The sequence below is a fragment of the Coregonus clupeaformis genome, chromosome 26, assembly GCF_020615455.1.
Source record: "Coregonus clupeaformis isolate EN_2021a chromosome 26, ASM2061545v1, whole genome shotgun sequence".
NCBI lineage: Eukaryota > Metazoa > Chordata > Actinopteri > Salmoniformes > Salmonidae > Coregonus > Coregonus clupeaformis.
Window position 1 is genome coordinate 22,716,437 of NC_059217.1, and position 288,358 is coordinate 23,004,794.

Sequence of the window (288,358 nt, forward strand, 5' to 3'; positions counted from 1 at the left end):
GGCTTCGGCGGTCGTCGTCTCCGGAGTACTAGCTGCCACCGTTGTATGTTTCGATGTTCGTTTGGTTTTGTCTTGATGTTGTACACCTGTTATCGTTTAGCGTTCATTATTGTCCTATAAGTGTTTGTCATGTGTTGTGTGTGATTGAACTTGCTGTCGTGTATGTCTGTGCTTCGTTCTCTCCTCTGTGTTGGAGAGGTTCTCGCACGTGTTTGTGCGTTATTGTTATTTTGTTTGATTTTACGCCTGTGTGCGTAATCGCTCGTATCCAAGCTCTTTTGACTCGTTTTAAGTTTTGGTTCACTAAAGTCTATTGGACTAAGTTCCTGCGTCCTGCGCTTGATTCCTGCACCACACCTTCACAGCACACCTTCTGACAGAATCACACACCGAAGATGGAATCAGCAGGAGCCGCAGCAGCACCTGAGTCTCTGGAGGAGCGGGTCCGCGAGCAGAACGACCAGATCCTTCGTATCGGGACCGCCCTTCAGGACGTGATCAACACGCTTCAACGCTGGGAGACCAGAGGGACACCCACACCTCCACCTTCCGTGCCATCACCATCGGCCAGTCAGCCCATACAAGCTCCGGAACCCAGGGGAATTCGGCTCTCGCTCCCGAGGGCATATGATGGGACCGCTGCCGGGTGTCAGGGCTTCCTTCTACAGGTGGAGCTATACCTGGCCACCGTACACCCGGCGCCCTCGGGACACGAGAGCTTGTCCGCCCTCATCTCCTGTCTCACCGGCAAGGCGTTGGAATGGGCCAACGCCGAGTGGAGGAGAATAGACGCCTCCACTATCACCTACTCAGAGTTCTCCGCTTCAGGGCTGTGTTTGACCATCCACCTGAGGGGAAAGCGGCGGGGGAGCGTCTATTCTACCTCCGGCAGGGGAGGAGGAGCGCCCAGGAGTTCGCTTTAGAATTCCGAACTCTAGTGGCGGATGCAGGGTGGAATGAGCGGGCCCTCATCGATCACTACCGCTGTAGTCTACGAGAGGACGTCCGTCGGGAGCTGGCCTGCAGGGATACCAGCCTCACTTTCTATCAGTTAGTGGACATGTCCATCAGGCTGGACACCCTGCTGGCTACCCGCGGACGTTCCGAGGGGGGTCCGTCCATTCCATCCTCCAGCACCTCCGAGCCGAGCCCTATGGAGCTCGGGGTGCTGGGCGCTAGAGAGAGGAGGGGTCGGAGCACGAGGGGGGCCGTCCCCTGCACCAACTGTGGCCGTGGAGGACACACCGCGGCTAGGTGCTGGGGAGGGTCTCCTAGGGGAGAAGACGACAGGCTCCGCACTGGGGAGTCCTTCCAGGTGAGTAGGCGCCCCACTTACCCAGAGCTCTCTGTTGCGCACTTCTGTATACCTGTGCGATTTCCACAGGTTGCACCTCATTCCCAGCATAAGGCGCTAGTAGATTCAGGCGCGGCTGGGAATTTTGTTGATAGTAAATTTTGTTTAGAATTAGGAATTCCCCTGCTTCCTGTTGAGGTCCCATTCCCCGTTCATGCCCTAGATAGCCGTCCGTTGGGATCGGGCTTGATCAGGGAAGTCACAGCACCACTTAGGATGTGTACGCAGGGGGGTCATGAGGAGATTATCCAGCTATATCTGATCGACTCTCCTGCGTATCCGGTGGTGCTGGGAATGCCCTGGTTGAGTATCCATAATCCATCTATTTCGTAGCAGGAGAGGGCTCTGATGGAGTGGTCTGCCCAGTGTGTGGGGCGATGTTTAGGTGTTTCCGTGGGGGCTACCTCGGTGGAGAGTCCAAACCAGGTGCCCGCATTGCACATTCCCCCCGAGTATGAGGATTTGGCTATTGTGTTCAGTAAGTCGAGGGCGACGCAGTTACCTCCTCATAGGCAGGGAGATTGTGCGATAGACCTCCAGGCAGGAGCTGCGCTCCCACGGAGCCATGTGTATCCTCTGTCTCAAGAGGAGAAGAGAGCTATGGAGACTTACATAGACGAATCTCTGAGACAAGGATACATACGGCCATCCACTTCCCCTGCGTCCTCGAGTTTCTTTTTTGTGAAGAAGAAGGATGGAGGGTTACGCCCGTGCATTGATTACCATAGTCTCAATCAGATCACGGTGAAGTACAGTTATCCACTTCCTCTGATTGCGACCATGACGGAGTCATTGCACGGGGCGCGTTTTTTCACAAAATTAGATCTCAGGAGCGCTTACAACTTGGTACGCATTAGAGAGGGCGATGAATGGAAGACAGCGTTTAGTACCACCTCGGGTCATTACGAGTATCTTGTCATGCAATACGGGTTGATGAACGCTCCTTCAGTTTTCCAATCATTCGTGGATGAGATCTTCAGGGACATGCAGGGGCAGGGGGTGGTCGTGTACATAGATGACATTCTTGTGTACTCGTCTACCTGAGTCGAGCATGTAGCCCTGGTGCGCCGAGTGTTGAGGAGGCTGTTGGAGCACGACCTGTATGTCAAGGCAGAGAAATTTCTGTTTTTCCAGGAGTCGATCTCCTTTTTGGGTTATCAGTTGTCTGCGTCAGGGGTGAAGATGGAAGTTGACCGGGTGTCAGCCGTGCGTAATTGGCAGACTCCAACCACTGTTAAAGAGGTGCAGCAGTTTTTGGGGTTTGCAAATTACTACTGGAGGTTTATCCGGGGTTTTGGACAGGTGGCAGCTCCCATAACGTCTCTTTTGAAGGGGGGTCGGTGCGTTTGCAGTGGTCAGCCGAGGCGGACAGGGCTTTTGGGAGACTGAAGGACCTGTTTACTTCGGCTCGGTGCTGGCGCATCCGGATCCCGCTTTACCATTTCAGGTAGAGGTGGACGCGTCAGAGGCCGGTATAGGGGCCGTGCTTTCGCAACGGTCCGGCACGCCACCTAAACTCCGCCCCTGTGCCTTTTATTCCAAAAAGCTCAGTCCGGCGGAGCGAAATTATGACGTAGGGGACAGGGAGCTGTTAGCCGTGGTACAGGCCCTAAAGGTGTGGAGGCATTGGCTTGAGGGGGCTCAACACCCTTTTCTCATTTTGACTGACCACCGTAACCTGGAGTACATCCGGGCAGCTAGGAGACTGAACCCTCGCCAGGCGCGGTGGAACATGTTTTTGGCCCGGTTCGTATTTAAGATCATGTACATCCCTGGGTCACAGAACGGTAAGGCAGACGCACTGTCTCGGCGGTATGACACGGAGGAGAGGTCTGTGGAGCCCACTCCCATACTGCCAGAGTCTTGTCTGGTGGCACCGGTAGTGTGGGAGGTCGATGCTGAAATCAAGCGGGCGTTGCGCACCGAACCTAGTCCTCCTCAATGCCCGGAGGGTCGGACGTACGTCCCGCTCGAGGTTCGGGATCGATTGATATATTGGGCTCACACGTCACCCTCCTCTGGACATCCTGGTATTGGCCGGACAGTGCACTGCCTTAGTGCTAAGTACTGGTGGCCCACGTTAGCCAGGGATGTGAGGGTTTATGTCTCCTCCTGCTCAGTGTGCGCCCAGTGTAAGGCGCCTAGACATCTGCTTAGGGGTAAGTTACAACCCCTGCCCGTTCCACAACGACCATGGTCTCACCTCTCGGTGGACTTCGTCACTGACCTTCCCCCCTTGCAGGGGAATACTACTATACTGGTCGTTGTGGACCGGTTCTCTAAGGCCTGTCGTTTGCTCCCTATGCCGGGCCTTCCTACTGCCCTACAGACCGCCGAAGCTCTATTCACCCACGTTTTCCGGCACTACGGGGTACCCGAGGATATTGTGTCTGATCGAGGTCCCCAGTTCACCTCCAGAGTCTGGAGAGCATTTATGGAGCGTTTGGGGGTCTCGGTGAGCCTGACCTCGGGTTACCATCCAGAGAGTAATGGGCAGGTGGAACGTGTGAACCAGGATGTGGGTAGGTTTCTTAGATCATACTGCCAGGGCCGGCCGGAGGAGTGGGCACGGTATGTTCCCTGGGCAGAAATGGCCCAGAATTCCCTACGCCACTCCTCAACTAACCTAACCCCTTTCCAATGTGTGTTAGGTTACCAGCCGGTTCTGGCACCATGGCAGCAGAGCCAGATCGAGGCTCCTGCGGTGGATGAGTGGGTGCGGCGCTCGGAGGAGACGTGGAACGCTGCACACGTCCACCTGCAGCGGGCCATCCGTCGTCAGAAGTTGAGCGCCGATCTCCACCGCAGTGAGGGGCCGGTGTACGCACCTGGTGATCGAGTCTGGCTCTCTACCAGAAACCTACCCCTCCGCCTGCCCTGTCGGAAGCTGGGTCGGCGGTTTGTGGGGCCGTTTAAAGTCCTGAGAAGATTGAACGAGGTGTGTTACAGATTACAACTGCCTAGTGACTATCGTATTAACCCCTCGTTCCATGTGTCTCTTCTCAGGCCGGTGGTAGCTGGTCCACTCCAGGAAGATGAGATCAGAGAGACTCCTCCGCCCCCATTGGACATCGAGGGGGCACCTGCGTACACCGTGCGGTCCATCTTGGATTCGAGACGTCAGATGGGGGGTCTCCAATATCTCGTGGAGTGGGAGGGGTACGGCCCGGAGGAACGGTGCTGGGTGCCGAGGAGAGACATTTTGGACCCGTCTCTCCTGACAGAATTCCACCGTAGTCACCCGACGCGCCCTGCTCCGCGTCCTCCTGGTTGTCCCCGAGGCCGGGGTCGGCTGGAGCCGCGCGTCAAGGGGGGGGGTACTGTCACGGTTTCGGCCGAGGCTGCCTCTCTTCCTTGCTCGGGCAGGCTTCGGCGGTCGTCGTCTCCGGAGTACTAGCTGCCACCGTTGTATGTTTCGATGTTCGTTTGGTTTTGTCTTGATGTTGTACACCTGTTATCGTTTAGCGTTCATTATTGTCCTATAAGTTCTCGTTGTGTTTGTCATGCGTTGTGTGTGATTGAACTTGCTGTCGTGTATGTCTGTGCTTCGTTCTCTCCTCTGTGTTGGAGAGGTTCTCGCACGTTTTTGTGCGTTATTGTTATTTTGTTTAATTTTACGCCTGTGTGCGTAATCGCTCATATCCAAGCTCTTTTGACTCGTTTTGAGTTTTGGTTCACTAAAGTCTATTGGACTAAGTTCCTGCGTCCTGCGCTTGATTCCTGCACCACACCTTCACAGCACACCTTCTGACATTTGCCAAGTCGGTTGGGACATCTACTTTATGCATGACACAAGTCATTTTTTCCAACAATTGTTTACAGACAGATTATTTCACTTATAATTCACTGTATCACAATTCCAGTGGGTCAGAAGTTTACATGCACTAAGTTGACTGTGCCTTTAAGCAGCTTGGAAAATTCCAGAAAATGATGTCATGGCTTTAGAAGCTTCTGACAGGCTAATTGACATCATTTGAGTCAATTGGAGGTGTATCTGTGGATGTATTTCAAGGCCTACCTTCAAACTCAGTGCCTCTGCTTGACATCATGGGAAAATCAAAAGAAATCAGCCAAAGAATTGTAGGCCTCCACAGGTCTGGTTCATCCTTGGGAGCAATTTCCAAACGCCTGAAGGTACCACGTTCATCTGTACAAACAATAGTAAGCAAGTATAAACACCATGGGACCACGTAGTCGTCATACCGCTCAGGAAGGAGACGCGTTATGACTTTTGGTGCCAAAAGTGCAAATCAATCCCAGAACAACAGCAAAGGACCTTGTGAAGATGCTGGAGGAAACAGTACAAAAGTCCACAGTAAAACGAGTCCGATATCGACATAACCTGAAAGGCTGCTCAGCAAGGAAGAAGCCACTGCTCCAAAACTGCCATAAAAAAGCCAGACTACGGTTTGCAACTGCACATGGGGACAAAGATCTTACTTTTTGGAGAAATGTCCTCTGGTCTGATGAAACAAAAATAGAACTGTTTGGCCATAATGACCATCGTTATGTTTGGAGGAAAAAGGGGGCGGCTTGCAAGCCGAAGAACACCATCCCAACCGTGAAGCACAGGGGTGGCAGCATCATGCTGTGGGGGTGCTTTGCTGCAGGAGGGACTGGTGCACTTCACAAAATAGATGCCATCACGAGGAAGGAAAATGATATGGATATATTGAAGCAACATCTCAAGACATCAGTCAGGAAGTTAAAGCTTGGTTGCAAATGTGTCTTCCAAATGGACAATGACCCCAAGCATACTTCCAAAGTTGTGGCAAAATGGCTTAAGAACAACAAAGTCAAGGTATTGGAGTGGCCATCACAAAGCCCTGACCTCAATCCTATAGAAAATATGTGGGCATAACTGAAAAAGCGTGTGCGAGCAAGGAGGCCTACAAACCTGACTCAGTTACACCAGCTCTGTCAGGAGGAATGGGCCAAAATTCACCCAACTTATTATGGGAAGGTTGTGGAAGGCTACCTGAAACGTTTGACCCAAGTTAAACAATTTAAAGTCAATGCTACCAAATACTAATTGAGTGTATGTAAACTTCTGACTCACTGGGAATGTTATGAAAGAAATAAAAGCTGAAATAAATAATTCTCTCTACTATTATTCCGACATTTCACATTCTTAAAATAAAGTGGTGATCCTAACTGACCTAAGACAGGGAATTTTTACTAGGATTAAATGTCAGGAATTGTGAAAAACTGAGTTTAAATGTATTTGGCGAAGGTGTATGTAAACTTCCGACTTCAACTGTACATGCTGATACACACGTTGAAGTCTGCAAATTCCTTTCTGTGTGTGAACTGAAAACGATTTAGGTTAATTTAGTAGAAACAGGGTCACAGCTCCTACAACAGCATAGAAATGCAGAGATGAGGGGAGCATTTTCAGGAGAGCAGAATTTCAGAGAGAAACGCTGACTGTGTTAGCTACAGCCCTGCCTTGGCTAAATCCAGTGGAGATAGGAAGACTTTCTAATTTGCTTTCCCCCTATTTTAATAATAGCCGGGTGCATAAGTAATTTATGAAAGGCCAACCAGGCACTGGGCAACGGAAAATTAAACTCATTTTATCTGAAAGCAGGTGGATTTCTATTTATCATTAACATGCATAGAATTTGCACAATGTTATTTCTGCTACTGATGGAACGTAACCAAAAAATGTATGAGGGTTTTTTGCTTATGCTCGTGTGAAATTCATAGATAAAGTACTAGCCTTTTGCAATTTTCTGCAAACGGAAACTAATTCTGGGAAGCTTCTTATTACAGCAGAGATTCATTTGGTTTGCATTAAAGGCGGACATAAGTGACATTAGGATTTCTCACAGATTTCATGAGATGCGTTGCTTTCTGTTAAATCATTAGGCCTGCCCCTCCCCCTACTTAAGAAGCCCCTTTCGCACATATACATAAAACAATTTATATTCTTGTCCAATGGTATAGCTTGAATATGTATGTTACCCTGATGATATTAAAAGATAAAACGGAGGAAAAACCAACCCAAGCAATAAGTCATGTTACATGTATTTCATTTGAACACAGTTCAGTGGTTGGATTAATTATAACTGTACTAAGTTGTTTTGATTTATGTACTATAAACACACTTGGTGCTCCACAACACCAGAGTAATATTACTGTTGTTGCTACTGAAACTTGTATTATGACTGCTTGCACTGAAAATGCTGCTCTTTACTCATTATAAAGCAAAGTGCAACCATTACTCAGTCACGCTACCCTCCAACCACTTCTGGGTTCTGTCTACACTAGTGAAGTTACAGAAGATCATATGATGTGATCTCCTATTCAGACCAGTCATTATTCTGATAGTAAACCATGATGTTTTCTCCATTTGCCCCAGCAAACAGCATACCTAACCCATAAAGATGCTTTACATTCATTGTTTAGTAATGTGTTTCAGACTGTCTGATCCTTGGTACGGTACTTAAGATACCATTGTTGTCTTAAGTATGTTATTTTCTGGCTGGGCACCTCCAGTATAGATTCTGGGGTTCAAAGAGATGTTTGTCCCAGCAAATGGAAAGCTAATCCCAATATGACATGTATGTGTCAACAAAGGAATCCTAAAAAGCTGGTAACCCTTTCAAAGAATGGCTTGGTCTTTTATGATAATATAACATATTAATTTCCTCCTGTCCAAAGTTGCCTTGAGAGACATACTGTAACTTGAATATGTTTCAAAACTTGAATACTTTCCCGGTATGCAGCCACACAGTAGTAGTAGTAGTTAACACTGCTCAAAGGATACCTCCAAAGTAAAACGCTAACATAAAGGTATAAAAGAGGAACTTGTTCAATTGTTACAGTTGATTAATTAATTTCACCATTCACTATGCGAAGAAAATAGTATTAGAACATTTCTGTGTTCTTGGGGAGATTTTTGATCCAAACCATTTTGTGTCCATGTTCACTTGTGATTGTGGAACACTTTTGTTAAATTGGAGAAAAAGCATTAATATAGAATGTATTTTGAACCCCGGCCCTAAGTAGATTATAAACATTTATTATGGCGTGTTATCATAATATTCTGTGCAACATATTGCAAACTTCTGTTGGCCAGTTTTAAACATGCTGTTGAAGATCATAGTTAATTCTGCTGATTTATGGTAATGCAGCGGCCATATCACCCACTGCATCAGAAATACTAACAAGCTTAGTATAAGCTTTGGCTGAAATGTTATGAGGTTTGAATTTCTGGAACGACTACGGACTGTGGAGCAAAATCTCACTTCAGCAGAAATAGAACGATTCCTGTGCTTAAAAATTAGTGCTACTGCATATATTTTTTGCAAGGAAAGGAGGTCTGGTCTTGTGAAAACGCATTGCATGTAGACATTTTGGGGAGCGAACGTTTTTCAGAGGAGTAATCAGTTGACAACTTACTAAATGTGCAATACTAGGTTTATAGTATACTATAAGTAAAAGTTCAAGTTGAAATCAATATTGACCCATTTCTGATTGCAAGATGTTAAACTTTACAAATGCATGTATGTGAAGTTGATGTATACTCTGCACTTTCAGTCTCACTATAAATCAGGCATGTCTGACATATAAGCATGTTATGCTTACAAGCCTCATTTATCTATGGTGCATTACAGGCAGGGGATATGCGCTTCTCTTGAACATAATACATCCTGTTTGTATCTCTGGGTTGCTTGCGGGTCTTACATTAATGTGACCATCCTGTCCCCCTGTGGCATATTCTACATTTAGAAGAGTAGGTCAAGGTGTAACATGGAAGACCACAGAGTGAGAAAAGGTCTGAATTGGACATACAGTAAAAGTATACCACCTTCAGTATAGTACAGCCACAGTACTGACTTTGGTACAGCCTTTATGTTATAAAAGTGTCATTTTTAGGAGTCGAGACAAGCGAGTTGAAGTAGTGGAAGACAAACTGATAACCCAGCTCCAAAGTCAGCTGACTACAAACCAGTGCCGCCACTACACACTCTTCTCCATTAATAATGAATCGGCAGGTTTTTATAAAACAACAACAAAAACCCAGAAGCTGTAACCATTGTCTTGGGTTCCCATTTCACCCATCAAGCCATTTCCCCCCTCGCCTTGAAGAAGAATTTAGTCCCTCACATATTTGGCACTTGTGGCAGGTAACTCGAAAAAATCTATTAATGTGAACTCTCAGTCAGTGTTATAAAAATGGTACATTTGGAGCTGTTAGCATGGCCTACAAAAGAAGATAAAAAAGATGAGGACAGACTCGTCTCATTACAGGAGCAGAAATAGTGGAATTAGCCTGAATCTAATTACAGGCCACACTATCTAATGTAAAAACATGCCTGTTTTTTCATTCTCATTCATTTTGACTAGTAATTAGTTTTGGCCCCAAAAATGCCACCCTTTAATCATGAAAAGGCAGATGTGATTTGCAGTCCAACATAATCTTGCTTTAATGAAGAACTAATGGACACATTGCAAATTACTTTTTTGCTGTTGAACAGGGAGAAAAATCTATTTTCTGCTTTTGAAAAGATCAAGAGTATCTTTGATAATGGCGAGAGCGGCCCTAGCAGTTCTCCTGCATCAAGCAAACAAGCTCTTTTACTCATCTCAAATTCAATAGAAAGGAGGCCACAATTAGCAACAAAGCAGCGAAAATGCATCACTACAGCAGAATTGCTCTCCATGGCTGATGGCTCAACCCTCGAGCTACCAACGCCTTGTTAGAGACAGGGCTAAAGTGTCAGTGTGGAACAATGAACCATGATAAATTACCCTCCCAAAAAAAGACTACTAATTTTCAATTATACCCATAATGCATCACAGATTGGAGGAACATTGGACATGCATTGAGGACAAACAGTAATAGATTTTAATCCTGTTATGGTTTTTTTCTTTAGCCAGCTATGGTTTTACACTGTGTGGTTTCAAACAAAGTAGCATGCAGCTATGTAAACCACTTAAGACAGCACTGTTTCAAACAACCATTACTGTAAAGAGGATATTTTACAAAATATTAAGACCAAATGAGAGTGATTCAAAGCATAAGGGATGTGAAAACGATGACGGGTCAGACATGGTGAACACGTGTATCTCTATGTGCATGCATTTTACTAAAATGTGAGAGAGGTTGAAAGCCTAATGGAAGTTGGCTTAACTCTGGAGACAGCCCTGCTGTATATCTGATTACTGGGCCAGTAATTTTCTTTCTTAAATAAGGAAAGAATTGGATAGGATGAATGAATGAAATTCGGCTGTCATATTGCAATGATGGTACCACGGGAGATTATGTATTTCATAATCATTCATCATTTCCACTAGTGTTGAGGCTTAGCATAATGGAATTCGTAAACTGGTTTAAATCTGAAAGTGAGGACAGACTATCAGCTGGGCCCTAAATGCTTATATGGTAATTGCTCTTGAGCCCAGTGAAATATTTTCACAAGCATTTGATTTATTGATTAGATTTTTTTTCTTACAGGGACATGTGTGCACCAACATACTGTAAATACTCAAATATGACAAGAGTCATAATTGATGTCTGTAATACCTATTTTGTTGAAAAAATTGCACATCTTTTACTATGATGTTTTTTTCACTACATTTTCTTGTGGAAACAGTGAGAGGAAATTAGTTTGTTTTCACAAATAGGATATCTGTGAGAAATTTTAATTTAGAGGGAATTTATAGTGTGCAAATTCTGCACAAATTAATATAACAGCAAATATCAAATAAAGTGTTTGTGTATCAGTCTCATTCCACGAAAAGAGTGCAACTTCTCTGGTAGAAAATGGCCTATGTGGCATCGATATTAGTCAGAAGCATATATTCTAGTAAAATGTTTTACTACAAAGTGTAAATAGGATAATTTTGGTCATAAAGTCAGTCTCCTCCAAAACGGATATTTGAGAGATAATTAGGAAAAGATGGTACTGTATGTCACGGAATTAAGGGTACTGTAACAGTTTTCCTTGGGTTGGGTTTATTTCCATCCTGCCCAGAGCTGGCAGCACCCAAGTAATCATCAATTCCGAGTGGCGCAGCGGTGCATCTCAATGCTAGAGGCGTCACTACAGACCCTGGTTTGATTCCAGGCTGTATCAAAACCTGGCCATGATTGGGAGTCCCATAGAGCGGCGCACAATTGGCCCAGCATCGTCCGGGTTTGGCCGGGGTAGGCCGTAATTGTAAATAAGACATTGTTCTTAACTGACTCGCCTAGTTAAATAAAGGTTAAATACAATTTTAAAATGGTAAGAATCGGAGTGCAGCCAGCTGCACACAACCTGATCTTAATGCCCATGGTCAATTTGGTTTGATATTCGATATCCCTATGGGGCTAGTTAGGGACCATCAGTAAATTACACAATGTACATGGGGCAATATTTAAAAAATTAAATAGCTCCAAATTTCAATGACTTAAAAACCTCAAACCAACTATAAAATGTAGAAATTCATATACAAATATTGAAAGCATTTGAGACAACTAAAAGATGTACAACATGAAAATATTGTCCCATTTACATTGTGTAATTTATTGACGGCCCCTAACTAGCCCCACAGATAGGCTATCCAAAGTCAAACCAATTTTGCCACGCTAGCTGAAGCTAATTGGCGAAATAAGGTTTGCTAGCTTGCTAGCTAGTCTAAGTTACTTCCAGACACAAGACCTGTTTAGACTGTTTCAAGTTATCTAGAAGGGTGAGTGACTGTTACTGTGTACTGCTTTGGCAGAGTGAAAGTACAAACGCTTAGGGTTGCCATGTCTGTGGTTTTCCTGCAACTGGGCTACTTTGAAAACGATGTTGTGGGTGAAAATGTATTGGTTGCGGGCTTTTGGGCGACTTCTAAATTGCACCGCGGCCGCCATTGCATTTCTGTTTTATTTTTTAAATTAATTTCACTGTGACCTGCTACTGCTGACTATCAAGCAGTGAGTGGAGTGAGTGAGTGAATGGGTGGTTGTTTTATACGATTATTATAGAGCAATGTGACATCCATGTTTGGTTTTGATTTAGAGGGGGGTGGTAGCATCTAACAATTTGATTTTATTCTTCCATGTGCACCGCTTGGCGACGCAAACAACGCATTCTTTATCAGAACGGTCCACCGACCACGGATATACCCTCCGAGCTGTGTTAAATCCATTTCATGTCTTAACCATTCACTATCAATCACTTCTATAGTTCAGATTAACCAATAACAAAGGGAGAAATGTAGAGAACAATTTAAAGCAATTTTAACAGTTGTATTTAAATTATCATTATGGAGACACCTATTGGATAAATGTGGCAACTCCTCTCTTGCTGCGTAAAAAAAACTTAGGGCTAGTTTTTAGGCCTTGTGGGTGGATTTTGAGTGGTCATTGGACGGGAAATTTTTGCTAGACCTGGCAAGCCTGCAAACGCTTCCCACCTTCAAACACGACATACAATAGACACCCACATCAAAGCATGACTCCAAGACCCTCAGTCCCATTTCCTAATGAGGATAATTGAAACCGATGCTTAATCAGGAAGTGTTCAGCCCCCCTTTAAATATATATTGTACAGTGGCTTGCAAAAGTATTCACCCCCCCCTTGGCATTTTTCCTATTTTGTGGATTTTGGGGGGGGTTGTATCATTTGATTTACCCAACATGCCTACCACTTTGAAGATGCAACATATTTTTTTATTGTGAAACAAACAAGAAATAAGACAAAAAAGCAGAACTTGAGCGTGCATAACTATTCACCCAAAGTTTCTGATATTTTTTTTATAACCCAAGCCTGATCTGTACTTCTCCACAACTTTGTCCCTGACCTGAGCTCCTTGGTCTTCATGGTGACGCTTGCTTAGTGGTGTTGCAGACTCTGGGGCCTTTCAGAACAGGTGTATATATACTGAGATCATGTGACAGATCATGTGACACTTAGATTGCGCACAGGTGGACTTTATTTAACTAATTATGTGACTTCTGAAGGTAATTGGTTGCTCCAGATCTTATTTAAGGGCTTCATAGCAAAGGGGGTGAATACATATGCACGCACCACTTTTCCGTTATTTTTTTTTTAGAATGTTTTGAAAAAATTTATTCTTTTCATTTCACTTCACCAATTTTGACTATTTTGTGTATGTCCATTACATGAAATCCAAATAAAACTCAATTTAAATTACAGGTTGTAATGCAACAAAATAGGAAAAACGCCAAGGAGGATTAATACTTGCACTGTAGACCACATGGAAAGTTCAATAAATCCGATTTTTTATATGAATAAAGACTGGCTAAAGTGCCTCTGTGCACCCTCTGTGACTTCTAGGAAGATTTTAACACGCTTAACCACAACATTTCTCCAGGTTTTCACCATCATTGTAAAGCCCTAGTTATTTTGTTGCTTCGACAAAGTTATTTCTAAAGATTATAATTTCAAATCGAATAAAATGTTATTTGCCACATGCGCCGAATACAACAGCTGTAGACATTACCGTGAAATGCTTACTTACAGCCCTTAACCAACAATGCATTTATTTTTTTATACAAAAGTAAAATAAAACAACAACAAAAGAGTGTTGAGAAAAAAAAGAGCAGAAGTAAAATAAAATAACAGTAGGGAGACTATACAGTGAGGGAAAAAATTATTTGATCCCCTGCTGATTTTGTACGTTTGCCCACTGACAAAGACATGATCAGTCTATAATTTTAATGGTAGGTTTATTTGAACAGGGAGAGACAGAATAACAACAACAAAATCCAGAAAAACGCATGTCAAAAATGTTATAAATTGATTTGCATTTTAATGAGGGAAATACGTATTTGACCCCCTCTCAATCAGAAAGATTTCTGGCTCCCAGGTGTCTTTTATACAGGTAACGAGCTGAGATTAGGAGCACACTCTTAAAGGGAGTGCTCCTAATCTCAGCTTGTTACCTGTATAAAAGACACCTGTCCACAGAAGCAATGAATCAATCAGATTCCAACCTCTCCACCATGGCCAATACCAAAGAGCTCTTCAAGTATATCAGGGACAAGATTGCAGACCTACAAGGCTGGAATGGGCTACAAGACCATCGCCAAGCAGCTTGGTGAGAAGGTGACAACAGTTGGTGAGATTATTAGCAAATGGATGAAACACAAAAGAACTGTCAATCTCCCTCGGCCTGGGGCTCCATGCAAGATCTCACCTCGTGGAGTTGCAATGATCATGAGAACGGTGAGGAATCAGCCCAGAACTACACGGGAGGATCTTGTCAATGATCTCAAGGCAGCTGGGACCATAGTCACCAAGAAAACAATTGGTAACATAATACGCCGTGAATGACTGAAATCCTGCAGCGCCCGCAAGGTCCCCCTGCTCAAGAAAGCACATATACAGGGCCGTCTGAAGTTTGCCAATGAACATCTGAATGATTCAGAGGAGAACTGGGTGAAAGTGTTGTGGTCAGATGCGACCAAAATCGAGGTCTTTGGCATCAACTCAACTCGCCGTGTTTGGAGGAGGAGGAATGCTGCCTATGACCCCAAGAACACCATCCCCACCGTCAAACATGGAGGTGGAAACATTATGCTTTGGGGGTGTTTTTCTGCTAAGGGGACAGGACAACTTCACCGCATCAAAGGGACGATGGACGGGGCCATGTACTGTCAAATCTTGGGTGAGAACCTCCTTCCCTCAGCCAGGGCATTGAAAATGGGTTGTGGATCTGTATTCCAGCATGACAATGACCCAAAACACACAGCCAATGCAACAAAGGAGTGGCTCAAGAAGAAGCACATTAAGGTCCTGGAGTGGCCTAGCCAGTCTCCAGACCTTAATCCCATAGAAAATCTGTGGAGGGAGCTGAAGGTTCGAGTTGCCAAACGTCAGCCTCGAAACCTTAATGACTTGGAGAAGATCTGCAAAGAGGAGTGGGACAAAATCCCTCCTGAGATGTGTGCAAACCTGGTGGCCAACTACAAGAAACGTCTGACCACTGTGATTGCCAACAAGGGTTTTGCCACCAAGTACTAAGTCATGTTTTGCAGAGGGGTCAAATACTTATTTCCCTCATTAAAATGCAAATCAATTTATAACATTTTTGACGTGTGTTTTTCTGGATTTTTTTTTGTTATTCTGTCTCTCACTGTTCAAATAAACCTACCAATAAAATTATAGACTGATCATGTCTTTGTCATTGGGCAAACGTACAAAATCAGCAGGGGATCAAATTATTTTTTCCCTCACTGTATACAGGGGGGTTCCGGCAGAGTCAATGTGTGGGGGCACCAGCTAGTTGAGGTAATAGGTACATGTGGGTAGAGTTAAAGTGACTATGCATAAATAATTAAGAGTAGCAGCAGCGTAAAAATATGGGGGGGGTGTGGGGGGGGCAGTGCAAATAGTCCGGGTAGCCATGATTAGCTGTTCAGGAGTCTTATGGCTTGGGGGTAGAAGCTGTTGAGAAGCCTTTTGGACCTAGACTTGGCGCTCCGGTACCGCTTGCCGTGCGGTAGCAGAGAGAACAGTCTATGACTAGAGTGGCTGGAGTCTTTGACAATTTTGAGGGCCTTCCTCTGACACCGCCTGGTATAGAGGTCCTGGATGGCAGGAAGCTTGGCCCCAGTGATGTACTGGGCCGTACGCACTACCCTCTGTAGTGCCTTGCGGTCGGAGGCCGAGCATTTGCCATACCAGGCGGTGATGCAACTAGTCAGGATGCTCTAAATGGTGCAGCTGTATAACTTTTTGAGGATCTGAGAACCCATGCCAAATCTTTTCAGTCTCCTGAGGGGGAATAAGCTTTGTCGTGCCCTCTTCACGACTGTCTTGGTGTGTTTACATAGGTATTCTCTGGTGTTTTGTGGTGGGAAACTGAGCGAGTAGAGCATAACAAACACGTCAACCCTGTTACCCATAGACAAACGTTTTAACAATGTAAATGTTATGTAAAGCTTGCATTCACTTGCCCCTCCCTGTTGGACACAACAAACTTCAATTTCCCCTGTCACAAGGGGATTTATGGCTGATTTTAAGATGAAATCGTCAACCCTGTTACTTTATTTGGCACTTAATAGGCACTTACAATAGTACTTTTTTTATTCAACCTCTTGAGATGGGAAAATGTGTTTTATATTAAGTTGAACATGTGCTCTTTATGAATGTTAAGAATCTGTGAAATGTATTTTTGGATGAAGTTACACTACCAAAAAGGTACTCATTTGGTGGAACGACCCATCATTTAATATTTTCTACAGAACAGATTTTCTGAAAAATATAGTATGCATTCTCCTGTATAATTGCTTTCTGAAAAAAGTCCCTGTACAATTAGGACTGTTATTTGAAAAGCTTTGATATCAGCCACTAGATGTCACAAAAGAGTTGTAAAAAAACATTGCATGGGATCAGATTGAAACAATGATTTAGAATGCATTCTAGCCTTTTTCCACATTTTGTTACAGCCTTATTCTAAAATGGATGCAATTGTCCCCCCCCCCCCTCATCAATCTACACACAATACCCCATGATGGCAAAGCAAAAAATGTTTTTTAGACATTTTTGCAAATGTAAAAAAAAATTTTTTTACGGAAATATCACATTTACATAGGTATTCAGACCCTGTACTCAGTACTTTGTTGAAGCACCTTTGGCAGCGATAACAGCATTGAGTCTTCTCGGGTATGAGGCTACAAGCTTGGCACACCTGTATTTGGGCAGTTTCTCCCATTCTTCTGTGCAGATCCTCTCAAGCTCTGTCAGGTTTCAAATCATGTCCAATCAATTTAATTTACCACAGGTGGACTTTAATCAAGTTGTAGAAACATGGCAAGGATGATCAATGAATACAGGATGCACCTGAGCTCAATTTTGAGTGTCATAGCAAAGGGCCTGAATACCTACAGTGCATTCAGAAAGTATTCAGACCTGTTGACTTTTTCCAAATGTTATTACATTACAGCCTTATCCTAAAATTGATTAAATATTTTTTTTCTCATCAATCTACACACAAAACCCCATAATGAAAAAGTTTAAAGCCTTATTCTAAAATGGATTATATTGTTTTTTCCCCTCGTCAATCTACACACAATACCCCATAATGACAAAGCAAAAACAGGTTTTTAGAAATTTCTGCAGAAAATAAATATATTATTATAATCTGAAATATCACATTTACATAAGTATTCAGACCCTTTACTCAGTACTTTGTTGAAGCACTTTTGACAGCGATTACAGCCTCGAATCTTCTTGGGAATGATGCTACAAGCTTGGCACACCTGTATTTGGGGAGTTTCTCCCATTCTTCTCTGCAGATCCTCTCAAGCTCTGTCAGGTTGGATGGAGAGCGTCGCTTCACAGCTATTTTCAGGTCTCTCCAGAGATGTTCAATCGGGTTCAAGTCTGGGCTCTGGCTGGGCCACTCAAAGACATTCAGAGACTTGTCCCGAAGCTACTCCTGCGTTGTTTTGGCTGTGCGCTTAGGGTCGTTGTCCTGTTGGAAGGTGAATCTTCCCCCCCAATCTGAGGTCCTGAGCGCTTTGGAGCATGAATCAAATCAAATCAAATTTTATTTGCCACATGCACCGAATACAACAGGTGTAGACATTACTGTGAAATGCTTACTTACAACCCTTAACCAACAATGCATTTATGTTTTTATAAAAAAGTAAAATAAAACAACAACAAAAAAGTGTTGAGAAAAAAAGAGCAGAAGTAAAATAAAATAACAGTAGGGAGGCTATATACAGGGGGGTACCAGTGCAGAGTCAATGTGCGGGGGCACCGGCTAGTTGAGGTAGTTGAGGTAATATGTACATGTGGGTAGAGTTAAAGTGACTATGCATAAATAATTAACAGAGTAGCAGCAGCGTAGAAAGATGGGGTGGGGGGCAGTGCAAATAGTCAGGGTACCCATGATTAGCTGTTCAGGAGTCTTATGGCTTGGGGGTAGAAGCTGTTGAGAAGCCTTTTGGACCTCGACTTGGTGCTCCGGTACCGCTTGCCGTGTGGTAGCAGAGAGAACAGTCTATGACTAGAGTGGCTGGAGTCTTTGACAATTTTGAGGGCCTTCCTTTGACACCGCCTGGTATAGAGGTCCTGGATGGCAGGAAGCTTGGCCCCAGTGATGTACTGGGCCGTACGCACTACCCTCTGTAGTGCCTTGCGGTCAGAGGCCAAGCAGTTGCCATACCAGGCGGTGATGCAACCAGTCAGGATGCTCTCGATGGTGCAGCTGTAGAACCTTTTGAGGATCTGAGGACCCATGCCAAATCTTTTCAGTCTCCTGAGGGGGAATAGGCTTTGTCGTGCCCTCTTCACGACTGTCTTGGTGTGTTTTTTTAATTTTTATTTATTTATTTATTTTATCTTTATTTAACTAGGCAAGTCAGTTAAGAACAAATTCTTATTTACAATGACGGCCTACACCGGCTAAACCCGGACGACACTGGGCCAATTGTATGCCGCCCTATGGGACTCCCAATCACGGCCAGTTGTGATACAGCCTGGAATCGAACCAGGGGGTATGTAGTGACGCCTCAAGTACTGAGATGCAGTGCCTTAGACCGCTGCGCCATGATAGTTTGTTGGTGATGTGGACATCAAGAAACTTGATGCGCTCAACCTGCTGCACTACAGCCCTGTCGATGAGAATTGGGGCATGCTCAGTCCTCTTCTTTTTCCTGTAGTCCACAATCATCTCCTTTGTCTTGGTCACATTGAGGGAGAGGTTGTTATCCTGGCACCACACGGCCAGGTCTCTGACCTCCTCCCTATAGGCTGTCTCATCATTGTCGGTGATCAGGCCTACCACTGTTGTGTCGTCGGCAAACTTAATGATGGTGTTGGAGTCATGCCTGGCTATGCAGTCATGGGTGAACAGGGAGTAGAGGAGGGGACTGAGCACGCACCCCTGAGGGGCCCCCGTGTTGAGGATCAGCGTGGCAGATGTGTTGTTACCTACCCTTACCACCTGGGGGCGGCCCGTCTGGAAGTCCAGGATCCAGTTGCAGGGGGAGGAGTTTAGTCCCAGGATCCTTAGCTTAGTGATGAGCTTTGAGGGCACTATGGTGTTGAACGCTGAGCTGTAGTCAATGAATAGCATTCTCACGTAGGTGTTCCTCTTGTCCAGGTGGGAAAGGGCAGTGTGGAGTGCAATAGAGATTGCATCATCTGTGGATCTGTTGGGGCGGTATGTAAATTGGAGTGGGTCTAGTGTTTCTAGGATAATGGTGTTGATGTGAGCCATGACCAGCCTTTCAAAGCACTTCATGGCTACAGACGTCAGTGCTACGGGTCGGCAGTCATTTAGGCAGGTTATCTTAGTGTCCTTGGGCACGGGGACTATGGTGGTCTGCTTGAAACATGTTGGTATTACAGACACAGTCAGGGACCTGTTGAAAATGTCAGTGAAGACACTTGCCAGTTGGTCAGCACATGCTCGGAGTACACGTCCTGGTAATCCGTCTGGCCCTGCGGCCTTGTGAATGGTGACCTGTCTTACTCACATCGGCTACGGAGAGCGTGATCACATAGTCATCCGGAATAGCTGGTGCTCTCATGCATACTTCAGTGTTGCTTGCCTCGAAGCGAGCATAGAAGTGGTTTAGCTCGTCTGGTAGGCTTGTGTCACTGGGCAGCTCGCGGCTGTGCTTCCCTTTGTAGTCTGTAATAGTTTTCAAGCCCTGCCACATCCGACGAGCGTTTTCATCAAGGATCTCGCTGTACTTTGCTCCGTTCATCTTTCCCTCGATCCTGACTAGTCTCCCAGTCCCTGCTGCTGAAAAACATACCCACAGCATGATGCTGCCACCACCATTCTTCACCGTAGGAATGGTGCCTGGTTTCCTCCAGAAGTGACCTTTGGTATTCAGGCCAAATAATTCAATATTGGTTTCATCAGAACAGAGAGTCTTGTTTCTCATGGTCTGAGAGTCCTTTAGGTGCCTTTTGGCAAACTCCAAGCGGGCTGTCATGTGCCTTTTACTGAGGAGTGGCTTCTCAAAATCTGGAAAAAGGGAAGGGGTCTGAATACTTTCCGAATGCATTGTATGTGTGTGTGTCAAATTATTCTCATATGTTTCCATTTAGCTAACTTAACCTGTTACATTTAGGTATATGTTACGAACAGTTACAACCTTGTTTGGTATTTCTGAATCTTGAGTTATAACAATCATATGAATTATGTGCAAACATTCAACTTGGCCTATGTACTTGCAAGTAGCTATCCCAATTGTTTGGACACGTCACCCCGGCATGCATTGCATGTTCAACATGGAGGAACTGACGGTGGAGGTTCGTGGATCCAACAGAGCTTATTTTAAGGTAAATCAATTCATAATATTCATGTAAACGAACCATGATAATGTTTATAAAACATGGCACACACATCAGTTCCCTTCTATAGTACATATACGTAAGCTAGCCACATACACTAAGCTAGAGACTTGTGTTTTCAACACGTCTAATGACGGTTTGCTAGCTAGCTGGTAAGCTAACGTTAGCTTCAAGACCAAATATAGTTGGCATCTAGTCTGTTTGTCTTCGAGGATTACAATATTAGCTGGCTAATTCAACAACTAACGCTACTGTCTTGAATGAAAACATTGAGAATGTTTAACTAGCTAGCTAACGTCATTAGCTGGCTAGCATCATCAAACAGGAACGGTAGCTAGCTAGGTAATTTAGTTTGGTTGCTCCTTTCTTGGTTTTTCTCTTCTTGAATCAGATTATTGATCTGGGTAACTTCATACACTATGTGCTAACCATATGCGTTATAAATCAAACCATTTCAAAATTAAAGTTGCAATATGTAACTGTTTGGGGTACCTGACGAAATTCACATAAGTGAGTTATAGATCTGTCGTTCTCATTTAAATTCTAAGAAGCGGTAGATCTGTTCTATGTGGGGTATTTCTATGCTTGCCATTTGTATTTTTCATTTTTGCTTCTTTTACTTACTTACTCGGTTTTGTACACCAGCTGAAAATACAATATTTTTTCGTTATGGAAAATATATTTCACAGCGGTTTAGATGGTACAATGATTCTCTACACTATACTTGCTTGTCTTGTCACAAACTGAAATTAGGAGAACTATTAGAATTTTAGCAACCAGGAAATGGCAGCTAGATTTCTGCATAGTGCAACTTTAAAAGTTTGTTAAATTAATTTTTCAATTATAGCCAGCTCGCTAATGTTTTCATTTGCTCCTCAGTTAAGTCTAAATAGGGAAACGTATTGCTAGGTAGCCAGCTAGCTGAAATGTTGTTTATACTTGCCCTTTCATTCAAGAACATACACTATATATAAAAGTATGTGGACACCCCTTCAAATGAGTGGATTCGGCTATTTCAGCCACACCCGTTGCTGACAGGTGTATAAAATCAAGCACACAGTCATGCAATCTCCATAGACAAACATTGGCAGTAGAATGGCCTTACTGAAGAGCTCAGTGACTTTCAACGTGGCACAGATGCCACCTTTCCAACAAGTCAGTTTGTCAAATTTCTGCCCTGCTACAGCTGCCCTGGTCAACTGTAAATGCTGTTAATGTGAAGTGGAAACGTCTAGGCGCAACAACGGCTCAGCCTTGACGTGGTAGGCCACACAAACTCACAGAACGGGACCTTCGAGTGCTGAAGCATGTAGCGCGTAACAATCGTCTGTCCTCGGTTGCAACACTCACTACCGAGTTCCAAACTGCCTCTGGAAGCAACATCAGCACAATAACTGTTCATCGGAAGCTTCAGGAAATGGGTTTCCATGGCTGAGCAGCCACACACATGCATGCCTAAGATCATCATGCACAGGGCCAAGCATTGGCTGGAGTGGTGTAAAGCTCGCAGCCATTGGACTCTGGAGCAGTGGAAACGCGTTCTCTGGAGTGGTGAATCACACTTCACCATCTGGCAGTCTGACGGACAAATCTGGGTTTGGCGGATGCCTGGAGAACGCTACCTGCCCCAATGCAAAGTGCCAACGTTAAAGTTTCATGGTTCGGGCTAGGCCCCTTAGCTCCAGTGAAGGGAAATCTTAACGCTACAGTACAGTATACAATGACATTCTAGACGATTCTGTGCTTCCAACTTTGTGGCAACAGTTTGGGGAAGGCCCTTTCATGTTTCAGCATCACAATGCCCGTGTACACAAATCGAGGTCCATACAGAAATGGTTTGTCGAGATATGTGTGGAAGAACTTGACTGGCCTGCACAGAGCCCTGACCTCAACCCCATCGAACACCTTTGGGATTAATTGGAACACAGACTGCGAGCCAGGCCTAATCGCCTAACATCAATTCCCGATGTCACTAATGCTCTTGTGGCTGAATGGAAGCAAGTCCCCGCAGCAATGTTCCAACATCTAGTGGAAAGCCTTCCCAGAAGAGTGGAGGCTGTTATAGCAGCAAAGGAGGGACCAACTCCATATTAATGCCCATGATTTTGGAATTAGATGTTCGACAAGCAGGTGTCCACATACTTTTGGTCGTGTATATCTTGATAAGAATTTTAGACCATATCTCCCAGCCCTACTTGGATGTGGGAAAGGTGTCGGCAAATATCTCGCAAGGAGGGATATATGTTATAAGACTAGACCTAGAAACTCTGGGCTAGAATAGAATAGCAGCCTATACCAAGGTTTCTTAAGCTATGGGTTGGGACCAAAAGTGGGCCCTGGGCATGTGAGAGGTGGATCGCGAGTTATGAGAATAGTTATTCTTAATTTGGGACATTGAAAGACGATTTGGGTCACGGGAGGACGGTCAATTTTGCTTTCGAGTCTAGAGCTGAAAAGATTTAAGAACCCCTGGCCTATACATTACATTTTAGTCATTTAGCAGACGCTCTTATCCAGAGCGACTTACAGTTAGTGAGTGCATACATTTTCATACTGGCCCCCCGTGGGAATCGAACCCACAACCCTGGCATTGCAAACGCCATGCTCTACCAACTGAGCTACACGGGACTATACTAAAGTGTTGTATGTTGATGTTCCCTACTATGCCAGTAACGTTTATATTCTGGGGGGGGGGGGAGTACTTCTGAACCCACGGCTGTCCTTTCTCTAGGGATTTGTCAAAGATGTCCATGATGATTCACTCACTATTGCCTTTGAGAACAAGTAAGGGTTGCATTCATAGGTTCTTCTGGGGTTGTAGTGTATTTTGTAGTCATCTATGTTGGAATGACGGTGGTATCATTTTGTTGATGGGCATAACTTTATGATACTGATCTAAATGTTTGTTGTTATTAAAGGAGAATTTAGCTTTTTTACAACCAAATCTCTGTTTGATGTAAATGGAATGTTATAGAAGGGTCCAGACACTTTTCTTTTGCGATTTCACTTGTTTTTGAGATACTTACCCCAACCAGCGATTCACTTCCTCATCCTCGTTGTGCAGTACCGGTCTCTGAAAAAACGTGAACAAAAAATCTAAAAAAAAACTGCCAAATATGTTATTTTAGAAACTGAAAAGTGATGCAGGTCTTTAGATGTCGTACACATGAAAATGTGTAATTCCGAACTTTATCCACAGCGTTATATTCCATTTTGTGATACCTCTCCGTCCATTCTAGCAGCAGGCTACACGGAGAATGGAACAGCTGTATAGGGGAAACGGATTGAGTCGCAGAAAATGGAATGTACCGTTGCGGATAAAGTTCTGAATGACACATTTTCATGTGTACAACATCTAAAGACCTGCATCACTATACTGAGAGCGTTTCTGTTTCTAAAACAACGTATTTGGGGGTTTTCTGAGTATTTGTTCGTTTTTTTCAGAGCGCCCGTACTGCAAAACAAGGATGAGGAAGTGAATCGATGGTTGGGGTAAGTTTCTAAAAAAGCAAGTGAAATTGCAAAAAAAGTGTCTGGACCCATCTATAACATGCCATTTACATCAAAAATAAAGATTTGGTTGTAAAAAAAGATAAATTCTCCTTTAATAAAGTTGGCAACCTGAGAGACAAGTTCCCTTTAGTGATGTGCGGATGCCACCTCCAGCCGACGGTAAAAAGGACATCGGGGAGGGAGAAGAGGTGGAGGTGAGAACTGGCTCTCTATCTTCTTTTAGATTTAACAGACACTTTTTCCTCAGGATATCTTATTTCGAATTATCTTTATCTCTGTACCAGATCTTCTCCCGGGCCAATGAGCAGGAGCCATGTGGCTGGTGGCTTGCCAAAGTGCGCATGATGAAGGGAGATGTGAGTAGTTATCTGTGGTTACAATTTCACTGGTCCCAGAATGTCATTTGCGAGATGATGTTTCTTTGATGTTTATCCTGTGATTTCCTTATCCTGATATTACGTTTGTCCGTTTCATGCAACACAAATGTAACCTGTGTTGTGTTTACTGTGTAGTTCTATGTGATCGAGTATGCTGCCTGTGACGCCACGTACAATGAAATAGTCACCTTTGAACGTCTCCGGCCTGTGAATGTCAACAAGGGGGTGTCAAAGAGCTCCTTCTTCAAATGCACAGTCCCCGTTCCTGATGATCTCAAAGCAGCGTATGTACCTTTATTTAAAAGTAATTTCTGATTGGGATATAGGCTAGTTATTGGTTGGTTTTTATTTACATGTGTTAGTGTTATTTACATGCATTAGAGTTCAGAATCTGATTTATAGTTTATTTTACTTTAGGTGCGAAAGTGAACAAGCGCATAAAGATTTCAAAAAGGCAGTGGGAGCTTGTCGGATTGTCTACTGTCCAGATTCAAGTAATACTTTTAGACTTTTACTCAAGTAGTATTTTACTGGGTGACTGACTTTTACTTGAGTCATTTTCTATTAAGGTATCTTTACTTTTACTCAAGTATGACAATTGGGTACACCACAGCCTATCAGGTGGTCAATTGAAAGTTGCAAGACACAATCTAGGGAAGGTAATATTGATATTGGGACATAACTTCCCGTTGGACTATAGCATTATCAGCCATGTGGTATTAAAAAGATATGTTTGACTTTCAGGCACAAACTCTGAGCAATCCAATGCCTCTGAGACTGACTCTGAGCGGAAGGATGAGCTGAGTGACTGGTCCCTGTTGGGAGAGGAACCTGAGAGGGGTACCTGGCCACAGAGAGACAGCAGGAGGAGAGCTGGTCCAGGGAGGGGGAGAGGAGAGCCCAGTGGCAGGGGTCGAGGAGCAGGGAGAGGAGCCACCAACACCGGTACGGCTGCAGACAATTGATGGGTCATACACATGCTGATGACATCAAACATTATTTGCATTATCCCCTATGTTTATCATGTGAATAGGTTTATGAATTGTTCCTCTAAAACTATAGGTATTAAATATTAAACTATTTGCTAACTTTGCAGCTCTAAAGGATCCTGATGGCAACCCATACAGTGTGCTTGACAACACAGAAACAGACCAGACGGCCGACACTGATGCAAGCGACTCCAACTTCAACACAAACTGCCGCCGCTGCTCCCGCCGGGCTGCTGAGGACACAACAGCCATTGAAGGCATGAGCGATTCGGACAACGCTTCCCTCTGTGATGCAGGACTTACCAAGGCCATTCTCACTATGTCCTCGCAGTGATAACCTGATTTAAGGACGGTCATCAACAGCATTTAAACATTTGTGTTGTGCCTTTTACCATCTCAATCAGTACCATCCACAAACTCCTTCAATCCCTCCGGATAGAAGTGTCTGAGTAAAAGTAACAAGCCCTGGGAGCCAATCGGATTCAACAAACATACTCCCGTAAGCATTAGAAAATACAATTATTTAATGTTACAGAAGACGGTGGACAATTCATCAGAGACCAAAAAGGATAGAATCACACACATTGACACCAGTGCCAAGTCCATCCTCATGAAATCCGCTCTCACAGAGGCCTCTGCACGAACTCTCCCCCGAATAGATGACAGTATGAAAACGGATGCACTCACTAACTGTATGTCGCTCTGGATAAGAGCGTCTGCTAAATGACTAAAATGTAAAATGATTCAAAAGCTAAACAACAGCGGCATTACCGTAGCAGTAGACCTCGTGTCCGCCCACCAGAGGAAAAGCAACCTGGTAACCAGTGGTGAACGGGCCTGTAGTTTGTTTACCAAAACCAGCATGACTGAGTGTGCTTAACATTTGCCCTGGCTATCAGTAAAGTCTGTGCTTCAACCAGTAACCATCGATTTGCTCTGGAGAGCCTCTGCAATTTCTCAATTTGAAGCTGAATAGATACCTAGGAAAGGCCACCAAGAAGTCCCATTTGTTTTTAAATGTTCCCACTCCAATTCACTAACATGTCAGCTACTGGTTGACTACTGTTTATTTGTTTAGATTTGATGCTTGCCTGTATTTCTCAGAATTTAACAGAATGTAAGCTATTTTTCATTAGCTATGATGATGATCTAGTTTAATTCATTACCAATGCAAGTGGTTCTAACATTCTTTGTTTTGCAGTTACAGTGGCAGATTACATGTCCCAGGCTGAATCACAAAGCAGACAGATGAACCAAAAAATAACTGGTAAATTTGGAAAAATGCTACAAATCCAACTTTAGGGCCTGTATGTATCAAGCATCTCAGAGTAAGAGTGCTGATCTAGGATCAGGTCTCCCATCTTATTCAATGTGATGTCAAATGCAAATCAGCACACCTAATCTGAGACGCTTGATACATACAAGCTGGCTGAAACAAGTGATGGGGAGAAAGAAACATGGTAGTGTACAGAAACCTGCAATTGACGTACTTCAGGGGCATGGCACATGGAAGCTACAGTATGTGAAATCGCCACTAGGCTGGTTTCAATTTCTAGCATTGTATCAAAACAGTCATGTTTAGTGTATCTATTTGGTACATGAAGTATTTGTATTTATTATGAATCCCCATTGGCAGAAGCTACTCTTCCTGGGGTCCAGCAAAATTAAGAAAGTTAGACATTTTTAAAAACATAATACATTCACAACAGATTTCACAACATTAAGTGTCAAGCTTCTGTAACAATTTCTACTTGGCTGTGTCCTGCAGGGGCATGTTGAGTGTATTGCAGAGCACAGCCTCTCCACATCAGCCAAGACAAGCAATGGCCCCAGCAATGGAAGAGGTGACGAACCAGGCAGGGCTTCCACAGAAAGGGCTGCCAAAGTCTGTTACCAAGGGAAATGTGACTAGCAGCCTGTCCTGAATAGTGTCTCCTAATCTATGGACCCATTATAAAACTCATTAATTGTACTACATTCGTACAATAGTTATTGTACAAGCTTGCCAAAGATGGACATATGGACTTCTAGATTCTCTACTGCACTTTTCAGTTCCCTAACCAGGCGGAACAGTGGGGGAGATTTAGCACTGAACCGAGACATAAAAAAGTATGTTTCAAGTACATGATCAGATGTTGTGCCTTGATAGTAGATTTAACATTGCCTGGCTGTAGTAAAAGTTTTGTCAATGATGACAAAGGTGGGAAGAATCCAGTTATCCTAATATTTGTTGAGGAGCTTTGGCTGCTTTTTTTGTAAACATTTTAATATGCAACCTTCAGATGAGGAAAACTAGGAAATGCAGTCGAAGAGGGAAAAAAAAAAAAATTGTGTTGCACTGAATTGAAATGTATTTTCCATAAGAGACACGGTAGTCTGGAAACTGGTCTGTCTGTTCTTGTCCCATTTGTTTATGCTGAACGACACTCCACAGTGATGAATCTGTACACTGGGATTCTGTTTCTCATGCACCCACCAGGGGCTGGAATGATGGTGGCAGTAACTCGTCTCATGAAGGAGCTTTATTTTGTTTATTTATTTGAAAATGTACAGTATTTAAAAGGCTGTTAACACTAAACTGGTGGAACAACCGTATTTTTATGCAGGTGAAAATTTGGACTACTGAGGTCAATTTCCAGATTTTGGTTAAAAAACTGTCTTTTTTTTAATGATCATTCTGGTTGTTTGATATGCAATATGTTTTGTATGCCAGTAGTTCTTAAATAAAACCTGATCTTTCATCTAGATCCAAAACCATTTTTGTCAGGTCTACTTTTTGTCCTGAGAATATGAGTGAAGTACAGAGCAAGACTAGTCTCTTTTAATATATGATTTGTGCACAATGAATAAGAAAACCCCCTGGGCCCAACCATCAAGTACAACGTGGTTGTGATTTATTTGTCCATCAAGTAAATTCTTCGCTTCATATATTTTAGCTGCAAGATATGGTGATCCACCTGCAAACGAAAAAAAAAAACATGCATTTGTGATCCAAATTACATTTTACAAGCTGAATAATAATATGCCATTTAGCAGACGCTTTATCCAAAGCGACTTACAGTCATGCGTGCGGCTCTAAATAAAAGCAAATATCTGTTTGGAAAGAGTTTTACTAGTTCCTCAAGAAACAATAATTCTCAAACATCTATCGAGGTGATTTAGAATAATCTGTTTTCTGTGGGCTTCTCTGATCTTGTTAGACGGGACACAACAATAGGCAAATGGTGGACTTTATTGCACTATCACACACCCAGTGACATTTACAGTACCGACTCCTAGAACGAGCGAAGCCTCTCACTTGTTAATTTTTAAAATAAAATCCACCTCTGTAGTATCCACCACCAAAAGCCTGCAACAAGACCGTTACAATTGTACCACAGATGCGAGTAATGCCATGGTGTCTTGTAGAGCAGGGTTTCCCAAACTCGGTCGTGGGGCCCCCCTGGTTGCACGTTTTGGTTTTTGCCCTAGAAGGACACAGCTGATTCAAATAATCAAAGCTTGATGAGTTGGTTATTTGAATCCAAAACGTGCACCCAGGGAGGACCCCAGGACGGAGTTTGGGAAACCTTGTTGAAGAGGACAACACACATGTGAAAGCCCATAAAATCTTACTGATTTGGGAAAACTGCATAGCTTGCATCATTTGGGGTTTCATGGCCTGCATGGCATAGCGACCTGAATGAAGTACCATCATTTTATTGTCACAATCATCCATAACTTTTGTTCAACTCAAAGTTTGAACTAACTACACTGAACAAATATATAAACGCAACATGTAAAGTGTTGGTCCCATGTTTCATGAGCCGATATAAAAAATCCCAGAAATGTTCCATACACACAAAAAGCGTCTCAAATTTTGTGCACAAATTTGTTTACATCCCTGTTAGTGAGCATTTCTCCTTTGCCAAGATAATCCATCAACCTGACAGGTGTGACATATTAAGAAGCTGATTAAACAGCATGATCATTACACAGGCGCACCTTGTGCTGGGGACAATAAAAGGCCACTTTAAAATGTGCAGTTGTCACACAACACAATACCGCAAGATGTCTGAAGTTTTGAGGGAGTGTGCAATTGGCATGCTGACTGCAGGAATGTCCACCAGAGCTGTTGCCAGAGAATTAAATGTTAATTTCTCTACCTTAAACTGCCTCCGTCGTTTTAGAGAATTTGGCAGTACGTCCAACCGGCCTCACAACCGCAGACCACGTGTAACCACGCCAGCCAAGGACCTCCACTTCCAGCTTCTTCACCTGCGGGATCATCTGAGGCTTTGTCGTGCCCTCTTCCCGACTGTCTTGGTGTGTTTGGACCATGATAGTTCGTTGGTGATGTGGACACCAAGGAACTTGAAGCTCTCAACCTGTTCCACTACAGCCCCGTTGATGAGAATGGGGGCGTGCTCAGTCCTCTTTTTTTCCTGTTGTCCACAATCATCTCCTTTGGCTTGGTCACGTTGAGGGAGAGGTTGTTATCCTGGCACCACACGGCCAGGTCTCTGACCTCTTCCCTATAGGCTGTCTCATCGTTGTCAGTGATCAGGCCTACCACTGTTGTGTCGTCGGCAAACTTAATGATGGTGTTGGAGTCATGCCTGGCCATGCAGTCATGGGTAAACAGGGAGTACAGGAGGGGACTGAGCACGCACCCCTGAGGGGCCCCCGTGTTGAGGATCAGCATGGCAGATGTGTTGTTACCTACCCTTACCACCTGGGGGCGGCCCGTCAGGAAGTCCAGGATCCAGTTGCAGAGGGAGGTGTTTAGTCCCAGGATCCTTAGCTTAGTGATGATTTATGCCTAGACCACTTCTTGCCTAGTTAATATCTAATTTCGTGTCCTGTAAAAGATGTTGCCTATCTGGTACAGCATCTCTGGCCCTGACAATGCTCATGCATTAATAAAAGAGAATTGCCCAAATACTGTGTTTTCCAGAACACATTGTAGGTAATGTATATGCTACAGTAAGCCAATCGACAAGGTTTATCAAATCAGCCATTACCTATTCCCCAATGTATTACTATCAAAGACAGGATACTATGAATTGGTTTGAAAACGGTTACTATTGTTTACAAACTGTTTTGTTTACAGACCATTTTAAGAAAGTATGTTTCTTTCTACTCTGCTTGATGTTTTTGACTAAGCTTTTCACCTAACTCAATATCAGTTTTTTTAAATCCAATGGACCAGTGTATGGTGCATGTCCAATACATAAATGTCCAGTACAAAAAAAGCAGTATTGCACAGCATTAGGAATGTAATGCCAAATAGTCACACAGTCACATTACAGTATATAAAGCAAAAGTCTCAAATTACAAAAGACATTCATTGATAATAGAAAGAACATAATGGATCTTACCTGTCTTGGTCAGTCTCCAAGGAATGCTATAATATAGGACTGAACTTTAGCCGAACATCTGCTGTGAGCAATTTGAAATAGAATAGAACATGGTTCTCTCTCTTCCCATTGGAATGGAGCACACTGGAGCAACACAATGTGATGTTGAAGGTCCTAATTATTGCCCCTGTTATTTGCATAATTACAATGTTTTCCAATGGGCAGTATAGAAATTGTAAATTGTAGTGGACCTGCAGCAGTCAGTGAAAGTCAGGTTTAATGATGAATCTGTCCTCCACCAGGCAGGCACACTGGCCGGTAGTTTCAATAGGATTTAAAAAGCAAACTGTGTGGAGAAATTAGAGTTTTGCCCCAAAATCATATGGAATTACAGTGCTGGGTGCATGTGGTGAGCCAACACACAAAAAGGCCAGAGGAAGCAGCTATTTCTGTTGCTTTTATTAAACCAACCAAGCAATTTAATTCTTTTGTTCAGGGGAGTTCTACTTCATTGATTAACAAAAGCAGGGATATAATTTTTTCAGCTTTTTTGAAAAGCCTGAAATGTCAAGCCTTTTAAAGCAGATTATTCTGCCCCTGTGCAGGGAATGGAGCCAGAGTAACCTTTTGTCTACAATTAAATATTCCAGCATAAATATAAAAGAAAATCAGAGATGGGGAAGATTGACTCATGAGAGATTGGAGAGGTAGATCCTCACACTGATAGTGCAAACAGCTTGCTTCTAATTAAATATGCCACAGAGTCTCAAAGCATTTGCTTTCAGCCGCAGAGAGAGGAAGCTGCCTAAGAATGAGGGGAAGAAATAGATCACATCATCTGTCTGTCCACAGCCTTCCTCTGGGCATCTAAAAGGTATTTCATTTTTTGGTAGTTATTTGTTTCCTTTTTTGTGGGAAGTATCTAAAGGCAATGCCTTCAGGGATATGCATAAATAGAGAGACACAATACAAATAGTGAGATTGTTTATGATTAAAAAACAGATGATTAAGCATGACTGTGGCACTTCAGGGACATGGGGCGTTTATTTTACATTTAAGGACGCATTCTCCCCATGTCTGTGATGCAGGGAGGGGGTATCTTCAAAGCCATTATAGTCTGAAATGTTGAATTTAGTAGTGTTGTTTGGTTTAAGTTGTAGACTTTATACAGTGGTTCATTTAATTGATGTGTGAGGTTATATATATATATATAAAGATAGTATGTTGTATAAAAGATGCATGTATATACATACTAGCATTCATTCCTTATACCTTGAACAGACAGATTACTACATTTGTTGGTGAAATTATGTTGAGTCTGGAGTAAAGATAGATGTTTAGTGGTTTGTTTATAGTCAGGATGACATAGAAGTGACCTATAATAGACATGTGACGTGGATTCTTATAAGTATTTGCTCACTTACTCCTAAGCATTCAAAAGAGAGCGTCGGTACTGTACCTTTGATCTGATAACAGCAGCGTTGATACAATTCAACTCTGCTTTACATCTTAATATGACCTTTTCTTCATTAAAAAAAAAGCATCTCTGCAAACTTGCCACATTTTGTTCTGCATGCACATATTTAGCCATGATTAGGAAACAGTATTTTGTGAATGTGAGTTTTATTATGGTTAAGTAGAATTGGATCCTATCAACTTCATCAAGTCAAGGGTTTTTGAAGAGGCAATCCCATATAGCAAATTCTGCCATTGCAAAAATGGGTAAGCACATATTAAATAATTGATTAATCAATAAGTGAAAGAATGATTATTTGAAATAGATTTTTGTTGAGCATAGCTGCTGATGACAGCTTACTAAAAGTTTGTCATTGTTAATAGTTTGTTGACAATTTGTTGGCAATGATTTTTTGTCAGGTTCATTACATTACAGGTTTATAACAGTTATGTTGATCAGCAAACATCATACATATGCATATATAGGATGTCGGTTGACACATTGTAATTTTTGCTTGCTGCTAAAAAAAAAAATACCCTTTTCAGTTTCCTTCAGTTTGTGTGTTATTATGTATGGATGTGTATGGGAACACACTCCCAGGCAATGGGGGAATATACACTGAGTGTACAAAACATTAGGAACAGCTGCTCTTTCCATGACATAGACTGACCAGGTGAATAAGGTGAAAGCTATGATCCCTTATTGATGTCACCACTTCAATCAGTGTAGATGAAGGGGAGGAGACAAGTTAAATAATTTGTAAGCCTTGAGACATGAATTGTGTATGTGTGCCATTCAAAGGGTGAATGGGTAAGTGCCTTTGAACGTGGTATGGTAGTAAGTGCCAGGCGCACCGGTTTGAGTGTGTCAAGAACTGCAACGCTGCTGGGTTTTTCACGCTCAACAGTTTCCTGTGTGTATCAAGAATGGTCCACCACCCAAAGGACATCCAGCCAACTTGACACAAGTGTGGGAAGCATTGGAGTCAACATGGGCCAGCATCCCTGTGGTATGCTTTCAACACCTTGTAGTCCATGCCCTGAAGAACTGAGGCTGTTCCGAGGGCAAAAGGGGGTGCAACTCAATATTAGGAAGGTTCCTAATGTTTTGTACACTCAGTGTATATGGTTCCTTAAGATGTTTTCAGTGGGTGCCTGAAGGATTCCAATGAATGCAGATTATGTTAACTTTGTTGTCTCTCAGATCCCCCTACCTGTATATATTAAATAAGTATTGGAGAGGGCTGTGGACTGATTATGTTTTGCATGAGAAACAGGGCATCTTTTTTGTTGTTGAAGTGATTCATTCTTATGTCTGGAACATCCAGACAAAACAGAGGCCCCAACATATGCCCCCTAACCCCGACCCACTTACCCCATACCTGCAATAAGGCCTTATAAGAAAATTGGGCAAGTCACGAGTCTGTTGATTAACCCTGACAGCCCTAATGATTGTGGGTCAGGCTTTCAGCTTGTGAGATATCAAACAACCACTAGTGTCAAATAATAGATGCACTGACAGGCAAGTTGTGCTCTGTCATTTGTCATCATAATGGGTTCTGAACTGACTAGCTTTGGCTGGTAATGGTGTTGGCTGCAGCTTTTTCCCAGGTCTGCAGTGGATGGATATGGCATGAGGGATGAACCTCATCGCTTTCCCAGACCACAAGTAAATCTTGTATTATGCTGAATTTGTTTCCGGAGGACTGCAAGGTTTGCAAAAAAAGGAAACAAGAATTATGCAATCAAATTAGCACCTCCACATCCAGATTTGACTAGTGCTGCATAATGCAATCCAGTAATCCCTTTATCAAATGCTGAGATGAAATGGTCTTATTGGAAAAGGAGAGAAATATATTTAAGGTCATTCTATCACTAGTTTATTTTTCAAAATTGCCCACTCTCTTTTTTATCTTCAGAGACAATTACTTCTAGTTCATAACAGAAGTATGGCTGGTGAATGTTCAGAGAATCCACAGGATGGAATCTTTGCAATAATCGGCAGTATAATTTTGTCTCCCTTTTAACATTTCTTCAAATTTGAACATACATGGCTGTCTGAGGATGTGCAATGTTAATGTCTTGGTGATGATGACAATCTGTCAGCAAAATATGGTAGCCTACTTGAACTTGAATTGTTCAAGCATCAGCACTTTACATATCTTAGGCTACAGTATGTTGCGGGCTAAGCTATGAATCAATGTCTTTGCAATCCATTTTGGGAAGGCATTTCCTTCCATAATATATATATATATATATATATACACACACACGTATACACATATATATATGCAGCCTTTACAGACTGCTCATATTGCCCACTGCTGAGACCTCTTCAGCAGCTGACTGGTGTCAAATATCAGCATTCAATTTATCAATAACCCACTAGGCCTAATGGTTTATAAGTCTATGGGTCCATATACAGTGCATTCGGAAAGTATTCAGACCCCTTATTCTAAAATGGATTCAATTATATTTTCCCCTCATCAATCTACACACAATACCGCATAATGACAAAGCGAAAACAGGTTTTTATAATTTTTTGCAAATTTATAAAAAAAGTAACAACATAAATACCTCATTGACATAAGTATTCAGACCCTTTGCTATGAGTCTTGAAATTGAGCTCAGGTGCATCTTGTTTCCATTGATCATCCTTGAGATGTTTCTACAACTTGATTGGAGTCCACCTGTGGTAAATTCTATTGATTGGACATGATTTGGAAAGCCACACACCTGTCTATACAAGGTCCCACAGTTGACAGTGCATGTCAGATCAAAAACCAAGCCATGAGGTAGAAGGAAATGTCCGCAGAGCTCCGAGACAGGATTGTTTCGAGGCACAGATCTGGGGAAGGGTACCAAAAAAGTGGCCTCCATCATGGTGGCCTCCGTCATTCTTAAATGGAAGAAGTTTCGAACCACCAAGACTCTTCCTAGAGTTGGCCGCCCGGCCAAACTGAGCAATCGGGGTAGAAGGGCCTTGGTCAGGGAGGTGACGAAGAACCCGATGGTCACTCTGACAGAGCTCCAGAGTTCCTCTGTGGAGATGGGAGAACCTTCCAGAAGGACAACCATCTTTGCGGCACTCCACCAATCAGGCGTTTATGGTAGAGCTGCCAGACGGAAGCCACTCCTCAGTAAAAGCACATGACAGCCCGCTTGGAGTTTGCCAAAAGGCACCTAATGGACTCCCAGACCATGAGAAACAAGATTCTCTGGTCTGATGAAACTAAGATTGAACTCTTTGGCCTGAATGCCAAGTGTCACGTCTGGAGGAAACCTGGCACCATCCCTACGGTGAAGCATGGTGGTGGCAGCATCATGCTGTGGGGATGTTTTTCAGCAGCAGGGACTGGGAGACTAGTCAGGATCGAGGGAAAGATGAACAAAGCAAAGTACAGAGAGATCCTCAAACTGGGGTGAAGGTTCACCTTCCAACAGGACAACGACCCTAAGCGCACAGCCAAGACAATGCAGGAGTGGCTTCGGGACAAGTCTCTGAATGTCCTTGAGTGGCCTAGCCAGAGCCCGGACATGAACCCGATCAAACATCTCTGGAGAGACCTGAAAATAACTGTTCAACCTGACAGAGCTTGAGAGGATCTGCAGAGAAGAATGGGAGAAGCTCACCAAATACAGATGTTCCAAGGTTGTAGCGATATACCCAAGAAGACTCAAGGCTGTAATCGCTGCCAAAGGTGCTTCAACAAAGTACTGAGTAAAGTGTCTGAATACTTATGTAAATGTGATTTCAGTTCTTTTTTTATACATTTGCAAAAAAATTAAAATGTTTTTGCTTTTTCATTGTGGGGTATTGTTTGTAGATTGATGAGGGAAAAAATCAACTTAATCCATTTTAGAATAAGGCTGTAACGTAACAAATTGTGAAAAAGGTCAAGGGGTCTCAATACTTTCCGAATGCACTGATAAATCAGAGTGTTTCTGATGCATGTAAAGTGATATTGTATGGCTATTCTGTTCCCTCATGGAATAGAAGATAATGCATTGATTAAAAACGAGCCCACTCACTGGGCACACACTGGTTGAATCAACATTGTTTCTACGTCATTTCAATTAAATTACGTGGAACAGACTTTGAAATGACGTCTATACCCAGTGGGCAGGTATTGCAAATAAAATGAAACTTTGTGATGATTTAGAGTGCTCAGAAGACCTAAATGATTTATTGATTGTATAAAAAAAAGTGATTCCTATGCACAGGCTGACGTCACGCACTTGAAACCAATCACAAACCGATCATACAGAATTTGTAGCCTATCAATTTCAGCAGTTTATCAATGTAACAGGGTTGATCTTGAACGCATCCTTGTGCGTCTGTCAGCTTCCAGCTGGGTGCAATTACAAATAAGGGCGTAGCTATCTATCTGTTTCTTTCAGGGGACTGTGAAAGTCGGCGTGCCAAACTTCCATTATTCTACATCGTCATTAAACTGAGGGAGTTTGATTGAAGGGGGGCTGAACACACATTTCACCTTGCTTTTGCACATCCTCATTAAGAAATGCTAAAAGCAATGAGAGTTTGAAGTGGGTGTGTTATGTTCGCTACCGTTGTGTTCCTCTTTATTTGAAATATCCCAAACAGCCACCGTACGCGTTACGAATGGCTTAGCAACCATGTGACACAGCATGACAACATGAACGTGATTGGTCAATAATTCCTAGCTCCAAGCATTTCCTGCTTGCTAGAGTATCATCACAAATGAACAATGAGCCAGATATTTCACCGGATGTATAAATGTGAACCATGCGGATGGCGTTTCCACTCACTACCAAATATGGTGATGAGAGGAAGCTCAGAAGCCGACAGTGGGAGAAGAATGAGCGAGATGGATTTGGCCGGCATTCTGCAAATGCTCTCGTTAATGAAACATTTGATCTCCATCCAGTTTTCTGTTTCAAAACTAGAATCTGTAACAAACCCGAGTGGACTGTGTTTTGTAGACTTGAGCCTTTGCCAAAGTTTTTAAAAATTGCATTGTTTAGAAGGAGTGCAAGGGCGTATTGAGTTATTGCATACGTGCACTTCACAGAGTAGGCAATCCCTAACGCAAATATGCAAATAAATGCTAGAATGCGCCAATAGGATCTCACTAGCTCAATCAAATGTATTTATAAAGCTCTTTTTACATCAGCAGATGTCACAAAGTGCTTAAACAGAAACCCAGCCTAAAAGCAATGCAGATGTAGAAGCATGGTGTCTAGGAAAAACTCAGTAGAAAGGCAGGAACCTGGAAGAAACCTATAGAGCAGGGTTCTTCAATCCTGGTCCTGGAGGGCCGAAACACCTCTGTTTTTCATCCTCTCCTTCTAATCAGGGGCTAATTCAGACCTGGGAAAACCAGGTGAGTGCAATTAACTACCAGGTAGAAATAAAAAACAGAAGTGTTTCGGCCCTCCAGGACCAGGATTGAAGAACCCTGCTATAGAGGAACCAGGCTCTGAGGGGTGTGCCGGCTGTGCGGGGTAGAGATTATAAGAGTACATGGCCATTAAGGGCAGATCGTTCTTCAAGATGACCAGCAGGGTTAAATAAAAATCACAGTGGTTGTAGAGGGTGCAACAGGTCAGCTTCCTTCATAGCCAAGCATTCAGAGGTCAAGACAGCAGGTGCGGTAGAGAGAGAGCAGGAGAGGGAGAGAGAGGGTCGGAAACAGCAGGTCCGGGACAAGGTAGAATTTCACCAGATAGGACAGACTGACCCTAGCCCCCGGCACATAGACTATTGCAGCATAGATACCGGAGGCTGCGACGGGGGGGATTGAGGGGCACTGTGGCCCTGTCTGACGATACCCCCAGACAGGGCCAACCAGGCAAGATATTAACCCCACCCACTTTGCCAAAGCACAGCCACCACAACACTAGAGGGATAACAACAGACCACCAACTTACTACCCTGAGACAAGGCCGAGTATAGCCCACGAAGAACTCTTCTACCGCACGAGCCCGAGGGGGCGCAAAACCGGACAGGAAGACCAAGTCAGTGGCTCAACCCACTCAAGTCGAGTATAGCGAAAAAGCCTGGCACGACGTGAGGCACCCCTCCAAGGGACGGCATGGGAGAGCACTAGTAAGCAAGTGACTCAGCCCCCGTAATAGGGTCAGACGCAGAGAATCCCAGAGGAGAGGGGAGCCGTCCAGGCAGAGACAGCAAGGGCGGTTCGTCACTCCAGTGCCTTGCCATTCACCTTCGCACCCCTGGGCCAGACTACACTTAATTCACAGGACCTACTGAAGAAATGAGTCTTCAGTAAAGACTTAAAGGTCGAGACAGAGTCTGCGTCTCTCACATGGATAGGCAGACCATTCCACAAAAATTGAGCTATTTATGAGAAAGCCCTGCCTCTAGCTGTTTGCTTAGAAATTCTAGGGACAATGAGGAGGTCTGTGTCTTGTGACCGTAGCGTACGTGTAGGTATGTATGGCAGGACCAAATCTGAGAAATAGGTAGGAGCAAGTCCATGTAATGCTTTGTAGGTTAGCAGTAAAACCTTGAAATCAACCCCAGCCTTAACAGGAAGCCAGTGGAGGCTAACACTGGAGTAATATGATCAAATGTTTTGATTATAGTCAAGATTCTAGCAACCGTATTTAGCACTTTATCCGGGTAGCCGGAGAGTAGAGCATTGCAGTAGTATAATCTAGAAGTGACAAAAGCATGGATTAGCTTCTCTGCAACATTTCTGGACAAAACGTTTCAGATTTTTGCAATGTTATGAAGATGGAAAAAAGCTGCCCTTGAAATATTCTTGAGAGAGATCAGGGTCCAGAGTAACGATGAGGTCCTTCACAGTTTTATTTGAGATGACTGTGCAACCATCAAGATTAATTGTCAGATCAAACAGCAGATCTCTTTGTTTCTTGGGACATAGAACTAGCATCTCTGTTTTGTCCGAGTTTAAAAGTAAAACATTTGCCACCGTCCACTTCCTTATGTCTGAAACACAGGCTTCCACAGTAGGCAATTTTGGGGCTTCACCATGTTTCGTCGAAATGTATAGCTGTGTTATCCGCATAGCAGTGAAAGTTGACATTGTGTTTCCAAATGACATCACCAAGAGGTAGAATATATAGTGAAAACAATAGTGGTCCTAAACGGAACCTTGAGGAACACCGAAACTTACCATTGATTTGTCAGAGGACAAACCATCCACAGAGACAGACATACAGTGCTATGAAAAAGTATTTGCCCCCTTTCTAATGTTCTCTACTTTTGCATATTTGTGATACTGATATACAGACTATTTGCACTGCCCCCCCACCCCATCCTTTTTACGCTGCTGCTACTCTGTTAATGATTTATGCATAGTCACTTTAACTCTACCCACATGTACATATTACTTCAACTATCTCAACTAGCCGGTGCCCCCGCACATTGACTTTGCACCGGTACCCCCCTGTATATATAGCCTCCCTACTGTTATTTTATTTTACTTCTGCTCTTTTTTTCTCAACACTTTTTTTGTTGTTGTTTTATTTTTACTTTTTTTGTTAAAAATAAATGCACTGTTTGTTAAGGGCTGTAAGTAAGCATTTCACTGTATTGCCTGCACCTGTTGTATTCGGCGCATGTGACCAATCAAATTTGATTTGATTTGATTTGAAAAGCAAACCAAACACTGCATTCCACAGTAAGAACATCATACCAAAGGTCAAGCATGGTGGTGGTGGTGTGATGGTTTGGGGATGCTTTGCTGCCTCAGGACCTGGACGACTTGTCTTAATAGAAGGAACCATGAATTCTGCTCTGTATCAGAGAATTCTACAGGAGAATGTCAGACCATCCGTCTTTGAGCGGAAGCTGAAGCGCAGCTGGGTCATGCAGCAAGACAATGATCCAAAACACACAATCAAGTCTACATGAAAATAGCTAAAAAGCAACAAATTGGACGTTTTGGAATGGCCTAGTCAAAGTCCAGACCTAATCCCAATTGAGATGTTGTGGCAGGACTTGAAACGAGCAGTTCATGCTTGAAAACCCACACGTCACTGAGTTAGAGCAGTTCTGCATGGAAGAGTGGGCCAAAATTCCTCCACAGCGACGTGAGAGACTGATCAACAACTACAGGAAGCATTTGGTTGGAGTCATTGCAGCTAAAGGTGGCACAACCAGTTATTGAGTGTAAGGGGGCAATTACTTTTTCACACAGGGGAATTGGGTGTTACATAACTTTGTTTATGAAATAAATATGTAATTGTTGTGTTATTTGTTCACTTATGTTCCCTTTATCTAATATTAGGTTTTGGTTGAAGATCTGATAACATTCAGTATCACAAATATGCAAAAGTAGAGAAAATTAGAAAGGGGGCAAATACTTTTTCATAGCACTGTATCTTTCCGACCGATAAGATCTAGACTAGGCAAGAACTTGTCCGTGTAGACCAGTTTCTCCAAAAGAATGTGGTGATCGATGGTGTCAAAAGCGGCACTAAGGTCTAGGAGCACGAAGACCGATACAGAGCCTTGGTCTGACGCCATTAAAGGGTAATTTACCACCTTCACGTGTGCAGTCTCAGTCCTATGATGGGGTCTAAAACCAGACTGGAGCGCTTCGTATACATTATTTGTCTTCAAGAAGGCAGTGAGTTACTGCGCAACAGCTTTTTCAAAAACAAATTAGAGGAATGGGAGATTCGATATAGGCCGATAGTTTGGGGCTCTTTCAGGAGAGGCTTTATTACTGCTACTTTTAGTGAGTTTAGTCCACAGTTGGAGGATAGGGAGCATTTATTATGTTCAACATAGGATGGCCAAGCACAGGAAGTAGCTCTTTCAGTAGTTTAGTTGGAATAGGGTCCAGTAGGCAGCTGGATAGGTTTAGAGGCCATTAATATTTTCATGAATGTGTCGAGAGATACAGGATTAAAAAACCTGTGTGTCTCCATTGATCCTAGGTCCTGGCAGTTCTGTGTAGACTCAGGACAACTGAGTTTTGAAGAAATACGCAGATTCAAAGAGGTGTCCATAATTTGCTTTCTAATGATCATTATCTTTTCGTCGAAGAAGTTCATGAATTCATCACTGCTGAAGTGAAGGCCATCATCACTTGGGGAATCCTGCTTTCTAGTTAGGTTTGTGGCAGTATCAAAAATACATTTTGGATTGTTTTTATTCTCCTCAAATCAGGTTGGAAAAGTAGGCTGATCGAGCAGCAGTGAGGGCTCTTCGATATTTCACGGTACTGTCTATCCAAGCTAGTTGGAAGACTTCCATTTTGGTGGAGTGCCATTTCCCTTCAAGGCTGGGGTATTTTCTGTATACCTGTCACGATCGTTAGACGGAGTAGACCAATGCGCAGCGTTAGTTGCAAACATACTTAAACTTTATTATCTTCAGAGATAATATGAACAACAAAACGAAACGTGCAGTCCTACGGTTTAACACAACCAACAAGGAACAAACCAAACGGAAACAAGATCCCACAAACACTATGGGAAAACAGACTGTTTAAATATGGTTCCCAATCAGAGACAACCAGCAACAGCTGACACTCGTTGCCTCTGATTGAGAACCACACTAGCCAACATAGAAATAGAACACATAGAACTAAAACACAGAAACACAAACACATAGAATCTACACACCCTGGCTCAACATATAGAGTCCCCAGAGCCAGGGTGTGACAATACCAGGGAGCTAATTTCTTGTGAAATCTGTTTTTTGTTTTTAGAGGTGCGACTGCATCTAGGGTATTTATTACACAATGTTAAGTTTAGATCCTTGGTTAGGTGGTTGACTGATTTTTGTACTCTGACGTCCTTGGGTAGGTGGAGGGAGTCTGGAAGGGCATCTAGAAATCTTTGGGTTGTTCGAGAATTTATAGCACAGCTTTTGATAATCCTTGATTGGGGTCTGAGCAGATTATTTGTTGCGATTGTAAGCGTAATAAAATGGTGGTCCACAATATTTTTTCCACGGGACAAAACTAGACCCAGGGTATGACTGTGGCAATGCGTAGGTCCGGAAACATGTTAGACAAAACTCACTGAGCCGATGATGGCTCCAAAAGCTTTTTGGAGTGGGTCTGTGGACTTTTCCATGTGAATATTGAGTCACCAAAAATGTGAATATTATCTACCATGACTACAAGGTCCAATAGGAATTCAGGGAACTCAGTGAGGAACACTGTATATGGCCCAGGAGGTCTGTAAACTGTAGCTATAAAAAGTGATTGAGTAGGCTGCATAGATTTCATAGCTAGAAGCTCAAAAGACGAAAACGCAGTCTTTTTTCTTCATAAATTGAAATTTGGTGTCGTAAATGTTAGCAACACCTCCGCCTTTGCGGGATGCGCGGGGGATATGGTCACTAGTGTAATCAGGAGAGGCCTCATTTAATACAGTCAATTCATCAGGTTTGAGCCATGTTTCAGTCAGGCCAATCACATCAAGGTTATGATCAGTGATTAGTTAATTGACTATGACTGCCTTGGAAGTGAGGGATCTAACATTAATTAGTCCTATTTTGAGATGTGAGATATTATCACAATCTCTTTCAATAATGACAGGAATGGAGGTCTTTATTTCAGTGAAATTGCTAAAGCGAATACCGCCATGTTTAGTTTTGCCCGACCTAGATCGCGGCACAGACACGGTCTCAATGGGGAATGTTGAACTGACTACAATGACTGTACTAGTAGCAGACTCCACTAAGATGGCAGGCATATGTCTAACAGCCTGCTGCCTGGCCTGCACCCTCTCTCATTGTGGAGCTAGAGGAGTTATAGCCCTGTCTATGTTGATAGATAAGAGGAAAGCACCCCTCCAGCTTGGAGTCCGTCACTCCTCAGCAGGCCAGGCTTTGTCCTGTTTGTGGGGGAGTCCCAGAAACAGTGGCAATTTTACCATGCAAATCTTGGTGGGACAAAAAATAAATAATGTGGGATGCATGCCAGCAAAGCAACTACACAACACTAAACGATGCATTAATTGCACTATATAACGGTGACAAACGGTGCCCACAAACTGTTAGGGCCTACATAAAGCTGTCCCAACAGCAGAGTCCCAACATCTTACCACTGCTACACCTGGCTATCAGCAAAGCCTTGTCTGGCAGCGAAACAGTTCATTCAGCCTCATTTAATGCCTTTTTTTTTTTAACAGAGCTGATATGGCTGACTTGCTTAAAAAAAAAGTGGTTTCTACTGACAATTGAGATGTACAAACTATGGCATAAGGGGATAAGAGACAATCTGTAATTTTGATTAAGACAATGAGCGAGCTAGGATGGACGTAGTCAATATAACTATTTGTTTAGCACTTTTGAAATGTACAGTGACAGAATTCATAACATGGGCCGCTCTTACAGTGTTCTCCCTGTGCACCAAGTCAGAATTGTAGGATAAATAAAGGGGGCACATAAGCAGACAATGAAAGCTCTTACAATATTTGATGATGACATTTCTCTAAAACAGTCTATAGGCTTCATGTGCACCACCAAGTCAGAACAGTAGGCTAAGTTATGAGGGGGAAAGGGACCAAATTATTATGGTGAGGCACATGTGCTAGTAACAGCAATCTACACTTTGGACTCACCTTTTTGTACTGTGCTCACTTGAACAGGAAGGTGGCGCGGCAGTCCTTCGTGGGCAAATTTTGTCATCAAATTCTGGCATTCTCTGGATTTATGGTGCTTTCAAGACAACTGGGAACTCTGAAAAAAACAAGGTTGAATCATGATGACGTCATTGATCTTCAGGTCGTAGCTCTAGAAAGAGCTCATTTTTTCCCAGAGTTCCCAAGTTGTCTTGAACTCACTGAAGTCAAGTTAACAGTTGTTTTGAGCGAGGCACAAATCATTCTTCATTGACAGCATGGCCAATGTTGAATGTTTATCATTTTAAACTTGGAAAAGAGACCCTTAATCCCATATTTGGGACCCCACAGCCACTCCACTGAATAGCAGGCTAGTGATTGCTTTGCAATGCTTTCAGTTAGCCACTGATTCCTTCCAAACCACTCATTGTTGAATTTGCGATTTCCAACTTGTGTAATGTTTATGTCCAATGGCCGATGAGCACTGATACATTTTATATATGATGTCTCTTCATTATTTCTCTTCATATGACAAGGATTACAAAGGATTTGCCAGTAGATTCTCGACTTGATTCATGATGATGACTGCTAGCTAAGATTTTGAAAGTATGATGTTGACATGATCTGTCCAATCAATGCTACTGTAGATATAACGTGATTTGACGTCATTTTATCTGTGGCCAGTGACCTTGAGCCTTTTTGGATGGGCACTTCTAATGTAACTCTATGGCTTGAATTTTCGAGCTCTACCCTTAGACTTGGCGGTGACTTACTGTCCCGGTGAGTGACAGAACACTGAGCTAATCACGGCGCAACTAGAGAACATTACCAACACCTACGCTCCATAATTTCCGCTGGCTGGCCCATCCCCACAGAAACCACTGAGCTAGGCTGAAACACCTACATTTTGGAGCTGCCTTACTCAAGAAAGCAAAAAAGAGACCATGTTTGTATGCAACTTTATTAACTCAATGATTATTATTTTTATTAAATTACATTGTTTGCAAACTGATATGTGACACGTATTAATGCCAAAATAACATGCAAAACAGGCAAGCAAAAAATATAATCTATATGTTTTATTATTTTTATCTAAAAATGTGGGGCTCAAACCCACCTGCCCTGAATGATGACTCGCCACTGCCCAAAAAGAGTTCCAGTTATCTACAAATTGTATATTTTGGGAGGGGCAGAAAGCAGTTTTCAACCAGCGATTGTGTTGTGCGAGTCTGCTGTAGAGCTCATCACATTACTCGATGCCAACACATCTTTCAAGCTAAGTTACACGCTGAAGTTATGTTGCGTTTGGTGACCTCTGTTTCATCCTGACATCGTTGGTGCAGACGTGGATAACAATAACCCTATACACTCGCCAGTTTTAGCCTCAGCCAGCACCATCGTCCGATTAGCCTTTACGTCGGTAGCCCTGCCCCCTAGTAAACAATGTATGATCATTGGATGATTCTTTTTAAGTATAATATTGCGGGTAATGGAGTCGCCAATGACTAAGGCTTTCAATGTCAGAGCTAATGGTGGGAGGCTTCCGCGGCTCAGACCCCGTGACGGGTGGAGGAGAAACCTGAGAAGGCTCAGGCTCTGACTCTTTGCTTAGTGGGGAAAACCGGTTGAATGTTTATATCGGCTGAATGAGCGACACCGGTTGAGCATGCATACAGCATTTCTTTCCAGAAGCCATGAGAATGTTGTCCGGCTGCGGGTACTGTGCAAGGAGATTAACACTACTACCTGTATTTACTGGTGGCACAGACGCTGTATCAATATTTCCTACACTTAAATTGCCCTTGCCTAACGATTGCGTCTGAAGCCGAGCTTGCAACACGGCTATCCTCACCTTAACGTGATAGTGATCCTGTATATTAAGAGTACAGCGACAGCAATGAGAAGGCGTAATGTTACTTAACTTATTTTCGGCCGGCGGTCCTGCAGCTCTATGTCCAGATAAAGTGTCCGGGGAGAAAAAGTTGAATTAAAAAAGTTGTGTGAAGACAAAACTAAGACCATGGTAAACTTGTTGAATACAGAGTTTGATTAAATAGTTATGAGTAAAAAACAAAGTTTGGCAGGTAGCCAAGTAGAAACTAACAGTACAGCAGTACGGAGAAAACGCGATGTCAGAGTTCGGATGTGGATGCAGTGGTGGAGTCAAGCGCAGGACAAGGAGGTTTAATCCAAAATGTCTTTACTAAATAAAGCACAGGGAAACAAAGGCCTCAAAAACAAAGGAGGCGAACGATTACGCACACACGCGTAAACACTAAACATACACGAGACACCGAACGGACAAGCGGACAACCGATGACCCAAGAAGGAGATGGACTCCTGGAAAAACAGACATTTCTCTGCCTTGACATACAAGTCATGCTCCAACAGCCTACCCAATACTCGGCGCACCAGTGCCACATGCTCGGCCCGTGTAGCAGAATACACTAGGATGTCGTCAATGTACACTACTACACCCTGCCCATGCATGTCCCGGAAGATCTCGTCCACAAAGGATTGAAAGACCGAAGGAGCATTCATTAACCCGTATTGTCACGCCCTGGCTCTAGGGACGCTTTTATGTTGAGCCAGGGTGTGTAGTGTCTATGTTTTGTGTTATATGTTTCAGTTTCTAGTTCATGTGTTTCTATGTTGGCCGGGGTGGTTCTCAATCAGAGGCAACGTGAATCAGCTGTTGCTTGTTGTCTCTGATTGGGAACCATACTTAGGCAGCCGTTTGGGCAGTTGTGTTTGTGGGATCTTGTTCCGTGTTTGTTACCAAGGACTTCACGTATCGTTTTGTTGTTTTTGTTCGTGTGGTGAATATAAATAAAGTATGTTCGCATTCCACGCTGCGCCTTGGTCCACTGTTTATGACGATCGTGACAGAATTACACACCATCCATGGAGTCAGCAGGAGCAGCGGCGGCGCCCGAGTCGCTGGAGGATCGGCTCAGCAGCCAGGATGCCAGGATCCAGCAACTCGGGTCAGCCATGCAAGAGTTGATGAACACCCTGCACCGATGGGAGAGAGGAGGAGTGCCCACACCTCCTCCTACCGTACCACCACCATCGGCCAGTCCTCCCATACCAGCACCGGAATCCAGTGAGATTCGGCTCTCGCTCCCGAGGGCGTATGATAGCACTGCAGCCGGGTGCCAGGGGTTCCTCCTGCAGGTAGAACTCTACCTGGCTACCATACACCCGGCGCCCTCGGGATACGAGAGCGTTTTCGCCCTCATCTCCTGTCTCTCCGGCAAGGCGTTGGAGTGGGCCAACGCCGAATGGAGGGGAATAGACGCCGCCACCATCACCTACGCGGAGTTCTCCCGCCGCTTCAGGGCAGTTTTCGATCATCCACCTGAGGGTAAAGCGGCGGGGGAGCGTCTGTTCCACCTCCGACAGGGGAAGAGGAGCGCACAGGAGTTCGCCCTGGATTTCCGGACTCTAGCGGCGGATGCGGGGTGGAATGAGAGGGCCCTCATCGACCACTATCGGTGTAGCCTGCGTGAGGACGTTCGTCGAGAGCTGGCCTGCAGGGACACCAATCTATCCTTCAACCAGTTGGTGGACATGTCCATCCGTCTAGATACCCTGCTGGCCACCCGCGAACGTCCCGAGTTGGGGCCGTCCATTCCATCCTCCAGCGCCTCCGAGCCGATCCCTATGGAGCTCGGAGGTGCTGGCGCTAGAGGGAGGAGGAGAGAGAGCCCGAGGGAGGCCGTCCCCTGCACCAACTGTGGTCGTAGAGGACACACTGCGGCTCGGTGCTGGGGAGGATCTCCAGGGAGTCGGGGCGACAGGTCACGCGCTGGGGAGCCATTCCAGGTGAGTAGGCGCCCCACTTACCCAGAGCTCTCTGTTGTTCACTTATGTATACCTGTAATGTTTCCCCAGGATGCATCTCATTCCCAGCATAAGGCGCTAGTCGATTCAGGCGCAGCTGGGAATTTTATAGATCGGAAATGTTGTGTTAAATTAGGGATTCCCCTCCTGCCCGTTGATGCTCCCTTTCCTGTCCATGCCCTAGATAGTTGTCCGTTGGGATCTGGGTTGATTAGAGAGGTCACAGCACCACTTAAGATGAAGACGCAGAGGGGTCATGAGGAGACCATTCAGTTATATCTGATCGACTCTCCTGCGTATCCCGTGGTGTTGGGGCTTCCTTGGTTAGTCACCCATGATCCCACCATTTCGTGGCAACAGAGGGCTCTCAAGGAGTGGTCTGCCCAGTGCATTGGGCGATGTCTAGGTGTTTCCGTAGGGGCGACCACAGTGGAGAGTCCGAACCAAGTGCCCGCAATGCACATTCCCCCTGAGTATGAGGATTTGGCACTCGTGTTCAGCAAGACTAGGGCGACGCGGCTGCCACCTCATAGACAGGGAGATTGTGCGATAGACCTCCAGACAGGGGCAGCACTCCCGCGGAGCCATGTGTATCCTCTGTCTCAAGAGGAGACGGCGGCTATGGAGACATACATAGCCGAGTCCCTGAGACAGGGATACATACGGCCCTCCACTTCCCCTGCGTCCTCTAGTTTCTTTTTTGTGAAGAAGAGAGATGGAGGGTTGCGCCCGTGTATTGATTACCGTAGTCTCAATCAGATCACTGTCAAATACAGTTACCCTCTTCCGCTGATTGCGAGTATGACTGAATCATTACGCGGAGCGTGTTTCTTCACAAAACTGGATCTCAGGAGCGCCTACAACTTGGTGCGCATTAGGGAGGGAGATGAATGGTAGACAGCATTTAGTACCACCTCAGGTCATTATGAGTATCTCGTCATGCCATACGTGTCACGATTGTCATAAACAGTGGACCAAGGCGCAGCGTGGAATGCGAACATACTTTATTTATATTCACCACACGAACAAAAACAACAAAACGATACGTGAAGTCCTTGGTAACAAACACAAACCAACACGGAACAAGATCCCACAAACACAACTGCCCAAACGGCTGCCTAAGTATTGTTCCCAATCAGAGACAACAAGCAACAGCTGAATCACGTTGCCTCTGATTGAGAACCACCCCGGCCAACATAGAAACACATGAACTAGAAACTGAAACATATAACACAAAACATAGACACTACACACCCTGGCTCAACATAAAAGCGTCCCTAGAGCCAGGGCGTGACACGCGAAGGTTCGGTTTGCTCCTAAAAGAGCTTGGCTAGGCTCATGCGCTGCCCACCACCTTGTTTGTTCGGCTCACTATGATTTATTTGCTTCCATTGGAAACAGGCTGGTCTATCTTGGGTTACTTATAAAAATCGTTCGTATAATGGTGCTTTCAAGATAACGCAGAACCTCAGTTAATAAAAAAAAAATGTTTTTTGCGTGGAGCTGATACTTTCCAATTGGGAAACTTAGACCTAATCTTACTACAACGAGTTTCCAAGTCAGAAATGTCAGCGTTTCAGAGTTGTCTTAAACGCGGCATCAGTATCAATAGTTGATGACAGCTGTGTTTGTGGTGCTAACGTTAGCTCGCGAATATGAGATTGTTTGAGTACGAAAAAAACTCAACCCCTTTATAAACACCAAGTCTCATTCTTTCAACATACATTGGCGATGGTATCTATATATTGCTGCCTCATATAAATAAGTCAGAGGCGCTTCGTGCTAATGGGTATTGTTAAGTTGCGTCAATTCAAATCTGGTATAGGAACAAAAAGAGGTCAATACACGTCTTCTAAAATAGACTAGTATTTTAATTAATGCAAACACTTGAATGGTAAATATGATGTTCGTATATACGGGCCCACTGAAAAACCACGCAGGGCAGTCAGAGAACTGAGCCATTGTTATAAGTTCTTCTTTAAATACTCTGACAGAGATAGTTCCCGCTCCCTGCTGGGTGTGGTCTACCCAGAGTAGAGGCTGGGTGTGGTTTAAACTTACCCAATCTATCGATGGCGCGCAGGCTGGTCCCAGCCCCTTGGCGCTTCACTGTTGCCAGGCATTAGTTGTTATCTTTACAACTTGTCTCGAGTCAGCAACCTCAGACATAGTTTGTCCTTCTTTGTAGCAGAACACATGTCCTTGAGCGGTTTAACAAAGAGGCAGTGTGTGTGTATGTGAGTCACAAGTTGTCTCAGCCTACCCCCTAATGGTTCCTCACATTAATCTCAGCTTGTTATGTTCTATATCAGTCTATATCAGTACAGCACAAACCTATTATGTTTAATCATTAATGTATTATTTCTAAGCTAGGCATCACATCTGGTTATAAGAAAATATATCCCCACAATCCCCCTTTTCACACCCGCTGGGTGTGAACCCAAAATAAGAAATTTCTGGGAAATTTAGGATTCCCCCTTTTGACACCCACTAGGGTGTCACTCATTAAAATACAATACAAACAAAAATAATCACACTTTTATTAATAGGCAATAATGATAATAAAAAGGCCTTCAGTCCTTCCATCTACACCTAACTTGTACTAGGTTGGCTACCAGCCACCCAGGAACTTCAAACCTTCACATAAGGAAAGACAAACATTCACATTAGTTAAAATTGATTTATAAAACATAAAAACACAAACAGGGAATTTTGATTCCCCTTTAGACACCCACTAGGGTGTCACTCCACCACCTCACCAATAGCAAACCAAGGGTCATCCTCAGTCAGCTTCATCTCAGTGTCTGCATCTCCTTCTCGAGCCCCTAGGAGGGGCATCATACCAGCCGTATGCACGACATCTGTAACAGACTTTCTCAAACAAGGAATTACACACGCAGCACAGCACATTAATATTAGAAACACAACTACTAGGGTCAGAAATCCAGTAACCACCTGTGCAGCATACTTACCAAACCACTCCCCCAACCAGGAGAACAGTCCGTTTCCCTCCATTCCAGCCATGCTCTTCATTTCAGCTGAGAGTTTATCTAAACCAACTAGGGCTTTAGAGATACTCCCGTCAGGACTGGTATTGTTAGGGATAAACGTACAACAATGGCTTACCATTCTATAGACACCACCCCTTTCTGCCTGATCTAGAGCCAACCTCTTTTTACTAAGTCATAAGAGTGAGATGGCGGATAATTGTTCAAAGATCCCTTCTGTTGCATCCCTAGTCCAGCCAATACATCGTTGTTGGTCGTAATAGATATAATTAATCCAATCCACAATTTTGTTTATTCTCACCCACCAAAAGAACGTGGTAGTAAACCCTTCCCCTAATTGTTTCATAGCTCGGTATCCATCCGATACCCCCCTTGGTATCCCAATCGCATCCATCTAAATAGGGCTATTCTCCTTCTTGTTAAAACTCCTCCTACATCTGTTTAATCCTTGGTTCCTGGTGACTAATTCTAACTAGTTGAACCAGTAGAACCAGGGCGCACGTATCTAGCCACCCTTTTGGAATTCTCTGCCTTACACTGCCTTTACTGGCACACGCCCACCACACATCGGTTACAGGGGCTGTAAGGTTAAAAATTCTCTCCTGTGCTTCCGAACTTAAGTCCGTCACATTACTACTATCTCCAATTGATAATTAGTGATGTCTTTGTTTCTCTTTACCTCCCATCTGGATGTTCAGTCCCGCCCGGTCTCATATCCCCATCCCCAAGTGTATTTAAACACTTGAGTCTAGGAACAATCCGCCGTGGGGGCCGAACACGAATATAATAGGATTTTATAATCCCAAGCTGCTTATTGACATGTACCCCACCCGTTGGCTATGTCCCTAACCCTTATTTTGAATCTGACAGTCTGCCCTTCTCTGACTCCCATTTTGTAGGCCACTCGTCCTTGACGGTCAGTATGTCGGGTCGCTTCTCTTCTCTTTTACTTCTTAACAATGGTAAGGGCATAGCACAACTGGTGGTGGATCTTGACATATCAAGACCATTGCCGAGACTATGATGCAACTCAAGTTATCCATATTCCCAAAAACCGCCAACCCTCTCCTGTCCTCAGTCTTTCTGCTTGGTACTACCCCATACTCACACCCTGAGAACACACTACAGTGATGATAGGTCAGGGTAGGAGATCTTCGTTAACAGAGGTGATCCCCAGACCCTATTGGTCCAGTTCTTCTCTCTAACTCTGCATATGTTCAGTGGTGCTTGCATGTGTTCTTACCTTTTTGCAGTGGGTAACGTGGACCCAGGTTGCTCTTTCTGCTGTTCTAATGGCAAAGGCAGTGACCAATATAACCTGATAGGGCCCTTCCCAACAGGCCTGCTTCCAGTTTTTCTTCTTTAGGGACTGGATGCTCACCAGTCACCTGGTTAGATAGAGTGGGTCAGCTTCTCCTTTAGTTCACCTGTGGGGCACAAAACCTCTGACATACGGGTGTGGTTAATAAACTATCTTCACACGTGTTCAGCTCTCAATTTCTATTTCTGACTGCATTCTTTTTCTAGACTGTATCTATTTTTTTTTTAAGTATTTAGTCCTTTTAAAAAAAAGTATTTTGTCCTCTCCTTCGTATATATTTATTCTTTAATCCTACCATCTCCTACCATCCCCCTTTTGACACATGTTTTGCTCATGTGTCAATATTACCACCTACCTAAACAATCACTTAGGTAATATTGGTAATTCATCATCCAATTGCCATCCCTTATTTTTAAATACTGCCTAACTTCACTACTGCTCCCCCTAGCCCTGGGCAACATTCCAATGAGATAAGCTAATCTCTTTCTCCTGGTTATACATTTTGTTAACCTTCAATTACCATCAGTAATCTAAAGATGGTAGTACACACAAAACATGATACAGATATCCCCAGTCCTAACCCATCAATAATTGTTTGTATCAATCTAATTCCTCATAATTAATCCATAAAACCACTCAAAATTCCTCGAGTATACAATGATTATTTAATTGATTACCCTAAATCTGCTACATGTGATCTCATCTCAAATGACCCATTATCAATTATTTGATCAACCCCCTAGGAAAATCTGTCTCCCCTTCTATTGTTCCTGTCCCCCCTGTAAATGTCATATTTCATTTTTTAGCCAATACAATCACGGTTACATCAAATGTTCCCTCCTTTGGCCATTTAGTTTCTATCTTTCTGGTCCTTTTTCTCATTTGTTAGAGATATTACCAATATCTTCACTATTTTCTGGGAACCTTCTCTTCATGATTGCTACTGGTGATCCTGCCATCTCTACTTCTGGTGTGGTCTAATGTCTATATTAGGGTGTAAGGTAAATTATTCATGTTGTCTTTTTCAGCTAAACGTTTTATATCCCTCAGTTAATGGTATTTTCTCCCTAATATATCTTCATACTCTTCCTCTTTCCCTAAATGAGATTGAATCCCTTGCCTTTCCTCTACTATCCTTCTATCATTACTGGATCAATGATAATAACTGTAATAACTATTAATAATAATTGTAATAACTATTTCACATTAAATTGTGCCTTTTTCTGATAATGTTATAATTGTAGCCTATTGCATTACTTTAGTTTAAAATATAAGTTTGTTTATTTAACAAATCTAGAACCCACTATAGGTTGGTGCTATTCCCTCAGCATAATAGCTAAAGCTACTTGCATCCCCTGGTCCCCGTAACGAAAATAAATTATCGTTCTAGAATTCACCAACTATTTGCATACACCACTGGTGTTAAGCAACCTATCGAATAAAGTAATAACAATTAGAATGTATCAAAGCACTGCCTTCCAGTCAAGTATTTAGACCTCTACTTGAAATCTTACAGCTCAATCTAACTCGCCGGACTGTCTCTATTTATTAATTTTTTCGCTAACCAGAGCCATAAATTATTCTCCTTTGTCCTCAACTCAATTTTCACAGCTCTATCGCCATTTCAGTTCGCTATTCAATTTCGTTGATAAGCATACATTTAATGATATTCCTATCATTTGAAATATCTCTCACCCTCCCCTTGCTCCTTCCTACACAATGGGGGAGGCGCGGGGACCTTGTAACATATTTTCATAAACCTTTCTAGAATACTTCTACTTAAGCTACAGTGGGGAAAAAAAGTATTTATTCAGCCACCAATTGTGCAAGTTCTCCCACTTAAAAAGATGAGAGAGGCCTGTAATTTTCATCATAGGTACACGTCAACTATGACAGACAAAATGAGAATTTTTTTTCAAGAAAATCACATTGTAGGATTTTTAATGAATTTATTTGCAAATTATGGTGGAAAATAAGTATTTGGTCAATAACAAAAGTTTCTCAATACTTTGTTATATACCCTTTGTTGGCAATGACACAGGTCAAACGTTTTCTGTAAGTCTTCACAAGGTTTTCACACACTGTTGCTGGTATTTTGGCCCATTCCTCCATGCAGATCTCCTCTAGAGCAGTGATGTTTTGGGGCTGTCGCTGGGCAACACGGACTTTCAACTCCCTCCAAAGATTTTCTATGGGGTTGAGATCTGGAGACTGGCTAGGCCACTCCAGGACCTTGAAATGCTTCTTACGAAGCCACTCCTTCGTTACCTGGGCGGTGTGTTTGGGATCATTGTCATGCTAAAAGACCCAGCCACGTTTCATCTTCAATGCCCTTGCTGATGGAAGGAGGTTTTCACTCAAAATCTCACGATACATGGCCCCATTCATTCTTTCCTTTACACTGATCAGTCGTCCTGGTCCCTTTGCAGAAAAACAGCCCCAAAGCATGATGTTTCCACCCCCATGCTTCACAGTAGGTATGGTGTTCTTTGGATGCAACTCAGCATTCTTTGTCCTCCAAACACAACGAGTTGAGTTTTTACCAAAAAGTTATATTTTGGTTTCATCTGTGTAACGATCCCGGCAGTCTGAGTCGGGTCCTGTCTGGTGACTAGTTTTTCCTGTCGTGATCTCCAGTTTCCCGAGGGTTCGGGAACGCTCCGGGGAGCTCTCTTGTTTTCCGCACCTGCATCCCATCAGCAATCTGCACACCTGGTCCTGATCATCACCCTTCTTAGGCTCTGGCCAAACATCCAGTTCCTGCCGGATCGTTAGCCATGAACAGTAGGTTTATCAGAGTATCAGTCCTAGAGCTTCTAGCGTTAGTTTTGTTGTTTTGTACCTTGTTGGTTTATTGTTGACTTACCTCCGTTTTTGTTCCATCTACAGTCACTCGTCCGGAACCCTCACCCTACCTCTGCCTGATGGTCGGCGGCTGCCGAGCCATCATTGGACCAACAAACTGCACCCTCAACAACTCATCCACGCCGCCCGCTCTGTTCCCTGGATTATTCTGCACCTTTTTGAATCTGTAATAAACCCTCACCTTCGTTCAACTCTCCTTGTCCTGGTCTGCTTCTGGGTTCTGTCTGAGGGAACCGTGACAATCTGACCATATGACATTCTCCCAATCCTCTTCTAGATCATCCAAATGCACTCTAGCAAACTTCAGACGGGCCTGGACATGTACTGGCTTAAGCAGGGGGACACGTCTGGCAATGCAGGATTTGAGTCCCTGGCGGCATAGTGTGTTACTGATGGTAGGCTTTGTTACTTTGGTCCCAGCTCTCTGCAGGTCATTCACTAGGTCCCCCCATGTGGTTCTGGGATTTTTGCTCACCGTTCTTGTGATCATTTTGACCCCACGGGGTGAGATCTTGCGTGGAGCCCCAGATCGAGGGAGATTATCAGTGGTCTTGTATGTCTTCCATTTCCTAATAATTGCTCCCACAGTTGATTTCTTCAAACCAAGCTGCTTACCTATTGCAGATTCAGTCTTCCCAGCCTGGTGCAGGTCTACAATTTTGTTTCTGGTGTCCTTTGACAGCTCTTTGGTCTTGGCCATAGTGGAGTTTGGAGTGTGACTGTTTGAGGTTGTGGACAGGTGTCTTTTATACTGATAACAAGTTCAAACAGGTCCCATTAATACAGGTAACGAGTGGAGGACAGAGGAGCCTCTTAAATAAGAAGTTACAGGTCTGTGAGAGCCAGAAATCTTGCTTGTTTGTAGGTGACCAAATACTTATTTTCCACCATAATTTGCAAATACATTCATAAAAAATCCTACAATGTGATTTTCTGGAGAAAAAAAATCTCAATTTGTCTGTCATAGTTGACGTGTACCTATGATGAAAATTACAGGCCTCTCTCATCTTTTTAAGTGGGAGAACTTGCACAATTGGTGGCTGACTAAATACTTTTTTCCCCCACTGTATCTAATTCAACCTTTCACATTTCTCAATCCACATAGTAATCTAGGTATATAGCCACAATGCAAAAGCTTTACCCACTGTCCCTACCTGGGTTCAAACCAGGGACCCTCTACATACATTGCCAGTCACCCCACACATTCCGCGATCCTTTCAAAGTATATACTTCCAGTTCATAGAGCAAGTGACGTCACCAAATGAAAACCGCACTAGCTCTCACCTCATTCAGCAACACAAAAACTCTCTCTCCCTTCACCCATTCCCTATTGAATAAGTGAGTATTTATATTTAACCCCAACCACGCTACAAATCTTCCATTCAACATCAACAAACCAAATACTCAGTAGTATCCGGTCACCACCCATACCAGCCGCCGAATTCACTCATACACACAGACCCCACCCCATGCCACCGAAATGCCCAACAAAACATAATAGTTCAATGGAACCCCCTATTGGCTCTCCACTATTTATACATTATTTCCATAACCACACCAGTCATGGTCCGATCACCCATCAAACCCCATCACATGATCAAACAACGGCACAACCTTAAACTCATATGGGGCGGCAGGTAGCCCAGTAACCAAGAGCACCGTGCCAGCAACCGAGAGGTCGCCAGTAGAGGCTGGGTGTGGTTTAAACTTACCCAACCTATCGATGGCGCACAGGCTGGTCCCAGCCCCTTGGCGCTTCACTGTTGCCAGGCATTAGTTGTTATCTTTACAACTTGTCTCGAGTCAGCAACCTCAGACATAGTTTGTCCTTCTTTGTAGCAGAACACATGTCCTTGAGCGGTTTAACAAAGAGGCAGTGTGTGTGTATGTGAGTCACAAGTCTGTCTCAGCCTACCCCCTAACGGTTCCTCACATTAATCTCAGCTTGTTATGTTAAACAATCTATATCAGTACAGCACAAACCTATTATGTTTAATCATTAATGTATTCTTTCTAAGCTAGGCATCACATCTAGTTATAAGAAAATGTATATCCCCACAGTATTTCTGTAGGTTGATTCTGCTGCTATGATTGGCTAGAGCGCACTCAGCGCAACTGTTTCTCCTTGCATGACAATTCTACCTAGGCATTACCATTCCGTGTTGGTACGCATGACGGCATGATTGAAATCAAAACCCAACCATCGAATATCCAAGGATTTATGAACCTACAATTTCCCCTAAATATTAGCAAATCTCCGTTTTGGAAGATACTGACTTTATGCCCAAATTACACCATTTACACTTTGTAGTCAATTTTGGCACTAGAATAGAATGTATTTGACTAATATCGATGCCACATAGGCGTTTTCAACCAGTGGAATTTCTTTATTTTTTTTTTACCACCAAAACCACTAATTCCCTGATTTAAAGGGTTAAATAACACTAACATGTAAGAATAATATTATTTGTGAACCAATGTTTCATTTTGTTGTTATAATAACGTTTGTAGCAACATGAAAATCTTGTGAAAATCTGTTTCAGTTCAATTCGACTACAAAACCCACAATACAATGCTCTCTCTCTGGGCTGATCGTCACTAGCTTCCATAGCCACAGTCATAATTGGGTGCTTTTGTATGGAGGACTAAAAGTGCCACAATTAAATAAATAAATACACCATTAAATAATTACTTAAATGTGTCATTAATTAATTAAAATTAGAATTAAATACATAAATGTGTAATTAAATGTATCATTAATTAATTCAAATACCGATTCATTTTATGTAAAATACATATATAATTATTTCACTATTTACATTTACATTTCATGATCCTGCATTGCAGTGATTCATGAATTACTTAAAACTGTCAAACTGAACCATCAAAGTCAGTGGGCGGGGCTAACGCGAATCTAGTCTGATCCATTGCTTTGGTCTGAAGTAGAGTAGGCCAACCTGGATAGAGACAATGGAGGATCTCCGTGAACTTTCCAGGGAGTTGGTTAGAGACATTTTAAACTTAGCAGAGGATGTAGAAGCAGGACCTGCTGACATTATCCGGAATTGATTTGTCTTGGCTTGATGCAGAGGGTAACCAATCAGGCGTTAGGTTCCGCCTACCAACTTTTGATGGGTCAGTTTGACAGTTTTAAGTAATTCAGGAAGCACTCCAACGCAGGACCATGAAATGTAAATGTAAATAGTGAAATTATTATATATGTATTTTACATAAAATGAATCGGTATTTGAATTAATTAATGACACATTTAATAACACATTTATGTATTTAATTCTAATTTTAATTAATTAATGACACATTTAAGTAATTATTTAATGGTGTATTTATTTATTTAATTGTGGCACTTTTAGTCCTCCATACTTTTGCAACTACAGGCACTTTCGGCATTTCTTATTTTTAAGAAATTAAGTTTCTTGAAAAAAAAATTTATCAACAGAAATACTTTTCTAATTTTGTCATAAACCATAAACTGGTATTGGCTGTGATCATTTTATTCAGCAATACATGGATTTTACTCAGTTTTCCCAAAGCATGTCATTACCATCACATCATAAAACATTACAATTGAGTTGAAAACCCCACCTGTTTTGATCCTCACCTGTTTAGCTTTTTTTGGGGTTGCCTGTTTTGCATGTTATTTTGGCATTAATACGTGTCACGTATCAGTTTGCAAACAATGTAAAAAAAATAAACATTGAGTTAATAAAGCCGCATACAAACATGGTCTCTTTTTTGCTTTTTTTGAGTAAGGCAGCCAGCAGAAAATACGGCGTGTAGGGGTTGGTAATGTTCTCTAGTTGCGCCATGATTGGCTCAGTGTTATGTCACTCATGGGGACACTACATCCCCGCAAAATCTACCGGTAGAGCTCCAAAATTCAAGCCCCTTGGGTGCTGCCATAGAGTTCAAATCAAATCAAATTTTATTTTTCACATGCGCCGAATACAACAGGTGTAGACATTACAGTGAAATGCTTACTTACAAGCCCTTAACCAACAATGCAAAGTAAAACAAATAAAAAAAGTGTTAAGCAAATTTTTTAAATAATAATAACAATTAAAAAATAATTAAAATAATAAAATAACTAAAGAGCAGCAGTAAAATAAAATAACCGTAGGGAGGCTATATACATGGGGGTACCGGTGCAGAGTCAATGTGCGGATGCACTGGCTAGTCGAGGTAATTGAGGTAATATGTATATGTGGGTAGAGTTAAAGTGTCTATGCATAAATATATACATTAGAAGTGCCATTCCAAGAAGGTTCAAGGTCATTGGCCACAGATAAAATGACGTCAAATCACGTTACATCTACCGTAGCTTTGATTGGACTGATCATATCAACATCATACTTTCAAAATCTTAGCTAGCAAGCTAGCAGTTATCATCATGAATCAAGTTGACAATCTACTTGCAAATCCTGTTCAATCCTTGTTATATGAAGATAAATTATAGATAAAATGTATCGGTGCTCATCGGTCATTGGACATAAACATTACACAACAAGTTGGAAATCGCAAATTCAACAATGTGTGGTTTGGAAAGAATCAGTGGCTAACTGCAACCCTTGCAAAGCAATCACTAGCCTGCTATTCAGTGGAGTGGGTGGTCCAAGTCTGGGTTTAAGGGTCTCTTTTTCAAGCTTAAAAGGATAAACATTCAACACAATGGGCCAGAAAATATTGAATATATTGGCCATGCTGTCAATCCAGCATGACTTCTGCTGTGTTCAAAACAACTGGAAACTCGGAACTGGGAAATCTCAGACTTCAGTGAGTTCAAGACAATTGGGAACTCTGAAAAAAACAAGCTCCGACTGGGAAAATATGTTTTGAAAGGTCATCCAACTCGGAATTCCAAGTCGGGAACTCGGGCATCTTTCTAGAGCTCCGACCTGAAGTTCACTGACTTCATGATTCAACCTTGTTTTTTTCCGAGTTCCCAGTTGTCTTGGAAGCACCATAAATCCAGAGAATGCCAGACTTTGATTACAAAGTTTCATGACAACATTTGCCCAAAAAGGAGCGCCGCGCCACCTTCCTGTTCAAGTGAGCACAGCACAACAAGGTGAGTCCAAAAATCTATTGTATGCTAATGCATAAATGATGAAATATGCCAGGGAGATATGTATACTGTAGCTAAGAAAGTCATACTAAGTGTATGTTGTGTATTAAGCTATTAGTAGCCCATGTGCCTCACCCTAATAATTTGGTCGCTTTCCCCCTCCTAACTTAGCCTACTGTTCTGACCTAGTGGTGCACATGTAGCCTATAGCCTGTTTTAGAGAAATGTCATCATCGAATATTGTAAGAGCTTTAATTGTCTGCTTATATGCCCCCTTTATTTATCCTACGGTTCTGACTTGGTGTACAGGGAGAATACTGTAAGAAAGGTCCATGTTCTGAATTCAGTCGCTGTACATTTCAAAAGTGCTTAACAAATAGTTATATTGACAACGTTCGTCCTAGCTCGCTCATGAAATGTCTTAATCGAAATTACAGATTGCCTCTAATCCGCTCATCGTCCCCTTATGTCATAATTTGTACATCTCAATTGTCAGTAGAAACCACATTTGTTTAAGCAAGTCAGCCATATCAGCTTTGTTTCTTTAAAAGGCAGTAAATGAGGCTGAATGAACTGTTTCGCTGCCAGACAAGGCTCCAATGATAGCCGGGTGTAGCAGTGGTAAGGATTCACTCCATGGTGCTGAAAAGAAAGCTCTGCTGTTGGGACAGCTTTACAGTGCCTTCTGAAAGTATTCAGACCCCTTTACTTTTTCCACATTTTGTTACGTTACAGCCTTATTCTAAAATTGATTAAATTGCTGTTTTCCCCTCATCAATCTACACACAATACCCCATCATGACAGAGCAAAAATAGTTTTTTAGAAATTTTTGCAAATGTATTAAAAACAAAAAACTGAAATATCACATTTAAATAAGTATTCAGACCCTTTACTCAGTACTTTGTTGAAGCACCTTTGGCAGCGATTACAGCATTGAGTCTTCTTGGGTATGACACTACAAGCTTGGCACACCTGTATTTGGGGAGTTTCTCCCATTCTTCTCTGCAGATCCTGTGGTCCTCTGTAGCTCAGCTGGTAGAGCACGGCGCTTGTAACGCCAAGGTAGTGGGTTCGATCCCCGGGACCACCCATACACAAAAAAAATGTATGCACGCATGACTGTAAGTCGCTTTGGATAAAAGCGTCTGCTAAATGGCATATTATTTATATTATTATTATTATCCTCTCAAGCTCTGTCAAGTTGAATTTTTTATTTATTTTTTATGTTTTATTTTTTATTTTGTCATTTAGCAGACGCTCTTATCCAGAGCGACTTACAGGAGCAATTAGGGTTAAGTGCCTTGCTCAAGGGCACATCGACAGATTTTTCACCTAGTCGGCTCGGGGATTAGAACCAGCAACCTTTCGGTTACTGACACAACGCTCTTAACCACTAAGCTACCTGCCGCCCCGGCAGTTGCTGCACAGCTATTTTCAGGTCTCTCCAGAAATGTTCAATCGTGTTCAAGTCCGGGCCACTCAAAGACATTCAGAGACCTGTGCCCGAAGCCACTCCTGCGTTGTCTTGGCTGTGTTCTTAGGGTCATTGTCCTGTTGGTAGGTGAACCTTCGCCCCGGTCTGAGGTCCTGAGCGCTCTGGAGCAAGTTTTCATCAAGGATCTCTCTGTACTTTGCTCCCTTAATCTTTGCCTTTATCCTGACAAGTCTCCCAATCCCTGCCGCTGAAAAACATCCCCACAGCATGATGCTGCCACCACCATGCTTCACCGTAGGGATGGTGCCAGATTCCTCCAGACGTGACGCTTGGCATTCAGGCCAAAGAGTTCAATCTTGGTTTCAACAGACCAGAGAATCTTGTTTCTCATGGTCTGAGAGTCTTTAGGTGCCTTTTGGCAAACTCCACACAGGCTTTCATGTGCCTTTTACTGAGGAGTAGCTTCCGTCTGGCCACTCTACCATAAAGGCCTGATTGGTGGAGTGCTGCAGAGATGGATGTCCTTATGGAAGTTTCTCCCATCTCCACAGAGGAGCTCTAGAGCTCTGTCAGAGTGACCATCGGGTTCTTGGTCACCTCCCTGACCAAGGCCCTTCTCACCCTATTGCTCAGTTTGGCCGGGCGGCCAGCTCTAGGAAGAGCCTCGGTGGTTCCAAACTTATTCCATTTAAGAATGATGGAGTCCACTGTGATCTTGGGGACCTTCAATACTGCAGAAATGTTGTAGTACCCTTCCCCAGATCTGTGCCTCGTCACAATCCTGTCGCGGAGCTCTACAGACAATTCCTTCGACCTCATGGCTTTGTGTTTGCTCTGACATGCACTGTCAACTGTGGGACCTTATATAGACAGGTGTGTGCCTTTCCAAATCATGTCCAATCAATTGAATTTACCACAGGTGGACTCCAATCAAGTTGTAGAAACATCTCAAGGATGATCAATGGAAACAGGATGCACCTGAGCTCAATTTTGAGTCTCATAGCAAAGGGTCTGAATACTTATGTAAATAAGGTATTTCTGTTTTTAAAAATATTATGGGGTATTGTGTGTAGATTGCTGAGGATTTTGATTTATTTAATCCATTTTAGAATAAGGCTGTAACATAACAAAATGTGGAAAAAGTCAAGGGGTCTGAATACTTTCCGAAGGCACTGTATGTAGGCCCTAACAGTTTATGGGAAACGTTTGTCACCGTTATAGTGCAATTAATGTATTGTTTAGTGTTGTGTAGTGGCTTTGCTGGCATGCATCTAAAAAAATGTTTTTTGAGTTTGCCCCACCAAGATTTACATCGCCACTGCTCGGAGAGCTAACATTAATCACATGCATGTCAATCTCTCATGGATCAAAGTGGAGGAGAGATTGACTTCATCACTACTTATTTTGTGTTGACAAGCTCAATGAACCGAGCTGTCTGTTTTAAACTACTAGCACACAGCTCGGACACCCATGCATACCCCACAAGACATGCCACCAGAGGTCTCTTCACAATCCCCAAGTCCAGAACAGACTATGGGAGGCGTACAGTACTACATAGAGCCATGACTACATCAAACTTTATTCCACATTAGGTAAATGATGCAAGCAGTAGAATCAGATATATATTTTTTAAAGATCAAAATACACCTTATGGAACAGCAGGGACTGTGAGGAGACACACACACACAGGTACAGACACACGCTAGCACGCACTCTACACACACATACATTGTAATATTGTTGTATGGTCGTATTATACATTTTGTATTGTGAATATGTAGTGGTATAATAATGTTATATGATGTACTGTTTTATCTTTTGTTTTGTGTGTGATGCTTTAATGTGTTTGGACCCCATTAAGAGTGCTGCCTTTGCATAAATACAAGTACAAATACCCCATAATGACAAAGTGAAAACATGTTTTTTGCTAATTTATTGAAAATTAAATAAAAAAAGATTCTAATTTACATACACTACCGGTCAAAAGTTTTAGAACACCTACTCATTCAAGGGTTTTTCTTTATTTTCACTATTTTCTACATTGTAGAATAATAGTGAAGACATCAAAACTATGAAATAACACATATGGAATCATGTAGTAAACAAAAAAGTGTTATAAAAATCAAAATATATTTTATATTTCAGATTCTTCAAATAGCCACCCTTTGCATTGATGACAGCTTTGCACACTCTTGGCATTCTCTCAACCAGCTTCACCTGGAATGCTTTCCCAACAGTCTTGAAGGAGTTCCCATATATGTTGAGCACTTGTTGGCTGCTTTTCCTTTATTCTGTGGTCCGACTCATCCCAAACCATCTCAATTGGTTTGCGGTCGGGGGATTGTGGAGGGCAGGTCATCTGATGCAGCTCTCCATTACTCTCCTTCTTGGTAAAATAGCACTTACACAGCCTGGAGGTGTGTTGGGTCATTGTCCTGCTGAAAAACAAATGATAGTCCCACTAAGCCCAAACCAGACAGGATGGCGTATCGCTGCAGAATGCTGTGGTAGCCATGCTGGTTAAGTGTGCCTTGAATTCTAAATAAACAGTGTCACCAGCAAAGCACCCCCACATCATAACACCTCCTCCTCCATGCTTTACGGTGGGAAATACACATGCGGAGATCATCCGTTCACCAACACTGTGTCTCACAAAGACACAGTGGTTGGAACCAAAAATCTCACATTTGGACTCCAGACCAAAGGACAAATTTCCACCGGTCTAATGTCCATTGCTCGTGTTTCTTGGCCCAAGCAAGTCTCTTCTTCTTATTGGTATCCTTTAGTAGTGGTTTATTTGCAGCAATTCGACCATGAAGGCCTGATTCACGCAGTCTCCTCTGAACAGTCGATGTTGAGATGTGTCTGTTACTTGAACTCTGTGAAGCATTTATTTGGGCTGCAATTTCTGAGGCTGGTAACTCTAATGAACTTATCCTCTGCAGAAGAGGTAACTCTGGGTCTTCCATTCCGGTGGCGGTCCTCATGAGAGCCAGTTTCATCATAGCGCTTGATGGTTTTTGCGACTACACTTGAAGAAACTTTCAAAGTTCTTGAAATTGTCCATATTGACTGACCTTCATGTCTTAAATGTTGCTTATTTGAGCTGTTCTTGCCATAATATGGACTTGGTATTTTACCAAATAGGGCTATCTTCTGTATACCCTCTTGTCACAACACAACTGATTGGCTCAAACGCATTAAGAAGGAAATAAATTCCACAAATCAACTTTTAAGAAGGCACACCAGTTAATTGAAATGTATTCCAGGCGACTACCTCATGAAGCTGGTTGAGAGAATGCCAAGAGTGTGCAAAGCTGTCATCAAGGCAAAGGGTGGCTATTTGAAGAATCTCAAATATAAAATATATTTTGATTTGTTTAACACTTTTTTTGGTTACTACATGATTCCATATGTGTTATTTCATAGTTTTGATGTCTTCACTAATGTTCTACAATGTAGAAAATAGTTTTAAAAAAATAAGAAAAACCCTTGAATGAGTAGGTGTTCTAAACTTTTGACCGGTAGTGTAAGTATTCACATCCCCAAGTCAATACTCAATACAGCTGTGAGTCTTTCTGGGTAAGTCTCTAAGAGCTTTCCACACCTGGATTGTGCAACATTTTCCCATTCATTATTTTTAAATTCTTCAAGCTCTGTCAAATTGGTTGTTGATCATTGCTAGACAACCATGTTCAGGTCTTGCCATAGATTTTCAAGTAGATTTACGTCAAAATTGTAGCTTGGCCACTCAGGAACATTCACTGTCTTCTTGGTAAATAACTCCAGTGTAGATTTGGCCTTGTGTTTTAGATTATTGTCCTACTGAAAGGTGAATTAATATCCCAGTGTCTGGTGGAAAGCAGACTGAACCAGGTTTTCCTCTAGGATTTTTCCTGTGCTTGGTTCCATTACGTTTCTTTTTTATCCTGAAAAACTCCCCAGTCCTTAACGACTACAAGCATACCCATAACATGATGCAGCCACCACTATCCTTGAAAATATGTAGAATGGTACTCAGTAATGTGTTCTATTGGATTTACCCCAAACATAACACTTCGTATTCAGGACTAAAAGGTAATTGGTTTGCCACATTTTTTGCAGTATTACTTTGGGCCTTGTTGCAAACAGGATGCATGTTTTGGAATATTTTTTATTCTGTACAGGCTTCCTTCTTTTCACTCTGTCAGTTAGGTTAGTATTGTGGAGTAACTACAATGTTGTTGATCCATCCTCAGTTTTCTTCTATCACAGCCATTAAACTGTTTAACTGTTTTAAAGTCACCATTGGCTTCATGGTGAAATCCATGAACGGTATCCTTCCTCTCCAGCAACTGAGTTAGGAAGGACTCCTGTAACTTTGTAGTGATTGGGTGTATTGATACACCATCCAAAGTGTAATTAATAACTTCACCATGCTGAAAGGGATATTCAATTTTTGTAATTTTTTTTTTACCTATCTACCCTTCTTTGCGAGGCATTGGAAAACCTCCCTGGTCTCCCGAGCCCGGAGTGGAGTTGCAGCGATGAGACAAGATCGTAATCATGAAATTGGGGCGAAAAAGGGGTACAAATTACAACAAAAAAAGAATACAGAGATAGTCATTCAAAAATCATGTTAAACACTATTGTTGCACACAGAGTGAGTCCATGCAACTTACTATGTGACTTGTTAAGGAAATATGTGCTCCTGAACCTATTTAGGCTTTCCATAACAAAGAGGTTGAATACTTATTGACTCAAGACATTTCAGCTAAAATTGTAAACATTTCAAAAAACATAATTGCACTTTAACATGATGGGGTATTGTGTGTAGGCCAGTGACAAAAAAATCGAAATGTTTATACATTTTAAATTCACCTGTAACACAACAAAATGTGGAAAAAGTCAAGGGGTGTAAATACTTTCTGAAGGCACTCTACGTGTTCTTTGTATGTGGTAATGACAGGGTAATGATAAATTGCATTAGTTGTTAAAAATAAGTGGGTGTTCATGGAAAACTACAATATGATTGACTGCTATAAAGACAGTAAAATATAATTTGTCATTTGATAAGCAGTATTGAACAGGAGTACACCCATTTTATACAAAAGGTCGCTACTTTCTGATGGTAATAACCTGTAAATAGTCATTACCAACTGATAAGTTGCATCAATTCAAGTCTGGTATTGGGAACAAAAGAGGTCATTACACAGTATCCAAGTTAGTCTAGTATTTATTAATGCAAATGCTTAAATGGTAAGTATGAGAGTTCGTATACGGGCTCACTGAAATACCACGCAGGGCAGACAGAGAACTGGTCCATTGTTATAAGTTCTTCTTTAAATACTCTGACAGAGATAGTTCCCACTCCCTGCTGGCCTATCAGAATAGAGACTGAGCGTGGTTTAGACTTACTCAGCCTATCGTTGGCGCACAGGCTGGTCCCTACTTTGATCTTCACTATTGCCAGGTGTTGGTTGTTTTGCACTTGTCCAGAGAGTCAGCACCCATAGACACAGTTTCCCTGTACTTTCCAACCCTAACTATACTCTTTGTACCTACGTCCTTGGACGGTTCAACAAAGAGGCAGTGTGAGTCACAAGCCTTATCACACCCTACTCCCTAACAGCTCCTCACATTAATCACAGCTAAAATATAAGATAATAATTTCCCACACAACACAAGTGTGAGTGTTTTGTTTTAAAAAAAAGAATGTTTAACAAAATGGCCCATTAAATATTTATATAGTTTCCATTTATTTGATTATTTTTCTAAACAGGTCCATTACATATGTTCAAAATTATAAACACAATTCTAAGTGTAAATCATATCAGAATATGTGTGTGAGACAAGGCAAAAATAGTGAAAAATAGTGAAATCCAAATATTCAATGCTTTAGAAAATGAACAAAACAAAAACAAAATTGAAATCCGAAAAATATATGAAAAAGAAGCAATTTGAAAGTAAAAGGTTTTCTTAAAAATATACTCCTGAGAAACAAAAAAATCCTTCTACAGTGGGGAAAAAAAGTATTTAGTCAGCCACCAATTGTGCAAGTTCTCCCACTTAAAAAGATGAGAGAGGCCTGTAATTTTCATCATAGGTACACGTCAACAATGACACATTTAGAAAAAAAAATCCAGAAAATCACATTGTAGGATTTTTAATGAATTTATTTGCAAATTATGGTGGAAAATAAGTATTTGGTCACCTACAAACAAGCAGGATTTCTGGCTCTCACAGACCTGTAACTTCTTCTTTAAGAGGCTCCTCTGTCCTCCACTCGTTACCTGTATTAATGGCACCTGTTTGAACTTGTTATCAGTATAAAAGACACCTGTCCACAACCTCAAACAGTCACACTCTAAACTCCACTATGGCCAAGACCAAAGAGCTGACAAAGGACACCAGAAACAAAATTGTAGACCTGCACCAGGCTGGGAAGACTGAATCTGCAATAGGTCAGCATCTTGGTTTGAAGAAATCAACTGTGGGAGCAATTATTAGGAAATGGAAGACATACAAGACTACTGATAATCTCCCTCGATCTGGGGCTCCACGCAAGATCTCACCCCGTGGGGTCAAAATGATCACAAGAACGGTGAGCAAAAATCCCAGAACCACATGGGGGGACCTAGTGAATGACCTGCAGAGAGCTGGGACCAAAGTAACAAAGCCTACCATCAGTAACACACTACGCCGCCAGGGACTCAAATCCTGCAGTGCCAGACGTGTCCCCCTGCTTAAGCCAGTACATGTCCAGGCCCGTCTGAAGTTTGCTAGAGTGCATTTGGATGATCCAGAAGAGGATTGGGAGAATGTCATATGGTCAGATGAAACCAAAATATAACTTTTTGGTAAAAACTCAACTCGTTGTGTTTGGAGGACAAATAATGCTGAGTTGCATCCAAAGAACACCATACCTACTGTGAAGCATGGGGGTGGAAACATCATGCTTTGGGGCTGTTTTTCTGCAAAGGGACCAGGACGACTGATCCGTGTAAAGGAAAGAATGAATGGGGCCATGTATCGTGAGAATTTGAGTGAAAACCTCCTTCCATCAGCAAGGGCATTGAAGATGAAACGTGGCTGGGTCTTTCAGCATGACAATGATCCGAAACACACCGCCCGGGCAACGAAGGAGTGGCTTCATAAGAAGCATTTCAAGGTCCTGGAGTGGCCTAGCCAGTCTCCAGATCTCAACCCCATAGAAAATCTTTGGAGGGAGTTGAAAGTCCGTGTTGCCCAGCGACAGCCCCAAAACATCACTGCTCTAGAGGAGATCTGCATGGAGGAATGGGCCAAAATACCAGCAACAGTGTGTGAAAACCTTGTGAAGACTTACAGAAAACGTTTGACCTGTGTCATTGCCAACAAAGGGTATATAACAAAGTATTGAGAAACTTTTGTTATTGACCAAATACTTATTTTCCACCATAATTTGCAAATAAATTCATTAAAAATCCTACAATGTGATTTTCTAGATTTTTTTCCCTCATTTTGTCTGTCATAGTTGACGTGTACCTATGATGAAAATTACAGGCCTCTCTCATCTTTTTAAGTGGGAGAACTTGCACAATTGGTGGCTGACTAAATACTTTTTTCCCCACTATACTTGCAAAGTCACCAATTATGGCTAGCTAAACCCTGCCCATTTCTACAATTTATCTTCATAAAATTTAATTTGAAACCTAAACCGTAACCACACTGCTAACCTTATGACTAACCCTAACCTTAAATTAAGAAAAATTAAATAAAAATAAATAAAATGCTTTTTAGCTAATTTTGACTTTGTGGCTGTTGAATCGAACTTTGTGTCTATGGAAGCTAATGGATACCCTCTGGGCTGGCAAAAGTAGGTACACACAATACCAAGGGGGAGAGGAGAAAATCGGGAAAATATGCGTACTTTCTTTATGAAACATCATTTTCAACCACCATGCTAGAGTGCCTAATGTCAGAGTGAGACTTCCGTAGTAAAATGTTGGCTAAATCACATTGTGGGAGAATCGAGAATTGTTTGACAATCAGATAAAACATAATGTCTGGTTGTGTTCATGCCACATTAAAGTGGCACTGACAGCGTCTTAACTATATACTTTGCAGATATGAAACAAACAGACAATAATAAATCAGTCAAAAATATAAAATTCCCAGTTTATGCTTCAAAACCAACTTAATATGAAGTTTTAAAATTAGGTTCTATTTGACTACAAATTCCATGACATACCGAAAGCAGTGTTGCCAACTTAGCGACTTTGTCGCTATATTTAGCGAGTATTCAGACCCTTCTAGCGACACATTTTTCATAAAAGCAACTAGCGACAAATCTAGCGACTTTTTCTGGTGTTATTGGAGACTTTTGGAGACGTGAAAGCAGGTATCGTTCTTACTTTTCTCAACGAGCAGCGGTTGCTGCCGTGGCCCTCACAGGCGGCCCAGTCCTCGCGCATCAGTCCCTCCCAGCTGAAGTCAGAGCAGGGGATGTTCACCCCTCCGCGTCCAGACTGCAAATGAATTGCGCATGCGGGAAGCGTCCAGACTGCAAATGAATCGCGCATGCGGAAAGCCTCCGCTGGCTGATCCCACCCTGGCGGGATGTAAATGTAAAACGACAGAATAAAGTTAATTTGTAGTTCTAAACATATTTAGGGTGTTTTTTACTCGCTTTTTGTCTTTCCCACAACTGTATTCCTCTCTCCTACAGCATCCATTACAATTACATGCACATGGCCAATTATGCAAATTAGGTTCTGGCGTCATTTAGCGACTTTTAGGACAGCCAATAGCTACTTTCCTTACTGAGGAGTTGGCAACACTGACAGAAAGGCATTGTTGCCAGAATAGATGGATGGTAGTCCAAAAAATATTGCTATCAGGTTCAAAATCACAGCTGGCCTGGTACATTGTTTGCTGCCTCCAGCCATTCAGGATGCACTGTTTCAGTTTCAATTACTCAATATTTTGAACAAAAACGGACGACTATAATTTAGGCTGAGAATGTCAATACAATCAAACTAGCAAGGGCAATGATCACAAGTCAGTCATAACATGGCTAATAGGCTAGCGTACTTGTGTCAAACACAAGGCCTGCGGGCCGAATAGGACACACAAGTGAGTATAAATGAGTCAACAGTTGAGTCATCTATTTTATGGAATTACAGCCTGGTGCGCTAGTGTCTGTGAATTGAACTTGAATTTAGCTGATTTCGTGTGTGGTTTCGACACATGCCACAGTCTTGCTAGGCTACTAAAATGTTGCAGTCTGGCTTTGGTTTTTAAAGCTTGACAAAGAATAACCAAAAAACAAAACTGCAATAAAACACCATGCAAAGGAGAAACATGTAGGCCTATTACAGCAGCATTTGAGCAGTAGCATAGGCTGGCTACTCAACTACAATACATTTTGAGAGCACCATACAGCAATGCTGCATTCAACCGCACCAGTGATTTGTTCAAACGTTTTTGATTAGGGTCGCAGCATATTATGCACATATGCAATTATAGCAGCAAAGGCTGGACAAATATTATTTATCTCTTCTTTTGTTTTAATATGTTAAAATGCTATATACAGCATCCTATGTACATAAGTGGACATTATAAAGGGCCTTATTTTTTCTAATAAAACAATGGCCAGTTTGGGTTGCAGTTGCACATATTTTTGTAAAAACAAATAGGCTATGTCTGGCCTGCGAATTCGTTGTGTTTTTTCAATATGGCCCGTGCGCTGATTGAGTTTGACACACCTGGGCTAGCACATCTATTTATGTAGCTAGCTATTTATTTAGCAAGTTGAAAACACGGAGCCTAACTTTAGCTAGCTATCTGCTGGGAGGATGTGATGTCATTGGAGGCTTTTCCCCCTCATATCGTTTTTCGGTGGCTACAGCTAGAGATCCAGGTGTCACTTGGTTAGCTAGCAAGAAATATGAATCGATGTGCTAGCTATGTTGCTTGAACGACTGTTATCGACAGTTAGCATATGTCTTAGTTTTCAATCAAATGTATTTGGCATCGATCAAATGGGCGGGCGGGCAGGCAAGTTCCCATTCAGTTGTCAAAACGTGGGTTGGGGCAAGCATGCATTGGCAGGCAAGCTGCAGAATGACGAGCAGGCTACTATTCCCCATCGTTTATCAGTGCAATTTTGACAGCCAACTAGCTGAAAAAGTTTGAGAGGGTTTATCTTATGTTCCCTCGTTATATTATAGCTCATATTGCTCTGGCCAGCATTAGTTGTTGATCTTGTTGTTGTTGATTTGCATAGGCAACTGAGGGAGAGAGAGCCTACCTTTTCATGGTTGTTTGATCAATAGGACTGTGAAGTTCCCAAATATAGGAGGACTCCCTTGGTATTTACATATTTACAGAAATCCATTCAGGTGTATTTTGTGGCTTTTGGCAAATGTGTTCTAATGATCTAATGTTGCTACTGCCTGTAAACACACAAGCTGTGTTCGAATACCCATACTAACATACTGTATACTACATACTTAATGAGTTTATTCTACATACTATTTACTATTAGTTCATTTTAGTATACTGTAAACGAACGGTTTCGTTTCAGTTGAGCGTACTAAACGAGCTTCGCCTGTCTACCGGAAGTTGATGCTGTTGCTATGCAACCTCTTTTTAGCTTGTTAGCATAACAAATGACTAGCGAAACATTTTACGATTTCGGGTGTGTTCATAAATTTAATCTGGAGTGCCAGAATGCGCTCTGGGCGTTCGTAAATCCAAAGCGTTTCGCACCCAAGCTAACAGCCAGTTAGCTAGCTACTTCCAGACACAAATGAGAGAACACTCTGACCATTTTACTCGCCCTAGCAGAGCTGGTTAGGCTGTTTTCATGTTATCCAGAGTGTTGGTGACTGTAACTGTGCTGCTGGCAACAATTTAATTACGCTTTTTTTTGCTGACATTTACTGACACCGGCCATATTCAACGGGTGTTGAGCGTCAGTAAATTCCTCAGTTATTCTGCGCGAGAGTGCTCTGAAATCGGAGTAGATAGCCAGAATTAACAATGTCCATTGAAATGCACAACGACTATACCACTTAGCTAAGAATTATGTGAATAATCAAGTCAATAAACATTGGGTAGTTAGTTAGATAGCAGATAGTTAATATACTGCCTGGCAAGTTCGATGTATTAGTAGCCAACTAACGTTAACTTAGGTAACTAGCTAACATACCGGTACATACTGCTGTAATGCTATGCGGTTCGTAAGGATAGCGTAGCTAACAAATTGTCAGCCAACATAACGTGTAACATAACTTATTTGAAAAGTCATTACTTTATTACATTGCTCAACATTTTCTTAACATTTATCATAATTAGTTAACGCAATGAATTTGTATCCGCTCTCGTTGGACTTCGGCTGCATATTTTACGCCATTTTCTTCAAATCTGAAAACTTTGAAGCCATGCCCATTTTCGGAAGAATTGCATTATGGGCCCTAAAAGCACTGAAATAGTGTCCACTGCATGTATACTTCGTATTTTGGCGAATTTAGTATGACATCCGGGAAGTTTTGGCATACAAACTATATCCATACTATGACCAATAAGCATACTATATACTCAATTCACATCACAAATAGAAAGGTTAGTGCAGTTAGTATGAGTATTCGAACACAGCTACAGTCCAGTTCAAAGTGAATGATGGAAGGCCCCTGTGGTAAATGGCTTACAGTGAGGGAAAAAAGTATTTGATCCCCTGCTGATTTTGTACGTTTGCCCACTGACAAAGAAATGATCAGTCTATAATTTTAATGGTAGGTTTATTTGAACAGTGGGAGACAGAATAACAACAAAAAAATCCAGAAAAACGCATGTCAAAAATGTTATAAATTGATTTGCATTTTTAATGAGGGAAATAAGTATTTGACCCCCTCTCAATCAGAAAGATGTCTTGCTCCAAGGTGTCTTTTATATAGGTAACGAGCTGAGATTAGGAGCACACTCTTAAAGGGAGTGCTCCTAATCTCAACTTGTTACCTGTATAAAAGACACCTGTCCACAGAAGCAATCAATCAATCAGATTCCAAACTCTCCACCATGGCCAAGACCAAAGAGCTCTTCAAGGATGTCAGGGACAAGATTGTAGACCTACACAAGGCTGGAATGGGCTACAAGACCATCGCCAAGCAGCTTGGTGAGAAGGTGACAACAGTTGGTGCGATTATTCGCAAATGGAAGAAACACAAAAGAACTGTCAATCTCCCTCGGCCTGGGGCTCCATGCAAGATCTCACCTCGTGGAGTTACAATGATCATGAGAACGGTGAGGAATCAGCCCAGAACTACACGGGAGGATCTTGTCAATGATCTCAAGGCAGCTGGGACCATAGTCACCAAGAAAACAATTGGTAACACATTACGCCGTGAAGGACTGAAATCCTGCAGCGCCCGCAAGGTCCCCCTGCTCAAGAAAGCACATATACAGGCCAGTCTGAAGTTTGCCAATGAACATCTGAATGATTCAGAGGAGAACTGGGTGGAAGTGTTGTGGTCAGATGAGACCAAAATTGAGCTCTTTGGCATCAACTCAACTCGCTGTGTTTGGAGGAGGAGGAATGCTGCCTATGACCCCAAGAACACCATCCCCACCGTCAAACATGGAGGTGGAAACATTATGCTTTGGGGGTATTTTTCTGCTAAGGGGACAGGACAACTTCACCGCATCAAAGGGACGATGGACGGGGTCATGTACCGTCAAATCTTGGGTGAGAACCTCCTTCCCTCAGCCAGGGCATTGAAAATGGGTCGTGGATGGGTATTCCAGCATGACAATGACGCAAAACACACGGCCAAGGCAACAAAGGAGTGGCTCAAGAAGAAGCACATTAAGGTCCTGGAGTGGCCTAGCCAGTCTCCAGACCTTAATCCCATAGAAAATCTGTGGAGGGAGCTGAAAGTTCGAGTTGCCAAACGTCAGCCTTGAAACCTTAATGACTTGGAGAAGATCTGCAAAGAGGAGTGGGACAAAATTCCTCCTGAGATGTGTGCATACCTGGTGCCCAACTACAAGAAACATCTGACCTCTCTGATTGCCAACAAGGGTTTTACAACCAAGTACTAAGTCATGTTTTGCAGAGGGGTCAAATACTTATTTCCCTCATTAAAATGCAAATCTATTTATAACATTTTTGACATGCGTTTTTCTGGATTTTTTTGTTGTTATTCTGTATCTCACTGTTCAAATTAACCTACCATTAAAATTATAGACTTATCATGTCTTTGTCAGTGGGCAAACGTACAAAATCAGCAGGGGATCAAATACTTTTTTCCCTCACTGTATATATATATGCATAGAGGCCTACTGTAGCTCTGATTGGATATGGCACACAGATGTTTTTATTAGGTTTTATTTACTGAAGTGTCTTAATTGTTCAAATCCCGTACTCTATATTGCTATAGAATTTTCACAAATGCCTTACTATATGTATTTATGAAAACGTGAAAATGACATTATCTAAGTGGTTACTTGTCAGAAAATAAAAGGCGTCATTCTTCCTGGGGGTGTATATCAGCAGATTTTAATACGATTTCATGTTGCTTAAACGCTGTCAGTTCCACTTTAAAAGATAATACATTTTTACAGTTATCTTTACTATTAGGCCTATACAAAAATGTAGTTCACGTGAAGCATGTGCACACATAGGAGGTCCCATACTGGGAAGAAACTAAAGGGCAACTGAACGCAATAATCGACTTCTTTGATGGAAAATGCCATATGTGGCATCGATATTAGTCAGAAACATTTATTCCAGTGCAAAATTGACTAAAAAGTGTAAGTAGGATAATTTGTCATAAAGTCAGTATATTCCAAAACTGAGTTTTGTGAGATTTGTGTAATTGAGTTCATCACAATTTACATGAGGGATGGGTTTGGATTACAATCATGCACACTGGTCCACTAACACAGGATTGAAACGCAATGAAGAATTGTCATGCACAAGAAACAGCTCTGCTGATTGCGATCTATCCAATCATAGTGTTGCACGCATGAAATGACTCAGACAACTCAAGTCCATCTTCGTTTTGGCAACTTTATATAAGGCTAGGTTTAATTCGCCCCCAACTTTTTTTGTAGTGTAGATTTTCAATGATAGCAATCTGACTGAACTCACTGACCTCTTGCATGACTTCACTCTCAATTTGACTTACTTCTTAAAGAGACAGTGTACCATTTCCAATAGATTACTTCTACAGGTATTTGACTCAACAGTTTAGCTTGTAGAATAAACAAATGAATGTACAGAGTTACACAGTTTCTAGGGCACAACACACTCCCCGACAAAAAAAATTAATGTTAGCAAAGAAAATGTTATGCTTCAGTATCAGAATAACAATCTGAAGATTAACAAACAACAATATGATATAATGATAAGCATATAGTTACATTACACAGAGTACTTCCACATCTCTTCTCTGACTACAAAAGGCATACACACAGGATACATAGTATTGTACAACATTCCTGCATAAGAGGTGTATTGTTTTAACTGTAGGTACATTGGTGGACCCCCCCTCCCCAGTCCATTAAGTTACATATGGAAATCTACCATTCCACCTCACTTAATGTACTATAACAAATCTTAAATACCATTAATTGGAGTAACATCTATTACAGAAGACTTCTATGTCGACAATACATTCTGTCACACTTCCATCACACTTCTGTCAAAACAATTATTCTCTACTGATGTGTACTCAAAGTGTATCTCTAGTTTCACTCAGAATTTACCAAGTTTCTTTTGAATTCTTTGTCTTCTGATGATCATGTTATTTTCTTGTGAATTCTTCCAGATGCTGCTTGTTCCACAGCTACACAACACACTCTCTGGTTCGCTGGTTTGATTGAAGGTTGTCCCAACCTGTCATAGGTGTAGATGTTTCTTGGTTGGCGAACTCTGGTAGAACGTCTACTTATCTCTGATTCATCTTGATCATCCTCTGGTTCTGTATCCTCAGCTTAAACTTCATCCTGCTCATGCTCCTGTTCTGGTTCCGCTTTGGTTTCCTCTTCAGTTCCTGACTCCTCAGTATGACTTTCATCCTGAGCGTACTCTGGTGCCTCAGCTTCCGCTTCTTCAAGATGCTCCATTACTGCAGGTCAGAAGACACTTGCCTGAGGGTTGAGACTGTTTTCTTGTCTTGGTATCCACAGGGTGTACTCTTCCTCACTTGAATTTTCAGATCCTTCATGGTAAGTATGAGTCTGACTGTTTGTCTCACTGATTATTTTCTTGGTTCTCTGTTTTTCTCTTTCAGGTTTGCTGTTTTGTCTATCGATGAGGTAAGGTCAGGTTAACAGAATATTTCTATGTAGGACTCTTTCTCATCCGATTCCATCCAACGGTTGTACCACAGACTGGACTGTTCACTCCTTTTCTTTCTTTAACCACATGGATTTTGTTTTCAGAGTAAGCACAGATTTTGCTAGGTCCTTCTCTCTGTAAAAGGTTTCTTATCAGGATATGGTCTCCGAGTTTCAGTACTAAACTCCATGTTCTTTGATTGTAGTAGGTTTGTCCTCTTGTTGTTGCTTTTTTCATGTTCTTTGTCACAATGTCATAAGCTTCTTGCATCAACGTTTTCAATTTCTCTGCATATCCTGCATGAGACTGTGTTGTTCCTCCTTCTCTTGGGAACATCAGGTCAATTGGCAGTATTGGTTCTCATCCAAGAAGAAGGGGAAAGGGTGAAAAACCAGTTGATTCATGTACAGTTAAGTTGTAGGCATGAATAACTTTGTTGAGGTAATCCTTCCAGTTCAGTTTCTGTGTTTCTTCCAGTGTCCTCAGCATACCTAACAAGGTTCTGTTGAAGCGTTCTGCTGGGTTTGATTGTGGATGGTTTTGGGTTGTTCTTGAGTGATGTATCCAACTGTAGCTTTGCAACTTTCTGAACAGTTCATTCTCAAACTCCCTCCCCTGATCATGATGAATTTTGGATGGGTAGCCGAAGCGCAGAATGAAGTCATTGAAGATCTTGCGTGCTGCAGTCTTGCCGGACTTGTTCAGTGTAGCATAAGCCTGGCCAAACTTTGTGAAGTGGTCTACAATCACCAGCATGTATTCAACACCACGTTTGCTTCTCTCCAGATTAAGGTAGTTGATGGAGATCATCTCAAATGGAGCAGAGGTTTCGATGCTTTGTAACAGTGTTCTTGTTGTTCTATTGGGTTTATTTTGTTTCAGACAGCGGCAGACTTTTGTCACATAGTGTTCCATCTCTTCTCTTATCTTCGGCCAAAAGAAGCGTTCTCTGCCTAGAGATACCATTCTATCAGTACCCAAGTGGCCCATCGCTTCGTGCAGTTGCTTGTAGATGATGGTCTTGAATCCTTCAGGTATGACTAGCTGAGTTCTTGAAGTTGTCTTTCGTCGTAGGATTCCATCTTCAGCCACTTGCAAATGAGGCCACTCCCTGAGAAGGCGTTTCACTGCACCTTTTGATGTTTCTCTGTCCATTCCACTGCTTGGGATTGTGGCAGCTGGAAAGACCCGACATCCACGATTCTTCTTCTTCGGTTCTTTCTTCTTTTCAGTATTCAGGTGTGATAACAACTCGTAGAGCAGCTTGGCGCTCCTGGAGAAATGTGCGATGTAAGCTCTGTAGTATCCCAAGAAGCCAACCAGTGTTCTCACCTCCTTGACTGTCTTTGGTTTTTCACTGTCAGAGCTTGTATAGCCTCCACTTCTTTGGGGTTCATGCAGTATCCATTCTCTGAGATCACACGTCACACTTAGCACACGTCTCTCGAAGAGATCACATTTCTTGGCCGTTAGCTTGATTCCACAATCCTTTTTTGTTTGCTGCACTTTGCGAACATTCTCAATGTGTTGATCAAATTCTTGACTGAAGACCAGGATATCATTAAGGTAAGGGACACACATCTCATCTCTCAAGTCTCCCAGACAACCCTCCATGTAGCGCTGGAAAGCCGCTGGAGCATTCGTAAGGCCAAACTGGATTCTCACCCATTCATATAGTCCCCAGGGTGAAATGAATGCTGTCTTCGCCCTGCTCTCTTCACCGATAAAGCCCTGATGATGCACTTTTCCTTGGTAAAGCACGGTGGACCAGGAATTTCCACCAAGACTTTCCATTATCTCTTGTATTCTCGGAATGGGATGATGGTCGGGTGTGTCTTCTCATTCAACCATCCCTCTGTAATCCACACATAGAAGCAGGCTACCATCCTTCTTCCTGATGCACATGATGGGCGATGAGTAGGAAAAGTACGATTTCTGGATCCATCCTCAACTGCATAGACCATGTATGTGATTCTTCACCTCTTGATATAGTGGATGTGGAATGGCATTGTATGTCTTCTTCACCGGGATGTCATACTTCAGGTGGATCTCCATTTGTAGATCTGGAATATCCGGTGTCCTAATCGTCTTTTGCGAACACATCACATTTCTCTCTTAGCATACGACAAACCTTCTCTTGCTGGTCCTCTGATAAGTGACTGAGGTCGACTGGTGGGTCCCAACTCACCTCTTCAGCTTTTGTCTCTTGGTGTTCATCTACTTTGCCTTTCAGGTCCCGATCTGGGCCTTGTGGTCTTTACTCTTGAGGTGCTGGTTTTGCCTCACAAGCACAATTCTATTCTGGAGAATAATGTCATTTTATGTTGTGTTCTCCAGTGTCACTGTGAGAACAGCTTTGTCTTCATGTGGGAGCTGTACAACTTGTTCCTTCACTGATAATCCAATGGGCCATGGAGTATTCTCATTGGGTTGTAACATGAGCTCCTGTCATCAACCACTTGTTCAACCTGCCACAGTTCACTTTTGCTACTTTGTATTTTGGAATGAAGGTGTCTTTTGGTCGAAGTCTTGCAACGTCACTGTCAGTGTTTCTTCAGCACTGTAAAAACAGCTTTTGCCTTTCTAGGCCATATATCCAATGCTGAGCATAGGCTGTGAACAAACTGACTTGATTAAATAGTTCTGTCTGCTGTTGAATCTTCTTGTGCCAACTCTTCAATCAAGTTGAACCCTATTAATCTCAATAGAGCTGGTACTCACCAAAACTGGGACTGACAACATCCTGTCTGGGTTGTCTGGCAGACCAAATTCCACTTAAATCCAGCCCTCGTAAGGTACACTTGTTCCATTAGCAGCTGTGAGGTTCAACCCTCCATCATCAAGTAGTTCTTCAACGGGTCTGATTTCAACGTCAGGTAAGTGTTTCTTCTTCCAGTTCAACCCCACAATTGACACTTGTGATCCAGTATCCCACCACACTGAGGGGTTGATTCCATCAAGAGAGCCCTGGACTAAACATCTGTGTCCTACCTGCTTGGCAGCTTTCTCTTGCTTCCTGGAAAGTGGCAACTGATACTCTGTAATTGCAGCTGAACATATATCAGTGAGAGGAATCTCAATCTTGCTTATAGTTGCAGTATTCTCTCTTTGTTTACGACAGCCTGTAGAAAAGTGTTCACTACTGCCACATTTGTAACAATGTCGACATCTTCCATCAGGGTTGGACTCCTCACACTTTTGACAACGTCTTGGTTTGCACTTCCCATCACCACCATCAGAATATGTTTCCTTAGTACGTGGCTGGTGTGTGTACTTCTCGGTCTTTGCCCTATTTGTCTGAGTGAGGCTGGCTACCTGTGTGGTGAGGTTTTGATTAGCATCACAGATGGCTTTATTTGCAGTGTCAAGCTTCTCAACCAAGGTATTTGGTATAGGTGTGTGGCCTTTCCCCTTACCGGAACCACTGACCTGTTCTGTGTCATTTTTCTCCTCTTCCTGAACCGCAGCTACAATAGCTCCTCTGCTCTTCAAAATAGCTGACTGCTTGTTTTTGTTTTCTATCTCCAGACTGTAGACAGTATTCATCTTCTCCAGTAATGTCTCTTACGTTTGGATCCTGTAGCAAAGTCTTGAGATCTGCACATATGACGTCATCTTGGAGACCTGTCATCACTGTCTGCAAGAACTGTGTTTGGTTCAGGGTTGTACTTCAATCTGGCTTTAGCTCTTTCTGGTACAAAGACAACTTTCTGTCTGATGTCCACTGCATGCACTAAGAACTGAATTGGGGTTTCTTTGCGTTCTTGAACTGCACTGGTCAATGAGTGATACAGCTCTGCTGCATCTTTTTCAATGTAGTGAGTTCTCAGTATTTGTCTCAATGAGCTCAGTCAACTCAGTTCTGCTTTCTAGGTAGCTTTTCAGTTAACCTCTGGAGCGATTGACTGAATGAGAGCTTCAACAATTTAACCATGATAGCCTTTTTTCAGAGCTCTCTCAATCTGCCTCAAGACTGTTGAAGTTTTTTGTAACGTTTTTTTTAATTTTTCTGGCCAACGATTCTGAACTATATTCTTCTGTACATGGGATGTAACCACATCGGGCTTCCCGTGATCCTCATCCTGATACACTCTCTTCAACAATGTCACCCACGTTCCCCAAACTGTCAATCTGATAATTTACTGCCAAAAACAACTTTCAACTGAGTAACTTTATCTCCCTCCAAGTACGGAATGATAGCGCTCCCAAAAAAAGAGATGAATTTGCAGTGTCCTCACTAACTTCCTGTTTTAGACTCTCACATATTTCTTTCAGCTCACCCAATGACAATGCAGGCAATTTATTCTAAATTTCAACTACAACATTTACCCTTCATTTTCATCCTTTACTTGGATTATTCACAGCTAGTGAGCAAAAGCAGATCAACTCACGGTTAGTAGTAGTTTCTCTCTCCTCCATGCAAATGTCAACTTTTCCACAGACAAATCCAACACAGGATGATGCTAGCTAGCTATCTTGTTAGCGCCGACGTTAGCCTAGCTTTCTCCCGCGGTAGCCATCTTTCTTCCCGCTATGTCTTCTCTTTTAGCTACCATACATGTCTTGGTTTTGGTTTTGGACCGGGCGGAAACACCCAAATAATGTTGCACACTTGAAATGACTCAGACATGTCCAGTCCATCTAAGTTTATATAAGGTTCGCTTCAATAAAAAAAAAAGTTAGAAAAAAAAAAGGATGCAGACACGTCGCCACTCGCCAGTGACTTGATAAACTGATTTAGCTAACGTGGACTGCCTCCTAGCTACTAGGTAGTTTCATTGACAAACACAGAGATGGAATTTAGCAAGCTAGCTAGTGATTTTGGGCAGCTTGTGCTTTATTTACAATAGTTTGACAGCTTGCAGATTATGAAGTTGTAGACATATTCTCAGAAATCAGTCCTGAGCGCAGCTGACTCGATACTGTCTGCAGTGCCCTGATTAGTTTATCATGCACATTTTCACCTTGAGAAATACTGCACCAAACACCTTAGCTAGATGTAAAACTGCGCGACTAAGATTTCGATTTATTTTAGATAAATTCTGACTATTTTGAGGAAGTGGTAATGGCTATGTTGTTGCTACTGTGCGTCAAGAGGGACAAACAACAGTAACTGGCAGGGTAAAATAAAGCGAACATAACACACCCACATCAAACCACACCCCTAAGACTCAAATCTAGTTTTTTTAATGAGTAGCAGAAAAACACATGCGGAATCGGTGAGTTCAGCCGCTCTTTAGATCTACTTTCACCCCATTGATATATTGATTTAAAACACATTTGCAACATTCATATTAATCAATGCCAAGTTCAAATCCACCAAAAGTTGATAATTGTATAGGCTATCGTAAGACTAGACAAATGGCTATGCCTGCGGACAGGTTGTAGGTCTATAGGCTCATGGCCCACAATGGTCATCATTTCGAAATGAAGGATATTGAGGGGGAGAGTTGCCCCCAACACACATCTTACATTTGACTGCTTTATTAAAAACTGTTAAAAAAACATTCTCTATAAACAAGTGGATTATTTATCTTGCAGTTCTTAACACAAACCGGTGCGCCTGGCACCTACTACCATACCCTGTTCAAAGGCACTTCAATCTTTTGTCTTGTCCATTCACCCTTTGAATGGCACATATATACAATCCATGTCTCAATTGTCTCAAGGCTTAACAATCCTTCTTTAACCTGTCTCCTCCCCTTCATCTACACTGATTGAAGTGGATTTAACAAGTGACATCAATAAGGGATCATAGCTTTCAGCTGGATTCACCTGGTCAGTCCATATCATAGAAAGAGCAGGTGTTCTTAATATTTTGTACATTCAGTGTATATATAACGTATTCTAAATGAAGAAATATTAGATCAACTTACCTCAGAATTGTTTTGTTGGAGTGACTTAAAAAATGTAGATGAGACAGATTACATTTTTAGTTGAGCAAGAGTACTGCTAGCCAGGGAAAGTATTGGTAAACAAATTTGTGACATAAAGTGGTTTCGGTAAGAGTTACAGGGGAGGGTGCAATTTACCCCGTGGGGCTAGTTACCCTACATATGTCATGATGAGCTGTCAGATGTCAAATGAAAGCAATGAAACATCACATTTATTTATCTCAGACTACACTAAGAACACAGCTGCTCTATGAAAATATGTAGCACCAGTCCTCCTTGTCATAACTCATGATGCATAGTAGCCTACCTGATTTGAGAAAGTGTGTTACAGTTGAAGTCGGAAGTTTACATACACCTTAGCCAAATACATTTAAACTCAGTTTTTCACAATTCCTGACATTTAAATTCCCTGTCTTAGTTAGGATCACCACTTTATTTTAAGAATGTGAAATGTCAGAATAATAGTAGAGAGAATGATTTATTTCAGCTTTTATTTCTTTCATCACATTCCCAGTGGGTCATAAGTTTACATACACTCAGATAGTATTTGGTAGCATTGCCTTTAAATTGTTTAACTTCGGTCAAACGTTTCGGGTAGCCTTCCACAAGCTTCCCACAATAAGTTGGGTGAATTATGGCCCATTCCTCCTGACAGAGCTGGTGTAACTGAGTCAGGTTTGTAGGCCTCCTTGCTCGCACATGCTTTTTCAATTCTGCCCACAAATGTTCTATAGGATTGAGGTCAGGGCTTTGTGATGGCCACTCCAACACCTTGACTTTGTTGTCCTTAAGCCATTTTGCCACAACTTTGGAAGTATGCTTGGGGTATTTGTCCATTTGGAAGACCCATTTGCGACCAAGCTTTAACTTCCTGACTGATGTCTTGAGATGTTGCTTCAATATATCCACGTAATTTTCCTTCGTCATGATGCCATCTATTTTGTGAAGTGCACCAGTCCCTCCTGCAGCAAAGCACCCCCACAGCATGATGCTGCCAACCCTGTGCTTCACGGTTGGGATGGTGTTCTTTGGCTTACAAGAGTTCCCCTTTTTCCTCCAAACATAACGATGGTCATTATGGCCAAACAGTTCTATTTTTGTTTCATCAGACCAGAGAAGATTTCTCCAAAAAGTACGATCTTTGTCCCCATGTGCAGTTGCAAACCGTAGTCTGGCTTTTTTATGGCGGTTTTTGGAGCAGTGGCTTCTTCCTTGCTGAGCGGCCTTTCAGGTTATGTCGATATAGAACTCGTTTTATTGTGGTTATAGATACTTTTGTACCCGTTGCCTCCAGCATCTTCACAAGGTCCTTTGCTGCTGTTCTGGGATTGATTTGCACTTTTCACACCAAAGTACGTTCATCTCTAGGAGACAGAACTTGGCTGATTTCTTTAGATTTTCCCATGATGTCAAGCCAAGAGGCACTGAGTTTGAAGGTAGGCCTTGAAATACATCCACAGGTACACCTCCAATTGACTCAAATGATGTCAATTAGCCTATCAGAAGCTTCTAAAGCCATGACATCATTTTCTGTAATTTTCCAAGCTGTTTAAAGGAAATAATCTGTCTGTAAACAATTGTTGGAAAAATTACTTGTGTCATGCACATAGTAGATGTCCTAACCGACCTGCCAAAACTATAGTTTGTTAACACAAAATTTGTGGAGTGGTTGAAAAACGAGTTTTAATTACTCCAACCTTAGTGTATGTACATTTCCGACTTCAACCGTATGTGAAAAATTGTGGCTATCCCAACAGGTTTCAGGTTCAACAACTTTCAGCAATCTGGGGATGAACAACATTTCTAAGTTATCTTGTTCACTTTCACTCTTTCTCCTCTATGAGTGTGGTAGACACAACCCTGTAATTACCCACAAATGAAAAATAAGTAGGCTGAAATGCCTATTGTGGCCATAGAAGGAATTATACAGCCCATCGCTGTGTCTCTTTCTCTCATGGAAGAATGCATATTTTTTGTGTCATGAAACATTATTTTTTTTTTTTTTAGTTTGAACTGTTTTGTATTGTGTGTGAAGGTGGGGGTGCTCTGCAGACCAATCCTGTGTGTAATTATTTGTTTAATCCCTATCTGTGTTGATGATGGAAAATTGATCAGTCTTGAATGAAAGGCTCAATACATGCCCCCCTCTCTTCTGTTGTCTAGGTGAATAGCACACACTGAAGGCCATAGGCAGGTTGCTACTAATATGACAGCCTATTTCATATCCAACTATCATTTCTAATGAAATACTTAATCTCCATTATTTTGATCTAGGCAGGCGATTCACTGAAACAACATGTGGGAGAGAAGGCTTTTCTTTGAGTTGCTCATGTCAGTTTTGTAAGATATGGCAAACCAATAATTTTGTCAAGTTCTTTTTTTAGCCAACTGAAACGCTTTGGATTGCCACAGTTTATAAAGGCACATAGATAAATCCTTTCAGGGCACTGAATGAGGACGCCATCTGTTTTTTTATTTCCTCCTTTTTCTTTCCCTTTTTCAATCCTTGTAATGAAATTTGAGCAAAATCAAATGGGAGGTTTTCAATGAAAGTACCTTTTGTTGGTCTGAAACGAGCAAGTAATTTACAAAATGCCCTTCCTTTGTGTGGGAGGCTAAAGGAAAAAAGAAATCAGTAGCTTTTAAAGCTAGGCCTTGCTGCGACTGTGAAGATAATGAAAGCCGTCTTGTGTTGTGGGGTAGAAAGCATTTCAAAGGCAGGGCCCGACAGGGTTACATGGCTGAAAACCCTGAGTGTATTTGTTTTGGATGGAGTGCCAAGCCAGGCATCCACAGTCTACTATCTTCTGGGTGAAATGAAGACGAGTTCCAGGTAGTGTGAATAGCCCCGGTTTTAATGTTTCTACCTGCTCTCTCTCTAGGTGGCCCTTGTGTCATGCTCAAACCGCCACAGAAGAAATGGGAGTGGAGAACACAGAGGAATCTGCCAGGACTTCAGCATGGTTCTCTTATTCTGCTTGGTATGATGAGAAGCTTTCAGTGAAGACTGGAGTTCCCCGGTTGTTTTCCCTCCAGTCGCCAGGCAATGGAATAACTCTCGGAAGGTGAGTTGTCCTCTTTCCCTGCTTCGTATGCAGCTTTCTGGACATGCTTAGTGTTGTAGCTATTTACATTGACAGACAGGCAGATTACTTTTTCACTGCACAGTACAGCTATTAAACAATGAGCCATGTCCATAATGTAATGTATGTTACTGAGTTGATGCCTCAAACTCAGAACAGAATATAGGTTTCTTCTGTACAAGGTCTAAGAGCTTTATGGAAATGTGAATTGAGTGGGGCTGTGAAGGCAAGGCAAGGCAAGCCCCCCAGGGCATTCCAGCCTGCTGTCTCAAGGGCAAGGCAGGACATCACTGCAGCACTTACAAATGAGTTGTAATGATGTAATTAACTTCCTCGTTACTAACCGATGAGCGGAGAAACAGTTTATAGAAGAATGTGTGAAAGTTGATGATATAGCTTCTATGATTTTATATAAAGCTATGACACATCATACTATAAAGATATCAAGAAATGTCACAAATTAAATTGTATATGAATAATGTAAAATGAACATTAATATTATAATGTCAGTGTTAGATTATTGTGGTTGTCAGATACTGTCCAGGTGTCGAACTGTCCATTTTGTTTCCTATGGTGCTGCTTTTTAACTTCCCTCAAGTGATTTTTCAAAAGGAACAATTGGCACAAGGATCTTCTCAATCATTAATTAATGTGTTATTCATATGCATATGCACACATAATTCTCTAGTAGTTTCATGTTAAAAGAGTTGGTGACTTTTTGAGAAACCATTTTCTCTTATCTGCAAAGTTTCATATGTGTAGTTTCCAACTCTATATTCTCAATAACAAAATACAAGTGAGTAATATTCAAATGAGTTGATTTCTCAAATGTCAGAATTTGCACTGGAACAAATAACTTGGTCAAATTCAATTTGAAAAGAATATTTAATCAGTCAACTCTCTGCTGCCACCCAATACTGTCTAGGGAATCTTACAGCCTTTGGGGAAAGAAGTCAGTCATGCAGCCAGTACGCATCGCTGCATTGATTGTTATTAGACTTCCTATTTAGGCTTGTGTGTGACTGTGAGCAGCCATGTGTAGATTATAGCAGGGATTAAATGGCAATGTATTTTGTGTGTATTATGACATGATACATGTCTATTTTCAAGCTGTCTTCTAGAATAGTTTTCTGTTCAGTTTACATACTCCTATACTATGTGTATATTATGTGTATGCCTACTATGCAGTTTTTTTTTAGTGTTAGCATATATTTGGTAATATTCTATATCAATCTGTGTTCCTATGAAGGTAGTAAATGGAGTTATTCATACCTAGTACTTCTTTCTCAAGATATAAATGTTTTAAAAGATTATGGAGAAATAGTATTTTTGCGGTGCTCACTTACTTACGTAATGTAATCTTTATTGTACAAATGATATAAAATTAATGTGGTCAGTTTGATGCTTTACAAGCAATTAGCTCCATAAGTCTTTGTAATTAGGTTGTAATACGTCATAAATAAGGTTGAGGGATAAATCTGTCTCCATTATGCTGGGTGTATGAGCTCCCCTCAGGGCCTCCAACAAGAGGAACTTAATGGCGTGGTAAAGTGGGAGGAGGAGCTGCTGCTGAGCAGGAGGAGTGGAGGGGCGGCGCTGACCACCAATTAGAGCCCATTGAGCTGGGGGCCTGTCAGTCAGAGATAATAGGGCCCCTCTTCCACCCTGGTACCCCCAGACCCTGTCATTAGGCCTACTCTGAGGCTGAGCCAGGTCTGTTGTTAGCCATCTGACCCCCTGGGCACTCAGAGAGAGATTCACCCACATGCTGCACTAACCAGTGCAATAAATCACATTAATTGAGTGACTGAACTGCATGTGAATATGACTGCTCAGCCCGGTGGTGTTAATGGCGCATGGTGACATGCAATGGAGACCAGTCAACTTTGTGTGCACTGTACATGTATGTGTTAATATCTGGGCAGGGTTATCATAGCCGGTATTTCTTAACTTGAATATTTTAATGGGTTTAATTTCCATGTAGGATTAACCTGAGACCACTTTGTCTTAAAAGCTTGGTGGAATAATGAATTCTTAAACACCTGCTAGTTCTGATACAGGAAATTTAAACGGTTTATGGGCAAACCCCAGGAAAGGAGACCCAAAACTTCATTTTAAAGTCAGCAACTCCATCTTGCGCCAGAGAAAGCTGCAACTAATATGGTTAAAGACCTCTCAAGAGTCTGTCTTGTCTTAATCTTCCAATGTAAATGAAGGATTTAAAAACAATATTACCAGATGTCCAGGAGACACTTGAGAATGAAGACCTCAATCTAGGTTTTCCAGCAGGCTTCAGCCACTGCTGATAGAGGGCCTATGACTACTCCTCTTGACAGGATTTCCACCACAGTAAAACAGGACCAGAAATGTAGATTGGGAGCTGCCTAGGGAAACACACTCTGCTGTTGACTAGAGCCTTAGAAGACCTGCCTTAAAGTACTGTAGTAATTCCTAGAAAATGTTGTCTGTTGTTGATTTTGTGGAACTGCACTGGGGTATCTTAACTACTCTTAACAGCTGGAATTTAACAATTTTATTGCAATGTGAAAAAATTATCCAGCCTCATTGTGAGGAGGGCAGTCATCCACAGTATTGAAAAACATTTTTTTAACTGTCTGTTTGCAGAACCTTAGCTTCCTTTTATAGTTAGCTCTAGCTGCTTTTGTCCAATGATGCTCTGACCATTTAATTGTACACAAGAGATCCCTTCAGTAGTCTTACAAGGTTTTCTTCGTCTTTGTCTCCTTTTCTTGGTCAGAAAACATCTGAAGTGTGGTGCAAAATGTCTACCTGCAATTAGGGACCTTCTTGAAAATTGGCATCTGTTGATTGGCACTTTAGCATGGGGGATTGGGGTTCTCTAGTTCGGGTGCTAAAGCTGGGAGAATGTGTGTGCGTTTTGCGTGCCCATGCAGGTGCTGAATCCTGTGAAAGCAGGATATGTGAGGGTGCTTATTCTCTCCCCACACTCTGCTCTGGCAGAGCATATCAGTACAGGTGGTCAAACGAGTCCATAAACAACTCAGTGGTGCTGACTGACACTTATCTTCTACATGCAAACACTGTGCCATAGAGCTCTCTCTATTCAAACTATCTTTTGTTTGCATCTGTGTTTTTCTATTGTAGCACTTTTGCTGGCTGTGCCGTTATGATCCCAGACACAACAAGCATTTTTTTGTGAATGTAATGCGCTGTTTTCCCCTCATTCTGCTGGGTGTCACTAGTTATCTTAAGCACAGTTTAATTGTGAGAGAACAGATGTCACGGTTCAGCTCTCTGTGGTCTTTGCATACTGTGACTGACAAACATCAGACAGAAGCCTGTTATTTAGAGAGGAGCAGAATGGATTGAGGTAATGTGTACAAACTGACAGCTGAAAATGGGAAGGCATCATTCATGAATAATTGGGCACTTTTGCTTTTTATTTTAACCTCCCATCGTGTTTTCCCCTTCTGAGAGGTTATAGTTCCAAGCCATTAAGAGCTGCCATACTGAGTGAAGACAGCAAGGGGAACATTTTTTCCAAAACACCTGATATCCCATAAACAGCAGTCACAGTCAATTTTTTGCTGCAATCCATATATAATAGTGCTGATTATGAGGCTACTAATGGCCGGCGCTGTAATTGTCATAAATCTTAGACGCTGGTGACAGCAAGCAGCACAATGAGCACAGCCATCTGTTTGAGGGATTGGGATAAATATCTGCTCTTTCAAAATGCATTTGGATGTGTCTCAATATTGTGGACAGGCTTTCACATTGGTTGCAGGAATGTGAACTTACTTTTTGCAAACATTTATTGTTCAGACCTTTTTAGATGACTGTGGAAAGCTACATCTAGCCAGGGTTAAGTGATTTATCTTCAACCGCTTTAAGATTGACTTTCTTGCTGAAATGAGAAAATAGAGCATACCAAAAGTCTGCTTTGTGATTTGGAGTGCTGAAAAGATAATAGAATCACCTTGAAATTGACTTTTGTAAAAGTATTAAACATCAACTAAAGGATTATTTTTTCTCAGTTATGTTTTTGTTTTGTACATTGTTCTTGCAAAGAATTTGATTGTTATGCTGCAATCACACAGGTACAGTAAGAATATCTTGCCAGTTGTCCCGATTATGTGTTTGGAAAACTGGAGAAAAGGCATCAGATGTCTTCATGGGTAAGTACTTTGTACACAAGGACACTGTGTAAGCATTGTTATGGTGGTTTCCATTGAATTCCAGCCCTAGAAGTCTGTAGACACATTCAGAGTGTTACAGGCACTTACAGGATCACTGACAAACTTGTTTTATTATGTTCTCTTCGGCTGAATCAGTAGACTGTAATTTGCTGTCACCCTCTCAAGGCCACTCTCTTCCCAGAGCCCACTTCACACATGACTGTGTAGCAGCCTCCCCCAGAGCTCAGCTGCTTTTTAGTCCAATTAATGTCAAGCCTTTATTAGCATGTGATGGAGGGAAAATGTCCTTCTGATGGAGGCCAGACCCTCCCCACAATTTGAGTTCAGATTGATCCCAGTGGCAGAGATGAAAAAAATGTCCCTGGAATTAGTCCTAGGTTTAAGTCAATTATCAAATGAACCCTTTGCCCTGTGCAGCCAAGGCCGATGCTAGACCATTGAGAAGGTGTGATGATGGAGAGAGTGTGTGTACAGGGACAGCGAGTGTGTAGTGAAGCTTTCCTTGCTCATGGCCTTCTCCAGGCCAACAGGGTCATCAGAACCAGGCTATTTGATGTGAGTGCCACTACCCCACAGTGACAATTCTACTGATGTCCCTGAGCAGTTTATTTGCCCACAATGGTTGCATAGAAAACCTCCTCCTTCCCATATTTGCTGCAACCATCCACATATGGCATGTCAGATATCTGTAAATCTGAGTAAGTTCTTCTTTGCCTTTTACATTTTTGAAGGCATTCCAATGTAAAGAACAATTACCTTTTGAACAAATATTTGTTATCTTCAAAAAGTAAAGATTTTGACTGTACGATTTTACAATGTCAGTTTTTCCCATGGATTCTGTCTGGTCTGATAGCAGGGCTTTCCTAGGGAACATACAGTTGAAGTCGGAAGTTTACATACACCTTAGCCAAATACATTTAAACTCAGTTTTTCACAATTCCTGACATTTAATCCTAGTAAAATGTCCCTGTCTTAGGTCAGTTGGGATCACCACTTTATTTTAAGAATGTGAAATGTCAGAATAATAGCAGAGAGAAGGATTCATTTCAGCTTTTATTTCTTTCATCACATTCCCAGTGGGTCAGAAGTTTACATACACTCAATTAGTATTTGGTAGCATTGCCTTTAAATTGTGTAACTTGGGTCAAACGTTTCGGGTAGCATTCCACAAGCTTCCCACAATAAGTTGGGTGAATTTTGGCCCATTCCTCCTGACAGAGCTGGTGTAACTGAGTCAGGTTTGTAGGCCTCCTTGCTCGCACATGCCTTTTCAGTTCTGCCCACAAATGTTCTATAAGATTGAGGTCAGGGCTTTGTGATGGCCACTCCAATACCTTGACTTTGATGTCCTTAAGCCATTTTGCCACAACTTTGGAAGTATGCTTGGGGTCATTGTCCATTTGGAAGACCCATTTGCGACCAAGCTTTAACTTCCTGACTGATGTCTTGAGATGTTGCTTCAATATATCCACGTAATTTTCCTTCCTCATGATGCCATCTATTTTGTGAAGTGAACCAGTCCCTCCTGCAGCATAGCACCCCCACAGCATGATGCTTTCACCCCCGTGCTTCACGGTTGGGATGGTGTTCTTCGGCTTGCAAGCACCCCCTTTTTCCTCCAAACATAACGATGGTCATTATAGCCAAACAGTTATATTTTTGTTTCATCAGACCAAAGGACATTTCTCCAAAAAGTACAATCTTTGTCCCCATGTGCAGTTGCAAACCGTAGTCTGGCTTTTTTATGGCGGTTTTAGAGCAGTGGCTTCTTCCTTGCTGAGCGGCCTTTCAGGTTATGTCAATATAGGACTCGTTTTAGTGTGGATATAGATACCTTTGTACCTGTTTCCTCCAGCATCTTCACAAGGTCCTTTGCTGTTGTTCTGTGATTGATTTGCACTTTTCGCATCAAAGTACATTCATCTCTAGGAGACAGAACGCGTCTCCTTCCTGAGCGGTATGACGGCTGTGTGGTCCCATGGTGTTTATACTTGCGTACTATTGTTTGTACAGATGAACGTGGTACCTTCAGGCATTTGGAAATTGCTCCCAAGGATGAACCAGACTTGTGGAGGTCTACAATTTTTTTCTGAGGTCTTGGCTGATTTCTTTAGATTTTCCCATGATGTCAAGCAAAGAGGCACTGAGTTTGAAGGTAGGCCTTGAAATACATCTACAGGTACACCTCCAATTGACTCAAATGATGTAAATTATCAGAAGCTTCTAAAGCCATTACATAATTTTCTGGAATTTTCCAAGCTGTTTAAAGGCACAGTCAATTTAGTGTATGTAAACTTCTGACCCACTGGAATTGTGATACAGTGAATTATAAGTGAAATAATCTGTCTGTAAACAATTGTTGGAGAAATAACTTGTGTCATGCACAACGTAGATGTCCTAACCAACTTGCCAAAACTATAGTTTGTTAACAAGAAATGTGTGGAGTGGTTGAAAAATGAGTTTTGATGACTCCAACCTAAGTGTATGTAAACTTCTGACTTCAACTGTATGTCTTTAATCAGAAGTAATTGAAGTGAGTGAGATGAGATGAGTGCTTCATATTTGTTTGGAGGCAGTGCCCCCTGCAGTAAGATTAAAGTAGAGGGAGATAAGATTTCTAAAACAAAGATACAGTATTATGTGCTGTTTAACAGTGGTGGGTGAACCATAGAACGTATGTGGGTGAACCCAAGAGTTAACCCAATTTGATGGAGCGACATATGTGTGCATAAAGAAATGAAATACCTTGTGATATCGTTAGAATTTACCGTATGTTCATTGTTATTACATTATTCATAGCATGTATAAAGTTCAACCTTTGTATGGGTTTGATACAGGAAACCATCCACTTTGTATTTAATTTGAGTTCTCTGTGATTTCCACATGTTGGGAGAAAAGTGGTATGTTTTTTATTGATCCAATTCATTGTTTTTCTTTATAAAAATCAAGATATCTTCAGGTCACGATCATATCACCATTTCAGCATTTGAAATTTGACTTAGTAGATGTAGTTGAGATAAACATTAGCAGAATGTTTACTATTGGGTAGAATGTTGGGTAGAATTTAGTAAGTATAACTGCTATATTTATAATTGACCACTTTTATTATGAGCAGGATCAAAATAATTTCAGTTGGTAGTCACTCTGTATATTCTCCTTGATAAATTGAGCATTTATTCCAATAGATGGCATCAAAACACTAGGCTACAGTACACACCAATGGTTAGTACAGCTACAGCCTGGGTGGGTAGGCATCCTTTAGTCTTCTTTACAAGTCCGCTCCAGTCTGCAATACAGAACAGTTCACATCAAGATGATGCAGAATAAGGCTAATTCATTTTGTTTTTGACATACTTTGAATGGAGTAAAATTATTTTTTCAGTCAGTATTTACAAAAATGCTAAGCAATATTATTATTCAGGTATGCTAACACCTTAATGTATCAAGTTATACCTTTCTGATATTATCTTTCTGACACCAACACATATTTAATTGTGTGCAAAAACTACAAAGAAGAGGCACTATCAAATTATAATCTCTTGAAATATGGATGGTGTTAAGAGACAGATGGGAGGTGTTGAATGGAGCTGAATGATGGGACTAATAACAACTAACAACAACTAATAACAGCAAGATAACTAATGTAGGTTATGCTGTGTCCATAATAAGTATATAGGTTACAGGTTGAGAGCTTATGTGAAGGAGCACAGTTGGAGAAATATGGCATATAGAAGCAAACCGGATGGACATCATGAAAATGATCGGAGAGGTTGAGGGTAGAGGAAGTTCAGGAGTAAAAACAAACAAATATAATTATTGTAAAATTGACTGTGTCCATAAAATGTAAAATGTATATAGGATGTATAAGCTGGAAGTAGAGGCCTAAGCGTTGTTGTTCACTAGTTTACTCCAGGTATGGAAGGGGTGGTGGGGTTGGAAAGTAATAAAGGGAAATATATTTTTTTAAAGGATAAGTAAATATGTGTATGTATATGTATGTATGTATGTATGTATGTGTATGTATATATATTTGCGATTTAAAAAAAATGACTGGGACTAGAAATCGGCCCTAGCATTTCGAAACACACCAGCCCATTTTTTTCCCTTTGTGGCTGCCACACCTGCCCTTTTTTTCCTTGAGACCCTCATTATTAGCCAAATAATTATCGTTTTGCGCAACAACAACATAAAAAAAAGTTAGACAGGCCCACTGGTCCCCAAAACATAATACCAGCCCATCCGGCATTTTCACGAAATGACCAGTCCGCCCCTGCACTAGCATCACCCAGCTGTCCTCAAAGAACTGGACATCATGGGACAAAATATAACATGACTGGGAATACAACTTGCAGTAAATTGGCACTATGTCTTATTGAATCCCATTATTTAATCATACTTGATCATATCTCTCTGTCTTTTGATTTATTGAATGAGACATTTAATGTAAGGGATAACATTGATGACCTATAAAGATATCAATATTAAGTTATCTGAACAACATTATCCTTCATTTTTTCAAATTAAATAGGGGTTCATCTTAAGTACTGACTTTGGACCTTTTCAAACCTTTGTAATGTCTGGCTTTGTACTGGGCAGTAGCATGCTCCTTCCTACAGGCACCCTTTTGACAGTCACCCCATCCCACTATAATTAAATAATGATTTAGGACGTGTGAGAAGGCCGCTAGGACCAAGAGAAAATAGGTGCTTATTAGAACACTGAATAACCCTCATTTTCTCCAGTGGCAATTTCCATCTCTTGTCTGTATAACAAACCAGCCCTTCTAGTCCTTTTACTCTGTTTCCTGATAAATGACTAAACTCTCCCGCTGTTGGTTATCTTCTGTATTTTCCTTTATATTAAGAGTTGTCTAGGATGAATTGGCATAATGTTTTTGTAGATAAATGCAGGGCTGACTTGAATTACGGTCATACTTACTGTGTACAGTAGGTCTATATACTATATATATATATATATATTTTACAAATACTATAAAAATACTGATATTATAGTAAAAAAGTGGATGGTGGATGCTCAGATTTTTTAACTTGTTATATCTACAAGACAGGGTTCTATTTGGTGCTTTTGAAATGTGTAACTTTGCTCAGTGATAATCTTCAGATGTACTGTAGAATAATGGAGACTCATTCTGCTCCTCAAGTTTTTGCACTTTCTTCAGAATTAAGCTTGAAGGCTAATTTGTAACACTGAAACACAAAAGACTTAACATAATATCTCCCCAAAGGAGGGCAATTGTCGAGATGATTTGATTGAATAGAAGAAGAGAAAAAAGCAGCACCAAGCTTTTTAAGTTCAAGGATGTGTTGATGGAAGCCTATCATTTTACGCAATTAATGTGTGGCTCCAGGAAGAGAATTGATTATAGACAAACCCGCTCCCTCTAAAAACGATGGCTTTTAATATCCATGCACCTCTCGCAAGATCATCTCTCTGATTATTAACACAAATCTATATCAAGACTGCACATTTTGTAGAGCCTCAGACTCCTTGTAGTGAGACTGTCACTCTTAACATGTATACATTAATATACCTGTGTTTATAGATAATACTAGTTTTATAGATTTGAGTATTATGACCCCCCCCCCTCATTTTGATTTATTTTGAAAGCTTCAAAAGGCCCTAAAATTTTAAAACATTGTTTTAGTATTTAAAAGATTAAAAAATACATTGTACATGTATTAGATTTTTTATTTATTGGTTATTGTCAAGATGGAGTGAGTGTCTCAAATTGCACTGAATTCGATACCAATCCAATTAAAAAAAATCTGTATCCTCCAGTTGAAGTTTAATTTTTTATTTCTGTACATTTTATTTCCACTGGCAGTAAAGTCACACACTCATGCAAACATACAACATCCAAATCTAACAGTGTAGAGAGAAATACATTATTTCTTACCCCTTTCCAGTGCTTCAGGTTTGTCCAGACGGATGCGACGGCGGCTTTTCCAGAGGTGTGCCATAGATTGTGAGAGAGAGCAGCAGATCTTGTGAACAATGAGTGGAGAGGCCTCAGTGTACTGCAGCCCTGCAACCAGCTTTCAGCACATGGCTTTCTGACCAGCTCTGCCTCACATTGTTACCTTTCACTAGATTTCCGGTTCAACGGCGCACTGTAAAGATGTTTTTTATTTATATTCTTAAGTGATTTTTTTTTTTTTTTTTTATTAATATCATTTTTTCTGATTTTTATTGTGATTAAGCTGCAGTATGTGTGCTCAGAAACACAGTGAAGAATAACTTTTCTAATATCACGATAATAATAGCTTTGCTATTTCCACTTTAAAACGTTGGTGTTTACCTAGGACAAAAAAGTGCCTCTTATTTTAAGTCAAAGGTAGAATTGTATTGCACATTTTACTTGTTACCTGATTTTGGTAATCGTTGATTAAGTTTATTTAATTTCAGTAATTTAATTTATCCATAGCACATGGTGCTAGGACATGTCGTACTGTATTATACTTGAAGTGCCTCGGTTGCATATTGTATTTCAAAACTCTGAACTGAGCGCTTAGCATATGCTACAGGCAGAGAACAACTCTGTTGATTCTCATCTGCACTCTTATCTGATAGCCTACATTATGGGTTTATCTGTAACCATGACTGGAGAGACACTTTTGTTGAATTGATTTGGATTGATCCCCCTGGTCCCCCTCTCATTCCAGTATCCCTGTAACCCTTTCAACTTCAAGTTGAAACTTTCATGAACCAGGTTAAGATAAGGTCAGGCAACTACACTCTTCTCCAGATCAACCCCCTTTGGCTGAATCTGCCTGGTTCCTCTTGTAGAGGGGTCATTTCCCCTCTTTGCCAGGCCCCCATTATTAAGGGGATCAGGGGGTTGAGCAGCCCCTCTCCCTGCTGGAGAATTCGAGCGTTGCTGCTTGTCTATTTGGCGCTCTCTGGTTCTGACGGCAGAGGTTAGAAAAGCACTTGACTGCCGTCCCAGAGGTGCTTTCAATTTAACGAGGAGGGGGGATATCTGTTTCCTCAAATCAATCGCGGTCTTAACTGAACATCATGGACCATCTGCTCGGGGCTTACCGCCCAGCTTCCCGTCAAATCCCAATATTTTTTAAAGCTGATCCCGGGGCCCTGGAGGCCTGGAGAAGAGGGGTTCCCAGAGCTCCTCAGGCACACTGCTCTGGCGTGGGCCCTCGGTTGGCCCCACTCCTTCTCCAGCTCCCTCTCCCCCACACGTTTGATTAATCACTAAATCTGTGTGGCAAACGGTGGGGACTCCCATCCTTAGAGAGGAGGAGGGGTAGAGGGAAGAGAAAAGCAAAATGCCCAGCTAATCGCTTTAGCTTTCAGTGCTCCATTGTGTTTATCAGTAATGAGACTGTGATCTCACATCTCTATCCACACCACTTGGTGGGTTTTTTCTGTATCTTTAAGTTATTTCAACTTGTTTTGCGTATTAATTCATCTGCTCCTCCTCTCACAGTCTCATCTTTACCGTCATACCTTGCCTCCCTTTCCCCAGGGGCCCATGGCTCCCCAAGTAATTACATCAACAGTCACGGGGCAATCCTGTAAGCATAAATTTTAAGCATCTGTTTTTACCTCATTAAGCAGGGTTTTCTCTTTTCTTCCCTATTTCATGGAGAGACAGGGTCTTGAAAACAAGCTGACGCTCAGATTTCAGGCTCAGGAGTCAAACCCTTCCTCACATTTTCCAGTGCTACATGCTATTAGCTTAGCCGGCCTCAGCGGAGCAGAGCTGCGCGGGCGCTTTAAGTTCAGCCACATCCAAATCCGTCTCTGGAGTTTATGAGATCTTTTAGGCAATTAAAAGCTGTCCTCATGTGAATGTGCCATGGAGCACCCTTGACTCTTGTTTTCCTCTGCCTAAATAACCTTGAGGTTTATCAACTAGTGGGCGCAGGTTGGTTGGTCTTCGACCTCCCATCTCTCTTTTGTGCCACCATATTATCTTCAGCTCTGGACAATGATGGTCTTCTCCCACTGTAGCGGACTGAACCCACCATGGGAATAAATTAGCTGTATGAGAGGTTGCAGTTACTTTGCGGGATGTCAACCGTACAGCCAAGGTCGCTGCCCCTCTGTCATTCTCATGCGTAGCAGCCGCCACAATCTGTAAACATTTGCAGGAGGCGACATGTTGGGGTGCTGTAACACCCTTCACCACCAACACCCCCCTCAAGGATTAAATAATACAGAAGCAAATACACAGTAAGCCAAAGGCTAATAAGGTTAATTGTCATGTAAAAACCTCCACAGTCAAGCGCAGGTCCAGTCAGTGGCAGTACGCGCCTCAACACCCCCTCCCTTCAGGCCTCCCTGGGGAAACGCTGCCCAGATGGCATTTTCCTGGAGGCTGTGACCCACAAGGAGATGGCGGCAGCCGAGTACAAGGTGCATCTCCTCAGCCTAATTAATTTACTATTATAGCACCTGTTTTAGAATAGATAGGGTTGGGAAGGGAAGCGCTCCCCAGACGCAGCGGTGGGGCTCGCCAGTAAATGGGTTTGAGCTGATTATATTAAGCTGATGCTTTGATCATCAGAAGGCGTTAAAATGGAAATATGTTTTCGCTGGCTATGGGCCTTGGAAAAGAGAGGAGCAGTCTGGGGACGTGGCTGATTACTTTTGACTGTGAATTCACACAAGCCTCTAAATAAGGACATCCAGCCTATGAAACACCTTGCTTTTAGAGGTGCCTTTCTCCTTTCTCTCCCATCCTGGATCTCTGTCAGGCTCTGCAGTCAAGAGGTTGCTGGTGCTGAAGCCCCTATTTCATCCTGGATAATGTCCTAATGTGTTTCCAACATTGAGGTTTGTGTTTTTCAGTAGTGTTTGTCAAATCAGTTGTGCAGGATCAAAGGCCCAGGTTTGAATCTTGTAATTTTTCACAAGATGGCTATAAAGCCTACATATATGATCATATTTGCCTTAATAGGGAATCACTTTATCAAGTTTATAAACATGGACATTGTCTGTTGGTGAAGCTGTCACATGTATGATCATTGGGTTGACACTTTGCATGAGAACGGTTGTCATTACGTCTGTAATTACCTGTTATGACTGGTGTTATGTCACATTGATAATAACATTATGTAGGCTTTATGTCAGGTCATGTCAAGTGTTGTCCATTTGTGTTTTTCTGATCCAGTTCAATAAGTCCTTTGTTGTGTCCTGTTGTTTTGCACAGTTCATGTCCATACTCAAATAATCTCTCTCCTCAGGTATCACACTAATCCAAAATGGAGTATAACAAATATTAAGCAAATAAGCGTGCTGCTTTAAGTGAAGGCTGGGAATGGGTTTGTGGGGGATGGAGGTTGGGTTGAAATGAAGCATCGATGATGGAATAATAACGTGTGGAACTGGAGCCCTGCTCCAAACACTGCCGGTCTGTAAATGGATTTAGGATATGCTAATCTCGCCTTTTCTCTCACTTCATTCATTTCCACCCCAGTGCCCCTTAAGGATTAGCATAATTTATCACCCATGAAATGCCAGAAAACTATTTTTGCTTGTAAAAATGCACACCAACATCAGCTCCACCGGCTGACTGACACTGGTCCGTTTAGCTGGAGAGGAAGTTCTGTTACCTGTGAATTATATGAAGGAAAAACAGTCCACAATGTATCTATGTATCATGACCATCTCATTTTACAAATGTTTATGTCGTGTATAGTGCTAGCATAGCACACTCCCCCTCAGCCCCCGCAGTGCGTGGGGGCCTGCAGGCTCTGGGGGCCCCAACCCATGCCCCCCCAAAAATTATATTTTGTATTTATTTATTTTTTGTCTGGGGCCCCATGGTTGGGCCCACAATGTACTGGAGGAGATAGGTGGGTCTTGACAAGAGGACACAACCCAAGGCTTCAGCAAAATATATAATTGAGATACGGGGCCTCTTGTTTGACTTGGGTGGACTCTCTGTTTTCTTAAAGGCCCAATGCTGCCGGTTTTTATTTATTTATATCAATATCAAATCATTTCTGGGTAACAATTGAGTACCTTAATGTAATAGTTTTCCATTAAAATGTAAAAAAATATATATTTTTAGTTGTATTCGGCGCATGTGACAAATAACATTTGATTTGATTTGATTTCATGTTGTATTTTCACCATGGCAAAATGTGTAGAATTGCAGGAAGTTAGCTGTTATCCACCCCCCAAATACGTCAATTATTCACTTCAAACCTCACTTCAGCCAAACAGGGCATTCATTTTGAAAGCAGTTCAACATCAAGTCAAACCAATGTTTGCTCCAGTGGTCTTTAATGCCAATGTCCAAATTGGCACCTACAGTGCCTTGCAAATATATTCATCCCCCTTGGCGTTTTTCCTATTTTGTTGCATTACAACCTGTAATTTAAATGGATTTTTATTTGGATTTCATGTAATGGACATACACATAATAGTCCAAATTGGTGAAGTGAAATGAAAAAAATAAGTTGTTTCAAAGAAATTCTCTAAAATAAATAACGGAAAAGTGGTGCATGCATTTGTATTCACCCCCTTTGCTATGAAGCCCCTAAATAAGATCTGGTGCAACCAATTACCTTCAGAAGTCACATAATTAGTTAAATAAAGTCCAATCTAAGTGTCACATGATCTGTCACATGATCTCAGTATACAGTGGGGAAAAAAAGTATTTAGTCAGCCACCAATTGTGCAAGTTCTCCCACTTAAAAAGATGAGAGAGGCCTGTAATTTTCATCATAGGTACATGTCAACTATGACAGACAAATTGAGAATTTTTTTCTCCAGAAGATCACATTGTAGGATTTTTTATGAATTTATTTGCAAGTTATGGTGGAAAATAAGTATTTGGTCACCTACAAACAAGCAAGATTTCTGGCTCTCACAGACCTGTAACTTCTTCTTTAAGAGGCTCCCCTGTCCTCCACTCGTTACCTGTATTAATGGCACCTGTTTGAACTTGTTATCAGTATAAAAGACACCTGTCCACAACCTCAAACAGTCACACTCCAAACTCCACTATGGCTAAGACCAAAGAGCTGTCAAAGGACACCAGAAACAAAATTGTAGACCTGCACCAGGCTGGGAAGACTGAATCTGCAATAGGTAAGCAGCTTGGTTTGAAGAAATCAACTGTGGGAGCAATTATTAGGAAATGGAAGACATACAAAACCACTGATAATCTCCCTCGATCTGGGGCTCCACGCAAGATCTCACCCCGTGGGGTCAAAATTATCACAAGAACAGTGAGCAAAAATCCCAGAACCACACGGGGGGACCTAGTGAATGACCTGCAGAGAGCTGGGACCAAAGTAACAAAGCCTACCATCAGTAACACACTACGCCGCCAGGGACTCAAATCCTGCAGTGCCAGACGTGTCCCCCTGCTTAAGCCAGTACATGTCCAGGCCCGTCTGAAGTTTGCTAGAGTGCATTGGATGATCCAGAAGAGGATTGGGAGAATGTCATATGGTCAGATGAAACCAAAATAGAACTTTTTGGTAAAAACTCAACTCGTTGTGTTTGGAGGACAAAGAATGCTGAGTTGCATCCAAAGAACAACATACCTACTGTGAAGCATGGAGGTGGAAACATCATGCTTTGGGGCTGTTTTTCTGCAAAGGGACCAGGACGACTGATCCGTGTAAAGGAAAGAATGAATGGGGCCATGTATCGTGAGATTTTTAGTGAAAACCTCCTTCCATCAGCAAGGGCATTGAAGATGAAACGTGGCTGGGTCTTTCAGCATGACAATGATCCCAAACACACCGCCCGGGCAACGAAGGAGTGGCTTCGTAAGAAGCATTTCAAGGTCCTGGAGTGGCCTAGCCAGTCTCCAGATCTCAACCCCATAGAAAATCTTTGGAGGGAGTTGAAAGTCCGTGTTGTCCAGCGACAGCCCCCAAACATCACTGCTCTAGAGGAGATCTGCATGGAGGAATGGGCCAAAATACCAGCAACAGTGTGTGAAAACCTTGTGAAGACTTACAGAAAACGTTTGACCTGTGTCATTGCCAACAAAGGGTATATAACAAAGTATTGAGAAACTTTTGTTATTGACCAAATACTTATTTTCCACCATAATTTGCAAATAAATTCATTAAAAATCCTACAATGTGATTTTCTGGATTTTTTTTTCTCATTTTGTCTGTCATAGTTGACGTGTACCTATGATGTAAATTACAGGCCTCTCTCATCTTTTTAAGTGGGAGAACTTGCACAATTGGTGGCTGATTAAATACTTTTTCCCCCCACTGTATATACACCTGTTCTGAAAGGCCCCAGAGTCTGCAACACCACTAAGCAAGGGGCAGCACCAAGCAAGCGGCACCATGAAGACCAATAAGCTCTACAAACAGGTAAGGGACAAAGTTGTGGAGAAGTACAGATCAGGGTTGGGTTATAAAAAAATATTGGAAACTTTGAACATCCCACGGAGCACCATTAAATCCATTATTTAAAAATGGAAAGAATATGTCACCACAACAAACCTGCCAAGAGAGGGCCGCCCACCAAAACTCACGGACCAAGCAAGGAGAGCATCAATCAGAGAGGCAACAAAGAGACCAAAGATAACCCTGAAGGAGCTGCAAAGCTCCAGAGCGGAGATTGGAGTATCTGTCCATAGGACCACTTTATGCCATACACTCCACAGAGCTGGGCTTTACGGAATAATGGCCAGAAAAAAGCCATTGCTTAAAGAAAAAAATAAGCAAACACGTTTGGTGTTCGACAAAAAGCATGTGGGAGACTCCCCAAACATATGGAAGAAGGTACTCTGGTCAGATGAGACTAAAATTGAGCTTTTTGGCCATCAAGGAAAACGCTATGTCTGGCGCAAACCCAACACCTCTCATCACCCCGAGAACACCATCCCCACAGTGAAGCATGGTGGTGGCAGCATCATGCTGTGGGGACTGGGAAACTGGTCAGAATTGAAGGAATGATGGATGGCGCTAAATACAGGGAAATTCTTGAGGGAAACCTGTTTCAGTCTTCCAGAGATTTGAGACTGGGACGGAGTTTCACCTTCCAGCAGGACAATGACCCTAAGCATACTGCTAAAGCAACACTTGAGTGGTTTAAGGAGAAACATTTAAATGCCTTGGAATGGCCTGGTCAAAGCCCAGACCTCAATCCAATTGAGAATCTGTGGTATGACTTAAAGATTGCTGTACACCAGAGGAACCCTTCCAACTTGAAGGAGCTGGAACAGTTTTGCCTTGAAGAATGGGCAAAAATCCGAGTGGCTAGATGTGCCAAGCTTATAGAGACATACCCCAAGAGACTTGCAGCTGTAATTGCTGCAAAAAGTGGCTCTACAAAGTATTGACTTTGGGGGGGTGAATAGTTATGCACGCTCAAGTTTTCTGTTTTTTTTTGTCTTATTTCTTGTTTGTTTCACCAAAAAAAAAAATGCATCTTCAAAGTGGTAGGCATGTTGTGTAAATCAAATGATACAAACCCCCAAAAAATCCATTTTAATTCCAGGTTGTAAGGCAACAAAATAGGAAAAATGCGAAGGGTGGTGAATACTTTCGCAAGCCACTGTATTACTGTATGGTAAAAGGACAACTTAACAGAAAATGTTAGTATTGTTGTAGTGAGTCTGCCATGATTATTGTGATGAAATGTATTGTTGGCTGTGTGATTACTTTGACCCAACATGTTACGATATTAATATTACTTAAAATATTTGATATTTGTTCTGATTAAGTTACTCTGAAATTCAAATCAAAATTAATATTGTTGACAGATAAATTAGCAAATACTGCGTAGGGGGATGCAGTCGCACAGCATATTTACCCGTTAGATTTGAATGGCTGACCCCTTTCTCCTTAGACATGCGAGGCTGTCTCTAAAACACATAATGTAAAACCTTAGCTAGTGGACATTGTGCTGGTCCATTTAGAGGGATTTATTCATGTTTGCTGAGCAATGTTTGACTATATCACTGCAGCCTCCTAATCAGGATGTGTGATGGATGCTGAAGATCCTCTTGTGTTTTCCCAGTGGGTTTGTTTGTTCTTTGCTGTTTTCATCCCATAGGGTTTCATTGACTCAAGCCTTCCTCACCATCCTTTGACAATGGTAGAGGGGATATGTTGTGTGGCATGCATACATCCAGAATCATCAATAGGTTTACATGTTTTGCTTGGCATCCTTTCTAATTTGGTTCAGAGGGAAAAAATAATTAGACTTGCTCCTGTGCACACACTATCTCCACAAGCCGAAGGACCAGCCTCTGTATCTTAATATTTATTTTCTGAATTTCTCCCTCTCCTCTTTTCAAGTCAGTGTGTGTCGTGTGCGGCAGTGATTATAGTCTAAAGGTTTCCCCACTTACCTTGGCGTGAACAATGAGTTCTCCCTGAATAGGTGCTATTCACATGGTTAGACTTTAATGGCCTTCCAAGGTGATATGTTGAGGGGGGGCTAAATCTCTTCCTCGCAACCAGAGCCTGAAACGCATAGAAATGATGCGTTGTCTGTGGCTGTGGCTGGATAATGAAGGCCTCCTTAGCTTAATCTGCCAATGCAGATGGTGAGAATAACCTGCATCACAGAGACAGTGCTGTGAAAAGGAATAATGAGACCTAGAAAATAATAATATTTGCACCAAATTAAGAATTTGGTTAATGGACTTTGGTTTGGCAAAAAGTATATTTAGTCTTAATGGGATATATAATATGCCAGTTGTACTGATTTGTTGGTAAATGCAGGGGCAGAAACCATCAAAATCAATATGCAAGACTATAAAATGTCAGTTTTGCAGAGTATGTGGTAATTCTGTACAGCTTTTCACAATTTCACAAATACGTTTTTATTTATTTAATTTAAATGAATTTAAACAGGGAATCCTATTGAGGCCAAGGCCTCTTTTACAAGGGAGTAAATAAAAGAATGTTAGATTTTGATAAAGGGACCCTGCAATCTTCAAACTGTTAGCACTTATTTACTGTCCAAACTGGCATCACCAAAACTCTTTCAGCATTTGTACATAATTGTATAAAGACGATTAAATCCCCCAAAATCTTGACTGCTGTTCATGAGGCTCTTAATGTGCTTTGGGTAATTGAACATGTCCAGGGATGTTTTATGTACGATGTGTTTTACCACAATATCATCAGCTTGGCAGTGTTTACATACAGTAATAACAAGTTCTGTCATTCAGGGACCCCATGAATTCACAGGCAGTTTGGATTTATCGTAATCTGCTTTCCCTTGGTCCACATTTGTAAAGAAAACACAAGATTTCATTTTTCTGTAATTGCCTCTTTTAATTCCATGCACCCCATCAAGCCAAGATTGGAAATATCCAGATTTTTGGGACATCTTGGGACTCAGTCAGTAAAGATTTGGGGGAGCTTGAGATTTTATGTTGGGACTTGAATTGTGAAAAGAACTAGTTTGAAACTGAAGCAGAGTGGCCTGCATGGACATGATAAAAAGTAAGAAATTAAACATCTTAGTTTTAACCCAGCTTGCAAAGATAGATGGAGTCTCTGCTTTTCTGGTGTAACATTGACAGCACTTAGCTTCTGTGGTAATCTCCTCCACATTGTATGAGCAGGGTGCCCTTGAGGGTGGCACTGGGGATGGGGGGTGGGGGGGGCAGTTAGTGGGTGACATTAAATGAAAACTTTCATCCTCTTCCTAGTTTTTGCTGTGTGGCCGCCCTGGCACACAAGGAGGAGAAGAGAACAGACAGCGGTGGATGAATGTTTCGTTTTTTCCAGAAATGTTAATGAATATACACCATAGCTAGCCAAATGAGTAAAGTGAGGATCATCCAACAAATAATAAAAAGCTCTGTTTTTTTTTTCTCCCTCTAATATTGTACTGCATAGTTGCATGGAGCATAGCTGGTAACTCTCTAAGCATTGTATATTCCCTTGAACAGTTTCAACAGCAGAACAATGCTGATGATGGTGAAATGTGCCTTTTTACGTTCACACTCCTAATTTTCTCTAAAAACATTTGTTGACGTGCTTCACACTTACTATGGAGCCAGATTTGCTGTGCCCTCCCTGACAGCCTAGAATCATCTTCAAGTGGGAAGAAAATGGTTTGATTTTCTTTCTAATTCATCTGCTATAGTGTTACATCGGCTAGGTTCCGAGGCTTCCCAATTTTCTGTCGCCTATCTCTCTTTTACCCCACACCTGTTAGTCTCACACAGATGTGAATGTAATGAGATAAAAAACAACAACAATCCTAGAACGGACTGAAACAATCACAGACAATTTGATGAGAAGAGGCCATCTGCTGTATGCATTATCTCTATTGAAAAAGCCTTTTTTTTTTGGCTTCGCAAGATTTGGAGAGATTCATGAAATATGTATGTTTTTCATATAATATTTTTCAAGTTTTGAAGGGTTACTTTTCCCTCAACACGAAGGTAAGATGGAGGGAGCTGTTTTAATCAAACTTAGTAAATGATTGAGTGTTCTTTTCCAGAGGAGCGTCAATTGAGCGATAATGATACAAACTTTCAAAACTCGGAAAGGGTTGCAGAAGTCAAACATTTCCTTTCAATAAGATACAGATTAAAGTAGTGGATGAACGTGCAGTCCAGTTTCTGTCATTTATGGAGTGATTTGGTGGTGTTCATTACACACATTGTGCAAACAGTCTTTCAAGTTATATGAGAGCTGTCCACTGATGGATGTGAAAAGTCTACACGACAAGTACATTTTACTATGAAACTGAAATTGAGTACAGTATACAGCAACCGCTAACAGAAGTGTCTGTAAAATTACCCTGTTTGTCTTTCAATCTGTAAAAAGGGTGATTGAAGGTGTCTGTCATAGTCTTATCAAAATAATGATAGGCTCTTAGGTGAAGTACACCTTAATCTTTGATGTGATCCCTACACTACCTCACATTGAGAAGATGAGTGTTTTACTGTGAGTTGTCCGGAGGTTAGATCAGGGTTCAGGAACATTGTCACAGCTCTATCCCCCCCTGGGAAATTGGCTGACCCTGATGGCTTCTGCACCGGCTCTTCCTGCATCATACTGGCCCTTTGTTGCCTTGATCCACTATCACACGATCTATCTTAACACCCTACACCTTCATCTAGTCAATAATTAATTCCATATCTGGGGAACCAGGGTGTTTGTGTTGAGTTGTTGTGTTTCCTCCGAGCTACATCCTCATATAATTTAGTGGTGACACTATCTCCTAAGTTTACCACCTTCAGAAAATTGGAGGCAGTGATGTGGAAGAAGTGGCTGCCTTCCATTCAGCTGTCCATCAAAGGGGCTGGCGTCTGGGGCTTTAACTTTTCATGGGAGATTCTCTGGGCTCAAAGTGGAACTGGATACACTGGAGTAGAGTTCTTCACGGGTCCACCCGAACCCAAGACCTGGGACCCGAGCGGGTATGGCTCCAAAATTCTAACTTTTTCCCCGGGTCCTGGTCAGGTCCTGTTTGATTGTCATCTGGTCTCGGGTCTATGTAACTACAGCTGATAGACCGGAATGGACCCGACCACGGCACTGTATAGCCTATAGCATATTTATTTTCTGCAAATAATGTGAATGTATTACTTATAGAAGGCCTAGCCGACATATAAAGACCTATTCATTAACCAGAAGAGCTGATAAACTATTTTGTTATCACTCAGGTCCAATCGGGTCTAGTCTACACTGGAGGGCTATCGGGTCTAGGTCTGGTTGTCGCCAGGTCCATCCGGGTTCGGGTCTGATTATTCTTGGGTCCCCCTTGTTTTTTCTTTCGATTGGGTCGGTTCTGGTCCGGGTCTGTTTGTCCTCTGGTCCGTTCAGGTCCAGGTCCAACCCGAGATTACCTCTGGACTGGAGGGCTATGGCCAAGTGTCAAGGAAGTTTAAAGCATTGATTATCTTGATATGCAGTTGCCAACTCCTCTTGGTTTCCAATTCCTACTTTGGCGACCTTAACTTTCTGTCTCTCTCTCTTTGTCTCTTTATTTATGTATTTATGAATCATAGCTATAGTCACTCAATGGAGACTGCTGACTCCTGGACTTAACCTAGGCCCATGAATGCTAGAGAGGGACTAAAGTTATTTGGAACACAAGCAAGGCTAGAGGAAATCTGCATGTATTACAGCAGTAAGGTTGGATATGTAATTTGTGTGATGTACACTATATATATATGAAAGTATGTGGACACCAGGGGTGTAAAGTACTTAAGTAAAAATACTTTAAAGTACTACTTAAGTAGTTTTGGGGGGTATCTGTACTTTACTTTACTATTTATATTTTTGACTACTTTTACTTTTACTTCACTACGTTCCTAAAGAAAATAATGTAATTTTTACTCCATACATTTTCCCTGACACCCAAAAGTACTCGTTACATTTTGACAGGAAAATGGTCCAATTCACGCACTTATCAAGAGAACATCCCTGGTCATCCCTACTGCCTCTGATCTGGCTGACTCACTAAACACAAATGCTTCATTTGTAAATTAATTTCTGAGTGTTGGAGTGTGCCCCTGGTAAATAAAAAATAAAATTAAACTTGTGCGGTCTGGTTTGCATAATATAAGGAATTTGAAATTATTAATACTTTTACTTTTACTTTTGATACTTAAGTATATTTTAGCAATTCCATTTACTTTTGATACTTAAGTATATTTTAAACCAAATACTTTTAGACTTTTACTCAAGTAGTATTTTACTGGGTGACTTTCACTTTTAGTTGAGTCATTTTCTATTAAGGTATCTTTACTTTTACTCAAGTATGACATTTGAGTACTTTTTCCACCCCTTCAAATTAGTGGATTCGGCTATTTCAGCCACACCTGTTGCTGACAGGTGTATCAAATCAAGCACACAGCCATGCAATCTCCATAGACAAACATTGGCAGTAGAATGGCCTTACTGAAGAGCTCAGTGACTTTCAACGTGGCACCGTCATAGGATGCCACCTTTCCAACAAGTACGTTCAAATTTCTGCCCTGCTAGAGCTGCCCCGGTCAACTGTAAGTGCTGTTATTATGAAGTGGAAACGTCTAGGACCAACAACAGCTCAGCCGCGAAGTGGTAGGCCACACGAGCTCACAGAACGTGACCGCCGAGTGCTGAAGCGCGTAGTGTGTAAAAATCTTCTGTCCTCGGTTGCAACACTCCCTACCGAGTTCCAAACTGCCTCTGGAAGCAACGTCAACACAATAACTGTTTGTCGGGAGGTTCATGAAATGGGTTTCCATGAACGACCAGCCGCACACAAGCCTAAGATCACCATGCGCAATGCCAAGCGTCGGCTGGAGTGGTGTAAAGTTTGCCACCATTGGACTCTGGAGCAGTGGAAACGCATTCTCTGGAGTGATGAATCATGCTTCACCATCTGGCAGTCCGACGGATTAATGTGTGTTTGGCGGATGCCAGGAGAACGCTACCTGCCCCAATGCATAGTGCCAACTGTAAAGTTTGGTGAAGGAGGCATAATGGTCTGGGGCTGTTTTTCATGGTTCGGGCTAGGCCCCTTAGTTCCAGTGAAGGGAAATCTTAACGCTAAAGCATACAATGACATTCTAGACGATTCTGTGCTTCCAACTTTGTGGCAACAGTTTGGGGAAAGCCCTTTCCTGTTTCAGCATGACAATGCCTCTGTGCACATAGCGAGGTCCATACAGAAATGGTTTGTCGAGATCGGTGTGGAAGAACTTGACTGGCCTGTACAGAGCCCTGAGCTCAACCCCAACGAACACCTTTGGGATGAATTGGACTGCTGACTGCGAGCCAGGCCTAATCGCCCAACATCAGTGCCCAACCTCACTAATGCTCCTGTGGCTGAATGGAAGCAAGTCCCCGCAGCAATGTTCCAACATGTAGTAGAAAGCCTTCCCAGAAGAATGGAGGCTGTTATAGCAGCAAAGGGGGGATCAACTCCATATTTATGCTCATGATTTTAAAATTAGATGTTCGTCGCGCAGGTGTCCACATACTTTTTGCCATGTCCACATGGCTTTCCTTGTCTGCTGCCATGTAATGTTCTATCCAATCAGGAATAGTGTAGAGAGGCCAACACATTTATTTTAGTGGTAATGAAATCAGCTCTCCGTGACAGAAAAAGCAAAAACAAACAGAACAAAGAAACATTGTATCAGCATTCCAATCTGCCACACGCTGTCAGATGCTTAAACAGAATAATTAAAGTAGTTGTATCAATTGCAGTTAAAAGTCTGATTTTACTTGCTTGGTGTGATAGGACATATACCGTGACTCTATTATTCAATCTCTGCAGATTTCACCCTTCCTTAATTTCCTTAATTGTAAAGCAGCATGTCTGCCAACACACTCCCCTTGGAGAAATGGTTATCACATCCCTGCACCAAATCTGCATTTCATTTATTTTCATTGTGCTGCAGTTCACTCTCAAAATGCTCATATTTTGTCTCAGGTTTAGCATTCTGGGAACAGTTACCTGCAAATGCAATTATCTGTCATATAAATCAGGGGGTATATATATATATTTTTTTTAAATCTTACTGGAAATCTCATGGACTTTAGCTTGAGATAGACTTTTTGCTAAATGTTAATTCTCACCATAAAACAGCAGCTCTGTTTCAACAGTACCGTAAGTGCAACTATGGGAAATTGCAGTATATGGAGATCCTTTGAAACACATTGGGAAATATTTTTGTGAGTGAATGGTGTCAAATTGCTTTTGTGAGGCAACCTTCTTGGTTCAGTTTTCGCATAGCTACCATTTGCAAGTGGAACCCTGGTGTTATGTGTCCAATGTGACTGCACAGTCAAGGAGTATAGAGGCCTATTAGCCATGTCTGGCTCAATTGATATTGCCTCCAGGGCTCTCTGTTTGAAGGGTGAAATCTATTGAAGTGTGGGTGTAAAATGGACTTTGTTCAGGTAGTTACTTTGTTTTCATGCTGATAATATTCATTTAGGTGGAAGATCCCATCCTTTTCTTCTTTGCTTCCTGGCTTTTTCCTGCCCCTTGGATTAAGATGCAGTGAAAATGCAGGGGAAAATTAGCTCCCAACTGTCCTCTGAATACACCCGTCATTGATTTTTATGCTACCGATACAAAAGGTATTGATTCATGTACTTAATTCCAATAGAAAAATGCTAAATCTTGGTTTTGTTTAGCCTTCCTTTTGAAAACTGTTTTTTTACTATGCAACCCAACTTTGTAATCATAGGACAGAAAGACGCAGAGTTGTGTGCTTTTAATATTTCTCATTACAATCCCAAGGAAGCAATAAACAGAACATTGCACCAAAGGAAAATGGTTGACCAATCATTTCTTGAAACACAATGTCCTTGTACTAAACAATATCCCCCTATTAGTTCCAGAATAGTGTGGTGTCAACATTTGGTTTTCATTCCAGTAGATAAACTATGCCATAAATGGGAAATATTCTCATCTGCACTGTTAATAAAAACTAGAGGAATTAAATGAAACAAGGGAAGAATGGCACATAGTGCTACAGTAGGATGGATGCATGGATGTAAACATGCCATAATATGTGGTCTTTGTATTGTCTATTGTAAATGTAGTATATTGTATACGTTCTACTGCTCAAGGTCTTCATTTAAAAAAATATATACATCTCAGAATTTAAGTGTTAGAAACACTCAAAAAGGGAAGCAAAGATGTGTACAAGTTTAGATTGGATCTCAGTCATTTGTTTTCATCCACACTTGTCTACTTAATATTTTGACAGACATTTTCAGTGGTTTTTTGCAGAATGTTCTGTTTAGGCATATTTAGATTGACCAAAAACTATTCTAGTATGCATGTTGGTAAGCTTAGGAAAATACCTTAAAGGCCCAGTGCAGACAATTCAGTTTGTCCTGTGTTTTGTATCATATTGTACAACAGCTGATTAAACTAACACTGTAAAAGTGTGAAAAAATGTGATCAGTGTTATTTCCAGATAGGACCTTCTAATCAGTTTGCATGGGCAGGAGTTTCGGCTTGCCTGGTGACATCACCAGGTGGTAAATTCATTAATTGACCAATAACAAAGAGTTACAAATCTCTCTGACAATAACAGCTAGTTTTACGTTTTCCCTTCCCCACTCAGACCACTCCCAGACAATCCTAGTAAAATTATTGCTTGAGAAATAGTTATTTGCTAAAAAGCAATTACAGTAAGGTACTTACAAAAACTATTACAGTAAGGTACTTAAGTGTTACCCAGAAATGATTTGATATTGATATAAAACAACGGCTGCATTGGGTGTTGAAAAAAACAGAGAGTCCACCGAAGTCAAATGAGGCCTCATATCTCAAGTATTTATTTTGCTGAAGCCTTGGGTTGTGTCCTCTTGTCAAGACCCACCTATCTCCTCCAGTACATTACCAAATGCTGTAATTTACTTGGCAAGCTTGATGTTTATTGTGAGGCTGAAATTGAAAATGTTCTGTAATGGAGGGAGCTTTACAGTCCTAGACCAATTCTGAATCTAAATTACTTGCTTCTTTTCAATGGCATCGACTGAAGAGAGCTTTGTGCGCCTCGTACCTAATCAACCCCCAGTGTGAACCCTGATCTGCCAGCCCTCCTGGATTAATGATAAAATCCTTGGTTCAAACAATTATTCGACCTGAAATGGCTGTCCATTTTACTCTGAAAATTAAAGAATGTGAAATTATTATTTTTTCGAGGCTCAGTATGTTGTAGAGTAACACTTATTCCTGATCTCTGCCCCATAAACTCTTCCATCTTCTTTTTTTGTGGCGTGTGATGTCGCAAACCGCTTGCTTGTCTTTTATACCCGATGTCAGAATGGCAAGGCACAGACAGCTGAGACAGCCTCTGACAAAATGAAGAGAATATTTGTTCCTTCCTTGAACTCCTGCACTCCATATGGGAAATACAATTGTTATAATAGGTTTATAATATGCTCAAAATGAGAGTGGAACATTGGTCGCAGATAAAAAATTATGCCAAGCAGATACTGTACAATTCAATAGATTTTTATGGTATTTGGTAAAATGGAATTAAACAAAATATGTTTTTTTTATTAGCTCCTGGTGTAGCCTAATAATTATAATTATATCCTAATGCAGGTGTATTCAACTGAACTAGCCCAGAGTTATCAGATGAGATTAGAAGAGACACATGCCTACTAATATCACTGTTCATTTCTGTGGGGGGCTGTTTGTTGGTGTTAGAGAGGCTGAAGCTCTGTCATTCCTATTGAATCCTGTTAGATGAAGGCAACAGAGGAAGGGTGGTATATGGTGTGTTATGTAAGATGTATGTTCAAACCAGCTCCTGTGTTTTTGCTCCCTCTACCTAACACCAGAAGGGGGCACTCTGTCATGTGGCTGCCAGAGCCGTTCCTCCAACCCCCCTCAGATGGCAGACCAGGAAGGAGTGATGGGCAGGGGATTTGATCAGTAATTACTGGCAGTTTGTCACCGTTAGAGAACATAGCAAATGGGTTTGCTATGGCTATTATGTATAACCATAACAGTTGTGATTATATTGTGTGGGCATGGCTATGTGGTGGCTTTATATCTCCCCTGAGACTACTAAAGTCAGATCATGTTGCCAGTGGTATATCACATCTCTATGAAGACACCAGGAATGGGTCCTTCTACAAATACAGCAATATAGAAAGTTGTACTGATATTGACATTTAACTAATTCCTTGATGTATACATATTGGACTTAATTCCATCTTGTAATATTACGCCCAATTTTTATAGATCAATACTTTCTGCCATTACAATGAAAATTGAACTTTTAAAACTTGTTGGGGATGATTGATTTGGGTTGTACATGCATGAGGTTCCATTTTCCAACACAAAGCGTTAGTCAAAGGTGCGAGAGAAATGTGTTCCGGGCTCAGACACTGTTCAGGGTTTCTAGGAAGAAAGCAAATGAAATGTATTACCATGGAAACAGGTTCAGTATCATTCATGCTGGGCAAATTAGTAATGATGTTCGCCTCCTACAGCTGTTGTCTGTTTGCCAAATAAATTGACAAGAAGAAAAAGTTAAGTTAGGTAACATTTTTGCAAAAATAGATTTGCATTTTTCTGAATTGATTAGGCTACTTTCACGCTTTTTTAAATCTGAAAAAGCCAATAAGATACAGAATGCTGAAAATTGAAATGTTGAAAGCATTGACACTTAATAAAATAATTAATGTCATATTTAGTACTGCATGAATCATTCAAGTCATCTAAGGCAAATACAATATGGTTGTGTACCATAGCTATACCTCAACAGCTCTTAGGACAGTGTATGATGTTGGCAAACACATAAACACTTACTGTGGCTTGAAATGGGTCCACTAAAACACATACAAGTTTGCAGAATCACATTCCATAGATAATTATTTTTCATTCGTATGCCAGGCCACTCAAAAGTGTCCTTAAAAACTGCTCTTTTGTTGAATCCAACACATAAGAATAATACATTTGGATTTTTGACTGAATTGTGTACACCGTAACATGCATTGCAGTATGAATTTTCTAGCATGAATGAAAATACAACCTCATTATTTATACTGTATCTCTAACAAACTGTCTATCAGTCATCTGTAAGTATGAAGCAATGCATTTCCTAAAGTATGTATTATTAAAATATCCCTAAGAACTGGCCAGATAGATTCCATGGCACATTTTGAGATAATTACCCTCAGAGATTGATTATTCTAACCAGGACCATTTCCTTACCTCCTCAGAAATCCAGTAAGAGGATTATTCTAAGCTATCACCTTCAGCTCTCCTATGTTCCTTTGACTATTGACTTGTTGATCTGAAAGCTACAGTATGACGGTAAATGTAGAGCTTTAGGGAGACTTTTCTCTCTGCTTTGAACCTTGATTAAAGTCCAGAGGGTTCATACTTCCATTCAGACAGATAAAGGACCATAGTTGAGCTGAAACATAAATAAGAACTGCAGAGAAATCTGTGACTGAAAATAGAGACATCAATATAGATTTGAAACAGTTCTGCCAGTGGCTGTAATATGTGACCATAATATGAGAAATAATAGTCATGGGAATCTCACATTTGATTAAAATATTTTTGGAAAGCCAAGGTTGCCTCTAACTTGCAGTCGGTCAATAACGGCAAAGGCGTCATAAGTCAGTCACGTAACCAGAAGGCAGTTCCTTCGTTATGCATGATAGACAATGGCATGTTCATTGCTGCACTAATTATTATTCTGAGAATGTACCAATTTGTTGTATTCAAACTGACAGCCAGCCTTGGGCCCTGAAAGGGGCAGCACACCAACCACTGCAGCCAAGTAAGAAGGGGCCCTTTCATTCAGGGTAGTGGGACAGGAATGACCCTGTCGTCGCATATGTGGGCAAGGAAAGGGCAGCATGCCAGCATCACCAGTCTGCTCCCAAGCTTCATCACTCAGGCCATTAATCCACCGTTGGGCTGTGACTTCAGTGAATGTCACGCTGGGCCGCCAAAATAACCGCCACTGTTGCTAGGATTCGGAAACGCTGGCCTCGTGAATATTTCAATTTTGTAGGTTTAACCCCTGCTCTCTTTTGCATCCTGCATCTTACAGAAGCATAAGGCCCCCTTATTGGCCTGTATTTACATAAGCACTTTCTTGGAGTGTGTCAACAAAATAAACAACCGAAAATGCTATTATTTTGACATGTAGAACATTTGTAGGCCTACTTTATGCCATTTATCATAATAGAATCACTCGGTACAAGTATTTGCCATAAACATAACAGTCCAAACCCTGGTGGATTATTCTTTTTGTTGGACAGTATTGCAATAGCGAGAGAACCTTTTACTAAAGCATTCTCTCATCACGCTGCAGAAAGCTGACAGTCACTTTGTTTGTCTGTCTTTGTTGTGGTGAGTCTGTCAGAGGACAAGCACGGGAGCAGCCTGTCAAATTATGGACTTTCTATCTTTTACTGTAGGAACAATACAGCAACATCTACCAGCTCTACAGATGTGCCTGGATGGTTCTCTTCATAACACCATTAAATGAAGGGGAAAGAGGCCATTGGCTGTGTGAGAGAAGTTTGTATGGCCAAGCATTTTGTGTTCTGCAGACTCATGAATGCTATCTTGTTAACCAATGCAGACCTAGAGAGATGAGGGCCATTTGTAATGTAAAAACCTGCTTTCTTCATCCACCAGAGTAAGAAGTATTGTCCTACAAATGGTCATATATCAGTGGGGGCATGTTGTTTATAAGCATCTGAAGCTGTTGTGTAGCCTATAGTGTGCCATTGTCTTCAGCTTCCTGAAAGAAAATGTTGCACAAGGACAGGGAGAAATGATGCATTGCAAAAGTTTAGGTATGTGCTGTGAACATTATCTAGAAGGTACTGACATTATCTTTTTCTTTGGCTCATGAATATGTGCATCCAACATTTGGCAAGGAGGTGACTGAGAAATATGATGCTTGGCACAAGACACTGAACCATTTATGAATCGCACCACCCTACTCCCCTGCCCCCCAAACTCTGGGACAAACATTTCTCTAATGAGGCCTGTTCGGGCCCCCTCTCCACTGGTAGGGAAAGCTTAGATAATGATCGGGCTGGGTCTGAATCACTGACCTATGGCATAGTTAGAGTCCCATTAATATGCATGGGGCCTCCTGTTTGTGAGGCTGCTCTGTGTGAACCAGGCCTGACTGGTGGACATTGTTTTTCTCACAAGGTTGAGAATGGTGTTTTGGCAGCAGAGAGGGTCCCCAAGCTCAACCCCCTCCACAGGGAAGACTCATTATGACATAATTCCACATTGATCCACTATTAATAGTTCATGACACTGGCAGTGGTTTTATCCGTTCTTTAGACAAACTGAATGTAGTAATGATAAGAAACTGTGTAACTGCACATTCTAAGACATCTGGTTACAAGGTACAGTACCTACATACATACATTATAATGTCACAGTTGCCCTGGGATAATGGCTGTGTAATGTGTAAAGTGCTGCTATCTATTCTTTTGACATTGCAGTGATATGCCAGGCTGAGTGGGGTATCTGTGCCAGGTATGGTGGCAGTCGGGTGAACACCAGTCATGTGTGTTCTGGTGGCCCAGACACATACAGTATACACACCAGTGTGTTACTGGCTTTACTTGTTTTGGTGGTCCAGGCCAGGGCACGACTGGTTAATATGGACAAATAGGAGGCAGGGAGACTGGGGGATTATGGTGGTGGGGGGCTTGGTTTAAGGTCACAGACTTGGCTCTTCAGGACTGAATGTCTGTGGTTGGGTTGTGGGGCCAGGGGGGCGAGGAGATGACACATGAAGACTGTCTTTGTCAGTCACAGTCCCTCTTTCTCTTCTTCCCACCTCCAGTGGTTGCAAAGGGAAAATGACTCAGCTGCCGTTCCAGTAACTGTCCAGTTAACCAGATTCCCAGGAACACTTGTGCAATTCCACGGTAACAGAGTGACGCTAAGACTCACTTTTTCACTTTAAAATACATGCCAAGCAAAAACGGTTGATTGCAAAGTTTAATAAACCATACAACTATATGCTGAAGTCTACTTTTAAGAATTACAATTGAACATTTTACTAAAACACATTTACTTGAGGAACAGTGCCGTATGCAAAGTTTGGTAACAGAATGACAGTAAAATCTCCCGCCGTTTTTTATGTGACCACGTTCCCAAAACTCTGTTAAATATCTACCCCAAATTAAGATTCAAAGATGTCAGCAGAAAGAAGGGGGTGTCAGCTATGATATGACACCTTGAGTTATTGAACTACAGTAAGTGAAGTGGATCAATGATGGTAACAGGTCCTTGATATGTACTATACAGAAATGCATAATTATTAATGTTATTCTTTTCATGGTGATGTTTCCTGAGTAGGTACACAAATGTAGAAAAATGTAAGATCCTCCTTTCCATGTTTGGGTGTTATTCTTCACACTGGCTATTATTATTATTTTTGATTTATTTTACCCCCTTTTTCTTCCCAATTTGGATCTTGTCTCATCGCTGCAACTCCCCAAAGTGCTCAGGAGGCAAAGATCGAGTCATGCGTCCTCCGAAACATGACCCGCCGAACCGCGCTTCTTAACACCCGCCCGCACCAATGTGTCGACCGAGGTCAGCCTGCAGGTGCCGGCCCGCCACAAGGAGTCGCTAGAGCACGATGAGCCAAGTAAAGTCCAGTCCAGTAGAGTATATCACATTATACTGTACTCTACACATGTGTGTTCTTCTGTACTGTACTGTTCTATGCTCTACTGCAACTGTGGTTTGTGACTATGATTTTCCATAGTGGCCAATTCAATTGCAGTCATTCTGTTACTGATTTTTCGGTCACTCTGTTACCGATTTGTAAAACATTATAACTAACTTTACTTGTTACTTCTGTGAACTTTCATAATCCTCCCTCCTCATGAGGAAGAGAAATTATAAATATCTTAAAGATATTTGGATCTTTGGTAACAGAATGACAAGACTTTAGGCAATATTTCTTAAACTATCAGAAAGCAAATATACTGAACAAAAATATAAACGCAACATGCAACAATTTCTACGATTTTACTGAGTTACAGTTCATATAAGGAAATCAGTCAATTGAAATAAAGTAATTAGGCCCTAATCTACAGATTTCACATGACTGGGAATACAGATATGCATCTGTTGGTCACAGATACTGTTAAAAAAAAAAGTAGGGTCGTGGATCAGAAAACCAGTCAGTATCTGGTGTGACCACCAATTGCCTCATGCAGCGCAACACATCTCCTTCGCATAGAGTTGATCAGGTTGTTGATTGTGGCCTGTGGAATGTTGTCTCACTCCTCTTCAATGGTTGTGCCAAGTTGCTGGATATTGGCGGGAACTGGATCACGCTGTCGTACACCTCGATCCAGAGCATCCCAAACATGCTAAATGGGTGACATGTCTGGTGAGTATGCAGGCCATGGAAGAACTGGGACATTTTCAGCTTCCAGGAATTGTGTAAAGATCCTTGCGACTTGGGGCCGTGCATTATCATGCTGAAACATGAGGTGATGGCGGCGGATGAATGGCACGACAATGGACCTCAGGATCTCGTCACGGTATCTCTGTGCATTCAAATTGCCATCGATAAAATGCAATTGTGTTCGTTGTCCGTAGCTTATGCCTGCTCATACCATAACCCCACCACCACCATGGGGCACTCTGTTCACAACATTGACATCAGCAAACCGCTCGCCCACACGACGCCATACGTCTGTGGTTGTGAGGCCGGTTGGACGTAATGCCAAATTCTCTAAAATGACATTGGATGCAGTTTATGGTAGAGAAATTAAAATGAAATTTTCTGGCAACAGCTCTGGTGGACATTCCTGCAGTCTATAACTGCACATTTTAGAGTGGCTTTTATTGTCCCCAGCACAAGATGCACCTGTGTAATGATCATGCTGTTTAATCAGCTTCTTGATATGCCACACCTGTCAGATGGATGGATTATCTTGTCAAAAGAGAAATGCTCACTAACAGAGATGTAAACATATTGGTGCACAACATTTGAGAGAAATAAGTCTTTGGTGCGTATTGTCATGGGCCTCTCACTCCACCGGGTTACCACCTTAATTTTCTTCCACTCTGCTCACCACTCTCTCTACTCAGCCTAACTAGCTCCACCTGTCCCTGCTCTGCTCTGCTCTAATTACTCTGCCAGCTGCGCTGCATTACCCACTACCTCTCCCAGTATTTAAGGCCCTGTCTTTCAGCTCTCCGGTGTCAGATCGTCTGCAAAGCTCACACCCGGAACCTGTTTGCTCGCGCTTCTGGCTCACCCTGGTTTTGTGACCCCGGACCTGCCTGTTTATTGGATACTCTTCTGCCTCAGGAGATCCAGACCTGCTTCTGCCATTACGACTCCTGACTACTCTTCAATCCCGGTAACTCTGACCAGCCTTCTGCCTTGCTACTACGTATTTTGGATTTCCCTTGAACTGTACTGCTGCCTGGTTTCATTCCGCCCTGTTGTGTCTGTGTCTCCCCCCCCCAGGACTTCTGGACCACCCACCACCGGCTTCATAGGACGCATCGCTGCCACTGGGGGGGGCACAGACCCAGCGCATTGGACGGGATCCCTGTTACCCCTGGAGCCTTCATTCACTCCCTACTTCCCTTTTCCCTTAAGTTTAATAAACTTTCTGGTGTGACGCAATTGTGGTCCTCTGGTCGTCTGTCTGAATCGTGACAGTACGATCTGACCATTATGGACTCAGCGCACACTTTCCCCGACATGGAAACCGATGAGCATGAGCAGCAGTTCCAGCAGCAGCAACAACAACTCGCCATGATCATTCAACTCCTCACCAACCTTACCCCAGCCAGTCTGCCCACCAGCCCAGCCCCCGAGTTACCTGCCCCGGTCATTGCAGCCGCTGCTCGGAACCCAAGATTGGAAACCCCGAGCGGTTCAACGGCGATTCAACCCAGGTCCGGCCATTCCTGACTAGCTGCCGACTTCAGTTCTCCTTGCAGCCAAGGACCTTCGCCACGGAGGGGGCTAAAGTTGGGTATGCCATCACTCACCTGACGGGCCGAGCTCGACTCTGGGGAACAGCAGAGTTCGAACGTCAAACCCCCGCATGTGCAACCTTCGACCTGTTTGCTGAGGAGATGCTGAAGGTGTTTGACCTGGATTCACCCACCGCAGAGGCGTCTCGTGAACTGTTCAGTATTCGACAAGGCAGACGTACAGTCGCAGACCATTCCATCGACTTCCGAACCCTGGCTAGACGAAGTTCTTGGAACACACCATCGTTGGTGGACGCGTTCTTCCATAGTTTGGCTGACTATATCAAGGACGAGTTGGTCTCCCATGAACTGCCTTCCACTCTTGATGAAGCCATCGCACTGACTGTCAGGATCGACAGAAGGATACAGACCCGTCGTCGTGAGAGGGGGCGCCAAGGTCCACCTACTACTGGCATTCGGAGAGATCCGACTGGGCTCCTGTCATCTACTGCCACTCACCCAGGTCAGCTTGATCAGTCTGAGCCTATGGAGATTGGGCGAGCCTCCCTCACTCCTGCAGAGCGCCAGCGCCGCTTCACCTCAAACCTCTGCCTCTATTGTGGAGGTGATGGACATCGTGTGGTAACCTGCCCTTTAAAGGGCCGAAGCTCACCGGGCGTAGGGGGAGTCCGGTTGAGTTCAATGACCATCCAGTCCTCCGACCGCAAACCCCTGCTGCAAGTTCACCTCCGCCTCTCTGACTCAACTCACACCCTGGCTGCTCTGGTGGATTCTGGCGCCGAAGCCAACATAATGGACATCAAGCTGGCACGCCAACTGGGACTGGAGAACCTCCGTTTGACACCTCCTATTCCTGCCCGGGCACTGGACGGACACTTACTCGGATCGGTCACTCATGTCACGGCCCCGGTCTCGATGGGTCTGTCCGGAAACCATCAAGAAACTATCCAGTTTCACCTGCTCCCCTCTCCAGGCCAACCCCTCATCCTGGGTTACCCATGGCTCCGCCGGCACAACCCTCAGCTCGACTGGGTGACCGGGGTGATCAGGGAGTGGGGAGAGGACTGCCACCGAACCTGCCTGCTTGCTGCCGCACTACCCCCTCGGCCAGTACCTACTAACTCCGCTCCTGACCTCTCCAATGTCCCAGAATGCTACCATGGTCTCAGGGAGGTGTTTAACAAAGCAAGAGCCACATCTCTGCCCCCTCACCGACCGTACGACTGTGCCATCGACCTCCTCCCTGGAACAGCTCCTCCAAGGGGTCGTCTTTATTCGTTGTCTGCTCCTGAAAGAAAGTCCATGGAGGACTACATCAATGGCTCGCTGTCCGCAGGATTAATCCGTTCATCTTCATCTCCTGCTGGTGCTGGCTTCTTCTTTGTGGGGAAGAAGGACGGATCTCTTCGCCCCTGCATCGACTACAGGGGACTCAACGACATCACAGTGAAAAACCGTTACCCTCTGCCTCTGCTCACCTCTGCTTTTGAGTTGCTCCAGGGAGCCACTGTTTTTACCAAGTTGGATCTCAGAAACGCTTACCACCTAGTGCGGATCCGGGAGGGAGATGAATGGAAAACCGCATTCAATACACCAACAGGCCACTACGAGTATCTGGTTATGCCTTTTGGCCTCACCAATGCTCCTGCTGTGTTCCAGGCTCTAGTGAATGATGTACTGCGGGACATGTTAAACAAGTTTGTCTTCGTTTACCTGGATGACATCTTAATTTACTCCAGAAACCTGTCTGAACACACCCGCCATGTCCAGCAAGTCCTTCATCGTCTTCTGGAGAATTCCCTCTACGCCAAGGCAGAGAAATGTGAGTTTCACGTCAAGACAGTGGCCTTCCTGGGGTACATAGTGGCAGAGGGAAGTATCCAAATGGATCCTGCCAAAGTATCAGCAGTCACTTCATGGCCAGTTCCGGAGAACAGAAAGAAGCTGCAACAGTTTCTGGGGTTTGCTAACTTCTATAGGAAGTTTATCCGGAACTACAGTACCGTTGCTGCCCCTCTCACTGCTCTAACCAGCACCAAGCAACCCTTCACCTGGACCCCAGCAGCCGACAAAGCCTTCAGTACCCTCAAGGTGAGGTTCACCTCCGCTCCCATCCTCCAGATGCCTGATGTGGACCGGCAATTCATTGTGGAGGTGGACGCCTCGGATGTGGGAGTTGGTGCTGTGATTTCTCAGTGGGCTGCGGAGGATAGGAAGCTCCATCCCTGTGCCTTTTTCTCACGTCGGTTGTCCCCCTCTGAGTGCAATTACGACATAGGGAACCGTGAGCTGCTGGCTGTGAAGCTTGCCTTGGAGGAGTGGCGTCACTGGCTGGAGGGGTCCACCATTCCATTTCTCGTTTGGACCGATCATAAGAACTTGGAGTACATCCGCACGGCCAAAGCGGTTGAACTCCAGGCAGTCCCGCTGGGCCCTGTTCTTCACCAGGTTTAATTTCACTCTGTCATACCGGCCTGGATCACGCAACACCAAGCCAGACGCCCTCTCCCGTCAATTCCAGAAGGATGACAACCCCTCCAAGGATCCTGTGTCGATTCTGCCAAGTCCCTGCATCGTTGCAGCTCTGACCTGGGCTGTTGAGGAACAGGTGCTGGAGGCTCTCCGTAACCAGCCAGGTCCCAGCACTTGCCCAGCTGACCGCCTTTTTGTCCCCGAAGACCTGAGGTCCCAGGTCATTCAGTGGGGACATGACTCCCGCCTAGCTTGTCACCCTGGCTCCACCCGCACTTACAACCTGCTCGCCCAGAGGTTCTGGTGGCCCTCTCTGAGGAAGGATGTACGGGAATTCGTCCAAGCCTGCCCCATCTGCAACCAACACAAGTCGTCCTGCCAGCCCCCAGCCGGATTGCTGCAGCCCCTGCCTGTGCCCAGACGTCCCTGGTCTCACATCGCCCTTGACTTTGTCACGGGGCTGCCCCCCTTCAAGTGGCATGACCGTCATTCTCACCATCGTTGACCGTTTCAGCAAGATGGCACACTTCATTCCCCTCCCCAAGCTCCCAACCGCCAAGGAGACCGCCCAGGTGGTCCTGGAACACGTCTTCCGGATCCACGGACTGCCAAAGGATGTTGTTTCTGACCGTGGTCCACAATTCTCCTCCGCTTTTTGGAAGGAGTTCTGTCACCTGCTGGGAGCCACAGTCAGTCTGACTTCCGGATTCCATCCCCAATCCAATGGGCAGTCAGAGCGGGCTAATCAGGAGCTCGAGAAGGCACTGCGATGCATGACTTCACGCAACCCCCACTCCTGGTCGCAGCAATTGACATGGGTGGAGTACGCACACAATTCTCTGACCTGCTCTGCCATCGGTATGTCCCCTTTCCAATGTGTTTATGGATACCAGCCTCCTCTGTTTGCCAGCCAGGAGGAGGAGGTTACTTGCCCATCTGCACTTGCTTTTGCCCGTCGATGTCGCCGCACCTGGTCACAAGCCCGAGCCACACTCCTCAGGTCCGTTGCCAGCTACACTACCGGGGCCAACCGTCGGAGAATTCCTGCTCCCACCTACCATGTTGGTCAAAGGGTGTGGTTGTCATCGAAGAACCTGCCACTCAGGGTGGAGTCGCAGAAGCTGGCACCTCGGTTCATTGGCCCATTCCCTATCATAAGAGTGATTAGCCCAACTGCTGTCCGGCTCCAACTGCCTAATTCCCTGAGGGTGCACCCCACTTTCCATGTGTCTAAGATTAAGCCCATCCATGAGAGTCCGCTGGTCCCTGCTGCGCCTGGTCCTCCTCCTCCACGGCTCGTCGATGGTGGTCTGGTTTACACCGTCCGCCGCCTGCTTCGGTCCAGACGGAGGGGTAGGGGTCTCCAGTACCTCATTGACTGGGAGGGCTATGGACCTGAAGAAAGGACCTGGGTGCCAGCTAGTCGGATTGTGGATAGGACTCTCATCACCGCTTTCCACCAACGGCATCCTGATCAACCTGCAATCCGTAGGGGCCGCCCCAGAGGGGTCCCTAACCGTCCGGCCCGCTCGGCTTCCTGTCCTGTGCCTGATCCTGTCTCGGGACCTGTCCCATCTCCCGACCACGGCCCTCCGGCTTCCTCCGAGGATGAGGACGTTCACTCGGACCGTTCGGAGGAGTTCTAGCCCTCCTCCGGCTCCCCTCCTCCCGCCCGGCGTGGTGTTGCTCTTGGGACTTCTGGGGCCGTCCCTTGGGGGGGGGGTTCTGTCATGGGCCTCTCACTCCACCGGGTTACCACCTTAATTTTCTTCCACTCTGCTCACCACTCTCTCTACTCAGCCTAACTAGCTCCACCTGTCCCTGCTCTGCTCTGCTCTAATTACTCTGCCAGCTGCGCTGCATTACCCACTACCTCTCCCAGTATTTAAGGCCCTGTCTTTCAGCTCTCCGGTGTCAGATCGTCTGCAAAGCTCACACCCGGAACCTGTTTGCTCGCGCTTCTGGCTCACCCTGGTTTTGTGACCCCGGACCTGCCTGTTTATTGGATACTCTTCTGCCTCAGGAGATCCAGACCTGCTTCTGCCATTACGACTCCTGACTACTCTTCAATCCCGGTAACTCTGACCAGCCTTCTGCCTTGCTACTACGTATTTTGGATTTCCCTTGAACTGTACTGCTGCCTGGTTTCATTCCGCCCTGTTGTGTCTGTGTCTCCCCCCAGGACTTCTGGACCACCCACCACCGGCTTCATAGGGACGCATCGCTGCCACTGGGGGGGGCACAGACCCAGCGCATTGGACGGGATCCCTGTTACCCCTGGAGCCTTCATTCACTCCCTACTTCCCTTTTCCCTTAAGTTTAATAAACTTTCTGGTGTGACGCAATTGTGGTCCTCTGGTCGTCTGTCTGAATCGTGACACGTATTGAACATTTCTGGGATCTTTTATTTGTTGCGTTTTACACGTTGCGTTTCTATTTTTGTTCAGTGTAATTACTGCAAAACTAAATATAAATGTTGATATTAGCTAGCAGGGGCTTTTGCTTCAACATTATTGTGCTTTGATGTATTTCTAATACCTTCTAAGACTTTTTCCATCTGTGTGGATTAAATAAATGATTCCTCTTAAAGGACTCTGAGACCATGAGAAACAAGATTCTCTGGTCTGATGAAACCAAGATTGAACTCTTTGGCCTGAATGCCAATTGTCATGTCTGGAGGAAACCTGGCACCATCCCTATGGTGAAGCTTGTCCTTGAGTGGCCCAGCCAGAGCCTGGACTTGAACCCGATCAAACATCTCTGGAGAGACCTGAAAATAGCTGTTCAGCGACGCTCCCCATCCAACCTGACAGAGCTTGAGAGGATATGCAGAGAAGAATGGGAGAAACTCCCCAAATAGGTGTGCCAAGCTTGTAGAGTCATACCCAATAAGACTCAAGGCTGTAATCACTGCCAAAGGTGTTTCAACAAAGTACTGAGTCAAGGGTCTGAATACTTATGTAAATGTGATATATTTTTATTATTAAACATTTTCAAAAATGTCTAAAAACCTATTTTTGCTTTGTCATTATGGGATATTGTGTGTAGATTGGTGAGGGGGAAAAAAACAATATAATCCATTTTAGAATAAGGCTGTAACGTAACAAAATGTTGAAAAGGTGAAGGGGACTGAATACCTTCCGAATGCACTGTATATGCCTTCATTTCCCAAAAAGATAGACTCTTAGCTTTCATTTGTCACCAAATTGGATATGCTCCATAAACTTCACATGTTGGTGCTCATGGGTCCTTTTACATGGAAATGGCCACTTGTAACTGTTGGGTGTCAGCGCCCAAATAATTACATCATAAAACTGGCCTGAGATGGCTTGGATGACCAGTGATGTTTGACTGTAGGTGCATTTTATGGGAAAGGCTAGTATTCCTGCTTAAATTAGTTGTGTTTAGAACCAAGTTGTGGCGAGGCAAAGATGAACTCAATGGTGTCAGAGATGAACCAATGCTATTGTTTCTGATGCACATGAGTATGAGTCAGAGTAGAGAGTCAGAGCAGCCATTGACATCATATGACTGTGATGTGTTTGGAGTAGGAGGGAAAGCACATGCTGAGGACTATGAGTATTTGCCTATTTATGTATTTTCATTTTTCACACATCAAACATTAGGCTAGTATCCGGCACATGAACCACAGCACTTTGGCCTGGAACGACCTTTCAAGGATGAGTTTGGCATCGTTTGGTATTATGGTACTTGAACAATGTCAATGTGTTCACATTTAGATTTTGCAGCAAGAAGGTTTGTTAGAGAAGTTGGAGAGGAGCCATTATTCAGTGAACCATGTGGGTTTCTTGTCTGGAGATGATCATGGTGCAAGCTCAGCTCTAAGGTGCACTACAACATCTCACTGGAAGTTAAAATAAAGACTACACACAGTATTACAAATATATAATTATATGTCATGACACGTTTGCAGCAATTTTTAACTGTGTGCTGGTTTGATATTGTTGACTGAATATGAAAAATCTAAATGTAGACCAGAGCTGGTGTTCAATACCGGGAGAGGGAGCATCTGTTGGAGACACGGGCCTGAGTGACTGAGTGTAATTTCGCCAGTGGGCTGCTTTTGTGTGTGGCTGGAACTTCGGCCATGGCAAGGCGGAGAAGAGTCTCGTGTCGGCAGGTGCATGCCACCAAATTACCGTCTGCAATTTGCATTTTCCTCTGCTAAGAAGCATACCATTATCATATCAAAGGGACCTTGCAGCACCATCTAGCTTGGAGAGATGTGGCACAGCTTCAATTTGAGCAATTAATGCAAGATGAAGACACTTGTCACACGTCTCAGTTTTTGCTGCATCGAACCGCGTTGTCCCTGGCTCGGGAAGATGAGGCATCTTTTTTTTTTTTAAGAGCACACGTGCACACGTGCACACACACACACACACACACACACACACAACACTGTGATAATTTGACAAACACTGGGAAGAATACCCCAACTGAAGAGCTATTTCTTTCAAGGTCATTACGTATTTTTCCATTTAATTTTCCCATTTTAGTAGTGGATTACATTGGAGATAGAGCATTCTTACTGTATGATACATGATTGAATGTATTTCAGCATTGTATCGGCTTAATGAAGACATATTACTGCTCAGTCACTTCTCTTATACTGGACTATAATGCATTAGTGTTGTCATCATAGATGTCCAAAGCTCCAATTCTATCATATACCTTGCACATCATGTTACATTGAATAGTCGTTGAGTGAATCCCTTTGTTTTAACGTTGACTTCAACATCCTAAGCCACTCTGGTACAATTTGGCAGCTATTAAATCCAAAGTAGAGTTCAATCAGGGCCATAATTGTACATATTTTTCCTGTTAGAAAAAAAAAATCTAGATTTTTTATGTTCCGAATTGTTCTGAAGCACTCTACATTTTCTTTGGGTCTAGCACTTAGAAGACGGTATTAGTCACAGCTGTTCTCTGCGATTTCCATCCCTTCCTAGGCCCGGCATCTCTGCCAAGTGCCCATGAGTGGCTCTCTCCTATTCACTCAGCCTCCTGCCGGATTGCTTCCTCGTCTCTAGGATAGTCAGGTGTCCCTTACCAGCTTTGAATAGAATTTGATGGGAGTATTTTGTTTGGATTCCTTGGCAGAGCTCCTCGTTCAGGATAATATGTCTGGATAATATATGGCTCCATGTTACGCTGCATTAAGTATTAGTGAAGGATGAGAATATCATGTAATATTATGAGGCTATACTATGACTATTCACCCGCAATGCAAGTTAGGATAGGACATCCTTGGAGTCAATGGACATAGCGAGTCAAAAGCTCAAGATTTGGTTTTGTTTACTTGGCTACAGCTTAGTATTGAACATTGTTGAGTTCATAAAAATGAAAGTGCTAAAATGGTCCAAATAGCATGCCTAAATCACCTCAAAGTAACTTTAAACCACAATAACCATATTAGTTATATTTTATAAACTCTTTGATATACATCCGTTTAAAAAAAAATAATCATAGCCATATAATTCTAAAAAGCAAAGCTATGGTGTGACTGACTGCTATTGCTACTATAACGCGCCGTTCGGAGAGTGGACCATCGGCTATAGGAAAGATAAGACTTAGACATGAGACAGCAGAGGGAGCTCAACAGGATGTGACTTTATTCCAGGACATGCGACCACCATCTCAATTTGTTCACGTGACAAAGATAAATTTATAGACACAGGTCAGGCATTAGTAATCAATGATGAACATCCAATTCTCATCCTTACACTACGATTACTTATATAACGGATACAGACAGACACCATGTACTAAATAGATACAGACTCTACCATGTCATACTGTACATTGTTCATTCTGACAAGGAAGAGTAGTTTTACCTGCAGACTAATTAGCCAGTTATACTGTGTGTGTTATTTCAATAGATGCCAGCCTTTTAGTTCTACCTGAAAATAGTCAAATATGGTCTGCTCATCGTGGCCTCTTATAAATGCAATTTACTTAACTTACTTCTCAACTTTTGCACATGGTAACACCCTCTTCTCCCTCCCTACCAACCTTATCTTTCATTCTTGTGATATGCCGCTTTCTCCTCTTCCCTTCCTGTGGGCTTGCACGGATCCTTGATGTTTGTGACAGGCCACGATAGGAGAAGGCTCTTATCGCAGTAGGGTTCGGAGGCCTTGCTAAATTGAAAATTGCAAATGAAATCCGCTGGGTTTAAATTCATCAGCTATTATGTCAGATGACCTTTGGTAGCTGCTGATAAAAATGAGCGAATGTTAGCTCTGATCCAATTTTCGACACTATCCGTTCTTTTCACTTCATTCACAGTCAGACAGCAGACCCACTGGAAGTGAAAATGATAGGGTTTCAAGAGAGCAGCATTGTGTTGCAGATTAAGATTTTTTCTCCCCATTTTCTGAGATCGGCCTTGTGGTCCCCTGTCTGGTATTTTACCATTTGTCCAATCAGTTTCAATATCTGCTTCAGAGGACATGTAAGCCATCCTTACAGATAAACACTTTCAGGGGGAAATGTTGGACTTCATGGTTTTGGTTCAAAGGTACCTAGGGTCACTATGTACCAATATTGACTGGCACATGTTAGTTTAATCTGACATTCTCCAGGACTCTGACAGGCTACTCTTCCTTCCCAGAGTTCTGGAGCTGCTCTTACATCATTACAGGCTTTGGGAGGATGTAATCTCCACACTAGATTGAAAAGTCCATCAATCGTAATTACACTCTTTTTGCAGCAATGGGTTGTAGCCAGGGCCTTAGCTACATATGAGGACACAGAGGTCCGGACTTCAGTACGTTTTTCAAATGTGGAGTGGGGTAGGGGAGTGGGGGGACTCAGTCGGGGTCTCAACTTACTGTTGAGAGTTAGAATAGTAGAATACACAAGGTGCAATTTCAAAATGTGGTTGTGCATCAGCAGTTTTCCTCTTGTTATGTCAGTAATTGACAGTCACTCAATTAGCCCATGTCACCTAGAGATTGGTAAATTAGCTGTCTAGACTAACACGATTAACTAAACTTGTAGTAATCATGGCCGAATTACCGACCGGGCATGCAGGGCACGTGCCCAGGGGCCCTGACCTCCAGGGGGCCCCCATTGATTTTGTTAGTCACTCTCACTCAGCTATCATATTAACATGACATAAATCAAGGCAAAATGTGTAGAATTACAGGAAATGTGTTGTAAAACTGAAAAATGTTCTCTCCGACCCATTGCAAAATGCGTAGATTTGCCTGACATTTGATATAAAATGGTAACAATTAGCCTACTCTCCGCTACAGCAACCAAAGTGATAGTGGCTGGGGTCATTTTTGCTTGCTTTTGCTGTTCTTCAAATATAGTTTTTTGGGGTATAAAAATGCAGTCAGTAAATGAGCTTCAACTTTCTTAAAGAATCTTGGACCCTGGCTACGGCCCTAGTTGTAACCTCAGGTTAGCTAAGGCTATAAGGTATTGGGAAGGGCTGTATATATTTTTACACCCATGTTAACCACAGTCCGTCAGGGAAGAAAGATTTTTGTATCTTTGGCCATTAGTTAGAGAATGGATAAAAAAACTAAAAAACATGCCACACAGCTGGGGAGGCAAGAAGGCTCAACCTTATTCAAAGTTATGCAGTCCTCACACATTTAAATATGAAGTACTTTTATTCATACGTACAGTCGCTAGTCTACACACCCCTTGCACTGTCTTCACATTTTGCTCCCTTAACATTACATTTGTTATTTTCCCTACCGATCTACACAACCTGCTCCACATTTTGTAAGTGAAAGAAAAAACATTTTCCAAATTAATATATATTTTGGGGGGGATATATTGATTGTGTATTTCTTTACAACCTAGAGTTAATACTTGGTAGAAGCACCTTTGGCAGCCATTATAGCTGTGAATCATTTTTAATAAGATTCTACCAACCTTGCATAACTCTTAGGGCAACATACAGTGGGGGAAAAATGTATTTAGTCAGCCACCAATTGTGCAAGTGTCACGGTTTCGGCCGAGGCTGCCTCTCTTCCTTGCTCGGGCAGGCTTCGGCGTTCGTCGTCTCCGGAATACTAGCTGCCACCGTTGTATGTTTCATGTTCGTTTGGTCTGGTCTGGTTTTGTACACCTGTTATCGTTTAGTGTCATTAGTGTCCTATAAGTTCTCGTTGGGTTTGTCTAGTGTTGTGTGTGATTGTTTTCACTGTCGTGCGTTTTGCTAGTGTATATACATTTTGCTCGGTTGAGCTGTTCTCCATTGTATTGGAGTATTTTGTCGCACATGTGTAGTGCGCCCGTTTTATTTTCGCCTGCGTGCGGAGTCCTCGCCTCAGGGCATTTATTTCGTGCTTGTGTTTGTGCAAACCACTAAAGTCTTTTGGACTTACTTTCTGCGTCCTGCGCCTGATTCCACCACCACACCCACCTACAGCAACACTGACAGAATCACACACCTGCTCGAATGGAATCAGCAGGAGCCGCAGCAGCACAGGAGACGTTGGAGGACAGGGTCCGGGAGCAGAATGACCAGATCCTGCGGATGGGGGCCGCACTGCAGGAGGTGATCACCACCCTCCAACGCTGGGAGACCCGAGGGACACCCCCAACGCCATCTTCCCTGCCCTCACCATCGGCAAGCCAGCCCATTCCCGCTCCGGAACCCAGAGGAGTTCGACTCTCGCTCCCGAGGGCCTACGATGGGACCGCTGCCGGGTGTCAGGGCTTCCTTCTCCAGGTGGAGCTTTACCTGGCCACCGTGCACCCGGCGCCCTCGGGGCACAAGAGCGTGTCCGCCCTGATCTCCTGCCTTTCCGGCAAGGCGTTAGAATGGGCCAACGCCGAGTGGAGGAGAACAGACGCTACCACCATCACGTACGACGAGTTCTCCCGCCGCTTCAGGGCGGTGTTTGACCATCCCCCGGAGGGGAAAGCGGCGGGGGAGCGTCTCTTCTGCCTCCGGCAGGGGAGAAGGAGTGCCCAGGAGTTCGCTTTGGAATTCCGTACTCTAGCGGCGGATGCAGGGTGGAATGAACGGGCCCTCATTGATCACTACCGCTGTAGTCTACGTGAGGACGTCCGTAGGGAGCTGGCCTGTCGGGACACCAGCCTCTCGTTCGACCAGTTAGTCGACATGTCCATCAGGCTGGATACCCTGCTAGCTACCCGCGGACGTCCCGAGGGGGGTCCGTCCATTTCACCCTCCAGCGCCTCCGAGCCGTGCCCCATGGAGCTCGGGGGCGCTGGCGCTAGGGAGAGGAAGGGTCGGAGTACGAGGGGGTCCATCTCCTGCACCAACTGTGGTCGGGGAGGACACACCGCGGCTAGGTGCTGGGGATGGCCTCCTAGGGGAGAAGACGACAGGCCCCGCACTGGGGAGCCCTTCCAGGTGAGTAGGCGCCCCACTCACCCAGAGCTCTCTGTTGTGCACTTTTGTATACCTGTGCGTTTTCCACAGGTCGCACCTCATTCCCAGCATAAGGCGCTGGTAGATTCAGGCGCGGCTGGGAATTTTGTTGATAAGAGATTTTGTTTAGCCTTAGGGATTCCCCGTCTCCCTGTTGACGTCCCCTTCCCCGTTCATGCCCTAGATAGCCGTCCGTTGGGTGCAGGCTTGATCAGGGAGGTCACGGCGCCACTTAGGATGTGTGCGCAGGGGGGTCATCAGGAGATGATCCAGCTATTTCTGATCGACTCGCCTGCGTATCCGGTGGTGCTGGGCATGCCCTGGTTGAGTACCCATAACCCGTCTATTTCGTGGCAGGAGAGGGCTCTGATGGAGTGGTCTGCCCAGTGTGTGGGTCGATGTTTAGGCGTTTCCGTAGGGGCTACCTCGGTGGAGAGTCCAAACCAGGTGCCCGCACTGCACGTTCCCCCTGAGTATGGGGATTTGGCTATTGTGTTCAGTAAGTCGAGGGCGACGCAGTTACCTCCCCATAGGCAGGGAGATTGTGCGATAGACCTCCAGGCAGGAGCTGCGCTCCCATGGAGCGATGTGTATCCTCTGTCTCAGGAGGAGAAGAGAGCTATGGAGACTTACATAGATGAATCTCTGAGACAATACGGCCCTCCACTTCCCCTGCGTCCTCGAGTTTCTTTTTTGTGAAGAAAAAGGATGGTGGGTTACGCCCGTGCATAGATTACCGTGGTCTCAATCAGATCACGGTGAAGTACAGTTATCCACTCCCGCTGATTGCGACCATGACGGAGTCATTGCACGGGGCGCGTTTCTTCACTAAATTAGATCTCAGGAGCGCGTACAACTTGGTGCGCATTAGGGGGGGCGATGAATGGAAGACAGCCTTTAGTACCACCTCGGGCCATTACGAGTATCTTGTCATGCCATACGGGTTGATGAACGCTCCTTCAGTTTCCCAATCATTCGTGGATGAGATCTTCAGGGACATGCAGGGGCAGGGGGTGGTCGTGTACATAGATGACATTCTCGTGTACTCGTCTACCCGAGTCGAGCATGTGGCCCTGGTGCGCCGAGTGTTGCGGAGGCTGTTGGAGCACGACCTGTATGTTAAGGCAGAGAAGTGTCTGTTTTTCCAGGAATCGGTCTCCTTTTTGGGTTATCAGTTGTCTGCGTCAGGGGTGAAGATGGAGGTAGACCGGGTGTCAGCCGTGCGTAATTGGCAAACGCCAACCACTGTGAAGGAGGTGCAGCAGTTTTTGGGGTTTGCGAATTATTACCGGAGGTTTATCCGGGGGTTTTGGACAGGTGGCAGCTCCCCATAACGTCTCTTTTGAAGGGGGGTCCGGTGCGTCTGCAGTGGTCAGCCGAGGCGGACAGGGCGTTTGGGAGGCTGAAGGACCTGTTTACCTCGGCCCCGGTGCTGGCGCATCCGGATCCCTCTTTACCATTTCAGGTAGAGGTGGACGCGTCAGAGGCCGGTATAGGAGCCGTGCTTTCGCAACGGTCCGTTTCGCCACCTAAACTCCGCCCCTGTGCTTTTTATTCCAAGAAGCTCAGTCCGGCGGAGCGAAATTATGACGTAGGGGACAGGGAGCTGTTAGCCGTGGTACAGGCCCTAAAGGTGTGGAGGCACTGGCTTGAGGGGGCTCAACACCCTTTCCTCATTTTGACGGACCACCGTAACCTGGAGTACATCCGGGCAGCGAGGAGACTGAACCCTCGCCAAGCGCGGTGGAATATGTTTTTGACCCGGTTCGTATTTAAGATCACGTACATCCCTGGGTCACAGAACGGTAAGGCAGATGCGCTGTCTCGGCGGTATGACACGGAGGAGAGGTCCGTGGAGCCCACTCCCATACTGCCGGAGTCTTGTTTGGTGGCACCGGTAGTGTGGGAGGTCGATGCTGAACTCGAGCGGGCGTTACGCACCGACCCTAGTCCACCTCAATGCCCGGAGGGTCGGAAGTACGTTCCGCTCGAGGTTCGGGATCGATTGATCTATTGGGCTCACACGTCACCCTCCTCTGGACACCCTGGTATCGGCCGGACAGTGCACTGTCTTAGTGCTAAGTACTGGTGGCCCACGTTGGCGAGGGATGTGAGGGTTTATGTTTCCTCCTGCTCGGTGTGCGCCCAGTGTAAGGCGCCTAGACATCTGCCTAGGGGTAAGTTACTACCCCTGCCCGTTCCACAACGACCATGGTATCTCCTATCTGTGGATTTCATCACTGACCTTCCTCCTTCACAGGGGAATACCACTATACTGGTCGTTGTGGACCGGTTCTCTAAGGCCTGTCGTTTGCTCCCTATGCCGGGCCTTCCTACTGCCCTGCAGACCGCCAAAGCGCTATTCACCCATGTGTTCCGGCACTACGGGGTACCCGAGGATATTGTGTCTGATCGAGGTCCCCAATTTACCTCCAGAGTCTGGAGAGCTTTTATGGAGCGGTTGGGGGTCTCGGTGAGCCTCACCTCGGGTTACCACCCGGAGAGTAATGGGCAGGTGGAACGTGTGAACCAGGATGTGGGTAGGTTTCTTAGAACATACTGCCAGGACCGGCCGGAGGAGTGGGCAAGGTACGTTCCCTGGGCCGAAATGGCCCAGAATTCCCTACGCCATTCCTCCACTAACCTAACCCCTTTCCAATGTGTGTTAGGTTACCAGCCGGTTCTGGCACCTTGGCAGCAGAGCCAGATCGAGGCTCCTGCGGTGGATGAGTGGGTGCGGCGCTCGGAGGAGACATGGAACGCTGCACACGTCCACCTGCAGCGGGCCCTCCGTCGTCAAAAGGCGAGCGCCGATCTCCACCGCAGTGAGGGACCGGTGTACGCACCTGGTGATCGAGTCTGGCTCTCTACCAGAAACCTGCCCCTCCGCCTGCCCTGTCGGAAACTGGGTCGGCGGTTTGTAGGGCCATTTAAAGTCCTGAGAAGATTGAATGAGGTGTGTTACAGATTACAACTACCTGTTGAGTATAAAAATATTAACCCCTCGTTACATGTGTCTCTTCTCAGGCCGGTGGTAGCTGGCCCACTCCAAGAAAATGAGATCAGGGAGACTTCTCCGCCCCCATTGGACATCGAGGGGGCACCGGCGTACTCCGTGAGGTCCATCTTGGATTCGAGACGTCGGATGGGGGGTCTCCAATATCTAGTGGAGTGGGAGGGGTACAGCCCGGAGGAGCGGTGCTGGGTGCCGAGGAGAGACATTTTGGACCCGTCTCTCCTGACGGAATTCCATCGTGGTCACCCGACGCACCCTGCTCCGCGTCCTCCTGGTCGTCCCCGAGGCCGGAGTCGGCGCACGTCTGGAGCCGCTCGTCAAGGGGGGGGGGGGGGTACTGTCACGGTTTCGGCCGAGGCTGCCTCTCTTCCTTGCTCGGGCAGGCTTCGGCGTTCGTCGTCTCCGGAATACTAGCTGCCACCGTTGTATGTTTCATGTTCGTTTGGTCTGGTCTGGTTTTGTACACCTGTTATCGTTTAGTGTCATTAGTGTCCTATAAGTTCTCGTTGGGTTTGTCTAGTGTTGTGTGTGATTGTTTTCACTGTCGTGAGTTTTGCTAGTGTATATACATTTTGCTCGGTTGAGCTGTTCTCCATTGTATTGGAGTATTTTGTCGCACATGTGTAGTGCGCCCGTTTTATTTTCGCCTGCGTGCGGAGTCCTCGCCTCAGGGCATTTATTTCGTGCTTGTGTTTGTGCAAACCACTAAAGTCTTTTGGACTTACTTTCTGCGTCCTGCGCCTGATTCCACCACCACACCCACCTACAGCAACACTGACAGCAAGTTCTCCCACTTAAAAATATGAGAGAGGCCTGTAATTTTCATCATAGGTACACGTCAACTATGACAGACAAAATGAGGAAAAAAAATCCAGAAAATCACATTGTAGGATTTTTAATGAATTTATTTGCAAATTATGTTGGAAAATAAGTATTTGGTCAATAACAAAAGTTTCTCAATACTTTGTTATATACCCTTTGTTGGCAATGACACAGGTCAAACGTTTTCTGTAAGTCTTCACAAGGTTTTCACACACTGTTGCTGGTATTTTGGCCCATTCCTCCATGCAGATCTCCTCTAGAGCAGTGATGTTTTGGGGCTGTCGCTGGGCAACACGGACTTTCAACTCCCTCCAAATATTTTCTATGGGGTTGAGATCTGGAGACTGGCTAGGCCACTCCAGGACCTTGAAATGCTTCTTACGAAGCCACTCCTTCGTTGCCCGGGCGGTGTGTTTCAAATCAAATCAAATCAAATTTTATTGGTCACATGCGCCGAATACAACAGGTGCAGACATTACAGTGAAATGCTTACTTACAGCCCTTAACCAACAGTGCATTTATTTTTAACACAAAAAGTCAAAATAAAACAACAACAAAAAAAGTGTTGAGAAAAAAAAGAGCAGAAGTAAAATAAAATAACAGTAGGGAGGCTATATATACAGGGGGGTACCATTGCAGAGTCAATGTGCGGGGGCACCGGCTAGTTGAGGTAGTTGAGGTAATATGTACATGTGGGTAGAGTTAAAGTGACTATGCATAAATAATTAACTAGCCAGTAGCAATGTCTGCCCTGCTCTAGCAGGGCAGACATTTGACGAACTGACTTGTTGGAAAGGTGGCATCCTATAACAGTGCCACGTTGAAAGTCACTGAGCTCTTCAGTACGGGCCATTCTATGGCCAATGTTTGTCTATGGAGATTGCATGGCGGTGTGCTCAATTTTATACACCTGTCAGCAACGGGTGTGGCTGAAATTGCCAAATCCACTAATTTGAAGGGATGTCCACATACCTTTGGCCATGTAGTGTATCATTATTCACTATTCATAATCTGAAAGACAACCAAAACAAGATGCAAATGCATCCAACAAGTTTGTAGAGTCACAAGCTTGATTTAGTCATTGCGTGGCAGGAATATGGGACCAAATACTAAACTTTTGACTATTTAATACACATATACATGTAAGTGAATTTGTCAAAATACTTTTGGCTCCTAAAATGGGGGGACTATGTACAAAAAGGGCTGTAAGTTCTAAACGGTTCACCCAATATGGATGAAAATACCCTCAAATTAAAGCTGACAGTCTGCACTTTAGCCATAGTCAATCCAAAGTGCTGGAGTACAAAGCCAAAACAACAAAACAGTTGTCATTGTCCATATACTTTTAGACCTCACTGTATATCCATTGTTTTTGTCAAAATTGCTCAAGCTCAGTTTCATTCTGACATTCGTGATTTCTTGTTTCTTGTTTAGAATTTTTGCTGCACTGTTAGGAGCTAGTAACACAAGCATTTTCCTCTACCTGCTATAACATATGCTAAGTTGTTCTAGGAAAGCCATTCTGGTGTGTCTATGGCATTAAAATATGTGTAATTGTCCCGCGAAAAAAAGTAACTACATCCCAGGGTTAGGTTTTCAGAAGTCTGAGGCAGGTTTTCCTCAAACTTTTTACCTGGGCTTTGCTCCTTCATATTTCTTAATAAACTTGCCAGTGACAAGCATACCCATTACACACCGATGACCACCATACATTTTTCAGTGTCCACCACACGATTTTCTATGTAAATATTTTATTGTCCACCACGCATTTGTGTCCAGTACATAATTTTCTTCATAACTAATTCCAATTTGTTGTGGCTAACATTTTTTATTTATTTATTTTATTTCACCTTTATTTAACCAGGTAAGCCAGTTGAGAACAAGTTCTCATTTACAACATTGACCTGGCCAAGATAAAGCAAAGCAGTGCGATAAAAACAACAACAACACAGAGTTACATATGGGATAAACAAAACGTACAGTCAAAAACACAATAGAAAATCTATATACAGTGTGTGCAAATGTAGTAAGTTATGGAGGTAAGGCAATAAATAGGCCATAGTCCAAAATGATTACAATTTAGTATTAACACTGGAGTGATAGATGTGCAGAAGATGATGTGCAAATAGAGATACTGGGGTGCAAATGAGCAAAATAAATAACAATGTGGGGATGAGGTAGTTGGGTGGGCTAATTACATATGGGCTGTGTTTACAGGTGCAGTGATCGGTAAGCTGCTCTGACAACTGATGCTTACAGTTACTGAGGGAGATAAGAGTCTCCAGCTTCAGAGATTTTTGCAGTTCGTTCCAGTCATTGGCAGCAGAGAACTGGAAGGAATGGCGGCCAAAGGAGGTGTTGGCTTTGGGGATGACCAGTGAGATATACCTGCTGGAGCACATACTACGGGTGGGTGTTGCTATGGTGACCAATGAGCTAAGATAAGGCAGGGATTTGCCTAGCAGTGATTTATAGATGACCTGGAGCCAGTGGGTTTGGCGACGAATATGTAGTGAGGGCCAGCCAACGAGAGCATACAGGTGGGTAGTATATGGTGCTTTGGTGACAAAACGGATGGCACTGTGATAGACTACATCCAATTTGCTGAGTAGAGTGTTGGAGGCTATTTTGTAAATGACATCGCCGAAGTCAAGGATCAGTAGGATAGTCAGTTTTACGAGGGCATGTTTGGCAGCATGAGTGAAGGAGGCTTTGTTGTGAAATAGGAGATGCTTAATGTGAGTCTGGAAGGATAGTTTACGGTCTAACCAGACACCTAGGTATTTGTAGTTGTCCACATATTCTAAGTCAGACCCGCCGAGAGTAGTGATTCTAGTCGGGCAGGCGGGTGCAAGCAGCGATCGATTGAAGAGTATGCATTTAGTTTTACTAGCTTTTAAGAGCTTTTGGAGGCTACGGAAGGAGTGTTGTATGGCATTGAAGCTCGTTTGGAGGTTTGTTAATACAGTGTCCAATGAAGGGCCAGATGTATACAAAATGGTGTCGTCTGCGTAGAGGTGGATCTGAGAGTCACCAGCAAAAGAGTCGGTCCAATAATTAAACCCTGTGGCACCCCATAGAGACTGCCAGAGGTCCAGACAACAGGCCCTCCGATTTGACACATTGAACTCTATCTGAGAAGTAGTTGGTGAACCAGGCGAGGTAGTCATTTGAGAAACCAAGGCTATTTAGTCTGCCAATAAGAATGCGGTGATTGACAGAGTCAAAGCCTTGGCCAGGTCGATGAAGACGGCTGCACAGTACTGTCTTTTATCGATCGCGGTTATAATATCATTTAGGACCTTGAGCGTGGCTGCGATGCACCCATGACCATCTCTGAAACCAGATTGCATAGCGGAGAAGGTACGGTGGGATTCGAAATGGTCGGTTATCTGTTTGTTAACTTGGCTTTCAAATACATTAGCTAGGTTAGCTAAGTGGCTAACGTTAGCTAGGCTAGGTGTTAAGATTAGTGTTGGGGGTTAGGGTTAGGGTCAGGTAGGGGTTAAGGTTAGTGTTAGATAACATGCTAACTAAGTAGTAAAGGGTGAGCTAACATGCTAGCTAAGTAGTTAATAAGTAGTAAGTAGTTGCAAAGTTGCTAATTAGCTAAAAAGCTGTTGTCTATCATGTGAATCAAACACGCAATGTTTGGGTTGCTAGACCTTTGAGTAATACGCCCACTCATTCTCCCCAACCAACCTCCCTCCTATCGTTTCTGTTTTAAGTAATCTACCGCCTTTATCTGTGATTGAAATGCAAAATTGTGACTTTTTTGTGTGTCTGTGACGAATTTCATGATCATTTGTGATGGATGCACCACAATATTTGAAAATACAGAGAATCAACAATATTGCATTCACTCTACATTACTGGCCTGTATGACAAAGTAAAAAGAAGCAAGCCTGTGTATAACAATCCACTTCAAATCATCAATTCTGTTTGCAACAAGGCTGTTAAGTAATATTGCAAGACATCACAGCAAATTAAAATCTACAGGTTTAGGTCACATTCAATAAAACACAACAATGAGTGAAACCCTCTGTATTTTCAAGTATTGTGGTGGCAGCATCATGTTTTACATTTACATTTTAGTAATTTAGCAGATGCTCTTACCCAGAGCGACCTACAGGAGCAATTATGGTTAAGTGCCCAAGGGCACAGACAGATTTTTAAGCGTTTGGTATGGTTACATAAGACAGGTTACTTGAGGCAAAAACGCAAAAAAAGGAGGTTGATCAAGTCTAGCAACTCAAAGGTTGCGTGTCCGAATCTCATCACGGACCACTTTAGCATTTTAGCTAATTAATGAATACTTACAAAACGTATCATATCATACTAAATGGAGGGAGACAGATTTACTTTTACTATGTTACATCTACCCTTGAGTCCAGGTTCTGGACTCACAGACGTGGGCTTGATTCAATCAGATCCCCTGCTGATTTTGTATGTTTGCCCACTGTCACGCCCTGGCTCTGGGACTCTGTTATGTTGAGCCAGGGTGTGTAGTTTCTATGTGTTTGTGTTCTATGTTCTTTATCTAGTTAGGTGTTTTCTATGTTGGCCGGTGTGGTTCTCAATCAGAGGCAACGTGAATCAGCTGTTGATTGTTGTCTCTGATTGAGAACCATACTTAGGCAGCCTGTTTTCCACAGTGTTTTGTGGGATCTTGTTCCGTGTATGGTTAGTGGCTGTTACCAAGGACGTCACGTATCGTTTTGTTGTTTTGTTCGTGTGGTACTCTAATAAATAAGTATGTTCGCAAATCACGCTGCGCATTGGTCCACTGTGTATGACGATCGTGACACCCACTGACAAAGACATGATCAGTCTATAATTTTAATGGTAGGTTTATTTGAACAGTGAGAGACAGAATAACAACAAAAAAATCCAGAAAAACAATGTCAAAAATGTTATAAATTGATTTGCATTTTAATGAGGGAAATAAGTATTTGACCCCTCTGCAAAACATGACTTAGTACTTGGTGGCAAAACCCTTGTTGCCAATCACAGAGGTCAGACGTTTCTTGTAGTTGGCCACCAGGTTTGCACACATCTCAGGAGGGATTTTGTCCCATGCCTCTTTGCAGATCTTCTCCAAGTCATTAAAGTTTCGAGGCTGACCTTTGGCAACGCGAACCTTCAGCTCCCTCCACAGATTTTCTATGGGATTAAGGTCTGGAGACTGGCTAGGCCACTCCAGGACCTTAATGTGCTTCTTCTTGAGCCACTCCTTTGTTGCCTTGGCCGTGTGTTTTGGGTCATTGTCATGCTGGAATACCCATCAACGACCCATTTTCAATGCCCTGGCTGAGGGAAGGAGGTTCTCACCCAAGATTTGATGGTACCTGGCCCCGTCCATCATCCCTTTGATGCGGTGAAGTTGTCCTGTCCCCTTAGCAGAAAAACACCCCCAAAGCATAATGTTTCCACCTCCATAATTGACGGTGGGGATGGTGTTCTTGGGGTCATAGGCAGCATTCCTCCTCCTCCAAACACGGCGAGTTGAGTTGATGCCAAAGAGCTCCATTTTGGTCTCATCTGACCACAACACTTTCACCCAGTTCTCCTCTGAATCATTCAGATGTTCATTGGCAAACTTCAGACGGCCCTGTATATGCGCTTTCTTGAGAAGGGGGACCTTGCGGGCCCTGCAGGATTTCAGTCCTTCACGGCGTAGTGTGTTACCAATTGTTTTCTTGGTGTCTATGGTCCCAGCTGCATTGAGATCATTGACAAGATCCTCCCGTGTAGTTCTGGACTGATTCCTCACCGTTCTCATGATCATTGCAACTCCACGAGGTGAGATCTTGCATGGAGCCCCATGCAGAGGGAGATTGACAGTTATTTTGTGTTTCTTCCATTTGCGAATAATCGCACCAACTGTTGTCACCTTCTCACCAAGCTGCTTGGCGATGGTCTTGTAGCCCATTCCAGCCTTGTGTAGGTCTACAATCTTGTCCCTGACATCCTTGGAGAGCTCTTTGGTCTTGGCCATGGTGGAGAGTTTGGAATCTGATTGATTGATTGCTTCTGTGGACAGGTGTCTTTTATACAGGTAACAAGCTGAGATTAGGAGCACTCCCTTTAAGAATGTGCTCCTAATCTCAGCGCGTTTTTCTGGATTTTTTTGTTGTTATTCTGTCTCTCACTGTTCAAATAAACCTACCATTAAAATTATAGACTGATCATTTCTTTGTCAGTGGGCAAACGTACAAAATCAGCAGGGGATCAAATACTTTTTTCCCTCACTGTAGCCGCTCCACTGCTTACCATCTAGGCGATGTCGGAGGTGCAACTGTGTTGGCGCTGTCAAATCAGCAAGCGGCTCCCGTTATACCTATCGCGGACCTAAATCCCACGCAGCCCGTTACAAGTTCGAACACTGGAATGAGTGTTGTGATATCAATCCTTATTTTGTTTCATGGTTTTCAAATTTGATTGTCATTATTTCTATATAGCCTACACTTTCTCGTTCTGAACTTCTATCGCTTGTCACCGGCGGGGACTGGGGAGTTTGTCAGGATACAAATAAATATGGAAGGAGCAAAGGTAAAAGGTTAGAAAACCTGCCTCAGTCTTCTGAAAACCTGACCTAAATTTAAACGCCAAAGATACACCAGAATGGCTTTCCAGGAGTTTTTAAGTGTTCCTGAGAGGTCTAGTCTCAGTCCTGACTTTTTTAAAAAATTACAGAGACAAGATTTGAATATTGCTGTCCATCAATGATTCCCAACCAAATGTACTGAGCTTGAGCAATAAAAAAAAAAAAATGGATATACAGTGCATTCGGAAAGTATTCAGACCCCTTCCCTTTTTCCACACTTTGTTACGTTACAGCCTTTTTCTAAAATGGAATAAATACATTTTTCCCTCATCAATCTGCACACAATACCCCATAATGACAAACCAAAAACAGGTTGTAGAAATGTTTGCAGATGTATACAAAAAAAGAATCAGAAATACTATATTTACATAAGTATTCAGACCCTTTGGTATGAGACTCGAAATTGAGCTCAGGTGGATCCTGTTTCCATTGATCATCCTTGAGATGTTTCTACAACTTGATTGGAGTCCACCTGTGGTAAATTCAATTGATTGGAAATGATTTGGAAAGGCACACACCTGTCTATATAAGGTCCCACAGTTGACAGTGCATGTCAGAGCAAAAACCAAGTGCGGTCGTGTATTCTGTAGTGTGCTCATGTAAATAGCCAGTTTTTTTGTTTTTTGTCTTCTTCGTATAGTTGAAGTCGGAAGTTTACATACACCTTAGCCAAATACATTTAATCTCAGATTTTCACAATTCCTGACATTTAATCCTAGTAAACATTCCCTGTCTTAGGTCAGTTAGGATCACCACTTTATTTTAAGAATGTGAAATGTCAGAATAATAGTAGAGAGAATGATTTATTTAAGCTTTTATTTCTTTCATCACATTCCCAGTGGGTCAGAAGTTTACATACACTCAATTAGTATTTGATATCATTGCCTTTAAATTGTTTAATGGTCAAACGTTTCGGGTAGCCTTCCACAAGCTTCCCACAATAAGTTGGGTGAAGTTTGGCCCATTCTTCCTGACAGAGCTGGTGTAACTGAGTCAGGTTTGTAGGCCTCCTTGCTCGCACACGCTTTTTCAGTTGTGCCCACACATTTTCTATAGGTTTGATGTCAGGGCTTTTTGATGGCCACTCCAATACCTTGACTTTGTTGTCCTTAAGCCATTTTGCCACAACTTTGGAAGTTTGCTTGGGGTCATTGTCCATTTGGAAGACCCATTTGCGACCAAGCTTTATCTTCCTGACTGATGTCTTGAGATGTTGCTTCAATATATCCACCTAATTTTCCTTCCTCATGATGCCATCTATTTTGTGAAGTGCACCAGTCCCTCCTGCAGCAAAGCACCCCCACAGCATGATGCTGCCACCCCCGTGCTTCACGGTTGGGATGGTGTTCTTCGGCTTGCAAGCACCCCCTTTTTCCTCCAAACATAACGATGGTCATTATGGCCAAACAGTTCTATTTTTGTTTCATCAGACCAGAGGACATTTCTCCAAAAAGTATGATCTTTGTCCCCATGTGCAGTTGCAAACCGTAGTCTGGCTTTTTTATGGCTGTTTTGGAGCAGTGGCTTCTTCCATGCTGAGCGGCCTTTCATGTTATGTCGATATAGGACTCGTTTTACTGTGGATATAGATACTTTTGTACCTGTTTCCACCAGCACCTTCACAAGGTCCTTTGCTGTTGTTCTGCGATTGATTTGCACTATTCGCACCAAAGTACGTTAATCTCTAGGAGACAGAACGCGTCTCCTTCCTGAGCGGTATGACGGCTGCATGGTCCCATGGTGTTTATACTTGCGTACTATTGTTTGTACAGATGAACGTGGTACCTTCAGACATTTGGAAATTGCTCCCAAGGATGAACCAGACTTGTGGAGGTGTACACATTTTTTTTTGAGGTCTTGGCTGATTTCTTTTGATTTTCCCATGATGTCAAGCAAAGAGGCACTGAGTTTGAAGGTAGGCCTTGAAATACATCCACAGGTACACCTCCAATGGACTCAAATGATGTCAATTAGCCTATCAGAAGCTTCTAAAGCCATGACATCATTTTCTGGAATTGTCCATGCTGTTTAAAGGCACAGTCAACTTAGTGTATGTAAACTTCTGACCAACTGGAATTGTGATACAGTGAATTATAAGTGAAATAATCTGTCTGTAAACAATGGTTGGAAAAATAACTTGTGTCATGCACAAAGTAGATGTCCTAACCGACTTGCCAAAACTATAGTTTATTAACAAGAAATTTGTGGAGTGGTTGAAAAACAAGTTTTAATGAAGTGTAAGTGTATGTTAACTTTCGACGTCAACTGTATTATATTTCTCAATCTCACTTTTCATCCTTCAACTAAATATACTTTCCTGCAACCCGCCTCACCCAATGTGGAACGGATTCTATTATTTCTTATACCTTTTTATCTAGAACCGGCTGAAACTAGCCAGCTAGCCAGCTAACTAGCTACTTGCTAGCTACTTGCTATTAGCCAACGTTAGAGGTTTTCACCATTGTCCGTGGCCTGCACTACCTACCAGCCAGCTCTAGCCTGGACAATTATCGGCTAGTCTGCACAGCGCGCTATCGACCCAGAACATATCGGATTTTCTGCCGGTATAACTGAATCACTGGTCCTTTAACACCGGATCGTCAAAACTAGCTAGCTGCAACCGAATGGATGTTGTTGTTGGCTAATCACCACTGTCCCGAAGCTAGCACCAGTTCGCCTTCAGCTAGCCTCGAGCCAGGCCCATCTCCTGGCTATCTACCTCTGTCAACCGGACAGGACCTCCTAGTGTCGACACGGAGCCCCGCTGATCCATCACGACTGGTCTGCCGACGTAATCGCCTAATATGGTTTCAACAGGCTTCCCGTTGCGACGACCACGAAGATCCATCTGCTAGCCCTGGCCCGCTAGCAGACGCAATCAATAGCCATGCCTCCTGCTCGCCTGTGCCGTAGCAGCCATCAAACTTGCTCCCGGACTCATCTATTGCTGTTCACTGGACCTTATGATCAATCAGCTACACAGCTGATGCCTGCTGGACTGTTCCTTTACACGGTACCCCATCTTGTTTATCTGTCCTGTTTATCTGTTTAGCCTCAGCCCAAACTTTCGTCGCCATTACCAGTTGTTGTCTTAGCTCGCTCGAATAACACCTGTGATTGCTTTATGCCTCTCTCCCATGTCAATATGCCTTGCCTATTGCTGTTTCAGTTAGTTCTTATTATACAATTTCACTGTAGAGCCCCCAGTCCCGCTCAACCTGCCTCAGATAGCCCCCCACACACGCGGAGATCGGCTCAATCGGTGCCTCCAGTGATGCTATCTCTTTCATCGTTACCCAACGCTTAGGTTTACCTCCACTGTACTCATATCCTTCCATATCCTTGTCTGTACATAATGCCCTGAATCTATTCTACAACGCCCGGAAATCTGCCCCTTTTATTCTCTGTACCCAACGCACTAGAAGGCCAGTTCTTAAAGCCTTTACCCGTATCCTTATTCTACTCCTCCTCTGTTCCTCTGGTGATGTAGAGGTTAACCCAGGCCCTGTAGCCCCCAGTATCACTCCTACTCCCCAGGCGCTATCATTTGTTGACTTCTGTAACCGTAAAAGCCTTGGTTTCTTGCATGTTAACATCAGAAGCCTCCTCCCAAAGTTTGAGTTATTCACTGCGTTAGCACACTCCGCCAACCCTGATGTTCTAGCAGTGTCTGAATCCTGGCTTAGGAAGGCCACCAAAAACTCTGAAATGTCCATCCCCAACTACAAAATGTTCTGTCTAGATAGAACTGCCAAAGGGGGCGGAGTTGCAATCTACTGTAGAGATCGCCTGCAGAGCTCTATCATACTATCCAGGTCTGTGCCCAAACAGTTTGAGCTTCTACTTCTAAAAATCCACCTTTCCAGAAATAAGTCTCTCACTGTTGCCGCTTGCTACAGACCCCCCTCAGCCCCCAGCTGTGCCCTGGACACCATATGTGAATTGATTGCCCCCCATTTATCCTCAGAGTTCGTACTGCTTGGTGACCTAAACTGGGATATGCTTAACACCCCAGCCGTCCTACAATCTAAACTAGATGCCCTCAACCTCACACAAATTATCAAGGAACCTACCAGGTACAACCCTAAATCCGTAAACATGGGCACCCTCACAGATATCATCCTGCCTAATTTACCCTCTAAATACACCTCCGCTGTCTTCAACCAGGATCTCAGCGATCACTGCCTCATTGCCTGCGTCCGTAATGGGTCCGCGGTCAAACGACCACCCCTCATCACTGTCAAACACTCCCTAAAACACTTCAGCGAGCAGGCCTTTCTAATTGACCTGGCCCGGGTATCCTTGATGGATATTGACCTCATTCCGTCAGTAGAGGATGCCTGGTTGTTCTTTAAAAGTGCTTTCCTCTCCATCTTAAATAAGCATGCCCCATTCAAAAAATTAAGAATAAAGAACAGATATAGCCCCTGGTTCACCCCAGACTTGACTGCCCTTGACCAGCACAAAAACATCCTGTGGCGTACTGCATTAGCATCAAACAGCCCCCGCGATATGCAACTTTTCAGGGAAGTCAGGAGCAATTATACACAATCAGTTAGGAAACCAAAGCCTAGCTTTTTCAAACAGAAGTTTGCATCCTGTAGCACTAACTCCAAAAGGTTTTGGGACACTGTAAAATCCATGGAGAATAAGAGCACCTCCTCCCAGCTGCCCACTGCACTGAGGCTAGGAAACACTGTCACCACCGATAAATCTACGATAATCGAGAATTTCAATAAGCATTTTGCTACAGCTGGCCATGCTTTCCACCTGGCTACCCCTACCCCGGCCACCAGCTCAGCACCCTCCGTTGCAACTTGCCCATGCTTCTCCTTCACCCAAATTCAGATAGCTGATGTTCTGAAAGAGCTGCAAAATCTGGACCCCTACAAATCAGCTGGGCTAGACAATCTGCACCCTTTCTTTCTAAAATTAGCAGCCGAAATTGTAGCAACCCCTGTTACTAGACTGTTCAACCTTTCTTTCGTATCTCCCCAGAAATTGGAAAGCTGCCGCGGTCATCCCCCTCTTCAAAGGGGGTGACACTCTAGATCCAAACTGTTACAGACCTATATCCATCCTGCCCTGCCTTTCGAAAGTATTTGAAAGCCAAGTTAACAAACAGATCACCGACCATTTCGAATCCCACCGTACCTTCTCCGCTATGCAATCTGGTTTCCGAGCTGGTCATGGGTGCACCTCAGCCACGCTCAAGGTCCCTAAATGATATTATAACTGCGATCGATAAAAGACAGTACTGTACAGCCGTCTTCTCAATCACTGCATTCTTATTGGCAGACTAAATAGCCTTGGTTTCTCAAATGACTACCTCGCCTGGTTCACCAACTACTTCTCAGATAGAGTTCAATGTGTCAAATCGGAGGGCCTGTTGTCTGGACCTCTGGCAGACTCTATGGGGGGTGCCACAGGGTTCAATTCTCGGGCCGACTGTATTCTCTGTGTATATCAATGATGTTGCTCTTGCTGCTGGTGACTCTCAGATCCACTTCTACACAGACGACACCATTTTGTATACATCTGGCCCTTCATTGGACACTGTGTTAACAAACCTCCAAACGAGCTTCAATGCCATACAACACTCCTTCTGTAGCCTCCAACAGCTCTTAAACGCTAGTAAAACTAAATGCATGGTCTTCAATCGAACGCTGCATGCAGCCGCCCGCCCGACTAGAATCACTACTCTCGGCAGGTCTGACTTAGAATATATAATACCGGTGTCTGGTTAGACCGTAAACTCTCCTTCCAGACTCACATTAAGCATCTCCAATCCAAAGTTACGTCTAGAATCGGCTTCCTATTTCACAACAAAGCCTCCTTCACTCATGCTGCCAAACATGCCCTCGTAAAACTGACTATCCTACCGATCCTTGACTTCGGCGATGTCATTTACAAAATAGCCTCCAACACTCTACTCAGCAAATTGGATGTAGTCTATCACAGAGCCATCCGTTTTGTCACCAAAGCCCCATATACTACCCACCATTGTGACCTGTATGCTCTCGTTGGCTGACCCTCACTACATATTCGTCGCCAAGCCCACTGGCTCCAGGTCATCTATAAATCTCTGCTAGGCAAATCCCCGCCTTATCTTAGCTCATTGATCACCATAGCAACACCCACCCGTAGTCTGCGCTCCAGCAGGTATATCTCACTGGTCATCCCCAAAGCCAACACCTCCTTTGGCCGCCATTCCTTCCAGTTCTCTACTACTAATGACTGGAACGAACTGCAAATATCTCTGAAGCTGGAGACGCTTATCTCCCTCACTAACTTTAAGCATCAGTTGTCAGAGCAGCTTACCGATCACTGCACCTGTACACAGCCCATCTGTAATTAGTCCACCCAACTACCTCATCCCCATATTGTTATTTATTTTGCTCATTTGCACCCCAGTATCTCTATTTGCACATCATCTTCTGCACATCTATCACTCCAGTGTTAATACTAAATTGTAATTATTTTGCACTATGGCCTATTTATTGCCTTACCTCCATAACTTACTACATTTGCACACACTGTATATAGATTTTCTATTTGTGTTATTGACTGTATGTTTTGTTTATCCCATGTGTAACTATGTGTTGTTGTTGTTTTTATCACACTGCTTTGCTTTATCTTGGCAAGGTCGCAGTTGTAAATGAGAACTGGTTAAATAAAGGTGAATTTTTTTTTTATAATAATCCGATGGTGACTGACAGAGCCCCAGAGTTCCTCTGTGGAGATGGAAGAACCTTCCAGAAGGACAACCATCTCTGCAGCACTCCACCAATCAGGCCTTTATGGTAGAGTGGCCAGACAGAAGACACTCCTCAGTAAAAGGCACATGACAGCCCGCTTGGAGTTTGCCAAAAGGCAGTTAAAGGACTCTCAGACCATGAGAAACAAGATTCTCTGGTCTGATGAAACCAAGATTGAACTCTTTGGCCTGAATGCCAAGCGTCACGTCTGGAGGAAACCTGGCACCATCCCTACAGTGAAGTATGGTGGTGGCAGCATCATGCTGTCGGGATGTTTTTCAGCGGCAGGTACTGGGAGACTAGTCAGGATCGAGGGAAAGATGTACAGAGCGAAGTAAAGAGAGATCCTTGATGAAAACCTGCTCCAGAGCGCTAAGGACCTCGGATTGGGGTGAATGTTCACCTTCCAACAGGACAACGACCCTAAGCACACAGCCAAGACAATGCAGGAGTGGCTTCAGGGCAAGTCTCTGAATGTCCTTGAGTGGCCAGCCAGAGCCCGGACTTGAACCCAATCGAACATCTCTGGAATACCTGAAAATAACTTTGCAGCGACGCTCCCCATCCAACCTGACTGAGCTTGAGATGATCTGCAAAGAAGAATAGGAGAAACTCCCCAAATACAGGTGTGCCAAGCTTTTAGCGTCATACCCAAGAGGACTTGTGGCTGTAATCGCTGCCAAAGGTGCTTCAATAAAGTACTGAGTAAAGGGTCTGAAATAGTTATGTAAATGTTATATTTCAAAAAAAAATATTTCATACATTTCTAAAAACCTGTTTTTGCTTTGTCATTATGGTGTATTGTGTGTAGATTGATGAGGGAAAAAATAATTTAATCCATTTTAGAATAAGGCTGTAACGTAACAAAATGTGGAAAAAGTCAAGGGGTCTGAATACTTTCTGAATGTACTGTATGTTGCCCAAGAGTTGATCAAAGTTGGTAGAATCTTATTCAAAACGATTCACAGCTCTAATGGCTGCCAGAGGTGCTTCCCCCAAGGATTAACTCTGGTGTGTGAAGACAAACCCAATCAAGACATGTTCATTTTTATTTTCTTTAATATTATTTATTTATTTATAACTTTACTTTGAAAATGTGGAGTAGATTTTGTAGATCTGTTTGTAAAAAAATCTAATTGAATCCCTTTTAAGATGTCATTTTAACCCTCAAGCTGCCGACTGGGGTCATTTTGACTCTAGGCATATTTTTTTTATCATAGCCCAAAGGTGGTTTATTAAATTCTTCCATTTTTTCATGACTTTGTCATTCAACTTTTTCTTAACAAATCTAAATAATTGTTTAGTATTTCTGTATTAATATGGACTCATTCAAGTCATTTAGCGTCATTTTGTCCCCAGCCAAAAACACTTAATTCTGCCTATAGTATTTTGATAAATAAGACCCTTATTTGAATCTAGGTTTCTCTGGAGACATAATTATAAGTTATCCATACCACCAGAGGGTGGAGGGGGACCTGAATCAGTGATTTTTACCAGATAGACAGATCATCTGGAAAGATATACTGTAGCTTCCCATGTACTCACCTAAGATTGTACTTTTCTATACCATGTACCGTATGACTGTGTACAAAACCAAAAGTACCTTCTTTTTGTGGATATACAAAGTCTGCCAATGGTCTGCCAATACAGAACTCAGATACACACTGAATCTACATAGAGAGCTGGATTGGTGTATATTCTCCGTAAAGTTATTAAAGAAAATCTTTAGAAGTTTTTATTTTAATCCAGATTTCTCTGGAGAGATAATATTAAGTTATACATATCATCAGAGGGTGGAGGGGGACCTGTATCAGTGATTTTGACCAGATAGACAGATCACTTGCAGAGATGTAGCACCTTATGTATACGCCTATGGTTATAACTGGTTATAACTAGGTATAACCATTTACAAAATCTAAAATACCTTAGATATATGCTTAGTTGCAGTCAAAACAGCTCATACAAGTCTGTCAGTGGTATATATTCTTGGTAAAACTGTAATACAGAAACCAGCTACCCTCTCGTGGTCAATAGTATTGGTCTTCACAAAGTTTGCTGCTTCAGTATTTTTAGATATTTTTGTCAGATGTTACTATGGTATACTGAAGTATAATTACAAGCATTCCATAAGTGTCAAATGCTTTTATTGACAATTACATTAAAGTTTATGCAAAGAGTCAATATTTGCAGTGTTGACCCTTCTTTTTCAAGACCTCTGCAATCTGCCCTGGCATGCTGTCAATTAACTTCTGGGCCATATCCTGACTGATGGCAGCCCATTCTTGCATAATCAATGCTTGGAGTTTGTCAGAATTAGTGGGTTTTTGTTTGTCCACCTGCCTCTTGAGGATTGACCACAAGTTCTCAATGGGATTAAGGTCTGGGGAGTTTCCTGGCCATGGACCCAAAATGTCGATGTTTTGTTCCCCGAGCCACTTGGTTATCACTTTTGCCTTATGGCAAGGTGCTCCATCATGCTGGAAAAGGCATTGTTTGTCACCAAACGGTTCTTGGATGGTTGGGAGAAGTTGCTCTTGGAGGATGTGTTGGTACCATTCTTTATTCATGGCTGTGTTCTTAGGCAAAATTGTGAGTGAGCCCACTCCCTTGGCTGAGAAGCAACCCCACACATGAATTGTCTCAGGATGCTTTACTGTTGGCATGACACAGGACTGATGGTAGCGCTTGCCTTGTCTTCTCCCGACAAGCTTTTTTCCGGATGCCCCAAACAATCGGAAAGGGGATTCATCAGAGAAAATGACTTTACCCCAGTCCTCAGCAGTCCAATCCCTGTACCTTTTTCAGAATATCAGTCTGTCCCTGATGTTTTTCCTGGAGAGAAGTGGCTTCCTCGCTGCCCTTCTTGAAACCAGGCCATCCTCCAAAAGTCTTCGCCTCACTGTGCGTGCAGATGCACTCACACCTGCCTGCTGCCATTCCTGAGCAAGCTCTGCACTGGTGGTGCCCTGATCCCGCAGCTGAATCAACTTTAGGAGACGGACCTGGCACTTGCTGGACTTTCTTGGGCGCCCTGAAGCCTTCTTCACAACAATTGAACCTCTCTCCTTGAAGTTCTTGATGATCCGATAAATGGTTGATTTAGGTGCAATCTTACTAGCAGCAATATCCTTGCCTGTGAAGCCCTTTTTGTGCAAAGCAATGATGACGGCACGTGTTTCCTTGCAGGTAACCATGGTTAACAGAGGAAGAACAATGATTTCAAGCGCCACCCTCCTTTTAAAGCTTCCAGTCTGTTATTCTAACTCAATCAGCATGACAGAGTGATCTCCAGCCTTGTCCTCGTCAACACTCTCACCTGTGTTAACGAGAGAATCACTGACATGATGTCAGCTGGTCCTTTTGTGGCAGGGCTGAAATGCAGTGGAAATGTTTTTTGGGGATTAAGTTCATTTTCATGGCAAAGAGGGACTTTGCAATTAATAGCAATTCATCTGATCACTCTTCATAACATTCTGGAGTATATGCAAATTGCCATCATAAAAACTGAGGCAGCAGACTTTGTGAAAATTTATATTTGTGTCATTCTCAAAACTTTTGACCACGACTATACACAGTGCTGTATTGGTGTATTATCAGATAGTTTTTTATTGTACTGAAAATGTGATATAAATACCAGAATCCCTGTCCTTTTTGAAGCATGCTGCTATAGCCCCCACCACTCCCATTGTTTCACTAACAGTGATGGTAGCGCTGGCTGTGTGGTAAGTAAATAAGGAAAACTAAGCCATATTTTGAAGTGAATTGATTTATTTATTTATTTGTCAATAAGTATATTTCAAATGTTGCTGTACTGCCCCTTTAAAGCTATAATCCTTAATGTTGAAACTGCCCCATCTGTTTGCGATATTACAACAACAAAGAAGTTACTGCAAACGACAAACACAGTTTTTTTTCATGTTGCTCACCTCCGCTTCCTCAACAAAGCAAAAACAATAATGCCGGTGGTTGGGCGGACAGTGGCGCTGTTTTCCCTATTTGCGGATTCCATCTTCCATCTTTAAATATAAGTAGGGGTGTGTAGACTTTGACTAGGCAGTGCACATAGGACATTGGCCTTGCTTGACAAGGGGGCTATTTACAGTGGAAAAAACAGGTCTCAATATTATGTCATGGAAATGGTCACAATATGTTAAATATTATTATAATTTTTTCGATCTTGTCTCATCGCTGCAACTTCTCAATGGGCTCGGGAGGCAAAGGTCGAATCATGCGTCCTCCGAAACATGACCCACCAAACCGCGCTTCTTAACCCGGACGACGCTGGGCCAAATGTGTGCTGCCCTATGGGACTCCCGATCACGGCCGGTTGTGATACAGCCCGGGAGGCCCTTATGTTAAATATTTTTGTTGAAATTCTAATATCTTTCTTACCAACGTTTTATACTTTCTTATGTGCAGTCTTAAAAATGTAATTTGTTGGTGAATTTGTTAGGAATTTTCTCTATTTATGTGAAGCATGTCTCTCGCCTTGCATTGCATTTGTCACAGGTGCTGATCATTAATCAGTTATTACTGCAGTTTATTTGGCGGCTGACAAGTTGCAATTTCCCCGCTGATTCTGAGTCTTTTGTTAGGTGGGAATTACAGCAAAGCGCATATGACAAAATACGTCACCCCCTCTTTTCCCCTCTGGTTCGTGGCTTCGCCTGCTCTTTCCCCTCTCCCTCTCTCCCTCTCCAGTTTTTCTACAAACAATATCTGGGACTCTGAAGTAATAAGGCGGAATGTATAATTAATTACCCAGCTTGCTCTAATTAGGGATGAATAAGTTGTGTCCCTCTCATCATCACAAATGTGGTGATGGGTAATACCAGTTTATGCTATATTAACTGCAAATATGCAATCCTTCTGAGAGCACTTTCCTTGATGAATTTGATGAATGTGACAATAATTAGCAGAGACAGATGAGAGCTAAATTACTACTGACAATGTAATGCTATCCTGCTCGAGGGCTTGGGGACATGGCAGGCTAACATGGCAGGGACCAGGCCCCATTTCTAATTAATAGTATTTTTGCCAGTGAAAAAAAGGATGGTAATTGTTTTCGTCAAAGGCTGTGGGGAGCTATCAGGGTAATAAAGTTAATTAGCAGAACAAACAACCTTTCACTGCCTTTACCGAGACTGGGAAAGTGTCATTCAGGCTGTGGAAAGATATGACTAGATTTCACGATAGGAAAGGGATATTTTACACTGGAGGAAAACAGAAAAAAATGTATTATTCAATTTTCTTTCTCTCCATGGTACCCTGTATAGGAGGAAAAAAACATTATTTTCAATTGAATGGGAAATGAGACTTTCCACCCCTCTCCTCTGCTATCTTTTCTGCTCATTTCGAAGCTCATTTATTTTGTCTCGTTCCTCAAGAGCAGCACAGCTGTTGTTGCTGATGGTGGTAGCTATCTCTCATGGTTTTGGTTGGCTTCATCCACAAATTTGTCAAAAGCAATTTGACTTCCATCACTTCTGTAATGATAACAAAATAGCAATGTTGTAATGCAAAGGCAATCACAAAGCCGCATTACACAATTATGTGAATTATTTTAGCCTGAAATGCAGAGGGAGATACTGAAACAATCTGACATTTGGCTTTGTGGTGATATCGTGATGCCCTGTGGCAGCTCAGGTAATGAAACTGTGTACCCAACAAGTGTTGAACAGGGAGCTATGTCTGAGGGCTATGCACCGTAGGATATCTCAACCTGATTGGGTATGTGTTTCTCTCTGGGTGAGTGAAGTAAACACAGCACACCTCCACAGCAGCATGGTTTTAGTGCCATGTTTAATTTCCCAGATACTATAATAATCCAGAATGTGATGTGTATGGAGGTGTTTGTACAAAAGGTGGTGGTAGCTACACTATTCTTCTTCTCTGATTGGAAACTATGAAAACTAGAGCAAATTAAGATTAGTTGAATTGCTTTGCATGATATTTTATGTTTTATTACTTACAAAATGTATGCAATTGTAACAGCGTACTACCAGTTGTAGGCTATTGGAAATTGGTAAAGAGAAGTATGGAATACAAATATATTGACACTTGGAGTTTCTAATGCTCATTTGTGAAAGTTGTGACATTTACAGTGGGGGAAAAAAGTATTTAGTCAGCCACCAATTGTGCAAGTTCTCCCACTTAAAAAGATGAGAGAGGCCTGTAATTTTCATCATAGGTACACGTCAACTATGACAGACAAAATTAGAGAAAAAAATCCAGAAAATCACATTGTAGGATTTTTAATGAATTTATTTGCAAATTATGGTGGAAAATAAGTATTTGGTCAATAACAAAAGTTTCTCAATACTTTGTTATATACCCTTTGTTGGCAATGACACAGGTCAAACGTTTTCTGTAAGTCTTCACAAGGTTTTCACACACTGTTGCTGGTATTTTGGCCCATTCCTCCATGCAGATCTCCTCTAGAGCAGTGATGTTTTGGGGCTGTAGCTGGGCAACACAGACTTTCAACTCCCTCCAAAGATTTTCTATGGGGTTGAGAGCTGGAGACTGGCTAGGCCACTCCAGGACCTTGAAATGCTTCTTACGAAGCCACTCCTTCGTTGCCCGGGCGGTGTGTTTGGGATCATTGTCATGCTGAAAGACCCAGCCACGTTTCATCTTCAATGCCCTTGCTGATGGAAGGAGGTTTTCACTCAAAATCTCACAATACATGGCCCCATTCATTCTTTCCTTTACACGGATCAGTCGTCCTGGTCCCTTTGCAGAAAAACAGCCACAAAGCATGATGTTTCCACCCCCATGCTTCACAGTAGGTATGGTGTTCTTTGGATGCAACTCAGCATTCTTTGTCCTCCAAACACGACGAGTTGAGTTTTTACCAAAAGGTTCTATTTTGGTTTCATCTGACCATATGACATTCTCCCAATCCTCTTCTGGATCATCCAAATGCACTCTAGCAAACTTCAGACGGGCCTGTACATGTACTGGCTTAAGCAGGGGGACACGTCTGGCACTGCAGGATTTGAGTCCCTGGCGGCGTAGTGTGTTACTGATGGTAGGCTTTGTTACTTTGGTCCCAGCTCTCTGCAGGTCATTCACTAGGTCCCCCCGTGTGGTTCTGGGATTTTTGCTCACCATTCTTGTGATCATTTTGACCCCAAGGAGTGAGATCTTGCATGGAGCCCCAGATCGAGGGAGATTATCAGTGGTCTTGTATGTCTTCCATTTCCTAATAATTGCTCCCACAGTTGATTTCTTCAAACCAAGCTGCTTACCTATTGCAGATTCAGTCTTCCCAGCCTGGTGCAGGTCTACAATTATGTTTCTGGTGTCCTTTGACAGCTTTTTGGTCTTGGCCATAGTGGAGTTTGGAGTGTGACTGTTTGAGGTTGTGGACAGGTGTCTTTTATACTGATAACAAGTTCAAACAGGTGCCATTAATACAGGTAACGAGTGGAGGACAGAGGAGCCTCTTAAAGAAGAAGTTACAGGTCTGTGAGAGCCAGAAATCTTGCTTGTTTGTAGGTGACCAAATACTTATTTTCCATAATTTGCAAATAAATTCATTAAAATTCCTACAATGTGATTTTCTGGAACAAAATGTCTCAATTTGTCTGTCATAGTTGACGTGTACCTATGATGAAAATTACAGGCCTCTCTCATCTTTTTAAGTGGGAGAACTTGCACAATTGGTGGCTGACTAAATACTTTTTTTCCCCACTGTATGTGGCTGAAAATATATATTTTATCACCACAGATTTTGATAAAACTAGTTATATCAAGTGGATATAAATACATTTAGTGTTTGTTTACTTTACAGATAGATGTTTATATTGCACTTGCAAAGACACTTTTATAACCACAAGCCTGTGTACTGCTGAGTGTTGTGGACATGTGATAAAGCTGGGTCTGTTTGGTTGCCAGGCGTTGCTGGCTCGTTTTGTCCTGATGTGATGTGCTGTTAGCTAGCGCTCACCTGGGACCAGTGATAGCTTATCAAAGCCTGAGCAGTACCTCTCCAACACGCAGAGATAATAGAGCCTTTCAGTTCAATGGAGTGGCAGAGGGGGGAACCATGGGAACCACTGGTCACCTGACAGTTGGATGGACAGCTTGACGGCTTCTGCTGGGGCATCATGGGAAATGGCTGTCAGCTGACGTCCCCACTGCCTGCTGAGATAACCTTCAGTGTGACAGGAAAAACAAAGATAGTGTTTTGGTGGAGTGGTTTTACTGGTGTGTGTCCCCCACTCGGACCGGTCAGAGCTGTGATGAACGTGATTGATCCTCATTAGGATGATCAATAATCAGATTGATTATTGAAGAACACTAAGAAGAACCCATGTTCTCATGACCACATCTGTATTCCTCAGTCACTCTGACCTGGTCAAGAGCACCTTTTCTCTCCTCTCTCAACAGTTGGTATCTGTTTGGTTTTGATTACAGTAAAGTGGTTTTGTCCAGGTTAAAGTGTAGTGATCTTACTTCATGAATTATTTTTGTTTAATTCCAGACAGATTAACCTCATAGGGGTGTCTGTAAACCCAGTGAAATATAGCTGACTGCAGTGCATACACAGTCAATATCTGCACCCTGTTCTTGTATTTTGGGAATATGCTGACAGGTATAGATTTCCTCTCGAATAGAATTCACTTCACCTCCCTTTGAAATCCTGTATTGTAACTGCTGGTTATTTTTTAAAGCCATTTAACATCCTTGGTAATATTGGGGATTCCACTTAATTTTGCAGTGGGAATAATTATGTTATTCCATGTGGGCCTTGCAGACAGCTCCTTTCAGAGTGGGCTGCAGTACTGCAGTAGCGGAGCCACAGACCACTGGCTTGTTTTCACTTGATTGCCTCTGTGATGGGAGTTGGGCTTTGATCAGGTGGCTGTGTGTGTGTTTGCTACAATCAGCCGTATTTGTACATGTGTAACCCTGGTGTAACCTGTCAGACACTGGGATCCGGGAGCCGCGGTCTGTGGAGCTTGGTCAGCTCATAGTCACAATATCATGCCTCTGTGACATGATGACATGAGAGAGGGGCTTTGAAGTGAACCCACTCCTGTCTGATTTGGATGTGAGATAACAGAAAACCTTTGGATTCCTCCTAACTATGATGGTCCCTTGTTTTACACATCACTAATTGATAGACTGAATGAGTCTGTGGACTGCGATCTGGGCAGGTACACTGGGGGCTGGTTGCTGTCCTCAGGGCTTTAGGCAATAGGCCTATAGACTAGTTCACCACACACAGGTACTACTGTACAGCTGCCGTGGAGTCTGTTATTTTAGTCTCTTTTTTATACAAGCCGGATGATGATGTTCAGTTCAATCAAGTACAGGCTTAACTGAATGAACAACAAAGAGGGAATGCTGTCACGTTCATTGAAAGACGGGTCAGACCAAGGCACAGCGTGATATGCGTACATGTTTATTTAAACTGAATAAACAAACGAAACGTGAAGTCCTAAGGTTTAACACACAACTAACCTTACCCGGAACAAGATCCCACAACTAGACAGTGCCAATAGGCTGCCTAAGTATGGTCCCCAATCAGAGACAACGAGCGACAGCTGCCTCTGATTGGGAACCACACCGGCCAACATAGAAATACACATACTAGATAATACAACATAGAACATAGAACATACACAACAAAGAATATACACACCCTGACTCAACATAGAGTCCCCTGAGTCAGGGCGTGACAGTAACCCCCCCAAAGGTGCGGACTCCGACCGCACAACATAAACATAACAGGGTAGGGGCCGGGTGGGCATTCCGCCTCGGAGGCGGATCCGGCTCCGGGCGTGACGACCACTCACTCTCCGCCTCCCTGTTGCGCCCATGGTCTGGTCTGGACCTCGGCGCGCTACTTCCCCTCTCCTTCCTCCCACGATACGCCAGGCCCTGTCTGGACCCTAGTGTGGGAGACCCCGAACCTGGAGAGGGGCTTACGTCATGGTCTGGACTGGAGCCGCTGACCGGAGCTGGACTGGGCACCGTTGGAGCGGACTGCTCTGGTTCCGGAGTGGAGCCGCTGACCGGAGCTGGATCAGGCACCGGTGGAGCGGACTGCTCTGGCTCCGGAGTGGAGCCGCTGACCGGAGCTGGACTGGACCCCGGTGGAGCGGACTGCTCTGTCTCCGGAGTGGCGCAGCTGACCGGAGCTGGATGAGGCACCGGTGGAGCGGACTGCTCTGGCTCCGGAGTGGAGCAGCTGACCGGAGCTGGATCAGGCACCGGTGGAGCGGACTGCTCTGGCTCCGGAGTGGCACAGCTGACCGGAACTGGATCAGGCACCGGTGGAGCGGACTGCTCTGGCTCCGGAGTGGAGCAGCTGACCGGTGCCGGACTAGGCACCGGTGGAACGGGCACGGGCCTTGCCGGACTGGACAAACGCACCACTGGTCTGGTGCGAGGAGCCGGAACAGGCCGGGCCGGACTGGCGACGCGCACCACTGGCTTGGTGCGAGGATCAGGAACAGGCCGGGCCGGGCTGGCGACGTGCACCACTGGCTTGGTGCGAGGAGCAGGAACAGGCCGGGCCGGGCTGGCGACGCGCACCACTGGCTTGGTGCGAGGAGCAGGAACAGGCCGGGCCGGGCTTGCGACGCGCACCACTGGCTTGGTGCGAGGAGCAGGTACAGGCCGGGCCGGGCTGGCGACGCGCACCACTGGCTTGGTGCGAGGAGCAGGAACAGGCCGGGCCAGGCTGGCGACACGCACCACTGACTTGGTGCGAGGAGCAGGAACAGCCCGGGCTGGGCTTGCGACGCGCACCACTGGCTTGGTGCGAGGAGCAGGAACAGGCCGGGCCGGGCTGTGGAGGCGGACTGGAGGTCTGGAGCGGAGAGCTGGCACAACCCGTCCTGGCTGGATGCCTACTTCCGCACAGTATGTGTGAGGCATCAGCACAGGACGCACTGGGCTGTGCACGCGCACTGGTGATACAGTTCGTAGAACTGGCACAGGATATGCGGGACCGAGGAGGCGTACTGGAGACCAGGAGCGTTGAGCCGGCACACCCCGTCCTGGCTGGATGCCCATCTTCGCACGGCACGTGCGTGGTGCAAGCACAGGACGTACAGGACTGTGCCGGCGCACTGGCGACACAGTACGTAGCTCCGCATAACACGGAGCCTGCCCAGTCATACGCTTCCTCGCGTGAGTACGGGGAGTTGGCTCTGCTCTGACACTAGGCTCCGCCAACCACCCCGTGTGCCCCCCAAAAAATGTGTATTGGGGCTGCTTCTCGGGCTTCCTCCTCGACCGGCCTCCTCCGTGTTTCCGTTGCTCCTCTCCTGCCTGGGCATTTACCTTACCCCATGGTCCTCTCCCCGCAAATATCTCTTCCCATGACCACAAATTGCCCACCTGTGACATGGCTACTCGCTCCGCCTGGGCACGCTGCTTGGTCCTCGTTTGGTGGGATCTTCTGTCACGTTCGTTGAAAAACGGGTCAGACCAAGGCGCAGTGTGATATGCGTACATGTTTATTTAAACTGAATAAACACACGACAAAACAATAAACAAACGAAACGTGAAGTCCTAAGGTTTAACACACAACAAACCTTACCCGGAACAAGATCCCACAACTAGACAGTGCCAATAGGCTGCCTAAGTATGGTCCCCAATCAGAGACAACGAGAGACAGCTGCCTCTGATTGGGAACCACACCGGCCAACATAGAAATACACATACTAGATAATACAACATAGAACATACACAACAAAGAATATACACACCCTGACTCAACATAGAGTCCCCTGAGTCAGGGCGTGACAAATGCAATATGACATTTTATTAAATAGTTTGGGGAATGGCCTCGTCTCTGAGGGAAGATCCTCTGAGCCAGATGACGTGATGGCAGGTAGCCCTATGCCCGTAGAATAGGAAACAAAGTGAATTATGTTATGCTTACTGGATGAAGTTAAACAAGCATTCAGAGCCAGTTTTCCTGATTGAACTTTCGTAAACTACATTTGTCATGCTAACTGCTGAGGTCAGAATTAGTCAGACCTGAACTGGTATTTTGAGTCAAAATACCAATATTTTTGTATATCTTGTTATTACTGTATACAGTGCCTTCAGAAAGTATGCATACCCCTTGACTTATTCCACAGTTTGTTGTGTTACTGCCTGAATTCAAAATGGATTAAATCAATGTTTTCTCACCCATCTACACACAATACCCCATAATGACAAAGTGAAAACATGTTTTTAGAAATTTTTGTAAATGTATTGAAAATGAAGTACAGAAAAATCTAATTTACATAAGTATTCACACCCCTTGAGTCAATACATGTTAGAATCACCTTTGGCAGCGATTACAGCTGTGAATCTAAGAGCTTTACACACCTGGATTGTACAATATTTGCACATTATTCTTTTAAAGATTCTTCAAGCTCTGTCAAGTTGGTTGTTGATCATTGCTATTTTCAAGTCTTGCCATAGATTTTCAACCCGATTTAAGTCAAAACTGTAACTAGACCACTCAGGAACATTTCATGTTGTCTTGGTAAGCAACTCCAGCATATTTGGCCTTGTGTTTTAGGTTACTGTCCAGCTGAAAGTTTAATTTGTCTCCCAGTGTCTGTTGGAAAGCAGACTGAACCAGGTTTTCCTCTAGGATTTTGCCTGTGCTTAGCTCTATTACGTTTTTTTTTAATCCAAAAAGCTCCCTAGTCCTTGCCGATGACATGATGCAGCCTCCACCATGCTTGAATATAAGAAGAGAAGTTATGACTTACTGAGTTATGTGTTGTGTTGGATATGCCCCAAACATAACAATTTGTAATCAGGACATACATTTAATTTCTTTGCCACATTTGTTCTTGCAGTAATACTTTAGTGCCTTATTGCAAACAGGATGCATGTTTTGGAATATTTTTATTCTGTACAGGGTTCCTTTCTTTTCACTCTGTCATTTAGGTTAATATTGTGGAGTAACTACAATGTTGTTGATCCATCCTCAGTTTTCTCCTATCACAGCCATTAAACTCTGTAACTGTTTTAAAGTCACCATTGGCCTCATAGTGAAATCCCTGAGTGGTTTCCTTCCTCTCCGGCAATTGAGTTAGAAAGGACACCTGTATCTTTGTAGTGACTGAGTGTATTGATACACCATCCAAAGTGTAATTCATAACTTCACCATGCTGAAAGGGATATATTCAATGTCTGCTTTTATTTTTTGTATTTTCTTTACACATTTACCAATAGGTGCCGTTCTTTGTGAGGCATTGGAAAACCTCCCTGGTCTTTGTGGTTTAATCTGTTTAATATTCACTACTTGACTGCGGGACCTTACAGATAATTGTATGTGTGGGGTACAGAGATGAGGTATTCATAAAAAAAATCATGTTAAACACTATTATTGCACACAGATTGAGTCCATGCAACTTATTATGTGACTTGTTGAGCAAATGTTTTCTCCAGAACTTATTTAGGCTTGCCATAAGAAAGGGGTTGAATACTTATTGACGCAAGGCATTTCAGCTTTTCATTTTTTATTAATTTGTAAACATTCTAGAAACATAATTCCACTTTGACATTATGGGGTATTGTGTGTGGGTCAGTGACACAAAATCTCAATTTAATCCATTTTAAATTCAGGCTGTAACAACAAAATGTGGAATACTTTCTGAAGGCACTGTATACCATGTTAGTTATTCTAAGCCCAGTGTGAGAGGTAGCCCTGCTCTGCTCCCCACCTGTTTGACTGTTAATGAGTGTTGATGTTAATGTTTTAGTGGGTGTTAAGCTGAGCTTTGTTAGACAACAATTCCTTTTAAATGGGCTAGATTCTTCAGCCCACAAAAGGTAGCGTACACACCTCTTATTGTGATGCGGAATTACAGAGGCGACAGCAGCAATATATTCAAAAGGTGCCAACTACTCGACAATGCCTTTCAGATACCCTTGCACAAAGGCCCTTCTCCCCAGCGGCCAACAATGGCTGTTCCAGGGGGTTCTGGCTGTGTGTATGGGGCCAAACTGTCATGCAGATCTGTGGAAACGACTGTCTCCTCCCCTAAACACCGGCTCTTTGTTTTAAACATGCTAATTGCTTGACAGGTTCTCACTCTGAAAGAGATTAGGAAGTATTAGGCAGGTTAAGCAGTGACTAAGCCGGCCCACAATTTGTACTCGTTTGTCGGATACAATGGCCCAACTCAATGCTTACTACGGTATATAATCAATGGTTGTGTTGGATTGGAAATGGCCATTACTACCTGGAGATTTCCAGGTAGTTACTTATCAGTTGAATGTTAATTAATTTGGATTCATATCTAAATCTAGATGACATCATGGTTTAAAGGCTCAGTGCAGTCAAAAACGTGATTTTTCCTGTTTTATATATATTTTCCACACTGAGGTTGGAATAATACTGTGAAATTGTGAAAGTTATAATAATGCCCTATTAGTGTAAGAGCTGTTAAAAGACCGCCAGAAATGTCAGCCTGTTTTGGTGGGATGGGATTTTGGCCTGTCTGGTGACATCACCAGGCGGTAAATGAGTTAATAGAACAATAAGAAAGAGTTCCGAAAACTCTATGCCAATAACAGCTAGTTTTAAGTTTTCCCCTCCCCACTCCCAGACAGTCCTAGCAAAATTCTTGCTTGAGATATTCCTCTTCGCTAATAAAGTATTTTTGTTTATTTTTGACCATTTTATTTGAAAACAATCACAATAAGGTACTTAGTTGCTACCCAGAAAATATTTGATTTTGAGATAAAAACAGCTGCATTGGACCTGTAATTCAGAATTGTCATTGATCACATTATGTATTATTTGTCACCTCCTATGTGTAAGCCTTTTCACTCCATAAAATCTTCACTGAAGGTTACATTGTATCCACTTTGCCACCTGTCACTCCCATATTGAAACTACTCTACCACCATGTTTAATAACACACTAATGTGTTAATGACCACAGAGGATGCTGCATCAGGCCCCAGACCATTAGTGGCTCATTATCACCAAGCTGTCCTCCAGGTGTTGAGCACAGACACTGTTGGGAAACGCTCTCACCCCCTCACGCCAGGGGGCTAAGACTCCCTTGCTGAGAGAAGGGAGTCCGTGGCCTAGCTCACATCTCACACCTTTCCCTCAGGGTTTAGTGTTGCTGTTCACTCACCAGGGTGTGAAAAGGCTTACCTCCACTCCACACTGGTGCTTTTGTTTATCAAATCAAAATCAAAGTTTATTGGTCGCATACACAGATTTGCAGATGTTATCGCAGGTGCAGCGAAATGCTTGTGTTTCTAGCTCCAACAGTACAGTAATACCTAGCAATACAAAATAAAAAAATACACACACAATAAAAATACAAAGACAAGTTATATAGGATGAGCCAAGACTAGAATACAGTATGTACTGTACATATAAAGTTGGTGAAACAGTCTGTAAACATTATTAAAGTGACCAATGTTCAATGACTCTGTGTACATAGGGCAGCAGTCTCTAAGGTGCAGGTTAGAGTACTGGGTGGTAGCCGGCTAGAACAGTGACTAAGGTTCCGGGCAGGGTACTGGGCGGAGGCTGGCTAGTGGTGACTGTTTAAATCTGATGGCCTGGAGATAGAGGCTGTTTCTCATTCTCTCGGTCCCAGCTTTGATGCACCTATACTGTCTTCGCCTTCTAGATGGTAGCGGGGTGAACAGGCCGTGGCTAGGGTGGTTGAGGTCCTTGATGATCTTCTTGGCCTTCCTGTGACATCGGGTGGAGGTGTTGTTGCCTACCTTCAACACTTTGGGTCGGCCCGTCAGGAAGTCCAGGACCCAGTTGCACAGACCCAGGGCCCTGAGCTCAGTGATGAGCTTGGAGGGCACTATGGTGTTGAAGGCTGAGCTGTATTCAATGAACAGCATTCTTGCATAGGTATTTATGTTGTCTAGGATTGTGCAGTGCAATGGCAATTGCGTCGTCCGTGGATCTGTTGGGGCGATATGTGAATTATAGTGGGTCTAGGGTATTTGGTAAGGTTCATGATGACATAAGTGAGTGCTACAGGGTGATAGTCATTTAGTTCAGTTAACTTAGCTTTCTTGGGTATAGGAACAATGGTGGACATCTTGAAGCAAGTGGGGACAACAGACTGGGGTATGGATAGATCGAATATGTTCGTAAACACTCCAGCCAGCTGTTCTGCACATGCTCTGAGGACGCGGCTTGGGATGCCGTCTGGGCCGGCAGCCTTGCTAGGGTTAACACACTTAAATGACTTACTCACGTTGGCCACGGAGAACGAGCGTCCTCGTGAGCGTCGGGGGCCCGCATCGGCGGCTCGATGTTGTTTTCCTCGAAGCGAAGTAGGTGTTTAGCTCATCCGGGAGTGAGGTGTCGGTGTCCGCGATGTGGCTGGCTTTCCCTTTATAATCCGTGATTGTCTAGAGTCCCTGCCTCATAAGTCTCATGTCTGAGCTGTTGAATTGTGACTCCACTTTGTCCCTGTACTGTCGTTTTGCCTCTTTGATTGCTGTACGGAGGTCGTAGCTGGTCTCTTTGTACACGTCAATGTTCCCAGTCACCTTGCCATGGTTAAATGCGGTGGTTCACACTTTCGTTTTGCACGAATGCTGCCATCTTTCCACAGTTTTTGTTTTTTTGGATAAGTTCTAATCGCCACAGTGGGAACAACATCCTGTATGCACTTCCTGATGAACCCAGTCACTGAGTCAGTGTATACGTTGATGCTATTCTCAGAGGCGACCTGAACATTTCCCAGTCCACGTGTTCAAAACAATCTTGAAGCATCAATTCTGATTGGTCAGACCAACATTGAACAGTCTTTACCACGGGAGCTTCCTGTTTAAGTTTCTGCCTATAGGTGGGTAGGAGCAGAATCGAGGTGTGATCTGATTTGCCGAAGGGAGTGCGCAAGGGGGCCTTATAGCCATCCTGGAAGGGAGAATAGCAATGATCCAGGGTGGGTGTTGCACGTGGTTGTAGAACACGTCCCCAGCTACAATAAGTGTGGCCTCGCTGTTGTACTCTGTGTTTACCCTGCAGCAAAGCCCCCCCCCCCACCACTCACACACCACCTTCTCACTCACTCACTCACTCACTCACTCACTCACTCACTCACTCACTCACTCACTCACGTCATTGTAAATAAGAATTTGTTCTTAACTGACTTGCCTAGTTAAATAAAGGTAAAATCAAATACAATAAAACATTTAAGCATTACTAGAAATTCCTGTTTTATGCTGGTGTCTAGATGTAGGCCTAAGTGTAAAGAGTAAGAGTAAAGTGATCTAACTATAAAGAGTAGTGTAGGTTCAGCCAGGTGGGGATGAGCAGGCCGTTGACTGCAATAATATATATTTGACAGTGCAAGAAGACCAGAGATCAGGTTACCTTACAGTCTCTCATGCTGCAGTGGAGAAGTCCATGTAGTTACACTGCACCCCTATGCTCCCATTGTCATGTTCCCAATTGAGTGTAGTGATGTGTATAGTGTCATCTGAGAAATAACATCAGCCGGGCAGTGTTGACAAAGATCACCTCCCTAATGCAGAGTTATCAAACCTAACAGCCACTGAGCCATAGGAAAACAGAAGGCTGCTGCTACTGAGATTCTCTGTCTGTCATCAACAATATGAATGCCAAAGTGAATGCCTCTATAGCAGTGGCGGTTGGTGCTGTTTAAAATTAGGAAGGACCATTTTTTTATTATGAACATGGCCTTATTTCTATTACTGTATATTGGATGACTGTCATTCATATTCCATTCACCCAGCTCAATTGAACATCAATAGGTTTAGGCTACTACATGATACTTGAATTTGCCCTATACCCATCATGAGGTTGCTACAACCTAGCCTAAAAATGAAAGTTTATAACCGTAGGTGCACAGGTCAAGAGACAAATTGGAGTAATCAAGGTGACAGACAGTGACACATTCAATACAGCCTTGCATACTCTTGCATGCATATAGCTGATCCGGGGTGTAATTGTTAGTCCCAAGAGTTGCAAAATGTTCAGTTTTGCAACTAAAACGAGAGTTTCCATTGGACAAATTTGGGTGGGTCCAGCCCCGTTTTGTCCCGCTTGCTTCCATTTAAGAAATGTTTTGCAACAGAATCGGCGGAATGAATACACACACAGTTCACTTTACTAACAGCCACAAACAGCATCATCACCTTGCTCGTTGTATAATTCTCGCATCTACGTGCTCTCCTCCTCTCACCATTTCCCTTTGCTTGTGGACTTCAGTGCACAACACAACAGCTGTCTGTGACCAGACGCAAAAACCTCTCCAAGCCAAACCTTCATACCATAACCGCTAACCGCTACACAGCAGTGGTTGGAACCGAAATTATTTTCCAATCGTTTAGTTCTGAACAGAACCATTAGGGGGAGGGGAAGGTAGCCTACATGCACACACACTGGCAAATACAGTGGGGGAAAAAATTATTTAGTCAGCCACCAATTGTGCAAGTTCTCCCACTTAAAAAGATGAGAGAGGCCTGTAATTTTCATCATAGGTACACGTCAACTATGACAGACAAATTGAGAAAAAAATATCCAGAAAATCACATTGTAGGATTTTTTATGAATTTATTTGCAAATTATGGTGGAAATTAAGTATTTGGTCACCTACAAACAAGCAAGATTTCTGGCTCTCACAGACCTGTAACTTCTTCTTTAAGAGGCTCCTCTGTCCTCCACTCGTTAGCTGTATTAATGGCACCTGTTTGAACTTGTTATCAGTATAAAAGACACCTGTCCACAACCTCAAACATTCACACTCCAAACTCCACTATGGCCAAGACCAAAGAGCTGACAAAGGACACCAGAAACATAATTGTAGACCTGCACCAGGCTGGGAAGACTGAATCTGCAATAGGTAAGCAGCTTGGTTTGAAGAAATCAACTGTGGGAGCAATTATTAGGAAATGGAAGACATACAAGACCACTGATAATCTCCCTCGATCTGGGGCTCCACACAAGATCTCACCCCGTGGGGTCAAAATGATCACAAGAACGGTGAGCAAAAATCCCAGAACCACAAGGGGGGACCTAGTGAATGACCTGCAGAGAGCTGGGACCAAAGTAACAAAGCCTACCATCAGTAACACACTACGCCGCCAGGGACTCAAATCCTGCAGTGCCAGACGTGTCCCCCTGCTTAAGCCAGTACATGTCCAGGCCCGTCTGAAGTTTGCTAGAGTGCATTTGGATGATCCAGAAGAGGATTGGGAGAATGTCATATGGTCAGATGAAACCAAAATAGAACTTTTTTGGTAAAAACTCAACTCGTCGTGTTTGGAGGACAAATAATGCTGAGTTGCATCCAAAGAACACCATACCTACTGTGAAGCATGGGGGTGGAAACATCATGCTTTGGGGCTGTTTTTCTGCAAAGGGACCAGGACGACTGATCTGTGTAAATGAAAGAATGAATGGGGCCATGTATCGTGAGATTTTGAGTGAAAACCTCCTTCCATCAGCAAGGGCATTGAAGATGAAACGTGGCTGGGTCTTTCAGCATGACAATGATCCCAAACACACCGCCCGGGCAATGAAGGAGTGGCTTCGTAAAAAGCATTTCAAGGTCCTGGAGTGGCCTAGCCAGTCTCCAGATCTCAACCCCATAGAAAATCTTTGGAGGGAGTTGAAAGTCCGTGTTGCCCAGCGACAGCCCCAAAACATCACTGCTCTAGAGGAGATCTGCATGGAGGAATGGGCCAAAATACCAGCAACAGTGTGTGAAAACCTTGTGAAGACTTACAGAAAAAGTTTGACCTGTGTCATTGCCAACAAAGGGTATATAACAAAGTATTGAGAAACTTTTGTTATTGACCAAATACTTATTTTCCACCATAATTTGCAAATAAATTAATAAAAAATCCTACAATGTGATTTTCTGGAATTTTTTTCATCATTTTGTCTGTCATAGTTGACGTGTACCTATGATGAAAATTACAGGCCTCTCTCATCTTTTTAAGTGGGAGAACTTGCACAATTGATGGCTGACTAAATACTTTTTTCCCCCACTGTATTTCCAGCTGGCAGGCAGAGGCTGGAAGAAGTTTCTGATTGACGGAGGTAGGGCTTTGCATAGGAGCTTTGTTGCGTTTTTTTGGTACTGCAAAAACATGCCTGGAACGTAACAGAATGTTATTTACCGGTTCCCATGCTTTTAATATAACGGAACATTATAGATAACTTTTGTTCCGGGTCTGATTCTGTTCCTTGAAACATTTGGTTATTTTCCGGTTTTCGGTTCTGTTCCCTGAACCAGTTCCAACCCCTGCTACACCATATTAGTTCATGTTATAGTCAACATAATTACTAGAACTAACGTGTTAGTAAACCCACAATCCAATACATGTGTACAATCATGCAGTACAGTGTATAGCAAGCAGTTTAGCAGTTACACTGGCTGCATTAGCCGAAAGGTTACCTTGGAAGAATTGTAGTGTTCGATAGCCTTAGCCAGCTAGCTAACATAAATATTATTCCTTTCTGCTTGAGTCAGGTTGTTGAGTAGGTTAATTTGTCTGCATTAGCTAGCTAAGTATGAAAAGGCAAACTAAGAAGAAGAAAAAAACTAAATATAGCTCTCTCTCTCTCTCTCTCTCTCTCTCTCTCTCTCTCTCTCTCTCTCTGCTGCTTCTATTTATGTTTTTAAGAAATTAATGTGTTCAAAACTGTTCAACTATTGTCTTTCTCTCTCTTTGAGTCAACTACTCACCACACTTTATGCAGTGCTAGCTAGCTGTATCTTATGCTTTCAGTACTAGATTCATTCTCTGATCCTTTGATTGGATGGGTAGCATGTCAGTTCATGCTGCAAGAGCTCTGATAGGTTGGAGGATGTCCTCCAGAAGTCATCATAATTACTGTGTAAGTCTATGGAAGGGGGTGAGAACCATGAGCCTCCTAGGTTTTGTATTGAAGTCGTACCTAGAGGAGGATGGAAAATAGCTGTCCTATGGCAAGACCATGGTGCTACCCTAGAAGGTGCTGCTGAGGCTACTGTAGACCTTCATTGTGTTTTAATCAGTTAGTTGGTGACGTGAATATATTTAGTATAGTTTTATTTTAAAAGGCTAACTTCTTTTAATGTAAAACAATATATACATTAAATTCAGCGAGTAGGATGGACCTCCTCTTCCTCCTCTGAGGAGCCTCTACTGCTCTATAGACCACTGAGGAAGCTGATGTTCTGTTCTACCCAAATCATATCATAGTATTTTTTTCCTCTTTGTGTAATTTGCATTGAGTTTAGCGTCTACAAATATTATGAGAGTTATATTCGTAAAAGATGTCTGGATTTAGAAAGCGGTGGATACACTCAGCAGATGATATCACGCTTCATCGATAATGGTCTGGGAGAAGGTAATGATGGCTATTTCAGGGATGTTACTCCGGAGGTAACCGTCATCCTCATTGATTGACAGGATCACACTGAGAGAGACAATTAGGGGTGTCTTGCCTCACCCCCAGATCTGACTTGTTTGGACAAGAGGCTTTGCAAAGTGTGCCTCCCGGGTGTCAGCAGCTCTCTACTCAGCACCTACCCCTCACACACATGTAATCACATTTCCCCATGGAGGGAGAGCCAGAGAGGTAAGGGTACAGAGGCCTCAGGGGCTGGCACTGGCACAGGCAGGCATCCAGCATTTCCTATAGGCTCCATCATGGATATTTCACACACACAAATCACGCCACAATGGTAAAACACATACATATACACATACACAAATATATTTATGGCAATGCCCTATTTATTGTTTTGTTTTAACCTTTTCTGCAAAAGCTAATTTGATTAAAAACAGAGTAGAGAGTAAAGAAAATGATAACGCTGTATGGTTGTACTCGACAAACAAGTCTGCTCTACCTTTTACAAGTGAATGCCTGCCGTCATGGTCTTTCAATGTGCTCTGTGTTACTGTGGATGTTGTGGCAGGAGGCGATCGATTCTGAGAGACGTGGTGAGAGCACAGGTTGTGTTTACGCCAGGCCTGATATGTGATAGATAGAGTGTAATGGCTGAGATGTTCCTTGTGTGTCTAACTGTCCATCACTGATTTGTTCAGTCCTCTTCTCAATCAGTGGCTCTGACCTGAGGATCACAACATGCAGGAACAGATGGCCAAGATGGATTTAAGAGTTAGAATTGAAAATTGTATCAAATCAAATCACATGCACCGAAGACAACAGGTGTAGACCTTACATTGAAATGCTTACTTACAAGCCCTTAACCAACAATGCAGTTTTAAGAAAGAATACCAAAAATTAAAATATAAAAAATAATCACAAAAAATACAATATAAAATAATACGAAATAAAAGTAACAAATAATTAAAGAGCAGCAGTAAAAATTATAATAGTGAGGCTTTATACAGAGGGTACCGGTACCGAGTCAATGTGTGGGGGCACCGGTTAGTCGAGGTAATTGAGTTAATATGTACATGTAGGTAGAGTTATTAAAGTGACTATGCATAGATAATAAACAGAGTAGCAGCAGCGTAAAAGAGGAGGGGGGCAATGCAAATAGTCTGGGTAGCCATTTTATTAGATGTTCAGGAGTCTTATGGCTTGGGGGTAGAAGCTGTTTAGAAGCCTCTTGGACCTAGTTTTGGCGCTCCGGTAATGCTTGCCGTGTGGTAGCAGAGAGAACAGTCTATGACTAGGGTGGCTGGAGTCTTTGACAATTTTTAGGGCCTTCCTCTGACACCGCCTGGTATAGAGGTCCTGGATGGCAGGAAGCTTGGCCCCAGTGATGTACTGGGCAGCACGCACTACCCTCTGTAGTGTCTTGCGTCGGAGGCTGAGCAGTTGCCATACCAGTCAGGATGCTGTCGATGGTGCAGCTGTAGAACCTTTTGAGGATCTGAGGACCCCATGCCAAATCTTTTCAGTCTCCTGAGGGGGAATAGGTTTTGTTGTGCCCTCTTCACGACAAATCATTCGATTTGGTTTGATTCCACTAGCTTTCTTTGTTTTTAGGCACATATATCTCTGATTTGATTCTTATTTTTCATGTGATTTTATTAGGATAAAATGTCACCAATTATATCAAGATATTGCTAAAGGGAACAAGCCTGTATGTATGAGAGGGGGAGAGGGAATGAGAAAGGAGAGAGAATGGTAGTGTGTGTGGAGATGTGTCCATTGCAGACTACAGTATGCCTCAATATGTAAGACAGAAGTGTAATCATAGACATTGTGGAATATTTCCATGGTAACATGAAATGAGTAGCAATTTGGGTTCAGTTGCTAAGGATGTAGTTATTATCCTGACCTCATGCTGAGCCACGTATTTAAGTATTCATACCATGAATGAACAATTAAACCCAACAGATTGGTACCCAAGTGGAGGGAAACCGCATGGTGCCAATATCTACACCATTTGCTTCCCTTCTCCTGTTATCAATTTGTTTATATAAATTTGAAGAGTTCCCTACAGCGGTTCATTAATAAAACATGGCCGACGCATCATGTATCTGGGAATTAAAATCAAACAAATTAAAAGAATTAGGACGAAGTTTGCTCCTTTCTGTTTTGTAGGTAAATTTTCAGAGATAACGTTGAGTTTGGTGTCTTAGCAACATGCTTAAACACTGGGCTATTTGACAGAGAAGCTTCTCTCTCTAACTGGGATCCTTGAATAGAGGACTCTCCTCCTCCAAAGTTGATGCCTTCTTGGTTGGGTCCCATCTGCTCTGATTGAGAGTCTGTGAAAAGGAAAAGGGGTGTTTGAGGATTGTGCTTCCATACAAAGAGGAGATGCCAGCCCTGGCCCCTGTTCTGGGCTGGGGCTGCCTCCATCACTGGCCCCCAGACATCCTCCTACTCCTACTCCTCCATGCCTCCTTTCTTACTCGAAGTCCATGCAGGACGTGCAGAGATGGGGGTTATGTGCTATGTAGATTGAGCTAAATAATGTTTGTCTCACAAGTCACTGTCATTGCGTTGGGTAGTCATGGTTAGTGTAATAGTTCTGTGTAAGTATGTACAGTAGATGTAATCATTTCAGGAGGGCACCTGATGTATTCCACTGTTTTATCTGACCGATGTAACACAGTGAGCACTGCATGAAAAGGTGACTCAACCAAGCAGAGGTTTGATAAGCAACTGTGCTGCTTGTATTTGGCCTGTTTATTTGGATGCAGAGAAGGCATTGTGCTTGTCTGAAAAGCTTAGCTACATAGAATCTCCCCCTCCCCAAGGTCACTCGCAGTGTCCCAGCTCTTATTCAGATATGGCTTATCTGTTTTTTCACAAGCCCTCTGTTTTCAATGCAAAAAAGGAGCCTTTCTGGAGAATGGCCGCCCGGCCTGGTACCATCCCTCATTCAAGGCCCTTTGTGCTACCCCATTTAAAGAAGCTGTCAAGTTCTCTGTGCAGTTGGCAGGGAAGGCCAAGTCTACAGTGCCCCAGAAGTGACAAAAAGGAAACTTTTTTGTTTGCCTGCCATCGTGCGGACTGAGTGAAGGAGGAATTTGAGCAACATGTAATTTACTCTTGGGCCTTTTTACTGTACATAGATTTAGAGATGGTAATTTCTCCCTTTGTCGGTGTGAAAAGATAACCATCAATCAGTTGTCAATTGGTCAATTGCAGAGGTGATGAAAAGGAAGGGGTTGAACAATCCCCTCTCTCTGGCTATCTAGAGTATTCAGGAGCCCTGGGAAAATGTGGCAGCTGGTGTGGAATTGGGTCTGGATCAGGCACACAGGTATAGCAGCCATGGTAAGATCTCTCATCAGCCTTTTACTCTTCACCTGCTGCAGTGGTTTTAACTTGGAATAATTCATACCTGTGTGACAATATGTTTAACTGTAATGTTGATGTTCAATTTGCAAACATTTAAGGGCTCATTTGGTTTATTACTTAAATGCATGTGCAAATGTAGTTTATTATATTTGCTCAAATTATATTACAATTAAAATGCATGTGCATGGCAGTGTTTCTTTTTTTCTTCCTGAAACATATTTCTCATAAAAACACATTGTTTGTGTTGTAAAAATGTTTTAGGGAAGGGCACAATTTTGCACACTGATTTGTTATGTTGTACTGTAACAAGCACACATGTTTATAGCAGTACAGTATTTAGTGATAGTCATCATTTTGAAAGAGAGCTAAGACTGGCTTATGTGGAAGCGTCTATTCAGGGCTATCTCCAAGTGGAGCAGATCTGTAGTGTAAAGCCTGTCTGGTCTGAATCCACCCCCCAAAAATTATTGTGAAGCGTGCAGCAATGTGAAAACATCCTGACAGCCCCTCACCCCCAGTCCAGTTCCACTGATATTGATTTTGGTTTACGTCTGCTCTGTCCGCCACTCAATGAAAGGATTACAGGCCTGCGAAAGGATGAGATATCATCAACTTGTAATCCAGCCCATGGTTTCCTAGCTACCGTATTGTCTATTCTGTTCCGCTATGTGAAAAATGTTGAATATCAACAATGAGTTTCAGTGCTGTATTGTTGAGTTTTGTATGAACTAATCTTGCCTCACTAAAAAAAGACCTACAGCTTGGACAAAAGTCTATAGCCAGTGCATTCCTAGCTCCCCTTGCACTAAGGCAGGCTGAGGCAGAGAGGAAGACATTTTAGTCTTGTGCTCTTCTAGTTGCTAAAGCGCTGGGCTGCCGGGCTGTGGGAGTCATGAGGCGGCCCTGCTTCACTCCATATGGGCTCAGGGGGAGAGAACCATGGATGTGCAGGTCTAGGCTCTTAGAGCAGTGAGGGGGAAAGGTAAGCTGTCCGCTGACTGCTACTGCATGGCTGTTTCTCCGCTTGTCAAGCTACAGTATGCTGGTCTCTCTCTCTCTCCTTTCCCCTGTCTCTGCCTTTCCCTCCCTCTTTCTTTCTGGTTCTTTGGCCTTGTGATGAAATTTGTGCTCAGGTGCAAATATAGGCATTGAGTGTGTGGAACGACTAAAGACGAGCATGCTGGATGTTTTGATTTGGAATGCAGATTAACAATAACCATACCTCCTGAGGTGGTGCAGGTCTGGGCAGAGTGGGGCAAGAGCAGCTCGTGGCAGGCAAGGTGTCTTTGTTATGTGATCTGTCTCTTACTTTACTGCTGTTTGTAGACTAGAATAGCACCTGGAGGGGGCAAGGGCGACAGGGCTGGTCTATGATGGTACCGTTTTCATTTTGGCACCTGCACCAGCACAAATGTAAAAGAGTTATGTCTCTCGCTGAAAGGTGCACATTCATTTCACTCAAACGTTTATTTATTTCTCCTTTCTTCAGCCGCTAGTGTGCAGAGTGACAGACTGTAGCCAGCCTGTCTGAATGGGGGTGGGCCACTTCTCACTTAGATGACATGAGGAAATGTCTAATTTAATGTGCAGCTTAAAGTCATTTGTTGAAGCAAAAGAGAGACTTTGAATTGCAGTACCAAGGAATGACTGTAGTAGTATTTCTCAAATCAATATTGGAAATTCTTCGTATTATATTATGCAGTTATTACTGATTTTGTGTATTGTTTTTCTGTAATTGATGTACATATTAATATATAACTCATATTAAGTGAGTTATTAGTGTGTTTCCAATCCCAGCTAAGTTAATTCTGTGAGAGGATTGGGAGTATTACTTTGTAAGCACGTCTTTCTAAATGGTGGTGTGTCAGTGTGTGGTGGAGAAGAGGTGCAAGGAGGATGTGTGTTTGAAGTAGGGTGGTGGTAGTGGTGGTGGGATAGAAGGATAGAAGGGAGGCTTGGCTCTCCTCTCGGCCGTGCTCGCTGGAGAGTGCGCTTCAGTGGCTTCGGGCTGCTTGACGTTGGCTTCCACGGAAACAAGGAGTTGAAGGGGGGACTGAGACCGTTTTGGTTGGCTTAACCCCCACCCCCCTCTCAACACAAACACATACCACACGCACACACCGACACACACTTCCTTGAGTCATTTTTAATCCACAGCCCTGCACAACGCTGGAGCCTGAAGTTTTCCCCTTCCTTGCCCATCATTGTCAGACAATTATAGGGTAGAACTGAACTAGAAAATCTGGTACAATCTAGCAATTAGTACAAAGGGTTTCCAGTGTAGTGTAAAGGCAGGGATGCAGGAGCCCTTGCGGCTAGAAAAAATGGCCCTGATTGGGCACCGACAGTGGATTTTAGTGCTGCCTGGATACACCGTAAAGATGCTGCCTCCTACCCCTACAGGTCTGAGCAGCAGAGTACCACATTACAGGGCTCCTTTCTTAGGACTCCTTTGTGCATTTGTGTATCTCTTTCCTCCCTTGGTCTCTTCATCATCCATTTCAGCCATTACATGCACTCAGTGAGAGTACGCCCTAACAAAAGGCCAAGTTGTCGGCAGTGCAAGAAAGTTACATTCTTTAAAATAAATATATGTTAATGTGGTCCAGTGATGGAAAGCCTGGCGGACAGTGGATGCGCTCTCCTTTATGTTTCACGTATGTTTCGGTCCAAAAAGCACATCTGTTTCCATGCCTGGTGTTTTAGCATGGACATGAAGTTGGTGATGGGGGCTGGTGGGTGTAGTGGAGGGAGATGAGAAGATATGGCTGCTGGCAACAGCTCCATTCACTCAAACTTTTCTACTCTAAAAGCAGCGGATGTGGATGTTGTGCTACAAAACTATTAACCCATAAAATCCACGGAAATTGCGGTAAAACATAGCAATTTTGTATTGTTTTCATATAGGCTATAATAATTGTTAAGGGGATAGTTCGGGATTTTGGCAATGAAGCCCTTTATCTACTTTCCCAGAGTCCGATGAACTCGTGGATACCATTTTTATGTCTCTGTGTGCAGTTTGAAGGAAGTTGCTAACTAGCAGTAGCACAATTGCTAACTAGCATTAGCGTAATATAATAATATGCCATTTAGCAGACGCTTTTATCCAAAGCAACTTACAGTCATGCGTGCATACATCTTTACGTATGGGTGGTCCCGGGGATCGAACCCACTACCCTGGCGTTACAAGCGCCATGCTCTACCAATTGAGCTACAGAGGACCACTGACTTGAAGTCTATGGGAACAGCTAGAATGCTAGCTTTTCCTTTAGACTTTTAGTCATTATGTTAACGCTAGTTTGCGTTGGCTTGCGAAACGACCTCTAACTTCCTTCATACTTGACGCAGAAAGATAAAAATGGTATCCACATCGGACTCTGGGAAGTCATTGCCAAAATCCCGAACTATCCTTTTAAGGATTTCCAATCAAAGAAGAAACACAATATAACGGAAACATTTTTTAAAACAGATTCACTGAATTGATAAACCAGTGGTTTACCAACATTATACACTGTAGATTAACTCTGTGGCATATTATATAAATACACTTGCCTTCAAATAATATTATTGTTATGTTTAATGTATTTACTATTGCTATCCTGCTTTTGTTGTGGTAATTTAAGAGTATTATTTTCTTAGGTTTTGGAGCTTAAAACTCTCATTCTATTCTGCTGTTTTCTCAGTCATAATCTCAGTGGTGCTTTTGGTCAGCTTTAACATGTTACAAATGCACTTTCATCACAGGAATTTAGTTTATTTGCAATCAGACTTCAAAACAACTTTACTAATCTTGTGTACATGCCTAGCCTTCTCATTTTGGGCATATTTGTAGTCATTTATGCCGAAGTAGCAAGCAACTCTTCCCCAGCTGGGATTGAAATGAGACAATTTATAGTTTTTAATCACCATTGGGTTTTGTTAAGAAATCTGAAAATATTTTCTTTACCTGGGTTGCACGCAAGCTCTAATACCAAACCAGGGCTAAAAAGTTGAGAGTAGTGTGAGTAACTTGATGATGATGTAGTGAGAATGGCACACTGATGACTGACTGTTTGTCCTCATTAGTTGTGCTCTGCTCTATAGCCGACTAGCTACTCCAGTGCTAATGAAGGTAGTGGCCAGTCAGAAAACAATGAGTGCGGGCTGAGCAGGGGCTAAGCAGGCTCACTAATGCTCTGTGTGCTGCCGGCATGCCCCTCATCCAGGAAGCCCCCCAGCCCACCCTCTCCTTCCTCTCCTCTTGCCGTGCCGGGCGCAGCTCTCCTCATCCAGGCCTAACCTCGCAGGAGCTGATGCCTTTTGTTTTCTGCAGCTTTGTGTTCATCCTCCTCACACTCTTCTCTCCTCTCAAGCCCCTCTGAACTGAGACTGCCAAATTAGCTATTCAATACGTGCAATTTGCGGTGGGGCTTTTTGTGATGTGAACATCTACCCTCAGGGTTGAGAGCGCAAATCCCCCTCATTGCGCTGCGCTCCTCTCCCTCTCTATACAGGCGGAGAGAGAACCTAATCTCCTGCTGTGGCCCTGACCCTGGCTCACACCGGCCATCGGCAGCTTCCGGCAGGCGCCACATCCCAACAAGGAATTTACTCTACATTAACATAGGAGGAATTAATCCTCCCCCCTCAGTCCACAAAGAGAACCACAGTAGCCTCTCCACATGAAGCGCCATGCTTGTGTGATGTCTGATCTACGCCTGTTTCAGAACAGTGAATCGTTTTCAAGATTTTCAGGATGGAAGAAAGTAGCTAGCTGCATGAACAGTCCAAATAACTTGTGCAATTGGAAATGTGTGCAATTTAGTTTTTTTTCAAGGTTCAGTTTGAAAACAAATACAGGTGACTGTGGTAAATCTAGTCAGTTCATTCATATCAGATAAGCCCTATCTAACTTTTCCTCAGTTTGGACTACTTTCCAGTTTCCAGATCATGCTGGGGATGTCAGTGCTGAAATGAGAGGGGATAGTTTTTTTTCCAGTAGAGGAGAATAGAGTGTTTAGGCATGATCTGTATGTGGCAGACCTGCAGGCCGAGCCAGGCCCAGCCAGGCCCAGCCAGGCCCAGCAGCTCAGTGGGCATCACAGGAATTCTGCTTGCATGTTGGTCAGTACTTGAAACTGTTCCCTGTTCAAAGAAGGGATATAAGGGAAACAGAATTAGAGGGAAATCAAATGGCAGTTAGATTAACAATAATACTTTTTGAATAGCAGATTTGGTCTGCCACTAACTGTACTGGGATAACACAGATGATTGAAATGTGGGATTTTGCTGTCAGTGTAAATCTCTTTCAATATGCAGAAAGTCAAACACACAGTGAGGTGTGTGTTTGTGTGCTTTGCCCGCGCACATGAACGCGTGTGTGTTTGGGTGTGAGAGAGAGAGTCTATGTCTTTCTTTGTGTGTGTCTGTGCATGTCTGTGGGTGTGCTAGGCTGTATGTTGGATGACAGAGATTTCTGGAGTGTCCAGAGGGAGCCTGGAAGTGCTGGCTTGTCCCCAGGGGATGGATGACAGGCAGGCAGACCAGGGGCTGGAGGTCAACAGCAGGCAGGACACTTCTCCTCTCCCACATGGGAAAAGGGTGACTGTGCTGCTCACATCACAAAGGGCTGGACTGTCTCAAAATAAAGATGTATGGGTTTTTAATGTTCAACTTCTGATGGAATTTGGGGACATTTCAGATGGGTCAGATCTTTCCCATGGTGGGAGAGACATAAGTGAATAACATTTTTACGAGATATTCAGCATTTTTGCAGTTCACCCCATACAATGAAATATGTTATGTCATTCTGTTATACCACGTCATAATTGCTCATTTGGATGATATTAAGCCAGTCACTGAAACATGTTAGTGGGACTGCAGCTGGGACTGTTTTGGATTGGAAAGGCGACGAAGACCTCTGCTGTGATTGTCACTATCTCTGATAGAAACCTTGGGGGTGTTAGGTGTCATTGGCTGTATGCTGATATGTATGGTAGAGAAGATTGGGTACAGAGCTGAGAAGAGCCTTATTAGCCCACAGAACACACTATCCCACCACCAGCCCTCTCTCTGGGGCCAGAGGAGTCTCCACCACTCACAGGCTGATGAAAAGTGAAGCCACCATGGGGCGCTGAGAAAATGAGAGCCATTACCACCACAAAAACACGGTCATTTGGACATAGAATGGAAGTCGGTGAGGCGCAGGCAGGGGCTAAGATACGGAGCTCGGTATTACAAAAGAAAACGCAAAGGGGAGACTGTAATTTACTCTGAGACTGGTCACCTGACCGTGGAGAAGACCTGTAATCAGTAGAAGGGATTGGGATGGGGAGTGCCCTGGTGGAGATCCGTGGTGCATCACGGAGGCCCAACAGCATGCATCTCCGCTTAAACAGTCCTTCAGCTATGATGTCATCCTGCAGGACAATCCAGGGACCTGCAGGCCAAGCTAGAGGAACTGGAGAGGATCTCGATCCAGACACGCTTACCTCTGATGTGGTTCCACCTGATATCACGTAAAACCATAGCATGAGATCAATAGGAAGTAATGTCACTTTGTCATCGCTAAATCCAAACATTGTTAAAGATTTTTGGAACTAACTGATGGCTAGTTTGAATAAAATGATACAGAAAATGTTTTTCTAAAGTTAGCTATCTGGATAAGTAATTACCCTAGTCTCTATTGTAGGTAAATTCTCCCTCCTGTATAGAGTGAATGTGATGTAATTTGGCTACAGATGTGATATATTGCCTCATTTAGAATGGCAGAAAATGACAGGAAACGGTAGCAAGTCACAGCTCACACTTGATGTTCATTGTGTTTACAGCTGAATCAAAAATCAATCTGCTTCTACATCTGCCATCTTGAGGGTTAAGGGACACAGATGGCCCCATTGCTGGCATCCCACCAAAGCCTGGTGTTAATCGGATGCCAAGGCTGAAGAGGGAAAGTTTGAATCCTCCCTCGTTCCTTCGTTAAGATCTCAGGTCCCCCTGCCACCAGATGTGACCGATTGCACGTTGTTGCAATCTGGGTTTAATCACGCATCATTGACAAAATGACACTCCTATGGAAGGGCTGAATAGGAAATTAAAGCATTTTAGATAACGTTCATAATTGACTAAATCGTTTAAGCCCCCAGATCACATGTATAATCTCTGCCTCACATGACCGTGCTAAAACGGAGTGCCGTGTTTGATCATTAATGATTTGGATACTTTAAACACTAATCACATTTCCAGTTAAGTTTGTTTTGGGTCTTTGGTTCAGAGCGATGCCTCCTCAAGACTGGGAGGAAAATAGAATGTTGATCATGACAGTCCATCTTTGGCTTTAACTCCATTTAAGTGATAATTGGTCTTTCAGCATGCAGCTCTAGGCGATGATGATGAACTATGAGGGCCAGCCTATGTCCATCCACTTTTCACACTCGGCAGTAAATGATATACCTTTTGCTGTAAATAAAGGACTAGTTCCCCATTGAAATGTGAAAGCATGTTGGTGTTATCCATCCCCTTCAGGCTATTGGGCTTTTATAACCCCATATCGTCACTGTTGTTAATATTAAGTGGAATTTTTCTCTCATCAGTCATAAAGTGGCTCTAAATTCTAACGCGTATGAATATGTACATTTTGTGTATGGAAAAAAAGAAAGGCTAATCCTCTTTAAAGATCTTGAACTTAAAATTCATCTAATTGGAGCCCCTTGCTTGGTCCCCATTTAATTTCCTTCAAAAGATAGATATGATGAAAATTATAAGACTACAGCTTGATCTTACATTATTTCTACTCAGGGTATAAGGACCACTTCGATGCTTCATTGCTAGGTGTTTTCTCTCTGTTTATATGCTCCAGTATCAGGTGCTTATGAATGAATAGAGCTCAAAGTTTAGGTTCTCAGTCTATAGCATTTCTCCAATATTCTGTGTGAACCAAGTCTTACCAGTGGTGTTCCAGCAGTGTACACACTCACACATAACATTATTTAGAAATGGATGATTAATAAGAATGATTATGATTGAGAACCATTGGATGAGAGGAATATCATTATGTTGACAATAAGCTCTGCGTAGGGTACAATTTTTTTTATTTTTCACAGTGTAATGTGGCTTGTTGTTTAGCTACTCCAACACTCTTTAAATCCGCAACTCTATTTCATTTTCTCTATCTGTTACCTCTTTATGGAGCTCAAGTTTTTTAATCTTTTGGAACTTTGTCAATGGATTAATTAGTTTACAAACGCAGTGTGTGGTGGTACAAAATTCAGCAGGCAGAAATGATAGCGTTCCCCATGGGAGGTAAATCATCAAAGTTATTATTTATTTTATTCTTATCTGGTCATTTAATTGCTGCTATTGTCTCATTAGGAGGATGCACACATGAATGATAAGAGAAGTTGAAGTGAAAGTGTAAATTTTTTCTCAGTTTGCTTTGAATGGTTTCAGTTTGAAGACTGGCTTATATACGATCTCTGTCAGTGCAAGTACTGTAAGCACGGTTAAACAGTACAGACAATATTTGCCAAATGCTGCCTTTGCTGTTTTACAGATAATTCTAAAATTCCTCTGCAAATTATCAAAATGTAATTAGCAATATAAATGCCAGAAGGAGCACATCATGTGCAATTGTCTTGCTATCTTTCCAGAAATGAGTCTTTTAAAATGAATTTGCTCTATCAGTCATCTTTAAAATATTTTTGATCACTAAATTCATAGTTTCCATCCTGTGTTTTTTTTTAGGTATTCGTTGACATAGGTGATTGCCTCTTAATTACCAGGACAGCCTCCTCCTATTCACTACTATTAATTCATGTTTTCTGGCACAGTCCCAAAAGGCAGCCTTGCCCTATATCTTCTAATTACTTCTGTAATTGAATTTGCTCACTGTTTCTGGACAGTGTTTTTAAGTGCCTGTTTGTTCCGAGGGTTTATTGTGTCTTTGTGTGACAGCCCTCTGCAGACAGAACATGCATAGCCATCTTTTCTAATTTCTCATTAATTTTCCAGAGCCTGAGTTCTCTTTCTTTCTTTCTTTCTTTCTTTCTTTCTTTCTTTCTTTCTTTCTTTCTTTCTTTCTTTCTTTCTTTCTTTCTTTCTTTCTTTCTTTCTTTACTACTTGCACCTCCCAACCCCAGACATATGATTGGTTAGTGAAACAGTAAGAAATTAATTATTTAGTAAGGGGGAAACAATTACCCGGACTTCTTCTCGTCCAGTTATTAGTACTGTATAACCCAGATTTGTGAACCAACAAATCCTCCATAATGTTTCTTTGTCACTGAATACAGTTTTATGGAGATGGTCCTTATACACTTCCAGTAGCCGCTCAGGGTTGGTAAATGGAAAATATGTATACTATTCCAGAAATGTGCCACATAGAGCCATAAATCACATTAGTGACCTATCAGAGAAGAAGTGAACCTGATCAGGAGCGGCTATAGGAAATTTGAATGTAACCTTGATATGTTCAGACAGACACTCAGGAGGAGCCTCTGCAGAGCTATGTGGACTCTGCTCTCTCAGTGCACCAGTGATTAATTAAAATACATATTGCATAACGATAGAGACTAATAGAAGGAGCATTGAGGATGCCACAGGGTTGAGGGTCTAGCACAGCCCTGTGTGTTGTGTCCCTGTGAGTGGGTCTGAGAGGACTCTCCCTGACCGTTCCCTGTCCCTCTTATCTTCCTGGTGCTATCAAGGCCAGCCGACGACCAACGCAGTCCCCTGATGGGCCTGGAGGGCTCATTGTCCTCATGTCAGGGGGCATTATCCCACAGCATCGTCCGAAAAATTATTCCCCAGGCCTGACAGTGTGTCTTTGAAAAAACTTTCCCTCACTCCTATTGATTTATTTTCCCATCCGGCTCCTATCTCGCCTGCCTTTTGTTTCCTTATCATTGCTTCAGGTTATTATGTGCAAAGTATTGACAGGAGCAGGAGGCCGTGGTCGATGGAGAGCTAATGCATCCGTAATCCCGCCTTTGTTACAGAGGAATGTTTCACTCGGGTCTCCGAAGGGGAGAGAGGCGCAAAGCTGTTGATCCCCATTTTATTTGTTGGGAAGCCCATCCATCAATCAAACTGGAGACCATCTGACTGCTGAATGACACAGGGACTCGGCTGAAGAAATTTGATAACAGCAGTATTGTCAGAAGGCTCCCCTCACTCTCTTCGATAAGAAATACATTTGACTGGAGCAGATAAGCACATGAGGATTAAAGCCTTTAAGAGAGTGGGTGACACACATGCCACAATAGTTTTTTTTTCAAGAGCTTTGGTGTAAAAGATACTTTTGGCAAACAACACAAAAATACAGATTCAAAGTGTGTTGCTTGTGATAGCGCAGGATATGCTTGGATTATTTATAAGGTTCCTGATAGTGACAGCAACCCCTATAGGTATGTGGCATTTTAAGCAGACAACTGGGAAGGTGAATAAAGTAATAAGCTTAGTGCTGTGGCACGTTGTCATGCTCTTTGAGAACCATTGTTCTGAATGGCATGTGTATAACAGTATGTTATGTGTCATACCAGCTACTGTATAGAGGAAACCTACTTAACATGTAACTCTGAACTGGAGTGGATTGTAATCCAAAGACAAACCAACAACATTATCATCACCACAATCTAGAGTAGTCTCTCAATCGGATTAATGGTAGGAGAAGGGTTAAATCCATAATGGATATTATAGGTAATCATCTAGGCATGAGGTAGCCAGCAAGCTCCTTAGAATGGCATACTTTATTCAGGACTGAGTACAGTAGCTTTGTTAGATGTAGAAATATGCTTTGTGTATTAGCGCTGAAACAGTGTTTCGATGTTATGCGTTCTCAGGTTGGCTATACTAAGGCCATATTCATAATTTTTGTAGAATTCCATAGGGTTCGACAACTGTGATTATTCAAAACACAAATGATGAAGTAATTAAAATAACAGAATAACAATATTTTCTCTAATGGCATATAAAAATACATTTGAAGAGAATACTTGTGTATGATCATATCAAACATACAGTTTATTAAACATAATTGAGTCGAGGAGAGAGAAGAAGAGATTGTACATTCTGGTTCAGAAAAGGGTTAGGCCAACATTTGCGCAACTCTACATTTTCCATTTTCCAAAGTAAAAGGACAATGACCTGTAAAAAGATTTCAGAAGAAAATCAAAAGAAATCCTGAAATTACCAGAGGGCAAAGAAATTGAGGTTATTGTGACCCGTACATTAACACACTATATGATTAAGTTAGTTTTTGTGCTCATAATGACTAGAGGCTAAGGAGTCAGGAATGAGGGAAAAATCAATGTAAGAGTGCTGGAGATTAGCCTGACAAATTACATGCGCCTGGCTACTCCATTGTACAGTATGGCCTCTATATTCTAAAGAAGACGCCACAAGATGGAGCTGCCAAATGGCGTATGGACTCGAAGATCATTTTTATTGATTTTGCACAAATGTCAATGGGGGAATTGGGGGTAATTGGGGGTAGTCCAGCGACCCTGCATCTTGGATGTATGTCAGGTCCTGGCAGAGACAGACAGACAGCTGTCATTGTTCCTCTGTCTGGGCCTTTCACACTCCCAGACACACTCACTTAGAAATATACCTATTTTTTCATTTACATTATAACAGAGATGGATCTTGTATCTTGGTCTACTAGTCAGTTCATTACTGCTAAAAGTATGACTGATACTTTGACATTGTTCAAAATCAGCACCTGAAAATCTCAAGTGGTAGCTATAATCAGTAATGTGCACATATTGAAGTGAAACGTTGTTATTATCAAAAAGACTCTGAAAACATCATTTTCAATAGTGAACAATTTCAGCAAAAAATATGTAGTCTTGAATTGAATATCCAAAATGATATACACTTAAAGGGCAGGAATTGACCATAAAGTGTAGCTAACTCTTGTTACATGCTATTAGTTACTCATTTATTATTAATGTAATGTAATAAAAAAATAACGATTTAAGTAGATTACTTACAAGAACCGATCCAAGCTATACAGGAGCAGTATGTTTAGGTTTTCCGCCAGCCTCAAGCTTACTCTAGATTGATATTCATCTAACAAATCTGCTTGTTGCATCATAATGAAATGTGTGCATGTAACGTGATAAGGGTTGGCAGCGTGTGATCATTTTATTCTATTAGCCTGCATCTGATGTACCACCGAGTTACATGGCAACGTTAAGCATAGCAGATGTTAACAGTGGGAGGTAAAGTGCTGACAGCTATAAGTGCTCTCTGGCAGTAGCACGTACACACAATCACACACACACACACACACACACACACACACACACACACACACACACACACACACACACACACACACAGGAAGGTAGATGTTGCATGCACTTGCCACAAGTTCCCCCCCTTCCTTTCTTTATGATGGTATTTAAAGTATCTCTTCAGCACATTGGGATCTTTCCCATGGAGTTCCTGCCATTCCAAATGGTGAGAATGAATGTCGTAGGCCTCCATAAGTCAAGGGCTCTCTTTGCTTTTCACAGACAGGCAAACGCCAATGATTTATCTTCCCGTGGGCCACAGGCCTTTATGAGCTAGTTGTGAAATTCTACAACTAGTGTTTAAAGAAGGGGTAAGAAAGCAAAGGAACTGAGAAATGTGTGTCAAGTCACGGCTTGTCTGATGGTAGAGACTACTGTGTCTCAGGTCTTTCTAGTGTTCTCACATTAGCTCCATGGTGTGATGTCTCTCTCTCTTTCTCTCTCTCTCTCTCTCTCTCTCTGGCCCTGGCTGTAGGCTACTACTGGACTCATACAGGACTGACAGGGCATGGTGGGCCCTCATTCAACTAACTCCACATATGTTTCAGTCTCCATTTTCTTTTAATATGATTTCAAACTTCCAGTAAGATTTAAAGTGTGTGTGTGTGTGTGTGTGTGTGTGTGTGTGTGTTAATCCTTGACTGTGTTCTTTTTTAGAAAGTCAGGTGTGTCACCCAATTCAGTCAGTATCAACTGGATGCATTTGTTATGCCTCTTTGTTGAGGGGCCTATAATAGCCTATGTATCTGTAAAAAAAACGGTGTCACAAGGCTGATGTGGATGCGGTGTTGGAGTCAGGCGCAGGACACAGAAGCTTAGTTGATCCGACTTTTAATAGTCACCGGAGCAAAATTCAAAATACATCAGGCGAATACGCAAAACAGTGCGTAAAGTGCGCACGGCACTAACAACTAGTAAACTCATACACTAAACCAACCCGACAGAAGATCCCACCAAAACTGGACCAAGCAGCGTGTGTCGGAGCAAACGCCGGGTAGGGAGCTGGAAAAGTTGGCGATGGCCCAGGTGGGCCAATGGTGGTCCTGGGAGGACATGTTCGAGGGCCGAGGACCATGGGCAAGGGTTAAAGCCCTGGCGAGAGAGGAGGTACGGCGCCAACAGTGTCGTCGTCGGACAGACGAGAGGCACCCCCAATACATTTTTAGGGGGGGCACATGGCATGGGCGACGGGGCTGCTGGAGGCAGAAAAAGGGCGAGTTAGTGGACGAGGAGAGAAGGCCACCGGGTTACGGGAGCCATTGGTGAGTAGAGGGAAGGAAAGTGTAGAGGCACGGCGAGAGGTACTGAGGTGTGTTGCCAGTCCGGTCCGGCCCGTTCCTGATCCCCGTGTAAGGCCAGTGGTGTGTGTTCCCAGTGCGGTCCGGCCTGTTCCTGTCCCTGTCCCTCGCACCAAGCCTGTGATGCGCGTCGCCAGCCCGGTCCGGCCTGTTCCGTGTTGGTTTGTGATTTTGACCGTGGACTTCACGTATCGTTTTGTTGTTTTTGTTCGTGTGGTGAATATAAATAAAGTATGTTCGCATTCCACGCTGCGCCTTGGTCCGCTCCTTTCAACGATCGTGACAAACGGTGAAAACTGTATATCTTTCATTACTTATAACCTCAACAAAAAGTGTGTGCCCCAAGAAGTAACATTGTTCATGTCAATAGATATATTTGGCACACGTGGACATTTTAAAAAAATGACACTTGAAAGGACATTTGAGGGGCCGCCAAAATAAGCATTTTATTTATCTCTGAACATTTGTATTTCATAATTGAAAAAATAATTTGCAGTAGATAAATAATAGTGAGCATTGGTGTTTTTCCGCAGATGGATACACAATGCCACTCAAGCCTCTCTTTGTCCAGCCACTTACCCAAAAACATGATTTTGTTTGTGTGTGTGCAGTAGCAAGGGAATGGTCTTCATTTTACCAGATTCTCCCAGCTTTCACAAACTCCACCACAAGATAGCCATTTAGACTAAAGCCCTGGACGGCCATCAAAACAAAGCTCTATCAAAGGCAGCTCAGCCCTGTCAGATGGTGGTCCAGCCTCTTGTGTCTGGAGCATACTTGTATCTGCATGCTCCTGGCCTAAAAGCAGCAGAGAGGCCTATCCTATCCCGTCCCGGACTGCGCTTAATTCTCCATGCTTGGCGCCAGCTAGGCCTGCTGACCAGGGTGAAGGGAGCCATGTCTGTCCCACCTATGGCTGCCTAGTGCCTTCCCCACACCCCGGCATCCTACCCCTGCAGCTAGCTGCCAGCCCCATCTACCCAGGCTGTCTGGAGCTCTTCCCAAACGGATGGAGGATACGGTCAACAGCTTAGATGGACGCCACTTTAGGTCCCGCTGGCATGTGGAAATCCTAATGGCAAACTGTGCTGTGTTTTCATGGATGTGTTACGGATGTTTTGTTACATGGTTTAAAGTGGGAAAAGCATATACAGTGGGTATCATAAGTATTCACCCCTCTTTGGTTTTTTTCACATTTGTTGCATTACAAAGTGGGATGGAAATTTGTAAAAAGAAATTGTCAATGATCTACAAAAAATACTCCATATTGTCAAAGTGCAAAGACAATTCTACAAATGTTTCCAAATTAATACAAATGAAATAACTAAAATATAGTCAGTCGTTGCATAAGTATTCACCCCCTTTGTTTAGGTGACATCATATTTGAATGAATACCTCTTCCTCTGCCCCCCCATACATACAACATCTGTAAGGTCCCTCAGTCAAGTATTGAATTTCAAGCACAGATTCAACTACAAAGACCAGGGAGCTTTTCGAAAGCCTCAAAGTACGGCAGTGATTGGTAGATGGGTAACAATAACAAATCAGACATTGAATATATTTTTAAGCATGGTAAAGTTAATAATTATGCTTATGGATGATGTATTATATTTATGCTGTGGATGAAGATGGTGCTGCAGTGGATAGCTGTCGTCTTACAGGCTCCTGACCGATTCTGCTATTTTGTGTGTTTTTTTTACTCTGATCTTAAGTTTTGTTTTACATAGTATTTCCACCATCATTTCCTATGACCGAAAACAGCTTATGGACATCAGAACAGCGATCACTAACCTCGATCTGGATGAAGATTTCTCCCTCAACGAGTTAGCAGCTGTGGATGTACTGCTGGTTCCAGACCAGGCCCTAATCCCCAGGCCTCGAAAGAGGAAGAGCCGGTACAAGAGAGGCAAACGAGTGGGCTCCCTGACCAGACTACGTCGATGAGTAAGGACATGGATAATATACTGTACATGTAGCTGGTTTTTCTACGAGGTGTGTGTCTCTTTGTTAACAACACCTGGTGCGCAATCTCTAATGTTAAGGAAGTCTCAAGGTTTTGCTCACCTGAGTTAGAATACCTCATGATAAGCTACAGACCATGCTATTCACCAAGAGAGTTTTCATCCATATTTTTTGTAGCTGTCTATTTACCACCACAAACGGATGCTAGCACTAAGACCGCACTCAACAAGCTTTATAGGGCCATAAGCAAACAAGAAAATGCACATCCAGATGCGGCCCCCCTAGTGGCTGGTGATTTTATTGCATGAAAACTGAAATCTGTTTTACCTAATTTTTACCAGCATGTCACTTGTGCAACTAGAGGCAACAAAACACTAGATCACCTTTACTCCACACACAGAAATGCATACAAAGCACTCCCTCGCCCTCCATTTGGCAAATCTGACCATAACTCTATCTTCCTGATTCCTGCTTACAAGCAAAAACTCAAACAGGAAGTACTAGATGAAAAATCTCTTGGTAAATAGTATGGTCTGCAGCTTATCATGAGGTATTATAACTCAGGTGAGCAAAACCTTGAGACTTCCTTAACATTAGAGATTGCACACCAGCTGTTGTTAACAAAGAGACACACACCTCATAGAAAAACCAGCTAGATGTACAGTATATTATCCTTGTCCTTTAGTTGTCCAATGAAGTGGATGCTAAGCTACAGGACTGGTTCGCTAGCACAGACTGGAATATGTTCCAGGATTCATCCGATAACATTGAGGAGTTTAACACATCAGTCACCAGCTTCCTTAATAAGTGCATCGGTAGAGGTATATCAAGCCTTTTTTTATATACACTACTGGTCAAAGGTTTTAGAAAGCCTACTCATTCCAGGGTTTTTCTATATTTTTACTATTTTCTACATTGTAGAATAATAGTGAAGACATCAAAACTATGAAATAACACATATGGAATCATGTAGTAAACAAAAAAGTGTTAAACAACTCAAAATATATTTTATATTTGAGATTCTTCAAATAGCCACCCTTTGCCTTGATGACAGCTTTGCACACGCTTGGCATTCTCTCAACCAGCTTCATGAGGTAGTCACCTGGAATGCATTTAAATTAACAGGTGTGCCTTGTTTATTTTATTCTTAATGCGTTTGAGCCAATCGGTTGTGTTGTGACAAGGTAGGAGTGGTATACAGAAGATAGCCCTGTTTGGTAAAAGACCAAGTCCATATTATGGCAAGAACAGCTCAAATAAGCTAATTGAAACGACAGTCCATCATTACTTTAAGACATGATGGTCAGTCAATATGGAACATTTCAAGAACTTTGAAAGTTTCTTCAATCTCAGTCGCAAAAACCATCAAGCGCTATGATGAAACTGGCTCTCGTGAGGACCGCCACAGGAATGGAAGACCTAGAGTTACCTCTGCTGCAGAGGATAAGTTCATTAGAGTTACCAGCCTCAGAAATTGCTGCCCAAATAAATGCTTCCCAGAGTTCAATTAACAGACACATCTCAACATCAACTGTTCAGAGGAGACTGTGTGAATCAGGCCTTCATGGTCATATTGCTGCAAAGAAACCACTACCTAAGGACACCAATAAGGACTACCTAAGGAACATGAGCAATGGACATTAGACCGGTAGAAATGTGTCCTTTGGTCTGGAGTCCAAGTTGGAGATTTTTGGTTCCAACCACCGTGTCTTTGTGAGATGCGGTGTGGGTGAACGGATTATCTCCACATGTGTATTTCCCACCGTAAAGCATGGAGGAGGATGTGTTATGGTGTGGGGGTGCTTTGCTGGTGACACTGTCTGTGATTTATTTAGAATTCAAGGCACACTTAACCAGCATGGCTACCACAGCATTCTGCAACGATACGCCATCCCATCTGGTTTGGGCTTAGTGGGACTATCATTTGTTTTTCAACAGGACAATGACCCAACACACCTCCAGACTGTGTAAGGGCTATTTTCCCAAGAAGGAGAGTGATGCATTTACATTTTATTTTTATTTTTATTTTAGTCATTTAGCAGATGCTCTTATCCAGAGCAACTTACAGTTAGTGAGTGCTTACATTTTCATACTGGCCCCCCGTGGGAATCGAACCCACAACCCTGGTGTTGCAAGCGCCATGCTCTACCAACTGAGCTACACGGGGCCTGCATCAGATGACCTGGCCTCCACAATCCCCCGACCTCAACCAAATTGAGATGGTTTGGGATGAGTCAGACCGCAGAGTGAAGGAACAGCAGCCAACAAGTGCTCAGCATATGTGGGAACTCCTTCAAGACTGTTGGAAAAGCATTCCAGGTTAAGCTGGTTGAGAGAATGTCAAGAGTGTGCAAAGCTGTCATCAAGGCAAAGGGTGGCTATTTGAAGAATCTCAAATATAAAATATATTTTGATTTGTTTAACACTTTTTTGGTTACTACATGATTTCCATATGTGTTATTTCATAGTTTTGATGTCTTCACTATTATTCTACAATATAGAAAATAGTAAAAATAAAGAAAAACCCTTGAAAGAGTAGGTGTTCTAAATCATTTGACCGGTAGTGTATATATACTTAAAGCTCCATTATTAGCTTTTTTTAACTACTCCTATAGAAATTGTAATTTGTCAGGTATTCAGCAGGAAGGTCTGATTTCACTATTATTAAAACAAGAACCGGATGGCAAATATAAAGATCCAGTCCATCTTAAAAACTGGAGGCCTCTTACACTTCAATGTTCTGATGCAAAAATACTAGCGAAATGCATAGCACTCAGAATTAAAAATGTTTTACCAGGTATTGTTCATCCTGATCAGACAGATTTTTATATGGACGATACTGTCACGATCGTTGAGAGATGGGTCAGACCAAGGTGCAGCGTGAAAAGCGTACATGTTTATTAACTTAATAAACATACAACAAAACAAGAAACAACGTAACGTGAAGTCCTCAGGCTATACACATACAAGCCTAAACGGAACAAGATCCCACAACAAAGGTAGGCAACCAGGCTACTTAAGTATGATCCCCAATCAGAGACAATGAGCGACAGCTGCCTCTGGTTGGGAATCACACCCGACCAAACATAGAAAGATCAACCTAGATCTGCAACATAGAAATAGACTAACATAGATCTCAAATAGACATTCACACCCTGACTCAACAAACAAGAGTTCCATAGGTCAGGGCGTGACAGATACATTGGAGATAATATACAGCAACTACTAGAAATAATAGAACAACATGAAACATCTAAGAAGCCAGGCCTGGTATACATAGCGGATTTGGAAAGACCTTTGATAAAGTAAGACTGGATTTTATATATAAATGCCTGGATTTTTTCAATTTCAGTGAGTGTCTTATTCAATGGTTAAAAGTAATGTACAGCAGCCCCAGGTGTAAACTAGTAAATAGCGGCTACTTCTCTGAGAGTTTTGAACTGTCAAGAGGAGTTAAACAAGGGTGTCCGCTGTCACCATATCTATTCGTTATGGCCATCGAAATGCTAGCTGTTAAAATCAGATCAAATAACAACATTAGAGGATTAGAAATCCAAGGCTTAAAAACAAAGGTGTCCATGTATGCCGATGACTCAAGTTTTATAATAAGTCCGCAAGCTAGATCCCTAAAATGTCTCATTGAAGATCTCGATAACTTTTCTGGCCTCTCTGGACTAAAACCTAATTATGATAAGTGTACCATATTACGTATTGGATCTTTAAAAAACACAACTTTTACATTACCCTGCAGTTTACCTATTAAATGGGCTGACGGTGAAGTAGACATACTTAGTATTCATATCACAAAATATATAAATGAGCTCTCCACAAAGAATTTCAATAGAAAACTAGTAAAAACAGACAAGATCCTGCAAACATGGAGAGGTAAATACCTGTATATTTATGGAAAATTACTCTGATTAACTCCTTAGTCATATCTCAGTTTACTCACTTACTTATGGTGCTTCCTACTGATAACTCGTTTTTCAAATCACATGAGCAAAAAATAGTACGCTTTATCTGGATGCTAAACCAGACAAGATAAAGCTTGCCTTTCTATATAATGAATATGAACTGGGTGGGCTGAGATTATGAAATGTATATAAAAGCACTAAACCTCTCTCTAAAAGCTTCACACATACAAAAGTTTTACTTGAACCCAAAACGGTTCTCAAGTAGATTACTAAGAAAAGCTCATCCCTTGTTTAAAAATTGCCTTTTTGCCTTTGTGCAGATTGCCATGTCTCATTTTCGATTAATTGAAAATGAAACCTTGTTCAAAGTATCTTTTCAAACAAGCAATGCAAAGCTGGTTACAATTTAAATGTCATCCCACAGAAAAGACAGAACAAATATTACAACAAATATTATGGTTGAACTTAAATGTGTTGGTTGATAAAATACCTGTATTTATGGAAAATATGTTTGAAAAGAGTATTTTGTTTTTAAATTATATTGTAAATTGGAATGGTAGAGTTATGTCTTTCATGGAGCTATCGGAATTGTATGGGAAGGTCTGCTCAATCCAAGATTACAACATATTGATTACAGCATTAACCCAAAAAATGGAGGAGGAAGGTGGCAGCGGGAGGAAGTAGGGAACTGGACTGCCTGCCCAATATAAAGGATCAAAACTGGCGGAGGAACAAAAATAGCAGACATAGGAAAGTATACCAGTTTCATTTGAGGACCAGGATGTTGACAGCTGTGCCATACAGATTGCAAAATAGCTGGGAAGAGATTTTTGATGTACCGATTTCATGGCACAGGGTATATGAGTTGATATATATTAAGACTTCGTGCTTTTCAGCTAAAATTATTGGGCATACAATCATTGCAGCTCTGCAGATTTTGTTAAGAGGATACAAAATTAATAGACCAAATGTTCTGGTATTGCCCTCAGGGAGCCTGTTTCTGGTCACAGGTTCAGGAATGGCTGAAAAATCATAACATGAATCTAAAATTGACCCAAGACATAGAACTGTGGGGAGGATCTTGGATGGTTGGTGGCCTGGCGGTTGGGAGCTTGGGCCGGTGGCCAAGAGTTCGCTTGTTTGGGTCCCCGATTTGACTTGGTGGGAGTTCTGTCGATGTGTCCTTGGGCGGGCCGCTTGACCCTGGTTGCTCCTGTGGGTCGCTGTGGATGGGAGTGTCTGCTAGATGACTGAATGTAATGTAAATGTTGAGCGGCTTCACTGCAGGTAGATTGTATGTTTTAAAATTGAAAAATATATATATATACAGTGGGGAGAACAAGTATTTGATACACTGCCGATTTTGCAGGTTTTCCTACTTACAAAGCATGTAGAGGTCTGTAATTTTTATCATAGACACACTTCAACTGTGAGAGACGGAATCTAAAACAAAAATCCAGAAAATCACATTGTATGATTTTTAAGTAATTAATTTGCATTTTATTGCATGACATAAGTATTTCATACATCAGAAAAGCAGAACTTAATATTTGGTAAAAAAAACTTTGTTCGCAATTACAGAGATCATACGTTTCCTGTAGGTCTTGACCAGTTTGCACACACTGCAGCAGGGATTTTGGCCCACTCCTCCATACAGACCTTCTCCAGATCCTTCAGGTTTCGGGGCTGTCGCTGGGCAATACAGACTTTCAGCTCCCTCCAAAGATTTTCTATTGGGTTCAGGTCTGGAGACAGGCTAGGCCACTCCAGGACCTTGAGATGCTTCTTACGGAGCCACTCCTTAGTTGCCCTGGCTGTGTGTTTCTGGTCGTTGTCATGCTGGAAGACCCAGCCACGACCCATCTTCAATGCTCTTACTGAGGGAAGGAGGTTGTTGGCCAAGATCTCGCGATACATGGCCCCATCCATCCTCCCCTCAATACGGTGCAGTCGTCCTGTCCCCTTTGCAGAAAAGCATCCCCAAAGAATGATGTTTCCACCTCCATGCTTCACGGTTGGGATGGTGTTCTTGGGGTCGTACTCATCCTTCTTCCTCCAAACACGGCGAGTGGAGTTTAGACCAAAAAGCTATATGTTTGTCTCATCAGACCACATGCCCTTCTCCCATTCCTCCTCTCGATCATCCAGATGGTCATTGGCAAACTTCAGACAGGCCTGGACATGCGCTGGCTTGAGCAGGGGGACCTTGCGTGCGCTGCAGGATTTTAATCCATGACGGCGTAGTGTGTTACTAATGGTTTTCTTTGAGACTGTGGTCCCAGCTCTCTTCAGGTCATTGACCAGGTCCTGCCGTGTAGTTCTGGGCTGATCCCTCACCTTCCTCATGATCATTGATGCCCCACGAGGTGAGATCTTGCATGGAGCCCCAGACCGAGGGTGATTGACCGTCATCTTGAACTTCTTCCATTTTCTAATAATTGCGGCAACAGTTGTTGCCTTCTCACCAAGCTGCTTGCCTATTGTCCTGTAGCGAATCCCATCCTTGTGCAGGTCTACAATTTTATCCCTGATGTCCTTATACAGCTCTCTGGTCTTGGCCATTGTGGAGAGGTTGGAGTCTGTTTGATTGAGTGTGTGGACAGGTGTCTTCTATACAGGTAACGAGTTCAAACAGGTGCAGTTAATACAGGTAATGAGTGGAGAACAGGAGGGCTTCTTAAAGAAAAACTAACAGGTCTGTGAGAGCCAGAATTCTTACTGGTTGGTAGGTGATCAAATACTTATGTCATGCAATAAAATGCAAATTATTACTTAAAAATCATACAATGTGATTTTCTGGATTTTTGTTTTAGATTCCGTCTCTCACAGTTGGCGCAATTATTAGAAAATGGAAGTTCAAGATGACGGTCAATCACCCTCGGTCTGGGGCTCCATGCAAGATCTCTCCTCGTGGGGCATCAATGATCATGGGGAAGGTGAGGGATCAGCCCAGAACTACACGGCAGGACCTGGTCAATGACCTGAAGAGAGCTGGGACCACAGTCTCAAAGAAAACCATTAGTAACACACTACGCCGTCATGGATTAAAATCCTGCAGCGCACGCAAGGTCCCCCTGCTCAAGCCAGCGCATGTCCAGGCCCGTCTGAAGTTTGCCAATGACCATCTGGATGATCCAGAGGAGGAATGGGAGAAGGGTATGTGGTCTGATGAGACAAAAATACAGCTTTTTGGTCTAAACTCCACTCGCCGTGTTTGGAGGAAGAAGAAGGATGAGTACAACCCCAAGAACACCATCCCAACCGTGAAGCATGGAGGTGGAAACATCATTCTTTGGGGATGCTTTTCTGCAAAGGGGACAGGACGACTGCACCGTATTGAGGGGAGGATGGATGGGGCCATGTATCGCGAGATCTTGGCCAACAACCTCCTTCCCTCAGTAAGAGCATTGAAGATGGGTCGTGGCTGGGTCTTCCAGCATGACAACGACCCGAAACACACAGCCAAGGCAACTAAGGAGTGGCTACGTAACAAGCATCTCAAGGTCTTGGAGTGGCCTAGCCTGTCTCCAGACCTGAACCCAATAGAAAATCTTTGGAGGGAGCTGAAAGTCCGTATTGCCCAGCGACAGCCCCGAAACCTGAAGGATCTGGAGAAGGTCTGTATGGAGGAGTGGGCCAAAATCCCTGCTGCAGTGTGTGCAAACCTGGTCAAGACCTACAGGAAACGTATGATCTCTGTAATTGCAAACAAAGGTTTCTGTACCAAATATTAAGTTCTGCTTTTCTGATGTATGAAATACTTATGTCATGCAATAAAATGCTAATTAATTACTTAAAAATCATACAATGTGATTTTCTGGATTTTTGTTTTAGATTCCGTCTCTCACAGTTGAAGTGTACCTATGATAAAAATTACAGATCTCTACATGCTTTGTAAGTAGGAAAACCTGCAAAATCGGCAGTGTATCAAATACTTGTTCTCCCCACTGTATGTGCATCGACGACGACATCCCCACAGTGACCGTACGTAGTACGTACATATCCCAACCCGAAGCCATAGATTACAGACAACATCCACACTGAGCTAAAGGCTAGAGCTGCCGTTTTCAAGGAGCGGGACACTAATCCGGACAATTATAAGAAATCCCGCTACGACTTTCGTCGAGCCATCAAACAGTCAAAACGTTAATGCAGGACTACGATCGAATCCTACTATGCCATCTCTGACGCTCGTTGGATGTGACAGAGCTTGCAAACTATCATGGATTACAAAGGGAAAACCAGCCGCAAGCTGCCCAGTGACGCAAGCCTACCAGACAAGCTAAATTCATTCTACGCTCGCTTCGAGGCAAGCAACGCTGAGCACCAGCTGTTCCTGACGACTGTGTGATCTCGCTCTCCGTAGCCGATGTGAGTAAGACCTTTAAACAGGTTAACATTCACAAGGCCGTGGGGCCAGATGGATTACCAGGACGTGTACTCAGAGCATGCGCTGACCAGCTGGCAAGTGTCTTCACTGACATTTTCAACCTATCCCTCATCCAGTCTGTAATACCTACATGTTTCAAGCAAACCACCATAGTCCCTTTGCCCAAGAACGCCAAGGTAACCTGTCTAAATGACTATCGCCCCGTAGCACTCACATCTGTAACCATGAAATGCTTTGAAAGGCTGGTCATGGCTCACATCAACACCATCATCCCAGACACCCTGGACCCACTCCAATTCGCATACCGCCCCAACAGATCTACAGATGACGCAATCTCTATTGCTTTCCACACTGCTCTCTCCCACCTGGACAAGAGGAACACCTATGTGAGAATGCTGTTCATTGACTATAGCCCAGCGTTCAACACCATAGTGCCCTCCAAGCTCATCACTAAGCTCAGGACCCTGGGACTGAACACCTCCCTCTGCAACTGGATCCTGGGCTTCCTGAAGCACCACCCCCAGGTGGTGGGGATAGGCAACAACACATCCGCCTCACTGACCCTCAATACAGGGCCCCTCAGGGGTGAGTGCTTAGTCCCCTCCTGTACTCGCTGTTCACCCATGACTGCGTGGTCGCACACAACTCCAACACCATCATTACTTATGTAATACAGGTATATTAGTGTTACATTTAGCTTATTTTTTTAAAGTATTGTTAGAATTAGTTTTCTGCTGACAGAGTATTTTGTGTAGATCGTTGACAAAAAAATCTGTTTTAATACCACTTTGTAAAACAACAAAATGTGAAAAAATCCAAGGGGGGTGAATACTTATGATTCCCACTGTACATGTCATAATGAACAAACGAATCATTCAAAATAAGCCCATTAATTCTGCCTTGTATTGATTGGTTTATCTGAAGTACCTGCCTGTTCACTTCTATAGTGAGAGAAAAATGAGTTGATGCTTCAATTCAAATATTCAATTTAATACATATCTTGATCTTCTTCTGTCTGTCCCATAGTGTGTTTTTTGTATTGTTGCCAAAAATATGTGTGTGATATCTGGAAAGAAATGGATAGCTTGTTTAAATATGTGGGATTGTACAGTTATTACATCCAGTCCAGTGTCTACTCTCTTCTACTGTACCCTGCGTGGTATCACTTTCTGTGTGAGGTATCATCCTATGCTGCCTTGGGTGTCTGGGTTTGTCACTAAATTACTCGCCACACTTAATTACAGAGGATGAGGTGAACGCCTCATTTCTCTTTGTTATAGGCTAAGCAGTCAGCGATCTCAAACAAAGGGGCCCTGGCTCTGGAAACTATAGGATTTGCTGCTGGGATTATAGTCTCATGGATAATGATGTGTGGTCAGCAGAAGCAAAGCTTTATTTTAATTCAAATTGGCCAGTAAACAAACCCATTGGTATGTCTGATGGTGAGAGTAACTGTCTAGTAAGCGCTGTGGTAGATTATCGCCACTTCTGCCACTTAGCTGGATCTATTATGTGTGTTTTACAGTGCAGGTCTTCTGTTATCTGATGGGACCCGCTACCTATTTGCTATTGTTGCTACATGGCTGTTTTCCACACGGGGTGTCTCTCTAACTATTTCTGCTGGTAGGCAGGTTCAAGCCAGTTCAACTCTATTGTCTATTGATTTTCACTGTCTATGTACTCTGTCTCACGTAGCTGTAAAATGAGATATGAAAATGCTAATAGCATGCATAATTCTGTTGAGATTGTTTGAAATTGCATAGGTATAGCATTGGCTTCCATACCTTGGAAAATGCAGATGATCATATAATATGACTGGACAGTGCAACCATAGATAGCACTGTCATAGGAATAACACCAGGTCATAGGTCATGACAATTCACATAAGTATCACACATCTTGGCTGTGTTAATAGGATTATGTCAGCCTTCATAATGCTTATGACTATTATTACAGTCTGTCACAGCATATTATGACAAGTGTTTTGTCACTCAGTCATTACTGTGCTATGCATTAGAGCGCTTCCAGTGAATAGTTACCAGACTAAGTGTGAGTTATATAGGCATATTGTGTATGTCAGTGGTTTATGGCAGAGGGGTGTGTTAGGTGGGTTTACTTTGTGGGTGGGTGGGTGTGCTGTGCATTGGTGTTCCTTGGTGAGTGAGGGGAAAAATGTGACTTCACTCCACATTTGTTGATGATGTCCTTGAGTAGTGCATTAACATTACACCATTGTATATCTGCTGTGAATGACAAGCAGAGTACAGTTGCTAGAGCTTGAGTATTTTATGTCAAAGACATCTGGTTTGTCTAACCATTGTTTTAACTACTAGCCAATTGCACCAGGATATTGCTGTCAATAAACGTTTCAAGCCATGTATCGCCTATAAATCAATTATTGATGATGCTATCTTAATCACATTGAAGTAATGTCATGCAGTGAGCACTGAGAAGCTAGCCCCTGAAGTAATGAGAGCAGTCCACATTGAACTCTGGTCCCTGTGAATGTGTGAGAGTTTATTAGTGTGTATGGCCTTACACTCTCTATTCATTGCCATGGTAGTTCACTTGAGGGATCAATCTGACACATGACTGACAGATCTCTGGCCTTGTGTGCTTTTGGAGGACTACTCTCTCATTGATAACAGATTCAGTGTCTTCCGTAAAGAAAAAAGCATGGGGGTCTTGAATGTCATCCTCCCATTAGGCTGTGCTTGTGTCAAATACATGCACATAAAGCAGGGGGGCTCATGGATATGGACATGAAAACCCATGTTGTGGGGTTGCAGATATGAATGCCCAGTTTTTCATGTGAAATGTGTTAGCATTCTGTGATGCTCAAAACACTTATAAGTGAACTCTCTCAGCCCAGCTGCTATTAGACTGCCTGAAAAACAATGAGCTGTTGCATTGTATCATTTCTCTCTCAATGTAGTTTTAATTCAAATCATCCAAAGACGTCCATTGTATGACTCATTTGACTTTTATCTAACTTGGAGATAAAAGTTAGTAATGTGATCTGTGGCAAAACATATTACTAACAGTAAATCTGTTAATCCTCTTGACAATAATACTTAAAGCCAATATAATTTTCCTTGACTCACAATTGAGAGGAAGGAAAGTGTTTTGAAAGTGAGTTTTGAGAAAGACATGAAAGATTTTCAGATTACTGTTCGCTGCACTGATTTCAAACAAGGTGGAGGCAGTGGAACATTTTGTCACTCAACTCCTCCATAATATTCCTATCACCCGATTACTGTTTTTGTTGTTGTTATTAGACGTCCCCTGCATAATCTGTTCAACTCCCTCCCTTTTCTTAGGTGCACCTTGCAAGCTAATTAACATGGGTAGAATTTTGATTTAAGTCATTATTGCTCACACCTTTGCAGCAGCAGCACATTAGAGATTAACAGTGAACCATTGTCTATGAGAAGACAAAGCCCTTGCTGCCACTGGAGTGGATTAATGTCTGTATGGAGCTATAGGAAGGTAGGGGAAGCCAGTAATTCCTATAGAAAAGTAGACAAATGTAGAGCCACTGACTAACAACTTTCCCTGCCGAGACCTTTTGTCTTGAGATTCCTATTTTCTCTTCCAGCTCTCTGCCAGGAGTGATAAAGACCTTGAGTTTGGCCAAAGCCAAAGCTTAGGTGACATGGAGAGTAAATTCAGCCCTAATGATTGGTGATATGCAATATGTTTCCTTTGGCTAAACTTCCATGCTCCCTTTGTAACTCCTTAAGCACTTTATTGATTACCCATAGCTTAATTACAAATGGCATCAGCTGCAGATTGAATACGTTACTTTAAATGGCTATAGAGAAACCTTCTTATGCTCCCTGAATGCTACATTCAATCATCTCACTTAACTAATAATAATAATGCTATGTGAAATCCATGGTAACAAAACGATTGAGATTTTAAACCCATGTTATATGCAACTTTTAAGCTTCATTCAAAATCCGTAACCACAGTTCGTTTTATCATAGTCTAATGTAGCCTATCTCTCCAAAAAATGGTCAGTCTCATCCGCTTTCTCTCCAGTTTAAGGATTCAGCTTGTAAACGGTAGTTTGGGGGAATTGTTGATAATAATAATAATAATAATAATAATAATAATAATAATATGTATTAATATAATAATAATAATAATAATAATAATAATAATAATAATAATAATGTTCATCACCAACCTATAGCTAACATTTTGTTCAACCATTGCCAGCTTCTCCTGACATTGCAGTGAAGCCTACTTTCTGCAAACGAAAAAAATCTTTATCAAATCCCCATTCTATGCCTTTCAATAATAAACCAAGCCCATTACCTCACGGCAGCTTTTGTTTGCCCTATACAAGAGAGAACAAAATGGTTATTCAGGAGAACGCTTTAGATTTGTATTGTGGGTAGAATTCACAAAGAGCAGCGTTATTGTATTAAAAAGAACCATCTGTATCAGAAACAATGGCTTCAAATTATCTCTGAATACCCACGGAAAAAAATATAAAGCTTTTCCTTCTCATTATGTGCGGGGTGGGGGGTGGGGGGGGGGTGAAGCAGACTTGGTATAACTGACTTTTGTTGTTCTTGATGCATTCTTCTCTTTTTAAATCGGCCCCTTTTCAGATTGTGTGTAGCCATAAACGGCTTTTCTTGTTACAGGGGTAGCGAGCAAAAGACCAGCGTTCAGCGAGGAGCCTGAGCGGCTGTACGCTGAAGTAGGAGCACTGGCTTTTGGAAAAATCTGCGGACTACCGGGCGAGTAAAGAGAGAGAGAAAGCCTACCGCTGTTTCGGTCGAGCAGAGAACGAGATCTCCGGCGGCTGAAGAGTGGTTCTTGAATCGGACAGATACGGTTCCATCCTCTTTTCTGCCAATCACGCAAAGATGAGGACAACACCCAAACTGGCACGTAAGTAGCATTGCAGTAGAGAGTGGTCCGGGGACAGTGAAAAGCAGCCTGCGCCCATATGCAGTGCACTGCAGTGTGATAGAGTATCGCATTATGAGCTTCAGTGGTTCGTGGTTTCTTTTGCCATTGGGTTCTCGGACATAATTTAAAGCTTGCTCAACACTCGCAAACATTAGATTTCAAGTAGATTTCTATTATAACTATCCATCATGTAAGTGTTTAGTGGTTTGGTCTGTTTTTGTACTGGCTTTGTTTGTTTTGTTGACTACTGTTTAGGATTTGTCCCATTATATATTTTTTGACATTTTGTTATACAATTCTCCTCATTCCTCAGCAGAAGTAGCTTAATGTTTGACATTTAAACACTGTTCTTAATATTTTTCAAGATTTATTGATTTGGCCTTGAACTGGGCTACTTGAGAGTAGGCTGTCAACCATAAATATTGAAACATCACACTTGTCAAATGATTGTTCCAAAGTAAATGTTTAATATGTATTCATTAATTTCTGAGTTTATACTGATTTATAGTTTGAAGTTAAAGAGCAATATACCAAATTAGAGAACAAAAATGTTTGTTGGTAAAGTTAAGTTAGTCTAACTAAATTAGGTTTAAAATTGCACTCTTTAACCATCCACAATCCCTGTTCCTTGGGTATTTCATAGGCTATATGTATTGAGTGCTCATAAGGTAATATTTTCTTTGGTGTAGGCCTACTGCTCTCCAATCACTAGCACGGCACCTAGTGGACAATAATATGAAGTTTAGAGATTCATCATTCTATCATTTTTCTTACCTTGAAGTCTCTCTCTCTCTCTCTCTCTCTCTCTCTTTCTCTCTCTGTCTCGCTGAGAAAAGGAAGTATATGTTTAAAAAGTAAACCCATTGATTAAATAAACATATTACATCCAATTAGTAATGCCAGTGCTGGTTATGTTGGATTATATTGAGTAAATATGGATATTTAGGACTATAGTGTGATCGAAGATATAATGAGTTAGGCTATAGGCCTAAGGGTTATTATGGGAGATATAATGAGTTAGGCTATAGGCCTAAAGGTTATTATGGCAGGCATGTTTTTATATCGGGTCAAATGTCAATTTTGAAAGGGAGCAATGACTACATTTTCCAGAAGAGTGGGCTATAGGCTTTTAAAAAAACTATTTAAAACAAATTCCCTCTATAAGATATTTTCACACTCGTTATATTCAAGAGTTGATAGGAATGGGCCTGAATTTAATGAGAAACAACTTGTTTTTATTAAAACAATTATTTGCTATGAATTGCAGTGTTTTGCTTTCTAGTTTATACATAAATAAAATAGCCTATACATTGTTTTATCGTGGCTTTTGCTGTCGAGCCTTCTTTACAAATATGTTTTTTTTTTATGGTGTAAGTAGTAGTAATTGCTTTGGTCTCTCGAGTGGTCAAATGGTGTTTCCCGCAATTCGGTTAGTTGTCAAATAGTTTGCAAATTCCAAATGCAGGGAAATTCCAGTTAAGGATTCTTAAAGATATTGCAGACTCCCAGCCTTTCCCCCCCCCCCCTTATCATAAACAGATAATTATTACAAATAGCGGGGAACACACTCAAATGCAGAAAGAGAAGTGGCTATTTCAAACTTGCATTATAATGTTCTGCGGTATCTCCACATCTCACCCAATTACTCAAAAGTGAAACCTTTTGAATATGGTGGTAATAAACTGTTTACCATTTTTTATATCATTCAAATAGGTGGTGATGTTTGGTTGAATCAAATGTACAAAATAGGCATAGGCTATAATTATTATATTAATATTATAGGTTAAGCGTTGTAGATTTAAGATGTTATAAGCATTCGCTCAAAACAGTGTGTCCTAAAAATACAATCTCTTCAGTGTCAAGTTTCTCAATACATTTATGTAGGCTATATGCCTATTTGTTGCTTTTCCAGCATCTCCAGCATCATTGCCAACTGTTTTACTATAAGCGTGAACGTATGAATATAATGAGCCTTCTAAACCTGTAGTTGGTAGCCTATACAAGTTATATAATTAGGCTACGGTGCACAACAGAACAAACTAGCATAAGCTATAACAGTGTTCCATGACACCTTTTAGGTTCATAAATGTGTGAAGGCTATTTGCTATTGTCACTTTCGCCAGCAGACGGCGCTGATGGCATGTAACAACGGGCTTCATCTGTCTGTGTGGCTGATACAACCTTTTGGAACTAGCCTACATGTGAATTCATATATGCATAAACACGTGCTTTTACTGGACACATATTAGGCTTGTTATTGTATTTCGCTTCTCATATTCATCAGCTTTTGTAGCTCACAGTAACGTAAATTATCCATCAGATATGCCTATAAAACATTTTCCAAGCCTATAGGAGTTGTAACCATGCCAATTGTTGATGTTATAAATTGAAAACCTATGGGCAAAATTGCCTGTTATTTTGGCCTATCATTGAAGTGGTGACCACTCTTGGTCATATTGTTTGTGAGTAAACTTTTATTACAATATAATTTTTCATGTCTTGTGATGAAGTGAATTTCAACAACAAATATATTAACAACGGAATGTAGTCTTGCTTTTGTTCGGGCTGATGTACTGACAACACCCGAAACAAAACTACTTATTTGTGATGGGCATGTCTTCGTTTTCTGTTGGCATTCAACTTCAGTTCAATTGAAGCTCATCCATTTAAACAATGGGGAAACAGCTAAGATTATCTTTCCCCTTTTCAGTGCAAAAACCGAGCTGAACTTGCTGATCGATTCCTTAACTCAAAACACTTATATTTATTTCATGGATTGCTACACATCGCCTAATTACTAATAAAGAATAATGTCACCCTGATTGCTAATAGCTTACTACAACTAGACTACTACTTTCACAACTATTACTTCAACTGTCACAATAGGCCTAATGATAATTAAGTGATTATTATAAACAAACATGATGTAGGCTAGGATATTTGTATGTGTATGTTTTGATTGATTTATGCTCCATTTTCTTTTGCCCCTTTTTTGTCGTTGAACATTTAAAAAAATCACAATATAGCCTAAATAGCAAATTTGATATAAAGCTACATTTAACATTTGATTCTGTGAAAATAAAATGTCGAATGAAGTTGAATATGTTATGAATTATGCTTCCCAAAAACGTTTGAACTGGCTTACAATAGTAGCCTATAAAAGTTTTAAAAGCTGAATTGGTCCGATATGCTGTTTACTTAACAACATAAATGTATCCTACTGTATAAGTTCTGGAGCTTGTGTTCATTCGATTTTCAGTAAGAAGCACTTAAAGTTTGCCATCCTAGTGTAATGTTCCCACTTTAAGCACTTGCAATAATACATATATAGCTTCTATTGGTTGATAACCGCAGCTTCTGCCTCAGTGCTCCACCACTGACCGCGAGTAACCCCGCCCCTTTATGCTAAATAAAAGACACAATCCTGGCCGAGGGAACAGTCGCTCTGTGATTGGTCAGGTAAAAAGGCATTTATTCCCTGACAGCCTTCATCACATGAATGGTTGTCTATTAACTTGTTCAAAAAGTATCAGGACTTGTCAAGGCTCTGGCGAAGAGGGAAAAGTAGTTTGTTGTTTCTTTGAGACGAAGAGAGAAGTTTTTGGACACAGCAGGACCTACTGGCTGAAGGCAAAAGACGTTTACTATTTCTGAAAAGTTACTGAAAACGACAAGGTAACTACAGCTACCTTTGGGTTGGACTTTTTTCACTGGTCGGGCGAGTTTCATAAAAATCTGTTTATAATGTATAACATGATGGAAACTGAACTGAAACCAACCGCACCCCAGACAAATTCTGGCGGTACGGGGAATTCAAATTCATCTGGAAACAACCAGAAAAACAGTCCGGACCGAGTCAAGAGACCCATGAATGCCTTCATGGTTTGGTCGAGGGGACAACGAAGAAAGATGGCACAGGAAAACCCCAAAATGCACAATTCGGAAATAAGCAAAAGACTTGGGGCCGAGTGGAAGCTTCTATCCGAGAGCGAAAAGCGACCTTTCATTGACGAAGCGAAGCGTCTCCGGGCTCTCCACATGAAGGAACATCCGGATTACAAATACAGACCCCGGAGGAAAACCAAGACGCTGATGAAGAAGGACAAGTATACTCTGCCAGGTGGGCTTCTTGCGCCGGGCGGCAATGCCATGGGCGCTGGAGTGGGGGTAGGGGGAGGCTTGGGCGGTGGGGTTAATCAAAGGATGGACAGTTACGCACATATGAACGGCTGGACCAATGGAGGTTATGGCATGATGCAGGAGCAGCTTGGCTACGGGCAGCACCCTGGTTTAAACGCTCACAACACCGCGCAGATGCAGCAAATGCACCGCTATGACATGAGCGCACTTCAGTACAACTCCATGACAAACTCCCAGACCTACATGAACGGATCACCCACGTATAGCATGTCATACTCACAGCAGAGCACTCCTGGAATGACTCTGGGCTCCATGGGTTCGGTGGTCAAGTCAGAGTCCAGTTGCAGTCCCCCCATAGTCACGTCGTCGTCTCACTCAAGGGGTGCTCCGTGTCAGACTGGAGACCTACGGGACATGATCAGTATGTACTTACCGGGTGCTGAGGTGCCGGAGCAAACTGCCCAAAGCAGACTCCATATGTCCCAACATTACCAGAGCGCACCTGTACCAGGCACGACGATTAATGGCACACTCCCATTATCACATATGTAAATAAACTTTAATAAGAGAAACTGGACTACTCTGGACTATTTTTGTACAGACATTTTTGGGTGGTAAAAGTTGTACAGAACTCAAGGAAAGAACACAACTTTTTTCTAGAAAGTTTTTCAATGGTGTATGAGTTTGGAAAGTAGAAAGTGGGAGAGTCTCAATCAGATGTTTTATTATTGCAATCACCTTTTGTACAGTATTTATATATATAAAAAAACATAACAATCAGATGTAATGTTCGTAAACTACAAGAGGTTACATTTTTATAAACTGAAATTCTGCTGAAAATAAAATTGCAGAATTGAAATTGAGTTCAAGATGCTCCTAAAACTGCAAACATTGGAATAGCGGGAGTAGGCCTATAAGCAAAGCAGGTAAATGTTTCTCCTCAAGGGTCATTAGTACTAAACCATTTTAATTTCTTTAATAAAATAAGAATAAGCAGAAACCTTTTCTTACAGGTTAAGCATAATTGTTAATTTATATTTTGTCTCCCACTTTTCATCTGTTAGAGGTATGAAGTTTGTGTTCCTTATTTTACAATTGATGTATATTTACTGTGACATTTTAAGTTTTTATTTCACATTTCATTCCCGTAGTTGTATTTTAAAATGTGGTCTGTACGCAGCAGCCAACACTCCATGTATATATATTCGAACTAATATCATCATTATAACAGTTACAATTTCAGCGGAGTTTTTTCAATATGCAGTTTGAAATGAATAAATTTTTGAAATTTGGATACTTGAAATTGTATGAGTTTTGATTTTATTTATCATTTAATTCATTAGATAAGATTGTCATCCACACTCAATTTGTTGTGGATTGTCGATGTTTTGTATTGCATTTATGTTATTCAAGTTGCATCAATATTTATTAATCACATCATATGTCAGAACTTGATAGTCTTTAATATTATGTCATATTTATTTATTTTTACAATCCAAGGACACACAGGCATATAGCCTAATTAAGCTATCATAACATGCTAAGTCTTAAATCATATCTCATCAGAACTATCAACAAAAACAAAATCAAACCACATCATTTTATTGTGCTTGCATGTGTGTATGCTTCTGTGTCAAAACACACGCGTGCATGCCTGTTTCTTTGTCATGTTAAATCTTTAGATGATTAAGACTCAGGTTAACGACGTTTTTCATTTTTTTGTGAAATGAGCTATGCCCTAAGGATTACAAAGGACAACCGCGTGCGAAAGTTTGTTGCCTCTAACCCTATGCTTTGAGGGGAAGATAATTCGCCCAAAATGTTGAAGATTCTCACCAGGTAGTCGTTCATTTTATATTTTTCATTAATCAATACACACATCATTTGTATTTAATTATCATTCTAATTGAGAATCGGTTTGGTGCATGCATATCATTTCATAGGCTATGCCTACTGATTTGAATGAGTTAAGTTTACCTCTCATGTATCAGAAAACAAGTGTGACAACATAAACGCAGAGACAGTCCATGTGAGCTGGATTATGAAGGCATGTTTCTAGTTTGGATAATATGAAGGCATGTTTGTGGTATGGATAATTTAAAATTAATAACATTGAGGCTCTTGATATATGAATAAAGATAGACCCTACTGAGCAACAACGAAAATAATATAATATTTAATAAATAGGCCTGTTATAGGCCTACTTGTCTTGAAATCATGCATTCTCCACATCTAATTAAGAGCATTTTTCATTGTTCTGTTTATTGTCGCTCCATATCAGGCCTAATTGTATTATTCGTTTAATTTAAATTGTTCGACTGGCTAGCACTTAATGTAGCCTGTTTAATGATTAAATCAAATGGAAAGTATTTCTGCAAAGAATCAAAAGACCCAAACAGCGCAAATAAATTTCACTCAGAGGCCTATAGCCTAAATATCTCCATATTTGAGTAGGCATTGAATTCACTGTTTAGTTCATGTCGATGGGCATAACTTCATTTCTCAAAATTAGCCCTGGATGAGATTACGGTCCATCCATTGAACATAACGTTTGAAATCTGGGGGTGTTAAAATAAGAACATTTGAACTGCAGAGGTAGATTAGCACTGTTGCTTGCCCAGGCTGGGAAGCTTCTATGAGACTAGGTCTCAGGGGAGAGGAGCTCACATTAACCGCTAAATTAATATTTGACGAGGGCTCATTCCAAAGTATTATTCCGAAAAACGTGTCCCTATAACGAACTTTCAAGAGGTCAGGGAGCAGTGGTTCAATTAATTATTTATACAAGCAGTACCTATAATTGGTTGTAATAGCTGAACATGTTTGATAAACTAGGATGTTGAAAGGTCGAGAGTGTTAGGGTTGTAATTTTAATTTAATGGCAGCACGAAAGCCCTATGTGATCATATGCTTGCCTATATATCCTTTGAGTATGAGCGTTTAGCTTTACTTACATTCATGTTTTTGGAGATTGGGAGAAACGACAGATATGCTTTTTATCTTTAAAGTATATTGCAAATATGTAAGTGGAAAACATTCATGAAAATATAAATGGAGCGGGGCGACTAGGTTATATTCCTAATAGTTTTGATAAGGTAAAGGGCATTTACTATTAGCCAAATAATTATATTAGGCTACTGAACTACTCTTGAATTTAAGACTTTTATGTTGGACTTTCATTAAGAGACTCCCGTTTTCTACACATTGAATAAGGGATATCAGGCTTGGACTATTCCCTGGAGGAGCAGTGATCTGTCAATGAATCCCCTTGTTGGGCCACAACATAGGAGAGAAGGATAAAAGATGAGTGTTTAAATGTATTTTCAATTGCGTGATTTAATCTCTAAGCGCTCAATAGCGCGCCTAGATTCAAACGCTGCTGGTTTGTGTTCAACCCTCTAATGTTTTGAATGATTGGATATGGTCCCTTTTGTTGTAAATGGCACTACCGAGTACACACGTAAAACATAGACAACTAAATATATCGTTTTGTGTGATTTAGGATAACAACGCCGTATAAGAAGAGGACCCAATTCTTCCAAAAGGCCTTGATTTTGCTCCGCCGCGGTCCGCGCAGAGGCTGCCGCAGCTATATGGACAGCAACAGGTGGTAAGCGCTCTATGTTTTGCTCATAGTAAAACTCCTCAGATATTATATTTTGATATCTTTTTGAAATGACACGCTCTTCCTGGAAAGTAATAATCACAACATATGAGGGCCCATCATGTATAAACACATGTTCATATCTAGTGTCCAGATCTTATTCAAAGTAAGATATGCGTAAAGAGACCTCAATATTTAATCAGATAGGCCAATAAGTTATATAATATTTCTATATCAGTTGTTGTGTATCAATTGATAAATTATATACAAACGTCAGAGATGTGTCCTGTAGCTCAGTTGGTAGAGCATGGCGCTTGCAACGCCAGGGTTGTGGGTTCGTTTCCCACGGGGGGCCAGTATGAAAATGTATGCACTCACTAACTGTAAGTCGCTCTGGATAAGAGCGTCTGCTAAATGACTAAATTGTAAATGTGTCCCAAAGTGTTATCGGTATTTGCTATTCGGGATGCTTAGGACGTCTTAACTCTGACGTTACCCCATCGACGTTGACATTTAAAATTGTTAGGATAAGGGTTTAGTGTACTAGATTGGTAAATAGAGCATTTCATTTGCTCCATGTTCCTCCTTGTCTAATATTTTGTTAGACACACCATGTGCGAGAGTAGCCTATGTGTTCCTAAAACGTATTATTCAGAGACTAAAACATATTTAAGGAAATCTGGATAAAAGTCATGGCATGGTAGGCTACACAATAGGCATAGGCCTATACACATATGCACTATAAGCCAACCCCTTTATTTCCTTTGGTGGCATAGTGGATTTTGAAGAGATTATATTTAATTAAGTATTATTATTGTTCATGTTGTTTAATAGTTGTTGATGTTTTTATGCACTTATTATTTAGTCTGGAAAATATTAGGACTAGGTCTATGTCTCGTTATTGGAGCACTAGTCAGTGATAGCATAAAGAAAACGACTTTTGCCTAAAGAAAACGACTTTTGCCTAAAGTAACGTTTTTTCTCGCTTTATCTTCTGTAGTTTTTGAGGAGTTGGGGGTTGTAGTGGGCGGGTATCTTTCGGGGGATGCAGCATTGTGAGATTCGTTGAATTGAAAACTGTCAGAGATGTCGTCTATTTTAACAGGGGTTTCAGGGGTGGATGGCAGTCGCTCCCTGATCCAGTGCAGGTGTAGGGGAGCAGGGGGATGGGGGTCTCGCGGTCTCTGCGCAGCCAAAATGCTCATTCTGTTCAATAGACCACACACTGTCAGCCAGCATGCCATCATCTCTGCGCCTCTCACACATTCTCAGTGCAGTGCAGGATTTACCGAGCGGAGCGCATGCACTTTACAGCTCGCCAGAAGATATACACAAGCGTGGGCCGGAATGACTCTTAGGATTGTTATTGTATTTTCCTGTGTTTTTATCACTTATGTTTGATAATAAAAGGTTTATAGCAATATCAAAATGTGTGCTTTGAGAACAGATCATATCCTACATTATTTAAAACATTCTTCAAGTTATTTTCTGTGGAAATTATTTGTCACATGCATACATATTTATTGTGGTTTGATTGATATACTGTGATCATGGTATAGTCTGTTATTAATAACAATCAAATGTTTAACCCTTCTATTCTCAACCATCACCATGGCCACTTAGTTGTTTTCGATTGTGGAAACACCCTAATTTAATGGATGGTGGGTTTTAAATTCTAAAACTGCGACCCTAAACTCATTACATATTCTGGCGTCTATGGGATTAGAACGGGAACCACTGTTCAATGGATAAGTAGGCACTACCAATGTGCTAGTAAATACAGTATCCCACTGGGCACACACTGGTTGAATCAACGTTGTTTCCATGTCATTTCAATGAAATTACGTTGAACCACCTTGGAATAGAGGTTGAATTGACATCTGTGCCCAGTGGGATACCCCCGTACTCAAGTTGCTATGGAGGTATCTGGCACTTGACTATAATTCTAATCAAACCGCGGGACGTAGCTCTGATAAGACACAACAGTTGGTCTCTCACGTTTCACTATTTCAGTGACTCAAGTTGTGAGTTGTGCTGTGTTTTATTGATAAAAAAAATAATCAAACTAACACTTTTGAGGGAGAAATTGAGAGTATTTGTTGCTGGTTGAATTTAACATAGCTCTGCATATATCAGGTTATTCACAGCATAGTGCATGCTTTTCCAATGATGGGATGCAGTAGGTTAAACACGAACTGCTGTTATCTGAATCATATTAGAAGATTATACTTTTTATGATGAAGCATGTCACTATGTATCATAGTTTATACAAACACAGATTGGGCCTATTTTAGAAAGGAACAAAACTGCTGAAAGTGGCAGGCCTATCTCAAATGTAAATATACACATTGTTTTATAGCTAATTCGAGTTAATACACTCTCAATGACAGGATCACAGCGTATAATTGGCCTTTTTTTCCTGAACAACAATATAAATCACCATCTCTTTATTATTTAGGCTAATAACGTCAAACGCTTCGCTGGATTGGCTCCGACAGTGAATACCTTTTCTCTGTGCAGTGTTGTTGGGTTGGGAACAATGCACATCTAATTGTGGAGTTTTCAGAAGCTGCATGGCCACTGCAAGTGAACAGCAAATATATAACTTAGAGCAGACGACACGACCACTGTCCATATAGACTTCACCATTTGTGACCCAAATGTATCTATTCTAAGAAGGGGAACATATTCTATTGATACTATTTATGCCATTAAATATACCATTAACATGATTTGCGCTTTACTGCTCTCTGCCCCTACCCCTTCAAAGAGATTAAACAAACACTTTGACCGGTTGCCTACTAGTAAAGTAAAACATTTGTAAGTCTTGATGGGCAACATTGTCATTGTGTGATGGGAAATAAGGCTGAGCGGACTTGGAATACTTTAGTTTCACTTTAGGGACATTCTGTCTGTCAGGCTTCTGGTCTTTACTACAACATGTATAGTAGGTCTACCGCAGTCTGTCACGCAACAGGTGATAACGGACTGCTACATGATAGGCTGAGTACATTTTAATCGGAAAGCGGCGCACTTTATTGGTTAGTCTATTATTGTGGGGAAACAAAGTTTACCCATGCGCCACAATAGTGGCGGGGCAAGTGTTTCTTCTTTTCCACAGCTATTGGTCCGTCCACCCATGCCTAGAACAATATATTCTTTGATGCAGCGGTGCAGCCAGCAGGGGTGTGCAGTACGATGCAGATCAAGCTCAAGCTTTATGGAACACTGGCATAGCCTGGGAAACAAACGAGGCGAGGAGCTCAGCGTGGGGTGGGGAGCAGGATGCCTGTTTCAGACAGTTTTTAATAGTTGTGCTTCTGTGTCGATGCTTCCCTTCAGGCCTTTAACCAAAAACACATCCACTGTGACTAGCTTTTGCAAACCTGATAAATAACATTGCGAATCACTATGCATGATTAAAGCTTAGGCCTACAACAAGTTGTAAAAAGTTATTTGTTAATGTTTCATGATATACTAGAAGCTTTTCAAAAAAATTTTTTTAAGTCGGTTGTTTAATAATAGCATAGCTTCATTATAAGCATACAAATTTAGAAATATCACTCTTCCATTTAGCACCTTTTACGCACAGATTTATGCACATGTTTAGCCTATTGCAAGCATCAGTTGGTGACAAATATTACAGTATATATCTAACCTGTTAACATCTATAGGCCTACATCTTGGCACTATGGGACGTCAGAGACACTGAGGGTCTGAATGCTGCATCTGGCTCACACAGCGTTTACTAGGCTTTCTAGGCTAAAAACTTAATATGATGGGCCTACCAACTAATGCAATTTGAATATAAAATGCCATGACTTGCATGTCTTACAAAATCATCCAACTTAAGTTTTAGTTTGGTTTGTTTCGTTAAAAGTGTGATGTTTACTCCAAGTCGTTCTAAAATCATATATGTGACATTGTTGGACTATATATGTGACGTTCGACATACTTTTTGGGTAAATCATCAGCAGACGAAACGGGAACTTCTCTGTCATTTCCCAGTAGTGGCAATGGCCGACAGCAATGCACTGACTTCCCCAACAGCAGAACTCATTGTTCACTTAATTCCTTCACAATTTCAGGCTTCATGCACCCCATATTGATCAAGGACCACATTATAAGCATCTGGGTAACCCATTTCGAGATTTTAGAAAAATAAATAAATTAGAAAGTAAAAAGAAAATATGTATTATCTTTAGATAGTTCAGTCATTCAATGTCAGCGTATAGACCTGTATCTATAGCCAATATCAGTTTGAACTTTGAAACGGTAGGCCCAATGAAAAGTTTAGTCTTATCCAACTTTATCAATATGTTTATCCCTGTGGCTGATCGAGAGTGTGTGTGGAAATACATCTACGACAGCAGCTCGTTCGCTAGCGGCTGACTTTCTGTATGCTTTAGAACGAAGTATTTACAAAAGTTTGTCTGAGTACTGAAAGGGCCAGACAAAGGACAATCAAAATGAGAATATATATATAGGAATAGCCGACCAAATCTTTAAGTAACCTATTCAGGAATGTGAGAGACATCAATCAACGTGTTAGAGGAAGCTCCATCAAATAGGCCTGCTCTGACATAAAAAAATAAAGATTGTTGGGCTTAATAATAAACAACACGCATAATTATTCCTTCCAAATGTTTCTCCCAAATGTGTGAAATGCTGAGAGTATGACACAAACGAACCAACATCCTCTACAAAGTCAAATTATGATACAAGCAGAGAGGCTGAAAAATGTAATTAGTTCACCCTTAATCATTGATCATAAAAAATGGTTGTGTTAAATATACTCAATTACACGCATGACTTCCCTCAAACAGTACATTATATCCTCCAACTACTTGTCTATTCAATCACTACCGACAGAACTGGAAAGTCGATTATGTTGAATCCATATGTTTCTATGGATTGCATCACCCTAATTAATACTCAAGAGTGGTCCGTGGCTCACAGTTTTTGAATGGTCCCTCTCCTGTTGCTCTGACAGAAACAGTTCTGGAATGGAAAAGCGGGTCCTGTAAATGTTTTTATCTAGAGACCATCCAAGGCGTTTTTCTGTGACTGATAATGATGCACGACTCAAATGCGACAGGGATCTGTCTGCACGGTGTAAACAATATCCTGGCTGGGGCTGACACTCACTTTTGGGAAATATTATTCATATATTGTTCAAAATGTTTACTGTGCGACCACACATGGTTTTTAAACTCATAAGACAGTGAATAATAATACTACTAACAAAATAATATAATAATAACCTATGAATTATTTTGTTATAAAACTTTACACTGTATTGGATTTTGGGAGCTGCGTTTAGTAAATATAGGGCAATGAAACAGACGGGATTGGAACTTGGAAGTATGCTGTTTTGGGCGCTACTCGGTCACTGCATTTGATTATAAATAAGAAGAGTTCACACGCTGATCGAGTGACGAAGGGGAACAAGCGAACCATTTTAATCAGGTGGCATCTTTCTATCGGGGAGATCAGAGCTCCGTCACTCACGAGCTCATCATTGTGTCGTCGTCGTCGTCGTCGTCGTCGTCCCCCCCGCGAAATGACATCTCCCTCAGAAAAGCGAATAGTGGCTGGATGAAATTTCGCTGTCTCTGAAACGAGTTCTGTAGCCTACCTACCACAAGTAAAACCAACCGTCTGCTTCAAGAGACATTTTTCATTAGGCTATCACAGAGAGAGAGAGAGAGGTTGAACTGAATTGAATTGGAAAGAGAGAGAGAGAGTCCCTGCTTTGTTAATTGGGCCACAGGAAAAAAAGTTTGTAATTTTTTCTAGCCCTTATTTAATATAACCTTCCATGATATTTTCTGTTTGGTATAGTTACATAAGACAAAAGGTTACTTAAGCCAAAAATTAAAGGAGAGTAGTATTATGCAAACATCTAGCAACCCAAAGGTTGTGTGTTCGAATCACATCATGGACAACTTTAGCATTTTAGCTAATTAGAAAATTTGCAACTACTTACTAATTTGTAGCTACTTTGCAACTACTTAGCATGTAAGCTAACCCTTCCTTTAACCCTATCTTTAACCCCTAACCCCAATGCTTAATTTGTAAATCGGGTGGTGCTGGAAGAAAAAGTGAGCCAAGAGGGGGGAGGGGCTCTGAGGTACCAGAACGCATGACAAAAAAAAACTTTATAATAAAGCATTGCATGCATATCATCGCTTTTGTGCTATACATAGAGCAGTAGAGTAGAGGCATTATTTTTTTAAGCCTAGGGTCAAGGAAATAATTTGCCTTTTATAAACGCATTTCATGCAATTCTACATAATTTTAGATGACTGGAGACATTATAATAATATTTTTTAATACCTCACAAATGATCGAAATGACAGGCTACTTTAACACTGACAAACTGATAATCTGAGATCAATAAAAAACGACTTTGTCATAGGCCTAGCTGTGTGGAGACATATTGTACAATATGAGGAGGAAATTATACTCCTAACGCTTTCCAGTTTCACTGACTCGCCCAATGATGCGCAGCTAACTCACCAGCGATGGCAGATGCGCTCCTGCCAAAACCCTATCCCTCTCTTGTTTTACTTTGTAAAACAATGCTGTTCGCTCAATAGGCCTATTTGGAAGTTGATAGCATATTTGGTAGCCTACAGACAAATTACTATTCTATTTTCAGCAGAATCCATTTGCTTTCCAACATGTGTTTTCCCACAATTGTATTTGAAATATTATGAAAGGCCTGTTTTGGCTGCATGCTGTTCACTGTCATTTTGCTGCACGTTTCCAACTGTAGGCACACAATCCACAGCTAGGCATTTATTTTTTTTAACAAGCTATTGATCCTCTGTGGCTAAATTATAGGTCTACTCCTGGTGTAGTATTCATCATTATTTATTTTATTTCTGAACAGACAGCAGTAATTCTATAACGTTGGCAAATGTATTTAAATGTATCGAGGGTGCTGCGGCACCTCCAGCACCCTTCCTGCGGCTATGAGGAAATAAATGATGAAGTGCAACACTGCAGAGATTGAAGTTGCAGGGTTATGTCTATCAGAGAGAGACCCTAGAAAGCGAATCTCATTCTAGCTATGTGAGAGATACAGGCGCACTTCTCTCTCTCACCACAGCAATGGCCACGCGTTGGTCTATACAGGCTACAATGTTGCCAAACCATAAACCCGGGCTGGCCGAACACGAATCCATTCTTAGAATATCAGGTACGTTTTCACATAACGTTTTTTAGGGGGCAGGAGAATTACAGAGGAGGCAACTTGATTGATTGAACTTAACTCTGATTGATTTTATTATTGTTTTTACATTACAAACAGTGAAAATTGTTTTTCATGCCAAGAGAGGTACTGGATCCTGGCAAATGGGTTCCGGAAAGAAACAGTCCAAAATTTAGAGGAGCCGGATCCTGTTCTGCAGGATCCAGCTCAAATTAGGCACTGCCTAACCCTAACCTTAACCCCTAACACTAACCCAGTGTCTCCCAAACTCGGTCCTCTGGACCCCAAGGGGTGCATGTTTAGTTTTTTTCCCTAACACTGCACAGCTGATTCAAAGCTTGATGATTAGTTGATTATTTGAATCAGCTGTGTAGTGCTAGGGAAAAAAACAAAATGTGCACCCCCTGTGGTCCCGAGGACCGAGTTTGGGAAACCCTGCCCTAACCCCTAGCCTAGCTAATGTAGGCCACACATATTTAAAATTGTAAGATCTCATACGAATTATGTAACATATCATATGAAATGGATGATGGACATCCACAAATTAATACATACCAGACTAAACATAACATATCATATTAATTGGAGCGAGACACATTTACGTTTACTATGTTAAGTCGACTCCTGGGTCCTGGTTGTAAATGTCCATAGTTGTAGGCCTAGAAGTAAACAGTAATGCCCTCTATTTCCATGGCTCATTGCTCAACTCATGAAGTGTAATGGCCATATGAAGCAAGGCCACAAAGTTGGCATGGTGTCAGACCAAGTTATGACTTCAAGAGGAGATGAAGATCCAGGACAGCTGGACCACTCTTATTGATTTTTTGACAGGTTGTGTCATTTAAAGTTTTGCCTGATTATAAGCGGGACATTAACCCATTAGCACTTTCCACTGCGCGTGCATCCAACCACAATCAGAACATCACTACATCACACAGTCGCCCCGGGCGAGACTGCACTCAGGGTGTGGAGATCAGACGTTAATATAATCGATTCTTGAGGTAATAAAGTGTAGATTAAAGTATCCAGTTAGAACAACGTTTTCGCAGTCTACTTAGCTGTATTTGGTCGTACTTAGCTGTATTTGGTCGTGCATTGCGCTGAAAAATGCGTTAGCGCTCGCGAAGTGACCATTCATGTAAAACGCGAAACATTGCTGTCCACAAGGAGGGCATTCTGAGAAATGGAAAATTAATTAAGAAAATGATCAATTGATCAAATCATTACTTGACAGGGAATGGAAAAGAAAACATTTGAAAAGTGCAGTTATTGATTAATCGTCTTCTTGATTAGGACTATTTGTGTCAGCTTTCACTACAAGCAGACTCAAATTCCTCAATGCTCTAGTTGTCAGGACTTTTGATTGTCTTGAGCTCTAGGCCAGTGTAAGAAGCAGCTCAAAGGATGACCCTTAGGCGATTATGTAGCCTTCCATTGGATACAGTAAAATATCAAACCACTCTTTATTCTGTAATTCTGAGCAAAGCGTTTGAGAGGACTGCTCAATAAACAAGTTCAGTCGTCACTTTCTAAAAGGTCGCATAAAAAATACACACACAATATTTCAAAATAGAGTATTGTCTATCAGGGTTGGGGTCAATTCCGTTTTCAATTCAGGAAGTGCATTTAAAGTTAATGAATGAATTGAAAAATCCTCGTACAAAACAAGTGTTGAAAACTGAATTGATCCCAACCTCTTTATCCATAAGTATCACAAAAGTGTATAAAGTCAACATAAGTGAGTGTTATGAAATTGTGGTTTAATAAGAGAACGACGTTGATGTTCTTTCAGAATAGTGTGATTATACAAATCAGTATTTGTAAGTTCCCCTTTTGATGGTCCAGTTTGTTGAAGCAGTATGAGTGGAAGTTTACTCTGAATCTTGGACAGGAATAATCACTAAACACAAAGATTAGGGAGACTCGAATATCGTTTTATTCAGCCTACTTTTATTCACATTTATAGACAATAAAAATGGAAAGACAGCAATGGAATTCAATAACAGTTATGCAGACATGAGGAGGGGGGCAGAGTGGGACTTGACTACATTAATACTACAAGAAATAGCACAAAAACATAGCCAACTCCTCCAAAACAACAACAACAACAACAAAAAACAACCACAGCTATAGTTATATAAACAAATGATAATTTTGTAAATAATAAATGATAATTATATCAATATAATTAGCGATTACATAACACAGTTGAAGAAATCCTATCTAAATGCTAAATAAATCACAATAGGTACCCTATAAAAAGGACATTCAGAGAAAATAAGGAAATGAAACTTTTTTGCCCAGTAGATTATGGAGAGAAGATTTGGTCCCACTAGTTTCAGTAGCCTAAGTAGGATAAAGCTTGGAGTGTCCCGTCACCGTGGAAACTGCCAGAACAATTCAGTTGAAGTTTGAGGAGGTCAGCTTGCAGGGTCAACAGCTCCAACCTGCCTGTGCCAACTTCTGTTGGGCTGGGGACGTTTTAGTGGGCGTGTTAGCCTCGGCCTAGCCCTGGGTGGTAAGCAATTCTAAGTCTGATATACATTTTTTGAGTCAGTTCGCAGCCTAGGCTCTCCAGGTGGCCTGTGAAATCGATTTTAACCCTGTGACCCTGTCTAGCAGAGGCATGAATGACAACCTGAGTAAGAATTTAGTTGGCACTGACAGATCTCCACAGATTTCAGTAAGGGGTGGGAGGGGAGGGGGAAGGTGGGTTATGGGTGTGCTAGAAGTGCTCATTAAAAGTTTTCAGCAGTTAGGAAAGAGTTGGTGTGTGTGTGTGTGTGTGTTTGCAGCACAGAGCTGCTGTTCTATTTAATCAGCTTAGGGTTGTGTCAGTTTGTTGCGTTACATGTCACTGGAGTTCACCGATCTATACAGAAGATTGACAGTATTTTTTTAGAGATGTTTGATTGAGAGCCATTTGCCAATAGATTGTTGTGAAGTTATCAGGGTGTTCATGCAGTCCCCATTTGCCCTCTTCACTTGATCAATGAAACCACAAAAAAATAACAGAAATAAACCACACAAATAAATTATATATATACACTACCTGTCAAAAGTTTGGACACACCTACTCATTCAAGGGTTTTTCTTTATTTTTACAAGTTCTTACATTGTAGAATAATAGTGAAGACATCAAAACTATGACATTACACATATGGAATCATGTAGTAACCACATAAAAAAAAAAATATCAAAATATATTTTATATTTGAGATTCTTCAAATAGCCACACTTTGCCTTGATGACAGCTTTGCACACTCTTGGCATTCTCTCAACCAGCTTCACGAGGTAGTCACCTGGAATGCATTTCAATTAACAGGTGTGCCTTTTTAAAAGTTCATTTGTGGAATTTCTTTCCTTCTTAATGCATCTGAGACAATCAGTTGTGTCATGACAAGGTAGGGGGGAATACAGAAGATAGCCCTATTTGGTAAAATACCAAATCCATATTATGGCAAGAACAGCTCAAATAAGCAAAGAGAAACGACAGTTCATCATTACTTTAAGACATGAAGGTCAGTCAATACGGGACATTTCAAGAACTTTGAAAGTTTCTTCAAGTGCAGTCGCAAAAACCATCAAGCGTTATGATGAAACTGGCTCTCATGAGGACCGCCACAGGAATGGAAGACCCAGAGATACCTCTGCTGCAGAGGATAAGTTCATTAGAGTTACCAGCCTCAGAAATTGCAGCCCAAATAAATGCTTCACAGAGTTCAAGTCACAGACACATCTCAACATCAACTGTTCAGAGGGGACTGTGTGAATCAGGCCTTCATGGTTGAATTGCTGCAAAGAAACCACTACTAAAGGACACCAATAAGAAGAAGAGACCTGCTTGGGCCAAGAAACACGAGAAATGGACATTAGACCGGTGGAAATGTGTTCTTTGGTCTGGAGTCCAAATTTGAGATTTTTGGTTCCAACCGCCATGTCTTTGTGAGACGCGGTGTGGGTGAACGGATGATCTCCACATGTGTATTTCCCACCATAAAGCATGGAGGAGGAGGTGTTATGGTGTGGGGGTGCTTTGCTGGTGACACTGTCTGTGATTTATTTAGAATTCAAGGCACACTTAACCAGCATGGCTACCACAGCATTCTGCAGCGATACGCCATCCCATCTGGTTTGGGCTTAGTGTAAGGTCTATTTTACCAAGAAGGAGAGTGATGGAGTGCTGCATCAGATGACCTGGCCTCCACAATCCCCTGACCTCAACCCAATTGAGATGGTTTGGGATGAGTCGGACGGCAGAGTGAAGGAAAAGCTGCCAGCAAGTGCTCAGCATATGTTGGAACTCCTTCAAGACTGTTGGAAAAGCATTCCAGGTGAAGCTGTTTGAGAGAATGCCAAGAGTGTGCAAAGCTGTCATCAAGGCAAAGGGTGGCTATTTGAAGAATCTCAAATATAAAACATATTTTGATTTGTTTAACACTTTTTTGGTTACTACATTATTCCGTATGTGTTATTTCATAGTTTTGATGTCTTCACTATTATTCTACAATGTAAAAAATAGTAAAAATAAAGAAAAACACTTGAATGAGTAGGTGTGTCCAAACTTTTGGCTGGCACTGTATATATATATATATATATATATATATTGTTGTCATACTGAGTTGTCTATTAAATCAATTACGTTAATACATATCTCTATATTTAATGATGAACTTAACTGATCGAGTGTACATAAGTTAGTAAAATATAAATATTCAACCTTCGCACTACCAATGTTTTTAGAATGGTCATGTATGCTTATGACTTTGAAACCATTGATTTTCCATGACATAGTTCCGTTTGGTTACACGTCATCCCATGTGGATTGAGGATATGGTTTCCTCCCTCAGAGGATAGAGGAGCTCATGGCCCTGCAAAAAAGTGTCAACTTGTTCAGTGATTTTGAAATGGTCAAGGAGAGTCCCACAGGACATGTGTGAATAAAGGGCAGCTCTTCACAGCCTATTTCTGCTGTCTCTTTGGTCCTGGATATAACCCATGGCCTCCCAAATGATGCCATTTGTGTTAAACAGATTGATACTCTCTAGAGGGTGGTGTGTGTGTGGGTGTGGGTGTGTGTGTGAGAGACAGATAGTGTTGAGGGAGGACACTAGTCTGAGTGCCTGAGGATGCTATTGTGATTGATTGAATTTGATTGTTTGAGTGGGACCTTCATGATGCTTCTGAGAGCTGGTATCAACTCAACAGTTTTCCTCTTCCAGTAGGGAAGAGAGTGTATCCCTATAACTGGAAAAACGCTTGCTTGTTATTTGGAGGAGATGACACTCATGGAGTGTTTCACTATTATTTTCAAACTGAATGGATTCAGCAACAGTATCCTAAATTTGAACTCAGTCCAGAGGAAGAACCTCTCTTGGTTTAGCCTCTTGTCTAATCAATCACCCACAAAAGAGGCCTGAGTCATGTGTTCCTATGCAAATGTTTCTGTAAACACTGAAGGGTAAGCACAGAGCTAACCTTACATTCTCTGTGTCTTATAACTCCATTCTAATGGAAAACCTGTCAATCCCTCTCTCCACATCATTCAGATACCAATACCAACATGGCCACATCATTCAGATACCAATACCAACATGACCACATCATTTAGATACCAATACCAACATGACCACATCATTCATGTCTTCTGCAATTACACAACTGTTTGTCATTAAGATATGTAATGCCTATAATAATATCTGCCACATTTAGACGCTGTTCCTAGTAATGTTTCAGTATTTGTTTGTTAAAATGTGAAAGGGGGATTTTACACGGTCAGATCTCCATGTTGATGTGTTGTTGGGGAAGGACAGGCGAGTTAGCGTCAGAGACTAACAGTGTAAGTGCCAGGTCCACTTGTAGAGGCTTAATGAAAAGTGTTTGTGGCAGTAGCAATATATTTCTGATTACCTTTTGGATTTATTGGTCGCACTCAGTTGTGTGCCTGTGTGAGTATGCGCACACGTGCTTGTGTGTGATTTAATGAGGGATTATTTTGGCAAGTTGGCATTACTCATCAGTGTCATGGCAGTTTTGTTTCAAAAGTGCTGGTGCTGGAGAAAGAGGGAATTTGGCCCATCAGCAGTGTGATGTCAGCATTGACGAGACAACAAAAGAGAGCTCCAAATCCATGGCGTTTGCAGCATTATGGGGGCCCAGTCTGGGCTGAACATAGCCCCTCTTTTCACTGGGACAAACATACTAGCGTACAGCTAGCTAGAGCTCTGTCAGAGAGTGCAATGCACACACACAACAGGACTTCTGCTTTTCAACCCTGTTTATTCATCATATCCTCCACAAACATAGGCTTTATCTATCTAAGGAGAATATCTTGGGGGAATGTTAATGATAAGGAAGTTGTTTTTTGATAGAGTTATGGTCAATTAGCTGACACTTCCATAGCATCCAAAGCAACACACAATATCAGTAAAGCCTATGCATACAGTGCATTCGGAAAGTATTCAGAACCCTTGACTTTTTCCACATTTTGTTACGTTACAGCCTTATTCTGGATTAAATTGTTTTTTCCCCCTCATCAATCTACACACAATACCCCATAATGACAAAGCAAAAACAGGTTTTTAGATTTTTTTGCAAATTTATCAAAAAGAAAAAACGGAAATGTTACATTTACATAAGTATTTAGACCCTTGACTCAGTACTTTGATGAAGCACCTTTGGCAGCGATTACAGCCTCAAGTCTTCTTGGGTATGACGCTACAAGCTTGGCACACCTGTATTTGGGGAGTTTCTCCCATTCTTCTCTGCAGATCCTCTCAAGGTCTGTCAGGTTGGATGGGGAGCGTCACTGCACAGCTATTTTCGGATCTCCCCAGAGATGTTCGATCGGGTTCAAGTCCGGGCTCTGGCTGGGCCACTCAAGGACATTCAGAGACTTGTCCCGAAGCCATACCTGCGTTGTCTTGGCTGTGTACTTAGGGTCGTTGTGCTGTTGGAAGGTGAACCTTCACCCAAGTCTGAGGTCCTAAGCGCTCTGGAGCAGGTTTTCATCAAGGATCTCTCTGTACTTTGCTTTGTTCAACATTACCTCGATCCTGGCTAGTCTCTCAGTCCCTGCTGCTGAAAAACATCCCCACAGCATGATGCTGCCACCAACATGCTTCACTGTAGGGATGGTGCCAGGTTTCCTCCAGACGTGACACTTGGCATTCAGGCCAAAGAGTTCAATCTTGGTTTCATCAGATCAGCGAATCTTGTTGCTCATGTTCAGAGTCCTTTAGGTGCCTTTGGCAAACTCCAAGCGGGTTGTCATGTGCCTTTTACAAAGGAGTGGCTTCCGTCTGGCCACTCTACCATAAAGGCCTGATTGGTGGAGTGCTGCAGAGATGGTTGTCTTTCTGGAAGGTTCTCCCATCTCCACAGAGGAACTCTGGAGCTCTGTCAGAGTGACCATCGGGTTCTTGATCACCTCCCTGACCATTGCCCTTCTCCCCCAATTGCTCAGTTTTGCCGGGCGGCCAGCTCTAGGAAGAGTCTTGTCTTGGTGCTTCCAAACTTCTTCCATTTAAGAATGATGAAGGCCACTGTGTTCTTGGGGACCTTCAATGTTGCAGAAATGTTTTGGTACCCTTGCCCAGATCTGTGCATCGACACAATCCTGTCTCAGAGCTCTACAAACAATTTATTTCGACCTCATGGCTTGGTTTTTGCTCTGACATGCTCTGTCAACTGTGGTACCTTCTATAGACAGGTGTGCCTTTCCAAATCATGTCCAATCAATTTAATTTACCACAGGTGGACTCCAATCAAGTTGTAGAAACATCTCAAGGATGATCAATGGAAACAGGATGCACCTGAGCTCAAATTCGAGTCTCATAGTAAAGGGTCTGAATACTTATGTAAATAACGTATTTCTGTTTAATAAATGTGCTAATATTTCTACAAACCTGTTTTCGCTTTGTCATTATGGGGTATTGTGTGTAGATTGATGAGAACAAAAAAATATTTTATCAATTTTCAAATAAGGCTGTAACGTAACAAAATGGGGAAAAAGGGAAGGAGTCTGAATACTTTCCAAATGCACTCTATGTATGAAAAATTTGATATTGTGTGGGTAAATGATATACAAACAGTGATCACGTGGCTCAAACTTTGAAAATACAATACAAATGTTCATTGTTCACGTTCAGAGCTGTGACATCCTGAAAATGAACCTTTTGATTCGCTGCTCCTGTCCTTCAACTGTAACAGAATAAATGGATAATCAAAGTAGGCACACACCTCTGTTTATTTAATGCTTTGGCTAGGACACTGTAAAGCCACCTGCAGTTCTCCTTGCAAATTAGAATTACATGTTGGCACAAAAACAACTAGCATACTGTCTGAAGCAGAGGCACTCAAAGAAAACACGATCACTATGCATTCTGGGAAATCTGCGTTTAACAAAGTATATCATAATTCAGCATATAGTTTCAATCCTTGTTGGTCTCAAGCTAATAGTACTTTAAACAATTCTGTATATTTCTAAACATGTTTGCAATGGAAAGGAATTGTCGACATTGCAATGAGGATCTTCTTCTTCATCCCTGGCAGTATCACTATTCAAAAGTTTTACCCTACTTGAACCTGTTTATCTACATCTTTGATAAAGTTCCTCTGAGCGACTCCAAGTTGAGTGAACAGTCTGTGCTTCAGAGACACTGCCAAGCCAAAGAACACAACTGGGTCTGGCTGGCATGGGCCATGGGCATGCCCTGAAGGCAGGATATTGTCAGACAGACAGACAGACCACATGGATCCCCAACAGGTCTTCTTTATGATGGGGAAGAATTATGATGGCGATGCCTCGCAGTGGAGCCCTCAGATCAGCCTGTAGTGGGGTTATAGGAGCTAGATGCCTACAGTAACATATAGTCACACAGCAGCCCCCATTCATTACATGGCTATGTGTATTAAACTACTGAAAGAACGTGAGGCAGCTGCAGTATGTAGTCCAACACAAGGCCACTCTTTATTTTCTGCTCCCTACTGTCTGTCTTGGTACAGGCCTGTCTGTCTCTGGTACAGGCCTGTCTGTCTTGGTACATGCCTGTCTGTCTTGGTACAGGCCTGTCTGTCTTGAGGCAACAATAGTTTCCTTTGGACAAGATTAAGAGGGACTTCATGTTCAAATGACAACCCTAAAGTGATTAATTTGTGTATAGCACCATTGCCTGAAAAATATAATTACTCAATCTAGATGCTCCCAGATACACAAAGCATGGTGAGGGTGATAATGATAATATTCAGACGTTTCCCATTACCTCTGAGAAGCTTGCCATGCTTGTTTTTCCTGGTTGGTTGCTTTCTACAATGCCTTGAGAGATTGGCAGGCCCAACTATCACTATTCCAAATTGAGAGTGGCACAAAGAATATGAACTCAGGCATTGGAAGACTGCCATTGGATGGTCTTTAGAACAGCTTAGTGGAAATTACTCAGAGACCGAAGAAAGACTACTGATCAACTCACACATCTGACCACAATCCACTCCATAATTTTAAGATTACTTACAGTATCTACAGTATGTCACTTTTTAGTGTCTTCAACCCTGGTCCCCATTCTATTCTTGTGCACCGGCCTTGGATTTCCCTCATGAACAAACCAGTACAACGCATTACATTTTACATTTACATTTACGTCATTTAGCAGACGCTCTTATCCAGAGCGACTTACAGGAGCAATTAGGGTTAAGTGCCTTGCTCAAGGGCACATCGACAGATTTTTCACCTGTCGGCTCGGGGATTTACCTATCGGCTCAGGGATTAGAACCAGCGACCTTTCGGTTACTGGCACAACGCTCTTAACCACTAAGCTACCTGCTGCCCCATGGAGTTCCTACACCCACCCTACTCTCTTCACGTATATAAAGAAAAACATAGTGTACATTCCTGAACTCTATTCTGGTGATGACGTTTCATAGAGAGACCCTTCCCAGTTCTCAGTCCCTTAATGTCACCAGGCATTGTGCAAGCGTTCCCTCACCCCTACTACTGTCACACACTAGTCTGACGTGCAGAGAGAAAGCCGCATTGGGCCCTTGTGGAATGTGGCATGTCCCTGTGAACTATTTCCTGCTTTGTCATAAGAGTACTGTGCGGTGGAAACACCTCCTCTGTAGCGCAGTGTTGGTCCTCTGCTGCAGCTGGCCTGTGCTCAGGAACAATGACATTATTTAAGTTTAAGGCCCTTAAAAGATGCCTATTTCAAGTCAACAACCCAATGTTTCTGTGTGTCACCAACCACATTAACTGTGAAGCACTTGCCTTCTCCAGTCATTCAGTATGATTGGGCAGCAGGGGCAAAGTGTTTCCAATACGAGGTGATGTACTGTAAAGCACAGTGGAATTTCACCATATCTGAAATGGAAATAATGAATATCTTATTAGGATGGTTAGGATGGTTCAAGTCACAATTTGAATATGAATTATTCTCATTTCAAAACCTTGGTCACAAAGAGTAAGACTCCATTTAGACCCAATCTAAAATGAATGAGAGCATCTTAAGGGACACAGTGGAATTGGGAGGGTTCTGGAGATACTCACGGTTAAACTGTACTTTCATTGGCAAAACCTTGTCTATTTATGTTAGTTAAGGACACTAGCTGGAGACGTGTAACCCTTTATGGAACCTTCAGGTCTACTTTACATTGTCACGACAGCATACTACATTGTTATGACGGTATGAAGATGGCTTTAGGAAGGCAGTTTCCAGAGCAGGATTTGTTACGTTTGCTAATTTCCATTGTTAAATATGTAGGTAGTACAATTGAATACTTTAGTTTCATATTTGCTTTGCTTAACGGTTGTTGAAAACGGTTGGGTGAAGTCCCACTGGGATGCTTGTTTTTATTGACCAAACTCAGGATGGATTAGTCTAGACTCATTACGCTCACACACAGCGCTTTTCTTTTTTCACCTTTATTTAACCAGGTAAGCCAGTTGAGAACAAGTTCTCAGTTACAACTGCGACCTGGCCAAGATAAAGCAAAGCAGTGCGATAAAAACAACAATAACGCAGAGTTACATATGGAATAAACAAAAACGTACAGTCAAAAACACAATAGAACATCTATATACAGTGTGTGCAAATGTAGTAAGTTATGGAGGTAAGGCAATAAATAGGCCATAGTGCAAAATAATTACAATTTAGCATTAACACTGTAGTGATAGATGTGCAGAAGATGATGTGCAAATAGAGATACTGGGGTGCAAATGAGCAAAATAAATAACAATGTAAATAACAATATGGGGATGTGGTAGTTGGGTGGGCTAATTACAGATGGGCTGTGTACAGGTGCAGTGATCGGTAAGCTGCTCTGACAACTGATGGTTAAAGATAGTGAGGGAGATAAGTGTCTCCAGCTTCAGAGATTTTTGCAGTTCGTTCCAGTCATTTGCAGTAGAGAACTGGAAGGAATGGCGGCCAAAGGAGGTGTTGGCTTTGGGGATGACCAGTGAGATATACCTGCTGGAACGCATACTACGGGTGGGTGTTGCTTTGGTGACCAATGAGCTAAGATAAGGCGGGGATTTGCTTAGAAGTGATTTATAGATGACCTGGAGCCAGTGGGTTTGGCGACAAATATGTAGTGAGGGCCAGCCAACGAGAGCGTACAGGTCACAATGGGGGGTAGTATATGGGGCTTTGGTGACAAAACGGATGGCACTGTGATAGACTACATCCAATTTGCTGAGTAGAGTGTTGGAAGCTATTTTGTAAATGACATCGCCGAAGTCAAGGATCGGTAGGATAGTCAGTTTTACGATAGTCAGCTTTGTCCACTTGTCATGTTTAAAGATGCATTTTTCTCTGCTCACACATCCCATTGTCTAGCGATTATTAATTAAATAATACATTTACTTTGGATTGTACTATAGTATTGAAAAAGGACTGACCCTTCAACTCATTTCTAATACTGTAACCTGCAGTCCTCATTGAGCGGTGGGTAGTCTAGCGGTGAAGCGCATTGGGCCAGTAAATGAAAGGTCACTGGTTTAAATCCCCGAGCAGACTAGATGGAAAATCTGTCAATGTGCCCTTGAGCAAGGCACTTAACCCTAATTGCTCCTGTAAGTCGCTCTGGATAAGAGCGTCTGCTAAATGACTAAAATGTCAAATGTATAGGGACAAGTCATAGAGATGAAAACTGTGATGTATCAAACCAAGTGTAGGAATTGTCAATGTTGTTGTGCAGGAATGCAGTGATCTGGGATCTTTCTTGACATCAAAACAAAGTTGTTCTGTGTACCATGATAGTTAGTATGGGAACACATCTGCCTGTCCCAGGGCAGCCATCACTCAGGTCAGAGAGGAGAAGCAGGACTTCTAAGGGGAGAGTGTGGTATAGGAGAGGCAAACTCCATCTGTCGAGAGTTTGTTCCAGCCGTGCGCCTGGCCGCACTGACGGGATTTGAGCCCACATGTTTGGGCCACGGGGTTGGGGTTGCGGGGACAGAGCAGAGGGGGACAGAGGGGGTATAGGGGCACTCTGGCTTCCTCCCACAGCCCCCAGCATGGTGCTACTGGAGGCGTCTGGCTGGAGGAGTGGCCCAGGCTCCAGGCCTTTGTTGCTGGTGGGATGAGAGGATGGAGGAGTGGGGGAATACTGGGACCCTGCAGGGAAGGAAGCACTAATACTCCTCCTCCTCTGCTAACAACAGCAGGGTGGAAAAGTCTATCCTCTGCTGTTATATGATGTACTCAATCTTGCAGTGAGACTGGTTCCTCCTCTCTTACTTTAACAACTTTTGATGCTCTTGTATGGACACAAAACACCTACATTAGTGCTGAGCGATTAACCAAGATTTTTTTGGTGGTTATTAAACAACTAATTGATCGACGTCTGTTCAATTACTTGAATTCAATTTCATTAGTTTCAGGTGTGAGCGCAAAGCGACATTTAAATAAAATCATTCACGAGAGAAGTCAAGTCAAGAACTATGTGGGACGCTGGGCTAAAAGGAGTTGTAGTTTTCACTAAGCAAATATTAAACCTAGTTCAGCGCAGAAATGTGGTAATGAACTACAATGACCATAATCCATTGAGCCTGACAGATACACTTTTACGCCTGCTGCGGGTTAGAAACACACAGACCGCATGAGAGAGGAATGTACACAACACAATGACGAGAGCGATAGAGAGTGACAGTCAATTAAAGTATGCCTTACATACTTTGAAGAACTAGTAAAGTTATTTTGTCAGACAGCTCTGCAGCATACAGTACTTCGGCAGGCTTGCCTATAGAATGACAAAAGACAGTACAGTATGGGGAGCACAGAGATAACATTATATGGCTGCTACTGCCTGAACAGAGATGAGATGATGACTTGAAGGAATACAACATAATGGGGCGGCAGGTAGCTTAGTGGTTAAGAGTGTTGTGCCAGTAACCGAAAGGTCGCTGGTTCTAATCCCCGAGCCGACTAGGTGAAAAATCTGTCGATGTGCCCTTGAGCAAGGCACTTAACCCTAATTGCTCCTGTAAGTCGCTCTGGATAAGAGCGTCTGCTAAATGACGTAAATATAATAATAAAGTCATAAAAGTAAATAATATACATAAATAATTTCCAATTTTTCTATTGATGTCTACCCAATGTGGCCCTGACAGAGACAATGTAGTATTTTCAATGTTTGGGCAATTGAATGTTCACTATTTTGGGCTTTGGAATTTCCATTAAAAAGCTCTAAAAGCAATTGAATGTCATTAATTCATAATTAATTTCATGTTTAAAAAAATATCGAAAACCGTGTTTCTTTTTAATAATTGAACCGAAAACGAATCGCTCAGCACTAACCCACATATCCAAGATTTATTTTAAACATGATAATTTTTTAAGCTTTATAATGTGCAGCCAGGGAGTTTCATCTAAAGTCTGAAATGTAAAAAATTAATAAATAATATATATATTTTTTTTGTCATTTAGCAGACGCTCTTATCCAGAGCGACTTACAGTTAGTGAGTGCATACATTGTTTTTTTTCATACTGGTCCCCCGTTGGAAACGAACCCACAACCTTGGCGTTGCAAACGCCATGCTCTACCAACTGATCTACACGGGGCAATGATTTTCTGATTTTCTCCTGTCTTTCCCCCCTAGTTTTCCCTGCCATGGTTGTGATAATTGGATTTTCTGGACACCTGTATGAGTGCAGTATATCCAGCGGATTATAACCAGGGAGAGGGTGAGTCAACTCTAATTATTGTCACGTCAAGCCATACAAACGGCCAGCCATCCCCCAACCCCCTCTCTCTAGCACGGTAGCCTAGTTACTGCTGTCCCTCACATCCAGCTCATACCAACAGAACTGGTTTACTGTGTCAGAACACCCAAGCTAAGGAGAGGTAGGCTAGAGGAGGCCTTCAAGGGTGGAGTTTCTCTCTGTTTCACCAGAGTTGAAGTTGCCACAGTTTCCTCAGAGAGAGTTGAGAAAAAAATAAAAATGTGTTTCTACAGTCGTGGTCAAAAGTTTTGAGAATGACACAAATATTAATTTTCACAAAGTCTGCTGCCTCAGTTTTTATGATGGCAATTTGCATATACTCCAGAATGTTATGACGAGTGATCAGATGAATTGCAATTAATTGCAAAGTCCCTCTTTGCCATGAAAATGAACGTAATCCCCAAAAAACATTTCCACTGCATTTCAGCCCTGACACAAAAAGACCAGCTGACATCATGTCAGTGATTCTCTCGTTAACACAGGTGAGAGTGTTGACGAGGACAAGGCTGGAGATCACTCTGTCATGCTGATTGAGTTAGAATAACAGACTGGAAGCTTTAAAAGGAGGGTGGTGCTTGAAATCATTGTTCTTCCTCTGTTAACCATGGTTACCTGCAAGAAAACACGTGCCATCATCATTGCTTTGCACAAAAAGGGCTTCACAGGCAAGGAAATTGCTGCTAGTAAGATTGCACCTAAATCAACCATTTATCGGATCATCAAGAACTTCAAGGAGAGAGGTTAATTGTTGTGAAGAAGGCTTCAGGGCGCCCAAGAAAGTCCAACAAGCTCCAGGACCATCTCCTAAAGTTGATTCAGCTGTGGGATCGGGGCACCACCAGTGCAGAGCTTGCTCAGGAATGGCAGCAGGCAGGTGTGAGTGCATCTGCATGCACAGTGAGGCGAAGACTTTTGGAGGATGGCCTGGTGTCAAGAAGGGCAGCGAGGAAGCCACTTCTCTCCAGGAAAAACATCAGGGACAGACTGATATTCTGAAAAAGGTACAGGGATTGGACTGCTGAATGATGAATCCTGATGAATCCCATTTCCGATTGTTTGGGGCATCCGGAAAAAAGCTTGTCCAGAGAAGACAAGGTGAGCGCTACTATCAGTCCTGTGTCATGCCAACAGTAAAGCATCATGAGACCATTCATGTGTGGGGTTGCTTCTCAGCCAAGGGAGTGGCCTCACTCACAATTTTGCCTAAGAACACAGCCATGAATAAAGAATGGTACCAACACATCCTCTGAGAGCAACTTCTCCCAACCATCCAAGAACAGTTTGGTGATGAACAATGCCTTTTCCAGCATGATGGAGCACCTTGCCATAAGGCAAAAGTGATAACTAACTGGCTTGGGGAACAAAACATCAACATTTTGGGTCTATGGCCAGGAAACTCCCCAGACCTTAATCCCATTGAGAACATGTGGTCAATCCCCAAGAGGGGGGTGGACAAACAAAAACCCACAAATTCTGACAAACTCCTAGCATTGATTATGCAAGAATGGGCTGCCATCAGTCAGGATGTGGCCCAGAAGTTAATTGACAGCATGCCAGGGCGGATTGCAGAGGTCTTGAAAAAGAAGGGTCAACACTGCAAATATTGACTCTTGGCATAAACTTAATGTAATTGTCATTAAAAGCCTTTGACACTTATGGAATGCTTGTAATTATACTTCAATATACCATAGTAATATCTGACAAAAATATCTAAAAACACTGAAGCAGCAAACTTTGTGAAGACCAATCCTTGTGTCATTCTCAAAACCTTTGACCACGATTGTACACCACACAAACCATAAACATAAAAAACGAATTCTAGTCTCCTAATGAACAACTCTAAACAATTAACCTCTCTCCTAAACATAGATAAGAAAATGTTTTGCTCTGAAATAAGTAGAGAACACACTGTGTCCTACTTCCGCCCACTCTGTGCTGGGCCAAAGCAGGAGTAGATAGTGAGTGTTTGTAAACAGTGCGTGACAGGGGGGATGTGGGGACAGGAGAGGAGAATGGGAGTGGTGGGGTGTACTCTGCTCACGGTCCCACAGTTAAACCTGAGGAGGGAGCTGTGACTGAGACTGAGTGGGGATGAGGGATGAACAGACAGGACTTGTCCACAGACAGTCAAAGGGAGAGCTGGAGCTCTTTAACCATGGGGAGGGAGGGGAGCAGGACAGGGACGGATGGACTCACAAGGTGTCCAGACGGGCCGGGGCAGGTAATTTATCAAGCCTTGCACTCTTTCCAGGGTAGGCTGCCAGCAGGAACTTCCCATGGCCACCTCTGCTCTGCTCCGAGGGACTGAGAATACGTAATGAGTTGCAGGGCTCCACATTTACCATGGCTGATCAGCTGAGAACAATGAACTATCAGGCACACAATAGTGACTAGAGAGCCTCATGGCGTTGTCGCTGTATTTTTAGAGGGGGGAGAAAATGAGAGAGCGAGAGAAAGAGGAAAATGGAGGGGGGAAAGTGAACAAGACTGAAGTTTTGTAATTCTTTGTTCTATTTGTTTGAGGGGAAAGAAGCAATACTTTGTTTGTATACTTATTGTTACTGTTGTCAATACTTTGGCATCCATGAGGCCATTTATGTCCATAGGCAGCACATGCCATTAGTTTCTGTTAAAGATGTTGGGGATAACACTGATGCTTTGGGTTTAGTGTTGAAGCACTTCAACTGCATCTAATGTCATGATATTTATCATCTTTTTATAGCGTTCTTCAAATGGTAAAAAGCAGTTGCACTATTAGTGATTTCCTCTTGCAATTATAGCCTAGATATTTGCCTACATACAGTGCCTTGCAAAAGTATTCATCCCCCTTGGCGTTTTTCCACTTTTGTTGCATTACAACCTGTAATTTAAATTGATTTTTATTTGGATTTCATGTAATGGACATACACAAAATAGTCTAAATTGGTGAAGTGAAATGAAAAAAATAACTTGTTTCAAAAAATGCTAGAAAATAAATAACGGAAAAGTGGTGCGTGCGTATGTATTCACCCCCTTTGTTATGAAGCCCCTAAATAAGATCTGGTGCAACCAATTACCTTCAGAAGTCACATAATTTGTTAAATAAAGTTAACCTGTGTGCAATCTAAGTGTCAGATGATCTGTCACATGATCTCAGTATATACAGTGGGGAAAGAAAGTATTTAGTCAGCCACCAATTGTGCAAGTTCTCCCACTTAAAAAGATGAGAGAGGCCTGTAATTTTCATCATAGGTACACATCATCTATGACAGACAAATTGAGAAAAAGAAATCCAGAAAATCACATTGTAGGATTTTTAATGAATTTATTTGCAAATTATGGTGGAAAATAAGTATTTGGTCACCTACAAACAAGCAAGATTTCTGGCTCTCACAGACCTGTAACTTCTTCTTTAAGAGGCTCCTCTGTCCTCCACTCGTTACCTGTATTAATGGCACCTGTTTGAACTTGTTATCAGTATAAAAAACACCTGTCCACAACCTCAAACAGTCACACTCCAAACTCTACTATGCCCAAGACCAAAGAGCTGTCAAAGGAAACCAGAAACAAAATTGTAGACCTGCACCAGGCTGGGAAGACTGAATCTGCAATAGGTAAGCAGCTTGGTTTGAAGAAATCAACTGTGGGAGCAATTATTAGGAAATGGAAGACATACAAGACCACTAATAATCTCCCTCGATCTGGGGCTCCACGCAAGATCTCACCCCGTGAGGTCAAAATGATCACAAGAATGGTGAGCAAAAATCCCAGAACCACACGGGGGGGCCTAGTGAATGACCTGCAGAGAGCTGGGACCAAAGTAACAAAGCCTACCATCAGTAACACACTACGCCGCCAGGGACTCAAATCCTGCAGTGCCAGACGTGTCCCCCTGCTTAAGCCAGTACATGTCCAGGCCCGTCTGAAGTTTGCTAGAGTGCATTTGGATGATCCAGAAGAGGATTGGGAGAATGTCATATGGTCAGATGAAACCAAAATATAACTTTTTGGTAAAAACTCAACTCATCGTGTTTGGAGGACAAAGAATGCTGAGTTGCATCCAAACACCATACCTACTGTGAAGCATGGGGGTGGAAACATCATGCTTTGGGGCTGTTTTTCGATCAGGACGACTGATCCGTGTATAGGAAAGAATGAATGGGGCCATGTATCGTGAGATTTTGAGTGAAAACCTCCTTCCATCAGCAAGGGCATTGAAGATGAAACGTGGCTGGGTCTTTCAGCATGACAATGATCCCAAACACACCACCCTGGCAACGAAGGAGTGGCTTCTTAAGAAGCATTTCAAGGTCCTGGAGTGGCCTAGCCAGTCTCCAGATCTCAACCCCATAGAAAATCTTTGGAGGGAGTTGAAAGTCGGTGTTGCCCAGCGACAGCCCCAAAACATCACTGCTCTAGAGATCTGCATGGAGGAATGGGCCAAAATACCAGCAACAGTGTGTGAAAACCTTGTGAAGACTTACAGAAAACGTTTGACCTGTGTCATTGCCAACAAAGGGTATATAACAAAGTGTTGAGAAACTTTTGTTATTGACCAAATACTTATTTTCCACCATAATTTGCAAATAAATCCATTAAAAATCCTACAATGTGATTTTCTCATTTTGTCTGTCATAGTTGACGTGTACCTATGATGAAAATTACAGGCCTCTCTCATCTTTTTAAGTGGGAGAACTTGCACAATTGGTGGATGACTAAATACTTTTTTCCCCCACTGTATACACCTGTTCTGCAACACCACTAAGCAAGGGGCACCACCAAGTAAGCGGCACTATGAAGACCAAGGAGCTCTCCAAACAGGTCAGGGACAAAGTTGTGGAGAAGTACATATCAGGGTTGGGTAAATGTTTTTATCAGAACCTTTGAACATTCCTCGGAGCACCATTAACTCCATTATTAAAAAATTTAAAGAATATGGCACTACAACAAACCTGCCAAGAGAGGACCACCCACCAAAACTCACGGACCAGGCAAGGAGAGTATTAATCAGTGAGGTAACAAAGAGACCAAAGATAACCCTGAAGGAGCTGCAAAGCTCCACAGCGGAGATTGGAGTATCTGTCCATAGGACCACTTTAAGCCGTACACTCCACAGAGCTGGGCTTTACGGAAGAGTGGCCAGAAAAAAGCCATTGCTTAAAGAAAAAAATAAGCAAACACAATTCGTGTTTGCCAAAAGGCATGTGGGAGACTCCCCAAACATATGGAAGAAGGTACTCTGGTCAGATGAGACTAAAATTGAGCTTTTTTGCCATCAAGGAAAATGCTATGTCTGGCGCAAATCCAACACCTCTCATCACCCCGAGAACACCATCCCCACACTGACGCATGGTGATGGCAGCATCATGCTGTGGGGGTGTTTTTTATCAGCAGGGACTGGGAAACTGGTCAGAATTGAAGGAATGATGGATTGCGCTAAATACAGGGAAATTCTTGAGGGAAACCTGTTTCAGTCTTCCAGAGATATGAGACTGGGACGGAGGTTCACCTTCCAGCAGGACAATGACCCTAAGCATACTGCTAAGTGGTTTAACGGGAAACATTTAAATGTCTTGGAATGGCCTAGTCAAAGCCCAGACCTCAATCCAATTGAGAATCTGTGGTATGACTTAAAGAATGCTGTACACCAGCGGAACCCATCCAACTTGAAGGAGCTGGAGCAGTTTTGCCTTGAAGAATGGGCAAAAATCCCAGTGGCTAGATGTGCCGAGCTTATAGAGACATACCCCAAGAGACTTGCAGCTGTAATTGGTGCAAAAGGTGGCTCTACAAATTATTGACTTTGGGGGGTGGGGGGGTGGGGGTGGGTTATGGTTATGCACGCTCAAGTTTTTAGTTTTTTTGGTATTATTTGTTGTTTGTTTCACATTAAAAAATATTTAGCATCTTCAAAGTGGTCGGCATGTTGTGTAAATCAAATGATACAAACCCCCCAAAAATATATTTTAATTCCAGGTTGTAAGGCAACAAAATAGGAAAAATGCCAAGGGGGGGTGAATACTTTCGCAAGCCACTGTAGGCCTGCTGTGTGCAGTGAGACCTAGCTACCTCCCCTTACAGAGGCCTAGTGAATGAGGGTTGCTCTGGCAGCTAGTGACAGTGTCATTTAAAGCCAGCCTACAGCCACCGATTACCATCTACATATTTATGGAGACTATGAGTATTATATGGTACTATTTAAATTAACAACTGAATACTTTGTAATCTCAACTACGCAATTAGTTTGGAATGGCTAAGAGATCAACTTCATTAGCATTTTTTGTACTGAAGGTACCGGCTTGGGGCAAATGTTCGTTCTAGGGTGGAAAGTATATCTCTTTGGACAAGCTATCCTAAATTAGTTTCTGTATCATTTAAAGACTATTTCCTCTCTGCCCTAAACTTGGGCATGATAGAAAAACCTCTGGAATATTTATAGGGGGAAAAATAAATCCACAAAGACAATTTTGCCCTTTGGTTGCATGTTCTGCCTTCCCTTCTTGTGTTTTTCCAATTACTTAATGCTATTTAAATATAGCAGAGCCGACATATGCAGTTCACTGTAGTGGGGAATGAAATAAGTCACGCTTTAATTGTATTGCATCAATTAAAATAGAAGCCCATCACAGTAAGCTAGCTGTAATAAAATGATAAAATTGACAATTATGAAAAAATCAAGGTCCTTAATTTTCTAAACACACTCAAGAGATTGTCTTTAAGCCAGGCAGATTTGACTATATGTTGAACAGTATTCCCCTCAGTGAGGACCGCTGAAGTGCTGTGAATTACAGTTGAACTGTTTGGTATGTTGTACAGTAACATATAGTACTACAAACTGTAGTGCCACTTCATAAAGTACTAATTATCCAATTGTCTGCGGGGCAAGCTTTTATGTTCATTTTATTTAGGCCAACTCATATATTGACTGGGAGAATAAACCATGCAGTAGAATATGTGTGCTGAAGTTAGCCTTTGCAGACAGGCCTGGATTGTAGACACAACCAGGGTCTGTAAATCAGTAATTTCCTCGTCTTTGCAGGAAGGATTTGGCTGGTTGGTGTTTGATGTCCCCGGTCGGCCAGTCGGGCAAAGAGATAACACCTTCTCTCTCTAGGGCTCGAACACACCTATAGCGATTGCCAGCCAGGAGTACTTGCGAACCGAGTGCAAACCGATTTTACATGTAGAATCACTCGAAAATGTTGGCAGTCATAAGTCAACAGCACACTGAACGATCGGTAGATGAACGGGAGATCCACATTCGGTGCGAAAGAGCTTCTCAGATTCCCAATCAGTGTTTGCCTTGGGAGACGGGTGATTACTCACACACCTGGGAGCCCTGGCCTCTTTCTTCCCCCTGGCTCCCCCCACCTCACCCCGCCCTGCCCCATGCCACGCATGATCTTTGGGTGAGGCAGCATGTGGCGTGGTGTGATGTGTGACGATACGCCTTCTGCTGGTGGGCCAAACCCACTGCTTGCTGTCCCTATCAATCAGTCAATCTTTTTTATATAACACATTTCTTACAGAGGGCTTTACACCAAAAATAAAAAAAATAAAAGGGAGGAAAAAAATGGCACATATCATTAAAAGTACATCTGAAAGGCGTTACGGTAACCATAAAGCATAAAGCAGGGAAAAACATGAATTTACACAGGGTAAAATATAAGGACAGGCAATTCATCCCTTTTATCCAGATAAATTAATTATTGTATATTGCTATTACTTGGAAGGTAGCAAGACCTCAACCAGGAAATGGTGTTGTATACCTGTAACATGTATTTTGTATTTCTTTCCAGGTGTCCTTCTGATGCTCTTGATGCACATCCAAGGGTGAGTGGGTAATGGAGATGGAGGTCTTTCTGCTGTAACCCTGGCCTCCAAGATCAGCTTCAAAGACAGGACCTAAGGAGAGATCAGTCACGCAAAACACATCTACACAACACTGCTTCTGCTGCAAACGTGATGGCATGATTTGTCTCTGTGAAGACAAAACAATATACACCTTGTGAAATTCTCAGATCATGGTTCATTTTGAAACTGTTAAAACTGAAACAGTGAAACTTTTTACCAATAGAGGTTACGCTGCTTATGATATGAACTGTATCGTCCATTCATGTATTGGATTTCTTGATGATACATATCTTCAATCTGTGATCATATTAAATCAATGAAATCATGGTGTGCTGTGTCTTTGGTAGAAATACACTGAGTGTACAAAACATTAGGAACACCTTCCTAATATTGAGCTGCACACTTTTGCCCTGAGAACAGCCTCAGTTCATTGGGGCATGGACTCTACAAGGTGTTGAAAGCATTCCACAAGCATGGCCCATGTTGACTCTAATACTTTCCACAGTTCTGTCATGTTCGCTGGATGTCCTTTGGGTGGTGGACCATTCTTGATACACACAGGAAACTGTTGAGTGTTGAAAAACCCAGCAGCGTTGCGGTTCTTGACACAGACCGGTGTGACTGGCACCTACTACCATACCCTGTTCAAAGGCACTTCAATCTTTTGTCTTGCCCATTCACCCTCTGAATGGAACACATGTCTCAGATCCATGTCTCAGTTGTCTCACGGCTTGAAAATCCTTCTTTAACCTGTCTCCTCCCCTTCATCTACACATATTTAAGTGGATTTAACAAGTGACATCCATAAGGGATCATAGCTTTCACCTGGTCAGTCTATGTCATGGAAAGAGCAGGTGTTCATAATGTTTTGTACACTCAGTGTATGTTGTGCATTACAATATTTGGAAATCTGGGGTAGGGTTTTCACATCCAAGGCAGGGGAAGGTAACCTCCTGGGTTAAAGTTATAGGGGATGCAGAAGTCAGAGTATGGTGACAGAGAATACCCCCACACACCCTACCACACACACACACCATTTGTAGCTGAAGGGTTAGGGATGTTGACACTGTTATGGCCTCTGTAAAAAAACCTGAATAAGGCTGGCCACTACCGTGTAAATGATAACACAATTTCTGGTCTTAATTGATCTAAATGCAGGACATGGTCGGGTAACTCTATCCTCCAGTGCGGTGTGTGTTCTCGTATATCGTTCATGTTGTATCACTGCAGCCCTCAGGTGATGAAACTGTCTCTGTCACATTAGCTGCTCTCTCTCTCCTTTCTCTCGAAGCTCCCAGGCCAGCTTTCAGCCATGGGTATTCAACACCCCTTTATTTAAAACAAACACACACACACACACACACACACACACAGCCTTTCCACTGCCTACCACGTAACCCAGTCATTCATCACTGCCAACTAAAGTGGGTATGTGTGGCCATTTAGGCTTATTGATTAGACATATCTCTCTCAAGTATTTACTGTGTAAATCAGCAAACAGATACCACACAGTAAGTGGATATACCTCCTCACTCACACTTGATTGTCCTCTGAGAGGATCCAAGCAGGAAGTGTTCTCTCTGGGGGTTGGGTCTATCATGTCAAGTCAAGCCCAGGAGATGGTCAGCATCATGACACTCTGGAACATCCCTGAGAGAACCAATCGAAGGCCCATCTGTGTTCAAGTGCAGATTGAATCCTGTGTTTCCAGGTTTACACAGAACATTATTAAAGCAAGTTGGGGGAAAGGTCAGGAGAGAGCGGCACACAAAAACAAACAATTAATTTGGCATGGAGGTGTAATGGGATGAGCTGGGGCTGGGGCCGAGCCTATTGTTCTGCTGCAATTAACCGTGGCAGGTCATGTGTCACTGGGCACTGACCCTGGCCCCATTCAGGAGCCCACACTCTGCATTAGCCACGGCCCAAAGAGAGGTCAAACAGTCACAGACCAGGCAAAACCCTGCCCCCACCACCCCACCCCAACACACACACACGCTCATGCACACACATAGCCAGTTCTGACTAGGGCCGCACTTGAAAAACAAAGGGGTATTACCATGGGGTGGTTGGGACACTGTGGCGGCATCTAAGCCTGTGTGACTCATCCTTCGGCCTGAATCTGTTGATCTGGTGCATATTGGAGGCATTAAGCATGGACGACATACACCTAACTACTAGCCCTATTTCATCTGTGCAGAGCGAGTGAGCATGAGATGACTCCAGGTCAGCAACTGGCTGAGGTGCAGATTTGGAAGGAGAGTGAGAGTACAGAGAGCAGAGGAGTGGGTTTGGTTCCTGTGGGCCCTGCTTGGGTACACACTCCTCAGATCACCCATCAGGATTGCTTTGTGCGGTCTAGTCGGCATGTTGCTTTTTCTCTCCGCAGCGACTCAAATTTGCTGACTTCGTTTAGTGTCAGTCACCTGAGGACTGGGGAGACTGCAGCCTCCTCGCATGTGGAGTTAGTCGCTCGGCTGTTGGAGGCGGTACATTTCCACCTGACAGATGCCTGGTGGAACAGTGGCATGTTGTAAAAACATCTGATCTTTTAGCTGCAGGCTACAGATACTGCTAATTGAAAAACGACCTCTCTCGAGTCATGAACGCCTATTACAATATTACTGTTGCACAATACAATCGCAGTCTATAATTTTGCAACACTTGGCTGCTTTGCCTCGTTTCACTGACATTCCGCCTCCCTCTGTCCACTTGAGTGGATATTCACAACATATTTATTGTTTGGAGATGGACAAACATTAGCTAGCTCAACAGGACTCTAAACTCCTTTGTTTGATTTCTATTCAGCTTGGTGGCAGCAGTACTTCTCCTATGTCAGGTAGCTAGATGACAGCCAGCCACAGCTTCAGCAGGCCCCAGCATGGCCATGCTCTGCCTCTCCATCCTAATTGATTGGGAGGGGAAAGGCAGAACAGCTGCCCCAAAGCACCGAGCCAAAATTAAAACTTCAATCCCGCTGCCTAACACTCAATTTCATCCATGACCCAGCATTATACAAATTAGTTGAGAACAGACAGACAGGTGTATGGTTCCCCAGTAGGGTCCCTTGGGAAGCATACAACTGCTCTCTCCCTCTCTTTCCCAGCAGCACCAGGCCCTCTGCTCCCTCTGTGCTCCCTGCCCTCCTTCAGACAGCACCAGCCAAAATAACAACAGGCCAATTCTAGTTCTAAGGGGATCCATTCACAGCACTTTTCATTTTGGTAAGAGTCAACAAGAGTGTGTAACACTTACATCATCAACAGCCCAGTAGCTTTGGATGCCTTTTTTGGGCCTCCTCCACACATACAGTAACCAGAATATGCTATAAAATAAGTAGAGATACTAGCCTACCGGTAAGTAGTAAGTACACGTACACCACATTACCTAAAGTATGTGGACACCTGCTCGTCGAACATCTCATTCCAAAATCATGGCCATTAATATAGAGTTGGTCCCCCCTTTGCTGCTATAACAGCCTCCACTCTTCTGGGAAGGCTTTCCACTAGATGTTGGAACATTGCTGCGGGGACTTGCTTCCATTTAGCCACAAGAGCATTAGTGAGGTCGAGCACTGATGTTGGGGGATTAGGCTCGCAGTCGGGGTTCCAATTCATCCAAAAGGTGTTTAATGGGGTTGAGGTCAGGGCTCTGTGCAGGCCAGTCAAGTTCTTCCACAGCAAGCTCGACAAATAATTTCTGTATGGACCTCGCTTTGTGCACGGGGGCATTGTCATGCTGAAACAGGAAAGGGCCTTCCCGAATCTGTTGCCACAAAGTTGGAAGCACAGAATAATCTAGAATGTCATTGTAGGCTGTAGCGTTAAGATTTCCCTTCACTGGAACTAAGGGGCCTAGCCCGAACCATGAAAAACAGCCCCAGACCATTATTCCTCCTCCACCAAACTTTACAGTTGGCACTATGCATTGGGGCAGGTAGCGTTCTCCTGGCATCCGCCAAACCCAGATTTGTCCGTCGGACTGCCAGATGGTGAAGAGTGATTCATCACTCCAGAGAACACGTTTCCATTGCTCCAGAGTCCAATGGCGGCGAGCTTTACACCACTCCACCCGACGCTTAGCATTGCGCATGGTGATCTTAGGCTTGTGTTCGGCTGCTCGGCCATGGAAACCCATTTCATGAAGCTCCTGACTAACAGTTATTGTGCTGACGTTGCTTCCAGAGGTAGTGTGGAACTTGGTAGTGAGTGTTGCAACCAAGGACAGCCGATCTTTACACGCTATGCGCTTCAACACTCGGTGGTCCCATTCTGTGAGTTTGTGTGGCCTACCACTTCGCGGCTGAGCCGTTGTTGCTCCTAGACGTTTCCACTTCACAATAACAGCACTTACAGTTGACTGGGCAGAAATTTGACGAACTGACTTGTTGGAATTGTGGCATCCTATGACGGTGCCAGGTTGAAAGTCACTGAGCTCTTCAGTAAGGCCATTCTACTTCCAATGTTTGTCTATGGAGATTGCATGGCTGTGTGCTCGATTTGGCTGAAACAGCCAAATCCACTAATTTGAAGGGGTGTCCACATACTTTTGTATATATAGTGTATAACTTTCACAGAGAACAACAAAGGAGATGGGTAAGCAAAAGCTCAGAATATGTTAGAAAGTCACTTGGATAATTATAGTTTTACATGACCAGTTTCAAATTCCAACTGTTTTTAAATGTGAAAAAAAAAATAGCACTGACTTTGCTGATAACTTCTGTATTGAGGAAAAATGTACTTACTACGACCGTGATATGTGGTTGTCTCACCTAGCTATCTTAAGATGAATGCACTTACTGTAAGTCGCTTTGGATAAAAGCGTCAGCTATAGATGTAGGAACTTAATTTGATCACTCTTTTGTTGCTGAGAATTTTCCTTCACGGCAGGAAATGCAAACTTATAGTGTATTTGAGTTTTTAAAAGGCTTTTAAAGTATGTATTTTCCACTTTGACATTTCAGACTTGATTTGGCCTAATGAAACATTTATCAACTCCTACAGAAATGTCCATGAATTATAATCCACATAATAAATCACATTTCCTGTTGCTGCGTGACTTCCTGCTGTAGCAAACTGGCTCAAATTAAGATCCTACATCTGTAAATGACTAAAATGTAAAATGTAACATTCAATACAACAGATACAAATTGTCAAAATAACACAAAATAATTGAATCATTAATACACAATTCAAATCACAATTCAAATTACAGAAAGGGTTAGGGTTAAAAATCAACACATTATTGCATCTCCATAAGCTAAACATTGTACTGTACAGTTCAGTCAGTAGTCCATAAAACAGCAATATGTTTCCATAATAGTGACATTTCTTCAGGCTGCATTAAGGAATCTAGACTGTATTGCACATGTGGCCTTTTCAGTGCAGAGATGACTGGACATATTCTTCTGAGTGGGGTGGGTCCATGCAGTGGGCAGGGATGAATAGAGTAGGGTCTTCACTACTAGGGCCCACACAGGCCGACTGTGTTCTCTTTTTGACTGGATGATTGTCCTGCATGGGACACAGGGATCAGCCAATCACTTAGAACCACTTTTTTTCTTCAGCTGCAACAACAAACACACATATTTTGGCTTACTGGTTTGTACTGGTTATAGTAACGTTGTCCAGAGGGGTTGAAACGTTTTGTGTAATGATTGTGATACACAATGGTTTCTCAACATAACAAGAAAACAAGAGTTATTAAATATTTTAGTTATCATGTTTCCCATTTGAAAACCTGATCGTGGACAGCACATTTTTTTATATTCTTAAACGGACTCACTAAAATGTGTGAATTCTCAAGAGAAGAAGTGAACGTTTCACTTCACAGTTGTCCTCACATTAACATGGAACTGAGGGCTCGGACTTAATAGGCGAGTCAGGGGCCTTGTGTAGTGTGTCACAGGAATCTTTGTAGTCAACAGATCATATCTTAGAGTCCAGCGCTACTTGCCTTCTGGTGCTGCATACAAACTGAATGAATGGGAACCGGCTGGTACCTTACTCCAAAAAGTAATCTGAACTGTGCCAAACTGGGCCCAGGAAACAAACCCAGCAGTAACACTGTACACAGCTCTCAAATACATCTTTGTCCCAATGTTTAACAGAACATAATGTACAAAAGTCAATAAAACAAAGATGGCCATCCATCTCCTAGGACCCTGAGATAACATATAAAGTAATCACAACAACATTTACTAACACCTATTGTACTGTTGAATCAACATAAGCATGTTCAAGCAATATTTTCAATGTCATAAATTGCACCCCCCAAAAAAGCAGTAAAGAGCATATAAAGTGCATAACAATCCGGTAAATGTCACACAAAAATTATACTACAACCAACGTTTTTTCTGATTTCCCCATGCTCCTGCTTTTAAAGTTGAGTGATTCATAACAGTATATAATAGAGGAGAGTATCTGAGAGGAAGTTGGGACACATGAGTTGACTAATTTACTTATTAATTAATGTGTATTGACTAATAGAGTATAGTAATGAATGGTGCCGATTACCATATGGTGATTAATAGAGTGATATGAGTGACTGGTACATGTCTCAGTAGAGGGGTTCACTAAACAGTATTTAATACCAGGTCACTACATGGCTGAGGACACCATGGTCCAACAAAGAACAAGTATGTCTTCATGGACTAATCTTCCTTTTCCTCCTATACTCTCTCTCTCTCCTGTCTCTCTCTTATCCTGTCTCTCTGTCTGTCTGAATGGCACATGGGAGAAAATGTAATGGCACATGCATGGCATAAGGCCACACAAATCAAAGTTTTAATCAAATCAAAATGTATTTGTCACATGTTTCATAAACAACAGGTGTAGACTAACAGTGAAATGATTACTTATGGGTGCTTTTCCAACAATCCAGAGTTAAAGATAAAAAATACAAATAGAGGAATAAATACACAGTGAATAACGAATAACAAGTAAAAATTACTTGGAAGCAGAAGACAAAGGACAGTGAGACTGTCACGATCGTCTGACGAATGAACAGACCAAAGCGCAGCGCGTTGAGTGAACATGACTTTATTAACTCAAAGTCTGGAACAACACAACAAAACAAGAACGATTCGTGAAGTCCTCTGCTAAACTGACAGAACATGGAACAAAAACCCACAACACCCACAGGAAAACATACAGATAAATATGGCTCCCAATCAGAGATAACGAGCCGACAGCTGACACTCGTTACCTCCGATTGGGAGTCATTGAACCCAACAAAGAAATACAACACATAGAACCACCCAACCAAACAAAACACCACGAAACGAACACACCCTGGCTCAACACACAAAGTCCCGGAGCCAGAGCGTGACAGTACCCCCCCCTAAAGGCGCGGACTGCGACCGCGCCTCCAATAAGGCTAAACAGGGGAGGGCTGGGTGGGCATACCTCTTCGGCGGTGGTTCTGGCTCTGGCCGTGGTCCCCACCCCACCAAAGTCACTACCCGCTTACGTAGCCTCCTCCACATGACCACCCCCAACTAAACCCCCACTGGATTAAGGGGCGGCACCGGACTAAAGGGCAGCACCAGGATAAGGGCAGCACCGGGCTAAGGGACAGCACCGGACTCAATGGCGGATCCTGGCTGGCTGGCTCTGGCGGATCCTGGCTGGACGGCTCATGGCTGGCTGAAGGATCTGGCTGCTCATGGCTGGCTGACGGATCTGGCTGCTCATGGCTGGCTGACGGATCTGGCTGCTCGTGGCTGGCCGACGGATCTGGCTGCTCATGGCTGGCCGACGGATCTGGCTGCTCATGGCTGGCTGACGGATCTGGCTGCTCATGGCCGGCCTGACGGATCTGGCTGCTCATGGCTGGCGGAAGGCTCTGGCTGATCCTGTCTGGCGGAAGGCTCTGGCTGATCCTGTCTGGCGGAAGGCTCTGGCTGATCCTGTCTGGCGGAAGGCTCCAGCGGCTCCGGTCTGGCGGACGGCTCTGAAGGCTCATGGCAGACGGGCGGCTTTGCAGGCTCCGTACAGACGGGCAGTTCATGCAGCGCTTGGCAGACGGACAGTTCAGACGGCGTTGGGCAGACAGGCAGTTCAGGCGCCGTTGGGCAGACGGGCAGTTCAAGCGCCGTTGGGCAGACGGGCAGTTCAGGCGCCGTTGGGCAGACGGCAGACTCTGGCCGTCTGAGGCGCACCGTAGGCCTGGTGCGTGGTGCCGGAACTGGAGGTACCGGGCTGAGGACACGCATCTCAGGGCTAGTGCGGGGAGAAGGAACAGGCCGGACCGGGCTGGCGACGCGCACCGTAGGTTTGGTGCGAGTGGCAGGAACAGGCCGGGTCGGGCTGGCGACGCGCACCGTAGACTCTGTGCGTGGAGCAGGAACAGGCCGGGCTGGGCTGGCGACGCACACCGTAGGTTCTGTGCGTGGAGCAGGAACAGGCCGGGCTGGGCTGGCGACGCACACCGTAGGTTCTGTGCGTGGAGCAGGAACAGGCCGGGCTGGGCTGGCGACGCACACCGTAGGTTCTGTGCGTGGAGCAGGAACAGGCCGGGCTGGGCTGGCGACGCACACCTTAGGTTCTGTGCGTGGAGCAGGAACAGGCCGGGCTGGGCTGGCGACGCACACCGTAGGTTCTGTGCGTGGAGCAGGAACAGGCCGGGCTGGGCTGGCGACGCACACCGTAGGTTCTGTGCGTGGAGCAGGAACAGGCCGGGCTGGGCTGGCGACGCACACCGTAGGTTCTGTGCGTGGAGCAGGAACAGGCCGGGCTGGGCTGGCGACGCACACCGTAGGTTCTGTGCGTGGAGCAGGAACAGGCCGGGCTGGACTGGCGACGCACACCGTGGGCTTGATGCGTGGAGTAGGAACAGGCCGGTCCGTACTGGGAACACACACCACTGGCTTTAACTGGGGATCAGGAACGGGCCGGACCGGACTGGTAACACACATCAGTCTCTCACGCCGTGCCGCAACAACTTCCCCTTCCTCTACTCGCCAATGGCTCCCGTAATCCGATAGCCTTCTCTCCACGTCTCCCTGTGGCAGCCTCCTGCTGCCCAGCCGCCCAAAGCCATGTGCCCCCCCAAAAAACTTTTTGGGGTTGCCTCTCGTCCTTCCAACGATGACCCTGCTGACGCCGTTGCTCCTCTCTCGCCAGGGCCTTGATCTTCCCCCCAAGGTCCCTTGCCCCCCGAGCATGTCCTCCCAGGACCACGATTTGCCCACCTGGGCCATCGCCAGCCTCTCGATCTCCTTACCAGGCGCCTCCTCCCATGTCCAGTCTCTTTGCTCCTGGACACGCTGCTTGGTCCTTTTATGGTGGGTTTTTCTGTCACGATCGTCTGACGAATGAACAGACCAAAGCGCAGCGCGTTGAGTGAACATGACTTTATTAACTCAAAGTCTGGAACAACACAACAAAACAAGAACGATTCGTGAAGTCCTCTGCTAAACTGACAGAACATGGAACAAAAACCCACAACACCCACAGGAAAACATACAGATAAATATGGCTCCCAATCAGAGATAACGAGCCGACAGCTGACACTCGTTACCTCCGATTGGGAGTCATTGAACCCAACAAAGAAATACACCAAAAAAAACAAACAAACCAACAAAAAAACACCAAAGAACACACACGGAGCAAACCAAAAACCCCAGGAGACACAGGTTTTATCTTGGACACATGAAACGTAGGATGGATACGGAGGGTGCGGGGCAACAGAAGACGAACAGCAGAGGGGCCAAATATTTTAAAGATGGGGAAAGGGCCGATGAAATGGGGGGAAAGTTTACGGGACACCACCCGGAGGGGCATGTCCCGAGTGGAAAGCCATACCCTCTGCCCGAACCAATAGCGGGGAGCAGGGGTCCGGTGGCGATCCGCTTGTCACCGATACCTGGATGTGGTCTTCAAAAGAGCGGCCCAGACTCTCTTCCAGGTACGGCGACAGCAGCGGATGGACATCTGGGCAGAGGGTATGCTGACTTCTTCCTCTTGCTCAGGGAAGAGCGGGGGCTGATATCCCATGGAACACTCGAAGGGCGAGAGGCCAGTGGCCGAGTAGGGAAGGGTGTTACGGGCGTATTCCACCCACACGAGTTGCTGGCTCCAGGTGGTGGGGTTGGCGGAGACGAGGCAACGAAGGGCCATCTCCAGGTCCTGATTGGCTCACTCCAACTGGCATTTAGATTGGGGGTGGAAACCAGAGGACAGGCTGGCCGACGACACAATGAGGGTGCAGAACGCCTTCCAGAACCGGGACGAGAACTGGGGACCACGATCAGAGACCATGTCGACCGGAAGTCCATGGATCCGGAAGACGTGCTGCACCATGAGCTGAGCTGTCTCCTTGGCTGAGGATAACTTGGGAAGGGGAATAAAATTGGCGGCTTTAGAAAACCTATCCACCAACGTCAGGATAGTAGTGTTGCCGTCTGACGGGGGAAGCCCAGTAACAAAGTCCAGGGATATATGGGACCAGGGGCAGTGATGAACAGGGAGTGGTTGAAGAAGGCCAGCCGGAGGTTGCCGCAGAGTCTTATTTTGTGCAAACACCTTGCAGGCCGCGACGAATGCGGAGACATCCGGCACCATGGAAGGCCACCAAAAGCGTCATTGGACGAAAGCCAGGGTCCGATGGGAGCCTTGAGCCTTGAGGAATGTGCCCATTCCAAGACTGTGGAACGGGCAGAGTCCCCCCCCCCGGGTTCCAGCTGGGAAAGCTGAGCCTTACGGACCAGGCTCTCTATACCCCAGACGACTGCAGCCGCTAGACACGAGGTAGGGAGGATGGTCTCGGGGTCAGACGGAGTAGCAGCGGGGCAATACAACCGTGAGAGTGCGTCAAGCTTCACGTTCACCCCGGGCGGTAGGAGAGAGTGAAATTGAAACGGGTGAATAACAGGACCCAACGAGCCTGCCTAGATTTGAGGTGCTTGGCAATGCGGAGATATTCCAGGTTCTTATGGTCAGTTCACACTAAGAATGGGTGTTCCGCCCCCTCCAACCAGTGCCTCCACTCCTCCAATGCCATCTTGACGGCGAGGAGTTCTCGATTACCCACATCATAGTTCTTCTCAGCAGGGGTAAGACAATGGGAGAGGAAAGCGCAGGGGTGCAGCTTTTGGTCAGGGGCAGAACGCTGGGTCAGGATGGCCCCCACTCCGACATCCGAGGCGTCCAACTCCACCACAAACTGACGGGACAGGTCCGGATGGATTAAGATGGGGGCTATAGTGAATCAATGTTTGAGGACCGAGAACGCCTGGTCAGCTGCTGGAGACCACGTGAAGGGAACCTTTTGAGAGGTGAGTGCTGAGAGGGGGGGAGGCCAGGATGCTGTAACCCTGGATGGCGGTAAAAATTAGCAAACCCCAGGAAACGTTGCAGCTGCACTCTGGATGTGGGTTGAGGCCAATCCACCACCGCTCTCACCTTGTCTGGATCCATCTGTATATGTCCTGCAGCGATGATGTATCCTATGAAGGAGATGGTGAAGCGATGGAATTCACACTTCTCCGCTTTAACGAAAAGTTGGTTCTCCAGGAGACTCTGAAGGACTTGTCAGCCGTGGAGGACGTGTTATTGAGCTGAACGGGAAAAGTCAAGGATGTCGTCGAGGTAGACAAACACGAACCGGTTCAGCATGTCCCGGAGCACATCGTTGACCAGGGCTTTGATCACAGCGGGAGCATTGGTCAGTCTGAATGGCATAACTAAGTACTCATAGTGTCCCAAAACCACAGGTACATGGGGAGATTCTGTGAGCAGGAACTGCATACACTCACTGTGATTTCCTGATACACGTAGGTTGATAGGAATCATATTGCGGGTGACTCTGCCATTAGAGCGCCCATCCAGCGCTCTGATGTCCATGGGAATGGAGAGGGGTTGAGTGGGGATACCCAGCTCCGACACCAAGGTAGCATCGATAAAGCTCTCATCGGCCCCAGAGTCAATGAGCACTGGAGTGATTTGGCCTGGTCACCCCACAACAAGGTGGCATGGAGAGGGGTGCGAGTAATGGGAGATTGGAAAATCCTCGTACGGCTCACCAGGGTACTCGTACATACTGATGAGCCTGGTCTTTTTAATGGACAGGTGGAAATATAATGTCCTGTAGTCCCGCAATACAGACAGCTCCTGGTGTTCAGTCTGCATAAACGTTCATCCGGAGACAATTGAGCCCTTCCCAGTAGCTTGGGCTCAGGAGGAGGCGAGTCGACCGCCCTCTGCGATTCCCGTGAGCACTCGGGTGACATCGGATTCTCTCGGTAATGACTTCGGGGGTTTCCGGGATTCCTCGGAGGCGAGGTGAGAATCGAGGACAAGCGAGGGCGACAGGGAACAGATTCCCTCTCCCTCCTACGCCCATCGTTCCGGATGGTCAAGGCTACGATGGAGTCGAGGTCCATGGGCAGCTCCCGGACTGCGAGCTCATACTTGATCACCTCAGATAATCCGTGAAGGAACATGTCGAACAATGCTTCCGGGTTCCAGGCACTCTCAGCCGCCAACGTGCGAAAATCCACTGCGCAGTCTGCCAAACTACGGGAGTCTTGACGTAGCTGGAGCAGTTTACGAGCAGCCCTCTCCCGGACAACGGAGAATCGAACACCTTCCATACTTCCGCCACAAACTCCTCCAGACTGAGGCAGACGGCGGACTGTTGCTCTCACACCGCCGTAGCCCAAGCGAGTGCCCTCCCGGACATCAGTGTTATGAGGTACGCTATCCTCGAGCGGTCTGAGGGGAACGAAGAAGGCTGCAGCAGGAAGATGAGGGAGCACTGGGAGAGAAAGGCCCTGCAGGTTTCAGAATCTCCAGCGTAGCGCTCCGGAGGAGGTAAGCGGGGTTCTCGGGACACTGGTGTAGGCTGGGAAGAAGCGCCGCTGGTGGCGGGGTTGCTGAGAGTCTGGGAAATTACTGGTGAGGCTTGCTGCCTTATAGGGAATCCACGGAATTGCTCCAGCAATGTATCGAATGCAATGTCATGGCGTTCTGCCAGGGTATGGAGTCCCTCCATAAGGCATTGCAGTAACTCCTCGTGTCTTCCAATGGTGGCTCCTTGCTGGGAGACAGCTTGTGGAGCTGGTCTGAGTCTGCTGGGTCAGTCATGGCCAGTTTGTACTATCACGACTCAGGATATGACCCAGATGCAGACACAGGAGGCGGATAGTACAGTTATTAATAATAATTTATTAGAACACAGGGCAGGCAAAGGGCAGGTTGAAGACAGGCAGAGGTTCGTAATCAGGTCAGAGCCAGGCAGGTACAGGACGGCTGGCAGGCTCAGGGTCAGGGCAGGCAGAATGGTCAGAACTGGGAAAACTAGGAAATAAACACTTGAGAAACAGGAAAACGGGAAAGCACGCTGGTAAGACCTGACAAGACGAACTGGCAACAGACAAACAGAGAACACAGGTATAAATGCACAGGGGATAATGGGGAAGATGGGAAACACCTGGAGGGGGGTGGAGATAATCACAAAGACAGGTGAAACCGATCAGGGTGTGACATACAGTGCCTTCAGAAAGTATTCACACCTCTTGACTTTTTCTACATTTTGTTGTGTTACAGCCTGAATTTAAATGAAATGTTTTGTCACCACATAATGTCAAAGTGGAATTATGTTATGGTTGTATTTACTTTTTTTTAAAGGCTTGCCTTTTTTATGGAAAGCCTAAATAGGTTCAGGTGTAAACCTTTGCTTAACAAGTCAAATAATAAGTTGCGTGGTCTCACTCTGTGTGCAATAATTGTGTTTTACATGATTTTTGAATGACTACCTCATTTCTGTACCCCACACATACAATTATCTGTAAGATCCCTCAGTCGAGCAGTGAATTTCAAGCACAGATTTAACCACAAAGACCAGGGAGGTTTTCCAATGGTTCGCAAAGAAGGGCACCTATTTGTAGTGGGGTAAAAATAAAACAAGCTGACATTGAATATCCCTTTGAGCATGGTGAAGTTATTAATTACACTTTGGATGGTGTATCAATACACCCAGTCACTACAAAGATACAGGCGTCCTTCCTAACTCAGTTGCCAGAGAGGAAGGAAACTGCTCAGGGATTTCACCATGAGGCCAATGGTGACTTTAAAACGGTGACAGAGTTTAATGGCTGTGATAGGAGAAAACTGAGGATGGATCAACAACCTTGTATTTACTCCACAATACTAACCTAAATGACAGAGTGAAAAGAATTAAGCCTGTATAGAATTCTTTTTTTGCAAAGTCATTACATTTTTGTCCTGAATACATGGGGCAAATCCAAAGAACACATTACTGAGTACCACTCTCCATATTTTCAAACAAAGTGGTGGCTGCATCATGTTATGGGTATGCTTGTAATCGTTAAGGACTAGGGAGTTTTTCAATATAAAAAATAAATGGAATGGAGCTAAGCACAGGCAAAGCCTAGAGGGAAACCTAGTTCAGTCTGCTTTCCACCAGACACTGGGAGATGAATTCACCTTTCAGCAGGACAATAACCTAAAACACAAGGCCAAATCCACACTGGAGTTGCTTACCAAGAAGACAGTGAATGTTCCTGAGTGGCCGAGTTACAGTTTTGACTTAAATCTACTTGAAAATCTATGGCAAGACTTGTAAGTGGTTTTCTAACAATGATCAACAACCAATTTGACAGATCTTGAAGAATTTTGAAAAGATAATGGGTAAATATTGTACAATCTAGTTGTGCAAAGCTCTTAGAGACTTACTCAGAAAGATTCACAGCTGTAATCGCTGCCAAAGGGGATTCTAACATGTATTGACTCAGGGTTGTGAACACTTACAGTACCAGTCAAAAGTTTGGACACACCTACTCATTCAAGGGTTTTTCTGTATTTTTACTATTTTCTACATTGTAGAATAATAGGGAAGACATCAAAACTATAAAATAACACATATGGAATCATGTAGTAACCAAAAAAGTGTTAAACAAATCAAAATATATTTTATATTTGAGATTCATTACACACCTGTTTCCAATCCCCACTCTATCACTGTATACAGTGGGGGAAAAATGTATTTAGTCAGCCACCAATTGTGCAAGTTCTCCCACTTCAAAAGATGAGAGAGGCCTGTAATTTTCATCATAGGCACACGTCAACTGTGACAGACAAATTGAGGAAAAAATTCCAGAAAATCACATTGTAGGATTTTTTATGAATTTATTTGCAAATTATGGTGGAAAATAAGTATTTGGTCACCTACAAACAAGCAAGATTTCTGGCTCTCACAGACCTGTAACTTATTCTTTAAGAGGCTCCTTTGTCCTCCACTCGTTACCTGTATTAATGGCACCTGTTTGAACTTGTTATCAGTATAAAAGACACCTGTCCACAACCTCAAACAGTCACACTCCAAACTCCACTATGGCCAAGACCAAAGAGCTGTCAAAGGACACCAGAAACAAAATTGTAGACCTGCACCAGGCTGGGAAGACTGAATATGCAATAGGTAAGCAGCTTGGTTTGAAGAAATCAACTGTGGGAGCAATTATTAGGAAATGGAAGACATACAAGACCACTGATAATCTCCCTCGATCTGGGGCTCCACGCAAGATCTCACCCCGTGGGGTCAAAATGATCACAAGAATGGTGAGCAAAAATCCCAGAACCACACGGGGGGGCCTAGTGAATGACCTGCAGAGAGCTGGGACCAAAGTAACAAAGCCTACCATCAGTAACACACTACGCCGCAAGGGACTCAAATCCTGCAATGCCAGACGTGTCCCCCTGCTTAAGCCAGTACATGTCCAGGTCTGTCTGAAGTTTGCTAGAGTGCATTTGGATGATCCAGAAGAGGATTGGGAGAATGTCATATGGTCAGATGAAACCAAAATAGAACTTTTTGGTAAAAACTCAACTCGTCGTGTTTGGAGGACAAAGAATGCTGAGTTGCATCCAAAGAACACCATACCTACTGTGAAGCATGGGGGTGGAAACATCATGCTTTGGGGCTGTTTTTCTGCAAAGGGACCAGGACGACTGATCCGTGTAAAGGAAAGAATGAATGGGGCCATGTATCGTGAGATTTTGAGTGAAAACCTCCTTCCATCAGCAAGGGCATTGAAGATGAAACGTGGCTGGGTCTTTCAGCATGACAATGATCCCAAACACACCGCCCGGGCAACGAAGGAGTGGCTTCGTAAGAAGCATTTCAAGGTCCTGGAGTGGCCTAGCCAGTCTCCAGATCTCAACCCCATAGAAAATCTTTGGAGGGGAGTTGAAAGTCCGTGTTGCCCAGCGACAGCCCCAAAACATCATTGCTCTAGAGGAGATCTGCATGGAGGAATGGGCCAAAATACCAGCAACAGTGTGTGAAAACCTTGTGAAGACTTACAGAAAACATTTGACCTGTGTCATTGCCAACAAAGGGTATATAACAAAGTGTTGAGAAACTTTTGTTATTGACCAAATACTTATTTTCCACCATAATTCGCAAATAAATTCATTAAAAATCCTACAATGTGATTTTCTGGATTATTTTTTCTCATTCTGTCTGTCATAGTTGACATGTACATATGATGAAAATTACAGGCCTCTCTCGTCTTTTTAAGTGGGAGAACTTGCACAATTGGTGGCTGACTAAATACTTTTTTCCCCCACTGTATATACTCCCTCTGCCATTTGTCTTTGTCGGTCATTGTAAATGTTACTTGTTTTCCTGAGAGGAATCTCTCCTACTATTTGCTGAGTACTTTATATTTTGCACTTTGGGTTCGCCCTGTGCTTTTTTGTTTATGAAGATATATTTTGAGCACAACAGCATTTGGGTTTCATCCCGCTTTGATCTATGGTGCTTAAATAAATGCAGTAGTTCTAAAGCTGCGACTGCCTACTGCCTACTCCAGTGACACTTGGTCTATAATATGGTCTGCAGCTTATCATGCAGCTTATCTAACTCAGGCGAGCAAAAACTCAAAACTTCCTTAACGTTAGAGATTGCGCACCAGCTGTTAACAAAGAGACACAACCCTGCTCCCTTCGTCTTACCCAAGTCTGCCATCCAGTCTTGACGATACATAGAAAAACTAACCAAGACTCTGAGAAACATAGGATATTACAGTTTTTCAGATCCCATTGATAGGATAGTCTCAAACAGAATTTATCCAGTTTGTTTTCCAGTGACTGCATATTCGCCAATAGAACAGAGGCAATGGCGGTCTATTTTCTAACCAATGTAGTCTCATCATGTTGCCGCCTCGCCTGCTTCTCTTTCGCCGCTGCTTCCTCTTCGAGTCCCGGAGATTAGGGCCTGGTCCAGAGTAAGCAGAACGTCCAGAGCTGCCGACTCATTGAAGTAGACATTTTCGACCAAATCAAGGTTTGTGATCGCTGTTCTGATGTCTAGAAGCTGTTTTTCGGTCATAGGAAATGATTGGGGAGACATTACGTACAAAAAAAAAGTTATGATCAGCGTAAAGACAGCTGCTATCTACAGCGCCATCTTTATGCCATCTTTATTGGTCCATACAAAGTTTAGCAGATGTTATAGTACAGTGAGGGAAAAAAAGTATTTGATCCCCTGCTGATTTTGTACGTTTGCCCACTGACAAAGACATGATCAGTCTATAAATGTAATGGTAGGTTTATTTGAACAGTGAGAGACGGAATAACAACAACAAAAATCCAGAAAAACGCATGTCAAAAATATTATAAATTGATTTGCATTTTAATGAGGGAAATAAGTATTTGACTCCTCTGCAAAACATGACTTAGTACTTGGTGGCAAAACCCTTGTTGCCAATCACAGAGGTCAGACGTTTCTTGTAGTTGGCCACCAGGTTAGCACACATCTCAGGAGGGATTTTGTCCCACTCCTCTTTGTAGATCTTCTCCAAGTCATTAAGGTTTTGAGGCTGACGTTTGGCAACTCGAACCTTCAGCTCCCTCCACAGATTTTCTATGGGATTAAGGTCTGGAGACTGGCTAGGCCACTCCACGACCTTAATGTGCTTATTCTTGAGCCACTCCTTTGTTGCCTTGGCCATGTGTTTTGGGTCATTGTCATGCTGGAATACCCATCCACGACCCATTTTCAATGCCCTGGCTGAGGGAAGGAGGTTCTCACCCAAGATTTGATGGTACATGGCCCTGTCCATCGTCCCTTTGATGCGGTGAAGTTGTCCTGTCCCCTTAGCAGAAAAACACCACCAAAGCATAATGTTTCCACCTCCATGTTTGACGGTGGGGATGGTGTTCTTGGAGTCATAGGCAGCATTCCTCCTCCTCCAAACACGGCGAGTTGAGTTGATGCCAAAGAGCTCGATTTTGGTCTCATCTGACCACAACACTTTCACCCAGTTCTCCTCTGAATCATTCAGATGTTCATTGGCAAACTTCAGACGGCCCTGTATATGTGCTTTCTTGAGCAGGGGGACCTTGTGGGCACTGCAGGATTTCAGTCCTTCACGGCGTAGTGTGTTACCAATTGTTTTCTTGTTGACTATGGTCCCAGCTGCCTTGAGATCATTGACAAGATCCTCCTATGTAGTTCTGGGCTGATTCCTCACCGTTCTCATGATCATTGCAACTCCACGAGGTGAGATCTTGCATGGAGCCCCAGGCCGAGGGAGATTGACAGTTATTTTGTGTTTCTTCCATTTGCGAATAATCGCACCAACTGTTGTCACCTTCTCACCAAGCTGCTTGGCGATGGTCTTGTAGCCCATTCCAGCCTTGTGTAGGTCTACAATCTTGTCCCTGACATCCTTGGAGAGCTCTTTGGTCTTGGCCATGGTGGAGAGTTTGGAATCTGATTGATTGATTGCTTCTGTGGACAGGTGTCTTTTATACAGGTAACAAGCTGAGATTAGGAGCACTCCCTTTAAGAGTGTGCTCCTAATCTCAGCTCGTTTCCTGTACAAAAGACACCTGGGAGTCAGAAATCTTTCTGATTGAGAGGGGGTCAAATACTTATTTCCCTCATTAAAATGCAAACCAATTTATAACATTTTTGACATGCGTTTTTCTATATTTTTTGTTGTTGTTATTCTGTATCTCACTGTTCAAATAAACCTACCATTAATGTTATAGACTGATCATTTCTTCGTCAGTGGGTGTAAGGGATCGGGGGTTGGCTGGTTCTAGACAGAGTCTGACACTTCCCCGATCTACAGAGAGGGGGAGTCATCAGACTCGATCTGGTTCACCTGAGTTCTGAGCACACCTGTCAGTAATTAGTGTAGGATTTAAGGTGTGCTCAGAAGCTCAGTCGGTGCGAGGTATTGTTCCATTGTGACTTGCTAAGCGTTTTGTTCCGAGAGAGGAGAGAGAGAGAGAGAGAGAGAGAGAGAGAGAGAGAGAGAGAGAGAGAGAGAGAGAGAGAGAGAGAGAGAGAGAGAGAGAGAGAGAGAGAGAGAGAGAGAGAGTTTGTTGTTTTTGATTACCCGTGTATCCGACCTGTGCCTTGTTGTTTGACTCCCCGAATTGCTTAATCCTCTGCTTGTCTACCCCAGTGATTACCGATCTCTGATCCTGTGCCTGTGCCTGTGCCCTCGACTACGACTAAGCCCGCTCCCTTGGTACCTCTGCCTGTCTATGCCTGGCCCGGTTTTGACCACAGCCCGCCCGACCACGATTAAGCTATTCCCTTGTCTGTACTCTAATAAAGCATCGCTATTCTGCGATTGGATCTTACCCCTCTGTCCGAGTATTCATTACAGTGGGCAAATGTACAAAATCAGCAGGGGATCAAATACTTTTTTCCCTCACTGTAGGTGCAGCGAAATGCTGGCTCCTAACAATGCAGTAAAATGTAAATCAAGTACACAAATAATTAAACATTTGCACTGTAACAGTAATCCAAATACAATCTATACCTATGTACACCTGATAAATGTATACAAAATACATGAAAAATGGTAAGTACAGCAGTAGATATATTAGAGTGAGCTATGTCAAGAATCCAGTATATACAGTGGGGGAAAAAGTATTTAGTCAGCCACCAATTGTGCAAGTTCTCCCACTTAAAAAGATGAGAGAGGCCTGTAATTTTCATCATAGGTACACGTCAACTACGACAGACCAAATGAGAAAAAAAAATCCACAAAATCACATTGTAGGAATTTTAATGAATTTATTTGCAAATTATGGTGGAAAATAAGTATTTGGTCACCTACAAACAAGCAAGATTTCTGGCTCTCACAGACCTGTAACTTCTTCTTTAAGAGACTCCTCTGTCCTCCACTCGTTACCTGTATTAATGCCACCTGTTTGAACTTGTTATCAGTATAAAATACACCTGTCCACAACCTCAAACAGTCACACTTCAAACAGTCAAATTTTTTTCCCCACTGTAAATAAATATGCAGTGTGTATAAACAGTGTAACTAAAATGCAATGTACAGTAGTAGAAATATTAGAATAAGCTATGTCGAGAATACTGTATTTAAATACACAGTGTGAAACAGGACGTGTCCAGCGATTTAATTTCTCTATAACATGGGACAGCAGCGTTGGGTGTGTGAATGTGTCTGTTTGTAAGTATGAGGTGTGTGTATGATACCTTGTGTGTGTGTTTTGTGTGAGTGAGTGTGCATCACCTGGTAGTGATGGCTGTTCAACAGTCTGATGGCCTGGTAACAGAAGCTGTTTTTTAGTCTCTCGGTCTTGGCTCTGATGCACTTGTACTGTCTCCGTCTGTCAGGGTTAACACGCTTAAATGTCTTACTCACGTCGGCCATGGAGAACGAGAGCCCACAGTCCTTGGGAGCGGCCGACGTAGGTGGCACTGTTTTATGCTCAAAGCGGGCGAAGAAGGTGTTTAGCTTGTCCGGGAGCAAGACGTCGGTGTCATCGACATGGCTGGTTTTCCCTTTGTAATCCGTGATTGTCTGGAGTCCCTGCCACATACGTCTTGTGTCTGAGTCGCTGAATCGCGACTCAACTTTGTCTCTGTACTGACGTTTTGCCTGTTTGATTGCATTATGGAGGGCATAACTGGACTGTTTGTATTCAACCATATTCCCAGTCACCTTGCCATAGTTAAATGCGATGGTTCGCGCTTTCAGTTTTGCGCGAATTCTGCCATCTATCCACAGTTTTTGGTTTGGGTAGGTTTTAATAATCACAGTGGAAAAACATCCCCTATACTCGGTCACTGTGTCAGTGTATACGTCAATGTTATTCTCAGAGGCAACATGGAACATATCCCAGTCCGCGTGATCAAAGCAATCTTGAAGCATGGATTCCGATTGGTCAGACCAGCGTTGAATAGATCTTAGCACAGGTACTTCCGGTTTGATTTCTGCCTATAGGAATGGAGGAGCAGAGTGGAATCATGATCTGAGGGCAGGGGAGAGCCTTGTAGCCATCCCGGAAGGGAGAGTAACAATGGTCGAGAGCTTTTGAAGTGTGAGTACTACAGGCAATGTCGTGATAGAACTTCGGTAGCGTTTTCCTCAGAGTTGCTTTGTTAAAATCCCCTGCTACAATAAATGCGGCCTCAGGATATGCGGTTTCCAGTTTGCACAACGTCCAGTGTAGTTCCTTGATGGCCGTCGGGGTTTCGGCTTGAGGGGGAATATATACGTCTGTGACGATAACCAAAGAGAATTATCTTGCGAGGTAATGCAGTCTGCATTTGATTGTGAGGTATTCTAGGTCGGGTGAACAAAAGGAGTAGTTAATCATGAAACATACACCTCCGCCTTTCTTCTTCCCGGAGACTTCTTTATTCCTATCTGCACGATGTACTGAGAACCCAGCTGGCTAAATAGATGGGGACTGTATATCCGGAGAGAGCCATGATTCCGTGAAACAGAGTATGTTACAGTACCTGATGTCTTTTTGGAAGGAGATCCTCGTCCTGAGCTCATATACTTTCAAAGGATCCAATTCGGGAAAGTCGTATTTCTGGTCGGAATGCTGGTGCTTTACCGCCACTCTGATATCCAAAAGTTATTTCCGGCTGTATGTAATAACACAAAAAAAGTTATAGGCTAACAATGTAACAAATAACACACACCAAAAAAATGCTGCAAAATTGCTTAGGAGCTAGAAACAGAGCTGCCATGTCTATCGGCGCCATCTTGAACGGTCTGTGGCTCGGGTGACTGAGGTCCTTAATGATCTTCTTGGCCTTTATTTGACAGAGTGCTGTAAATGTCCTGGAGGGCAGGCACCGTGCAAGCACCTCAGCCCTCTGCTCATCCCATTTCCAGCCTCTTTAATGGAAATGGGAATGGAGGGAGAGTTTTTCTTCTCTCACGCCACTATTGTCCAAGCAGCTCTTCGAATAATATTGAAATAATTATACAAAAATAAGATGAAATTCTGCTTCTTGTATTTTTTTCTAGAGTTCTCATCTTTTAGAAAGCTAATACACGGTCACTACTTGTATAGCCATCTGTGTTACTCAAGGAAGGCTCTTTTCACCTACCGAAAACAACTGACCATAAAATATAATGGTAAATCGTAACAAAAAGGGTCATCCATTATATTTGTTTGACGTAATAATGTTCAATTGGTTCTCCTTTACTATTGACTGTTTCAAATAAAGCTTTGGCTACCTAGCGTTTAAGCATGAAGAACAAGACCCTCTTGAATTTAATGAAGCCGGGAGGGATTAAATACATTTCCTGTTCCTAATCTGGAAATTAGCCCTCAAATGCCAGTGGGAAAAGACAGCCACTTTTCTTGGGGATTTTTAACCCTTTGTAGGAAACAGTGTGACCGAGACATGGAACCCGGAACCCAGAGGCCTGGCTGGTTGGTTGGGGTTGAGGTTTGGACCAGAACAGAACAGAACAGTGTAGACCAGGACAGAAATTTCAAGTCCATTAGAGTGGAATGTGACTGAGGGTTGGTATGAGATAAAACTTGCAGGAGAAAGAGCCTGCCATCCTTCCCAATCATTGAGCGACCGCGTCCTTGAGGTCCCGTTCATGGAATCCCAATAATGAGAGTGGAAATGTCAGCTATGATACACTCAGAGGATAGAATGGAAACAGAGCACCACACAAAGGCCTTTTATGCGGCCTGCCTTGTATTTCCTCTGCACTTGTTTTCCAACTCTTTTGTAACTTGATTAGTGGGCCCTTTCACATGCAGAAAGAGAGCTATTTGCTTGCAGATTATTTTTAGTAAAGCACAGACTGCCCTCAGTGTTTTGGGTGATGGTTGTGGTCGTAGTGGTGATGGTGGTGGTGTGTGAGGGGTATATGGTTAGGGGATTGGAATTGAGTTCCTATCTGAATGGTGTCCTCCAGACTGTCTAATGTATGCATGGCCTGTCTGTGACAGTGGTGCTACCACTTTCTTAACAGAGGATCACTGATGGGGGACGCAGTAATGACAATAATTATATTAAGAGAGTACATTTAGTTAGTTGAAAGCTAAAAGTGACATAAAGCTGGCATGGCTGTTGGGCACACAGGATGAGCAAGAGGCCACTGAAGCAGCTGACCTTGCAGTGCCAAAGAGTAACAGCAATATTTTGAAGGAGGAAACAAAGTACTTTAAGCATATGTTTTCGTTTCAGTCGCCTCCATCTCCTCTAACTGAAGCTAATTGTAGAGATTTTTTTCTATTGATAATGTAAAATTAATAGCCATACAGAAAGACTCATGTGAAGGTGAAATTACAGAGGAGGAACTTCTGGATGCAATTAAATACTTTAAGTCCGGGAAAACTCCAGGGTTGGATGGCATACCAGTCGAGGTATACCAAACCTTTTTTGATATACTAAGAGGACCGTTATTAGCATGTTTTAACCACTCCTATGTAAATGGTAGATTGTCTGACACTCAAGAAGAAGGTCTGATCTCATTATTACTGAAACATGATACAAGTGGAAAATATAAAGATCCAGTCCATTAAAAAAATTGGAGGCCCCTTACACTTCAGTGTTGTGATGCAAAATGTACAGCGCATAGAATTAAAAAGGTATTGTCGGATATTATTCATTCTAATCAGACAGGTTTTTTACACGGACGATACATTGGAGATAATATAAGGCAAGTATTGGAAACAATAGAACACCATGGAAAATCTGGGAAACCAGGCCTGCTATTCATAGCAGACTTCGAAAAGGCATTTGATAAAGTATGACTGGGGTTTATATATAAATGCCTGGAGCATTTCAATTTTGTCGAATCTCTTATAAAATGGGTCAAAATCATGTATAGTAACCCTAGGTGTAAAATAGTAAATGTCTATTTCTCAGACAGTTTTAAACTGTCAAGAGGAGTGAAACAAGGTTGTCCACTATCGGCATATCTATTTGTTGTGGCCAACTAGATGTTAGCTATTAAAATCAGATCCAACAATAATATCAGGGGATTAGAAATCCAGGGCTTAAAAACAAAGGTGTCATTGTACGCTGATGATTCATGTTTTCTTTTAAATCCACAACTAGAATCCCTCCAATTACAACCAAATTATGACAAATGTACTATATTACGTATTGGATCACTAAAAAATACAATCTTTACATTACCATGTAGTTTACCAATAAAATGGTCTGATGGTGATGTGGATATACTCGGAATACATATCCCAAATGAAATAAATGATCTCACTCCAATACATTTTAATAGAAAGTTAGCAAAAATAGGTAAGATCTTGCTACCATGGAAAGGTAAATACCTGTCAATTTGTGGAAAAATCACCCTGATTAACTCTGTAGTATTATCCCAGTTTACCTATTTGCTTATGGTCTTGCCTACGCCTAGCGAACAGTTTTTTAAATTATATGAGAAAGAAAAATTCCATTTTATTTGGAACGGCAAGCCAGACAAAATTAAACGGGCCTATTTATATAATGAATATGAATTTGGAGGACAGAAATTATTAAATATTAAAGCATTAAACCTATCACTAAAAGCTTCAGTCATACAAAAGTTATACTTAAATCCAAACTGGTTCTCTAGCAAATTAGTAAGATTTTCTCACCCAATGTTCAAGAATGGCCTTTTTCCCTTTATTCAGATTACAACCTCTCACTTTCAGTTATTTGAAAAAGAAATCATCTCCCAAATATCACTTTTTCTAAAACAAGCCATAGAAAGTTGGTTGCAATTTCAATTTAATCCTCCAGAAACGACAGAACAAATAATGCAACAAATATTGTGGTTAAACTCAAATATACTAATTGACAAAAACACTTTTTTTTTGACAAAATGTTTAAAAAAGGTATAATCTTCGTAAATGATATCATCGTAGGACTGGTGGAGTTATGTCGCACATGCAGCTAACAAAAACATATGGAAATGTCTGCTCTACCCAAAATTACAACCAAATAATTGCAGCCTTACCACAAAAATGGAAGAGGAAAGTGGAAGGGGGAGAAAGTAAGGAACTTGTCTGTCGGCCTTGCATTAAAGAATATAACTGGTTAAGGAAAACTGTGAAAAATTAAAAAGTATACCAGTTTCATTTAAGGACAAAAGGATTGAGAGCCGTCCCATATAGATTGCTAAATAGTTGGGAAGAGATTTTTGACGTACCGATCCCATGGCATAGTGTTTATGAACTGATACGCAAAACGACACCGGATTCAAAACTTAGAATCTTTCAATTTAAATTACTATATAAAATTCTTGCTACCAATAGAATGTTATTTATATAGGGGATACAATCTTCCCAGCTCTGCCGATTTGCTGCGAAGAGACAGAATCATTAGATCATTTGTTTTGGTACTGTCCATTTGTAGCTTGTTTTTGGACACAGGTCCAGGAATGGCTAAAGGATTGCAATATTTACCTGGAGCTAACCTTGCAGATAGCATTACTGGGTGATCTGAAAAGTCATAGTCAATTGATCAATAATATAATAATACTTTTAGCAAAATTTTTTATTTTCAATTCACAATCTGTAGAAACAATGAGAATAGAAAGGTTCAGAACTTTTGTAAAACATCACAGTACGGTTGAAAAATATATATGGCAAATAGAAATCCTATATGGATGGTGTTAAGAGATAGATGGGTGGTGTTGAATGGAGTTGAAGGATGGGACTAATAACAACTAACAACAAATAACAACAAGATAACTAATAATGTAAGCATACTGTGTCCATAATAAGTATATAGGTTGTAGGTTGGGAGCTTTTGTGAAAGAGCGTAATTAGAACGATATGGCATATAGAAGCAAACCGGATGGACATCATGAAAATGATCAGAGAGGTTGAGAGTAGAAGAAGTTCAGGAGAAAAAACAAACAAAATATAATTATTGTAAAATTGACTGTGTCCATAAAATGTAGATAGTAAGTATAAGCTGGAAGTAGAGGCCTAAGCATTGTTGTTCACTAGTTTACTCCAAGTAGGGAAAGGGTTGGAAAGTAATAAATATACATATATTTTTTAAGGATATGTATGTGTATGTGTGTATGTATGTGTGTATGTATGTAAAAAATAAAAAAATAATAATAATAAAAAAAAGAGTAACAGCAATGTGTCCTTGAACTGATCTGAGAGCCAAAGGACGGGCTGTACACATGGCAAAGTAGGTTACATAGTTAATTAAGAAAACTTGGCTCCAAATCCGCTAAGTATGATCAAGTTACCCCCCATAGAGACAGTGGAAATAAAATTGGGAGATAGGAAATAACAAAATCCTGTGTAAAACTATAAAATGATGGACCTGTCAAAAAAACGGAATCTCCGCACGACTCCAGAGGGGGATGTGTGGTAAGGACAGCCATGTAGAGAGAGATGGTACAGTTCTACATACTGTACAGAGAGAGTTAGAGAGAGAGAGTGCGAATGAGAGAGAGAGAGCGAGAGAGAGAGAAAGAAAGAGTGAGAAACACAGAGAGAGAGATAGAGAGTGAGAGACACAGAGAGAGAGAGAGCCTGAGACAGAGAGAGAGAGTTGAGACAGAAAGAGTGAGAGAGGGAGAGAGCAAGATAGAAAGAGAGAAAGATTTCCTGGGTTAGCAGGTAATAGAATATCCTTCCAAGGTTTCTGGACTACAAAGAGAGAGGTGATCTCAGGTGTGAGGCCCCTTCTCCCTGGATCTGATCAATCATTCTCAGACAGTTCCCCCAGGACAGAATCATAAGGCCATTACACCTGTCTCATTACCACGATCTTCAACACAGTCGAACCTTCAGGCTGCCTGGATGTGAAGAGAGAGAGACAGTCATCTCCACTTCCACCCATTTCACTGCCACTATTTTCTCAGAGAAATACATATACTGTCACTACAATCACTACTAATGTGTTTTGCTCCACTTTAAATGACAAATAATGAAGTTCAGATGTTGTTTTTTACTTTTGACAAGGGATGGTGGATGGTGTCAACAACCAATGGTCTGTAATTTATAACATGTCACCAAACAATTCAAAACAACATAATCTCACAACCTCCTCAAACATATTCGATGTGGGAGCTTTGAAACTTGTTTTTCAAGCATGTATCTTCTCAGTGACAGAGCACTGGGGGTCACAGTGAAAAGGTGTTCTGTTCTGGAACTCATTGTCACAGAGCGGCTGACTTTCAACACACTCAATCCTGCGCTAAAGTTTCACATGCTCGCTGAGTTCACCTCCACTGACTGACGGCCATGGAAGACGGCTAGGCAGAGGGGAAAGGGACCAGCCAGCCAGTCACTGTGTTAACCTGCCATCTGCTCAAACCCTGATCCATCTACCTACTGCTTTCTGCCTCACCTGGCTGGCCCTGTCTGCAGCAGAACACAGCACAGGCAGCCTGCTCTCATCTCTTTGTCTCTTTAAGCTGCAGTCTGCAGTCCCTCTCAGATGCAGGTAAAAACAGAGAAAAGGGAGGGAGGGGGAGAGAGAGAGAGAGAGACAGACAGACAGACAGACACCTGAAACCTGCATGGAGTGTTTTTGGAGAGGCCTGGGCCATTGTGCCTGTCGTTACCTGTCTGGGATAAACAGCAGCAGGCTGGGTGAGCTGAGCTGAGCTGCACACCCTGGTCACACACTAAGCAAACTCTCTCCAGGTGTGCATGCAGAGCCGACCCTCCGTCAGCATCCTGTCATGCACAAGATGTTTATCCAATTTGTCAAGGTAATCTTTCCTCAAACAAGCGCTGGGCCCAGTCCCCGGCACACACTGACTGGCTGGCTGCTGGGCCTGAAATGCAACCCCTGGCCTCCATCTCGCTTCGCTGTGTCAACTCCATTCTGCCTCGCAGCAAACCAAAAGTAATTATAGCTCCCTTAACTGAATTATCTGGCCAGCTCATTTGCTATGGGAGTGTAAAAGAGTGCTTTGAATCGACTTCATCCCTCCTCAAACAGATCAAGCAGTGCAACGCACTTCACACATTTATACTCCTTAATGGAGCCAATATCTGTTTACTTTATTTTCAGGATTACAGCGTTCTTAATGATCAGTTTTACTGGGGGTAAAAATGGCATGTCAATTTGCATAAATAACACACACTCCAACAGATACACACTCACACTCTCTCTCACACGCATGCACAGCCACACATGCACACGCAAAGTAAAAAATCCTAGAACAAAACATTCTTCTAGAATGTAAATACCTTTCTTATAAAATGAATAACTGTTGATGAAATGTTAACACATTACTATGAATTATGAATAAATCTTTATGGAGTGTACGTACATTACTATGAATCATGAATAAATCTTTACGGAGTGTAAGAGCGAAAAACTGTCCGGCAGCCATCCATCCATATCAATCAAGACAGTAAAATTCTCTCACGGTCCCTCTGCCCCAGGCAACCACCGTCGGTACTCCAGATAACCTCATTAACCATGCAAATGCATTTGAAACTATGATGTAATTAAATACACATGTAAACAAAATCCTATCCATAAATATCCATTGTACGGCTGGTCAACCCATCGAATCGTACAATGAATCTCTCCTTCCTAGACCTTCTCTGTCCCTAAACATTCACCGAAATAAACAAAAGCATCTAAGATCCTCATCTGCATTCAATAACATCAAACATCATTCTACTAAAATCAATACCTAAGAATATGACACAATTATGTATTACACATCAAATATGTCTATATTTCATTGCAGACACTGGAATGTAGTCCACTACACTTCATCTCCCTGTAGTGTCCTCTTCCAATGGACTTGTTGATGATGGAATCAGCCACACCCTCCTTGTTTCATCTCCTCCAGTCATATTCTCCCTTCATATTGTCTTTGTTTGAGTATTCCAATCTCCACATGTTCTCCCAAATGCTTCTGGAATGACAAGAAAATAAACGACCAAACAGTATCCTTTGCAAAACAACCACTTTCAAATTAAACCTCCATTTCACCTAAGAATTTAAAAAATGATACATAAATGATGCATGAATCACATTAACCTATCCCCCCTTGATTCATAAATCATACTAAAATCATACTAAAAAAAAATGTTTTCCTTGAAACAATAAAAATAAAATGATCAAATAATCAAAAAGGATATTTATCCATCAGTTCCACTTGTCAATCTTTATCCAGATCAGGAACAGTCAACACCGGCATCTGAGTGTTGTCTCCAGGCACCACTTCTCCAACCTATCTCAATCTCATAACTTTCTCAAAAGTCAGTACAAACATCTTACACAGTGTTATCAAAGCTGAAACTAAAATCTGACCCATCACTGCCCCTACTGGCCTAACTGATCTTGCAACCAAATCCTATCAGATCTCCCAAATGTTACACCATATCATGGAAGAAGTCCCCCCTTCTCCCTTAGACTTATTCTCCAATGGTAGGCTTGAAGACTATGACATGTAGCCATGTCTCTTTTCACCCATTTTCAACCCTAGCTTCAGATTTCTGTGTTGGTACCACTCCTCTTTTAATGGTAAAAACCTCATATGGAAGCTTAAACGTTGACCTGTAACAACATCCTATCCCCCATAGGGTAAGAATATACTCTATCATCACAAACCTACCAAATATCTCTAAAATTCCCATAGTCACATTGTCAGTCAAAAGCTAATCTTTTAACCATCAAAGTCCTGCTCTTCTTACTACCTGGTATATAAAAAATAACCTATTATTTGTCATTACTACCCTTAAAGTCATACTTATCCAAAGTTATACTATACTCATCACCCTCTGATATTCCCATAAACATACCCCTTACCTCATATGTTTTATTAGAACAACAACAACTTTTATCCTCACTGTTTCACCTGAATACTTCAGGTTTCCACTGTTACCTGACTTTACTTTCCATCTAACAATTCCCATAGGGTAATTCATTTACCCAAGAACACTTAAACCCTACTGTTCTGACACCTACATTATTTTATCTGTCAATGACTGTTGCCGATACCACAGTCATGACAAAGCATAACCCTGACCCAGACCCGCTAGAGGCTGCGCAACCGTCCAACACGTCTTGGGCTGGCATCCCCAACAGACATCAACCCTCAAGATTCCTCACTGATTCTTACAGAATGAGTTAATCTATCTCTAATTTTCACAACAGAGGAACGAGCAGCACTGATCAGATGCCCCCCTCTGTCATCAAAATCAAAAGACCCCATCCATCAGCTTCCATGATGAATCTCTCTTCTCCGTTTCAGATTAATCTATATTGCTCTCTACTACTATCTGCTCTGCTTTTTTAACCCCATTCGTCAGTAACCTAAACCCCTGAGTCTCTCTTGCTGCCTCCTTTAATTTCAGAAAAGTTGTTGTCATCCTTCCTACATTTGCTATTACCATCGTATCATTAATCCCTTCCCAAAGTTACCGTTAACGTTGTTGATTTAGTTGATGAATTAAAACCCTTAATTTCCTCTAGTGGGAAACTACCAACATCCTATTCGATTATTCCCTGTTGGAGTGACTACTGTAATAAACTTATCCTTAACTCCCTCTGTGACTGTGGAAACTTCTACAGACTTCAAATCTTCCATTATAAGCATCACCTTACAAATTACATAGCCCTTTAACCAATAATTCTTAACCAAAACAAATTTTAATGCTTTCACTAGATAAGTACACATATTCTCCCTGATCTTTATCTGTAACCTTACGCCAAATAATCCCTTATTTGACTAAGTGCAACAGCTTCTACTTCTGATCCTGCTAACAATACTTATTCTCCCTAATTATCTCTCTCTCTCTGTGAAAGAAACGTCATCATCCTAAATGGCATATTATTATTACTATTATCCTAACTCTAATAACAGTATTCCCCCTATAATTGGTACTGAACCCTTATAATCAAATGCGCTATATTTATGGCTTTAGTAACTATCACTGTTGAAAGAGTTAAATTACTTCTCACTGTTGTTTTAATAGACTCACGTGGTGATGTCATTATTGTTACTACCTCATCCCAAAGCTCTGAACTCTTTACTTGTACTTCCATCCATCACCATTAGTGTCACTTTTTCCCCCTTTCAGTTCTACCTCTAAACTTTAAACCTTTTGATTATAACAAAAAGTACCCACAATTACCTTGATCTTCCTATTCTAAAGTGTCATTCATTACTATTCTCTCTCTCTCTTACTACTAACTTTAAACTTAGCTCACTGTCTCAGAGTTTCTTCACCCCTAGTTCTCCTAACTTATTTTAATCTAATCTTCTCCTAACCTTTAAACAAACCTTTTTCCACTGATTTATTGACAAAATTCCTTCCCCACCAATTTTTAGAATACGTGATTGGGAATTCCCCACCTGCTCCTGACTCCTTTACACAGACTTGGCAAAACCGACTAAACACCTTTTAGCCTAACCTCAAATCTCTTAGTGTAAGAATGTAACCCAAAATAACAGTCACCCCTATTAAGTTTTTTTCCAGACAGATTGTCTAACAGGCAATCTAATACATTATCATCCTTCCTATGATATTATCTTTTAAGCAAATGATTCCCAAAAACCCCACTTCTTAAAATATTCTACCAGACAGTCAGTCGTCCAGTGTGCCTCTGATCGAACACTTCAATTTACACCATACATCTCTTCCCACAATATCCTTGATATATTGTCCTAATATTAGTATGTCTATTGTAATTCCTATTTGACTTCTATAACAGAGCTCAATTGATTCCCGAAGAGTAAACTGTTTTACTACTTCAAATCCCTATCCTAACCTAATTAGTTTATTTTACAGAGTGATATGTTTAACCTCTTTAGGCTGAACCCAGATAAGTTTTTCCCCTATTCACTATCACTTCTAATGGTCGGTTGTTTTTACTTCAATTGTTGGCTATTTTTCTCTTCTTCTCTAATCGATGCTATCAGCTGATACCCCCCTTCTGGATATTCTAGGCACTCTAGAATATTTAGTGTTCACCTGGAGAACAGGTGATCTTGAATTGCCCCTGTATCTTCCTTAAAAATGTTCTCTTGTTTCCTCCTGACTTGTTGCTGTGGATAAGGAACATCTGGTACCCCCCTTTGGCTGGTACAATTGCATTTGATATTGTTCAGTTGAAGCTGTGACAGTGATTGTTGATTTGGTTCACTCTGATTCTTCATACTTTTCTTCTTCTCCACCACCAGTTATAAGTTGTATTTGATTGAGTTTTCTTCGTCCAGTTCTTCTCGTTGTGGACCTATCAGTATTCTTCAAAAGGTTATCTTCTAAGTTCTGTTCTTGAAATATCATCTTCCATCATCTTCTTACTTTTCTTCAGCATCTTTGCCTCAATGTATTCTTCTTCTCCTCCAATTCTTGGGATTAAAAATGTTCTCCGCAGGTTTTCTCCTTGTCTCTTCTGTATCTTCAGCGTCTCGAGCTGTTCCTCTAGCTCCCTTACCTCTCCCAAAGTCGTCTCTTCCTCCAGGCCTGATACGCCTCGGTCTATATCTCCTATTTCTTCTCTGCCAGTCATTGTAGGATAAAATCCTCTTGAACATACAACACCTTTCATCTCCAAATCTTCATCACTTTCTTCATCAGAACTCGAATCTCTTGTCTCCTTCTTCGTTCAACTTTCATCAGAGATCAAGTCTCCAGTATCCTTCTTTCCTCTCTTGCCACTTCCTTCTGATCACAGAGTCACCTCCACCCATGACCTCTCATGAATCACTCTCATTCTCCATCATCCTCTTCTCCTTCATCTTTCTAAACCTCCTTCTCTTCGTTTCCAGACATGTCGGTTCTTCTTACTTCTGGAGTTTTGAATTCATCTTCATCGTTGTTTCTGCTGGTACCCTATCTATTATTAATCTATATTTCTGATGCAATAATCACTCCTGGATGATTATTGTAAACTGAGAATAAACCTCCCTAAACTCTACTTTTTAAACCTATCTTATCGCTGACATATTTTATCAATTTCTGTTTGAGAATGAAGGGCAACTTTTGTTTCACTTGCCGGATACCCTAGCAACACTTTAGTTAAAGGATTACCACTATGCACTATATCAACCAATGTACTGACTTTCATAGTCCTGATAATTTTTTACCCACTTGTAACAAGCCTTTCTATTCCTTTATTGTGAACTATCCTATTTTAAACTATATAGGTTATGTAGCCTTCTTCCTGTAATTCTTAATATAACCTAACAACTCCAAATAAATCCCAATAAGTCCATTAAAAATCATGAATAATTAAAACCAATTTTTATTCCTATATCCTATGTCCCCAATTTATCCATTAGTGTTGACTATATTACCACAACCCATCAAATGCAAATAAATTAGTCAACTCCAAAGCAATCCCAACACAAAGCTTTTTAACCCTTCAATGAATGATACAATTCCCATCAAATGCCAGTGATACACAGAGCATCCAAAATGCAATTTTTAATGAAATGGTATTTGCCAAGCCCATGCAAAATCGTCATAAGCTCACATATCTTGTAACAGTAACCTGTTTGATGACTTGATCCCTCCACCGCGTCACGTGATCACTTCCTGTATCTCCTCGCCCCCCCTCTCTCCTGTCTCTCATGACAAGGGACAAAGACACAGAAACAGCTTTTAATAGTTCATGCCATCACTGAGTATTTCCAACCATTCAAAATTCATTCGTTCTACATTATTCACTCTAAGACTAAACTCAGGACTAATTATAGATCGCCCAAAACATTTTGCTTTTAATCCGTCATTTAATTATTTAATTCACTCTATTATAATCCGTTACCATATATTTAATTTATAAATTCAATAGGTCCCAAAACAAGTTTCATCTTAACCCACCACCGTTTAAACTAGAATCATCGTGTTAAAATCTCCTTGTGCCTATTTGTTCCGTCGTCTGTGTTCCTCTGTCTCCCCCTGCAGTTTAACCAATGTGTTGTTTTGCAGAAGCCCACGCATGCGCAAATATCATTTATTACATAGATCGCTCCAAAACATTTCATTCAATTTTAATCGTCTTTTAATTTAATTAATTATACTCCGTCAACATATATTTGATTTATAACTTTACTACATATCGCCAAATAGTTTCCCGTTCAAATAAAAGTCACTCTAACGATTTTAAAAGATGGTGTCCACCTTTCCTTCTCAGTAGCTATTAAACCCCTGCAAAGAAACCCCAAAGACCTCTGACCCTAAGCCACCATTTTGTTTTGTAGGCTCAACGCGACCTCATGTCGTAGTTGTTAGCCCGTAAAATCACACGCACATGCGCACAACCCCTTAAGCCCATGCTTCCCACACAATAGACCGATAGCATTACGCTACAGCGTCACCATTATATACCTTATAATCACACAATTACACATAACAGAGCTCACAAAACATATAACCTGACTTACAAACACATAAACAAGTTTAAGAGACTTTAATCCATCGCAATGGAATCTCTAAGGATATCCGTTAGCATGTAGCATGCAACACAATTAGCATTCAACCTTAGCATTTAGCTTAGCCTAAGGTACACCGTGACACTAAACACAATTAGCACTAGCATCCACCTCAGCCACCATGATGTAGCATGATTCACACTTTAGCCTTACAAAAATTAGCCTTTAGCCTTAAGCATTAGCATTTAGCCACGATGTACCACGTGACCCGAACCATACAATCAAGCATTTAACCACGAGGCACCACGTGGCTGAAACAATCCAGCATTAACACCAACCTCCAGCTAACTGCAGCCTACTAGCTATACAAATGAACACCCCGCACCGTGGCCAAATCATCATCATCACAATTATCTCCCCGTCTAACTTTTGTTGCCTTGAAAGATGAATCTCATATCAAGCGGTTATCCCCAACCAATTTCCCGTCGGCCAGAGGAGGAGTATAACATAAATACAACCATTCACTTCATAATTCCCGCTTAAGGAATCAACCTGACCCAACCTAACTAAGTCCAGGATTTGTAGCCCACTCAATAATAATAATAAGAATTATTACGAGTCGCCCCGTTTCGAGGTCTTTTTCCGTATTCACGGTGCCCTAACTATGCAGATATCTTCCAACCTTTATTCTCTACCAATCCATTGTCCTAAACATGCTATTATTCCCCGTTACCCATCAACCAAATTTAAAATATTTTCGTTCAGACTCCCAGTTAACAGCCATAACGCCACCCGAAACACGGTCGTAAGGGTACATTCCTCCAGTGTACATAAGCAGTAACAAAACCAACAACTTAGCTGTGTCTAGTCGGGTCATGACTCCAGACCAAAGTCAGCTTGAGTTAGCTTGATGACTCCAAATGCAGCAAAGAAGGATTGCATCATCCCTCCTGGCTAGCTCGCCATTCTGTCGTATATGATGAATGGTGGCAATTATTGCTGATGAACAAAAGGAGTCTGCTCATACTGAACATTGATCATAAGGTTTATTCAGACCACAAGCTTCAGCATGAGTAACAGACTTGCAGGGTCTGGAGAGCAGTGTCCTCCAATTCTAATGGCTGCTCTAACGTCTCATCGTTTAACCCCTATTTATAAACACTGATGCCCCCTCTTCTGGCCAATCACCAGTTTCCCCTGTCTACAACCCACCCCCTGTCTGTGGTATGTGGTATTACACCTAAAACATTCCCTCTTGATACTACCATAAACAACATTCTATTTCTTCATGAAAAACATTTAACAAAGGCATAATCTTCAGATACTATAGTTCTAAAGCTGATCATTTTATAATAAATGTTTTCATTTGGCATGCTTCGGATTACTTTAAAAGGATTTTGGGGGACTATCTACATGCATTTAATGATTCACTAACTTTATATTTATAGAGGTTGATTTATCAACGGATATCATCTTCAAATAATAACGGCTATAAAACAAACCTCTGAAATGATGTACTTCACAATTACACGGCTACAGCACATGTTCATTTCTAATTTGTGACAACATCTATGAAGTTAATGTGTGAAATATTAAAGTCTTAAGAGGATAGAGGAAAGTCTTGGAAATCATGTTCAATGTCGCTACACTCTAACTCTAGCATTAAAACTTGTAGTAGGAAGCTGTGGAGACTCAGATTTCACACAAATTATTTTAGGCAAAAGAAAAACCCAGTTTGGGCAACGTTGGCCACAACATTAAATGGAAAAAATAACACTTGTCTATATTTATGGAACGTTAGAGCTCAGTCGCTGGGCAGAGAGAAACTGAAAGCTTAAAAGCACTGAAATACTACACTTTTGCACAATCGGGAGAAATCACAGGTAAACAGAGCCCGAGCACCGATAAGAATCAAAAAGGTAAACAGTGAATTCCAGCTAATAGATACATCACTAGGCTCAGCTCAAGACCAAATAACACACAGGTTTCAATGATTTTACAGAGGCCAAATACTTTTAATTTTGTGTTAGGGATTGAACTGTGTGCCAGGGGTTGGCTGGTAACTAAATGGTATACTAGTGTTTTAGTGATGAGAAGCAGACATGACTGAACTGATTTGACAGAATTTAGGGCTTTGTGTGACAAAGTATCACTGTCTCAGCCTGTGGGGTTACTGTCATCAGCACAGTGGCCACTCTCACACAGTAACATCTTAAACTCACACTATCAAAACCCCCAAACAGTAGGTAATACCATGTCCTTTCTGTCTACTCCTCTGTCCTCTCACATGGTTAACCTGAAGAGGCTTACTGCTGCTAGTTTGGACACACATGCACCTCCTTGTCTTGTGAGAGGCTGCTGCACTGGAGAGAGTGCTGAAGGCATTTCTCTGGACGAGAAACTTCCAGACACACCTTCACCTCCACCTGCTTTCTGTCTGAGCAGAGACCCGGCCCTCCCAGACATACCACACTCACCCCACCCCTAGCCAATGCGCGCTCGCGCACACACACACACACACACACACACACACACACACACACACACACACACACACACACACACACACACACACACACACACACACACACACTACCCCCCAGGCAGTGTAAGTGTCTGAGATGAACGCCTTAGTGAGCAACACAGTCACTGCATTGACACTGCCCGCTCAGTCATGTGCTTGAATCTGAAATTTGGATGAGATGGACACATTCCTGAGATTTCATTCATTATATCCTCATTACTTGAATTCTTAACTGGGCTTTACATTCAGCCACCTCTATACATAGAATCCTTAGTTGCCACATCCATTTCTGAACAAATATTGAAATGTAGCCATTGATTCTTGAAGAATATAACTTACAAGTGCCTCATGAGCTTAGTTCAACTGTCGTACCCCATCAGAAGCCAAAATATAGGCTTGTTTTACTCCAATATTTGTAAATGTAAATGTAAACAAACACTATAGCCTCAAAACATGGTAAAACTATACTTTTGACATCATGGATGGTCAGTCCTTGCATACATAGCTCTCTATGGATTTGAGAGTGGTTCAATCTCTCCAAGCCCATCCCTCAGTTTATTACCAAAACAGAGGCGGGGTGTCCGCTTTGTTATTGTTTCAACTAAGGATTCAAGGCTTTAAATATATGTGAACTGCTTAGGGCAGGAAGACAATCCGCTAGTTAATCACATCATTTGGGCCAGTCCCAAGTATGTCTGTTCTAATCAAATGCAGAACATCTGCACAAAACCAACCACAAAGCCACTTTTCTTTCTCTCCTGCAGACTATTGAATAATAAGCAATCACACACACACACACACACACACACACACACACAGACAGGCGCACGCATGCACGCAAACAGACACACACACACACACACACACACACACAGACAGGCGCGCGCATGCACGCAAACACACACACACACACACACACACACACAGACATACAGACAGACAGGCGCACGGACGCAAACACACACACACACACATACAGACCGACAGACAGACAAGCGCACGCACGCATGCAAACACACACACACACACATACAGACCGACAGACAGACAGGCGCACGCACGCATGCAAACACACACACACACACAGAGTGAATGTGTGTCTGGGAATTCCTCGTCCAGAGAGATGGCTTCAGCACTTTCTCCAGTGCAGCAGCCTCTCATAAGGCAAGGAGGTGCGTGTGTCTCCATACCCCCCAACAGATCCATAGATGATGCAATCTCAATTCCACTCCACACTGCCTTCACCCACCTAGATACTGTAAGAGGAATACTTATATGAGAATGCTGATTCATTGACTATGGCTCAGCATTCAACGGCAGTGTCCCCTCCAAGCTCGTCACCAAGCTTAGGACCCTGGGACTGAACACCTCCCTCTGCAACTGTATCCTGGACTTCCTAACGGGCCGACCTCAGGTGGTGAGGGTAGGCAACATCAACACCGCCACGCTGACACTCAACACGGGGTCCCCAAAGGGGTGTGTGCTTAGTCCCCACCTGTACTCCCTGTTCACCCACGACTTCAAGTTTGCTGGCGACACGACGGTGGAAGGCCTGATCACCGGCGACGATGAGGAGGTCAGTGACCTGGCAGTGTAGTGCCAGGACAACAACCTCTTCCTCAACGTCAGTAAGACCAAGGAGCTGATCCACATCGACGGGGGCTGCAGTGGAGTGGGTTGAGAGCTTCAAGTTTCTCAGTGTCCAAATCACTAAGAACTTAAAATGGTCCACTCACACGCACACAGTCGTGAAGAAGGCGCGACCTCAGGAGGTTGAAAAGGTTTGGCATGGGCCCTCAAATCCTCAAAAAGTTTGACAGCTGCACCATTGAGAGCATCTTGACTGGCTGCATGACCTCTTGGTATGGCAACAGCACTGCACTCGATCGCATGGCACTACAGAGGGTGGTGTAGACAGCCCAGTACATCACTGGGGCTGAGCTCCCTGCCATCCAGGACCTCTATATCAGGCTGTGTGAAAGGAAGGCCCGGAAAATTGTTAAAGACTCCAGCCACCCCAGCCATACACTGTTCTCTCTGCTTCCGCATGGCAAGCGGTACCGGTGCATCAAGTCTGACACCAACAGGCTCCTGAACAGCTTCTATCCCCAAGCCAGAAGACTGCTAAATAGATAACAGAATGGCTACACAGACTGAGTTGACCCTTGTATTATTTGTTATTTTTTTCACTGTCTCTATGCTCACCCACAGGACTCTACACACTCACGCTGACACTGCAACACACACATAACATGCACATACAGTGCATTCGGAAAGTATTCAGACCCCAGGACTTTTTCCAAATGTTGTTATGTTACAGCCTTATTCTAAAATTGATTAAATAGTTTTTTCCCCTCATAAATCTACACACAGTATCCCATAATGACAAAGCAAAAACAGGTAATTTGTTTTATAAATAAATAAAATACACGGAAATATATCATTTGCATAAGTATTCAGACCCTTTACTCAGTACTTTGTTGAAGCACTTTTGGCAGCAACTACAGCCTTGAGTCTTCTTGGGTATGACGCTACAAGCTTGGTACATCTGTATTTGGGGAGTTTCTCCCATTCTTCTCTGCAGATCCTCTCAGGCTCTGTCAGGTTGGATGGGGAGCGTCGCTGTACAGCTATTTTCAGATCTCTCCAGAGATGTTTGATCGGGTTCAAGTCCGGGCTCTGGCTGGCCCACTCAAGGACATTCAGAGTCTAGTCCCAAAGCCACTCTTGCATTGTCTTGGCTGTTTGCTTAGGGTCGTTGTCCTGTTGGAAGGTGAACCTTCGCCCCAGTCTGAGGTCCTGAGCGCTCTGGAGCAGGTTTTCATCAAGGATCTCTGTACTTTGCTCCATTCATCTTTCCCTCGAACCTGACTAGTATCCCAGTCCCTGCCGCTGAAAAACATCCACACAGCATGATGCTGCCACCACCATGCTTCACCGTAGGGATGGTGCCAGGTTTCCTCCAGACGTGACGCTTGGCATTCAGGCCAAAGAGTTCTATCTTGGTTTCATCAGAGCAGAGAATCTTGTTTCTCATCCAAGCGGGCTGTCATGTGCCTTTTACTGAGGAGTGGCTTCCGTCTGGCCACTCAACCATAAAGGCCTGATTGGTGGAGTGCTGCAGAGCTAGTTGTCCTTCTGGAAGGTTTACCCATCTCCACAGAGGAACTCTGGAGCTCTATCAGAGTGACCATTGGGTTCTTGGTCACCTCCCTGACCATTGCCCTTCTCCCCCGATTGCTCAGTTTGGCCAGCTCTAGGAAAAGTCTTGGTGGTTTCAAACTTCTTCCATTTAAGAATGATAGCGGCCGCTGTGTTCTTGGGGACCTTCAATGCTGCAGAATTTTGTTGTTGTTGGTACCCCTTCCCCAGATCTGTGCTTCGTCACAATCCTGTCTCGGAGCTCTAAAGACAATTCCTTCGACATCATGGCTTGGTTTTTGCTCTGACATGCATTGTCAACTGTGGGACCTTATTTATACAGGTGTGTGCCTTTCCAAATCATGTCCAATCAATTTAATTTACCACAGGTGGACTCCAATCAAGTTGTAGAAACATCTCAAGGATGATAAATGTAAACAGGATGCACCTGAGCTCAATTCCGAGTCTCATAGCAAAGGGTCTGAATACTTATGTAAATAAGGTATTTCAGTTTTTTATGTTTTCTAAATTAGCAAAAAAATCTAAAAACCTGTTTTTGCTTTGTCATTATGGGGTATTGTGTGTAAATTGATGAGATTTTTTTTTTTTAATCAATTTTAGAAAAAGGCTGTAACGTAACAAAATGTGGAACAATTCAAGGGGTCTGAATACTTTCTGAACGCACTGTACATTTATACTGACTCTACACACGCTCGCGCACACACACACACACACACACACACACACACACACACACACACATACAATCATCATTTACGCTGCTGCTACTCTGTTTATCATATATCCTAAAGCCTATTCACCTTACCCCTATACATATCTACCTCTATCACTCCAGTATTCCTGCGCATTGTAAATATGGTATTGAACTGACTCTGTATATAGCTTCTTACTTTCTTGTGTTATTCTAATTTCTAATTTTTATTTCTCTAGTGTTTTTGTTTTACCTTTTGTTATTTTTTAGTTCTACATTGATATTGATGACTGCATTGTTGGGTTTGGAGCTTGCAAGTAAGGCATTTCACTGTACTTGTGCATGTGACATTACAACTTGAAACTTGAAACACAGACAGACACACACACACACACTCACACACTCACACACACACACAGAGACACAGACACAGACTCACAGACACACACACGCTCTCTCTCGCCTTATCTTCAGCTATGTTTTTGTGACTGGTCGGATGTTTTTCCTCAGCACGGCAAGTGGCCCACATGGAGGGGGTGCTGCTGTGCTGAGGGTAAATCTTCAGACATCCCAGGACTGGTCCAGGCGGTCCAGGCTGGTCCAGGCGGTCCAGGCGGTTACAGTAGGACTGGTCCAGGCGGTTACTCACCAGAGCTTTAGCAGCAGACCAGGACCAAACAAGAGATCATGCCACGGAACACCCACCCACTAGCTACCATTTTATCACAGGGGGCCCACTATCTGGCATGTGTTTTTACATGCACAATCGCTTTATCGGGATACCACCATGTTTGATTCAGGCTCATGAAACGACTATAATGACAAGATGCTACAAGACGTACAATAACAAAGACAGTGTTCATCCAGTCAAGCCCTGAGTTCACTCCTCTACAGCTAACACAATGTATATCCCTCTTTCTTTGTGTGTCAATTACAGTGTCAGTCACTCATCAGAGAAAAAGATCAGCTGCATGCTTAGCACACATCCCAGCACAGACTCTCACCTGAACATTAAAATCCCTCTGTCACTGTGATGACCCAATGACACAGCTGGATCCATTTCAAGAACAAGAGAGGTAAGGTGTCTTCCCCCAAGGAGACAGTAGCTGGGTGAGGGATCCACCTTGTAGTCTAAAGCAACCCCAGCTCTCTTCCTCCATGACTACACGTCATATCAACACATTCTCACAGACTAACAAGACATTGAGCAACAAGGCCTGTTGGGGTGATTAGGGTGTGGAAAGGTGTGAAACTTAGCTCTGGGTGTGTGCGTGTGTGGGTCTGTCTGCTCCTGCCTTCATGTTACTGTAACCTTAATAAATTATTTTAACTCTACATAAAGCATTAATGGCACATCCATAAGAAATACATAAGCATGACAAAACAGCTTTTATAATTGATTGATCCTGAATAGCTTTTCTAATTGAGTAATGTGGTGTTGTAGGACTATGTGGTTCTAGTGTACATTTAAAATTGGGGTAGTATGTTGTGTAACATGTTAATGAGCCTAAACTTGAAGGACTGGGCCAGGGGTGGGGGGTAGATTTAGAGGAAGGGGTTAGTTGGAGAAAAAAAAACGTTTAAATCCTCTGTCATGTCGGAAGTAATGGAGCATGACAGTTCCATGTTTTTTTAGGACCTTTCACCCTTTGTAATGGTGCCATGAGAGCCCACCTAACAGAGCCAGTATGTAGACCTCACCTAATTGTTTCATCAGATTAGTAGAGATTGCTGGAAAACTCCAACGGACGTGTAGCTTGTGTGCACAGTAAGCCTGTCATGATCGTCTCTTCTTACTCACTTCTCAAAAAACAAACCAAAACCTGTTCCCAAGCTCATTACATGTGCTCCTTTCTACATTACACATGCAAGAATGGGAAAAGGGTGGCGATAAATCACAGAAAAGTTTACTTGAGTGGTCCAAAATTTGAAAAGGCTTGGAGAGTCTATGTGGGGAAAAAAAGAGACACTCACAGTATTGGCAATTACAATCCAAATGCACAAGACACCAAGTACAGTTAATGCTGGCCCCTTAGGTAGAACCAATTTCCCACAGTTACTGTATACAACTTAAAATGATCCTGATGTTAATCACAGCAAGACTGTGAGTGATTGGCCTTTCCCCTTGCCTCCATTCTGACTCAGATCTTATCTCTTTGACAGGCTCTGCCAGACCGGGGTCTCCGCTCAACCAGGGTTGGAGAGTAACTGATTACATGTAATCAGTTACATGTAATCCGATTACAAAAAAAATAACTGTAATCAGTTACATTACCAACTTTGATCAGATCTACATGATTACTTCATGGATTACTTTTAAATTCAGAAAGGATGTTTGCGAGGAAAAAATATATTGACGCCTTTCTGATTTCTTAATTCAGCATTGAAAAAAGGCACAAGATTAAGTTTGTTGCACCTGAGCGAGTCTGACTACAAGTCTAAGGCTGGAGTTACACAAAGCAACTTTCACGCAATTTTAGTTGCAGTTGCAAGTGACAGCATCTCAAGCAACTTTGCTGTTACATGAAGCAACTCAAACGTGATTACAATTGTGTGCAACAGCCAATCAAATTGAAGCTGCTTCTGTCATATTGTTTGAGAATTCTAAACTCACCCCATGTCATGTGCTGCATTACATCATGATTTCACAAATTATTTGTTTATCCAACTGTTTTGATATTGTATGATGATTGATTTAGACAAAATACTGGCTGTACAGTTTAGCTAGCTAGACAAAATGAAATTACCAGCACTGTTTAATCAAGCTAGCTAGATAGCTAGCAATAAGCTAACCAACCTAGCATCAAGCTTGCTAGCTAGTGCAGCTCATGTTGAACAATTTCAGCTGAAACTGGTCAGAGAGGGGTCTGGGTTCACTTCAAAAATGTTATTCATTGACTTCCAAACCATGTACATAAACCTTTACTATCCATGATTCCAGTATTTATTTATACAGCTCTCATTTGGGTAATGTCTCTTCTGTACACCTTCATCACAGTTCCCTAGCACTGACAGCTGTGTTGTTGACATGACAACTGGGCCGGAGTTCCAAACCTTCGAATGGATTATGTGACAAAAGCATTCGTTTTGATTGGCTGTTGCTTGCAACTAGTTGCACAAAGTACATTTTTTTGCAGGGGGGTGTTTCAGGGGGCACTCAAGAAGCAACTCAGTTGCAAGCAACTAAAATTGTGTGCAAGTTGCGTCATGTAACTGCAGCCTTAGAGACCACTATGATGACACACCAAATGCGTTTGATGGATCCTTTTCGTCTTCTTCCTTTGCCTCTTAAAGGAAAAGTAATCAAAAAGTAATCAGATTACGTTACTGAGTTTGGGTAACCCAAAAGTTAAGTTACTGATTACAATTGTGGACAGGTAACTAGTAACTGTAACAGATTACATTTAGAAAGTAACACCAACCCTGCGCTCAACACTATTATGTTTTTCTCCTAACTAATTAGCTGGAAAGGGGAATAGAGGTATTGCCTCTTGGCAGGATGTGGTGGAGTGTAGAGGGGGGACAGGGAGCTAAATACACTGTGTATAGCTGGGACACAACACACACACACACACCAGTGGTGGCCAGGTGCCGTTTAAGATGACGGAGGACGCAACATTTCTTTATGAGCATGGCCTTATTTCTATTACAGCCTGTTGGATGACTGTCATTCATATTACATTCACCCAGCTCAATGTAACATCGATAGGTTTAGGCAACTTACTACATGATACTCAAATTTTCCCTATACCCATCACGAGGTTGCTAAAACCTAAACCTATGAATTAAAGTTTACAACTTAGGTCGAGAGAAATTGTAGTATTCAAGGTGACAGACATTGACACATTCAATACCGCCTTGCACAATGTTGCCTGCATCTAGCTGATCTAGGGTGTAATCATTAGTCCAATATTGCAAACGAGAGTTTCTAGAGAAAAAATGTAGGTATGTTTATCCCTGTTTTGTTCCGTTTGCTTCTGTTTAAGAAACGTTTTTCAACAGAATCACATGCAAACACAGTTCACTTTCATAGCAGCCAGATCATTGTAGCTATATTCCTTCTAGCATCTACGCGCTCTCCTTCTCTTACCTTTTCCCTTCGCTTGTGGACTTCAGTACACAACACATCAGCTGTCTGTGACCAGGAGAAAAAACCTTTCCAAGCTAAACCTTCATATCATAATCGCTAACTGCTACACACAGCCTACATCATTCTCACCATGTTAGCTATTGTCAAGTCAACAACATAGAACTAACACATTAGTAAACCTGCTACAATCATACAGTACAGCTAGAAAGCAGTTTAGCAGTTTAGCAATAAAAAAAAACATGACTTTGAAAACTTCCTGTGTTGGATGGCCCTAGCCAGCTAAGTAACATAGCATCCCTCTCTGTTTGAGCTGGGTGTTTGAGTAGGCTAAACTAGCTAGCTAGCTGCATTCACTAGCTAAGTAAGTGAAAGTGAAAGTTAAAAATATACTAAATATAGCTAGCTCGCTCTCGCTCACTCTTGCTTCTCCTTCAGTTTTGAAGAAATTAATTTGTTCAAAACTATTCAAATATTATCTTTCTCTCTCTTTGAGTCAACTACTCACCACATTTTATGCACTGCAGTGCAAGCTAGCTGTAGCTTATTCATTCAGTACTAGATTCATTCTCTGATCCTTTGATTGGGTGGACAACATGTCAGTTCATGCTGCAAGAGCTCTGATAGGTTGGAGGATGTCCTCCGGAAGTTGTCATAATTACTGTGTAAATATATGGTAAGGGGTGAGAACCATGAGCCTCCTAGGTTTTGTATTGAAGTCAATGTACCCAGAGGAGGACGGAAACTATCTGTCTTCCGGCTACACCATGGTGCTAACCTACAGAGTGCTGTTGAGGCTACTGTAGACCTTCATTGCAAAACAGTGTTTTAATCAATTATTTGGTGACGTGAATATATTTAGTATAGTTTTATATAAAAATGATAACTTTTTTTGTTTCACTATTTTTATTAATATGCAATTCACTGAGGAGGATGGTCCTCCCCTTCCTCCTCTGAGGAGCCTCCACTGACAAACACACACACACACACACACACACACACACACACACACAGACACACACACAGACACACACACACACAGACACACAGACAGACACGCACACACACACGCACACACACACACACAGACATACAGAAGGCAGGCCTAGAGCCCAGGGGCATCACTCACCCCCCAGCCTGCTGTCTGGAGACTGCCCTTAAACAAGTAGGGGATAGGCGGACAGGGGGACAGGGACATAGTGTATCTACAGATGCAAGATCTTCATTTGATCACTCTTTTGTTGATGAGGATTTTCCTGTACAGGAGAAAATGCAAACTTGTAGTGTATTCAAGGTTTAAAAAGGCTTCTAAAGCTTGTAATTACCACTTTAAAATGTCAGACTTAATTTGCCCTAACGTATAATGTATCAACCCCTACAAAAAATGTCCATTAATTATAATCCACATAATAATTCACATTTCCTGTTGCTGCAGGATTCTTTTCTGTATATCTGCTTTAGGAACACTTCCTACAGGAAGTGAGTAGTCTTTAATCCTCCAGGGATCAACTAATTAGTGACTCAAAATGAGGTTCATAGCATTCACTATACAATAGCATATGTTGAAAGAAACAATATTCAAGAACATCTTTTTCCCCCATAAGTTGTAATGAACCTATACAGTATATTGAAACTATATCAAACAGTAATTAATTGAAATTACATCACTGTCTGGTGGCAAATGAATGTTAAAGTTTCCATTGAACTTCCATGAAAATGTGCAAATTGACACTCATTAATCAAGGAATAGAAACATGTTACTCAACAGGTCAGACTCGTGTGTCTGCTAACCAACATTGAATTGGGCAGGTGTGTGCGTGATGTGTTTATGTGTGTGTGTGTGTGTGTGTGTGGGTGTGTGTGTGTGTGTGGGGGAGTAAGGGACAGAGAGCGTAATTCCGTCTGTAACACCAGTATGTCAGGCATCAGTGGGCCTTCTCCTGTCGTTAGCCTCAGCAGCTGTCAGCGCGCAGTTACAAGCGCCTAGACGACTTGTGACAAGCCCCCAGTGAAGCAGAAAAGAGGGCCGGTGACGGCGGGGCGAGGAGCCCCAAAGCAGATGTCCTGTGACAGCTCTCCGCTGGGCTGGGGTGCAGCTGGAAGCAGCTGCATGGCCTGCTGGAGGAAGGGAAGGGCATCTGCTTTGCCCCCCCCTCCTTCCCACCCGTCCCGCAGCTGTATCCAAAAAAGAGGAGGAGACTGTTTGAGATGAGGCAATGAGTGAACCGAGGAACCCCTATGGAGACTCCCATCCCATTCCCATACCGTAGGTACCTAACTAACAAACTGACTAGCTAACATGCAGTCTCTCTCAGTGAGCCAGTTAGGGACAGTTAGGAGTCCAGCAGCAGCCCCCTGTGGGGGCTCAGGGCTGTGGTGACCTCATGCCTCCGTGTCTGTCTGTCCTTCAACCTGTTTACGGCACACAGGGTCAGGAGGGGTCAGGCAGAACATTGGGGCCCCATTTCAGATGACGTTTCACATCTCTCTGCATTTCTACAGACATTGAGGTTATCCCTCTTTCACTAAGCAGCCCATCTCTTCAGTAGAGAGCAATACGGTGATGAACTACAGTTGAAGTAGGAAGTTTACATACACCTTAGCCAAATACATTTAAACTCAGTTTTTCACAATTCCTACCATTTATTCCTAGTAAAAATTCCCTGTCTTAGGTCAGTTAGGATCACCACTTTATTTTAAGAATGTGAAATGTCAGAATAATAGTAGAGAGAATGATTTATTTTCTGCTTTATTTCTTTCATCACATTCCCAGTGGGTCAGAAGTTTACATACACTCAATTCATATTTGGTAGCATTGCCTTTAAATTGTTTAACTTGGGTCAAACGTTTCAGGAAGCCTTCCACAAGCTTCCCACAATAAGTTGGGTGAATGGCCCATTCCTCATGACAGAGCTGGTGTAACGGAGTCAGGCTCGTAGTCCTCCTTGCTCGCAAATGCTTTTTCAGTTCTGCCCACAAATCTTCTATAGGATTGAGGTCAGGGCTTTGTGATGGCCACTCCAATACCTTGACTTTGTTGTCCTTAAGCCATTTTGCCACAACTTTGGAAGTATGCTTGGGGTCATTGTCCATTTGGAAGACCCATTTGCGACCAAGCTTTAACTTCCTGACTGATGTCTTGAGATGTTACTTCAATATATCCACATAATTTTCCTTCCTCATGATGCTATCTATTTTGTGAAGTGCACCAGTCCCTCCTGCAGCAAAGCACCCCTACAGCATGATGCTGCCACCCCCGTGCTTCACGGTTGGGATGGTGTTCTTCAGCTTGCAAGCAGCCCCCTTTTTCCTCCAAACATAACGATGGTCATTATGGCCAAACAGTTTTATATTTGTTTCATCAGACCAGAGGACATTTCTCCAAAAAGTGCGATCTTTATCCCCATGTGCAGTTGAAAACCGTAGTCTGGCTTTTATATGGTGGTTCTGG

General features: G+C 42.8%; 2 protein-coding genes and 1 long non-coding RNA gene across 11 annotated transcripts; all 3 read left to right on the forward strand.

Moving 5' to 3' along the window:
- The first annotated feature begins 20,532 nt into the window (after positions 1-20,532).
- LOC121540262 (fragile X mental retardation syndrome-related protein 1) lies at positions 20,533-28,261 on the forward strand. Of its 7 annotated transcripts, none has more exons than XR_005995475.1 (10): positions 20,563-20,613; positions 23,357-23,409; positions 24,239-24,332; positions 24,423-24,494; positions 24,651-24,799; positions 24,933-25,009; positions 25,260-25,460; positions 25,612-26,321; positions 26,706-26,771; positions 27,273-28,261. XR_005995475.1 is itself a non-coding variant. In XM_041848996.1 (8 exons), exons 1-8 carry the CDS (start codon positions 20,563-20,565, stop codon positions 25,836-25,838), a joined length of 924 nt encoding a protein of 307 aa, XP_041704930.1. In that variant the 3' UTR covers positions 25,839-28,261. The 7 variants fall into 7 exon arrangements, 2 of the variants coding, with proteins under 2 accessions (XP_041704932.1, XP_041704930.1); XR_005995476.1 differs by having other exon boundaries at positions 25,612-26,003; XR_005995472.1 differs by having other exon boundaries at positions 25,612-26,771.
- Positions 28,262-31,657: 3,396 nt separating this feature from the next.
- Positions 31,658-240,163, forward strand: LOC121540260. 3 transcript variants are annotated; one of them, XR_005995470.2, is made up of 6 exons: positions 31,658-31,717; positions 85,497-85,679; positions 202,549-202,798; positions 210,462-210,569; positions 231,881-231,965; positions 239,783-240,163. It is a non-coding gene; the product is annotated as an uncharacterized LOC121540260 (long non-coding RNA). The 3 variants fall into 3 exon arrangements; XR_005995471.2 differs by lacking the exons at positions 31,658-31,717; positions 85,497-85,679 and adding an exon at positions 173,976-174,027; XR_005995469.2 differs by lacking the exons at positions 31,658-31,717; positions 85,497-85,679 and adding an exon at positions 174,851-175,033.
- LOC121540259 (transcription factor Sox-2) lies at positions 206,253-208,258 on the forward strand. The gene has a single exon (XM_041848995.2). It carries the CDS (start codon positions 206,564-206,566, stop codon positions 207,509-207,511), a length of 948 nt encoding a protein of 315 aa, XP_041704929.1. The 5' UTR covers positions 206,253-206,563; the 3' UTR covers positions 207,512-208,258.
- Positions 240,164-288,358: the final 48,195 nt, after the last annotated feature.

What these genes read in the sequence shown, in the direction of transcription:
- LOC121540262 (XM_041848996.1), top strand. Translation starts at nt 20,563, where the DNA reads ATGGAGGAACTGACGGTGGAGGTTCGTGGATCCAACAGAGCTTATTTT. An exon ending in TGCGCATGATGAAGGGAGAT is followed by an intron (nt 24,495 to 24,650) that starts GTGAGTAGTTAT and finishes TTTACTGTGTAG; the next exon opens with TTCTATGTGATCGAGTATGC. An exon ending in CCTGATGATCTCAAAGCAGC is followed by an intron (nt 24,800 to 24,932) that starts GTATGTACCTTT and finishes ATTTTACTTTAG; the next exon opens with GTGCGAAAGTGAACAAGCGC.
- LOC121540259 (XM_041848995.2), top strand. Translation starts at nt 206,564, where the DNA reads ATGTATAACATGATGGAAACTGAACTGAAACCAACCGCACCCCAGACA.